Below are 272,393 nucleotides of genomic sequence, written 5' to 3' on the forward strand. Positions count from 1 at the left end.
ATTTACAGTCATTTCTAATACTTGAGCACATGCACTTTTCTTCCTGATTGTGCAATAAAAGGCAGGAAGTGAAAAAGGGAACACTCTTAATGCTCGAGTTAAGTCAGAGGCTCATTTAGGACATACACTAGATGTGAATAAGTGTGGGAAAGCAGAAAGATAACCAAATTTGAGCCTAAACTAATCTGCATTTGATGTCCGACCAAATGCCAAAATACTGTGCTCAGAGAATTAAACCAACAACTTACCTTTTCTATTACACAAGCAATACATGTGTATTGTAGTAACATTCAACCCAAGTATAGCAAATGCTAATATTTAGTATATATTTTTAAAAATATCTTCAGACAAACCCTATACCATTTGCTGAGAACAGATCTGATAGTTTATATGGCAACGCTTGTGTCGTCCACCAGGCTATAAACTCCTGAGGAGAACCCCTTTACCATTACTCTTCCCCCCACCCCACCACCTCCGCCCCACTTTAGTCACTTTCTTTGGGAAAGAATAGGGAAAAGTTGTAAATGTTTCCTTCACTAGTGTGCAAGCATTCATTCGACAAACGTTTAATTGAGCAACTAGTGTGGAGTTGAGCAAGGCTTGGGGGATTAAATAAAAGAAAAACACAGGGCTTTTGGTCTCAAGAAATTCACAGTTCCAATAAGGAGACGATACAAAAATAATTATTTTTCTAAGTTCTTCTTCAATTTTAGAGTCATTCGTGGAAATTCTAAGAAAGCACATAAGAGAGGGCAAGGAGGATCGGGAAGGTCTTTGGGGAAATTTCCCGAGGAGGTGACACTGGCCAGACGTCGGGCAAGGAGGGTCGGGGAATGGGTGACGAAGAGTGAGGCATGCGAATTTCATGGCCCGTCCTGCGTCAGCAGGAATTCTTGTTCCCTCACCAATTGCACCACAAAACTGAAGTCTAATGTTCAACTACGGAGCCCTCCCGCGTCTAGAACCTGGAAACTGAGAACCTAAGGCCAAAAGACCTGGCTGCCGAGGCTGCACTCCCGGCAGCGGGACAACCTCTCTGAGTCCTAGGAGGGGCGGGGCAGGGTTGGGGGCGGGGTCGGCTGTGAGTGCATCTGGGCCGACCGGGCCCGCCCCTGGGGGCTGGCGCAGGAGCCGGGCGCGGAATGGCTGTGTGCATAAGTCGGCCTCTCTTCATAGGCCGCACAGGGCTGCTCGCGGGACTTGGATTGGCTCCCCGGGCGCTGAGCGGTCATTGGCTGCGGTGGGTCGTCAAGGCGATTGAGAGGAAAAAGAGAAGGGGTTTGGGGCCTGGCCGGCGAACCGAGGCTGAGGGCGGTTGGGCGGTTCCGTGGGGCGGTGTCCGGAGAGCTGCGGGGCCCGGGCCCCAGGGGTTCACGCCACAACTCCAGAAGGTGTCTGAGCCAGCGCGCCGGCGAGGAGTAGCGGCTAGTGGGACCCCGCGGGCCGGGACCATGGGCTGCTTCTTCTCCAAGAGGCGGAAGGCTGAGAAGGAGTCGCAGCCGGAGGGCGAGGAGGAGCGGCCGAAGCAGTACAGCTGGGACCAGCGCGAGAAGGTAACCAAAGTGCCGTAGCGGCTGGTCTCAGCCTTCCCGAGCCGCTCGGCAAGGGTCCCCAGCGGCCGGGCAGCGCTGAGGGGGCGGACCCAGCAGCTGCCGCTCTTGCGCGCTCGCTCTCTCCCGTGAGTAGTTGAAGTCGGAGTGAATGACTTTTGGGGGAGCCGTGAAATTCAGCGTCAGAGAGGGCTCCACGGAGGGCGGTGCAGCGCTGGAAGGGGCCCTAGAGCTCATTGTCCAGGCAGATGGACCCTTCGGGCTTGCCCTCCTCTGTGCATCCTGCCCTCCGATCCAAGGATGGACTTCAGGGAAGGAAGGAGAACCCGGAATGCCCCAAATCTCACATCTCGTTTCACTCGCAGCGCCGAGCGGGGTTTTGTCCAGTCCTCGAGTTACACATGGGACTGATCTCACCTCTTTCGCGGCTTGTGTTCTTTCTGTGGTTGTTTTCTCTTTTGTCTGCCCTAGCCAGTAAATCTCTTTGGTGCCTCCTGATATATTCCACTGCTGAATTTTCTCAATGACGAAGTGGACTGTTTGACATACAGCTTTGTATGACCTCCTCTTCCACTTACCCGAAAGGAATAATGAAAATGGAATCAGCCTTGGAATGTGTGTTAAGACCGTAAGGTGAAAATAACCAGCATAAGCCAGGCAATATTTTACTGTTGCTTTCATGAATGAAAATGCCCTTATTTTTGCTTTTCTATGTAGCCAGAAACGAAAAAGCTTTGAACACGTCCACTAGTCTTACACAAAGCGCACTTAGTCATAAATTTCATAATGCTTCCTCTTTCTACATAGTTCTCCATTTGTGTTTAATAAAATACTTTGATAGATCCATCAATTATTTTTCTCATCCAAACGAAAAGAAAGACTTTTAAATGAGTGTTATGAACGGTTAACTCCTTGCTTAATAAACATACCTGTATCCATGACTACTTTATAGTAAATGTCTTACTAATGTTTTGATTTCATAGACCATCCCACATGATTTCCAGTCCCCAGCAGAATGTATTCACATAAACTCGGATCTCCAAGTGTCAGATTTTAAAAATTGGACGCTTTTTACAGACTTCTCAGCTCCATCTTTCTGCCCCTGTTTCACAGGGTTGCATGGTCTGTTTATTAATTCTCTTTTATCCATACTTGATAGCAGCATTTTATCATGTAAGAGTGGAAAATACTATATTTTCTGTCTGAAAACAACCCCTTTAAAAAATCTTCTGGACTACTAGAGAAAGAATTACCAGCTTACATTTTGAGACAGTGGAGATACCACATTTCCCAACATTGCTTTTTCTTTTGGGAATTTTTTCTTTTTCTTCTGGAATTACTAAGAATTCACTCTAGGGTACCTCTAATTTATGATAGCCTGCTAAATTTTATGTGATTTTAAAGATTTTTTTCTAGCTCCTTACCTCTCATGAGGTCAGTATGGGTAGTGTGCAAATGTTCTGTATTAGTCCAGTGATACTTTTACTGAGTTTAGCATGGTCTTGCTTGCTCCTAGAAGATTTTAATTGTACCTTAAAAGGAATGGGATGCAAATGCAGCCCAGAGAACATAAATGAGATACGTTGGATGTATATTAACAGAATGGTTTGTATTAAAAGTTTAGGTCTCTATAATGTGATCATGGACTATAACATAAACAATTTTAAAGTTATATCAGACAATTACCATTCAACTTGTAAGACTTAGCTGTAAAAAGAAAGTGCAAAAAAAAAAAGTGCACTGCCTGAAAAGTTTCCTTGCAACTTGGAAAAGTGGTGTTTAGATTTTTCCTTAGGTTGTGTAATCAGAGTATCTTTATTGAGAGGCACCCTCTGGGTTTTGGGTTTTGACTTGTGTAATTGGGTCAGTCTTAGGGGACCGAAGCTAGAAGAAATTGTCTCAATTAGAAAGAATGTTTGGGGACTCAGTGTTGTCATGACAACTGGTATACTGTAATCAACAGCGTAAGAAGCTCATTTTCTATTGCTGACTTGGAAAAAAAAGTTTATTGTACAATTACTACATTGACATGATGAGAAATATTTTTGGATTGTAAGATCTGTGTTTAAATCATTTGGAAGGAAATGCTTTTATCCTTGTTATCTGTATGCTGCCTCCCATAGCTAGGCAAATTATTCAATATATATGTTCTCAAACACCAAGGGAAACTCAAAATTATAAGAATTATTTTCCCTGCCCTTGAAGAGCTGACTGGCTTTTTTGAGTTAAAACAGGAAATATTTAAGTATCAAGGGAAGATGAGTAGTACAGAAAAGTAGCTTTCATTTTCTAGTTATTCATACCAATACTCTTTCTAGACAATAGAAATGATGGCATAGGTATGAAAATTGTGATTTTGAGTATGGACAACACATCTTGTGTCCATTCAGGTTCCTCAGTTATAAAATCAAACCTGGTAAAAATTTCTCTACTGTTTAATAAGGTAAAGGCCTGTCCTGAGAAAGAGGGTTAGATAGTACTGGTCACCTCTGAGGATAGAACTTGGGCCAGAGATTGGGCAGGACAGAACCAGTCTTAGTATAAGGCAGATCATAATTCCCAGAGTTGTTCTTCAGTGGAAAGGGTGGCTTTGTGAAGAACTGATCTCCATGTTGGTCAAAACATTCAGGCACAGGTTGGATGGAGACCTACTAGAAAGAAGTGTCTGCATTGAGTAGGGGGCTAGATGCTGTTTTTAGCCTTTTAAGTACGTGAGGTATTCTAGTTATCCATTGTTGCATACCAAACCACCCCAAAACTTAATGGCATAGAATAATGGCAAGTACTTATTTTGTTCACAACTCTGCAATTTGTGTAGGGCTTAGCCGGGTTGGCTCTTTGCTTTATCTGGCATCAGCTGCAGCAGCTTGACTGGGGGTTGGAGGATCTGCTTTCAATATGACTTAATCACAGAGCTGGCTGGCAAGTTGATGCTGGCTTTTGGCTGGAAGCTCAGCTGGGGCTAAGGGCCAGAGGCCTCTTCCTGTAGCCTGGGCTTCCCCACGGCGTGATGGCTAGGTTCCCAGGGCAAGTGTCCTAAGAGAGACTGGCAGAAGCTGCATGGCTTTTTCTAACTAGGCTCTTAAGTGATGTAGCATTACTTCTGCTATGTTTTGTTGGTTGAGGCAATCACAGGTGTCCACCTGCGTCCAAGGGGAGGGGACCTCTTGATGGGAGAAGTGTCAAACTTGTCGACATGTTTTAAATCCTTTACATAAAGTTTTTGCTGCTTAAAGGAAGTAACTAGTTCTTTGTTTATTCATTTTAAAATAGCTTTATTGAGATAAATTCATATGCCATACAGTTTACTAATTTAAAGTGTACAATTCAATAGTTTCAGCAAGTCCACAGGGCTATGTTACTATCACTATGATCTAATTTTAGAACATTTTTGTCCCTCACAAAAGAAACCCAGGTCCATAAGTAGTTACTCCTCACTCCTCCTAGCCCCTAGAAACTACAGTTTTACTTTCTATCTCTATAGATTTGCTTATTTAGGACATTTGTCAGTGGAATCATACAATATGTGGTCTTTTGTTACTTTCACTTAGCATGTTTTTGAGATTCATCCATATTATAGCATATATCAGTAGTTTATTCCTTTTTATTGCTGAATGACATTAACAGAGTAGATATTTTATTTCATTTTATTTATAAATCAATTTTATTTATTTTACTGTCCATTTTGTTTATCCATTCATTAGTTGATGGACATTCGGCTTTTCATTGTTTCCACTTTTTGGCCATTACAAATAATGCTGCTATGAATATTTGTGTACAGGCTTTTGTGTAGACATATGTTTTAATTTCTTTTCGATATATACTTAGGAGTGGAATTCCTGGGTCATATAGTAACTCTATGGTTAACTTTGTGAGAATCTGCCAAACTGTTTTTCAAAGTGTCTGCACCATTTACATTTCACCAGCAGTGTATGGGGGTTCCAATTTCTTCACTCATATAAAGTGGGAAAAGGGGAAAAGCACATGGAGTGGAAAGTGTATGGGACTGGGGTTTTAATTTGCATTCTGCCCTGTACTGTATCTCACTGGCAAGTCATTTAGCTTTTCCAGCCCTCAATTTCCTAAGATCCCTTCCAGTTCTTTAATTCTTTGAGCATCTTAAGAGAAGAGGTAAGCATCGTTAGAAGCATTCAGGCAGATCTGAATGAACAGAGAGAATGTGACAGGATGTACAATTAGATTAAAAATCAATTAGATGATATGAAAAATCCTTTGTAATCCTAAAATTTCATAATTCTATTTTGTGGTTATATATTTAGCAACATGGTGTGTTATATAAGTATAATACTTCACCTTCTCTTGTCATCAATGTATATAAGATCAAGGTACTGGTATTTGTTATTTTCACTCATGAAATTACCTTTCAGCTACATAACTATGTTGCCTTGAAAGTGACTTAACAATGTGTAAGTTTTAAATAATTTATTTTAATTGAAGTGTAATTTACATAACGTAAAATTTACCCTTTTAAAGTGTACAGTTCTGTGAGTTTTGACAGACAAATACAGTCATGTAACTATCACCATAATCAAGATATAGAACAGTACCATCATTCCCCCCAAATTTCCTCGTGCTCCTTTGTAGTCAACTCTGCCTCCAGCCTCTGATCTGTTTTTTATCCCTATAGTTTTATCTTTTTGAGAATGTCTTATAAATGGAATCATGTAGTAGGTAACCTTTTGAGTCTGGCTTCTTTCACTTAGCATGACACATTTAAGATTCATCCATGTTGTTGCACGTATCAGGAGTTCCTTTTTATTGCTGAGTAGTAGTCCATTTTATGGATTTACCACATTTGTTTATCCATTCACCAGTTGAAGAACATTTAGGTTGTTTACAAATTCTGATAATTATGAATAAAACTACCATAAACATTTGCATACAGGTTTTTGAATAAACATAAGCTTTCATTTCACTTGAGTGAATACCTAGGAGTAGGATTTCTGAGTCACATGGAAATTGTATATTAAACTTTATAAGAAACTGCCAAACCCTTTTCCAAAGCAGCTGTGCTATTTGCATTCCCGTCAGTAATGTATGAGAAATCCAGTTTCTCTGCATCCTCACCAGCACTTGGTATGGTCAGTTTTTAAAAAATTTTTAGCCATTCTAATAGGAGTGTAGTGGTATTGCATTGTGGCTTAATTTGCATTTCCCTAATGACTAATTATTTGTGGAGCATTTTTCCATGTACTTATTTGCCATCTGTATATTTTCTTTGGTGAAGTGTTTATTAAAACCTTTTGCCCATTTTTTTTACTGGGTTATTTGTTTTCTTATTATTGAGTTTTGAGAGTTTTTTATATATCCTGGATACAAGTCCCTTGTCATGTGTGTCTTGCAAATACTTTTTTCCCAAATAATGACTTGCCTTCTCTTAATAGTGTCTTTTTTTTTTTTAAAGATTCACATTTTATTTATTGTTTTTTTGCTACGCAGCATGCGGGATCTTAGTTCCCCAACCAGGGATCGAACCCACACCCCCTGCAGTGGAAACTCGGAGTCTTAACCACTGGACCGCCAGGGAAGTACCTTAATAGTGTCTTTTGAAGAACAAAAGTTTTCAAAATTTAGATAAAAGCCCAATTTTCAGTTTTTTCTTTTATGGATCATGTTTTTGGTTTCACATCTAGGAAATCTTTGCCTAACCAAGATTACAAACGTTTTCTCTTCTGTTTTCTTCTAGAAGTTTTAGAGTTTTTGGTTTTATATTTAGGTTCTATGATCCATTTTGAGTTAATTGTTAAGTATGATACAAGGTATGGGAGATTCTTTATTTTTTTACATATAGATGTCTAATTGTTCCAGCACCATTTGTTGAAAAGATTATCCTTTCTCTATTGAATTGCCTTTGCACCTTTGTCAATATATACATAAGTCTGTTTTAAATTCTATTCTGTTCCATTGATTTATTCACCTAGTAAACATTGGTTTCTGTTTGAATATGGTTGAATACGAAGAAGCAGCCAAGAGAATGTACTTAGGAGCCAGACTGCCTAGGTCTGAGACTCAGCTCAAGTATTTACTGTGTGACCTTGGGTAAGTTATTTAGCCTCTGGGTGCCTCAATTTTCTCATCTGTAAAATAGAGATAATTATAGTATACAACCCTCATAGGGGTTTTTATGAGGATTGAGTGAATGATTATAAAGCACTTAGAATGGTGCCTGGTGCCTGTATAGTGCTCCTTATACTCCTGAGTCTTATTTTGAACTTCTACCCAGACCAGATTTCCATTAAAACTAACAAATGCCATTATTTCATCTCAGATTATCACTATGGAAGTTTAACTGTGGAGGTGAATTTTAATGAAAAATTTGCATAACTGCTCAGTGAAAGAATAAGATGTTCACTTTTGTTTTCTGTTAGGAAAATAATACTTACCTTAGTTTTTTAGCTATATCAGGTGAATTCCAACTCCTGAAATGTTTCTTTGATTTTTGAGAGTATATCCACTACCTTTCAAGCATTGTAGTTAGAAATATGACCTAAACTAAGCTCACTTCATAAGTGATTCTTGTGAAAAAGTAGTTAAAAAACTTCACCTTTCATGTTTGTGATTTTGGTCACTTTGAGAACTAGTAACTTTTGCAAAATTATTATGGTACTAAGCTTCAAGTTTTTTATTATCACGTTTTGTTTTGAAGAGCTTTCAGGAATTGTTGAGAAAGTAAGTACAGCAACGTAAATCCTAAGTTTCTCCTTTGTAGATCATAATGATAGTCCAAATAATTTTATACTCTAGAACTCTTTAGCTATAGGATTAATTTCACCCAGTAAACTACGAGAACTGAGGTGTCTAGATAAAATATGTAGAGTAGTAAATCACATTTAACTCCTCAGCATTGGCAGCAGTTATGGACTGATTGTTTGTGTTCCCCACCACACCCCCCCAGCCGCCTCCAAATTCATATGTTGAAACCATAACTCCCAGTGTGGTTCTGTTTGGAGATGGGGCCTGTAAGGAAGTAATTAAGGTTAAATGAGGTCATGACGATGGGGCCTTGATCTGATAGGATTAGTGTCCTTATATGAAGAGGCATCAGAAAGCTTGCCATGCACCACCCAGGAAAGACCATGTGAGGATAATTCAAGAAGGCAACCATCTGCAGGATAAGAAGAGAGGTCTCACCAGAAGCCAACCACAATGGCACCTTGATTTTGTACTTCCCAGCCTCTAGAACTGTGAGAAATAAATTTCTGTTGTTTCAGCTACCCAGTCTGTATTATTTTGTTATGGCAGCCTGTCTTGGTCTGCTCAGGCCATTGTAACAAGATACCATAGACTGGGTGGCTTAAACAACAGAAATTTATTTCTCACAGTTCTGGAGGCTCGGAAGTCCAAGATCAAGGTACCAACAGATCCAGTGTCTGGTGTCAGAGATAAATACAGCTGGACATTAGTTAAAGCAGTGAAAACAGATTTTGTTCAGTAACTACTGACGGGGGAAGGAGCTGAGCTCCATTCTGATTTGTGCAGAGGTGACTTAAGCCATTGAAGGAAGAATGAGGGAACGGGGAGAGCAGGGACTCAGTAGAGTCAGAGAAGTGAAAAATTACAAAGTTGGTCCGTGTAAATAAGATTAGGCCAGCCGTGTTAGCTGGCAGTTTTAGAAGTTAGGATCTTATCCTCCCACAGAGACTGGTAAACAGAGGCCCTATCCTTCCTAATAATTACATTTCATAGGAATGGATCTCAGGTCCTTGAGAAGGACACTTCTCATTAGTAAGAGATACAGTCACAATTGTAAGCCCTTTTTAGTAAATGCTTTAAGAAAGGGAGGTCAGTGGCCTATCATCAGATGTTGGCTAGAACAAATAGTAAAATTTCCTGTGGAGTTGAGCTTCCTCAGGCAGGCATTTTAATGGGGACCTGGGGTCATTCTAGGGACAAAGCCTTGTGCTAGTAGAAGCCATGCTAGAGTTTGGTCAAGTCTGTTAGTGCAGGGATTTGGACGGACTTGCAGTGTGCCAAGAGTTCTGCAGTTCTTACTGGGGAAAGCCTGCTTCCTGCTTGTAGTCAGCCGCCTTCTTGCTATGTGCTCACGTGGCCTTTCCTCGGTGCCTGCCTGCATGGAGGGAGAGAGAGATCTCTTCTTATAAGGACACTAATCCCATCGTGAGGGCCCCTCCCTCACGACCTCATCTAAATCTAATTACCTCCAAATACCATCACATTGGGGGGTTAGAGCTTCAACATATGAATTTTGAGAGGACACAAACATTCAGTCCATAACACAGCCCAAGCAGACTAAGACAGCAGCCCAGTAATTTTAAAGTTAAGAATCGATTTTCTTTCTGCATTTGCAACAAGTCTCAACTACAACTACTAATATAGTACTAATTATAATATATTATAATTAATATAGTTGAAATTTCTGTTTAATACTGTTCATTTATAATATATATCATTTCCCATGCCAAAAAAATTAGCTGAATTCCTTTAAGTAAGAAGTATTAACTTTTATTTTTTCTCTTTATCCAAACAGTGGTTTGTTTCCTATTTAATTCTGAGATAAATATGCCTGCAAACTTTTGAACTTGCTGTCTGTGTCTTAGGCAAAGATAATTTGGCCAGAATCTTGAAGCCCAAATCAATTCTCCAGGAAAATACACACAAAATTTTACATAAAAGTTTTAAGGAGTTTCTGGTACAGTGAGAGAAACCATAAACTGAAGCTTGAAGATTCCCCTTGCTCATTGAGTTTGAGGCCTTGGTAGAGACAGGCCAACTCCTGGACTCCTTTTCAAAAAAACCTATTGGTGGCACTCTAGATCATCTCACTCCCACTGTGGGAGGTAGACTGGTGCTGAGAAGACAAGCTGAAGAAGACCAGAGAACGTTTTTTATCCTCCTTAAGGCCTAAAGCAGAACCAACTTAAACCCCTCTTGCATGTTCCTGACTAGATGAAGATCCCATTAGCCTACTCCATGACCACATTCCCATCCCCTTCCACTGGCTCTACCAAGTAGAAGGCAGCCTCAGCCTCCTTTTACTGCAGGTAGGGACAGAAGAGTATGTAAAATGGAGAGACCCAGGACTGACATTAAAAGGAGTGCCTCTGCCTGGCTTTGTGTATAATTGTCTTCCTACTCAGAAGTTGGCCAACTTGAACAGTGACCTAAGTGAATGTCCCTAAAAATACATTTCAGAGTCTGTCTTCTTTGGGGATGAAGTAGAGAGATGGGGTGTGGAGAAGTGTATGATCATCAATCTCAGTTACCCTTCATATTTGTTTATTTAAGAGATACCTGGAGACCACCTACTTCTGGTTATACTCTGAGGTAATGAAGATTAAGTAGTTAAAATGGATTCAATAATTATGTGTGCAGGGCCTCTGTGGTGCCAGGCACTTTTCTAAGTCTGGGGAAAACGGGTGAACAAAACAGATAATCCCTTCACTCATGTAGTTTATGTTCTAATGGAGGGCAGCAGGGAGACTGACAATAAATACAGTTCATATATAGTGTGTTAAAAAGAAGCTAAGTGCTTTGGAGAAAAATAAAGATGGGTAAAGAGGTAATATTATTGGAGGAGGTGTTTCTGTTTTAAATAGATTGGTTACAGGATTCAAGCCCAAAGTTTTAGATACATAAGGGGATGTAGATTGGTATTTAATGTAATGTAGGTACTCAGAAAAAGGAGAGTAGGCTTCTGGTTGAGGGAACTGGAAAGCGTCACAAGAAAAGTGTGACAGGTGGGCAAGTAGAAGAACTAGGAGAGAGCCTTCTGGGCAAAGGAGAATCAGAGGGCATAGACAAGTTACAGCAAGTGCGTCAGATCTACTGAAGAATAAAGTTCCCATAGGAGGGTGATAGGAGTTAGGACTAAAATGTGAGTTGATATCACATAGTAGTTAGTGACTTACGTTGAAAGGTTTTCTAATAATGAACCATTTTTACACAACCTGAGACAAATCCAACTTGGTTGTGGTGCTTTCTCGTCTTATAGGATTGATTTAATTGACAATTTTTTAAAAACATCTATAGGCATGAGTGAAATGGACCTAAAATTTTCTTTTGTTATGTCTTTGTTTTTCTTATTTCTTGCTGGACAGACTAGTAGCATGAATTAGGACTGTTGCTTCTTTTTCTATTGTCTTTAAAGGTTTGCATAAAACTGGGATGAATAAAACTAGAATCTGCTTATAAAACCATCAGGGCCTGGTGTTTTCTTTGTGGGAACACTTTAGCCACTGCTTCTATTTCTTTAGTAGTAATAGCTTTTTATTTAAGCTTTTAACTTCTCAAATTCGCTGTGGTAAGTTATTTTTTAAGAGATGCATTCATTTCATGGACAAAATGTTTTTTAAATTGTTGGTATATAGTTGTTGTTATTCTCTTTTTAACTTCTACTTTATTTATAATTATACGCCCCTTTCATTCATACTGTTTTTGTTCTTATTCTCTTGATCATCCATGCCAGAAGTTTGCCTAATTTTTGGTTTTGTTTTTTTGTTTGTTTGTTTTTTTGTTTTGGCCATGCTGCGCAGCTAGCGGGATCTTAGTTCCCCGACCAGGGATTGAACCCATGCCCCCTGCAATGGAAGCGTGGAGCCCTAACCACTGGACCACCAGGGAATTCCCAATTTTTAGTTTTTTCCCCCCCAAAAAAAACCTATTTGGGGCTTTGCTGATGTTTTCTATTGTATATTTGATTTCTAAATCATTAATCTCTCCATTATTTTTATCTTTTTTCCTTCTACTACAGAAAGTAGGTTTATTCTACTATTTATTGTCTAATTTCTTAAGATGGACATTTAACTCATTAATTTGAGAGTTTTTATTGTAGCTATTTAAGCACCATTTTTGCTGCATTCCATAGCTGGTGTTTTAACATTTAATCCTAAGTATTTTTAGGTTTTGATTATGATTTCTTTAATCCTTGAGTTATTTAGCAGTGTGTTTTTTAAATTTTCAAATAGGCAAAGATTTTTTAAAGTATCTTTTGTTATTAACTTCTAATTTAATTGCATCTTGGTCGCATATAATAGCCTGTAAGTTATCTATTATTTAAAATTTGTTGAGGCTTTCTTTATGATCTAGTACTAGTACATGATTTTTTAAAAAATCCTTCAATGTGTGCTTGAGAAAAAATGTGAGTATACTCTACTAGTTGGGTGCAGAACTCAAACTTATTCATTGTGTGGTTTGGATCTCCTAGATCCTTGTTGATTTTTTTTTTTTTGGTTCATTTGACCAATCAGTACTTGAGAAGCAGCATTAGAAGACACTCCTTAGATTTTAATTTGCCAGTTCTGAGGATCTGGAGAGGTCCTGAACCACTGTCAAAGTTCATCCCCACCCATTTTTCTCAGCTCTTCACCAGCACAGGGTTTCTGCCCTGCCCTGAATTTGCTCCCAGGGAAATCTGGACCAGAGGTCTGAGTCCTAGCAGGTGTAGGGGAAGCATTGTTGTCTCAAGATTTGGGAAGGGGAGAAGCAAGAGAAGAAATCTGAGTTTCCTTTTCTGTTTTCTGTTCCCACACCCACCACAGGGGTGTCTCATAGTTTCCCCTTTTCTTGGTGTTTTTCTTACTTGGTCCATTTGAGATTGATCTTGGATAACTGGGAGCCAGCAACTATGCTAGTTCAGTATCTTGATAGAGACCAAACTGGAACACTGTACCTTTATATATGTGTGTCACCTGTAAAATCCTAGAAATGGAATCGCTTGAACACCTCTTCCCACATTAAACCTGTGCTGCCTCTTATATTTTCTTTTTCTTCTCTTTTTTTTTTGGTGTGTGGCACTACCAACATCCAATCACATAAACCAGAGCAGTGTTTCTTCAAACCTGTGGGTGGGATAATAGAAAATATTTGGGGTTTAACACAAATTAAGGGTAAGTATTATTTTGTGAAACTTTTCTTTCATTGGTATGTGTACATGTACAAATACTCATAAGTACGTGTACTGGGCTGTGCTGGAGAATGTACTAATGTGAATTGTAGTCAAAAAGGTTGAAAAATACTGGACTAGAGAACTAGGAATCATTTTTGACCCATCCTTCTGCCTTACCTCCTACAGCCATTGAATTACTAAATCGGCTGATTCTCCTTCCTCTGTATTTCTCAAATTCATTCCATCTTCCTCTTCCCTGCTAACCACTGCTCTAGTTCCAGCCCTTTCTGGATGACTGCAGCCACCTCTCCGATCCACACGCCACTTGTCCTTATTCTTACCAGAATAATCTTCCTAAAATGTAAATTTTGCTTATTTAAATCATTCTGTGGTACCCCTTTGTCCACGGAGAACTTCCAAGCTTCATAATATGGCCCCTGCCTACCTCTCCAGCTTCATTTGCTCCCATTGCAGTATCACTGGTAACGCCAGACCATGTTCACTTTTCCTCACACTCCCTGAAGAGTTTTCTTTTGTTTCATTCTTTCACTTTTGCCTGATATGGGAAGGGAGGATCCTTTACTCCTACCCCTTTTACCTGGTGAACTTCAGCTTATTCATTCTCACTTTGCACAGGAAGTCTTACACCCCTACCTCCCCTGAGCCTTGTGTCCCTCCTCTGTATTTCCAGAATATTCTGAGCATCTCTCATTACACAGCCAGGTTGTTTTAAAATCATTTGTTTAGGTTAGTGTTCACTTCTTTTATGGAAAGAGTTGGTCATATTCATTTTGGTGCTTAAAACAATGTCTGGCTCCTATTGGCTGTTCAAATGGCCGAATGGTTGAATGAAGATCTAGAAAGTTAAAGTGCCTTTTTCATTCATGTTGCTCATAGGTGACAAAATTGAGACTAGAAAACAGGTGCCTCTTTTATTGCCTCATGCTACAGACCAATACTACTTCTAGTACATTGTGTAAAACTGAAGAGTACAACATTTATTGTGTAATACTGAATAAGTCACTTTAAGCTAATTTGCTAATGATTAAGATGATTAAATTATCCTTTGTAAATAATCAAGTTTTTGTGTACCGTACCTATGGGAGCCTGTTTCTGGTACATGAATAGTTTTGTATGAAATTTAATATTCACGAAGAGGTTAAGACAGTACAAGTAGATTTAAAAGTAATTTAGAAAAATCAAAATGGTCTTTTAATGACTATATTTTGAGAGGTCAGCTAAAATTTTAAAAATAATGAGACAGATTCCAGGCACACTGTTTAAAAGGTTCTGTGAGCTTTAGTTTAAAATGCCTAAAGATGGAAATGGTGAAATTTGGAATATTTACATTGTAGGAGTAGCTCAGTAAATGTTTCAATCAAATTTGTAGATGCAAATTCTGACATATAGTGATTCTTGGGCCTTCAGGTGCTTCCATTTTCTGTAGCATATTGCAGAAATCAGTCAGGGTTTAGAAACTAAGACCCAGGCATCAATTTATGGAAAGATAGAGAAACATATTCCAATCTGGGTGTATTTCCAAGTTCAGAAGTTTTAAAGACGCAGAAGTTTTTTAAAAGTGAAGCATCAGAAAAAGAAAAGGCTCAAAGCTGAAATATTCCTTAATATCATCCAGTATGCTGTGTGTATGTATGAGAATTTCCCCAATTGTTTCCAAAAAGTACTTTTACAGTTGAGATGTTAAAACAGGATCCAACAATGTCCACACATCATTTGGTTGGTATGTCCTGAGTCTTTCTTTATCTATAACAGTTTCCTCTCCCTTTCTTCCCCCCATGCCTTTTATGTATTTATTAAAAAAAAGTTTTTTGTCCTGCTCATTTTCTTATTATGTCGCAAAGTCAGTAAGAGTTGGAACATATTATTTTAGCAATAAAAATCGTTCCTGACTCCCAATAGACAATTAATGTTTGCTGAATAATGTCAGTAATACTCAAGGTCTGTGTCTGTTCCTGCAGGTTGATCCAAAAGACTACATGTTCAGTGGACTGAAGGATGAAACAGTAGGTCGCTTGCCTGGGAAAGTGGCAGGACAACAGTTTCTCATTCAAGACTGTGAGAACTGTAACATCTATATTTTTGATCACTCTGCTACAGTTACTATTGATGACTGTACTAACTGTGTCATTTTTCTGGGACCGGTGAAAGGCAGTGTGTTTTTCCGGAATTGCAGAGATTGCAAGAGCGCACTAGCCTGCCAACAGTTTCGTGTGCGGGATTGTAGAAAGCTGGAAGTCTTTTTGTGCTGTGCCACTCAGCCCATTATTGAGTCTTCCACGAATATCAAGTTTGGCTGTTTTCAGTGGTACTACCCTGAATTAGCTTTCCAGTTCAAAGATGCAGGGCTCAGTATCTTCAATAATACCTGGAGTAACATTCATGACTTTACACCTGTGTCAGGAGAACTCAATTGGAGCCTTCTTCCAGAAGATGCTGTCATTCAGGACCATGTTCCTCTACCTACCACCGAAGAGCTCAAAGCTGTCCGCCTTTCCACAGAAGCCAGTAGAAGTATCGTTCCAGTGTCCCGGGGTCAGAGACAGAAGAACAGTGATGAGTCATGCTTAGTGGTATTATTTGCTGGTGATTATACTATCGCAAATGCCAGGAAACTAATTGATGAGGTAAGGAGAAGAGAGAGAAGAGAAACAGACATACACCTGCATAGAAACACACCACTTTCTGGAGAGCGTCCATTCTTTTCAAATTGGCTATTAGAAATACAGGCAATCCTTAAATTATAGTCCTCTGCCCCCTACGGATTTATCTGTAAGCTAGTTGCTTAGGCCTCAAATACTTTCCCAAAGAAACTTTTTAAAAACAATTCAGGGCTTCCCTGGTGGCGCAGTGGTTGAGAACCTGCCTGCTAATGCAGGGGACACGGGTTCGAGCCCTGGTCTGGGAAGATTCCCACATGCCGCGGAGCAACTGGGCCCGTGAGCCACAATTACTGAGCCTGCGCGTCTGGAGCCTGTGCTCCGCAACAAGAGAGGCCGCGATAGTGAGAGGCCCGCGCACCGCGATGAAGAGTGGCCCCCGCTTGCCGCAACTAGAGAAAGCCCTCGCACAGAAACGAAGACCCAACACAGCCAAAAATAATAAATAAATAAATAAATAAAAAATTTAAAAAACAAAAACAAAAAACAAAAAACAATTCAATTCAGGAAGCATCTGTTAAGCACTCATTATGTGCAGGTTACTCTGTCACCATCTTTCATTGATTATAGGATGCACCTTTGTTTTCCACAGTTTTGCTTCTCTGAAATGCATCTTACAATTGATGGCAGTTTAGAGCTGATGAAATATATGCTGGGAGTGGAGATAAATAGACAAAATTCTCTGCCCTCAAAGAACTTCCATTCTTTATCATAACTGATTTCCATGGGAGCTCACAAAAGTAGTACTGCAAAGTAAAGGATGACCTTTTATAATTATTTAGTGGGGAAATTTATTTGGAGTTTTTAACTGTTTAAGGTATGGGAAAGGCATTTAGGCATACAACTTTTGGAGCCCGTTTTGGCTGAGAGCAACCTCCACATTACTTTCCTTTGCCCTATTGCCATGAAGAGGAAGTTGGTGTGAAACAATGAGGTGGCAGCTGGGACAGCAGAGATTGTGGACTCATGAGCAGGGGCTTTTAGTGCTTTCAGGAGTAGAGAAGGGTTCTTTGGGTAGCAGCTTTCACTTGAAAAATAAAATGGGGATGTGGAGGTTAGGGGCTCCAGAAGCAGCAGTTCCTCCAGTGGGGAGGCAGCAGTAGGATGTATTGATTAGCCATTAATCAGGCTTTCTTCAGAAAGAGTCTGTTTGAATTTAAAAATCAAACTTCCAGAAATGGAGAGGTGAATGGAAAACTCTTTTTGAATGGATTTTTTTTTTAAGTTGGAACACTTCTGTCAAAAGGAATGGTTTTAGAAAAAAAAAAACTAGAAAAATGACCACCTCTCTGTAGCTTATACATTCTACAATGTAGAAAACCCATGTCTGAAATCCACAAAGTATATCTGAGGTCCAGTTTTCAAAACAACAGAAGCCAAGTATAATCTTAAGACTTTGATATTTTCTTTCTTGATTATGCCAATCTGATAAAAATGTGCTATGGATCTGGTGAGATATAGAGAAAGTGCTCTGGCCTTTGAGCTATCTAATCACATGTTAATCCAACATCTGAGAGGTAAACATTTTCATTATACTGTATGGTGATTTTCTTAAAAATCTACATACAGTCTTCAAGAGAGGTAATTATTCAGGTTAAACTCCTTTTTGGTAGATAATGAGGAGAGGTCATAAAGACTGTACAGTATGTTTAAAGAAAAAAACCATCAAAACAAACACTGTCATTCTTCATGAGTCATCAGATGTTCTTAACCTTTTAACTTTTGATATCTGTTGTATGAAATGGCACTGTTGTGTGCACTTTTCGCAGTATGACCAGGAAGAGTGATGTTCTTTAGATGTCCTTCTGGATTACAAAATAACTTAAATAAAAATCCAACAATAACAGTAACAAAAATGATGACAATAATAATAATAGCTAACAGTTAATATAGTGTTTATTATACGTCAGGTGACTGTTGTACAGTATTTAAGTGAATTAACTCACTTAATTCAGGAATAACCTATGAAATAGGTGCCATTGTTCCTCTTTATACAGATAAGAAAAATGAGCCACAGAGAAGGTAAGTAACTTGCAAAAGGTCACTTGCTGGTAAGTAGCAGAGCCATGATTTAAATCCAGGCAGTTTGGCTTTGTAGGCCATAGTCTTAACCCTTAAGCATGATGCTATTATGCTGCCTCAGTGGTAAAGGAAAGTTGATAAATGCCTGGTGGAGCTGGAATGTGACCGAAAGTGTGTGGAGGCAAGGCAGATACTACCCTCCAGCCTAGAAGGAAAAATCCTGGGACTTTTTGGCTAGAGTTATCCTAACTAATTCTGAAATCACAGAATTAAGAGAACAAAAAGAAGAAAACGCGAAGTACATGTGAAGAGGGTATCACAACGTGCTGAAAGACCAGTAACTTACATATCAAGAGAGCGATTACATATTTTTTAAAAAATGAAGCTCGAGTTCCCTGGAAAATATGTGTAGAAGCTAGTTAATGCTGAGACGGAAAAAAATGAAACTTGAGTCTTTTCTCGTATCATAACACAAATGTCTTAGAACAGCTTAGACTGGAACTGTGATTGCTAACTCTGGTTTTGTTAAACCCTAGGAGTAGCACAGAATTTTGTTTCATAGTGTTTTCATAAATTAAACATATCATAATGATTTTTTAAGGTAGGAAGTGTAAAACTTGAGGGAGTAGGAAGTCCAGAAAAACTGGGTAAACCAGAAAGCACATTCCATAGGAGTCAAGAGAAGTTACTGGGCCTCGGTTTTCTTACCTAAAAATCAGATTTCTTGCTGCCTCTTAACTATATCACAGATAAGCACAGGATAAATTAAAGTAAAAGTAGTTTGAATTGTTTGGAAGTATTGTATAATTTAAGTTGGGTAGTTACCTCTATTTTCAAGTCTTTAAAAGTAGAAGAATTTTCATGAAAAAGAGTCTCTTCACATGTCTGCAGTGGAATATCAAAATAAATATACTAGTTTCATAGTTCATTGTTTTTAGGTAACAGTGTTTTGAATTAATCATCTTACTTTTGACAGTTTATGTGTCTGACTATAAAATGAGAGGTATTGAGCAGTCTAGAGAATTAGAAACAGATGTGGGATTGTTTCTGATAATTTAAGTAACTTTGCAGTCATTATCTGGCAGTGATGTTTATGTAATTTTCTGCTACTTTTGTATGGATGTTTCTCTTTTTCTGAGGCAGCATTGAGGGCTCTGGAAAAGGATTTGAGTTTGAATCCAATTTGATGAAATGGTATGGAATAACGTAGCCATAGAATGAAATACTATCAACCATTAAAACTGATTTTATAGTAGAATAGTTGGAAAATGTTCACAACCGAATAAGTGAAAATTTGTAGAATATTACGTATCTGATTTTTTTTAAAGTAGATAAGTCTGGAGAGTTATATATACTAAAATGTTGACAGTTGTGGTTCTTTTTAGGAAGTGAATTAAGAGCAGGGTTTTCTTTTCTTGTTCGTAGCTCTATGGATTTTACATAAAACATGCATTATTTCTGTAATGGGGGAAAATTAAAACCGGAAGGGTAAAAGGAAGTATACCGGGACTTCCCTGGTGGTCCAGTGGTTAGGACTCCATGCTTCCACTGCAGGGGGCACGGGTTCCATCCCTGGTTAGGGGAACTAAGACTAAGATCCCACAAGCCACGCAGCGTGGCCAAAAAAAAAAAAAAGGAAGTATACCTATATAGCAGTGGCATCTTTGAGTGGCAGCACTTTGGTTGATATTTCTTTGTTTCTGTTTTTTATTTTTTAAATGTTTAAAAAAAATGTTCCGTATTGAGCCTATCTGTTACTTTTATAATTAAAAACTCAATAGGCTTTAATTGGTTGAATCGCTTTGCATTTTTAAAAACTTCTTTCATAATTATTAAAAAAATTAATGTGTACTCATTGTAGAGAACTGTAGAAATAAAGAAGAGTAGAAATAAGTTTAAAAATCATCCATAATGTGCTGTACCTTGAATTGTCTTTGTAGGAATAATTTTTAATTTATTTAGTCTGTAATCAGTTTAATTGGGTTCAAGTCACAGCTCTGTCCCTTAAGAGTTGTGTGGCCATGGGCAGATTTCTTAACCACTCTGCTTTAGTTTCTCATCTGTAAAATGAGAGTAATAATAGTACCTGCCTCGTGAGACGGTTAAACGTGTTTTACCTGTAGAACACATAAAAACTGCCTGGCACATAGTAAGTACTCCATAAATGTATTCTAGCGTTATTGTGCTATACTATATAAATTTGAATCATGCTTTTTAAAATTAACAGTATTATATAAGCTTTCCCCCTTTTATTATTTGTTATATTTAACAAACTATGGTATTTTATCTTGTGAATGTACCATACTTTACTTAACCATCCTCCTCTCACTGGACAGTATCACCAAACTAAAGCTTCTGTTAGTTTCAGTCAACAAAATTTTTTTAATAAAGTTTAAAATTTTGAGGGCTAATTTACATTTATTTGACCCTTAATTGTAACAGTAGGCAGTACTAATTCTTTTTTTTTTTTAACATCTTTATTGGAGTGGCAGTACTAATTCTTAATCGGAACCACCCATCTGGAAGAAAGAATCTTGTGTATGTGAAAACTTGATTATAGCAAACACCCTGAATTAATTACAGTTATAACTAAAACAAAAATCAGAGCACTGTGTTGTATTTTATACAGAAAAATTGTAGAATAGGAAAATATTGTTTTAGTCTCAGGTCATTTTAAAATGTAAATGAAATTTTATTTCCCACAGCTGGTTGGTAAAGGCTTTTTCCTGGTTCAGACAAAGGAGGTGTCAATGAAAGCTGAAGATGCTCAAAGGGTTTTTCAGGAAAAAGCACCTGACTTCCTTCCTCTTCTGAACAAAGGTACCTTCTGGATGATTGGTATACTTTTGTGGTTTTTCCCTTGACCTGTTGATTTGATTTACTCTTGCCTTTAGTATTTCTCTTACATTGTCTTCTCTTTGTCATTTGTTTTATGTTTTTCCTATTACTATTCAGAAATGTCAAAATTTCACGTCATTCGAAAAGCCATATGTAATTACCTAGAAATTAGGCATTAGGTTTCTTTTTCCCTGTTCTATCATCTTCGTTCTTGAAAGTCACATTTTATTATTATGTATTTTATTATTTTAAATTATTATTTTATTATTATTATTGTACTATAGTGAGTGACCATTTCCTTCTCCCTGCCCAGAGTTACAAAGCACTTGATAAGGATTCTTTCTGCCTTCAGTGTGCTTTGACCATACTGGAAAAGGAATAAGAAATATAAATAAAACAGTATACTATTCTGTGTATTTAACACGATCTGATTAAGTTGTCAGATACCGGAAATATGTCTACAAACAGAGGAACTAGAGTTCCTGTGCCCTCCTGAAGTGTTGCTATTTGCCTCTATGTATTCTAGAAGACAGAGTACCGTTCATCTATTAGGGCAGGGACATTGTTTGCTCTAGGCTCATCAGGCTTTTCTTGACCGGCCTGAGCAAATATATATGGTAATAGGTAATGCTGATTGGATATACCCTAGAAAGAGGGCACACATCTGCATTTACATGCTCTTTATGTATAAATAAGTTGTAATAAACTGCAAAAACCTGTATGAAAATATTGGAGGATTGTTAGGATAACTTTAATAACTAATGCTGGGTGCGATTTGGCCCTTAAGTATTAATGCAGTATTTCATATACTTTAGTGGTTACTCTAGTAGTACCAAGGACTGGCTCCAACCAGTGCATGAATCTATCCCAGATCATATATAGGAAATTATGACCCGGCTCCTTTGATGCAGCCATTTTGATATGGGAAAATTTGATGGAACCTTGGAAACAAATCTTTAAACTCTCAGCCGCTTTCAGAAATTGAATTAAGTAATAAGTGTGTGTAATAGACATCCTAAAGTGTGAGGATTAGGGATGAAGTGAGCATATGAGTAGGCCTAAATTAATGATTTATATACTTGTGTAATGTTAGTGAAGCGGTTTCACAGAATTGCTCCAACCCAGCCATAATATGTGTTTAAGTCACATAACATTCCACATGGAAGAAATAAAATGTTCTGTTCCTGCAAAAAGTAGAACCAAAACCAATGGACAGATGTTATAGGAATTTCAGCAAATAAATATCATATAAACAGCTTTTAAAACCAGAGATGTCCATAGGAAGTGGTCAAAGACTAATGAAGTCATGTCAAAAGGTCACAGGAGCCAGCTTGAAGGAGTCTCAAGAAGTTTCCACTGGCCAAATTTGGGACAATTTGAGCATCAAAAACAATAATGAAGGGAATTGATTAAACAACAATAGAAATCCATGCATCCATAGTGATAATAAAAAAGAGGGGAGAGGAAATTGGCACTGAACTATGGACCAGCGTGCCCAGTCTGCTTGGAATCAACCTAACTATATGGTCTACACGGATATCATGAATGACTGCTAGACATTCCCATGATCTAGAAGCTTCCTATCCTCTATTAAAAGAGGCACTCTTCCATTAGCTTGAAATGACCCTTTCTCCAGGACCCCAAATTGGCTCACAGTAATAATCAGTTTCTCACCTAAGTAGTCACAGATCTTCTGTTTAAAATTTGTTTTTATAATCTGAGAAATATCTCCATAAAACTCATCAGCCCATGCTTTTTATCTAATTTGAAAAATCAACAGTATTTAATGTATTCAGTTAATAAATGTGTATTAAGCACCAAAAACAGGGGGGTGGGGGGGGAGAGGGAATAACGAAAGCTCTTCTGCTCTTTATAGAATACTCTGAGCTAATAAACATAGAAGGAATGATAGACTTCAGAAATCACCATTTTCTAACCCCCGATGTAATAATTAATTCAGACAAAGGTTATCAGTGGATGCTAAAACTATTGGGGTAAAAGTTGATCAAAAGGATACTTATACATTCTAATTCAAATGGGAAGTGTACCTTTAGAGCAGAGATTTGATGATCATCACACTAACCCAGTGATCAAACTTAGCATCACTGATGGCAGGGCAGCCTGACATTGTATTTCTCCTAATGTGATGCAATGAGAAATACACATCATCAGCTATGAAGTATTCTTGCCAAAAATATTTTACCTGAATCTAATCGAGCCAAGACTTAATTTCTGGTTTATAGGAAAGAAAGGAAATCTGGAGACATGTCAAATGACACCATGAGGAAACTGAAACACATTAAAAATAGAAGACATTTTACAAGATAACTGGCTAGGACTCTTCAGACAATGTCCTGGAAAACAGAAACAATGGGGGACTGTTCTGGATTAAAAGAAACCTAACAATTAAATGCAAGGAATGAACCTTAATTGGATTTTGGATTAGGGTGGGGTGAACGATAAAGCTGTAAAAGTCATTTTGGGGACAACTGGGGAAGTTTGAGGATGATATTTTGGAATTATTGTTGTATCCTTAAGTATGATAGTGGTACTGTGGTTACATAGGAGATGCATGCTGAAGTGTTATGATGTCTGCTATTTTCAAATGGCTCAGCAAAACAAAAAAGTGTGTGTGTTTGTGCATGTCTGTGTGTGCATGTGTGTGTATGTGTATAGTGTGTGGCAAAGCAAACGTGGCCAAATGTTAACATTTGATGGGTGTAAGTGAAGAGCAAATGGATGTTTGTTATTCTTTCAACTTTTCTATAATGTTTGGAATTTTTCAGAAGAAAAGTTGGGGAAAAATTTTAAGTTGCCCAATAGTGCATTGATTGATGTAGAATAATGAGCAGGCTGTCTGTGGAGATATTCCGGCAGGTGTTGGATGGATTGGGTCCTTATGTAAAAGTGGCCATCAGTCATTCTGAGGAGAGTTTCTCAGCCTCAGCACTGTTGACATTTTAGATAATTCTTTGCTGTGGTGGGCTCTCCTGTACATTATAGGATGTTTAGCAGCATCTCTGGCCTCTACTGACTAGGTACCAATAGCACACTGCCCCAATTATGGCAACCAAAAGTGTTTCCAGACATTGCGAAATGCCCCGTGGGGGACGAAATTGCTCCCAGTTGCAAACCACTGTTCTTAGCAGGGGGATGGACTTATTCTTTTGAAAATTCACTTTTATTTCAAATAGTTTATACTTTAGAGTCTGTAAGTTTTCCTCTTCAGTTAAAGTAGTCATAATTATTTCCTTTCAGTTAATGAAGCTATTTGACAGCCTAATGAGAGAATTCATTGTGTTTTTCATCTTGAGAATCTTCCAAATCTGACTGATTCTCAGAACCGTCTGGGATGCTGTTAAAGATTTAAATTTCCACCTCCCACCCCAGAAAGACTGATTCAAATATCTCTGAGATATTCCCTTGGAATCTGCATTTTAAAAAGTTCCCCAGATGGTTCTGATGATTAGTCAGATTTGGGTTCCTTTGTTTTAGAGGGTCATTCATTCATTTATTCAACAAACATAGATGAGATCTGAGAAGTAGTAAAGGAGGAATCAGATTATATAGGGCCTTGTAGGCCACTGTAGAGACTGTAGCTTCTAGTTTGAGTGAGATGAGAATCTACTAGACATTTTTGTTTTAAAATAAACTCTTTATATTGGAATAATTTTAGGTTTTCAGAAAAATTGCAAAGGTAGTACAGAGAGTTTTGAAACTCACCTTCCTCTTATGTTAACATAAGCATGATACATTTGTTGAAACTAAGAAATTTACATGGGTGAAATACTATTTACTCAAACTATAAACTTTATTCAAATTTCACTGGGTTTTTTTCACTTATGTCCTTTTTCTGTTCCAGAATTCAATCCAAGATCCCACATTGCATTTAGTCATTATGTCTCCTTAATCTCTTCTAATCTGTGACAGTTCCTTAGTCTTTCCTTGTTTTTCATAACCTTGAAATATTCGAGCAGTATTGGTAAGTTATTTTGTAGAATGTCCCTCAGTTTGCGTTTGTCTGGTGTTTTCTCTGGGTAGACTGGGGTTATGGGTTTTGGAGAAGAGGTGAAGTGCCCTTCTCATCACATCACATCACATCACATCATAGGGCACATGATAGCAACATGACTTAATGCTGGTGATGTTGACCTTAGTGACTTGGTTCAGGTGGTATCTGCCAGGTTTCTTGTACACTGTAAAGTTCCTTTTTTCCCCTTTCTATACTCTTTGGAAGTTCTTTCTATGATCTTTGGAAGTTGAGTCACTAAGACCAGTCTACACTCAAGGAGAGGGAATTAAGCTCCACCTCCTAGAGAGGGGAGTATCTATATACATTATTTGGAATTCTGTAAGAAAGATTTGTCCCTTCTCTCCCATTTATTTATTCAGTCATTTATGTCTATCAGTAGGGACTCATAGATACGTATTTTATTCTTTGGGTTATAGTCCAATACTATCAAATTGTTCCAGTTTTAGCCTTTGGGAGCTCTTTTAGGTTAGTTCCTCTGTCTCTTTGACATGCCTTTTATTTCTTTTTCTTGCATTATTATGTTGGCTAGGACTTCCACTATTATGCTGTGTAGAATAGTGAGAAGAGGACATCCTTGCCCTGTTTCTGATCTCAGGGTGAAAGTGTTCAGTCTCACCATTAAGAATGATGGTAGTTGTAGATTTTTCATACATATCTTTTATTAGACTGAGGGAGTTTCATTCTATTCATGGTTTGTTGAGGGTTTTTTTGGCTGTGTCAGTTCTTAGTTGCAGCACGTGGGATCTTTTCATTGCAGTGCACGGGCTCTTCATTGCAGCGCACGGGCTTCTCTCTAGTTGTGGCGTGTGGGCTCCAGAGCCTGCAGGCTCAGTAGTTGCGGCATGCAGGCTCTCTAGTTGTGGCACGCAGGCTCAGTAGTTGTGGCACTCGGGCTTAGTTGCCCCGCAGCATGTGGGATCTTAGTTCCCCGACCAGGGGTTGAACCCACATCCCTTGCATTGAAAGGTGGATTCTTAACCACTGGACCACCAGGGAAGTCCCTGTTGAGTTTTTATCACACATGATGTTGAATTTTGTTGAATGCTTTTTCTGTATTTATTGAGATGATCATTTTTTTTCTTATTGAGTCATTTAATCTGGTGAGTGACTTTTGTTAATTTTGAATGTTGAACCAACCTTGTATTCCTGAGATGCACCCCGTTGATCATGATGTTTTATCCCTTTAATATATTGCTGGATTCAATTTGCTAATATTTTATTGTAGATTTTTACATCTTTGTCCATGAAGCGTATTGGTTTGTGGTTTTCTTTTCTTGTAGTATCTTTCTCTGGCTTTGATATTAGTGTAATGCTGGCCTCATAGAATGAGTTGAGGGCTTCCCTGGTGGCGCAGTGGTTGAGAATCTGCCTGCTAATGCAGGGGACACGGGTTCGAGCCCTGGTCTGGGAAGATCCCACATGCCAAGGAGCAACTGGGCCCGTGAGCCACAACTACTGAGCCTGCGCATCTGGAGCTTGTGCTCCGCAACAAGAGAGGCCGCGATAGTGAGAGGCCCGTGCACCGCGATGAAGAGTGGCCCCCGCTTGCCGCAACTAGAGAAAGCCCTTGCACAGAAACGAAGACCCAACACAGCCAAAAATAAATAAATAAATAAATAAATAAATAAATAATAAAAAAAAAAAAGGAATTCCTTTAAAAAAAAAAGAATGAGTTGAGAAGTATCCTTCTTCTTCTGTGATCTTGGAGAGATTATAGAGAATTAGTATCATTTCTTCCTTAAATGTCTGGTAGAATTTGCCAGTGAAACCCATCTGGGCCTGAAGACTTGGGGGGAAGATTTTTAGCCATACATTTTATTTATTTATTACATAGAGAGCTCTTCAAGATATATTTGTCTTCTTGGGTGAATTTTGATAGTTTTTGTCTTTTGGGGAATTGTTTCACTTCATCTGAGTTATCAAATTTATAGGTGTAGAGTTTATAGTGTTTCCTTATTATTAATGTATGTAGGATCAGTAGTGATGTCCTTCTTATACTCCTGTTGGTGATTTGAGGCCTCTCCCTCTCCCATTGGCCTCGATAGAGGTTTATCACTTTATTGATAATTTCAAAGAAGCAGCTTTTTGTTTTATTGATTTTCTCTATTGTTTTTCTCTTTTCAGTTTCATTGGTTTCTGCTCTAATATTTATTTCCTTCCTTTCATTTGCTTTAGGTTTAATTTGCCCTTCTTTCTCCAGTTTCTTAAGGTTTAAGTTTGGGTTACTGATTTCTTCTTTTCTAATAGAATGATTCTTGTTACTCACAGTAGGTCTGTTCTATAAAGTTGCTGTGAACACTGAATCAGTGAGTACTGAATTGCTACTCCGAGGAGAAATGCAGGGCTAGGTTCCTGCAAGTCTCTGGTCACAACATTTCTTTCAACCAATCAGTATAACCTTGTTGTATGTGTGTTTCTGCTTAAAGACACCTCATTTAGTATATGTTTTTGATTCATTAACATTGAACTCACAGCCAGCAGCACTGTAACTTGTGCCTGAATGAAGCTTATCTAACAGACATTTTCTTTGTAAGGCACATCACAGGTTTCCTAAGCTTAGGAACATTAGACTGTACTTGAGCACTACATTTGAAGGCCATTTTAAACACTGATATTACCAACAAAAAGTATAAAAATGTGGCACTAGATGGACTGTGAAAAGGCCACTTGTTTACAGAATGAATGCTGAAACAAGAAGGCAGAGCATCAGTTTGTTCAAATTTACCTGGAAACATGCATGTCAGGCAGCTCATATTTTTTGCCACTTTGTGTGTGTCCATGAATGACCATGAAAAGACAAGTATTGATTTTGAGTAAAATATTTTACCTATTTGGTAAAATAAATTTTACCAAGTAAGCAATTAGCAAATAAGGAATCCACAAATAATGAGGATTGACTGTATATGTATTTTGTGTTAGAAATTTTCCTTTAAGTGCTGCTTTAGCTGCATTCTGCCAATTTTGATATGATGTATTTTCACTTAATTCAGGGTTTGGCAAAGTATGGCCTACTGTACATTTTTTAAATGAAGTTTTATCAGAGCATAGCCACACTCATTCTTTTATTTATTATGTTTTGCTGCTATTGCACTGTAACAGCAGAGATGATTAGTTGTGACACACATTGTATGGCTCACTAAGCCTAAAATATTTCCCATCTGGCCCTTTACAGAAAAAGTGTGCTGACCCCTGATGTAGTAGTTTCCCTTGAGACTTTTCACTTGATCCATGGATAATTTAGAAGTATAATGTTTAATTTCCAAACATTTGGGAGATTGTCCAGATGTGTTTCTATTACTGATTTCTAGATTAATGCTGTTATGGTCTGAAAACACACATTGTATTATTTCTATTTTCTTTAATATGTTAAGACTTGTTTTCTGGAACAGAATATAGTCTATCTTGGTGAATAATCTATGTGCAGGTGAGAAGAATATATAATCTGCTTTTGTTTGCTGAAATGTTCTATAAATGTCCACTAGGTCGGTTTGGTTGATAGCGCTATTCAGGTCATCTATATCCTTACTGATTTTCTGCCTACTTGCTCTATGAATTAAAGAGAGGAGTGTCAAAGTCTTCAACTGTAATTGTAGATTCATCTATTTCTTTTTTCAGACTCTATCAGATTTTGCCTTGTGAATTTTGAAACTCTGTCGTTAGGTGCATACACATCTAGGATTATGTCTTCTTGAAGAATCCTTTATTATTATGTAATGTCCCTCTTTGTCTCTGATGATCTTCCTTGTTCTGAAATCTGCTTTATCTGAAATACAGCTACTCCAGCTTTTGTTTGGTTGTTAGTGTTTCATCATAAAGCTTTATCCCTTTTCTTTTAACTTATCAAAGTCTGTGTATCTAAAGTGAATTTTTTGTAGACAGCATATAGTTGGTTCTTGCTTTTCAATCCAATTTGACAGTCTCTGTCTTTTTTTTTTTTTTTTTGGCTGCCTTGGGTCTTCGTTGCTGCCCCCGAGCTTTCTCTAGTTGCAGTGAGCAGGGGCTACTCTTCGTTGCGGTGCACGGGCTTCTCATTGCAGTGCCTTCTCTTGTTGCCGAGCATGGGCTCTAGGCACGCGGGCTTCAGTAGTTGTGGCTCGCAGGCTCAGTAGTTGTGGCTTGTGGGCTCTAGAGCGCAGGCTCAGTAGTTGTGGCGCACGGGCTTAGTTGCTCCGTGGCACGTGGGATCTTCCCGGACCAGGGCTCGAACCCGTATCCCCTGCATTGGTAGACGGATTCTTAACCACTGCACCACCAGGGAAGTCTGTCTTTAACTGGTGTGTTTGCACCATTCATATTGAAAGGGATTGATATCGTTGGATCAATATCTACGATCTTGCTAGCTGCTTTCTGTTCCATTTGTTCTTTGTTTTTTGTTACCTCTTTTTCTGTTTAATTGGGTATTTTTTAATGATTCCATTTTACCTCCCCTAGTGACTTATTATTTATACCTCTTTTCCTAAATCTTATTTAATGGTCACCTTTGATTTTACAGTATACGTATTTAAATAATTTGAGTCCACCTTATAATAATATTATACCACATCACCTGTAGTATATAAGGACCTAAGAACATCATATTCTCAAATCTTCCTTCCCATCCTTGTGTCACTGTTATATATTTTACTATTACATATGCTGTAAACACCTAATGCATTGTTCACATTATTACTTTAAACTGTCAGTTATTTTTAGAACAATTAAAAATAAGAAAAATATAGACATATTACTGGAGGTTTTAGAGCATATGAATGCCATGGTCCCTTTAAAATGTAGCTTTTATCATTCTGGTTACTCTAAGGGGAGAAACAGAGAGACCAGCTGGGAGGCTGTTGCTGTAACCTAATTGAGATGTGACAGTGACTTGTTCCAAGGTCATGTTAAATAACACAGAAGAGTTCATTAGATAGGATATCCAGAAATCTTTTTGGTTTACTTCGAAGTCTCACAACTTTTTCATGACAATTCAAATATTTAGATTTAAAGCTACTGCAAGCTATTTGATAAGACAGTCACATTAAAACAGTAAAATCATGACCAGTGATCTTGTTGACCTCATAATTCAGTTTGAAATAGTCACTTGAAGTAATCACTTTGAAGTAATTGTAGTCCTCATCATTAGATAGAGAGACAAATAGAACTGCTTAAAAAGCGCATTGTTGGTGGTGTAGTTTTTTTTTAAATTTAGGGTCCACACATGTTAATCAAAACTGCTGCACTTGTCCACCTTTTCTGTTGATGTTTCTTTGTTGGCAAATTAAGTCACTTATTGGAAGTTCTTCATATCCTATTCAAAGGATAGCAACCAAGTTACATACTTGGGTAATTCTACCAAAATTGTATTTCTGAATTCTAGATTATATTGTCTTTGTAGAATACAGGAACTTTCAGTAATAAATGTCTGACTTTAAAAGATATATCTACTGTATTTCTTTTAGTGATCCTGAATAAAAGCATATTCCATTCTACCTTAATTCAAACTTTCTACTCTCTGCAAAACTAGAAACCCTACATTATCAAATTTTTCTTTTTAGTTCAGTATTTTTTCGGTTTGAAATGCTTTTTAAACTCTTTTTTGCAAATTTCCAAATGTACTGTTTCTACTCAGAAGTAGCTTCCAATGACCCCATGTGTACCCATCCCCCAGTTTTATCAACCTTTTGCCATACTTTAAAAAATAATCTATATATTCTCCTTTTTGCTGAAATATTTTAATCAAATTTTGATATGTCTTGTCATTTCATCCCTAAATATTTCAGTATGTGTCTTAAACAAAGTGAAATTAAAAATGAATGTTTTCTAATAACATTTTTATTAAGATATATTTTATATACCGTAAGATTTATACCATAACAATTTGACAGCTACACAAATGTTTTCTTAAGTGGGGTGTATTATCACGTCTAACATGATTAACAATGTCTTAATATCATCAACTAATTAGTCCATGTTCAAATTTCCCTAATTGTCTAAAAACATTCTTTATGTATTTTTACAGTTAATTTGATCCAGATCTAAAACTGGCGCACTCACTCACTGTATGTGGTTGTTTTGTATCTTATATCGCTCTTAACCAGAAACAGGTGTTCCCCCTCCCCTGTTTGTTTCGTGCCTTCGTCTTGTAAAAGAAATGTGGTCAGTTGTCCTGTAGTACGCATGGGTTTGTTTAATTTGTTCCTCTATAGTTCTTGTAGATTAGAAGTTAAATCAAAGCCTTGTTTACACTCAGGTTTAGTTTTTTGGGGGGAATATTTCACAGGTGGTACTATTTCCTATAATGAGAAGGCACATAATATTTGATTGTTGTACTTCTAGTGATGCCAATATTGTTAGGCTCAGGTGGTGACAGTCTTTTTATTGTAGAGTTTCCTGTCAGTCTTCCCTATGGGATGCTAAAGCCATTGATGATTGTTGCCTGATCCAGTTATTTTATTAGGAGTTTCAAAATGATCATTTTCTAATTGTGTCATTACCTCTGCATTTATTAATGGATGTTAACAGAACTTCTCCTCGTACGCTGAGCTGTTTGGCTAACTTGAAATATGCTTCATATCAGAAAAGCAGAGTAAATAAAGGAGAAATAATTAAGCATCGATTTTCAGAGTAAAAAGTCGGTGCCCGAGCAACCTATAGTGGTGTCCAGTGAATTTTGTTTGTTTGTGTCTTTTCTGAATATCATTATGAGCTCATGACTTTATATATTCAGTATGTTTTGATAAATTGCAGGCATTATTCCTTCTGATCTCACCATGTCTCATCTTTGGTCATTAGGAGCCTCTTCAAGCTGGCTCCTGTATGCTTTTGATAAAACCCTATTGGCCTTTGATAGCCTCATTGCTTTTTGGCTCAACATGATATTCGAGGTTGATCTTACCCATTTCTTGCCCCAGACGTAGAATCATCCATTTTTCTGAGAAAATATTCCCCAGTTACCTTCTTTTCTTTACTCAGTACCCATCTTGATCTATATACTGTGATACTGCAAAACTCATACTTAAACTCGTTCTCTGTATCTAATTGTACAGTCGACTGTGATATATCCTGCCTTTTCTATATTTGTTGTCTGTATTAAATCACAAGCCTTTCCTCTCCTTCTTGTGCCTTGTTCTGTGGCACATGACTACATTCATCTTAGTATTTCATTCCTTAATACTTCATTTTTCTCTCTTGCTCCATATTGTTGAATAGATTTATGTCTTTTTTTTGAATTTTTGAATTTTATTTTATTTATTTTTTTATACAGCAGGTTCTTATTAGTCATCAGTTTTATACAGATCAGTGTACACATGTCAATACCAATCGCCCAATTCAGCACACCACCACCACCACCCCCCCGCCACTTTCCCCCCTTGGTGTCCATACATTTCTTCTCCACATCTGTGTCTCAATTTCTGCCCCGCAAACTGGTTCATCTGTACCATTTTTCTAGGTTCCATATATATGCGTTAATATACGATATTTGTTTTTCTCTTTCTGACTTACTTCACTCTGTATGACAGTCTCTAGATCCATCCATGTCTCAACAAATGACTCAATTTCGTTCCTTTTTATGGCTGAGTAATATTCCATTGTATATATGTACCACATCTTCTTTATCCATTCATCTGTCGATGGGCATTTAGGTTGCTTCCATGACCTGGCTATTGTAAATAGTGCTGCAATGAACATTGGGGTGCATGTGTCTTTTTTTTTTTTTTTTTTTTTTTTTATTTGTTTTTTGCATGTGTCTTTTTGAATTTATGGTTTTCTCTGGGTATATGCCCAGGAGTAGGATTTCTGGATCATATGGTAATTCTATTTTTAGTTTTTTAAGGAACCTCCATACTGTTCTCCATAGTGGCTGTATCAATTTACATTCCCACCAACAGTGCAAGAGGGTTCCCTTTTCTCCACACCCTCTCCAGCATTTGTTGTTTGTAGATTTTCTGATGATGCCCATTCTACCTGCTGTGAGGTGGTACCTCATTGTAGTTTTGATTTGCATTTCTCTAATAATTAGTGATGTTGAGCAGCTTTTCATGTGCTTCTTGGCCATCTGTATGTCTTCTTTGGAGAACTGTCTATACAGGTCTTCTGCCCATTTTTGGATTGGGTTGTTTGTTTTTTTGATATTGAGCTGCATGAGCTGTTTATATATTTTGGAGATTAATCCTTTGTCTGTTGATTCGTTTGCAAATATTTTCTCCCATTCTGAGGGTTGTCTTTTTGTCTTGTTTATGGTTTCCTTTGCTGTGCAAAAGCTTTGGAGTTTCATTAGGTCCCATTTGTTTATTTTTGTTTTTATTTCCATTACTCTAGGAGGTGGATCAAAAAAGATCTTGCTGTGATTTATGTCAAAGAGTGTTCTTCCTATGTTTTCCTCTAAGAGTTTTATAGTGTCTGGTCTTACGTTTAGGTCTCTAATCCATTTTGCGTTTATTTTTGTGTATGGTGTTAGGGAGTGTTCTAATTTCATTCTTCTACATGTAGCTGTCCAGTTTTCCCAGCACCACTTACTGAAGAGACTGTCTTTTCTCCATTGTATATCCTTGCCTCGTTTGTCATAGATTAGTTGACCATAGGTGTGTGGGTTTGTCTCTGGGCTTTCTATCTTGTTCCATTGATCTATGTTTCTGTTTCTGTGCCAGTACCATATTGTCTTGATTACTGTAGCTTTGTAGTATAGTCTGAAGTCAGGGAGTCTGATTCCTCCAGCTCCATTTTTTCCCTCAAGACTGCTTTGGCTATTCGGGGTCTTTTGTGTCTCCATACAAATTTTAAGATTTTTTGTTCTAGTTCCGAAAAAAATGCCATTGATAATTTGATAGGGATTGCATTGAATCTGTAGATTGCTTTGGATAGTATAGTCATTTTCACAGTATTGATTCTTCCAATCCAAGAACATGGTATTTCTCTCCATCTGTTGGTATCATATTTAATTTCTTTCAGCAGTGTCTTATAGTTTTCTGCATACAGGTCTTTTGTCTCCCTAGGTAGGTTTATTCCTAGGTATTTTATTCTTTTTGTTGCAGTGGTAAATGGGAGTGTTTCCTTAATTTCTCTTTCAGATTTTTCATCATTAGTGTATAGGAATGTGAGAGATTTCTGTGCATTAATTTTGTATCCTGCTACTTTACCAAATTCATTGATTAGCTCTAGTGATTTTCTGGTGGCATCTTTAGGATTCTCTATGTATAGTATCATGTCATCTGCAAACAGTGAAAGTTTTACTTCTTCTTTTCCAATTTGTATTCCTTTTATTTCTTTTTCTTCTCTGATTGCCGTGGCTAGGACTTCCAAAACTATGTTGAATAATAGTGGTGAGAGTGGGCAACCTTGTCTTGTTCCTGATCTTAGAGGAAATGCTTTCAGTTTTTCACCATTGACAATGATGTTTGCTGTGGGTTTGTCGTATATGGCCTTTATTGTGTTGAGGTAGGTTCCCTCTGTGCCCACTTTCTGGAGAGTTTTTATCATAAATGGGTGTTGAATTTTGTCAAAAGGTTTTTCTGTATCTATTGAGATGATCATATGGTTTTTATTCTTCAGTTTGTTAATATGGTGTATCACATTGATTGATTTGCATATATTGCGTATATTGAAGAATCCTTGCATCCCTGGGATAAATCCCACTTGATCATGGTGTGTGATCCTTTTAATGTGGTGTTGGATTCTGTTTGCTAGTATTTTGTTGAGAATTTTTGCATCTATATTCATCAGTGATATTGGTCTGTAATTTTCTTCTTTTGTAGTATCTTTGTCTGGTTTTGGTATCAGGGTGATGGTGGCCTCATAGAATGAGTTTCGGAGTGTTCCTTCCTCCTCAATTTTTTGGAAGAGTTTGACAAGGATAGGTGTTAGCTCTTCTCTAAATGTTTGATAAAATTCACCTGTGAAGCCATCTGGTCCTGGGCTTTTGTTTGTTGGAAGGTTTTTAATCCCAGTTTCAATTTCATTACTTGTGATTGGTCTGTTCATATTTTCTATTTCTTCCTGGTTCAGTCTTGGAAGGTTATACCTTTCTAAGAATGTGTCCATGTCTTCCAGGTTGTCCATTTTATTGGCATAGAGTTGCTTGTAGTAGTCTCTTAGGATGCTTTGTATTTCTGCGGTGTCTGTTGTAACTTCCTGTTTTTCATTTGCAATTTTATTGATTTGAGTCCTCTCCCTCTTTTTCTTCATGAGTCTGGCTAATGGTTTATCAGTTTTGTTTATCTTCTCAAAGAACCAGCTTTTAGTTTTATTGATCTTTGCTATTGTTTTCTTTGTCTCTATTTCATTTATTTCTGCTCTGATCTTTATGATTTCTTTTCTTCTGCTAACTTTGGGTTTTGTTTGTTCTTCTTTCTCTAGTTCCTTTAGGTGTAAGGTTAGATTGTTTATTTGAGATTTTTCTTGTTTCTTGAGGTAGGCTTGTATTGCTATAAACTTCCCTCTTAGAGCTGCTTTTGCTGCATCCCATAGGTTTTGGATCGTCGTGTTTTCATTGTCATTTGTCTCTCGGTATTTTTTGATTTACTCGTTGATTTCTTCAGTGATCTCTTGGTTATTTAGTAACGTATTGTTTAGCCTCCATGTGTTTGTGTTTTTTACTTTTTTTCCCTGTAATTCATTTCTAATCTCATAGCGTTGTGGTCAGAAAAGATCCTTGATATGATTTCACTTTTCTTAAATTTACTGAGGCTTGATTTGTGACCCAAGATGTGATCTATCCTGGAGAATGTTCCATGCGCACCTGAGAAGAAAGTGTAATCTGCTGTTTTTGGATGGAATGTCCTACAAATATCAATTAAATCTATCTGGTCTATTGTTTCATTTAAAGCTTCTGTTTCCTTATTTATTTTCATTTTGGATGATCTGTCCATTGGTGTAAGTGAGGTGTTAAAGTCCCCCACTATTATTGTGTTACTGTTGATTTCCTCTTTTACAGCTGTTAGCAGTTGCTTTAGGTGTTGAGGTGCTCCCATGTTGGGTGCATATATATTTATAATTGTTATATCTTCTTCTTGGATTGATCCCTTGATCATTATGTAGTGTCCTTCTTTGTCTGTTGTAATAGTCTTTGTTTAAAAGTCTATTTTGTCTGATATGAGTATTGCTACTCCAGCTTTCTTTTGATTTCCATTTGCATGGAATATCTTTTTCCATCCCCTCACTTTCAGTCTGTATGTGTCCCTAGGTCTGAAGTGGGTCCCTTGTAGACAGCATATATAGGGGTCTTGTTTTTGTATCCATTCAGCAAGCCTGTGTCTTTTGGTGGGAGCATTTAATCCATTCATGTTTAAGGTAATTATAGATATGTATGTTCCTATGACCATTTTCTTAATTGTTATGGGTTTGTTTTTGTAGGTCCTTTTCTTCTCTTGTGTTTCCCACTTAGAGAAGTTCCTTTAGCATTTGTTGTAGAGTGGGTTTGGTGGTGCTGAATTCTCTTAGCTTTTGCTTGTCTGTAAAGCTTTTGATTTCTCCATCGAATCTGAATGAGATCCTTGCTGGGTAGAGTAATCTTGGTTGTAGGTTCTTCCGTTTCATCACTTTAAGTATATCATGTCACTCCCTTCTGGCTTGTAGAGTTTCTGCTGAGAAATCAGCTGTTAACCTTATGGGAGTTCCCTTGTATGTTATTTGTCATTTTTCCCTTGCTGCTTTCAGTAATTTTTCTTTGTCTTTAATTTTTGCCAATTTGATTACTATGTGTCTTGGCGTGTTTCTCCTTGGGTTTATCCTGCCTGGGACTCTCTGTGCTTCCTGGACTTGGGTGGCTTTTTCCTTTCCCATGTTAGGGAAGTTTTCGACTATAATGTCTTCAAATATTTTCTCGGGTCCTTTCTCTCTCTCTTCTCCTTCTGGGACCCCTATAATGCGAATGTTGTTGCGTTTCATGTTGTCCCAGAGGTCTCTTAGGCTGTCTTCATTTGTTTTCATTCCTTTTTCTTTATTCTGTTCTGCGGCAGTGAGTTCAACCGTTCTGTCTTCCAGGTCACTTATCCGTTCTTCTGCCTCAGTTTTTCTGCTATTGATTCCTTCTAGTGTAGTTTTCTTTTCAGTTATTGTATTGTTCATCTGTGTTTGTTTGTTCTTTAATTCTTCTAGGTCTTTGTTAATCATTTCTTGCATCTTCTCAATCTTTGCCTCCATTCTTTTTCCGAGGTCCTGTATCATCTTCATTATCGTTATTCTGAATTCTTTTTCTGGAAGGTTGCCTATCTCCACTTCATTTAGTTGTTTTTCTGGGGTTTTATTGTGTTCCTTCGTCTGGTACATAGCTCTCTGCCTTTTCTCCTTGTCTATCTATGAATGTTTTTTTCGTTCCACAGGCTGCAGGATTCTGGATTTATGTCTTTTGTAAGAAATTTGTAATTTCCTGGAGGTCAGGACTTCTCCATTACTTAAGGAGATAAAAAGCAAATCTATTAGGAATATAGTGATAGTGGAAAAAATTTTAATTGAATTGAAAGGCTTGTTTTGTTTGGTTCACTTACAACCATGTTTGCCAACAGTTTGACACCAGTAGTTCCAATGCTACATTTAAATCCAAGCCAAACTGAATCACGAATCTTTGTACCAGAATTTAAAGTACAGGTGGTTTAAAAGTAATCAAATTAAGTATGGGAAAGGAGGCACAAATATTCTATTTGGAGAATTAAAAAATAAAAACTTGGTCGTTGGTTCTGGAATATAATATTATGGCACATTCAAGAAAAATACTTTCAGATGGTCATTACTTTTGGTGCCTGGCCTCAATTCCTACTTGGCTAAGCTTCATTATTGGTGGCCCAGAACTTGGCTGGTAAGTAGGAGAGTTGGAAGCAAGACTAGCTGCCTAGCAAAATGATTTGAATAGCTTCTGATCTTATTTGTCATTTTATCAACTATTTTTTGTAGTTTGTATGGTTTTCGTAGAAGTATGAAAACCAGAAAAGCCAGACTATTTACAACACTTAAAAGTGTGACACTAGTTCTATAATGGCACTGAAGCTACTTGTCATGTGATGAGACTCTATGTTAATTTGTTTTATGATTAGAGTAGGAAGTAGCTGAAGTGACGTGTCCCATCTGTCTGTTCCCTTCTTTCTTTTCTCTTACCCCCAAAGAAGAGGCTGAAGATTCTTCAGGGAAGAATAAAAAGATTAATTTGAGAATAGATTTATATTCATGTTAAGACAACACTTCTTGGGTTTGCTTATAGGTCCTGTTATTGCCTTGGAGTTCAATGGAGATGGCGCTGTAGAAGGATGTCAACTTATTGTCAACGAGATATTCAGTGGGACCCAGGTACAAGATTTTATTGACTATATTTCATTCAGACCTTTCCTTTCCTTTCCTTTTCCTTACAATTAAATAGTATTTTCAGCACATCATGATTTTTAGAATTTATGGTAAATAATTGGGAGCTAAGCTTTGGTTTTTCCTTGCCAAACTAAAATTTTAATAGCTTAAAAATTTACAAAGTAAGTATCTACTTATTAAAAACCTTCAATAATACATGTTTCTAAAGTAAAATATCTCACCAAATGTCTCTTCAAGTTCTTCCTTTTTTAAAAGTAGTGATATGTTGAAAATGTTATATTTCTAAGATTGTATACTTTCGATGGACAGTCCTATTGACCAGTGTTCATTTTCATTTGCTTCAGTAATACTTGATCAAAACTTGAACTTGAGCTATATCTAGAAATCACTACATGTAGGTATTTTCTAGATATGGTTGATGAGGTTGCTGTATCTGAAAATTTCAAACTTAAACAACTTAATATAGCTTAAAAACCAAACATATAAGAGGACTAAATGAGTATATATAACTGGGTTTTTTTGATAAGTATCTGAGAGGAAATTTTTGATTTTGTAGTCTGATTTGGCTTATGGTCCCTTGAATTTGCATAATTTAAAGTACTTTGTTTTTTGTCTCATTTTATCATCACAGCAGTACTAAGGGAGAGGGCAAATCAGATTGAATAGAAAAGGAAGCAGAGAGAAAATGGTTATATGATTTGGAGTTTTTAGATCTGAATGAGTTAAAGATTATCTAATCCAACTTTCTCATTTTACACATGTGGAAACTGAGCCCAGAGAGGTTTATTAAATTGTCAGCATCATACAGCTAGTTTATGATAAAGCTAAATAGAACCCAGGTCTCCTCTAATTTCTGGCTGACATTTATAAAAGCTGTTTTTGAAGGGTTCTATTGAGTACTGCTTTGTTGATGTTTGGAAAATAGTTAATTTAAAATTAGTAATATATCTTTAGCAGCTTTGAAAAAGATAATCTCAAGTTTTGCTTCTCAGCCTATTGAGATTCTTATTTAGAAAATAGAAGAAATTAAGAGTTCTTTAAATAAATCTCTTTATTCGTAGCTTTCATAATATTGACTGTTACATATTTTAAAAACTGAAATTCCAAGTGCAATAAAATACAACTGAAGTATTATGAAAGCAAAGATCTTAATTATATCATAAGTGCTTTTAAAAGAGCTCAATTGCGTCATAGCTTTTGAAACTATATTTCATGAATTCTACAGAAAATCCGCAAATATTATAAATGATGTACTTGAATTTCTTTTAAATAGCAAGCCTGTGACTGTTCTGTGAAGAACATGGGCTTTGGAATTTGGGGATTACTAGCATGTATTTTTTGTCTCTTTTATGTTTAACATAGATGTTTGTATCAGAAAGCAAGGATGCGGCATCTGGAGATGTAGACAGCTTCTACAACTTTGCTGATATACAAATGGGAAAATGAAGTGCAATGTGGAACCAAGGACTTGATTTTAAGCCCTTTTCAATTTGTGTATTAGCAATGGTTTTTTTACTGATGCTAAAATTGTTAGTCATTTTAAAAATAAATTGTTGAATACTGCATCATTTAGTTGAGGTTCAAAAAGAGTTCACTTTAAATTAAGTAGTTTTAATCAGCTTAAAAACCATTTAACCCAGTTCAGTGAGCTTGTAGGTTTTGTTTCTCTGCATATGATACTGTTATTAGAAAATAGAAGTGGCTAACAGCTTATGATTTTAGTCCTAATTAAACGTTCTTTCAAATCTCTAATTTACACTTTCCTCAGTACTCCATGATATTTGAGAATATATTCCATTGCTTATTTTCTTTTTTAATTTAGAAGGATTCATTACTAGCGGATCAGTTAGAATGAACCTATGTGCATTTTTTTCATGTATATACATCCAGTTAAATATTTGCTTCCTAGTTGCATAATATGGCAAATGAAATTTTGCATACAGAGTTGACATAATACTTTGTAAATTAAGTTTTTTAAATTAATAGGTATTTGATAACCAGTTTTGCAAGTAACTCTACTAACTGATGTTGGTATAGCTGTTTAAAGACTACTTTGTGAGTAGTATGATTATTTGAATAAATTCCACATAGTTTAGTTTTTGAATACAACTGCTAGATGACTCTTCTGCTTCCTGGTAGGAAAAGGTATATGCAACACTGAAACTATAGAAGCCCAATCACCAGCAGTTCAAAAAGGTGATCACTGTTTTATCAGCTCTTATGAGCTATTAGAATTAAAACAAAACCTTGCAACATTTAGGTAAGAAATACTTAAGCATAGTGATAAGCTATGCAGATTATTAAAAAGCTAGATAAATTTGATTTTCATTAGATATGCCACTTCTATCAATCAATGTTCAAGTATGATAAAATTATTTTTGTTGCTTTAAAGCATTATTTTCCAGATCAACCTGACCGTAATAATTTACCAGGGGGCAGGGGAGAGCTACTTGTTTAAAAATCCACATTCTTGGACCAATCCTTAGGCAAATCGATTCAGTGCCCAGGGGAAACTCTGTTTTAAGGGGTTTGTTGTAACATAAGGTAATCAGAAGATCTTGATAGGTTGATCTTGTGAGAAGGGACTGAACCTGCCATCTACACCACACAGAGCAGCTAATCAGAAGTTAGCTTTCATAGGTCTATTTTTAAAAGGAACCTTGAATTTAATTATGTTTTGATAAAACTAAGGCTGAAAATAATCACTTGTAAGAATTCCTCTTATGATTGTTACTAACAATGTATTTTTGTGTTTAAACTGAAAATATTTTTGTGGATATTTTCAGATTCATTTACAACTATTGCATTGAATTGTGTGTCGATGTTCAGAAATAATACATTAAAAGACTTTTCACTTTAAATTAATAAGTAATATTGACCACCTACCCTGTGCCTCACCTTGTATTAGCATTGTATCATTTCAGTCTTTCTACAGGAGCATTCTATTCTACATAACCTATCCTTTAAATCAAAATGAATTCATAAGATGCAAATAAAAATCAGTGATGGGTTTAATATAATTTTTATCATAATTTACAAATGAGCTTTGCCAAGTAGTGGTCAGAGGACATTAATTTTTCTCATAGGTAAGCTAAATTAAACATATTCTTTCTGATCATAATTACATTATTAAATCCCATTATTCACAGTTTAAAAAATCACAATACTTTGTTTTTCAAAAATATAATACAATGTTATACAACGCTGTAAATTGAGTTCTTTATTTTACCTATGGTATTTTAGCAAAAACTCAGGAATATTACATATAAGGGAGATGTTAATTTAAAAATTTCCACTAAATTTAGTATCTATTCACCAAAGCCTAAAATTTTATACTCTTCTGTTAGATAAGAGCTTTTACCCAAGTTTAATTTGTCTTTCAGGACAGTTCTTTGCTTCTGAATGTTTGAAAAGATTTTTTAAAAATAAGTAGTGCTATGGTTGTTGTTTCTATCATTCTAAACCTTGATTGTAATTAGAGTATTCTACATGTCATTTCTGAATAGCTTTTGAATTCATGAAAAAGTATTAGCAATGAAAACTTAGTAATTTTATTAAGTTATACATGTTTAGACATTATATTAGCTTATTTCTCTTGTGTTAATAGTACTGCTGTTTTTGCTTCTGTATATTTATATCTAGCTTTTGTATGTAATTTATCTAGTGTTTATAAAATGTGATTTGTAATAAATATTGTTAAAATGAAAAAGAATTAACACTAATTTTTTTTAACACTAATTTTTGAAGAGCACTTCTATAACATATATTTACTCATACATGTACCAAAATATGATCATGACACACATTTTTTAATGATAAAAGTAAAATACAATGGTCTAATCTGTCTTATGTTAATGAGAAATGAACTGTATGCCATGTTGTGTGTACAAAGCACTCTGGAGAAATGCAAAGGAAGTAGAAAACCTGTTTTAATCTAAGGAATTTCCAATATCACGCTCCCTTTGTTAAAAGGTACGTTTTGTTATGATTGAATACTTACTAAGATTAGGCATCTTTTTCTTCCATATTTAAGAAAATAGTGAATTGTTTGTGATATACTCTCAGGTTTATACAAATGGACCTTATTTTTGAATTGCTACCAAATTTATCAGCCTTCGTACCCAATTTCTCCCTCTCCCAGCCCATAAATCAGAGAAACTGCAGATTGGTTAGTTTTAAAAATAACATTTATTATCATTATTTCTATGTATAAAGCTTCTACATGTATATTTAGAGCATTTGGGGGAAGAAAACAGAACTGTGCAAGATAGTAGCAAAAATTACTTCCTACTTATTGGATAATTCTTGCTGTGCTGAGTTTAAATTTTTTCCCATTTTTTTTTTCATTTTATATTTGTGTGAGTTATGATCTTATCTTTTTTTTTAAAACATCTTTATTGGAGTATAATTGTTTTACAATGGTGTGTTAGTTTCTGCTTTATAACAAAGTGAATCAGTTATACATGTACATATGTCCCCATGTCTCTTCCCTCTTGCATCTCCCTCCCTCCCACCCTCCCTATCCCGCCCCTCTACGTGGTCACAAAGCACTGTATTTTTCTCATTTAAAAGGGACATATTTAGGGACTTCCCTGGTGATCCAGTGGTTAAGAGTCCGTGCTCCCAATGCTGGGGCCACGGGTTGGGTCCCTGGTCAGGGAACTAAGATCCTGCATGCCACATGGTGCGGCCAAAAAATAAATAAATAATAAAAGGGACATATTTAACTCTGTTTTCCATAGGAAGAGAAGATACTGTAATTAAGGTATGATTACTCCTTCAAAATCCATTCTAGAAAATATTTTATCCTTTAAAAGTGTAACACTAAAAAAAGCCAAATTTCATTTGAATTTTAGTAATGAAAACTTTTTTTGTGAAAATGGAGTCATTCACCGTTGACTTGGTTTCCTTTTTTGATCGAGTGTTTGAAGAGGGTGGCAATCGGTCCTACTCAGCTGGGGAGGCAGTAAACCTTTATACTACTTCATCTCTCTCCTTTGACATTTGTGACATTTTGGCTTTTAGTGGCAAACTCAAGCAAGATGTTCAGAAGCAGCGTTTTTTTTTTCCTTTTCTAGTGTTTTGGTGCTTTCCTGGTCAGGGCAGGTTCTTACCTATAAATAGATGTTGAGGGAGCAGGTGCACAGGTAGCAGGGAGCCCCCAGCATCCTTCTCTCGGCTCTGATCCTCCCTCTGGGGCCTGCCTTCCCCATTTCAGTTTAATCTGTCCACTAGTAATTGGACTAATGAAAAGTAACTTGCAAGTGGCGTGACAAGTAATTAACTGATGTTTGTAAAGTGCCTTGAAATGGTGCTTTATGGATGTTAAGTATTACTGTGCTGAGCAAAGTAGTATGGTGATCTTTTAAAGTAGTTTAGTTGTGAAGCCATACACCCACCTACAAATAGGCAACTGAATAAGAGAAAACACATATAAGAGGCTGTTAAGACTTAAGTGCTGTTCTCTTATTGATTGATGTACTTTCATTTATCAATTGTAGGTCAGTTTGTTAGGCTCATTAATAGAACCTTTTATACTATTTCACCCTAACTTATAAACTGAGCATATATTAAGTGATTTTAAAATTTATCCCAGGACTTCCCTGGTGGTCCTGTGGTTAAGACTCCGTGCTTCCACTGCAGGGGGCACAGGTTTGATCCCTGGTCGAGGAACTAAGATCCTGCATGCCGTGTGGTGTGGCCAAAAAAAAAAAATTATCTCATTAGAGTCATCTAGTTTTAGGACTGTGAAGCGTATGGACATTTTCAATCCCTCATTTTACAGATGATAAATTTGAGGGTCAGAAAATTTAGATGGCCTGGCCAACTCAAACCATAATCACCGAACTACGGTGTAGACCTCTTGACTTTTTCCCTGCGATCACCCAGAGAATAAGGCTCAGCTCATCAGGCTCCTTCTTTACGAAGCCTTTTCTAACTCTCACAAAGGCGCAGCCCCTCTTTGGTGCTCACACAGTACTCTCTATAGATTTCCTGTAACACTTTATTCTATTTCTTTATCCATTCCTCCCTTGCTACTCAAAGTGTGGCCTGTAGACCATCAGCATCAGCATCACCTAGAGTTTGTTAGAATATCAGGCCCCATTCCAGATCTGTTGAATAAGCCTGTCAACTGGAGAAAAATGTACAGCCTAAAAGTTGCAAGTCATATTTTATTCAGACTCTAATCCAAAAAGATATATGCACCCCTATGTTCATAGCAGCACTATTCGCAATAGCCAAGACATGGAAACAACCTAAATGTCCATCGACGGATGGATAAAGAAAATGTGGTACATATATACGATGGAATACTACTCAGATATAAAAAAGAATGAAATAATGCCATTTGCAGCAACATGGTGGACCTGGAGGGCATTATGCAAAGTGAAATAAGTCAGACAGAGAAAGACAAATACCATATGATATCACTTACATGTGGAATCTAAAATGTGACACAAATGAATTTCTCTGTGAAACAGAACAGACTCACGGACATAGAGAACAGACTTGTGGTTGTCAAGGGGAGGGGTTTGGGGAGGGATGGAGTGGGAGGTTGGGGTTAGCAGATGTGAGCTTTTATATATAGAATGGATCAACAACAAGATCCTACTGTACATCACAGAGAACTATATTCAGTATCCTGTGATAAACCATAACAGAAAAGAATATTTAAAAAAAAGAACATATATATATATATATATATATATATATATATATATATATATATATATATATATATATATATGTTTTATTCAGGGACCTTACTGAGAACTATAGCCTGGGAGACAGCCTCTCAGATAGCTCTGAGGAACTGACCCAAAGAGGTAAGGGAGGAGCCAGGATATATAGGAGTTTTTGCTGAGAAAACAAACATGTAGTCAAACATCAAAAGATTACCACTAATCACAAAAAGCAGACATCCTAAGTTAATGGTTTTAGTCCTTTTCTATGTATGGGAAGATCCAAGAGTCTGGGCTCATAGGAATCATTCCTTAGATATGCATCTCAACTATCTAGGGCCTGTATCCTGTTTTTCTCCATCCTGAATTCCCCCAGGGCGAACCATGGGGCAGGGGACAGCTGCAGTGGTTGCTGGCTTGATGGTGGACAACATCGTTTACTGAAATGGCAGGCAACATTTTCTGTCTGCAAGCTTCTACCTTTTAACAAGGTGTGCAGGGGATTCATATATACATTAAAGTTGGAGAAGCTCTGTCCTAGACTGTTAGTTCCCCAAGCACTAAAATCAAGGCTTAGAAACCTTTGTATTCATAGAGAGTAGCTTAGGGTCCAGTAATGTGATCTATATTTAATAAATATTTTTGACTGAATGACATAATCCAGTGCTTCATTCTACTCTATCAGATTTTATTCTTTTCTGTAATTCCTCTCTTCATGTACTCTCCTTGATTGGCTTTGGAATAAAAACATTCTACAATATTTACTTTTTCCCCCCGTTTTGTGTTGAAATAGTAAACAGGGTCTCTGCCCACTGAGGCTCCTGGGGAGCTTTAAGAACATCAGTGGTATGCATTGGAAACAGAGAAGAGCACAGCAGTTTCTGACTTAAATTTTCTTCTGATGTGTTTTCGTATTCAAGTTTGTTTTATTCAATGAGGAAATGTGTTGCATAAGCCAGAGTGGTGCTTTGTTGATGCTGGGGCTGAGTTAAAGTAAAACAGCAGTCAGCTACTTGCTTTGGGCTTGTGGGGAAAGTTAGTCATTTAGTCCCTCTCAGATGTTATCCTCCCTCTTTATCTCTTGACATCTTCCCACTTGGAGAGTTTAGGGATGAGCTTGGCCATCATCATCAATAGAACATGTGCAGGATTGTCCAGGCAAGTGGGGGAGGAGAGTAGTAACCCTGAGTCTCCTTTCTCCTAAAGACCAGCATTATCATAGCAGGTAAGTGGTAGAGCTGGGGTTTAAATGGCTGTCTGTTAACCACTATTCCAGAGAGAGGGGCATATCAAAATTACTTGTGGGTATTTTTCAAAATACATATGGCCCTTCAGGCAGTTAGAAAGCCTAAACAAGGGGGCTGTACAAAGCATTAAAGGTGGGGGAAGAAGATCAAAGATGGGCAGAGAAACAACATTCGAATAGCAAAAAACAAAGATCTCTATGTACTGTGGACAAAAAATGTTGCCTGCCATTCTAGTAAATAACAATGTTGCCTGCCATTAAGCCATCAGGAACTGCAGGCCCCCCCCCCCAAGTGGTGTACCCTCATGGGAATTCAGATGGAGAAAAACAGGATACTGGCCCTAGATAGTTAAGATGCATATCAAAGGAATAATTTTGATGAGTCCAGACTCTTGCATCTTCCCATACATAGAAGAGCACTAAAATCATTCACTGGAGATGTCTTTTTTGTGTGTGATTAGCAATAATCTTTTGATGTTCGACTACATTTTTTTTTTTTTGCAAAAACTCCTATATATCCTGGCCCTCCCTTACCTCTTCAGGACAGTTTTGTAGAGCTATCTGAGAGGCCGTCTCCTGGGCTATAGTCCTCTCTCAGTAAAGTCCCCAAATAAAACATAAGTCACAACGTTTAGGTTGTGGGCTTTTCTTCAGTGGGCAGTACTGATAAGGAGTAATGTTACTTGTAGGTTACAAAACCAAGGTCTACAACAGTGTACCCCCTGTGCTACCTTATGTGTAAGAAAAGGGGAGATAATAAGTACATGTATATATATGCTTAATTTTGCATAAAGGACCACTGAAAGGACAAATAAACCAATAAAAGTTGCCCATAGGAGGCAAGAGAAACCAAGCGGGATGGGGTCAGAAGTGGGAATGAGACTCCTAAATGTATACCTTTTTACAGCTTTGATTTTTGAACTTTGTAAATATATTATCTGTTTTTAGATCCAAGTTGGGGGTAAAGAAGCAGAAAGAAGGTGCTTAGAGAGTAAAAGAGAAAAAGAATAAGAACAAATAGAAAAAATCATGGGAATACTTTTTCCAAAGAATAGTTGGTGATTTTTTTTACTTGGGATGGAATTCAGGGAAAGCAAAAAAAGTTAATACCCAGAGATGGCTGGAAAGAGACAACCTTTGGCTTGATACCTTAGACCAGACCTGGATCCTGATAGAAAAGATGTTTCCTCAGTGACCAAGAGAGCTGAGGAAGAATCCAACTTGATGAAGGGATAGGAACTGAATAACTATCAAGTCAGTGGCACATCTTCTATTGCTATTCATGTGTATTACAACCGCCTTTATACTGTGAGTGTTAGTGCCACTTATATTTCAGAAGAGTGCCTCTAAATCTTCTCGTCAAGATCCATAGGTTGTTGTTATTTTTGTTTGTTTGTTTTTTGGGGGGTTTTGTTGTTGTTGTTGTTTGTTTTTTTGGCCACACCACGTGGCTTGTGGGATCTTAGTTCCCCGACCTCGGCCCTTGGCAGTGAAAGCGCAGAGTCCTAACCACTGGACCACCAGGGAATTCCCTGTTTTTTTTTTTTTAAGGAATTCCTTTATTTTTTATTTATTTTTATTCATTTATTATTATTATTTTTTAATATTTTATTTATTTATTTATTTATTTATGGCTGTGTTGGGTCTTCGTTTCTGTGTGAGGGCTTTCTCCAGTTGCGGCAAGTGGGGGCCACTCTTCATCGCGGTGCGCGGGCCTCTCACTATCGCGGCCTCTCTTGTTGCGGAGCACAGGCTCCAGACGCGCAGGCTCAGTAATTGTGGCTCACGGGCCCAGTCGCTCCGCGGCATGTGGGATCCTCCCAGACCAGGGCTCGAACCCGTGTCCCCTGCATTGGCAGGCAGATTCTCAACCACTGCGCCACCAGGGAAGCCCCCCTGTTTGTTTTTTAATCACACTTTGTTCCCTATAGCATTTTTCACTGATAATCATTGCCTTGTTCTTTAAAATTTCTCCCACCTTGTTTCCTGTGATAATGAATGCAGTTATCCACCATCCACGAATTCACTGAGCACTGCTTTTTGGGCCAGGCACTGTGCTAGATTCAGTTTTTCCTACTTCTTTGAGACAGTCTCTTTGGTTAGCTCTTCATTTCTTTTTTTTTTCTCTCTGCTCTTCCTTTTCCCTCTTCCACCTCAGCTGTTATCATGGTACAAGGGTCAGTCGTGAATCCTCTGCTTTGATCTCTGTGTCCTTTCCTTTAGGTCCATGAACCTTTCTCACAGCTTCAACCAGCACCGCTAAGGACAGCCATTTATCTGGCTGCTGTTGCTCAATCTTCAACTCTACCAAATATCTTCACTCGAGTAGTTAAATTTTAATTGTTCTCCTGGTCTCACCGTGTAGTACACTGAACTCATCACATTCCTCCTTCCCAAATGGTCTCCCTGTCCTGGCATCCTTGTTTCCATTGATGACACGAAATTATCTCAGTTATACCACTGACATTTTGGGGTCATCTTAGAATGTTCTTCCCCCACCCACCCCACCCCTTGCTAGGCAGCTCTTAACTAGCCCTGTTGTTGAAATGTTTCTCTTCTCCATCCTCTCCTTTGCATGTCCATACTTATCAACCTAATGTAGGCACATGGTTGCTACATCGGCCTCCTCACTAGGACCCCTACTTAAGATCTCTGCTCACTTCCTCCCATGCATCCCATACACTGCAGGGTTTTGCCCTGCATAGTAGTTAACAGCGTAGCCTCTGGGGGTGGTTTTGTTATCATTAATCTCGAATCATCTTGTGCGATGATTGTCAACATCGCACAGTTGACAAGCTAGATTGTCAACTTCTGGAGTAATCCAAATGATGAACACCTTCGTTTTCAAGTCTGGGACCACTTTCTTTTTTTAAATGATATCTGATTTTTTAAATAAATTTATTTTATTTATTTATTTTTGGCTGTGTTGGGTCTTTGTTGCTGCATGCGGGCTTTCTCTAGTTGTGGTGAGCAGGGGCTACTCTTCATTGCGGTGCATGGGCTTCTCATTGCGATGGCTTCTCTTGTTGCGGAGCACGGGCTCTAGGCGCGCAGGCTTCAGTAGTTGCAGCACGCGGGCTCAGTAGTTGTGGCTCGCAGGCTCTAGCGCGCAGGCTCAGTAGTTGTGGCGCATGGTCTTAGTTGCTCCGTGGCATGTGGGATCTTCCCGGACCAGGGATTGAACCCGTGTCCCCTGCATTGGCAGGTGGAATCTTAACCACTGTGCCACCAGGGAAGCCACTTTCTTAAAGAACAAAAACAACATCAAAAACTGAGTGGCAGGGAGTGGGGGAGGGAAGGCTTGGGAGTTTGGGATTAGCAGATGCAAACTATTATATATAGAATGGATAAACAACAAGGTCCTACTGTATAGCACAATGAACTATATTCAATATCCTGTAATAAACCATAATGGAAAGGAGTATGAAAAAGAATATATATATGTATAACAAACACTTTGCTGTATGGCAGAAATGAACACAACATTATAACTCAACTATACTTCAAAAACATAAATTTTTAAAAAACTGAGTGGCAACACATGCCAGGTACTTTCACAAAATTAACTTTGGTATAGCCCACAGCAGCTATCACAGTTACTTGTTTGAAGAACTGTCCTCCACTTTAGCCGTTTGATCTCCTGACTGGCGATAGTCATGATCAATGAAAACTGGTCTTTGCTTATGTTCCTCTCCATGCCTGGAATCCTTTGATCACTCTTCCACTTTTCCCGCCCCCTTACCCCAAAGCTTCAAATTCTGCCCTTCCTTCTGGACTGGCCTGATTTCCATCTCCTCCAATAAGCCACTGACCCTTGATCGTTTGAACTAGTCATGTCAGAGTTGCAAAGAACAACAGGTATGGGTTTGAGAAACGTCAGACCTGGGTTTGACTTACATTCCACTACATACTACCTGTGTAGATCTCTGTAAGTTATGTCTTTAGTTTTGTGCTCTGTAAAATGAGAATTATGACTGCTTTGTAGTTATTTTGAGTATTCAGTGAAATAAAGTAAGTAAAAATTCTAGCCTCAGTGTTAGGTCTTCACCTTAATCACACAAAACTCTGAAGTATTACTTTTCTTGTGTCTTATTTTTCTAAAACGACACAAAACTCACTGTGGACAGCCACCAAGACTTCTGTACCTGCCCCCTGTTGGCCTCAGGCAGCCAAATACTGCCTAAGGCAAATGAATACTGGTTGGATGAATACAAATATAAACATGTGTAGGGGGCTCTAGTAGTCTAATGCCACTCAATTAGTAACTGACTGAACAACTATGAGTATTGAACTTATATGAGCTGAGATGATGGGTCATATGTAACAAAGTCTTGAGGTAGGCAGCTAGGCAGCCCAACAACTCCGAAATGTCTTTAAGGTCCTAGGTTCTTTCTATATTCCTGTTCTGCCCTCCTAAACATGTAACTTTTTCTTTATGCCAGTAACGTGGCTTTCAGACCTCTAGGTATGGTGACTGCATTCTAGGTAGAAAGAATGGAGAAGGTGAATGGCAAAAGGCCGGCTAAGTCTGTACCTTTCCATTGGGAAAACAGTAACTTTCCCAGAAGTCTCATTCAGTAGACTTCAACTTATATCTCATTTGCCAGAGCTGGATCACATGGCCATCCTACCTTCTAGGGAGTCTGAGGAGGTGAGTATTCTTACTGGGCATATTGTCTCCCTGAAAAATTGAGGTTCTGACAGTAACATGAAAAGAATGGATATTGGGTAAACAACTCTCAGTATTTGCCACATGAAGCTTATAATCCGTGTAGTTTAGAATATACCATAAACAGATGGGAGGGGAAAAGTTTAAGAACATTTCTCCAAATAACCCAAAAGTTTCTTCAGAGGGATAAAGAATGAGATGAGATCATTTGGGTAAGGTCTCTCAGAGAAGTAAAAAACCTCCAAGAAATTTCTGAAGAACTTCAGGAACCAAATTATTGCTGTTGTGACTCAGACAAACAAAAACAACAACTGGTTCATGTATCCCATCAGACATGCAGGACTTATGGATGGCCTTAAATAGAGCATAGAAGGCCTGGAACAGTTTTCATGGCTTTCTATCCCAAAGATCCTGGTGCTTATATCTTCAGAAAGCCAGATACAGAGACTTCTGAGAACTCACTTAGATGATGGTTTCCAAGAGGAACCACTCTCGCCTAAGCCACACATGGTGCAGTTTACTTCTAATATGGAGAATGATGGTTAGTCTCTAAAGCTGAGCATTCTCTGGAATCGGACAGTTCACCCCTTTTGAAATTTCCGATTTAGAAAAATCCAATCTAAGGAGAGAAGACAAAGTTCAGGGGAAATTAATTTTTGTCTTAAGTACATATAGATTCTGGATTTAAAAGTAAAGATAGTGATTGTGTCATTCAGGATTCCACCAGAGAAACAGAACCAAGGAATTGGCTTAGGTGATCGTGGGGGCTGGCTAGGTAAGTCCAAAATCTGCAGTCTGTAGAGGGGAGTGTCAGGACGAGCAGGCTGGAGCTCTCAGGCACAAGCTGATGCTGCTGTCCGTAGGTGGGAATCCTTCAGGGAAGCCCCAGTTCTGCTCTTAAGGCCTTCAACTGATTGAATCAGGCCCACCCAGATTATCTTGGATAATCTTCCTTACTTAAAGTCAGGAAGACTTGAATCATATCTACAAAACACCTTCACAGCCCCACCTCAATTAGCGTTTGAATGAATAGCTGGGAACTATAGCCTAGCCCTGTAACACTAATGGTGTTGGTTGGTGTTTCATTTTGTTTTTAAATTCCATCAGAACATTTTGTTCTTTGTGAAAATAAATCACAAGCCTGGACAGACTTCTAAGAAGAGAAAGAGCCAATATTATCAATCTGTGGCATCAGCATGAATACATATTTGGTCTATAAAGGTCATTAACCATCTGGTAAAAGGAAGCTTCACTGATTATAATTCATCCATTGGGTGTATGCTATTACCTGATTCCACTAAACTCTTTTCAGTTTATTGGTAAGAAAATTAGTCTTCCAACTCAATTGCAGTTAACACCTAAAAAGGAAGAAGTATTTCAAGGAATAGGTGTGTATTTCTTCATTTGTAAATCATTTCTTTCTTTTTTTTTTCCTTTTTGGTTTCACTGCTTGGCTTGCGGGATCTTAGTTCCCTGACCAGAGATTGAACCCGGGGCCCGGCAGTGAAAGCGCTGAGGAGTCCTAACCACTGGCCCGCCGGGAATTCCCATCATGCCACAAATGTTTAATGAATACTGGGCTAGGTTAGTTGGCAATTTCTACTCTCCCTTGGAATAAAAATGGTGGATGCTTTAAATAATGAAACCTACACAAGAGTAAAAAGCATTTTGTATGAAGCATGTCTACTGTCTATTAATGATGTGGGGAAAGTTATTTTCTCTCTGAGCCTCAGTTTGTTTACCTGTTAAGTGGGAATAATGATTACTATCTGGAGGGTTTGGGGAAGGATTAGATGAGAAAATATAAGTCAAAACACTTGGAACACAGTAGATTCTCCACACACTGATTTTCTGTCTCCTTCCATGAATATAGCCTTCACAAATGAACTCTTGTGAATTAAAAGTTCTCTCCAACTTTTTTTTTTGCAGATTGTTTCTACTTGATAGCATTATTTTGGATATCAATATATAGCAAAGAATCAAGTGAGGTTACCAGGGCTCGTGAATTTATCACACTGACTATACTCTCACTGTAGTTTCCTTTGTATTTACTTATGTGCATATGAAGACCATTTTTACATGTTTTCATTTCAACCATGAGTGCAGATAAAATTCTCCAGGTGTTTACAATTGCTTTTTTGTTTGAAAAATCAGCAATTTTCCAAATTTTATCTGAAAATATTCCTGTGAGTCATAGTCATGAAGTTCTGAACAAAGGTTAGGTGTTACCAGATTTCACAAGTTTGAAATAATTTTTGGCCGAGGAAAAGGGAGCATAGCTTGTATTCTTTTCCTTATCAGTCTCTCTCATGTGGCTCGGCAGATGCACGGGTTGTTTTATTATTAATTGTTAATTACACAAATAATACCATTTTATTTTCCCTGAAAAAAATGGAGATAAATCTAAAAATGCTCTTTGATCCCTACTCCCCATTGGTAACTACCATTCTCAATTTGGTCTGTATTCTTCCAGACCATTTGTCTATGGATTTACATATATAGTACAGTACACAGACAGATAAAATTATATGGAAAGTAGCTGTTTTACTTGTCTAAGGAAAATAGGGCCTATTATTGATTTTTATCATGTGAAACTGGTGTGATGAGTAAGAGAGAGGTTGGAGAGAAAAGAGAAGGATGGAAGGTCTTGCCAAGAGTGATAATTTACTTCTCTATATTTCTTTGGCCTTTTCACTTTTGGTCCCCTGAGCCCATTGCTGGCAAGTTACACCACCATAGTGTCTGCACAATAGCACAGGTGGTCTAGAGATCTTGCATCCAGTTTCATCAAGGAGTGGCTCAACAGAGACAGATACACAGTCCCCTAGGCCTTCTGAAAGTCTCTCTCCACTGAAGTCCAAGCATTAGCAGTTCTAATTTACAAATTAAAAAAGAAAGAAAGAAAGAAAAGTCGTTTTGGCTTTAAAGTGCAAGCTGAAGTCATCATGATGGCAAATTCTTTGTGTTTTCCAACTGAAACAGAAATCTCTTTCTTAATCATTTCATTAATTTTTTTTTTTTAAATTTTTGTCTGCGTTGGGTCTTTGTTGCTGTGCGCGGGCTTTCTCTAGTTCCAGTGCGCCGGCTTCTCATTGCTGTGGCTTCTCTTGTTGCAGAGCACAGGCTCTAGGCACGTGGGCTTCAGTAGGTGCAGCGCGTGGGCTCAGTAGTTGCAGCGCGTGTGCTCACGGGCTCTAGAGCGCAGGCTCAGTAGTTGTGGCACAAGGGCTTAGTTGCTCCGTGGCATGTGGGATCTTCCTGGATCAGGGCTCGAACCCGTGTCCCCTGCATTGGCAGGCGGATTCTTAACCACTGTGCCACCAGGGAAGCCCTCACTAATTTCTTTTAAGTGATGAGGTAGCTTCAAGTTCCAGACAAGATGGCATAGGCTCATTTCTCCTTGCTCCTCCCTGCTAAGTACAACTAAAATCCCCGGAAATAATACAAAAGTCCATCATAAAGAGACTCTGGTACTGGAAAGAGGAATGTGGGCTGGCCAGAGACCTCAGGACTTGAGAAAACATGGAGGTGAGCTCCCTGGTTTTTCAACGTTCCAGACTGGGTGCTGGGGAAGCCTGTAACCTAGGATCTCCAATCAGAGCAGACCAAAACAAACAAACAAAAAACAGCAAAGCCAAAAAAAACCCCCAAAACCTGTTCTTTCTGGCCAAAGCACCTGGAAAGGAGAGAAACCCAGTCCAGCAGAGAGAAACCTTTTTGACAACACCTGCCCTACAGCAGCCTATGGTGTCAGCAGTGACTGAATAGGGACATTCGACTTAGGTGCCCCATTCAGTAGCTGCAGGCAGCTAGGGGAAACACTTTCCTACGCTTTCCCCTCCCTCTCCCTCGAAGAGCACAAGCCAAGATTGAGTGTGAGTCCCAGTGGCACCAGGCAGCCTGGGAAGCACCGCACACCCCCTCCCCCCATGGAGAGCAAGCTGGAGCCACAATGGCACTGGTCGGGAGTGGGGGTGGGGTTGGTGGCGGTGCTGTGCCCTGCTGGAGCCATCAGCAGATAACCAGCAAGGAATCCACACTGCTGTGGCTCACCCAGCAGCACCAGGTAGCCAGGGTTAGCACTTTCAGCCCCAGCAGGCCTGGCATCTCCCAGCCCCCCTCCCGTCAACCTGGTGACATGGGATGGCCCAGGGAGGCACAGGATCTCCTGACCCCCATCAAGTGGCAGGTGACTGGGGAGGCACTTTCCTCTCCCACCAGTGGTGTTGGCTGAGAATGCATGGGGGAGTTTGGACATCTGCCACTCCTTTCCCACCCGGCATAAGGAAAGGATCCAGAGAGATGCTCCCCCTACCTGGTGTTGCCATGTCAGTAGAGACAGAGTGAGGGGCCCAGACTTTTACCCTTGTCAGCCAGTGGCAGCTAGTGCCCTCATTCTCTCAATCAGAGAGTGAAGAGAGGATCTCAGAGAGGAGGGAGCTGGAGAAAGGGATTCTTTAAATCTGTATAGGAAGCCCTAGAAAGACACCTGACTGACCACAAGGTAAAACTGACTAAATCAACATGCCTGAAGGTCTGAGAACTGAACTACAGTGTGCAATGCCACCTCCGTTTTCAAGGTGGCTTCAAATAGCACACAAAGGAGACCGGAAGGGTTCTAAAAACAAAATTGTCATTGGAACCACAGCCCACAAAAGTAGGCTAGGACTTGTGCACTAAGCCTAAATAGTGTTACTGCCTGCTAAAATAGAAGATTTAAGTAGTATCCAGAGTCTCCTAACATCCAAAATGTCCAGGACATAATGGAAAAACACTCATCATACCCAGATCTAGTAAAATCACAACTTTACTGGGAAAAGACAATTAACAGATATATCACTGAGATGAATCAGATGTTGGATTTATCTTAAACGAACTTTAGAGCAGCTGTCATAAAAAATGCTTCAATGAGCAATTACAAATTCTCTTGAAACAAATAGAGAGGGAATTCCCTGGTAGTCCAGTGGTTAGGACTCTGTGCTTTCACTGCCGAGGGCTCGGGTACAATCCCTGGTCGGGGAACTAATCCCATAAGCCACGTGGCAAGGCCAAAAAAAAGAAAAAAGAAACAAATGGAGAAATACATAAAATTTCAGCAAAGAAACAGAAGTTTCGGGACTTCCCTGGTGGCACAGCGGTTAAGAATCCACCTGCCAGTGCAGGGGACATGGGTTCGATCCCTGGTCTGGGAAGATCCCACATGCCGTGGAGCAACTAAGCCCGTGCGCCACAACTACTGAGCCTGCGAGCCTCAACTACTGAGCCCGCATGCCACAACTACTGAAGCCCACACGCCTAGAGCCCATGCTCCACAGAAAGAGAAGCCACCGCAGTGAGAAGCCCGTGCGCCACAATGAAGAGCAGCCCCTGCTTGCTGCAACTAGAGGAAGCCCATGTGCAGCAACGAAGACCCAACGCAGCCAAAAATAAATAAATAAATTTATTTTAAAAAAAAGAAACAGAACTTTCAAAAAAAGAACCAAACAGAAAGTATAGAAGTGAAAAATATAATAATCAAAATAAAAAACTCATTGGATGGGTTCAATAGTATGGGTTCAATAGTCATGAAGATGACAGGATAGACTCAGTGATTGAGGACAGAACAATAGAATTTCTCCAATCTGAACAAAAGAGAGAAAATAGATGAAGGGGGGAAAAAACCTCAGTCTCAGGGACCTGTTGGACAATAACAACAAAAGTGCTAATATTCATAAAACTGAAGTCACTGAAGGAGAAGTAAAAGTGAATTCAAAGAAATAATAGGTGAAAATGACCCAAATTTGGTGAAAGACAAAACCTGCAAATTCAGAAAGCTCAGTGAAACTCAGACAGGAAAACTAAAAAATATCCACACCAAGACACATCATAAATAACCTCTGAAAACTAAAGATAAAGAAAAAAATCTTGAAAGCAGCTAGGGATAAAAGAAAATGCATTACCTGTATAATAACACTGATTCAGATGATAGTGAATTTCTCATCTGAAATTATAAAGGCTAGAAGGAAGTGATACATTTTTCAAATGATGAAAGAAAAGAATAGTCAAATCTGGGAATTCCCTGGTGTTCCAGTGGTTAAGACTCCGCACTTTCACTGCTGAGGGCATGGGTTCAATCCCTGGTCAGGGAACTAAGATCCTGCAAGCCATGTGGCACAGCCAAAAAAAAAAAAAAAGTCAAATCTGAATTCCACGATCAGCAAAAATATCCTTCAGGAATAAAGGGGAAATAAAGACATTCCTAGACAATAGAAAACTTATAAATTTTTTACTAGCAGAATTACCATTAATGAATGGCTAAAGGAAACTCTCCAAACAGAATGGAAATGATAACAGAAGGAAGCTTGGAACTTCAGAAAGGAAGGGAAACAACTAAATGTGTAAAAATAAGGATAAATATAACAGACTATCCTTTTCCTCATGAGTTTTTTCAATCATGACGGATTCTTGAAACAAAAATTATAACACCATCTGATGTTGGGTTTAATGTATGTAGAGGAAATAGATAAGAAAATTGCATTTAAAAAGTGAGAGGGTAAAGGGACATAAATGAAAATAAGATTTCTACACTTTACTAGAAGTGGTAAAATGTTGATGACAGTACATTGTGATATTACATATGTGTATTTTAATACCTAGAGCAAACATTAAGAAAACTATAAAGGGAATTCCCTGGTGGTCCAGTGGTTAGGCCTCCGTGCTTCCACTGCCGGGGCCCTGGATTTGGTCCCTGATCAGGGAACTAAGATCCCACATGCCACACAGCACCTCCAAAAAAAAAAGAGAGAGAAAGAAAAAGAAAACCATACAAAGTGATATACTCAAAAATACAATGTAGGGACTTCCCTGGTGGCGCAGTGGTTTAGAATCCGCCTGCCAATGCAGGGGACACGGGTTCGAGCCCTGGTCCAGGAAGATCCCACATGCCGTGGAGCAAGCAAGCCCGTGTGCCACAACTACTGAGCCTGCGCTCGAGAGCCTACAAGCCACAACTACTGAGCCCTCATGCCACAACTACTGAAGCCCACGCACCTAGAGCCCGTGCTCCGCAACAAGAGAAGCCACTGCAAGGAGAAGCCCACGCACCGCAAGGAAGAGTAGCCCCTGCTCCCCACAACTAGAGAAAGCCCACGTGCAGCAATGAAGACCCAATGCAGCCAAAAATAAATAAATAAATTTATTAAAAAATACAATGTAAATCAAAATGGAATTCTAAAAAGTATTCAAGTAACCTACAATAAGGCAAGAAAAGGAAAACAGGAATGAGAAAGAGAGGGAATAAACAGAAAGCAAATAATAAAACATTAGACTTTAGTCCTAAGGTATCAATAACTATGTTAAAGGTAAATAGTATAGGTACATGAATTAAAATACAGAGATTCAGGGACTTCCCTGGTGGTGCAGTGGTTAAGAATCCACCTGCCAATGCAGGGGACACAGGTTCGATCCCTGGTCCGGGAAGATGCCACATGCCACAGAGCAACTAAGCCCGTGTGCCACAACTACTGAGCCTGCGCCCTAGAGCCTGCGAGCCACAACTACTGAGTCCATGTGCCACAACTACTGAAGCCTGTGAGCCTAGAGCCTGTGCTCTGAAACAAAAGAAGCCACCGCAGTGAGAAGCCCACACACTGCAAGGAAGAGTAGCCCCCACTCGACACAACTAGAGAAAGCCTGTGCACAGCAATGAAGACCCAGCGCAGCCAAAAATAAATAAATAAATAAATAAATTTTAGAAAAGAAAATAAAATAGGGAGATTCACAGAACGGCTTTTAAAAGTACCCCACCTATATGTTGTCTACAAGAAACTCACTTCAAATATAACATAGGTAGACAGAAAGTAAAATGATGGAAAAAGATATACTATTCAAACATTAATTTGTAAAAGCAGGAGTGGCTATATTAACATCAGATAAAGTAGACTTCATAGCAAACAAAATTACCAGGGACAAAGAGGAATATTACACAGTGATAAAAGAGCCAATCCACCAAGAATACATAGCAATCCTAAATGTGTGTGCACCAAACAACAGAGCTTCAAAACACATGAAGCAAAATCTAATAGAACTGAAAGGAGAAACAGACAAATCCATAATTATAGTTGGAAACTTCAATACCCACTCTCAGCAACAGAACTACTAGACATAAGATCAGCAAGATTATACAGCTCAACAACACCATAAAACAACAGGACCTAATTTATAGGACACTCCACCCAACATCATAACTCACATTCTTTTCAAATACCAATGAATATTCACCAAGATAGCTCATATTCTGAGTCATAAAACAAACTTCAACAAATGTAAAAGAACTGAAATTATACCGAGTATGTTCTCAGACCATAATGGAATCAAACTAGAAATCAATAACAAAGTCAACAGGAAAATCTCCAAATACTTGGAAACTGAATAACACATTTCTCATTAATCCATAGGTCAAAAGGAAATCTCAAGGGAAATTTTTAAAAATACACTGAACTAAATGAAAATGAAAATACAGCATATCAAAATTTGTGGAATGTAGCTAAAGTAGTGCTGGCATGGGAATTTAGAACTAAATGCTTACATTAGAAAAGAAGAAAGACCTCAGATCAATCATGTAAGCTCCCATCTCAGGAGACTAGAAAAAGAAGAACAAAATAAAATGAACTCAAAGAAAGCAAGCAGAAGGAAGGAAATAACAAAGATAAGAGCAGAAATCAATGAAATTGAAAAAAGGAAAACAATAGAGAAAATCAATTAAACAAAAAGCAGTTTCTCTGAAAAGATCAATTAACTTGATAAACCTATAGCACTGATTGACTAAGATAAAGAGAGGAGACATAAATCACTAATATCACAAATGAGCCAGGGGATCTTTCTACAGATCCTGAAGCCAATTGAAAGGAAAATAAAGTTCTCAACCTGGTAACCAAATTCTTTGGAAGGAAGATGCTATGGAAATGTCTGTCTATAGCAAATATATAGTCAATCCCTGACCAAAATGTTCATTAAAAATGTCACTGTTTTTTTCTTTTCTTTCTTTTTTTTTTTTTTTGGCTGCACTGTGCAGCTTGCAAGATCTCAGTTCCCCAACCAGGGATTGAACTCGGGCCACAGCAATGAAAGCCTGGAATCCTAACCATTCGGCCACGAGGGAACTCCCAAAAATGTCACTATTTGGAAAAGAAACTTGCAAATTATTGTATTTCTTTGACATTAGGGTCCCCCCTGCAAAAAAAAAAAAAACTACCATATGATTCAGCAATCCCATTTCTGGGTATATATCCAAAGGAACTGAAATCAGGATCTCAAAGAGCTATCTGCACTCCCATGTTCAATGCAGCATTATTCACAAGAACCAAGGTATGGAAGCAACCTAAGTGTCTGTCAACAGATGAATAATGGATCAAGTAAATGTGATATATATATATATGTATATATAAACCACATATACAAGAATATCATCCAGCCTTAAAAAAAAGAACGAAGGGGGCTTCCCTGGTGGCGCAGTGGTTGAGAATCTGCCTGCTAGTGCAGGGGACACGGGTTCGAGCCCTGGTCTGGGAGGATCCCGCATGCCACGGAGCAACTAGGCCCGTGAGCCACAGCTACTGAGCCTGCGCGTCTGGAGCCTGTGCTCCGCAACAGGAGAGGCCACAATAGTGAGAGGCCCGCGCACCGCGATGAAGAGTGGCCCCCGCTTGCTGCAACTAGAGAAAGCTCTCGCACAGAAACGAAGACCCAACATAGCAATCAATCAATCAGTCAATAAATCTTTAAAAAAAAAAAAAAAGAACGAAATCCTGTTATTTGTGACAACATTGATGAATCTGGAGGGCATTATGCTAAGTAAAATAAGCCAGACAGAGAAAGACAAATACTGCATGGAATCACTTATATGTGAAATCTAAAAAAAAAAAAAGGTCAAACTCATAGAAACAAAGTAGAATAGTGGTTGCCAGGGGCTGAGGGGTAGGGGAAACGGAGAGAGGTTGGTAAAAGGGTACAAACTTCCAGGGAATTCCCTGGCGGTCTGGTGGTTAGGACTCCATGCTTCCACTGCAGGGGGCACGGGTTCAATCCCAGGTTGGGGAACTAAGATCCCGCATGCCAAGTGGCCAAAAACAAACAAAAAAAAGGGTACAAACTTCCATCTGTCAGATGAAGAAGGTCTGAGGATCTAATGTATGACATAGTGAGTATAGTTGATAACACTGTATTGTATAATTGAAATTGCTAAGTAGAACTTAAATGTTCTCACCAAAGAAAAAGAAGGGGAGAGTAAATGTGTGACGTGATGGATGTGTTTTTTTAAAAAAGGAATACTATGGGGAATTCCCTGGTGGTCCAGTGGTTAGGACTCCGTGCTTCCACTGCAGGGGGCACAGGTTCAATCCCTGGTCAGGGAACTAAGATCCTGCATGCCGTGCGGTGTGAAAATAATTAAATAAATTTTTTAAAAAACAGAATACTATGAAAAACCCTATGTGTAAAAATTTGACAACTTAGATAAAATGGAACGTTTCCTTGAGAACCACACACTATCAAAACTCAAACAATATGGAATTTATAATCTGAATAGTCCAATAACTACTAAAGGAATTAGATTTGTAATTTAAAAGGTCTTGGGAAAAAAAGTTCCAGGTCCACATGGTTTCACTGGAAAATTCTACCAACATTTAAAGAGTTAACACCAATTTTACACAATCTTTTCCATAATACCAAAGAGGAGGGAACATTTCTGTGTCGGGGTCCCCAAGACCATCCCCAGGCTCAATGATTCAACTAGGACCTCAGCATATAGTCAGACTCAAGGCTATTATTTATTACAATGACAGAATACAGAGCAAAATCAGCAAAGGAAAAAGGCACATGGGGGAAGTCCAGAGAAAACCAGGCACAAGCTTCCAAGGGTTCTCTCCCAGTGGAGTCACACAGGATGTACTTATGTCCTCCAGCAAAGAGTTGTGACAACACATGTGAAATGTTGTCTATCACGGAAGTTCATTAGAAGCTTAGTTCCCAGGGCATTTATTGAGGGTCAGTCATGTAGGCACTCTCTGCTTAGCACTTACCAAAATTCCAGACTCCCAGAAGAAAAGCAGATGATCAACATAAACCATATTGTTTGTACAGTTTAGGCACAGTGAGATACTCTTATCAGTCCTGGGAATGGGAGGAACTCACCCCAAATCCAAGTTTCCAGATGCCATCCAAGAACCAACCTTGCAAACAGGCCTGTCAAAGGATAACAGTCAGGACTGCTATGTTAACTCTTCTACACAGCTTGGAAATCAGGAGACTTGAATTTTAGTCCCAGTATAAATCACATTTGTACAAACAGTTTAGGCATAGTGAGTCACTCTTATCAGTTCTGGGGATGGTGGAAACCCTCCTAAAATCCCAGTTCCCAGAGGCCTGCCAAGGGCCTGCTATGTTAACTCTTTTCTGCACAACTTCTTAACTCATATTATGAGGCCAGTATTCACCTAATATCAAAACCAGACAAACATGGCATGAAAAAAAACTCTCAAAACTTCTTTCAGGGACTTTGACACAAAAATCTGCAATCAAATATTAGTGATATAGAATCCAGAAAGGTATTAAAACAATTATACCATGGCCAAGTGGGGCTTATTCCAGCTATGCAAGGTTAGTTCAAAAATCAATATTCAATCAATGCAAACTACCATATCCACAGGCTAAAGAAGAAAAATCATATGTTCATATCAATTGATGCAGAAAAAGCATTTGACAAAATTCAGCATTCATTCATGATAAGAACTCTCAGCAAATTAGGAATAGAAGGGAACTTGCTCAACTTGATAAACAGCATCTACAAAAACAAACAAATAAACAAACACACCGCAGCTAACAGTTTTCTTAATGGCAAATTTCTCCCTAAGATAGGGAACAAGGGAAGGATGTCCACTCTTATTCAACATAGTACTGAAAGTTCTAGTCTGCACAATAAGGCAAGAAAAGGAAATAAAAGGCATACTGATTGGAAAGGAAGAAATAGAACTGTCCATACTCATGGACAACATGATTGTCTATGTAGAATATCCCAAAGAATCTACCAAAAAGATTCCTAGAACTAGTAAGTGGGTTCAACAAAGTCAAAGAATACAAGATCAACATCCAAAATTAATTGCATTTCTATATACTAATAATGAGCAATGAATAAAGAAGCTGAAATTTTAAACACAATATTATTTACAATCACGCCAAAGAAAATGAAATACGATATACACTTAACAAAACATGTACACGATCTGCATGCTGAAAATTCCAAAATGCTGATGAAAGAAGTCAAAGAAGATCTAAATAAATCGAGAGACACACATATCGTGTTTATGGATAGAAGACTCAATATAGTATAGATGTCGATTCTCCCCAAATTGATCTATAGGTTCAACACAATTCCTATCAAAATCCCAGCAAGGTTCTTGTAGATATAGACAGGCTCACTCCAAAATTTATATAGAAAAGCAAATGACCTTGAATGGCTAAATCAATTTTGAAGAATAATAAAGAAATATATAGCTACAGTAATCAAGACTGTTTGGTATTCACAGAGGGATAGACACATAGAACAATAAAACAGAATAGAGAGCGGAGAAATAGCCCCACACAAATAGCCTAACACAAATATGCCCACCTGATTTTGCCAAAGGTGCAAAAGCAATTCAGTGGAGGAAAAAATAGTTATTTTAACAAATTGTGTTTGAGCCATCAGACATTCATAGGCAAAAATATGAACCTCGACCTTAACTTCACATTTTATACAAAAATTAATTGAAAATGAAGCACGGCCTTATATGTAAAATATAAAACTATAATACTTTTAGAAGGAAATACAAGAGAAAATTTGTGGGGCCTAGGGCTAGGTGAAATTTTTCTCAGACATGACACCAAATCATGATACATAAATGCAAACATTGATAAGTTGGACTTCATCAAAATTAAAACTTTTGGCCTTCAGAATCTCTTAAGAGGATGAAAAGACCAGCTACAGACTGGGAAAAATGTTTGCAGACCACATATCTGACAGAGAACTTGTATCTAGAATATATAAAGAATTCTCAAAATGTAATGGGCAAAAGACATGAACAGACATTTCACCAAAGAGGATATACAAATGGCAAACAAGCATATGAAAAGATGTTTAACGTCATCAGCTATTGGGGAAGTGCAATTTAAAACAAAGAGGTATCACTACACACCTATTAGAATGACTAAAATAAAAATATAGTGACAACACCAAATGCAGGCAAAGATGTAGAGAAACTGGATCTTTCCTACATTGCTGGTGGGAATGTAAAATGGTACAGACAATCTGGAAGTTTTGGCAGTTTCTTATAACACTAAATTTATACCATTCGACCCAGCAATTGCACTCTTGGGCATTTGTCACAGAGAAGTGAAAACTAATGTTTACACAAAAAACTCTACATGAATATTCATTGCAGTTTTATTCTTAATAGGCAAAAATTGGAAACAACCCAAATGTCCGTCCATGGGTAAATAGTTAAACTGTAGTACATCCATAGCAATACTACTACTCAGTAATAAAAAGGAATGAACTATTGATACATGCAACAACTTGGGTGGATCGCAAGGAAATTATGCTGAGTGAAGAAAAGACAGTTTCAAAAGGTATGATTCCATTTACATGTGATAAAATTGCACAGTACTATATACACAGACACAGAAACAAGTGCATGTAAAACTGGTGGAATCGGAATAAGGCCTGTGGATTGTACCGATGTCAATATCTTGGTTATGTAAGATATTACCATCGGGGGAAATTGGGTGAAGATTACATGAGACTGTCCTGTAATATTTTTTTTTACAGATCCTGTGAATCTATAATTATTTCAAAATAAGTATAATAAAATGAGGTAAGTCTGAAGGACCATGAATATTTTAGAATTCACACATTTGCATATTATGAAATAGAGCTTACCTTTTTGTTTAGTCTAGAAATGTAAATGAAAATGACAATTATGAGTTCATGGTAAAGGGTTTGTTGCTTAAACATTTGTATGAGTCAGTATTCCACCAGAGAAGCAGACCAATAGCCATAGACACACACACACACACACACACACACACACTCTCTCTCTCTTATTCATTCATTAATTAGAAGATATTGGCTTACAGATGTGGGGCAGGCTAAGTAAATCCAAAATCTATAGGGCACGCAGTCAGAAAGGAATGATCAGGCCCACTCAGATTATCCAGGATAATCTCCCTTACTTTATGTCAACTGATCAGGAGCTTTAATTACATGAAAATACCTTCACAGCAACACCTTGGTTAGTGTTTGATTGAATAAATGGGGGCTGTAGCCTAACCAAGTTGACTCATCAAAAAGCCACACATCATAAACCACTTGTGCTTGCAACTGAATAAATTTATTCTGTTAATAGCCACTTTGGCTTGATTATTATAGGTAATTCAAGTGCAAACGACTTAAATCAATAGTGGCCGACAACGAGTTGTATACATGAGGGTCCACTTACACAACTTTAGAGTTGAAAGGGGCCATGAAAAGCTTAGGTAGTATTTCAACACGGCCCAGGAACCTCCCCGTCGTCGGCGTCTCCGGCCCTTAGAGGCGCTGAGGCTCCTCCCGACAGCAGCGCTCCCAGCAGGAGCAGAGAGGAACCCACCTGGAGCCCGGCGCCGCGGTGCGGGAGCACTAAGTGGGCGGAGCCTCGAGGCGCGCGGCGGTAGCGACGGCGCCCAGCCCGCCAGAAGAGCGCGCGGCGGGCGGACGGCGGGGAGCCAGTCGGGTAGGGCGAGCGCGGACAGCGGTTGGCTGCGGGGGGTGTGTGTGTGTGTGTGTGTGTGTGTGAGTGGAGCGCGGGGTGTGGGGGGACGGGGGGAGGAAGGAAGGGGAAGAGGCGGAGCGTGGGAGCGCACAGTGTCAGGAATACAATAGTGCTCCGCGCCGCTTCAGCCGCCGCCGCCGCCGCCTCAGCCGCTGCCGCCGCCGCCGCCCAACCGCCTGCCCAGCGCTGAGGCCTGACGGGCCGGGCGGGCGAGGGCCGAGGGCGGGAGCTGAGGCACTGGGGGCGGCCCCGGCGGATCCCGTGGCGGGGCGGGGGGCGGGGGGCGGGGGTGGGGAGGAGATTAGGGGGCAGGTGCGAGGGAGGGGAGAGAAGAAAGCGAGCGGTTCGGGGGGTGGTAACCACCCGTACCCGACTCGCCAGGCACGTTGCCGGGCCCGAGTGTGGAGCCGGGAAGGAGCGGCGACCGAGCTGCGCGAAGGTAGGCGCCGCTGAGGCTGGACGCGGGGCGAGCGGGCTAGGGGGCGTCGCGTTGGGTGGGCAGCGGGAGTGGCGGCCTCGGGGAGTGGAAACGGGCGCCGCGGAGCGCAACGTCCCGGCCCAGCCTCGCCGCGCTCCGGGTCGCTCCGGCTCCTCACCGCGGTGGCCTCCGGCGTCCCCAGCGCCTTGGGGCCGAGAGCGTGTGTGGGCTGCGGTGAAGTGCCCGGTGGTCCCTCGGCTGGCCGGCGCAGCGCCGGGTGGCCGGCGCGGGGGCGGGGGTGGTGGGGGCGGCCGGCCGGGCTCGGCTGCGGCTGCACTCTGGCAGGAATTGAGCGCCATAACTGTTGAGGCCGTTCCCTCCGGTGCCCCATCCTGGCGCCCCCTCCCTCCCGGTCCGCTGCCTGCTCTCGGGGCTCCCGGGGTCAGACCCGCGGCGGGAGGACCTGCTCTGCCGGCCGCCTGGGGCCGGATGCTCCGGGGAGCGGGGGCGCGCCCTGAGTGTTTCGATGTTGGGGGGCGGGAAGAACCGAGTCCCGGAGACTGGGGGCCGGGCGGTGCGGGCGGCGGCGAGGTCCCTGGTGAGCCCGGGCGCCCCGCGGGCTGGCGAACTTTCCCTCCCCCTCGCGTCATTGTTCCGGCGCTCCGGGTCCGGATCCGCGGTGAGCGCCGGGCGGTCCGGGGGCGGGGGTGGCGAAAACGGGAGGGCTTTGCCAGTCTTACGGGAAATATTTCCCATCGCTGGGCACGGCAAAGTTAACTTTTCTCCAGCGATCGAGTTGGTTTTATTCCCTCCGCCGTGGGGCAATCGATTAAAAAAAAAAGAAAAGAAAAGATAGCCTTCCTCCAATCTTTTTCTCTTGCTTTTCAGAGCCACTGCTTCGGTGAAGTCTGGCTTTAAATTGCACCGGGCAACCTGCGTTTATTATTTGTGAGGAGGAAAGGGGGGCGGGATTTCGAGTGTGTGACCGTAATGGTGGTATGTGAAGGCATGTTTAAAAGTTGGTATCATTGTGTAGCCCTGGGACATATGCAGCTCCTAAGCATTTGGCAAGAAACTTGTTTGGCCGCTTCTCTGGATTTCTGAGTTGCAAGGAAATCCATGGTCTCAGATGTTCGAGAGATTGTTTTTGATGTGAGATCCGTTGACCTGTGAAGCTGAGGATGAGATCCCCGTGTCCCCCCCCCCGCGTCCCCCCACCCCCCTGCCGTCTGATTGTGTAAGAAATCAAAACCGTGTTGATGGTGATTCCAGTGGCCTGGAGGGAAAGGCGACCTCATTCCCTGATAAAGATAACTGTCTGCTTCTCTCAAAACTGGCAAAGTAATGGAAAATAATTTAGGTAAAGACTGGTTGCACAACATCTTGGCTTAGTTTAAGCAACCCAGAATCCACTTTCCCAGAGTAGTTCTCTTAAATACCTTCCCTGCAGCCATTTCTTGTCAGCCTGGGGGTGAAGGCGGGGTGTGAGAAAGGAGTCGGCCTGAACAAAGCATCGCGTTTTTATTTAATTTAATACTTTCATAACATCTGTAAACAATGGGAATGTGGATCCCAGGCCTCTGTACCTTTTGAATAGTGTAGTTCTCATGCTTTTATAGTATCATGTGATTACTCTCTGGATAAGTGAAAATGTGTTGTTGTTGGGTTTTTTTCTCTTTTGTTTAGCCTAGGAGTATTCTACCTCTATAACATATCATTTTCTTTTTCGTTTAAAGTGAGCTCTGAATTTAAATACTTGAACTGTAAAAGGATAATGACTCTCTCCAAGGGTGAGAGAATTACATGAGATCTCAGTGTTGGCTACCATCATTGAAACCTTTTCTTCAGCTATGCTCTTCTCTACAGTTTTGTTTGCTAGAGAAGTGCTCTTAACCCAGTATTGGTGCCTTGACAGAGTTTCTTGCATTATTCATCCAGTCAGTTCTGGAATACTCAGGGGTCCTGGTCGGGTTCTAGAACCCACACTTTCGTTCTCCCACTTTTCTGAGTCGTGTTGCTGTGCCTTGGCAGTGTGGTAAATGCCTTCTCACCTGTAGGAGTTGGTGAATCTTGTTCACAGGTAGGGGAAAGTGAAGAAGGGCCTCCCACTTCTTCCTGAAGTGTTTGTGATCGTCTGGCCTCCGGGAGTGACTTAGAAGCAGCCTTAGGGGTGACCGGGACCCACCTTCTGGCCTGTAGAGAGTTCCCAGGAGCAAGACAGGTGATGGTGCAGGGCTCTCATCATAGTTGAAATGTATGAGTTAGCGAAGGTTAAAATATTTAAGAACAAAGGATGTTGAAGCCTGTAGGTTGAGTATGATCTTCTCCTTTGGTAATGCTTGTCTTTTCCCTCCTTTGTGTTCCACTGACCCTAACAACCCATTTCTGCCCTAAGCTACACAAAAGCATTTCTTCTTTTTGCACGCTACTTTGAGGTCTGGCTGGAACTAAGCAAGTATTTTGGGGGAGGCAGAAGGCATTGGGTGTTTTTGAAGACATGGCATTACAAAGGGCTCTAGTAAGCCTTGATCAGGGATACAGAGGTTGAATATTATCATAGGACATAATGTACCTACCTCCTCATAGAGCTTACACAAAACAGGAGCTGAGGAAGGTAGAGATCATATGCTGGTTTACATTAAGAAAATCTCTCATCAGGGGATAACTTACTATGACCTTTACTTATCTCACCTTATAAGTGAGGGGTGAGTATTGGGTGACACCCATGTGGCACTTTCCTGAAATGGCTAATATGGGGACACTTGAATGGTTTACAAGTTTCTACCTGTTGTTCCACTTACAGTGACTAGGAAAGCTGAAGCATTCTGGTTTGTGGGGTGGGGAAGGTCTAGGATGAGTAGGTAGAAGTGATGAACGAATAAAAGGGTGCTAGCAAGTGGTCATTACAGACCAAGTAACTACTAGCTTTGAGTTTTCTGTTTTCTGGAATCTTTGTGACTCCCCCATGGTTATTTTTGCCTCCTTCCTGTAGATCTCTCCATAGACAACAGCAGCAAAGCTCTTACCATCAGAACTGCCTCTGTGCTTCTCTTGCAGGGGACAGTGAGCAAGAAGTGTCCTGGGGAGAATTTGCCTGACCCTATAGCTGAGCTTGGGAAAAGGAAAGTAAGAACTCAAAGGGTAGCTGACTGCAGAAAGTAGGGGACCTGGTGTGGGGAAATAGTACTGGGGCATTGTCCAATGGGAGATACCTATATGTTCATTAGTGCTCTTCAGGCAGTAAATAATTTAATCTCTGTCCCAACCCAGAAGCCTTGGCTTAGCCCTGTTACCTAAGGGGCTTTTTGTTGGCTGATAGGCAAGGAAACCCGAGTCTGGAGTGTGTTTTTTGGAACAGCTGACAAGAGAATATGGTACCAGCATGGCCAGTACACTAGACCTTGTGTGTTGGAGTCTACTGGGAAATTTGTTTTTTAGAGTTTCAAAACTTCTTATTTTGATACAATTACACAAAAAAGTTGCAAGAATAGTACAAAGAACTCCTTTATTCCTTTCACTCAAGATTGCCATTTACTAACAATTTGTTCCCATTTGCTTTATCATTTGCTCTTTTTGTTTCTTTTTGTGAACAGTTTGAGAGCAACCATTGAGAGATTGGTATTTGTCAAAGGCATCTGCAAGAGGGTGGCTCAGGTGCAGCTGTGGGGTGCAGCAGAACATTGGTGAGTGAAATCTACCTAAAGCTGCAAAGCACACATTTGTAAATCACATGGAATCTCTGGTGCTAGATATAGAAATCATTATCAATTGTAAAAGTGGTTAAGGTAAACTCCCCTTTTGTCATCATTTTTGTCAAGTTTGTTCTTAGCTCTGCCAAACTTTAATAGTTATGAAAATCCATTCCACCACTCCCCCAACTTTGCACCTATAATATATTCTCCAACATTTTCATTTAATTTATTTAGCAAACATATATTTGCTAGGGGTATAAGAGGTGAAAGATATTCATCCCCTTGAGAGCTCAGCATCCAGTGGAAAGGTAGTAAGGAAATCTGTCACCTCAATCAAGGGGAAGAGTATTCTGCTAAAGGGGTTTACAGGGGTAATTGGAACAGCAAGCTAGTTAAGGATTTGAAGAGTTAGATACCTGGGAGTCATTTGGGAAGTATGTGAATGTGAAGATCCATCTCCTCTGAGGCTTGCTGCTCTTAGATGACAAGGTTCATGAGTTAGGGAAGCCTTTGGTGTCATATCCAACACAGGCTGTGGGGTCATGCCAACTTGCATTTTAATCCACCACTTGATTTTGGCCAGTTACTTAGCTTCACCGTGCCTCAGTTTCTTCATCTGCCAAACCACACCTCCGAGATAATAATTAATTGAGGTAATAATTGCTCTGCAAACATTCATTTCGTCTTCCCTTCGAAAAATACAGTATGGGGGGAATAGCATGAAAGGTACTAGGTATTAAGGTGAAATCCAAGGAGGTGTTTCTATTTTTCTGCAAATAAATATCTAATTACTGATTGTACTGAGTTGTGATGGAGATTACTATGAGATAATAGCAATAACAGCAGCGATGATTTGTTAACCATTTCTTGTGTGCTAAGCACTGTGTTAAGTGCTTATCACAGGGTATCCTTCTGAGGCTCAAAAAGGTGAAGCAAAGGTAACGTGCCTAAGGTCACACAGCAAGTAAGAGGTAGAATGCTTCTGAGAGGGAGATCAGCAAGGTGCCCTGGAGCCTGAAGGATGAGCAGGAAAAAACAAGGTAAAAGTCAGAAAGAAGGGATTGCTAGGCAGAGGGAACAACAGGTGTTGTAAGGGCACTGAGGTGGGAGAGAGATGTAGAAAGGATCCACAGAGGTTTGGCTAGGACCTGGGGAAAGAGATGAGATAGGCAGGGGAAAATTGACAGGGCCTTATGGGACCTCATTAAGGAGCTTGTGTTTTATTCCAAGGGCTGGGGGAGGCTGCTGGAAGGTGTTTTTCAGTGTGTGTGTGTATTTAATCCAGAAGGGCATCTAGTGAGGCCTAAACAAAAGTGGCTTAAGAGAGTCATTTCCCTTTCAGTGTCCCACTTTGTGATCCAGTAGAGGCAGTGTTTCTGGCCCAAATGTGTAGATCTTTTTTTTTTCTTTTTTGGCTGTGTCGGGTCTTAGTTGCGGCACACAGGCTCCGTTGAGGCAGGCGGGATCCTTTGTTGCGGCACGCGGGCTCCTTTCTAGTTGCAGCGTGCGGGTTTTCTCTCTCTAGTAGTGGTTTGCGGGCTCCAGAGCGCGTGGGCTCTGTAGTTTGAGGCACACGGACTCTCTAGTTGTGGCTCACGGTCCTAGTTGTCCCATGGCATGTGGGATCTTAGTTCCCTGACCAGGGATCGAACCCATGTCCCCTGCATTGGAAGGCGGATTCTTTACCACTGGACCACCAGGGAAGTCCCACGTGTAGATCTTAAACAATTTTTACTGCCCACCATTAACATGGCTAAAAAGAGTTGCTGTGATGCTGGAAGAAGCTGGTCCTGTAGAATGCTTCTAGAAGGAGGTTTAATTGGGCTCTTATATCTGATGCTTTTTAGGCTGCATTAAGGGAGCTCTTTCAGCTTTCACCAAGCCCTGTCAAATGGGGAAAAAAGTAGAATTGAAGGAAAAAGTAATTCCTGGAAACCTGAGTTGTTGTTCATGTTAGAAATGGAACTGTTGAATATATAAGACTTTGGTTTAAATATATCATGATAAAGATGCTTCAGTGACTAAATGGAAATTTTTTGTGGAGTGTGTGTGTGTGTGTGTGTGTTTGGTGTGTGCCATCCGTGACGGCAGACAGTGCATTTGTGAGAATCTGGGAAGACTGATGATTTTTTTCAATACTTACATATTTATTTATTCTCATCCAGGTACTGCAGGTTTTTCTGTTTGAAACTATTTCTTATGTGCAGAGTAAACTTCATAGGGAAAATCAGTGTTCTTTTCCCCTTTCCATATGTAGTGGACCACAAACATATTTACTTTGAAGTAGCCTATGTCAATTAGCTTTTCTTTTTTTTTTTTTTTGGCAGGGAGGGTAGTTAGCTGGCAGCTGGATGATCTAGGATGGCCTCACTCACACATTTGGTAGTTGGCAGGCTGGTTGGTTGGTCTAGGAGGGCCTAAGCTGGGATGGCTCATCCCCACTCCAAGTGGTCTCTCATCCAGCTGGCTAGTCTGGACTTGTTAACATCGTGGTCCCAAAGGCACAAAGAGTAGCAAGCGAGAGCAAGCACCAGTGCACAAGCACTTCTCAAGTGTCTGCTTGTGTCACATTTGATATTGTCCCATCAGCCAAACCACAGAAGTTCTTCCGTGGCCAAGCCCAGAGTCGTTGTGGGAGGGGACCCTCCAGGGTGTGGACATAAGGAGATGTGAGAAAATTGGGGACCGTTACCACAGTAATGCATAATAATTATTAATGAATATAACCGCTTTTCCTTTGATAAATCATTTTAAATGCTCATTTATAAATGTAGTGTATTCTTGAGACTAAGTAATATGATCATGCCACGTCTCTTCTATCGAGTGTGGAGCTGAGTGATGGTTTTTCTAGGAGGAAGCCAAAGGGAGACAGTGTGGCTCTAGATGTAGATACTCTCATGAATGGCTTGTCTGCTCACTGATCTTGTGTGGCTATTATCAAAGGAGCCCCTGGGTTTCCTCAACCTCCCGTTCAAGCTTTATCACAAAAACTGTAGTGTACTAGACTGCACTAGGTTTTGTAGTCGAGCAAAAAGACGGTTAATTGGGAATCCATCACCACCTGAAAGATGAGAGAAACATTTGCATCCTTTCTTCATAACCTTTACGTGATTTATAGTTTTACCTAAGAGAAGAAATCCTTATTTGGGCATTATAATAAGGACAAAGGATTCTCTGTAGATATGTTTTATTTGGTCAAGATTTTAAAATCTCCCTGTGGTTGCAGTGAAGAATCCACCATTGTGCTGTAGAGTGGCCAGTGACTAGTAATTTGGGGAGTCAGCCTTTGGCCTTTGCTTGTGAAGATTTTAGAAGTAACACCTTTTACACACCTGAAATAGGCTTTACAACCAGCTTGTGGCCTAAAATACATTACATGAAAATGCAACTGGACCCTAGGAAGCATGTGTGGGAAAATGAGTAGAAGGCTCACTTTGTACATCTTAGAGCTGTACATTTCTCTAGAAAATTGCCTGGTGATAGAATATCAGCTTCCTTTTTTTCCTCTTAGGATAAAAATGAAAAATCCCTGACATTTTAAAAGTCAGTGACTTGCACCGGTCAGAATGGCTATCATCAAAAAATCTATAAACAATAAGTGCTGGAGAGGGTGTGGAGAAAAGGGAACCCTCTTGCACTGTTGGTGGGAATGTAAATGTTTACAGCCACTATGGAGAACAGTATGCAGGTTCCTTAAAAAACTAAAAATAGAACTACCATATGATCCAGCAATCCCACTACTGGGCATATACCCAGAGAAAACCATAATTCAAAAAGACACATGCACCCCAATGTTCATTGCAGCACTATTTACAATAGCCAGGACATGGAAGCAACCTAAGTGTCCATCGACAGATGAAAGGATAAAGAAGATGTGGCACATATATACAATGGAATATTACTCAGCCATAAAAAGAAACGAAATGGAGTTATTTATAGTGAGGTGGATGGACCTAGAGTCTGTCATACAGAGTGAAGTAAGTCCGAAAGAGAAAAACAAATACCGTATGCTAACACATATATATGGACTCTAAAAAGAAAAAAAAAAGGTTCTGAAGAACCTAGGGGCAGGACAGGAATAAAGATGCAGATGTAGAGAATGGACTTGAGGATATGGGGAGGGGATAGGGTAAGCTGGGACGAAGTGAGAGAGTGGCATGGACATATATACACTACCAAATGTAAAATAACTAGTGGGAAACAGCCACACAGCACAGGGAGATCAGCTCGGTGCTTTGTGACCACCTAGAGGGGTGGGATAGGGAGGGTAGGAGGGAGACGCGAGAGGGAGGAGATATGGGGATATATGTATATGTATAGCTGATTCACTTTGTTATAAAGCAGACCACTGTAAAGCACACCACTGTAAAGCAATTATACTCCAATAAAGATGTTAAAAAAAGAAAAAGTGACTTGGAAATAGCCATCAAAATTATAAGTGCACATATCATTTGAACCAGCAAACACTTCCAGGAATGAATTCAACAAATGTTTGCATATTACTCGGAGTACTGCTTATAATAGCAAAAGAGTGGTTATAGCCTAAGGATCAATCAAGGCTTGATTATACAGTAGAATATTACATTGATATTGCATGATCTTCAAGATGTACAAAATGAAAAAAAAGCAAGAAACAGAACAATGTGTATTGTATACTACCATTTGTATAAAATAGTGCGGCAATAATATGTAAATTTTTGCTTACATAAACATAAAATATTTCTGGAAGGATATTCAAGACACTGATAGCTTTGGGGCAGACATGGCCAGGGTAGAGGGTAGGAGGGAGACTTTTCACTGCATAAACTTTTATATATACTTTTGGAATTTTAAGCCACATGAATATATTACCCTATTTTAAAAATTAAGTACATTTATCTAAAAAGAGATGGTATATGGTTATGGTGATGTGAACTTCCATGAAATCCTACTCAAGTTGACCTGGTCAGAACTATCCATGTTAAAAAAATATATCCAGCCAGTTTTGTTTCCTAGAAATGCCTCAGAATAGTGTACTTCTGAATTTTTAACTATAGCCCTACCTTTTTCAGAATGTCATATGAATGGAATCATACAGTATGTAGCCTTTTTTGGTCTTGCTTCTTTTACTTGATTCATCTATGTTATGTGAAATAATAGCCTTTTCCTTTTTATCACTGAATTGTATTCCACTGTATGGAATACAACGGTTCATTCACCTGTTTGAGGACAACTTGGTTGCTTCCAGCTTCTTGGCTATTATGAATAAAGCTGAATAAATATTTTGTGTGGACATAAGTTTTCAGTTGATTTGGGTAGATATGTAGGAGTGGGATTGCTGAGGTTTTATAAGAAACTGCCAAACTGTCTTCCAAAGTGGTTCTACCATTTTGCATTCCTACCAGCCATGAAAATGAGGAGTGTATGTCAAGGTTCATCTTCCTGCGTATGGATGTCCAGTAGTTCCAGAACCATTTGTTGAAAAGACTGTCCCTTCTCCATTGAATTGCTTTTGTACCTCTGTCAAAATGTGGTTATGCTTGGGTGGGTCTATTTCTGAGATCTCTGTTCTGTTGAATTGATTTTTGTGTGTATCATTTTGCCATTACCACACTGTCTTGACTATTATAGCTTCATAGGATTCTTGAAGTCAGGTAATATGAGTACTGTTATTTTTTCTTCTTTATCAGAGTTGTAGTGGTGAGAGAGGACATCCTTCATTTGTTCCAGTCTTAGAAAGCATTCCATCTCTCACCATTAAGTATGATGCTAGCTGCTGTAGGGTTTTTTTTTTTTTAAATATATACCCTCTTGTGCTGAAAAGAGTTAACATAGCAGGCCTGAGGCTGCTATCTTTAGAAGGCCTGCTAGCAAGACTGGCCCTTGGCTGGTGTCTGGGAAATTGGCTTTTCAAACATTTTGAAAATAAAACATTATATTCTACCTTCACTTATTCCTTTTCCAATGCTCTTCATTTCTTTATGCTAATCCAGCTTCCCATCTTATTCATAATCTTTCTGCCTGAAGAATTTTCCTTTAACATTAACGTTTATGCCAGATCTGCTGTCAGTAAATTCTGTTTTTGTTTGTATGAGAAAGTCTTTTTTTCCCTCACTTTTAAAGGATATTTTCATGGAATATGGAATTCTGAGTTGACAGTTTTTTCCCTCTCTCAGCATACTCCTCCACTGTTGCCTTGCTTGCATGGTTTCTGTTAAGTCTGCTGTAATTCTTATCTTTGTTCCTCCATAGCTAATTTGTCTTTTTTCCTCTGGCTTCCTTCAGTCTCTTTGTCTTTGCCTAGGTGTGGCTTTTTAGTTTTTTTCATATTTATGCTGCTTGGTATTCTCTGAGCTTCTAGTGTCTGTGGTTTGTTGCCTGTCACTAATTTGGAAAGTTCTCAGCCATTATTTCTTCAAATAATTCTTGTGCCCCATTCTCTCTTTTTTTCTTCCTTCTGGGGTTCCAATTACAAACATATTATACTGTTTGTTATTGTCCCACAGTTCTTGAATGCTGTGTTCTATTTTTTCTCCCTTTTGTCTCTTTTTGTTTTGTTTTTATTGACCTGATCAACAAACTTGATCTTTATGTTCACTGATTCTTTCCTTGTTTGTGTCAGTTCTACTGTTGAGCATGGTGGTTTTTTACTCTTTTTTTATTGAGCATTTCCATTTGATTCTTTATCACAGTTAACATCTCTTTTCTGAAATTATCCATCTGCTCTTGCATATTGTCTACCTTTTCCATTAGAGTCTTTAACACAGTAATCATAATTCTTTTAGATTTCATTTCTGATAGTCCCAACCTCTGTGTCATACTGAATCTGGATCTGATGATTGTTTTGGCATTTGGAATATTTCCTGCCTTTTATTATACCTCATAAATATGTTAAAAGCTGAACATGGGTAGGAGAAGAACACAGGTTTCCTTCTGCTAGGCCTTTAGTGTGGGGATTTTAATTAATCTAGTCAGGAGTCGGCCTGTGTTCCATGTTTGTTTTTGCTATGGGCACCAGAGATTTCTGATTCCTCTAGTGATACCTTCTTTTTGACTCCTGCTTGGCTTTGGGTTTTTCCTTTGTGCTGTTTCCCAAGAACTGTCTCTTACAGCTCTCCCAGTTGTATTTCACTGTTACTAACCACATAGCTGGTTTGCCAGGTGGTGGTTGCTGGGGGAGGGGGAGTTCTCTGATGATTTGATTAAGCCTCAAACTTAGGCAGGTACTGGAACTTGGGTCTTGAGTGTGTCCTTCACAAGATTTCCTGCCCCTTCTCCAGGGGTGGAGCTTCTTTTTCTTTTTCCTCTGTTCCTTCGCCCAGCTGCAGTGAGTATCCACCAGTGTCCTCAAGCCATAGATTTTAAGTCCCCCCGCAAATTAAGCCTTTTGTTCTGTACTAGAGATAAAGGAAAGGGGTCTGGGTGGATTTCACAGTGAGTGCTATTTTCCTCAGCCAAACAGCACCTTCATGGAAGCTTTCTCTGACATATTTCCTTATCTTCCCTGTAGGAGCCTTGTGGGATTCCTTTTGGTAAAACTTGGAAGAGGATGGGAAACCCCTCCCTCACCATGTGGAGCCCAAGAGCTTCATACTCTCATGACATTCCATACTCTGGCCTCCAGTAATTTGTCAGAATCTCTAGTTTAATCTTCCTACCAGCTTACATGTTCAGATCCTGTGTCTACCTGCAGACCACCGGTCTCTTCAGATAGTGGGTTGGTGGTTTGCCCTATGACTTCACTTCTCTGATAGGTCCAAGAAGAGTCATTGATTTTCAGTCAATATAGCTTCTTTCTTGTTGTAAAGGTGGAAATGATGGCCTCCCAGTACTTTACATGACCAAGCTGAAACCTAAGTCCTCAAATAACTCTTAATCTACACAAATGTCTAATGTGCAGCCCATAGAAACTTAGTACAGGTTAGTTTTTTCCCCTTATTTTTCTTTTTTTCAAACCCTTGAATTTTATAGTTTTATGGCTAGGGAGCCAGAAATAATTGATTCTATCTTGGGTTCTGCCTATTTTAGGCTTTAAAAACCTCTGTACCACTGGTAGTATGTTATATGTTTGTCTTCCTGTCTTCTAAAATTCTATGTATGCCTGTGGTAATTATTGAGCATGTTGTTAGCACTCAATAATAATTTGCCTCATTCAAAATTAGAGCATGATTTATCCTTTCTAGATCATAGGGTTTGTTAGTGACCATGTGTTTGTTGTTTTTATTCTCCACATTTCCAGGTGCAATTCAGTTCAGCTGATAGTTGTTGAGTGCCCACTGTGCTATGAGTGAGGCACTAAGTGTTAAGTAGAATACAAGCCTGACCCGGTAAATGGAGTAACCAAGGGGTTCCTGAAGGCAATGGAAGCCCCATGGATGGAAGTATATTGCAACTTGGGAAACATCTCCATTTCAATCTAGAAGGATTTCTTAAATTCTTTTTAAATTTTTATTTTTAATTATACTAGTGATACATGAATGCATTCTAGTAAAAACTGAAAAGTTGTAGAAAGAGCCATGGTTGTCCATGACATCCTTATGACACTCTCATTCCATCACGTTCTCCTTCCCAAAGTTAATTTTGATTACTTACTTTTGTTTTACTGTGCAAATTGCTATATCAAATGTATCATCTAATAAGTTTACTGAAATACTTAAAATTTTTTTTTAATTTTTTGGCCATGCCACACAGCATGTGGGATCTTAGTTCCCCGACCAGGGATTGAATCCGTGCCCCCTGCTGTGGAAGCGCAGGGTCTTAACGACTGAACCGCCAGGGAAGTCCCGTGAAATATTTTTATATTTAAGGGAATAAGCACCCAAATTCATTTAACTTTTAAGGAATGTTTATTAGGGGTAACTGTCATCATCCAGGTTGGATGTGTGGCCTAATAATGATTCTTTGCTTCACATTATAATGTAACTCTTCTAGTTTTTAAACCTGAAAACTAGTGTTGGTGATAGAACTGTAAAAGTCTATTTTGGGTAAATGAGAAGTACAGAAATTCGTACTGACTGAAAAGATGATGAGCTGTTGCCTTTTTCTTTAATTATCATAGAATAATTGACTTTTTTTGGGGTGTGTATATAGTTCAGTGGATTTTGACACACGTGTAGATCAGTGTAACCACTACCACAGTCAAGGTACAAAACAGTTCCACCACCCCAGGAAACTGCTTTGTGCTACCTCTTTCAGTCATACTATGTTCCCACCCCAACTGCTGGCAGCCACTGATCTGTGCTCTATCACACTATAGTTTTGTCACTTTGATGTCACATAAATGGAATCAGACTATATGTAATCTTTTGAGTCTTTTTTTCACTCAGCATAATGCTTTTGAGATTCATCCAAGTTGTGTGTATCAAATAGTTTGTCCCTTTTTATTACAAAGTAGTAGTCTATTATATGAAACCACATTTTGGTTGTTTCCAGTTTTGGGTGATTAAAAGTAGAGCTGCTATAAAAATTCATGTGCAAGTGTTTGTGTGCACATAAATTTGCATTTCTCTAGGGTAAATACCTGAGAGTGAGATTGCTAGAATTACACTGCCATTCATGGTAAAACTAGTTAGCTAGAGTTTGAATGCTAGAAATGGATAGAGTAACAAAGACCCAAGTTGTTTAAATCTTGCTTTTGCTTCTTACTAGCTGTGCAACCTTGAGTGAGTTTAACCTCTTTGTGCCACAGTTTCCATATTTGTAAAATGAAGTTAACAATAACAACCACTGGGATTATTGTGTGGGATTAATGGCATATTTTAAAAATTTATTTATGTTTGTCTGCATTGGGTCTTCGTTGCTGCATGCGGGCTTTCTCTAGTTCTGTCAAGCGAGGGCTACTCTTCATTGGGGTGTGCAGACTTCTTACTGTGGTGGCTTCTCTTGTTGCGGAGCATGGGCTCTAGGCGTGTGAGCTTCAGTAGTCGCAGCACGTGGGCTCAGTAGTTGGGGCACGCGGGCTCTAGAGCGCAGGCTCAGTAGTTGTGGCGCATGGGCTTAGTTGCTCTGCGGCATGTGGGATCTTCCCGGACCAGGGATCGAACCCGTGTCCCCTGAATTGGCAGGTGGATTCTTAACCACTGCACCACCAAGGAAGTCCCAAATTGATGGCATATTAAGAATAAAATGCTGATAGGGACTTCCCTGGTGGTCCAGTGGTTAAGACTCCACGCTCCCAATGCAGGGGGCCTGGGTTTGATCCCTGGTCAGGGAACTAGATTCCGCGTGCCACAACTAAGAGCCTGCATGCCGCAACTGAAAACAGACCCCGCATGCTGCAACTAAAAAAAGACCCCGCATGCCGCAACTAAAGATCCTGCATGCTGCAACGAAGATCCTGCATGCCGCAACAAAGATCCTGCGTGCCGCAACTAAGACCTGGCACAGCCAAATAAATAAATATTAAAAAAAAAAGAATAAAATGCTGATCAATGTCTGGCATACTAAATATATTATTATTATTATCTCATGTTTAATAAAACCTTTTCTTGTCAGAGACATTTGCCTTTAGTCAATTAAAATGGAGAAATTAAGTAATCCATAGGAGGGAGCTTCAAGATGGCAGAAGAGTAAGATGTGGAGATCACCTTCCTCCCCACAAATACATCAGAAATACATCTACGTGGGGAACAACTCCTACAGAACACCTACTGAACGCTGGCAGAAGACCTCACACCTCCCCAAAGGCAAGAAACTCCCCACGTACCTGGGTAGGGCAAAAGAAAAAAGAAAAACAGAGACAGAAGAATAGGGACGGGACCTGCACCAGTGGGAGGTCTGGTCAATGAAGGAGGGGAAGCCTCGGAGCCACGGAGGAGAGCGCAGCAACAGGGTTGCTGTTGCTGCGGAGGGCAAAGCAGAGAGAGATTCCGGAGGAGCGGTGCCGACCAGCACTCACCAGCCCGAGAGGCTTGTCTGCTCACCCGCCGGAGCGGGTGGGGCTGGGAGCCAAGGCTCGGGCTTCGGTCGGATCACAGGGAGAGGACTGGGGTTGGCTGCGTGAACACAGCCTGAAGGGGACTAGTGTGCCACAGCTAGCCGGGAGGGAGTCGGGAAAAAGTCTCGACCTGCCTAAGAGGCAAGAGACCATTGTTCCAGAGTGTGCGAGGAGAGGGGATTCAGAGCACCGCCTAAACGAGCTCCAGAGAAGGGCGCGAGCTGCGGCTATCAGCGTGGACCCCAGAGACGGGCATGAGATGCTAAGGCTGCTGCTGCCGCCACCAAGAAGCCTGTGTGCGAGCACAGGTCACTATCCACACCGCCCCTCCCGGGAGCCTGTGCAGCCCGCCACTGCCAGGGTCCCGTGATCCCGGGACAACTTCCCTAGGAGAACGCACGGCACGCCTCAGGCTGCTGCAACGTCATGTCAGCCTCTGCCGCCGCAGGCTCGCCCCGCATCCGTACCCCTCCCTCCGCCCGGCCTGAGTGAGCCAGAGCCCCCGAAGCAGCTGCTCCATTAACCCCGTCCTGTCTGAGCGAAGAACACACGCCCCCAGGCGACGTACACGCAGAGGTGGGTCCAAATCCAAAGCTGAACCCCAGGAGCTGTGCGAACAAAGAGGAGAAAGGGAAATCTCTCCCAGCAGCCTCAGGAGCAGCGAATTAAATCTCCATAAACAATGTGATGTATCCCGCATCTGTGGAATACCTGAATAGACAACAAATCATCCCAAATTGAGGACATGGACTTTGGGAGCAACGATATATATATATTTTTCCCTTTTTTCTCTTTTTATGAGTGTGGATGTGTATGCTTCTGTGTGTGATTTTGTCTGTATAGTTTTGCTTTTACCATTTGTCCTGGGGTTCTGTGTGTCCGTTTTTATTTTTTGTTTGTTTTTTTAAGTATAGTTTTTAGCATTTGTTATCGTTGGTTGATTTGTTTTTTGGTTTGGTTGCTCTCTTCTTTCTTTATTTATTACTTAAATTTTTTTAATAATTATTTTTATTTTAATAACTTATTTTATTTTATTTTACTTTATTTTATTTTATTTTATCTTCTTCTTTCTTTCTCTCTTTTTTTCCTCCCTTTTATTCTGAGCCGTATGGATAACAAGCTCTTGGTGCTCCAGCCAGGCGTCAGGGCTGTGCCTCTGAGGTGGGAGAGCCAAGTTCAGGACACTGGTCCACAAGAGACCTCCCAGCTCCATGTAATATCAAACGGCGAAAATCTCCCAGAGATCTCCATCTCAACGCCAAGACCCAGCTCCACTCAACGACCAGCAAGCTACAGTGCTGGACACCCTATGCCAAACAACTAGCAAGACAGGAACACAGCCCCACCCATTAGCAGACAGGCTGCCTAAAATCATAATAAGGCCACAGACACCCCAAAACACACCACCAGACGTGGACCTGCCCACCAGAAAGACAAGGTCCAGCCTCATTCACCAGAACACAGGCACTAGTCCCCTTCACCAGGAAGCCTACACAACCCACTGAACCAACCTTAGCCACTGGGGCCAGACACCAAAAACAAAGGGAAATACGAACTGTAGCCTGTGAAAACGAGACTCCAAACACAGTAAGCTAATCAAAATGAGAAGACAGAGAAACACACAGCAGATGAAGGAGCAAGGTAAAAACCCACCAGACCAAACAAATGAAGAGGAAATAGGCATTCTACCTGAAAAAGAATTCAGAGTAATGATAGTAAAGTTGATCCAAAATCTTGGAAATAGAATGGAGAAAATACAAGAGACGTTTAACAAGGACCTAGAAGAACTAAAGAGCAAACAAACAGTGATGAACAACACAATAAATGAAATTAAAAATTCTCTAGAAGGGATCAATAGCAGAATAACTGAGGCAGAAGAACGGATGAGTGACCTGGAAGATAAAATAGTGGAAATAACTACTGCAGAGCAGAATAAAGAAAAAAGAATGAAAACAATTGAGGACAGTCTCAGAAACCTCTGAGACAACATTAAATGCACCAACATTCGAATTATAGGGGTCCCAGAAGAAGAAGAGAAAAAGAAAGGGACTGAGAAAATATTTGAAGAGATTATAGTTGAAAACTTCCCTAATATGGGAAAGGAAACAGTCAAGTCCAGGAAGCACAGAGGGTCCCATACGGGATAAATCCAAGGAAAACACGCCAAGACACATATTACTCAAACTATCAAAAATTAAATATAAAGAAAACATATTAAAAGCAGCAAGGGAAAAAGAACAAATAACACACAAGGGAATCCCCATAAGGTTAACAGCTGATCTTTCAGCAGAAACTCTGCAAGCCAGAAGGGAGTGGCAGGACATATTTAAAGTGATGAAGGAGAAAAACCTACAACCAAGTTTACTCTACCCAGCAAGGATCTCATTCAGAGTTGACGGAGAAATTAAAACCTTTACAGACAAGCAAAAGCTAAGAGAATTCAGCACTACCAAACCAGCTTTACAACAAATGCTAAAGGAACTTCTCTAGGCAGGAAACACAAGAGAAGGAAAAGGCCTACAATAACAAACCCAAAACAATTAAGAAAATGGTAGTAGGAACATACATATCAATAATTATCTTAAATGTAAATGGATTAAATGCTCCAACCAAGAGACATAGACTGGCTGAATGGATACAAAAACAAGACCCGTATATATGCTGTCTACAAGAGACCCACCTCAGACCTAGGGACACATACAGACTGAAAGTGAGGGGATGGAAAAAGATATTCCATGCAAATGGAAATCAAAACAAAGCTGGAGTAGCAATTCTCATATCAGACAAAATAGACTTTTAAACAAAGACTATTACAAGAGACAAAGAAGGACACTACATAATGATCAAGGGATCAATCCAAGAAGAAGATATAACAATTGTAAATATTTATGCACCCAACATAGGAGCACCTCACTACATAAGGCAAATACTAACAGCCATAGAAGGGGAAGTGGACAGTAACACAATCATAGTCGGGGACTTTAACACCCCACTTTCACCAATGGACAGATCATCCAAAATGAAAATAAATAAGGAAACACAAGCTTTAAATGATACATTAAACAGGATGGACTTAATTGATATTTGTAGGACATTCCATCCAAAAACAACAGAATACACATTCTTCTCAAGTGCTCATGGAACATTCTCCAGGATAGATCATATCTTGGGTCACAAATCAAGCCTTGGTAAATTTAAGAAAATTGAAATCATACCAAGTGTCCTTTCCGACCACAACGCTATGAGACTAGATATCAATTACAGGAAAAAATCTGTTAAAAATACAAACACATGGAGGCTAAACAATACACTACTTAATAACCAAGAGATCACTGAAGAAATCAAAGAGGAAATCAAAAAATTCCAGAAACAAATGATAATGAAAACACGACGACCCAAAACCTATGGAATGCAGCAAAAGCAGTTCTAAGAGGGAAGTTTATAGCAATACAATCCTACCTTAAGAAACAAGAAACATCTCAAATACACAACCTAAGCTTACACCTAAAGCAATTAGAGGAAGACGAACAAAAAAGCCCCAAAGTTAGCAGAAGGAAAGAAATCATAAAGATCAGATCAGAAATAAATGAAAAAGAAATTAAGGAAACGATAGCAAAGATCAATAAAACTAAAAGCTGGTTCTTTGAGAAGATAAAGAAAATGAATAAACCATTAGCCAGACTCATCAAGAAAAAAAAGGGAGAAGACTCAAATCAGTAGAATTAGAAATGAAAAAGGAGAAGTAACAACTGACCCTTCAGAAATACATGGGATCCTGAGAGATTACTACAAGCAACTATATGGCAATAAAATGGACAACCTGCAAGAAATGGACAAATTCTTAGAAATGCACAACCTTCCGAGACTGAGCCAGGAAGAAATAGAAAATATGAACAGACCAATCACAAGCACTGAAATTGAAACTGTGATTAAAAATCTTCCAACAAACAAAAGCCCAGGACCAGATGGCTTCACAGGCGAATTCTGTCAAACATTTAGAGAAGAGCTAACACTTATCCTTCTCAAACTCTTCCAAAATATAGCAGAGGGAGGAACACTCCCAAACTCATTCTACGAGGCCACCATCACCCTGATACCAAAACCAGACAAAGATGTCACAAAGAAAGAAAACTAAAGGCCAATATCACTGATGACCATAGATGCAAAAATCCTGAACAAAATACTAGCAAACAGAATCCAACAGCACATTAAAAGGATCATACATCATCATCAAGTGGGGTTTATCCCAGGAATGCAAGGATTCTTCAATATACGCAAATCAATCAATGTGATACACCATATTAACAAATTGAAGGAGAAAAATCATATGATCATCTCAATAGATGCAGAGAAAGCTTTTGACAAAATTCAACACCCATTTATGATAAAAACCCTCCAGAAAGTAGACATAGAGGGAACTTGCCTCAACATAATAAAGGCCATTTATGACAAACCCACAGCCAACATCGTCTTCAGTGGTGAAAAACTGAGACCATTTCCACTAAGATCAGGAACAAGACAAGTTTGCCCACTCTCACCACTATTATTCAACATAGTTTTGGAAGTTTTAGCCACAGCAATCAGAGAAGACAAAGAAATAAAAGGAATCCAAATCGGAAAAGAAGAAGTAAAGCTGTCACTGTTTGTAGATGACATGATACTATACATAGAGAATCCTAAAGATGCTACCAGAAAACTACTGGAGCTAATCAATGAATTTGGTAAAGCAGCAGGATACAAAATTAATGCACAGATCTCTTGCATTCCTATACACTAATGTTGAAAAATCTGAAAGTGAAATTAAGAAAACACTCCCATTTACCATTGCAACAAAAAGAATAAATTATCTAGGAATAAACCTACCTAAGGAGCCACAAGACCTGTATGCAGAAAATTATAAGACACTGATGAAAGAAATTAAAGATGATACAAATAGATGGAGAGATATACCATGTTCTTGGATTGGAAGAATCAACATTGTGAAAATGACTCTACTACCCAAAGCAATCTACAGATTCAGTGCAATCCCTATCAAACTACCACTGGCATTTTTCACAGAACTAGAACAAAAAATTTCAGAATTTGTGTGGAAACACAAAAGACCCCGAATAGCCAAAGCAATCTTGAGAAAGAAAAACGGAGCTGGAGGAATCAGGCTCCCTGACTTCAGACTATACTACAAAGCCACAGTAATCAAGACAGTATGGTACTGGCACAAAAACAGAAATATAGATCAATGGAACAGGATAGAAAGTCCAGAGGTAAACCCATGCACATATGGTCACCTTATCTTCGATAAAGGAGGCAAGAATATACAGTGGAGAAAAGCCCACCTCTTCAATAAGTGGTGCTGGGAAAACTGGACAGCTACATGTAAAAGAATGAAATTAGAACACTCCCTAACACCATACACAAAAATAAACTCAAAATGGATTAAAGACCTAAATGTAGGGCCAAACACTGTCAAACTCTTAGAGGAAAACATAGGCAGAACACTCTATGACACAAATCACAGCAAGATCCTTTCTGACCCACCTCCTAGAGAAATGGAAATAAAAACAAAAATAAACAAATGGGACCTAATGAAACTTCAAAGCTTTTGCACAGCAAAGGAAACCATAACAAGATGAGAAGACAACCCTCAGAATGGGAGAAAATATTTGCAAATGAAGCAACTGACAAAGGATTAATCTCCAAAATTTACAAGCAGCTCATGCAGCTCAATATCAAAAAAACAAACAACCCAATCCAAAAATGGGCAGAACACCTAAGTAGACATTTCTCCAAAGAAGATATACAGATTGCCAACAAACACATGAAAGAATGCTTAACATCATTAATCATTAAAGAAATGCAAATCAAAACTGCAATGAGATATCATCTCACACCAGTCAGAATGGCCATCATCAAAAAATCTAGAAACAATAAATGCTGGAGAGGGTGTGGAGAAAAGGGAACCCTCTTGCACTGTTGGTGGGAATGTAAATTGATACAGCCACTATCTGTATCAACTGGAGAACAGTATGAAGGTTCCTTAAAAAACTAAAAATAGAACTACCATATGACCCAGCAGTCCCACTACTGGGCATATACCCTGAGAAAACCATAATTCAAAAAGAGTCATGTGGGGCTTCCCTGGTGGCGCAGTGGTTGAGAATCTGCCTGCCAATGCAGGGGACACGGGTTCGAGCCCTGGTCTGGGAAGATCCCACATGCCACGGAGCAACTAGGCCCATGAGCCACAACTACTGAGCCTGCGCGTCTGGAGCCTGTGCTCCGCAACAAGAGAGGCCGCGATAGTGAGAGGCCCGCGCACCGCGATGAAGAGTGGCCCCCGCTTGCCGCAACTAGAGAAAGCCCTCGCACGAACCGAAGACCCAACACAGCTAAAAATAAATAAATAAATAAATAGAGTAGCTATTAATTTAAAAAAAAACAAAAAAACCCACCAAGATTATTGGGCTTCACCCTCAGAGTCTCTGACTCTGTAGATCTGGGGTGGGGACAATACTTTAAAAAAAAAAAAAAAGAAATAATAATAAATGGCTTATTCAAGGTCACATGATGGCAGTATCAATACCAGAACCCACATGTCATGCAGATTATTACCTAGTAGATTGCTTATTTGTGCTTGGTTTGTGTGTGTGCAACTGTGCCCTTCAGTTTAGACTGTGGAAGTTCTTTGGAGAGAGGCATCATATCTTTTACTTCTCCTGCCTTTTCACACTCTCCTGCTATCTGCAAAGACTGACCAGTAACTACTGGACACGTCAGTAGTCAATAAATGCTTGTTGATTAATTGACATTTAAAAGGAAATTATGCTTGGAACTGTTCTGTATCTTGTTTTTGGTGGTAATTACAACCATAGGTATTTGTCAGAACTTGAACTGTACATTAAAAAGGGTAAATTATACTGTGTATAAATTTTTAAATTAAGGTATAATTCAAAGCAATTATGCCAAAGAGATCTATTTATTTGATAAATGCGGCTAAATGTATAGGTAACGTATTACTGTGAGAAAAGAAATTTGGCCCGTTGAAAATAAATTTGTACATAATAGGCACTCAGTAATGTTAGTTTCCTTCCTTCTTGCGCACAAATGCTTCATGATTACCTGTCAAGACTGCTAAAGAAAGCATTCCTGCCCTAGGAGATGACTGGATCTCAGATGACTTCTAAGATCCTATGATTGCTTTGAAAGGTAAATAAATGACTATTTTGAAACACATGTGTAAAGTAAAATATAGAAGCGCTACTACACTATTCCAAAGGTGGGCCCCCTAGAACCTTAATTTTACTTCCAAAGACTTAAACTCAGGTATAAAACTATTAACCCTCTGCTAATAGAAATTATTTTAAAACTTAAAAAATAATACAAAAGGACGACCAAATGTCCTTTCGTTGTCATTCTGGAGCATTGACTGAGGGGCCCACCCAAGGATTATTTAGTTCTCTAGGGGATTACATCTTTGTTTGGCTTATTATTCACTAATGATTAGGGTCCAGACTTTTTGAAGTGACATGTTAACTTAAAGATTTTTGTCTGGTAGAGATGAAAAAAATTTCTGTTTGGCAGAAGAAATAATCCCAAAGACTATGGATTAACTGTCCTATAGTGCATTAACCACTTTTCTATCTAATTTAGCTATCTTATTCTAGCATTTTTACTTTCAGTATCTGTATATACTGAATCTCTCAAATATTCTTTGAATCAGCCTTACATAATGCTGGGTCCCTCACTAATAAATTAGTCTTTGACATGTGTTCATTCTGTATTTGTATGTGAGTCATGTTCTTAATTTTGAAAATTATATTGTAATTATGTATATTATATTATACCCTGAACATCCTACAACATTGTCTGTGGACCATGCCCCATCCTTTACAAAGTCCCTGATATCTACTACTGACTGCTGGTTTTAATGCTGTAAGAGCACCTTGAAATACCTTTGTGATCATGCTGGTACCTGAAGAGGTCTTCTCAGGAAAAAAACTGGATACCTCTGCAGGTGCTCAAGAAAACTGCAGAAAGACTTTCTGGAACTACTCTCACAAAATGAGAAACTGATGTCTTTCCTATCATGTTACTGTTCTATCTATAAACCGAGAGGATGACATTAAGAACCTTTGTTTTAGAGATCCAGAACAAATAGACTCACACTGGGCCCTTCTTTCCTGTCAAACACTATTCCTATAATCCGCTTTTGCTAGTAATAGCCATAAAATAACTATATTGGAGCAATAAAAATTGATAAACTACCAGCTGCCTCAAAAATCTAATAGCTTTGGCAAAATATACTGCAGCTTGTTGTGATAGAGCCTCCTTTTCCCTAACAGGTTTTATTTTAACACTTGCCTTTTCACACTACTGAATAGTATAATCAAATTAACAAATTCAGCAAATGCTCAGTGAGTTCCAGGCACTAGACACTGCTCAGCCCTGACTACCCTCACCCCCTTCCCCAAGCAGGCTCAACTAGTACTCAGTATCAATCATTGGTTTGCAGTTGTCCAGGATGAAAATGGAGAATAGAGCCCAAATGGAGGGTTGCAATCTGCCCTGTCAGCACCCAAAAGATTTAAAATGGAGTCAAGCAAAAGAATGGATCTCTTTCACATTAATAAAATTTAATGATCTACAACACCACTGAGTATTAAATGCATACAGATTTGAAACATCCTGAGAAACAGGAAGGGTGGGTTAAAACGTGGTTCACAAACAAACTGGTATTTATAAATATTCTGAATCAGCTTGACAACTTTATTGAAAGAGGTATGAAACAAATATCTTCCAATAAACACCCAAACTCAGAAATAATCGAAATATGGTGCCCATTCATACAAAGACCAAAGTGCCAAGTTTCCATGCAGCGTAGGGAATCCTCTGCATAGGAAGTCTGAACCAAAATTCTAAAACACCAAGGAGGAGGGGGTGAAGTGGGTTGAGGATATAGAACAGGAGTAGGAGTAATTTTTTCAACCTACTTTTCCCCTGGTGATTATTAAAACAAAATTCTGTAATATTTCACAATAAAATGTTTTTGAAAAAATAATCCGTTTGGGCCAGCTTCTGCCTTGGGATGTAGGGAGCTGGAAGTAGTGTTGCTCTTACCCTTACAATTAGCCAAACTAAGTTAAAATTCATGACTTTTACTGAGCCCATCAGAGGAGTATTTTACTCAAGTATTTGTTGAGAGGAGTATTTGTTCAAGTATTTTGCTTTAATTTAAATTTGGTAGTTTTCTTGCTGTGGTGTTTTGAGAGTTTTGTTTTTTGTTTTGCTTTGTTTTGTTTTGTTTGGCTGCACTGTGCAGCATGTGGGATCTTAGTTCCCCGACCAGGGATTGAACCCACAACCCCTGCATTGGAAGCACGGAGGCTTAACCACTGGACTGCCGGGGAAGTCCGAGAGTTTTTCCGTTTTTTTTTAAATATTCTGAATAAAAATCCTTTGTTGGTTATGTGATTTATCAGTAGATATTTTCTCTACATCTGTGGCTTGGTTTTTTATTCTCTTAATGGTGTCATTCACCAAGCAAGATTTTAATTTTGATGAAGTTCAGTTTATCATTTTTTAAAAGGACTCATGTCTAAGAACTCTTATATTAACCCTAGATCATGAAGATTTTCTCCTATGTTTTCTTCTAAAAGTTTTCTAGTTATATATTTTACATTTAGATATGTGCCTCTATCAAGTTAATCTTTGTACATGATGTGAAGTTTAGGTGGAGATCTGTTTTTTACATATGGATGTCTAATTGTTCCCACACCGTTCGTTCAAAAGACTATCCTTCCTCCTTTAAATTGCTTTTGCACCTGTTTCAAAAATCAGTTGCCTATATTTATGTAGGTCAGTATCTTAACTCTCTCTTTTGTTCCATTGTTCTGTTTTTATCACTTCATCAATACCACTGTCTTGATTACTGTAGCTTTATATTATGCCTTAAAATCAGTGTGTTTCTCCAACTTTATTCTTCTTTTTAAAATTTGTTTTAGCTATTCTAGATCTTTTGCTGTTCTTTATAAATTTTAGACTCATCTTGTCTATATTTACAAAAAATCCTACTGGCATTTTTGTTTGAATTAGGTTAAATCTAATGATGAATCTGATGACTTTGGGGAGAAATGACATCTTTAATATGCTGAATCTTCCACCACATGAATATAGTATATTTCTCCATTTCTTTAGATTTTCTTTGATTTTTTCATGGAAGCATCTATGTTTTGTAGTGTTCAGCATAGAGATCCTGTACATGTTTTGTTAGATATATACCTGAATGTTTCATTTCTTTGGAGCTGTTGTAAATGATATATTTTTTTAAAGATTCAGTTTCTAGTTGTTTATTGCCACCATATAGAAATATGATTGATTTTTGTATTGACCTTATATTCTGCTTCCTTGCTAAGCTGTTAGTTATAGGACTTAAAAAAATAGATTTCTCTGATATATTCTAAGCAAACAATCATGCTGTTTAGGAGTAGGGATACTTTCATTTCTTTCTTTCAATCTGTATACCTTTTATATATATTTTGTCCCTTTTTGCACAGGCTAAGACTTCTAGTATGATGTTTAATAGAAGTGATGAGAGAACACAGCTTTTTCTTATTTCACCTTTAAGTTCTTTATCAAGTTGAGGAAGTTCCCTTCTATTCCTAGTATGCTGAGAGTTTCTATTATGAATGCATTTTGAATTTTGACAAATGGTTTTGTCCTCATCAACTGATATTATCATTTGGTTTTTCTTTTTTAGACTTAATATGTTGATTACACTGATTGATTTTCAAATATTGAACCTGCTTTTCATTCCTGGGGGAAACCCCACTTGGTTGTAGGGTCTTATATATTGCTGTAAGATTTGCTAATATTTTGTTGAGGGTATTTGCTTTTATATTCATGAGGGATATTGGTCTATAGTTTTCTTTTTCGTATTATGTTTGTCTGGGTTTGGTGTCAGGGCTTCATAAAATGAGTTGGAAAAGATTCTATCCTCTCCTCTTTTCTGGACGAGATCTTGCAGAATTGGTATTATCTTTTCTTTTTTTTATTTTTATTTTTTTACTTTATATTTAATAATTTATTCAATACTCATATCAATCCTATAAGTACAGTACTATTATTTTCCCCTTTTGAACCAATAATGAAACATTCTGAAGCATGGAAATGTTAACAGTTTCCCAAGAGCACAGAATTGGTAAGTGGCTGAGCAGAGATTAAAATTCAGGAAGTCTGACTGTAGTCCCTGTGCCATAACCCCTTGCCTATAAAATGGTGTTATCTTTTCTTTAAATGTTTGTTGGAATTTGCCAGTGAAACCATCTGGGCCTGGGCATTTCTTTTAAAAAAGATTTTTAGCTGTGAATTTAATTTCCTTAATAGATGGGTCATTACTCAGGTTACCTGTTTCATCTTCAATGAGTTTTAGTAGTTTGTGGTTTTCGAGCAGTCTGTCCATTTCATTTAAGTTGTCTAACTTATGTGTGTAGAGTTATTCATGGTAGTATCCCCTTATTATCTTTTTATGTCTGCGGGGTCTATAGTGATAATCTCCTCTTTCATTCCTCATATTGGTAATTTGCTCGTTTTTTTCCTTCTCAGTTTTGCTAGAGGTTTATCAATTTTATTGATCTTTTCAAAGGACCAGCTTTTGTTTTCATTTATTTTTCTCTGTTGTTTTTCTGTTTTCAGCTTCATTGATTTCTGCTTTATCTTATTTCCTTTTTCTGCTTGCTTTGGGTTTATTTTGCTCTTTTTCTAGGTTCCTAAGGGGGAAGCATAGATTACAGTTGACCCTTGAACAACAGGGGTATGAACTGTGCAGGACCACTTATATGTGGATTATTTTCAATAGTAAATACTACAGTACTACACTATCCACATGGTTGGTTGAATCCACAGATGTTAAACTGCCAATACAGAGGAACTGAGGTTATGGAGGAACCACGGATAGGGAGGGCTGACAATAAGTTAGATATGGATTTTTGACTGTGCAGAGGTTTGGCACCCCTGACCCCTGATTGTTCAAGGGTCACCTGTATTTATATGAGAGATTTTTTTCCCTAAAATATCATTTACTGCTATGAGTTTCCCTCTAAGCCCACAAATTGAGTTATGTTGTATTTTCATTTTTCTTTAATTAAAAATATTTTCTAATTTCCCTTAAAAGTTTATCTTTGATTAATGGGTTATTTAGATATATGATATCCAATAGCCAAGTGTTTGGAGCTTTTCCTCTTATCTCTCTGTTGTCGATTTCTATTTTATTTCCTTTACGGTCAAGGAACATATTCTATATGATTTCAGCTCTTTTATATTTGAGGTTTGTTTTGTGACCCAGGAGGTGATCTATCTTGTTGAAAGAATATATATTCTGCAATTGTTGGATAGAGTGTTCTGTACATATAAGCTAATTCCACTTGGTTGATAATAGTGTTCAGTTCTTACATATTCTTGCTGATTTTCTGTCTGCTAGTTCTATATATTAATTAGAGAGGAATGTTGAAGTCTCCAACTGTAATTGTGGATTTTTCTACTTTAATTTTAGATCTGACAGTTTTTGCTTCACATATTTTGAAGCACTGTTGTTAGGTGTTTACACATTTAGGATTGTTAAGTCTTTGGGGTGAATTAAATAACCCTTTTAGCATTATGACATGTCTCTTTATATCCCACTTTATCCTTTCTTTTTAGTTTAATAGACATTTATTCTATTATTATGTATAGTTGAACAAGCTCTACACAAGAAATTATATGGTTTAAGATTTTTTTTTTTTGAGTGGGAAGAAATTTGGGTCTCAAAACGTTTGGCGAGCCTTCTACATGTTTTCTGGAAATCATTAAGTGGACCTTTCAAGACCCTTGAAGAAAATACGAGAAAAATTGGTTCAAGAAAACCAGCAATTAGATTTCAGAATTAACCTACCTGTTAAGATAGCAAACCAAGAATTGGAAAGGATTGGGGCAATTCCTCTTCCATATTTCCTATACACTCAAATCCACCCTGGGAAACAGAAGACATGATGCAAGCAGAATGTGGTGGTATGCCCAGCCACAACTGGTGGCCTGGCAAGTTTGTGGAATGGTGAGGCTCTTGAGGGTCGTTTGAGCAGGGATGAGAAAAATAACTGTAGAGAACACATAAAATTGAAAACCAATTGAACTTGTATTGACACCAACTACATGACTTTTCTCAGTATCCTTATGGGAATGGATAAAGTGGCTTGACCCAAAATAACACTGATTAGACTTAGCAGTGTTACTTTTAAATAAAACCAACCCTGCTTTCCCCTCTGTGGTGGCTTAGAGAGTTCATAATGGTCACAAACTAATATTACAGATAAAACATTTAAAATTTTGATCCAAGCTTTTTCTATCCTCCCACACTTGAAAGGTATCTGATGGACACCAATTTCCCAATCCTAGCATTACTAGCTTACAAACCTTAGGGCTAATTAACTCCCTTCTCATTTACCTAATGTTCAATTTCCATCAGTTTCAGTATACACCAGTGTAAATACCATGACTATTTTGCATGAAGTTCAGTGTTCTACAGATCCCAGTCCTGGGATTAAACCAGTAGCTCCCATCTTTTATGTGAACATCAGTGGTACCATGGAGGCCAAGGCAGTTTAATTTAGGTTAACCAGGATGTTTTCATTTGTAAGAAAACCCTCTTGCAACAGGTTTATTCAATTCTCTTAAAAATGGTGACACTTCTTTACTTTTTGCCTTTCGGAAGCAGCTGTTACATAAATGGAATATTAGATTAAGTCTAAAAATGTGGGCCCTAGTCAACTTTCATTGTTCTTCTGCATATGATCATGATAAAGGATCAGGACTTCCTTCACATTTCCAAGGAAAATCCAATTTAAAAAGTTTGTCCTTGCCAAACTCCATAAAACAGCCACTTTAGAGTAAACCAGCAGAGCATTGCATCACCCCAGTAAAGCTGTAGGTTTCATCACATGCATCAACAAATCTACATGGCTAGTTTCTGCACTCCTCTTTTCCAGAATTTATTTTACACCTATTGTACCAAACAGCATTTTAAACACGGACATATCAACTCCCTAATAAAGCAAAAACAAAGGCATTTCCCTTATTAGAAACAAGATACACCATCACTTAAAGTCTTCAAACATTATTGCACTTTAATTTTCATAATTTGACAATGCATTCAATGAAATAATCTGGAGACAACTAGTTTTAACAGACAAATTAAAAAACACCTTTAAGCGGACATGAATGTTCTAAATTGTTTATTAGGTAAGAATTTTACAAGCATTGCTTATATTAGCGGTAATGGTGGAGCTGGAGAGTATTGCGCCTTCTCCAAGCTGCACGGCGAGAACCACCAATAGTGTGGTGGGACTTGTGGCCCTTTCCAAGGCCGCGGCTCTTTCTGCCTGCAGATGTCAGCCCCCACATCTCCCTGTGCTTGTGGACTGGTTTGGTGATCCACTGGGTGACAGGGTTTCTTCTGATAGCATTATGAAATGGATCAATGATGATAACCTCAAAAAATTTGTAAGTAGAATCTTCACCAACCCAGTAAGAATTCAGGACCCTTAGGGCCCCACAGTGACGTCCAGTTCACTTCTTGGCAACAGAATGAAGGCTTCGAGCAAACTTGAGCTGGTTGACACCATGATGGAGAGGCTTGCTGTAGGTGGCACCCTTAGGAACTGGGCATTTGCGGGCACCACAGCACACACGAATCCGATATATGACATAACCTTGCTTGGCCTTGTAGCCCAGCCTGTGTACCTTGTCAGGCTGGGTGGGGCAAGGGGCCCTCTGCAGTGCAGAGAGCTGGCGGTACTGCCAGCAGTGCACCCTGAGCAGAAAGCAAATTATGTGGGACTGCTTCTTCCTCCATAGCTCCTGGATGTACTAGCAAGTGCCCATCTCGGCTCACCTGATGGCTGCCGCCAGATTGAAAGCCCCACTTTATCCTTGTAATTTTCTTTGCTCTGAATTCTTTCTTTTGATCAGCATTTGCATCATATCTTTTTTCATCTTTTACTTTTCATCTACCTATATCATTACATTTTAAATGATTTTCTTATAGTCTTTGTGGTGGGATCATGTTTTTTAAATCTGTTCTGACAGTCTCTGTCTTTTAATTGTATGTTTAGACCATTCCACTTAATGTAGTTATTGATATGCTTGGTTTAAACCTACCATTTTATTATTTCTTTTCTTTGTGTTATACCTCTGTTATTATTTCCTCTCTTTTCCACTTTCCTGCCTTTTGGGTTATTTGAACATTTTTTGGTGCTCCATTTTAATTAATCTACTGTGATTTTTGAGTTTATCTCTTTGCATATCTTTTTTGGTTACTCTAGGGATTGTAATATACATATTTAGCCTTGCACAGTCTACTTAGAATCAATACTTTACCACTTCAAGAGTAATGCAGAAACCTTACACCCTGTAGGTCCCTTTACCCTCTCCCCTTTATGTTATAGTTGTCTTATATATTACATCTACACATACTGAAAATCCCTTCACACATTCTTATTGTTTTTGCTATCAGCTGCCAAACATATTTTAAGTAATTCAAGAGAAGAACAGTCTGTTATATCTACCCAAAATTTACAATTTATATTGCTGTTCCTTCATTCCTAATGTGCTAAATTTCTTTCTGCTATAATTTCCCAACTGGCTGAAGAACTTCCTCTAGCAGTTCTTTTAGAGCAGATTGCTGGCTATAAATTGTCATTCCTGAAAGATATTTTTGCTGGATATAGAATTATGTGTTGACAGTTCTTTTTTCCCCACACTTCAAACATGTTGTGCCATTTCCTTATGACCTCCATGGTTTCTGATAAAAGAAATCCACTGTAATTCGAATTGCTATACCCCTATAAGGTAATGTATTTTTCCTCTGGCTGCTTTCAAGATTTTTTTCTTTGTATTATGCTCAGCAGTTTGATTTGGATATGTCTGGAAACGGGTTTCTTTGGGTTTATTCTGTTTGGGGTTTTTCACTGCTCAGGCTATTCAAAGTCTCATAAGTAGGCTCTGGATCCAGAAGAGATTGGAATAATAATGACAAAAAACTTCTTTTGAAAGTATCTTTGCTTTGTAGGGACCTGCACACAGTAGAAATAGAAATATTTTCTGTATATCCCAGACAGAATTTTTTTTTTATAAACATCTTTATTGGAGTATAATTGCTTTACAATGGTGTGTTAGTTTCTGCTTTATAACAAAGTGAATCAGTTATACATATACATATGTTCCCATATCTCTTCCCTCTTGCATATCCCTCCCTCCCACCCTCCCTATCCCACCCCTCTAGGTGGTCACAAAGCACCGAGCTGATCTCCCTGTGCTATGCAGCTGCTTCCCACTAGCTATCTATTTTACATTTGGTAGTGTATATATGTCTATGCACTCTCTCACCCTGTCACATCTTACCCCTCCCCCTCCGCATATCCTCAAGTCCATTCTCTAGTAGGTCTGTGTCTTTTCCCGTCTTGCCACTAGGTACTTCATGACCTTTATTTTCCCTTAGATTCCATATATATGTGTTAGCATATGGTATTTGTTTTTCTCTTTCTGACTTACTTCACTCTGTATGACAGACTCTAACTCCATCCACCTCACTACAAATACCTCCATTTCATTTCTTTTTATGGCTGATAATATTCCATTGTATATATGTGCCACATCTTCTTTATCCATTCATCCGATGATGGACACTTAGGTTGCTTCCATGTCCTGGCTATTGTAAATAGAGCTGCAATGAACATTTTGGTACATGACTCTTTTTGAATTATGGTTTTCTCAGGGTATATGCCTAGTAGTGGGATTGCTGGGTCGTATGGTAGTTCTATTTTTAGTTTTTTAAGGAACCTCCATACTGTTCTCCATAGTGGCTGTATCCATTTACATTCCCACCAACAGTGCAAGAGGGTTCCCTTTTCTCCACACCCTCTCCAGCATTTATTGCTTGTAGATTTTTTGATGATGGCCATTCTGACCGGTGTGAGATGATATCTCATTGTAGTTTTGATTTGCATTTCTCTAATGATTAATGATGTTGTGGTGAAAAACTGAAACCATTTCCACTAAGATCCACTAGATTTCCACTAAGAATGGTTCAGCATTCTTTAATGTGTCTGTTGGCAGTCTGTATATCTTCTTTGGAGAAATGTCTATTTAGGTCTTCTGCCCATTTTTGGATTGGGTTGTTTGTTTTTTTGTTATTGAGCTACATGAGCTGCTTGTAAATCTTGGAGATTAATCCTTTGTCAGTTGCGTCATTTGCAAATATTTTCTCCCATTCTGAGGGTTGTCTTCTCATCTTGTTATGGTTTCCTTTGCTGTGCAAAAGCTTTTAAGTTTCATTAGGTCCCATTTGTTTATTTGTGTTTTTATTTCCGTTTCTCTAGGAGGTGGGTCAGAAAGGATCTTGCTGTGATTTGTGTCATAGAGTGTTCTGCCTATGTTTTCCTCTAAGAGTTTGATAGTGTCTGGCCTTACACTTAGGTCTTCAATCCATTTTGAGTTTATTTTTGTGTGTGGTGTCAGGGAGTGTTCTAATTTCATACTTTTACATGTACCTGTCCAATTTTCCCAGCACCACTTATTGAAGAGGCTGTCTTTTCTCCACTGTATATGCTTGCCTCCTTTATCAAAGATAAGGTGACCATATGTGCATGGGTTTATCTCTGGGCTTTCTATCCTGTTCCATTGATCTATATTTCTGTTTTTGTGCCAGTACCAAACTGTCTTGATTACTGTAGCTTTGTAATATAGTCTGAAGTCAGGGAGCCTGATTCCTCCAGCTCCATTTTTCATTCCCAAGATTGCTTTGGCTATTCGGGGTCTTTTGTGTTTCCATACGAATTGTGAAATTTCTTGTTCTAGTTCTGTGAAAAATACCAGTGGTAATTTGATAGAGATTGCATTGAATCTGTAGATTGCTTTGGGTAGTACAGAATTTTCACAATGTTGATTCTTCCAATCCAAGAACATGGTATATCTCTCCATCTTTTTGTATCATCTTTAATTTCTTTCATCAGTGTCTTATAATTTTCTGCATACAGGTCTTTTGTCTCCTTAGGTAGGTTTATTCCTAGATATTTTATTCTTTTTGTTGCAATGGTAAACGGGAGTGTTTTCTTAATTTCACTTTCAGATTTTTCATCATTAGTGTATAGAAATGCAAGAGATTTCTGTGCATTAATTTTGTATCCTGCTACTTTACCAAATTCATTGATTAGCTCTAGTAGTTTTCTGGTAGCATCTTTAGGATTCTCTATGTATAGTATCATGTCATCTGCAAACAGTGACAGCTTTACTTCTTCTTTTCCGATTTGGATTCCTTTTATTTCTTTGTCTTCTCTGATTGCTGTGGCTAACACTTCCAAAATTATGTTGAATAATAGTGGTGAGAGTGGGCATCCTTGTCTTGTTCCTGATCTTAGTGGAAATGGTTTCAGTTTTTCACCACTGAGGACAATGTTGGCTGTGGGTTTGTCATATATGGCCTTTATTATGTTGAGGAAAGTTCCCTCTGTGCCTACTTTCTGCAGGGTTTTTATCATAAATGGGTGTTGAGTTTTGTCGAAAGCTTTCTCTGCATCTATTGAGATGATCATATGGTTTTTCTCCTTCAATTTGTTAATATGATGTATCACGTTGATTGATTTGCGTATATTGAAGAATCCTTGCGTTCCTGGAATAAACCCCACTTGATCATGGTGTATGATCCTTTTAATGTGCTGTTGGATTCTGTTTGCTAGTATTTTGTTGAGGATTTTTGCATCTCTGTTCATCAGTGATATTGGCCTTTAGTTTTCTTTCTTTGTGACATCTTTGTCTGGTTTTGGTATCAGGGTGATGGTGGCCTCATAGAATGAGTTTGGGAGTGTTCCTCCCTCTGCAATATTTTGGAAGAGTTTGAGAAGGATAGGTGTTAGCTCTTCTCTAAATGTTTGATAGAATTCGCCTGTGAAGCCATCTGGTCCTGGGCTTTTGTTTGTTGGAAGATTTTTAAGCAGAGTTTCAATTTCAGTGCTTGTGATTGGTCTGTTCATATTTTCTGTTTCTTCCTGGTTCAGTCTCGGCACGTTGTGCATTTCTAAGAATCTGTCCATTTCTTCCAGGTTGTCCATTTTATTGGCATAGAGTTGCTTGTAGTAATCTCTCATGATCGTTTGTATTTCTGCAGTGTCAGTGGTTACTTCTCCTTTTTCATTTCTAATTCTATTGATTTGAGTTTTCTCCCTTTTTCTCTTGATGAGTCTGGCTAATGGTTTATCAATTTTGTTTCTCTTCTCAAAGAACCAGCTTTTAGTTTTATTGATCTTAGCTATTGTCTCCTTCATTTCTTTTTCATTTATTTCTGATCTGATCTTTATGATTCCTTTCCTTCTGCTAGCTTTGGGGTTTTTTTGTTCTTCTTTCTCTAATTGCTTCAGGTGCAAGGTTAGGTTGTTTATTCGAGATGTTTCCTGTTTCTTGAGGTAGGCTTGTATTGCTATAAACTTCCCTCTTAGAACTGCTTTTGCTGCATCCCATAGGTTTTGGGTCGTCGTGTCTCCATTGTCATTTGTTTCTAGGTATTTTTTGATTTCCCCTTTGATTTCTTCAGTGATCACTTCGTTATTAAGTAGTGTATTGTGTAGCCTCCATGTGTTTGTATTTTTTACAGATCTTTTCCTGTAATTGATATCTAGTCTCATAGCGTTGTGGTCGGAAAAGGTACTTGATACGATTTCAATTTTCTTAAATTTACCAAGGCTTGATTTGTGACCCAAGATATGATCTATCCTGGAGAATGTTCCATGAGCACTTGAGAAAAATGTGTATTCTGTTGTTTTGGGGTGAATGTCCTATAAATATCAATTAAGTCCATCTTGTTTAATGTATCATTTAAAGCTTGTGTTTCCTTATTTATTTTCATTTTGGATGATCTGTCCATTGGTGAAAGTGGGGTGTTAAAGTCCCCTACTATGATTGTGTTACTGTCGATTTCCCCTTTTATGGCTGTTAGTATTTGCCTTATGTATTGAGGTGCTCCTGTGTTGGGTGCATAAATATTTACAATTGTTATACCTTCCTCTTGGATCGATCCCTTGATCATTATATAGTGTCCTTCTTTGTCTCTTGTAATAGTCTTTATTTTAAAGTCTATTTTGTCTGATATGAGAATTGCTACTCCAGCTTTCTTTTGATTTCCATTTGCATGGAATATCTTTTTCCATCCCCTCACTTTCAGTCTGTATGTGTCTGTAGGTCTGAGGTGGGTCTCTTGTAGACAGCATATATATGGGTCTTGTTTTTGTATCCATTCAGCCAGTCTGTGTCTTTTGGTGGGAGCATTTCATCCATTTACATTTAAGGTAATTATCGATATGTATGTTCCTATTCCCATTTTCTTAAATGTTTTGGGTTTGTTATTGTAGTTGTTTTCCTTCTCTTGTGTTTCTTGCCTAGAGAAGTTCCTTTAGCATTTGTTGTAAAGCTGGTTTGGTGGTGCTGAACTCTCTCAGCTTTTGCTTGTCTGTAAAGGTTTTAATTTCTCCATCAAATCTGAATGAGATCCTTGCTGGGTAGAGTAACCATGGTTGTAGGTTTTTCTCCTTCATCACTTTAAGTATATCCTGCCACTCCCTTCTGGCTTGCAGAGTTTCTGCTGAAAGATCAGCTGTTAACCTTATGGGGATTCCCTTGTGTGTTATTTGTTGTTTTTCCCTTGCTGCTTTTAATATGTTTTCTTTGTATTTAATTTTTGATAGTTTGATTAATATGTGTCTTGGCGTGTTTCTCCTTGGATTTATCCTGTATGGGACTCTATGTGCTTCCAGGACTTGATTAACTATTTCCTTTCCCATAGTAGGGAAGTTTTCAACTATAATCTCTTCAAATATTTTCTCAGTCCCTTTCTTTTTCTCTTCTTCTTCTGGGACCCCTATAATTCGAATGTTGGTGCGTTTAATGTTGTCCCAGAGGTCTCTGAGACTGTCCTCAGTTCTTTTCATTCTTTTTTCTTTATTCTGCTCTGCAGTAGTTATTTCCAGTATTTTATCTTCCAGGTCACTTATCCGTTCTTCTGCCTCAGTTATTCTGCTATTGATCCCGTCTAGAGTATTTTTAATTTCATTTATTGTGTTTTTCATTGTTGCTTGGTTCCTCTTTAGTTCTATGTCCTTGTTAAATGTTTCTTGCATTTTGTCTATTCTATTTCCAAGATTTTGGATCATCTTTACTATCATTATTCTGAATTCTTTTTCAGGTAGACTGCCTATTTCCTCTTCATTTGTTAGGTCTGGTGTGTTTTGACCCTGCTCCTTCACCTGCTGTTTGTTTTTCTGTCTTCTCATTTTGCTTATCTTACTGTGTTTGGGGTCTCCTTTTCACAGGCTGCAGGTTCGTAGTTCCTGTTGTTTTTGGTATCTGTCCCCAGTGGCTAAGGTTGGTTCAGTGGGTTGTGTAGGCTTCCTGGTGGAGGGGACTAGTGCCTGTGTTCTGGTGGATGAGGTTGGATCTTGTCTTTCTGGTGGGCACGTCCACGTCTGGTGGTGTATTTTGGGGTGTCTGTGACCTTATTATGATTTTAGGCAGCCTGTCTGCTAATGGATGGGGCTGTGTTCCTGTCTTGCTAGTTGTTTGGCATAGGGTGTCCAGCACTGTAGCTTGCTGGTCGTTGAGTGAAGCTGGGTCTTGATGTTGAGATGGAGATCTCTGAGAGATTTTCACCGTTTGGTATTACGTGGAGCTGGGAGGTCTCTTGTGGACCAGTGTCCTGAAGTTGGCTCTCCCACCTCAGAGGCACAGCCCTGATGCCTGGCTGGAGCACCAAGAGCCTTTCATCCACACGATGTCTTGCCAGGTGTTCAAGTTGACCTGGGCCTGCGGAGCCAAGTGAAGAGCCGCGGTTCAAGCTTTGAAAAGGCAGCGTTGTCAGGGCATTGGGTATCAGGTCCTGGTTAGAGGCAACTCCCACGACATCTCAGACAGCTCACTGGCACAAGGTGGCCATCCCTGGTTTCACATCAACATGATCTCAGGCACAAACCTCATTGTTTTTCCATTTTGTCTTTAAGTTACTTGCTGGAACAACCGGCCGGTGTTCCCCAGGACTGTCGCGGCTTTGGCCGCCGGGGCTCCTCCAGAGCCGGCAGCCTTAGTGAGGCCGCCCTCCCCTCGGGCTCCAGGGCACTTCAGTGACGGCGGAGGGAAGAGACCCCGAGCCGGGAGTTCCAGCTCTGCGGAAACGCGGGCTCCGTTCTGGGCGAGGAGGTGGGGCCGCCTCCCAGACAGAATTTAACATCAGTAAATTATAGTTGTAACTCCTGCTCCCTTTCAGTGATGTGGAAGATTGTTGCAAATGGACTAGAATGGAGAGAATTGAGCTCCGGAGAGAATGAGTGAGTTTTGTAGTTTTACACACCTAGTAAGTTGCAGGTCTATAAGTTAGTGTTCAAGTTCTGTTTACACTGCTATAATATGTTCCTATGCACTTATAGAATTTGTCCCTCCTCCTAAACTGAAACTTCAGCATAAGTTTATGATGAGATGCTCGTTTGAAATGTCTACTTTTTTTAAAAATCAGGGAAAGTCTGAAATTTTAAATTCCTTCAGGGAGGCATCAAGTCTTGGTTCGAGCAGGGATTGGTACACTATAGCCTGCCCACTAAATCTGTCCCACTACCTGTTTTCGTGCAGCCTATAAACTAGAAATGGATTTTTCTGTTTTTAAATGGTTGGAAAAATCAAAAGAAGAATAATATTTGATGACATGTGAAAATTGTATGAAATTAAAATTTCAGTGTCTGTAAGTGAAGTTTTTTAAATATTTATTTACTTATTTATTTATTTGGCTGCGTCGGGTCTTAGTTGAGGCACGTGGGATCTTTCATTGCGGCACACGGGCTCTTCATTGAGGCACGCGGGCTCTTCGTTGCAGCGCACGGGCTCTAGACCACACGGGCTCAGCTGCTGTGGCACGGGGGCTTAGTTGCCCCACAGCATGTGGGATCTTAGTTCTGTGGCCAGGAATCAAACCCTAGTCCCTTGCATTGGAAGGCAGATTCTTAACCACTGGACCATCAGGGAAGTCCCTATAAGTGAAGTTTTATTGGAACACAGCCATGTCCATTTATTTACATAAATAAATGTCAGTGGTTTCTCTTATGCTGTAATGGCAGAGTTGAGTAGTTAAGACAGAGGCTGAATGGCCTGCAAAGCAAAAAATATATACTGTCTAGCCCTTTACAGAAAACATTTGCTAACTCCTTGTTTAGAATAATGTCCAGTGAATTGAGTTAGGATGTCACTGATCTGAACTGTGTGAAAAGGGTAGCTAGAATTCAAACTTTGCTCTTTGAATAAGTGTCTTAGGTGTAAGAAAAGTAGAAGATAAGAATTATTAACTGATTACAGTACTAGTCTATTGACATGTATTAAATGTTTTCAGTTCTGCAGCAATATTCTGTTCTTTTAAAATTAGCCCTTCAGGAAATCCTGCTATTTGCAACAACATGGACAAACTGGGAGGGCATTATGCTCAGTGAAATAAGCCAGACAGAGAAAGACAAATACTGCATGGTATCACTTATATGTGGAATCAAAAAAAAAAAAAAAAGGTCAAACTCATAGAAACAGAGAGTAGAATGGTGGTTGCTAGGGGCGAAGAGGCGGGAGAAATGGGGAGAGGTTGGTAAAAGGGTACAAACTTTAAGTTATAAGATGAATAAGTTCTGGGAATGTAATGTACAGCATGGTCACTATAATTATCAATACTGTATTTTATACTTGAAAGTTGCTAAGAGAGTAGATCTTAAATGTTCTCACCACAAAAAGGAAAAAAGGTAACTCTGTGAAGTGATGGATGTGTAAACTTGGTGGGAATCCTTTCACAATATATAGGTATATCAAATCAAATCATCACATTGTACACTTTAAATATATTATAATTTTATTTGTTCATTATACCTCAATAAAGCTGAGGGGAAAATTAAATAAATAAAGGGCAAAACATAAAATAAAATTAGTCTTTCAGATCAGGAGAAATTGATTAGAAGAAAAGCCAGAACTGTTTCTACCTGGTTGAAGAAGATTGTCAGTTGGAGGCACTTGAGGCCCAAGTGTGAGGGGCTTAGGGAGGTTTTCTTGGCTGGACGAGATAAAGGTCATTATTTAAACTTTGTTTTCCTGCTTCTCTGTTGGGCTTTTTACAGGTCTAATTACCTAGTTGACTTTCTGTAGGCTTCTTTTGTGAGTCTTTTTCTCTATGACTAGTGAGAGGAAATGGCTGATCACTTTTAAATGAAGAGGAAAGCCCAACTCATACCAGGAACCATTGCCCCTCACCCCTACCGCTATAGGTGGACCTTTCCTCTGGGCTTATTGACCTACCTTTCCAGCTGGCATCAGAAGTCCATTGACATGTCCGCGGCCTGTTTCTCCTAACCTCTTCCTCCATCTCAAGGACCAAATGAGCCACATCTGTACTATGCATGAATTTAAGGATTTTTTTTAGGCCCAAGTTAACTTCTGTTACACATTGAAATTTAAGCTTCTCAAGTGGGTTGCCTATCATAGAGTTCCTGGCAACAACAAATTTTAAATGCACAATACACATTAATTTTTAGGGTAAAAATATTATTATCTTGATTTGTAAACTTACCTTTTAGGTGACAGGAAAACAAATCTCTCTTTGTGCTATGCCTGCATATGTATTTTCTATACATATGTGTTCTATAATTATATATTCTCTCTTGGATCTATTACTACCATGAAATATAGCTGTTCTGAATGTACTGGGCCACACCATTCTGGCGGTGAAAGCAGGGTCTGGGTAACAGTCCCTCAGACTTTTGCCAGCTCTATTATAGTTCTCCAGCTTCCAGGGAAGTCTTCAAACGTACCCAGTTTACCCTGGAGGTACCTGCTGTGTTTTCCTGAATAGGTATTCTAGAGCTCCAAGTGTCGTCTCCCTCCTCTCCTCTTTGCTCTTAGCACCTTCGGTGACCTCTGGGGCAGGGTCCTTGCTGGGCTGCTAGTGCTTTCAGCCCCTGGAGGCTGCTCTCCTGTGTTTGCACAGCCCCCAGTGCTGCAGATACCACTGACATGCCTGACTCTGTCCATGTGGGTGACTCACTCGTACACTTCCCAGTTAAGGGTACTGGTGTCTGTGCTATGGCCCTTGACTCTCTCATCTTCCTGCTGCAGCTGGATCTTCTGGGGCTGTGGGGGCTGCATGTCAGCTTGTTTAGGTTTCTGTGGAAAGCCCATCTCTTACTGGATTCTGAACCAAGTCCTTGAAAGCTGAGCTTTTAGATTAACCTGAGTAACACACTTCACACCATTTTCTGAATCATTCCTCTCTCATACCTTGGGGTATTGCCACTAGATCAGTTGATGAGCTACCATCTTCTCTTGGGACTCCCTTCTTTACTAGGGAATTCCTTGATCCCTCAAGAACCTAGATTCCTGGTAAGATAGGCTGCTCCTAGGTACACCTGACAGGTGAGAATCCAACTGGTGTGTTAATCACCTTCTGCTCAAGTTAGGCCCCTCTGTGAGTTTATGTGTATGTATTGATAATATATGCCCTATGGTGCATATCCTTGAGGAGATTTTAAAGCTGTGCAGCTGATATAGGAAGCCCAGAGCTTAATTTCTGCCTTCACCTAAACTCTTGCATTCATCTGAGATGTTAGCATTAGTTTGGTCTTCTCACTGCCCAAACATTCTGCCGTGTACCACCTTGTGCCCACTTCAGGCCTAAGTGGTTGACCTAACTATCCAATGTTGCTATTTCATAGAAGTTGACTCTCATTCTTCCCAAACCTTCATCTACTTTTGTATCCTATTCCAAGGATTGTTATCCTCCTTCTTCTAGTTTCTTGAGGCAGGAGCTTTGATTACTGGCTTGAGACTCTTCTTTCCTAATGTAAGTATTTAGTACTGTAAATTTCCCTCCCAGCACTGCTTTAAGCTGTGCCCCACACATTTTGATATGTTGTATGTATTTTCATTTTCATTCAGTTCAGTGTACTTTAAAATTTTCCCTTGAGATTTCCTCTTTGGCCCATGGCTTATTTAGAAGTATGTTATTTAGTTTCCAAGTGTTTATAGAGATTTTCCTGTTGTCTTTCTGCTACTGATTTCTGCTTTGATTCCATTGTGGTCAGAGAATGCACTCCATATGACTTCAGTCCTACTAAATTTGTTTAAGCTTGTTTCATGGCCCAAGATATGGTCTGTCTTGGTATATTTTCTGTGGGTGCTTGAAAAAAATGTAATCTGCTGTTGTTGGATGCAGTGTTCTACAGGTGTCAGTTAAATCGTATTGGTTGATTGTGTTTGTTGAGTTCTTCTATCAATATGTCCTTGCTGATTTTCTGTCTACTGGTTCTATCAATTGTTGAGAGAAGAATGTTGAAATCTCCAACTATGACTGTGGATTTATCTATTTCTCCTTTCAGATCAGTTAGTTTTTGTTTCACATATTTTGCAGCTCCGTTTTTTTAGTGCATACACATTTAGGATTGCTATGTCTTGGTAGATTGACCCTTCTATCATTATTTAATGTTCTTCTCCATCTGGTGATTATCTTTTTATTGATATTAATATAGCCACCCTGCTTTCTTTTGAGTAATATTTATATTTTATATCCTTCTCCATTTTTTTCCACTTTCAACCTACTTATATCGTTATATTTGAAGTGGGTTGTGGCAGACAACATATAGATGGATCATGTTTTTTAACCCACTCTGCCAGTCTCTCTGTGTCTTTTATTTTTTTTATTTTTTTAATTTTTCATTAATTAATTTATTTATTATTTTTGGCTGTGTTGGGTCTTCGTTTCTGTGCGAGGGCTTTCTCTAGTTGTGGCAAGCGGGGGCCACTCTTCATCGCGGTGCGTGGGCCTCTCACTGTCGCGGCCTCTCTCGTTGCGGAGCACAGGCTCCAGACGCGCAGGCTCAGTAGCTGTGGCTCACGGGCTTAGTTGCTCCGCGGCATGTGGGATCTTCCCAGACCAGGGCCCGAACCCGTGTCCCCTGCATTGGTAGGCAGACTCTAACCCACTGCGCCACCAGGGAAGCCCTCTCTGTGTCTTTTAATTGGTTTATTTAGACCATTTATATTTGCTGGTCATTCAGAGATCAATAAAATGTCTATCCATAGAATATGTTTTCTAGATTCATGTCTGGCTTCTTCATGAGTGACTCTTTAAATACATGATATAATGAAAAGCTCACTAGGTGAAGAGCCAGATGTCTTGGGGCATAGGCCTTCCTTTGCCATACAGCAGTTCTGTGACCTTGGACAAATGATACTACACAGTTCCATCTAAAAATGCTCACTGAGTTTCTGTTGAGCACCAAGTACTGGGTTACGTACTAGAAACACAAAGATAAGACATGACACACTCTTTGCCTTCCCAGAATTTAGAGTCTACTGGGAGACATGTACAAATGATCAGATAATTACAGGGGATGAATATTATGGTAGAGGTTAGTATGGGCATTTTACCCAGCTTGGTAGTGCGAGGGGAGATTAGGTAAGGCTTCCAAGAGAGGTGATGACTGTGCTGAATTTTAAATGACCAGTAGAGATTGACAAGGTAAAAGGGAGCAGAGGAAGAAAATTTAGAACATTTCTGAGTTTTTGTTTCCTTGTGTTCAAGGAGAGATTGGCAGTCCAATCAAGAAAAAATTCAGCCTCTCACCCCCAGAACACATATTTAATACTGTGTAATCTAGATGTCCTCAGGCCTTGGTATCCTATGGCTCTATTTATACCCAGATTGTATGGTTCTTGGTTCTCTTGGCTCCTGCTGGACTTTCAGGCTCCAGCAAAGTGTTCGTGCTTAGGTCTATAAGTCATCATGGGGTATCTCACATGTCTTCATAAATCAATATCAATTAAAGTCACTCTTCTCCTGTGCAAAGTATTTATACAGTAGATGCTTAGGGTAGGTGGTAGGGAAAGGGGCAAATCATAGGCTTCAAAGGACTATTAAATTTATACTTTATTTGTCACATTTCTAATTCCTGTATTCACCCTAATGGTGTCTTCGTATATAAGTAAATTTTGTAGTATTTGTCTTCCTCTTCCTAAACCAGGTTCATATTTATTAATAAGGATTAAATAGAATTTTCTAAAATAAATTTGTTTATTTATTTATTTTTGGCTGTGTTGGGTCTTCGTGGCTGTGCGCGGGCTTTCTCTAGTTACAATGAGTGGGAGCTACTCTTTGTTGCAGTGCGCAGGCTTCTCATTGCAGTGGCTTCTCTTGTTGCGGAGCACGGGCTCTAGGCACGCGGGCTTCAGTAGTTGCGGCACGCGGGCTTCAGTAGTTGTGGCACACGGGCTCAGTAGTTGTAGCTCGTGGGCTCTAGAGTGCAGGCTCTGTAGTTGTGGCGCGTGGGCTTAGTTGCTCCGTGGCATGTGGGATTTTCCCGGACCCGGAATCAAACCCGTGTCCCCTGCATTGGCAGGCGGATTCTTAACCACTGCACCACCAGGGAAGTCCCTAAATAAAATTTTTTTGAAGTTCTTTAACCAGCTTAATCATTCTTACTCCCTTTTTGAGAATCCCTTTTCCATTGTCTATAGTTTTTCTGATAATTGGATGAATACATAGTGGTACAGAATACAGGAGCTACTGGGTAACCTCCTCATGGTGTTCACCAGTGGCCATGCCTTTTACAAGAGTATCTGGCTTGGGAAAACATGGAGAATAATAAAGAGTTGGAAAGCAAGACTTTAGAGTAGCAGGTAAAGGATTATGATTATTGACTCTGCAAAAGAAAAGATTGAGGGTACTCCTTCAGTACTTGGGACATTTTAAACAAAATTTGGTAGCATCCAGTTATGAGTACTAAAAATAATATAAGGACTTTATTGCTATGATGGGTTTAGGAAAGGAAGGAAGTATTTCTAACAACTGTTGAGATGGTTTCCAGGGGGATATAGTAGAATTTCCTAGTTGGGCCTGAGAGAAAAATTTCATAGTCTCCCTTTTAGGGGTTCGGGTAAATGTCGAGGACTTGAGAGGCAGTGGGCAGGATTGGGAAGGGGGCATTCTTACATCATCACCCAGCCTTCCCTTGGAAGTAGCATGAACTAATGGGAAGGTACGGTTTGGGGAATCAGTCTATGGGTTAAAATCTCAGCTCCCTAATCCCTCACTGAGGCTCTTTTGTATAAATGGATAATATCATGTGATAGGTATGATTACATGAATTAAAGTATGTGAAGCATCTACCACAGCAAAGGGTATACCCTCATGAGTATAGTCCCCCATGCCTTTCTTTATAGTCTGTCCCTAGCTGGGCTCCCCAAACTCACCATTCATCAGTCTCTTATACCACTCTGTAGTCTACAGAGTGAATAGTCTAGTCTATTCAGAATTACTTAATTTTTGTCTGTTAGCTTATTCATTTTATTTTGTTTTAAGCATGTTGTGCCTTTCCATGCTATCATGTGTATTATGCCCTTCACCTTGGAGAATTCACCTTTGTCCAGGGCTGGCCTTCCACTTGGTGGACTCTGAACCCCAATAAGGATGGACCCCTACTTAGGGATTGACTTAAGGTCACCTAGCTCTTGAGATCTGACCTGTATAAACCAAGATGGCAATTTATTGATATATAGTGGAAATTCAACTGATTACATTTTCATATGTAGTCACCTCACACCAGATTGCAAGAGCCAATTGTGCACATCACTGTCAAATTCCATGGCAAGTGACATCATCTTAATAGCTTGAAATTGACCATGGTGAGAGTATCTACATTTCAGAAAACAGTAAACTACAAATCAGAACTTTCCCCCCCCACGAAGAGCCTGTTGTTAAACATTTATCAGCATACCACTGATACTATCTCTCTGTCTCTTTGGGTGAGTTGTGTGGGAAGCCAAACCATCTTCATAAGATTATTACATCATAAATGTGGACTTGGACCTGGGACTTTAGTGATGTGATTCTCATATTTGATGTTATCAGCATGAGACCTCTTCTCAGTCCTTTTCTAGAACTGTGGTGTTTCTGTTCTTCAGCCCAGAGGGGTGGGTACTTGGACATGAGCTCCAACTTCTCTGGGCCATGCTTATTAGGTGGTAACTTCTGACTGTGTGACGTTCCTTTTTTCCATCCTTTGGACTGATCCAACTTTTATTCTCACAGTCTTTTTCCATCCTAAGTAGAATATAAAATATAATTGTTTGTTTTTACTAAATTTTAGTCATATTTCAATCCTGCTTCCCGGAAATGAAGTCAAACGCACTTTTTTTTGCATCCAGTTCACTCCCAAATTAATTTGTTGGGAATTTTAGGTGTTGATGAGCTTTTGGTCCCCTGTATAGGCAGTATGAGGGTTTGCCCCCATAAGTGTTCAATCACATCCAAATGTGGGTTTTACTAGTCATTTCTCAGAGTAAGCACCTGCATTTTGCAGTTCTGAGTTCTTGAGAGGTCCCATACTGAGAGATCCCATGCTGTTTGGTTGGTCCACATCCTGATAATGTGTCACTTCCAACATGGAGTCTCCACACCCTCTCTGGATAGATTTAGTCACTATCCTTCCATGCTCCTAGGAAATTTGGAGCCTTCCCTTTTTCTGTTACAAAACCTATCACCCTGGGTTCTGGTAATTTGTTTTTCCTCTCCTAATCACTCCACCAGAGCCCTGAGCTCCTCGAAATTACAGGCCTTGCAGTTTTCTGTCCCTGTATCTGCAGTATTGAGCATGGTGTCAGGCCTGTAGTAACTTGCACATAAATTTGGAGTGTGGGTAAATTAATGAATAACATTCTGTGGAATTAAAGGGAATGTGAAAGTTAAGTTAGCCTGTGGGAGTTTTTAATATTAAGCTCCCTAAGTCCAAATTTTACACTGTGAGTTAAGAATCAATTCCTGGACAGCCTTTTTGCCCCCTTTATAATATTTTTCAACTCCAGTAATTGCTAAAGTATGTGAAAGTGCCTTTGGGAAGATTCCCTATACAGGAAGGAGCACGTAAAGGAATGTCACTCTTGGGTCTACAGCTTTGTCCTGGAATTATGTGGGCAAATGAACTAATCCTACTATTTAAAGGATGGTTTCTCCTCTGTGGATAGACAGGGGCTGGCTTCTTTGATGCTGATTCATGAAATTCTGCTTGTTTAAAGTATGCCTGTGTTCTCCCTGCAGTTATTTTGTGGGCTCACTTTACTCACCGCAATTTTGACTTTATGTGTTCCTAGTCACTGCCAATGAAGATTCAGGTTAAGTACCAAGTGTTATAGTTAGGCAGACAAGAATTCAGAGAAAGAGAAGTGTATATGCTAAAGAAGGATAAAGGGGGCACAGGGAGGGGGTGGTGTTGGTAGTGAGCAAAGAGAGAAAACCTTAATTATATGTACATATAGCATAAGGGACAGTCTAAAATATAAGTGGAAATAGTATGTACCTGAAGAAAAAGTGAACAGGTCATAAGTGCACAACTCTATTAATAATCTCAAAGTGAACGCATCCATTTAACCAGTGCCCAGGTCAAGAAAAAGAACATCACCAGCACCTCGGAGGCCCCCTTCCTGTTTCCTGGCAATGACTTACTTACCCCTTCCCTCTACCCTAGAGGTTACCAAGTTACTGCTATCCTGAATTCCATCACTATAGATTAATGCTGTTTTTTCACTTTGCATAGATGGAAAAACTGCATATATCATACAGTTTTTAAAAATCTGTTATACTGTGATGAGCATGTCTCATCTGAACATTCTCACACGTCTTTTGAGGAACAAATGTGTGCATTTCTGTTGGATATATAACTAAGAGTGAGGTAATAGGGTACGCATATGTTAAGCTTTAGTAGAGGTTGTCAAACAGCTTTCCAAAGCGTTTATACTAATTTACGTTCTTGCCAGCAGTATACAGAAGGTACCATTTGTTCACAACTTTGACAACACTTGTATTGTTAATATTTTGAATTGTAGCCATTCTAATGGATAGTAGTGGTATCTCATTGTGCTTTCTTTCTTTTTTAACTGAGATATAATTTACATACAATAAAATTCAAAGATTTAAAAAAAAATTTTTTTAAACATCTTTATTGAAGTATAATTGCTTTACAATGGTGTGTTAGTTTCTGCTTTATAACAAAGTGAATCAGTTATACATACACATATGTTCCCATATCTCTTCCCTCTTGCATCTCCCTCCCTCCCACCCTCCCTATCCCACCCCTCTAGGTGGTCACAAAGCACCGAGCTGATCTCCCTGTGCTATGCAGCTGCTTCCCACTAGCTATCTATTTTACATTTGGTAGTGTATATATGTCCATGACACTCTCTCACCCTGTCACATCTTACCCCTCCCCCTCCCCATATCCTCAAGTCCATTCTCTAGTAGGTCTGTGTCTTTATTCCCATCTTGCCACTAGGTTCTTCATGACCTTTTTTTTTTCCCTTAGATTCCATATATATGTGTTAGCATACTGTATTTGTTTTTCTCTTTCTGACTTACTTCACTCTGTATGACAGACTCTAACTCCATCCACCTCATTACAAATACCTCCATTTCATTTCTTTTTATGGCTGAGTAATATTCCATTGTATATATGTGCCACATCTTCTTTATCCATTCATCCAATGATGGACACTTAGGTTGCTTCCATGTCCTGGCTATTGTAAATAGAGCTGCAATGAACATTTTGGTACATGACTCTTTTTGAATTATGGTTTTCTCAGGGTATATGCCCAGTAGTGGGATTGCTGGGTCGTATGGTAGTTCTATTTTTAGTTTTTTAAGGAAACTCCATACTGTTCTTCATAGTGGCTGTATCAATTTACATTCCCACCAACAGTGCAAGAGGGTTCCCTTTTCTCCACACCCTCTCCAGCATTTATTGTTTCTAGATTTTTTGATGATGGCCATTCTGACCGGTGTGAGATGATACCTCACTGTAGTTTTGATTTGCATTTCTCTAATGATTAATGATGTTGAGCATTCTTTCATGTGTCTGTTGGCAATCTGTATATCTTCTTTGGAGAAATGTCTATTTAGGTCTACTGCCCATTTTTGGATTGGGTTGTTTGTTTTTTTGTTATTGAGCTGCATGAGCTGCTTATAAATCTTGGAGATAAATCCTTTGTCAGGTGCTTCATTTGCAAATATTTTCTCCCATTCTGAGGGTTGTCTTTTCGTCTTGTTTATGGTTTCCTATGCTGTGCAAAAGCTTTTAAGTTTCATTAGGTCCCATTTGTTTATTTGTGTTTTTATTTCCATTTCTCTAGGAGGTGGGTCAAAAAGGATCTTGCTGTGATTTATGTCATAGAGTGTTCTGCCTATGTTTTCCTCTAAGAGTTTGATACTGTCTGGCCTTACACTTAGGTCTTTAATATATTTTGAGTTTATTTTTGTGTATGGTGTCAGGGAGTGTTCTAATTTCATACTTTTACATGTACCTGTCCAATTTTCCCAGCACCACTTATTGAAGAGGCTGTCTTTTCTCCACTGTATATGCTCGCCTCCTTTATCAAAGATAAGGTGACCATGTGTGTGTGGGTTTATCTCTGGGCTTTCTATCCTGTTCCATTGATCTGTATTTCTGTTTTTGTGCCAGTACCAAACTGTCTTGATTACTGTAGCTTTGTAATATAGTCTGAAGTCAGGGAGCCTGATTCCTCCAGCTCCATTTTTCTTTCTCAAGATTGCTTTGGCTATTCGGGGTCTTTTGTGTCTCCATAAAAATTGTGAAATTTTTTGTTCTAGTTCTGTGAAAAATGCCAGTGGTAGTTTGATAGGGATTGCATTGAATCTGTAGATTGCTTTGGGTAGTAGAGTCATTTTCACAACGTTGATTCTTCCAATCCAAGAACATGGTATATCTCTCCATCTATTTGTATCATCTTTAATTTCTTTCATCAGTGTCTTATAATTTTCTGCACACAGGTCTTTTGTCTCCTTAGGTAGGTTTATTCCTAGATATTTTATTCTTTTTGTTGCAATGGTACACGGGAGTGTTTTCTTAATTTCACTTTCAGATTTTTCATCATTAGTGTATAGGAATGCAAGAGATTTCTGTGCATTAATTTTGTATCCTGCTACTTTACCAAATTCATTGATTAGCTCTAGTAGTTTTCTGGTAGCATCTTTAGGATTCTCTATGTATAGTATCGTGTCATCTGCAAACAGTGACAGCTTTACTTCTTCTTTTCTGATTTGGATTCCTTTTATTTCTTTTTCTTCTCTGATTGCTGTGGCTAACACTTCCAAAACTATGTTGAATAATAGTGGTGAGAGTGGGCAACCTTGTCTTGTTCCTGATCTTAGTGGAAATGGTTTCAGTTTTTCACCATTGAGGAAAATGTTGGCTGTGGGTTTGTCATATATGGCCTTTATTATGTTGAGGAAAGTTCCCTCTATGCCTACTTTCTGCAGGGCTTTTATCATAAATGGGTGTTGAATTTTGTCGAAAGCTTTCTCTGCATCTATTGAGATGATCATATGGTTTTTCTCCTTCAATATGTTAATATGATGTATCATGTTGATTGATTTGCGTATATTGAAGAATCCTTGCATTCCTGGGATAAACCCCACTTGATCATGGTGTATGATCCTTTTAATGTGCTGTTGGATTCTGTTTGCTAGTATTTTGTTGAGGATTTTTGCATCTCTGTTCATCAGTGATATTGGCCTTTAGTTTTCTTTCTTTGTGACATCTTTGTCTGGTTTTGGTATCAGGGTGATGGTGGCCTCGTAGAATGAGTTTGGGAGTGTTCCTCCCTCTGCAATATTTTGGAAGAGTTTGAGAAGGATAGGTGTTAGCTCTTCTCTAAATGTTTGATAGAATTCACCTGTGAAGCCATCTGGTCCTGGGCTTTTGTTTGTTGGAAGATTTTTAATCACAGTTTCAAATTCAGTGCTTGTGATTGGTCTGTTCATATTTTCTATTTCTTCCTGGTTCAGTCTTGGCACGTTGTGCATTTCTAAGAATCTGTCCATTTCTTCCAGGTTGTCCATTTTAATGGCATAGAGTTGCTTGTAGTAATCTCTCATGATCGTTTGTATTTCTGCAGTGTCAGTGGTTACTTCTCCTTTTTCATTTCTAATTCTATTGATTTGAGTCTTCTCCCTTTTTCTCTTGATGAGTCTGGCTAATGGTTTATCAATTTTGTTTATCTTCTCAAAGAACCAGCTTTTAGTTTCATTGATTTTTGCTATTGTTTCCTTCATTTCTTTATCATTTATTTCTGATCTGATCTTTATGATTTCTTTCCTTCTGCTAGCTTTGGGGTTTTTTTGTTCTTCTTTCTCTAATTGCTTTAGGTGCAAGGTTAGGTTGTTTATTCGAGATGTTTCCTGTTTCTTGAGGTAGGCTTGTATTGCTATAAACTTCCCTCTTAGAACTGCTTTTGCTGCATCCCATAGGTTTTGGGTCGTCGTGTCTCCATTGTCATTTGTTTCTAGGTATTTTTTGATTTCCCCTTTGATTTCTTCAGTGATCACTTCGTTATTAAGTAGTGTATTGTGTAGCCTCCATGTGTTTGTATTTTTTACAGATCTTTTCCTGTAATTGATATCTAGTCTCATAGCGTCGTGGTCGGAAAAGATACTTGATACGATTTCAATTTTCTTAAATTTACCAAGGCTTGATTTGTGACCCAAGATATGATCTATCCTGGAGAATGTTCCATGAGCACTTGAGAAAAATGTGTATTCTGTTGTTTTTGGGTGGAATGTCCTATAAATATCAATTAAGTCCATCTTGTTTAATGTATCATTTAAAGCTTGTGTTTCCTTATTTATTTTCATTTTGGATGATCTGTCCATTGGTGAAAGCGGGGTGTTAAAGTCCCGTACTATGAATGTGTTGCTGTCGATTTCCCCTTTTATGGCTGTTAGTATTTGCCTCATGTATTGAGGTGCTCCTATGTTGGGTACATAAATATTTACAATTGTTATACCTTCCTCTTGGATCGATCCCTTGATCATTATATAGTGTCCTTCTTTGTCTCTTGTAATAGTCTTTATTTTAAAGTCTATTTTGTCTGATATGAGAATTGCTACTCCAGCTTTCTTTTGATTTCCATTTGCATGGAATATCTTTTTCCATCCCCTCACTTTCAGTCTGTATGTGTCTGTAGGTCTGAGGTGGGTCTCTTGTAGACAGCATATATATGGGTCTTGTTTTTGTATCCATTCAGCCAGTCTGTGTCTTTTGGTGGGAGCATTTAATCCATTTACATTTAAGGTAATTATCGATATGTATATTCCTATTCCCATTTTCTTAAATATTTTGAGTTTGTTATTGTAGGTGTTTTCCTTCTCTTGTGTTTCTTGCCTAGAGAAGTTCCTTTAGCATTTGTTGTAAAGCTGGTTTGGTGGTGCTGAACTCTCTCAGCTTTTGCTTGTCTGTAAAGCTTTTAATTTCTCCATCAAATCTGAATGAGATCCTCGCTGGGTAGAGTAACCATGGTTGTAGGTTTTTCTCCTTCATCACTTTAAGTATATCCTGCCACTCCCTTCTGGCTTGCAGAGTTTCTGCTGAAAGATCAGCTGTTAACCTTATGGGGATTCCCTTGTGTGTTATTTGTTGTTTTTCCCTTGCTGCTTTTAATATGTTTTCTTTGTATTTAATTTTTGATAGTTTGATTAATATGTGTCTTGGCGTGTTTCTCCTTGGATTTATCCTGTATGGGACTCTCTGTGCTTCCAGGACTTGATTAACTATTTCCTTTCCCATAGTAGGGAAGTTTTCAACTATAATCTCTTCAAATATTTTCTCAGTCCCTTTCTTTTTCTCTTCTTCTTCTGGGACCCCTATAATTCGAATGTTGGTGTGTTTAATGTTGTCCCAGAGGTCTCTGAGACTGTCCTCAGTTCTTTTCATTCTTTTTTTCTTTATTCTGCTCTGCAGTAGTTATTTCCAGTATTTTATCTTCCAGGTCACTTATCCGTTCTTCTGCCTCAGTTATTCTGCTATTGATCCCGTCTAGAGTATTTTTAATTTCATTTATTGTGTTTTTCATTGTTGCTTGGTTCCTCTTTAGTTCTATGTCCTTGTTAAATGTTTCTTGCATTTTGTCTATTCTATTTCCAAGATTTTGGATCATCTTTACTATCATTATTCTGAATTCTTTTTCAGGTAGACTGCCTATTTCCTCTTCATTTGTTAGGTCTGGTGTGTTTTGACCCTGCTCCTTCACCTGCTGTTTGTTTTTCTGTCTTCTCATTTTGCTTATCTTACTGTGTTTGGGGTCTCCTTTTCACAGGCTGCAGGTTCGTAGTTCCTGTTGTTTTTGGTATCTGTCCCCAGTGGCTAAGGTTGGTTCAGTGGGTTGTGTAGGCTTCCTGGTGGAGGGGACTAGTGCCTGTGTTCTGGTGGATGAGGTTGGATCTTGTCTTTCTGGTGGGCACGTCCATGTCTGGTGGTGTGTTTTGGGGTGTCTGTGGCCTTATGATTTTAGGCAGCCTGTCTGTTAATGGATGGGGCTGTGTTCCTGTCTTGCTAGTTGTTTGGCATAGGGTGTCCAGCACTGTAGCTTGCTGGTCGTTGAGTGAAGCTGGGTCTTGATGTTGAGATGGAGATCTCTGAGAGATTTTCACCGTTTGGTATTACGTGGAGCTGGGAGGTCTCTTGTGGACCAGTGTCCTGAAGTTGGCTCTCCCACCTCAGAGGCACAGCCCTGATGCCTGGCTGGAGCACCAAGAGCCTTTCATCCACACGGCTCTGAATAAAAGGGAGAAAAAATAGAAAGAAAGAAAGAAAGAGGATAATATAAAATAAAATAAAACTATTATAATAAAAAATAAGAAAAAAAATTAAGAATAAATTTATTAAGAAAAAAATTTTTTTAATTTTTAAAAATAGATTTATTAATTTTTTATAATAAAAAATAAGAGAAAAATTATTAAGAAAAAATTTATTAAGAAAAAAAATTTTTAATTTTTTAAAATAAAAAATATGAAAAAAACTTATTAAAAATTTTTTTTAATTTTTAAAAATAGAAAATAAGGAAAAAATTATTAAGAAAACATTTATTAGGAAAAAAAATTTTTTTAAGTAAACAAAACAAAACAAAACAAAACAAAAAAAAAAAACAGACGGACCTAACCCTAGGACTAATGGTGAAAGCAAAGCTATACAGACAAAATCTCACCCAGAAGCATACACATATACACTCACAAAAAAAGGAAAAGGGGAAAAATTAATATATCCTGCTCCCAAAGTCCACCTCCTGAATTTGGGATGATTCGTTGTCTATTCAGGTATTCAACAGATGCAGGCACATCAAGTTGTTTGTGGAGCTTTAATCCGCTGCTTCTGAGGCTGCTGGGAGAGATTTCCCTTTCTCTTCTTTTTTCTCACAGCTCCCAGGGTTCAGCTTTGGCTTTGGACCCGCCTCTGCATGTCGGTCGCCTGAGGGCGTCTGTTCCCCGCCCAGACAGAACGGGGTTTCAAGGAGCAACTGACTAGGGGGCTCTGGCTCACTCAGGCCGGGGTGGGGGAGGGAGAGGTACAGAGGAGGCGGGGCGAGCCTGCAGCGGCAGAGGCGGCATGACGTTGCAGCAGCCTGAGGCGCACCGTGCGTTCTCCCGGGGAAGTTGTCCCCGGATCACGGGAGCCTGGCCGTGGCGGGCTGCACCGGCTCCTGGGAGAGGCGGTGTGGAGAGTGACCTGTGCTCGCACACAGGCTTCTTGGTGGCGGTAGCAGCAGCCTTAGCGTCTCATGCCCGTCTCTGGGGTCCGTGCTGATAACCGCGGCTCGCGCCCGTCTCTGGGGTCTGCGCTGATAGCCGCGGCTTCGCGCCCATCTCTGGAGTTCGTTTAAGCGGCGCTCTCTGAATCCCCTCTCCTTGCGCGCCGCGAAACAAAGAGGCAAGAAAAAGTCTCTTGCCTCTTTGGCAGCTGCAGACTTTTTCCCGGGCTCCCTCCCGGCTAGCTGTGGTGCGCTAACCCCTTCAAGCTGTGTTCACTCCGCCAACTCCAGTCCTCTCCCTGCGATCTGACCGAAGCCCGAGCCTCAGCTCCCAGCCCCCGCCCACCCCGGCAGGTGAGCAGACAAGCCTCTCGGGCTGGTGAGTGCTGCTCGGCACCGAGCCTCTGTGCGGGAATCTCTCCGCTTTTCCCTCTGCGCCCCTGTTGCTGTGGGATCCGTGCTGATAGCCGCGGCTCGTGCCCGTCTCTGGAGCTCGTTTAGGTGGCGCTCTGAATCCCCTCTCCTTGCGCACCGCGAAACAAAGAGGCAAGAAAAAGTCTCTTGCCTCTTCGGCAGCTGCAGACTTTTTCCCGGACTCCCTCCCGACTAGCACCGAAGCCCGAGCCTCAGCTCCCAGCCCCCGCCCGCCCCAGCGGGTGAGCAGACAAGCCTCTCGGGCTGGTGAGTGCTGCTCGGCGCCGAGCCTCCGTGCGGGAATCTCTCCGCTTTGCCCTCCGCACCCCTGTGGCTGCGCTCTCCTCCGTGGCTCCGAAGCTTCCCCCCTCTGCTACCCGCAGTCTCCGCCCACGAAGGGGCTTCCTAGTGTGTGGAAACGTTTCCTCCTTCACAGCTCCCTCCCACTGGTGCAGGTCCCGTCCCTATTCTTTTGTCTCTGTTATTTCTTTTTTCTTTTGCCCTACCCAAGTACGTGGGGATTTTCTTGCCTTTTGGGAGGTCTGACATCTTCTGCCAGCGTTCAGTGGGTGTTCTGTAGGAGCAGTTCCACGTGTAGATGTATCTCTACTGTATCTGTGGGAAGGAAGGTGATCTCCGCGTCTTACTCTTCCGCCATCTTGCCCAGACCCCCCCCAAAATGCAAAGATTTTAAGAGTACAGTTTGAGTCTTTTAAAAATAAATTTATTTATTTATTTATTTATGGCTATGTTGGGTCTTCGTTGCTGCAAGCGTAGTTGCAGTGAGCGGGGGCCACTCTTCGTTGCGGTGCATGGGCTTCTCATTGTGGTGGCTTCTCTTGTTGCGGAGCATGGATTCTAGGTGCATGGGCTCAGTAGTTGTGGCTCGCAGGCTCTAGAGCGCAGGCTCAGTAGTTGTGGTGCACGGGCTTAGTTGCTCCGCGGCATGTGGGATCTTCGTGGACCAGGGATCAAACCTGTGTCCCCTGCATTGGCAGGGGGATTCTTAACCACTGCGCCACCAGGGAAGTCCTACAGTTTGAGTCTTGACAAATGTATATACCCACGTAACTCACACCCCAGTCAAGATATAGATGATTTTCTGTCACCCCATAAAGTACCTTTTCATTTGATCCTCTCCAACCAGAGGTAACCATGATTCCAATTTCTGTCACCATAGATTAGTTTTGCCTGCTATTGAACTTTATGTAAATAAAATCATACAGTGTGTAAGCTCGTGTTTGGCTTGTTTTTGGCTTATTTTGTTCAACATAATGTTTTTGAGATTTCATCCATGATGTTGTATGTATCAGTAGTATATCCTGTTTTATTGCTAAGTATTTCATTGTATGAATGTACCAAAATTTGTTTATCTGTTCTCCTGTTGATGGACATTTTGGGTTTTTTTTTTGAAGTCTTACTGTGGTTTTTAATTTTTATTTCCCTGATGCCTAATACTATGGAACATCTTTTCATAATTTATTGCCATTTGATATTCTCTTGTGAAGAGCCTCTTCCAGACTGTTGCCATTTTTCTTTTGAGTTGTTTGTCTTATTAATTTATTGGAGTTCATTATGTAGCCTGGATATGAGTCCATTCTAGTCTGAGAGAGTCTTTTCACCCTCTTAAGAGTACCCTTGTTACACATTTATACAGGAATGTTCATAGCAGCTTTATTTTCAATAACCAAAAACTGGAAACAACCCAAATGTCCTTCGGTAGGTGAATGGTTAAACAAACTGTGGTACATCCATATAATGGAATAAAAGAAATGAACATGGAACAACTTGGATGGATCTCAGGAGCATTATGCTGAATGTAAAAAAGTAAGTTTATATACTGAATAATTTCTTTGATATAGCATTCTTAAAATGACAACTTTATTGAGGTATAATTTCCATACCACAGAGTTCACGTTTCAAACATACAATTTAATGCTTTTTAGTAAATTTACCAAGTTATGTAACCATCTCCATAATCCAGTTTTAGAATATTTCCATCACTCCAATAAAATTTTTTGTGCCCATTTGCCATCAGTCAGTTCCCCTCCCCTGAGCCCTAGGCAACCACTAATCTACTTTCTGTCTCTATAGGTTTGCCTTTTGTGGACATTTTGTATAAAAAGGATCATACACTGTATGCTCTTTTGTGTCTGTCTTCTTTCATGTAGCATAATGCTTTTGAGGTTCATCCATGGATGTGCCATATATCAGTAATTCATTCCTTTTTATTGTTGAATAGTATTACATTATATGGATATACCACATTATGATTATCTATTCTCTGTGGATGGACATTTGGGGTGTTTCCAGGTTCTCACTAATAATGCTGCTGTGGACATTTACGTACTTGTCCTTGTGTAGGCATATGTTTTTATTTCTCTTGGGTAGATTCCTAGGAGTAGAATTGCTGAGTTGTGTGGTAAATTTATGCTTAACTTCTTAAAGAAACTGCCAAACTCTTTTCCAAGGTGGCTGAACCAAGTTATAGTCCCGCCAATTCCTGGAGAATGTTCCATATTCTCTTGAAAAGCATGTTTATTTTGCTCATCTTGGGAGTGTTTTGTAAATGCCAACTAGGTCAATTTTTTGGTAGTGTTGTGTGAGTTTTCTATATTCTTGCTTGATTTTCTTTCTAGTTGTTCTGTTTTCAAGAATGGGATGTTGAACTCTCTGTTAGTGTTGAATTGTCTGTTTCTTCAGTTCTTTGCCTTTAGTTTTCAGCAGTTTGACTATGATGTGTCTGGGTGTGGATTTCTTTGTATTATGTTTGGTATTCTCTCAGCTTCTTGGCAATTTTCATCTGTTTTTTCTTCAAATGTTTTTCGGCATCACACTCTTTTTCGTCTCTGTATTGGATTCCAGTTACACAAATGTTAGATTGTTTATTGTTATCATACAGGTCCTTGACACTTTGGTTCTCCCCCTGAATCTTTTTTCTTTCTGTTATTTAAATTGGCTAGTTTGTTTGTCTATTTTCAGTTTCACTGCCTCCTCCATTCTGCTATTGTGTTCTTTCAGTGAATTTTTTATTTCAGTTATTTTATTTTCCAGTTCTAAAGTTTTAATTTGGTTATCCTTTATATCTTCTCTTTACTTTGCCAATAACTTTCTACTTAAATTTATTTCAAGAGTGTTCAAGTTTGGTGATTGCTCATTTGAGCATTTTTGTAATAGCTGCTTTAACCTACTTGTTAGAGAATTTCAACATTTGTGTCATCTCACTGTTGGCATCTGTTGATTGTCTTTTCCCATGTGAGTTGGCATTTTTGTTTTTTATGTACCGAGCGACTTTGGATTTTTTCCTGGACATTTTGAATATTATGTTATTATGTTATTAGACTCTGGATCTTGTTTCAATCTAATGGAGAATGTTGATAATTTGTGTAGCAGTCAGTTGACCTGGTTAGGTTCATACTGCAAGTTCCAGCTCACCTTCTGTAGTGGGCTGTAGTTCCAATATGAGTTCAGTATTCAGTGCCTTTGCAGTGCTATTCAGATCTGTCCCATGTGTGACGCCCACTGGTCAGGTCTGAGACCTGAGTTTCTCTTAGCTCAGTTCTCAAAGTCTTTGACATGCTAATTAGGATCAAATCCACACATGCCCAGATGGGGGGTGATCACAGTTGTTCATAAGCAGCTTTATGGGTTTGCTTTCCTGACGTCTTCCCTCTTCATTATTACCATGGTATTTTATGGTTTTCTAGAGCTTTCCTTTTCGGTCCTCCAGTCAGAAACCACCCACTTTCATGATGCACTGCCTCTGGGGCATAAGGGACAGGCAGACAGAGAGAGAAAGAAAGTAAGAAAAAACAGTGGGATTTGGCTTTGCCCTTTTGGAGCTTGCTATAGTTCCACCGAATGGAATGGAATGTTCCTTTCCCTCGAGAGTTTTAACTCCTACAGTCTAGTCTCCCTCTGCCAGTCAGTTTCGTTGCTGTTGCCACAACCTCCACCATGGGATTTTCTGGACATGAGAGAAGGGAGAAACAGGAGAGAAAACCCCAGGGGATTTCCCCCCAGTCCCTCTTGAGTTTTAGTAGTTCCCTTTTCCAAAAGAAGCACCTTGAGCCAGAACATGTGCTCTAAACACAGTGCTCACTTTCACGTTTTGTTGTGTTTTCAGGCCAGAGAATACGGGAGGAAGAAAAGTAGTAAAGTCACCACCAGTTCAGTTGTACTAGGCACCCTGATACTCTTCCCTGATTCATCTGCTGATAATATACTTTAAAGAATTCTCTAATAGCTACCCAAGCATTCTGTACAGATTTTTTTTTTTTATAATATTTATTTAGTTATTTATTTTTGGCTGTGTTGGGTCTTCGTTTCTGTGCGAGGGCTTTCTCTAGTTGCGGCGAGCGGGGGCCACTCTTCATCGCGGTGCGCGGGCCTCTCACTGTCGCGGCCTCTCCCGTTGCGGAGCACAGGCTCCAGACGCGCAGGCTCAGTAATTGTGGCTCACGGGCCCAGCCGCTCCGCGGCATGTGGGATCCTCCCAGGCCAGGGCTTGAACCCGTGTGCCCTGCATTGGCAGGCAGATTCTCAACCACTGCGCCACCAGGGAAGCCCCTGTACAGATTTTATAGTTGCTTCCGGTGGACACAAAGGTGGATGTGTTGATTCCATCTTACCTGCAACCAGAAGTCTTAACTGATATTTTAAATGATGTTTTGGATTGGCTTCCTCAACTCCCCAACATATTTATATCTCTGAAATAGTTTCAGAGATGCAGCGTTTGGTGTAGTTAAGTGGACAAAAGTTTCTAAGTGTAAGCAGAGGAGCTGCAGTATTGGCAGAATAATGACCTCCTGAAAAACAAAGCCACTTTTCTGAAGGCATACATGGTAATCTCATCCGGAAGCACAGTTCTTTGTCCTCATGCAGCATATCATTGACCTCCTTGTTTTCCTTGGCCCTGCCTCTTTGTCACATTCTCTTACTTCTGTCCTGCTGTTTTTCAGTAACCTTTGCCCCTCAGGACTTCATTCATCAACTCCTTTCTCCTCCTCCTCCCTCCCCTGTTTGTCTCTGGTTTACCCTACACTCTCTCCTTCTGAACATTACATTCTTGCATTTTATCACCAGACTCTGTCTTCCAAGGATAAATACACTGCTCTGTGACGTCTTAGGATGTAAGTGCTTGCACTTGAAGGGTGGAGAAGCTAGGCTGGGGAGGTGGGGGGTGAGTAATCAGCTTTTGCTTATAGATTAGGGCCAGACCGGAGTCCCTGCAAGGCATTGTGGTGGTCTAGCCAGCTGCTCTTCCAGCATATTAAGGCCTTCTCTCTCATCAGTATTTCTGGTGATAGTGGGGCCCGGCCATGTGAAGCTCCAGCACAGCCAGGAATATCGGTCTAGAAAGAAGGTAGTATTCAAGCCACACTAACCTCATTAACTTGAGAATATATCAGAGCCTTCTGAGCTGTTTTGTTTTGTTGTTAATTGTGAAATTTAATAGGAAGAAACTATTAAATAACAGTTACTTTTATGCAAGTATTTCCTATTCTTAGTTACGGTGGCACAGAATCACTGCAGGAAGGAAATCCTAAAAGGGCAAAAACACATGGGCAAAGCACAAGTTTTTATGCTGCAGCATGCTTTCAGTATTTTTATGGTGGAAACATAACGTTCCTTAAAAACCACAGTGGGCTTCCCAGGTGTCTCTTCAGATCCATCAGGTTCCAGGCATGCAAAAGCTGCTCAACTCATAACCTTCTGGGCATATATTAACTATGTATAGATAAAATTTGTAGGTATTCAAAAGATATGGTACCTTTTGGAAAGAAAATCCTCAGGTACAGCATGTTGTCTCATTTACTCCCACTGAAATTCATTATCTTCTTGTCTGGGAGCAGGGCAGCAGCAGGGAGCTCCCTGAGTTCTGACCCACTGTTTTTATGACAGACTGGCCCTCCTCACACAAGGACAGGTCAATGATAGTCTTTTCCACTGCTAAGATTTTTATTTTTTCAGGTCAGTGATACTCTTTTCCACTGATAAGATTTTTATTTTTTCTTTTGGCAGTAGCCAAAGCAACTAGTTATAAAGAAAACACACTCATTATTCTTACTCTTTCATTTTGCACAGTAATACTCATTTCAGTGGTATGTTTTTGTGGAGATCTCTTTAGCTATCAGAGCAATTTGACTTTGGTACTGGAAAATCTTAAGTCACAGAAACAGTGATTAAACAGGCAACAATTCTACAAATAATACTGATTTAATTATGTACATAAGGTCAACCAAGGCATGAGAATTAAAGTGAGATTTATTTAAGGCCAGTATACTGTAAACAGGCCCCCCATCCCGTGACTATAATAACTTTCAGGCCCAATTAAGTGAATTATTCCTCATTGATTGTGAAATATTCCCAGGTAAAACCATTAAAGGCTGTATTGATTTCGGATTGTTGCATTATTTCTTAAAGCTTGTCTTGGAATAACTGCTGCATTTTCCAGAGTCTGTGAGCTCTAAACTGTGAGGTGCTGGCCTAACTTTGATAGAACCTGAGAATTGGAAGGACCTTGGGGATCACCAAATCCAGGTACCTTCCCAGTGCAAGAATCCTCTCCACAGTATTCTGTCAGACAGGCAGTTGTCTGACTCTTTACCACTTTTACCCCCATAGAATGTATATTTTTCCTCCATACATTTTTGATGCTACTCACTCATCTTTCCATGATAGGTCATTCTCTATTCCCAAGCCAAGATCTGCCTTCTAGGGTCTCTCACCATTGTTCCCAGCTCCTCCATTACCACACAGAGGAAATCTCCTTTGTCCAAAATAGTTAAAGCCATCTATTTTCGTACTTCCCCTTTTTCGCATCTGTGATCTTCTCAGACTAAAAAAATTCCTGGTTCTTTCAACAGCTTAATTCAAGGCTTTTTAATGCAGTGGAAAATTCAAAGAATAATATAATGAACACTAATATTCTCCACCAGCCAGAATTATCAACAATTAAGATTTTGTCGGGGCTTCCCTGGTGGCGCAGTGGTAGAGAATCTGCCTGCCAATGCAGGGGACACGGGTTCGAGCCCTGGTCTGGGAAGATCCCACATGCCGCGGAGCAACTGGGCCCGTGAGCCACAACTACTGAGCCTGCGCGTCTGGAGCCTGTGCTCCGCAACAAGAGAGGCCGCGATAGTGAGAGGCCCGCGCACCGCGATGAAGAGTGGCCCCCGCTCGCCGCAACTGGAGAAAGCCCTCGCACAGAAACGAAGACCCAACACAGCCATAAAAATAAATAAATAACAAAAAAAAAGATTTTGTCATATTTTTCTTTTTCCTAAACAGAGGAATTAAAACATTACAGAAATGGTTATTTCCCCTTTGATCACCCCTTCTAGTGTCCTCCTCCTCCCTCACAGTGTCATGCATATATAGGTGTGTATAAACAACATATAGATTTGTTTTAATTTACACAAATGGTGTTATTATGGGTGTGTCTATATGTTTTGTCCATACAGCAAATGTCTTAGATCTTTTCGTATGTTTTGTATTAATCTTTCCATACTATGTATTGTATTAGTCATTATATGTATGACATAAGATATTTTGCCTGTCTGCCATCTGGGCGTATGGTCGGATTGTAGTCCTGCCTCTTCTGAAGTTAGGTGTGGCCATGTGATTTGCTTTGGTCAATGAAATGTCAGCAAAAGTAACGGGTGCACTTCCAAATGGAAGTTTTAATAGCCAGTATGAGATTTACCACATTTAATTCCCCTGGCAGATAGAGATGGGGTCTCTCTGTCAGCCTGGGTCTGAGAATAACTACTTGAACTTTCCTGCCAACTCACTTTTTAAGCATGTAGCATAAGGAATAAATAGACTTTGCTTGTATTAAGCCACTCGGATTTTAGGTTCCTTTTGTTAATTTGCAAACTTAGCCCATCCTGATTTATAAGTAGACCTACATCATTGTTTTTAGTGGCTGCAAAGTATCCCCGAGTGTGAGTAGACCTTATTCTGTGTAGCCATTCTCCTACTGACAGAAGAAGCTTAAGGACTTCCTGAATTTTGCTGTTATAAACAATTCTGTGTTGGTAATTGTATAAATTTGTGAGAGTTTCTCCAGGATGTGTATCTAGAAGTAGGATTGTTTGAGTCACAGCGTATGGATATTTTCAGTTTTATAGGATTCTGTCTTTGCCATCTAAAGTGGCTATATCAATTTACATTCTCACCCTTTCAACTGTCATTTGTGTGACATGATTCCCAAACTTTTTACTAATCTTGGTTCCCCTCTCTGGATTCACTTTTGTCAGTCATTGTTTCTCTGTGATACCCAGACTGGAACTTGGTGTCCTGTTGTTGTCCAACTGAGGTAGATGATATATTTCCAAATTTAGCCCAAGCTGAGTAGCTGCATCACCCTGGGGTATTTGCTGGCATAGAAGACTGAACGTCTATCATCCTGTATTTAGGAAACATCCTGTATTTAGGGGTTTTTTAAATTGCAGTGGCTTTACATATGTTCCAGTTAAATTTCATCCTATTTTTGCTTATCATATTAGCTTTTGAGTTCTCCCCTTTACTCTTATGTCACCCCTCCTAGGTCAATAATCCTAGGTTCGCCGACATTACTGATCAAAATTTTGATCAGCACAGGGCCAAGGGCATAGCTCTGTGTCTCACCATGAGACACCTTTCAGGTTTACCTGTCTTCAGGATTCTTCATCTTATCAAGCGGAAAATCCTGGTGGCCTTTGTCAGCTGCGCCACCTATACTCTACCTATAAAGAATTATCCCAATAAATGAATTGAGTGACTGGAACAGAAAGGAGTCTGGGGTAAGTTGGGTGTGTCATAATTTTAGAGAGCCTATGCTGGCAGTTAGTGACTATCAAGTGCTTACCCAACCAGTGCTTTATTAATCTGATCTAGAATTTAGTTTGGAGTGAGATTTCAAGCTTTTTATTAGTAATGATTATACTCCACCCCTTTGAAAATAAGGGAGATTTTTTTGCCTCTCTCCAGTCTGTTGGGAGGTCTGGTTTCTGTGAGTTTTCATAGATGAAAGGAAGTGATTCTGCTGTCATAGCTGCAAATAGTCTTTTATTCCTGGGGAGAGGAACAAGGTGGTTTTTAGGATTATGAGCAGCCAGGATGCTTGTGCTCTACTCCCCGGTCAGTGTCTTTTCTTCCTGCACCAGAACCAAACCTGTTCATAGTTCTAGAAGTTATAAGGATTCCCTAGACCAGTAGCTCAGGTCATTACAAGTTAGACTTGTTGATGGTCTTTCTCTTGTTCTTTGGGACCAACTACGTGTCTAATTCCTGTTACCATTTTTGTATTAGGATTCTTAGTTACATGTGTCAGGAGCCCAACTCAGATTAGCCTAAGAAACAAAAAGAAAGTTTACTGGTAAATGAATAGCCCCATGGACTGCTGCCTTTAGGAATGGCTGCATCCTCTCACTCATCACATCCCTGATTCTCCTTCCCTCACCTTTGCTTTCCTCTGAGTTAGTTTCGCTCACTCTCAGGCAGGCTATCTGCAGCAGATGCAGTGCTTCTTTTCCAATACTTCTGTCAGAACCTTTGGATGACTTGTTGATCTAGCCTGGTTCATATGCCTTAGCCCCAGGAGGTGTGTATGTGTTAGGAAGTGGGGCAGAGATTGCCCTCAACCTGACTACATGGACTGAGAGTGAGCCCTCATTCACTCCTCTTTCATACATTTGCTGAGTGCCCACTATATGATAGACACCATATTAGGCTCAGGGGTTATTACACTGAACAACATAGTCATATTGACATAACATAATCAATATATATATTGATCAAGATATAACATAATCTGCCTTCTTGAAGTGTATAAGCGTTTAAAAAATGGACTTTAATGTGCTCACAATAATAAAGGAGAAGTTACTGGTGCTGGAAAGCAAATGACAGGGGTTCTGACCTATTCTGGGGCAGGTGAGGGAAGGCTGCCCTAAGGAAGTGTTTTTTGGATTGAAATCTGACATGAGTAGGAGTTAGCTATGTGAAGTAGGTAGGAAGGTTGATGACAAGCAATTGGGGGAGGGAGGTGGAATGTACAGAGCCTTGGAGGTAGAAGGGGGCATATTCCAGGCACTGAAAGAAGGCCAGTATGGTTAGATCACAGAGACTGAAGGGGCAGAGAGGCACATGTGGGGCTGGAGAAGTAGGTTGGTACCACTTGAGCAATGCCTCATGGCTTGGCAAGAGGTTTGGAAGCCATACAAATAGCCCTAGTCTATGTGGGTAACTCACTTCCTAAAAACTTCCTTAGTCTAGTTAATTAACTAGCCAAGATCACCCACCTGGTTGGGATTTAAATCTAGGAACACCACAATATCTGTCACATGTCCAGACCTGGCTCAGGCATTGCCTCTCCCAGGAAGCAGTCCTTCCTGCCAATGGGAGAGGGTAGGTGTTCCTCCATTCCTACTCCCTTAGTACCCTGCTCAGAGAACTCTCATGGTTTTATTTACCCCATCCAAGCCTGGGCAAGACATGTTGGTGCCCAGCCAGACTAATGATTGGCATCTGTGCAAAAAAGTGTTGTCATAGCAAGCCTGTCTTTGAAAGGTCCCTTGGCTGGCATCTGGAACTTGATTTTCAGGGGGATTCCCACCATCCCCAGAACTGATAAGGGTGGCTCAATGTGCCTGAACTGTTTATATAAACAGTGCAGTTTCTGCTGAACACTTGCTTTCCTTCTTGAGGTCTAGAATTTTGATATTGCCAATCAGAGGGTGCCTATGTGACCAACCTCCAATCAAAACCCTGGGCACTGAGTCCCTAATGAGCTTCCCTAGTGGACTACATTTCATGTATGTTGTCACAACTTGCTGCTAGGGAAATTAAGTGTATCCTGTGTAACTCCACTGGGAGAGGACTCTTGGAAGCTTGTGTCTGGTCTCCCCTGTATTTCACCCCAGGTGCCTTTTCCCTCCACTGATTTTGCTTTGTATTTCTTCACCGTAATAAATCATAGGCGATGAGTGTGGTTATATGCTCAGTTATGTGAATCTTCCTAGTGAATCACAGAACTTGGGGTGGTCTTGGGGACTCCTGACACAGCACCCTTGCAAAACTATTCTTAAGTACTTTTCAACACTTATTTTCAAAGGAGAGAGTGAGCCTGGTGAGGAACTAGGGCAGAGAAAGGGGCTCTCCGGTGGTGGCACTTGACTCTCCTCTCCTTTTGTGCAGTCAGCTTTGGTCCCAAACTTGTACTCTCCACTCTACTAAACCTCAGTCTTGCAGAGGCCTGCAAGGGAACCTTTGAGCACTGGGGAGCAGTGGAAAGGCTTTACACTAAGGAGTCATTCATGATCAGATTTGCATTTGGGGAAGAATAAATGCCCAAGAATCATCACGAGAATTTGTGAGGAGAGTTTGCTTCACCAGAATACAACTATCTATACAAAGCCACTATCATAAAAGTAGTGTGGCAATGGACTAGAAATTTGATGTAACAGCCAGGTTTCCCAAATTCCAGCCCAAGTTCCTTCATCAAACCTTTATCGAGTTCTTTGATGAGTTCTGTAAGAGTGAACACGTGAAACTCAGTTCCTTCTCTGCTTTACTTCTGAGACAGGTCATGCAAAAGCAAGCATCATTTATACTGTCTGCAGTGGAACCCTCTGAACTTGTTTTTGGGTGGTTGGGATGCTTTCAACTGTCAAAGTAGGAATGTGGGGTTCTGAATTCAGAACGTGGAAAAAAACAGTAAGTAAATAATGAACTCTTTACCAGTCTCCCTCCTGTGAATTGCTGATATTTCAAATCATTGCATATTAATAGCTTAGGGGTGATTTTGGCACTTTTGAGTTTTACAGTTTTTCAGTTGGTAAAAATATTCCTATTTCCACAATCTGCCACCATTGTTTTGTCTTCCTTTGCATATCAGGGATGATATTTCCTAAGGGAAAACTTAATTAGACCATGCAATAATCTTCTTGGGGAAATAGAGAAAATTGGTTATTTAAAACACTAGATGAAAGATCTTAGTTTTTTAAAAAAAAAAAAAAAAACCTTTGAAAGAGGAAAACATCCTGTACTGAAGGAACAGAGGTGGGATGATGGAGTTCTGCTGTCCCTGTTTGGCATTTCTAACAGTAAACTTGAAAGCACAGGATCTTCTGACCATTGAAGCTGAAATTATGTATTCACTGTTTCCCATGAAATAACATTTACCATTAAAAAGAGATTGCATTTATATTTGTCTTGGGTAAATTTCTATGCAGAAAATTCTAAAATTTTTAATGCAGAAATTCGTAAGTTCAAGACCCACACAAGCACACAAAAGCATTACATTGATTACGTGTCCGTGTGTTGGCTGATTCCTGAAATGGTGTCTCAGAAGGATTAAAATTGAGCCTCTGTTCTGAGCACATGGGGTTGACTGTGGCTTGGGAGTGTGCCAGTTAGTCGTAGCACCTGCGCCTCCTCACAGGGTCTTGTTGCCGCTGCCCAGGAAGATGGAGGGAAACTGCCTCACCACTCCAGCCACAGATGCAAGGCTAGAAATCCTGCCTATGAGGCTTCTTCTCCTGCTGACTGACAAGAGACCCAGAGACGATAGTCTAGCCAGCTGGCTGCAATGCTGGGGCAGGAAAAGCAGCAAAAGTGAGAATAAAATCAAGTCCCCCCCACTCCCAAGCCCACGCTGATAATAATGATCAGACGCCTTTTTGTCAACAACCTCATCTTGCATTAAACAACATTCAGGAATCCTGGGTGTGATGGCCTATTTGCAGTGTGTAAACGGAACATGGGAAGAGGGTGGTGCTCAGATCTGACCTAGAAATTTGAGACGTAGGTGGAGAGACCTAACACCCCGCTGGGGACTCACAGGCCAATTACCTTGAGTCTGGTAACTGGAATACAACTCCTAAAGGAAACTAGGTGTTTTGAACTAAGAAATAATGTATGTATAGGCGAGGCTTCATGTATTCTTTCTTTGTTTATTATAAGTCCTCAAAAGTTCATAGGAATTAAGGTTTTCCAGAGTGTGTGAGGGCTTTGGAGACAAAAGAAGAGAAGCAAAGGAAGGAGCCTTTTCTTTATTTTTGTTGGTGAGCAAAATCCTGCAGTATTAGACTGAACCATATGAAATTGCTGATACTCAAACATTTTTACCTACAACAATGGCAATTTCATATGGTTTAACCTAATACATCTAATTTTACCACACAAATGCTTTGAAAATATTCTCAGCTTATTATTTTTTTGGACTTAACTTCATCAGAGGGGGAAGGATCTCATAAATTCTTAGAAAGTCTTTTCTTTATAATAATTTATGACATTAATCCTCACTTATCAAACGTGTTTTTTAGCAGCTCTATGGAAGTATAATTGATATATAAAAACTGCACATTTTCAATGTATGCAGTTTGATGAGTTTGGACTTAATGCATATACCCGTGAAACCATCACTACAATCAAGGTAATAGCCACCTCCAAAAGATTCCTTGTGCCTCTTTTTTTTGTGATAAGAACACTTAACATGAGATCTACCCTCTTAAATTTTTTTTTTTTAATTTATTATTTATTTATTATTTTTATTTTTGGCTGTGTTGGGTCTTTGTTTCTGTGCGAGGGCTTTCTCCAGTTGCGGCAAGTGGGGGCCACTCTTCATCGCGGTGCGCGGGCCTCTCACTATCGCGGCCTCTCTTGTTGCAGAGCAGAGGCTCCAGACGCTCAGGATCAGTAGTTGTGGCTCACGGGCCCAGTTGCTCCGCGGCATGTGGGATCCTCCCAGACCAGGGCTCGAACCCGTGTCCCCTGCACTGGCAGGCAGATTCTCAACCACTGCGCCACCAGGGAAGCCCCCCTCTTAAATTTTTAAGTGCACAATATGGTATTATTAATAGACACTGTGTTGTATAGCAGATCTCTAGAACTTAATTCATCTTGCATAATTGAAACTTTACACTCATTGAACAATAATTCCCCCATTTTCCTCTCTTCACAGTCCCTGGCAACTACCATTCTATTGTCTGCTTCTGTGAGTTTGACTATTTTAGATATGTCATATAAGTGGAATCAGGCAGTATTTGTCCTTGCTTATTTCACTTAGCATAATGTCCTCCAGGTTCATCCATGTTGTTGCAAATGAAAGGATTCCCTTCTTTTTTAAGGTTAGTATTCCATTGTGTGTATATGACACATTTTCTTTATCCATTCATCTGTCAAATGGACACTTGGGTCGTTTCTATATCTTGACTATTGTGAATAATGCTACAGTGAACATGGGAGTGCCAATATCTCTTTGAGATCCTGACTTCAATTATTTTGGATATATATGGCCAACAGGTGTATACATAAAGGTGCTCAACATCACTAATCATCAGGAAAATGCAAATCAAAACCACAATATCACCTCACACCTGTTAGGATGGCTATTATATGTAAAAGAAGATAAGTGTTGGTGAAGATATGGAGAAATTAGAACTCTTTACTCCCACACTGTTGGTGGGAATGTAAAATGGTGCAGCCACTATGGAAAACAGTATGCAGATTCTTAAAAAATTAAAAATACAGCTACCCTATGATCCAGCAATCTCACTTCTAGATATATATCCAAAAGTAGTGTTTGTTTTTAACTTGGATATTCTTGAGAGAGAATCCCAAAGAAAACCAAAACCCCAAGGCCTGCTGTCTTAAATACAGTGGCATTGTGATCAGTGGTCTAGATAGACTGGAGTAGCCTGGAATTTTTAGTCCATTTCTGGCTCAGTACCTGATTCAATGGGCTTTCTTAGGCAGTCATTAGGCCTGACTACAAATCAGTTGCTATTCCAACATTTCATAATTTCATTCTCAAAATGCATGTGGGAGGCTAGCTACTTATTCCCTTGCTCAGAATGTTTTTGGGGCTTTCCTTTTTGGAATTACCTTTAGAGCCATATACTAAGCCACACGAGGAATTGGTTGTTCACTTCATTCATTCAATAAGTATTTATTCGAGTTATTTACAATGTTGGGCATTGTATCAGGTACAGAGACAGATGACATGGACATAGAAGGTGGTCCAGGGAAGGAGTGTGAACAGAAGCATGTGTGCAGGAAAGCACCAGGACATGTGAGTGGGGAGTAGTGAGTGACTCAGCTTCCCTAGAGAAGAGACCATGCAAGGAAAATAACACTGGAAACGTGAGCTGTGGCCACATTGCGGAGTGCCTTGGATACTAAGCTTAGGAGTCTGAAATTTGTGCTGTGAGCAGTAGGGAGCCATTGAAGGTTTTGTGCTTTTAGAGTTTTAACCTGCCAGCTGATGACAGTAGAATTGGAATTGTAAATCAGTCTTGCAATTTATTTTCCCAGCTTGTTACTGACTAAAACTGGTTTTACACACCTCAACTGCATGCCCATTTCAGTGGACTTTGAATAACATTTGATTGTTTCCAAAAGTGAAATGCACTTTCAAAGGAAGAAAAATTGCTTCCATTGACCTTACTCAGAGAAATATGATACACCAAAGGGACAGAAAGCAAATCAAAGTAGAAAATGTCCTAAGTGTTTTGAGGAATTGCATTTGCCTCAGAGGGTCTCTTGGAAGTCAACCTGTAATTGGATGTGTGAATTCTGGTATATTTGTTTTTTTTTTAAATTACTTCATAGTTACATACATCTGTGTAATTAATCTTTTGAGTTGGTAACTGCCCTGTCTTTACTGGAATGCACTGAAGGGTAACAGTGTGCAAATAGAGAATGGGGATTATAACTAAAAAGAATAGGGATTCTAATGGCAATGCTAAGTTCTCTTCAGGTGAGATATTAGCAGTGTGGGACATGTTAACTAGTTAACTGGTTAACTGCTGATTGCAGGTGCCACTACCTCTGGTCTGAGGAGGTACCTTATGGCTACTTTGGCATCAGGTAGGATGAGAGACTTGCATATGGAGTGACATTTGTTATTTGCATGGCCGTTATTACAAATTTCTTCTTTGGGGTCAGGTGTTTGACCCCCTCTGTGATCTTGGCATTAGCTAGAGTGCCCTTCTCAGTGGAGCCCAGCAGTAGTGCCTGCTTTGGAGAATTATTCAATGTCTAAAGTGATTCAGTGTAGTAGGACTGTGGTGTGCGATGAAATTTCCATTCTATATTTAATCATTAAAAACTGACTTCTAAATTCTGTCAATTAACTCTTGCTGTACATCTAGCCACTTCAAAAGTTAGTGGCTCAAAATGGTAATTATCTGTTTAGCTCATTATTCTGTGAGTTGGCCATTTGGGCGGTTCAGCTGAGCAGTTCTGTTCTTAGCTGGTCTCCCTTATGTCTGTGGTCAGCTACAGGTCAGCAGGGAGCTCTGCTTCTGAGGTTGGCTGGCTGTCAACTGGGACAATGGTAGAGGGTAGGAGTACTGGGCTATACATCTGTTATCCTGCAGCAGACTAGCCCAGGCTTGTTTTCATGATAGCTGGGCAGGTTTCTAAGACTGAATAGAAGCAGCAAGGCCTCTTGAGGCCTAGGCTTAGAACTGGCACAGCATCACCTCTGCTGCATTCGGTTGGCCTACGCAAGTCATAAAGCCAGTCCAGATTCAGGGAATGGGAAGGAGCTTCAAAATCACCTTGAAAGGACATAGATAAAGAAGAAAGTGGAGAATTGAGACCATTTTTGCTCTCTATCAGACAAATACAGATTACTCTTCTTAAAGCCTTCAGTTACTCCTGTAACATTTAAAACTCATGTGCTCTGTATATTCACATAATTCGTATTCACAGGGTTAAAGACTGATCAAAAACAAATAAGAAAGTATTAAAATCGTTCACAAGTCAGGGCCATGATGATAGTCCTTTTGTGAAGTTGAGTTTTGGGGGGGGACTTGGATGCTCTGATACCTGAATGTGCCTCACATTTTATTTTTTTAAACATCTTTATTGGAGTATAATTGCTTTACAATGGTGTGTTAGTTTCTGCTTTATAACAAAGTCAATCAGCTATACGTATACATATATCCCCATATCTCCTCCCTCTTGCGTCTCCCTCCCACCCTCCATATCCCACCCCTCTAGGTGGTCACAAAGCACCAAGCTGATCTCCCTGTGCTATGCGGCTGCTTCCCACTAGCTATCTATTTTACATTTGGTAGTATATATTAATCCATGCCACTCTCTCACTTTGTCCCAGCTTACCCTTCCCCCTCCCCATGTCCTCAAGTCCATTCTCTACGTCTGCGTCTTTATTCCTGTCCTGCCCCTAGGTTCTTCAGAACCTTTTTTTTTTTTAGAGTCCATATATATGTGTTAGCATACGGTATTTGTTTTTCTCTTTCTGACTTACTTCACTCTGTATGACAGACTCTAGGTCCATCCACCTCACTACAGATAACTCAATTTCATTTCTTTCTATGGCTGAGCAATATTCCATTGTATATATGTGCCACATCTTCTTTATCCATTCATCTGTCGATGGACACTTAGGTTGCTTCCATGTCCTGGCTATTGCAAATAGAGCTGCAATGAACATTGTGGTACATGACTCTTTTTGAATTATGGTTTTCTCAGGGTATATGCCCAGTAGTGGGATTGCTGGGTCATAGGGTAGTTCTATTTTTAGTTTTTTAAGGAACCTCCATACTGTTCTCCATAGTGGCTGTATCTATTTACATTCCCACCAACAGTGCAAGAGGGTTCCCTTTTCTCCACACCCTCTCCAGCATTTATTGTTTGTAGATTTTTTGATGATGGCCATTCTGACTGGTGTGAGGTGATACCTCATTGTAGTTTTGATTTGCACTTCTGTAATGATTAGTGATGTTGAGCATTCTTTCATGTGTTTGTTGGCAATCTGTATATCTTCTTTGGAGAAATGTCTATTTAAGTCTTCTGCCCATTTTTGAATTGGGTTGTTTGTTTTTTGGATATTGAGCTACATGAGCTGCTTGTAAATTTTGGAGATTAATCCTTTGTCAGTTGCTTCATTTGCAAATATTTTCTCCCATTCTGAGGGTTGTCTTTTCGTCTTGTTTATGGTTTCCTTTGCTGTGCAAAAGCTTTGAAGTTTCATTAGGTCCCATTTGTTTATTTTTGTTTTTATTTCCATTTCTCTAGGAGGTGGGTCAAAAAGGATCTTGCTGTGATTTATGTCATAGAGTGTTCTGCCTATGTTTTCCTCTAAGAGTTTGATAGTGTCTGGCCTTACATTTAGGTCTTTAATCCATTTTGAGTTTATTTTTGTGTATGGTGTTAGGGAGTGTTCTAATTTCATTCTTTTACATGTAGCTGTCCAGTTTTCCCAGCACCACTTATTGAAGAGTGCCTCACATTTTAAATCAAAGTCACTAACTGGATCCTTGCTACTAAATGACATGAAGAACATAAATGGAGATTTAAAACGAAGCCGCAGATTCTTTGACACTAGTCTCATCAGGAGGTAGGGCCTATGTCTCCTTCGAGTTAAATCTGGGTGGGCTTGTGACTGCTTCAACCAATAAAGCAGAGTATGTGACTTCTGAGGCTAAGTTATAACATACAGTGCAGCTTCTGCCTTGTTCATTAGAACATTTATGCTGGGAACCCTGTAGCTGCCATGTAAGAAGCCTGACTACCCTGAGACTACTGTGCTGAGAGGCCTTGTGTGGGCACTTCAGAGGTGCTGTCTGCCAAGCCCAGTCATCCCTGTCAAAGGGTCCAGCTGAGTGAAGTGAAGAATCCTCCAGATGATTCCAGCTGTTTTGAGTCTTTGCAGCTGAGATCCCAGACATCATGGAGTAGAAAAACACCATCCTTGCTGTTTGTCACCTGAATTCCCGATTCACAGAATTTGTGAGATGATAAAATGATGGTTGCTTTATGCCACTATATTTTACAGTGGTTACATAGCAATTGATAAACTGGAACAGAATAAATAAATGGGCATGGCTGTATTCCAATAAAACTTTTTTCATGGACACTGAAATAAGAATTTTACATGATTTTTACATGTCATAAAATATCCTTTTGATTTTTTTCAACAATTAAAAAATGTAAAGGCCATTCTTAGCTCATGGGCCATACCAAAAACAAGCAGTGAGCTAGATTTGGCCTACAGGCCATAGTTTGCTGACCCCTGCTCTAAAAGATTTTGTAGTACTTGTAAAATTTAAACCTAAGGGCTTTTGGCCAAGATAGCTCTGATTTCATGCTTCAAACTCATATCTCCTCTCTAAATAAAGTGACAATAGATAAAATAAAAAATTAGAAAGACATATCTGTGATCAAGAAAAGGTAAATCTCTGGACGAGAAACAGATCAAACAGTAAGTGGAGATTGTTAGTCATGGGCCGCTAGTTACTGATGTACTGGACTCTAGATCCAGAGAAAGGTAGAGATGGCTGGGAATTGTATTTCTATAGACAGTGGAAATCAAAGCACTCAGTGATCGGAGGAAATGATCCCTGGCTGTGCAAAGTCAAGGATTGCTCATGAACAGAGACGGAAAAAGATGTTACTTATATTTGTAGTGGCAGTCAGGAGAGCAGAGAGAGACTCGGGGCCAGATGCAAATGTGTTATTGGCTTACTGTCTAAATCTGTACTTTTATCCCTATTGGTAGGATGGGATTGAGAATGCTGGGAGGAAGCAGCTCTCAATGGAGAGGGTGAATGAAGAAGGAGGGAAATGAACTTCCTCCAAGGTTAGCTTACTAACTAAAATTTCAAAGTGAGAACAGTTGTCCAAATTAGCACCCAGCAAATAAATTTACTCCCAATGAGAATCATCTTAGAGTGACTTTAAAGTTTATTTTCAAAGAGCTAAAGCAAGAATAACTTGCATTATAAGTTTTTAAAAAATCTAGCCATACCTGGTAGGAACTCATATTCTAGTTGGAGATTTTTAAATATATATCAATGATTACAAAATAGTTTATGTTAGTGATGGTGCTGTACACAGCCCACTCAGAGCATACTGCTGTTGAGATTGTCAAGGGGGTGAGTCAGACAAGGGAGGCTTTTTAGAAGAGGTGACATGTTTGCTAAGCCTTATAAGGATGAGTTTATGTGTTTGCAAAGTGAGGAAGTTAGAAGAGAGCCTTCCAGGCAGAAGGGATAGTATGATTATATAAAGCATAGGGGTGAGATGCAACATGGGTGTGGGAACTACAGAGGTTCAGCATTGTTAGAGCATAAAACTGGAGCATAGTGTGTTTAGGAATAAAGCTGCAGAAGTAGGTATAGCTTGACTGTGGAGGACCTTGTTGGCCTTGATGAGGACCTTGATAAAGATCTAGGAGCAAAGGGAAGCCATTGAAGTCTCAACAATGAAGGGGCATGGTCGAATTTGTGTTTCAGGTAAGTTTCTGGCATTTGGGTGGAGGGTGAATTTGAGGGCAACAAGATCAGGAGCCCCAAGACCAGTTAGGAAGCTGCTGTTGCAGTCTCAGTTTCAGGAGATGGTTAAGTCCCAACCTAGGAAAATGAAGGCTAAAATGGGATGGGACTATTGATTTAGAAGACTATTTCAGACGTTAACTTGGCAGGGTTTGATGAGGATGTTCCAGGATGAGAGAAAGGAAAGAGTTAAGAGATTTTTTTCTAGATTTTGTAACTACATAGAGGGTGCCAACTGAGACCCCTAGAAGGGAGGAAGAACCAGTGGAGAAAAGAAGGTAGTGGCCTTAGTGTTGATCTCCTTTCAGGTTGATGTGTTTGGTTGGCGGGGGGGGGGGGGGGGGGGGGGGGGGGGGGGGGGGGGGGGGGGTGGTGTTAGATTTTTTTTTCTTTTTTATCTTTTCCTTTCTTTCCTCCCTCCCCCATCCCTCTTTCTTTCTATTCTGGGAGCCATAGCATGGGTTTAGTGTAGTAGGGCACTTTGGGGAAACACCATCAAAAGATGGTTAGAGGAAGAAAAGGATATTAGGGAGCAATACAGGGAACTCGGAAAAAAAAGCCTTTGGAAACCAAGGCAGCTGTTTCAAGAGGGATAGTGGGAGGGAGGGACTAAGTGATCAGTATGTCAAATGCAGCATACAGGTACTTAGAGATGAGGGTTGGGAAATGTGCACAGACTGGTGACTGTTTCAAGAACTCTGTAGAAGGCAATTGAGGAGTGACTGAGAGCAAGGAAGGGAAAACAGACCATAGACTACATTTTGAGGAGTTTGCAAGAGAAGAGAAAGGAGATTAGGTATTAAATAGAGAAAAATGATGTAAGGTCAAGAGATAATTTGGGAATAAAGGTAGGGAGAGATTGAAATCTGTTAACAGGTAAAAATTTAGTATAAAGGCAGATTTTTTTCTATTCATAGAAAGTTATTCTTTGTTTAGAGCTGTCTAAAAATTAGAATGGATTGCCTTGTTAAATAGTTGCTCCCTGTCACTGGAGTGGTCGAATAGAGATTAGATGTTTTTTCTAGTCAGCTGTGTAGAAAGATATGTTGGTGAGCGTCTTTGGGTGTTTTAGTCTCTGTTCAGTTCTCAACACTTTGCCCAAAGTTGATTTAAGCATTATAAACTAATGAGTTATTCTGTGGACTTGTGTTGCCTGGCAGCTCTCCATAGATTGATCAAATCAATGGGCCAAGTTAACTTATGTGCCTTTGATCTTGAAGGATGAAATTAAACTGCAGATTCTTAGATAAGAAAATATTGAGGCTCGGTGTCCAGGAACGTTTCATCACTATGACAGTCAACCATGGTCTGGGTTCACAGGTATTTTTGACAAGGTAGTCACTTTCCACACACAACAACAGAGCCTTTATTTCAAATTTTTGAGAGGTTTTTTTAAATCTGTCCATCATTTTTGTAAAACACTGTTACTTGGAATAATTAAAATAGCACTGAGATTATAGGAGAAATGGATAGAGAAGAAAAATCTGTTTCCTTTTCTCTCTCTGTGATTCATATTCCTATATGGATGCTTTTAGTTTACATAGAAGTTTGGTTTTTTAGGGCCAAGAGGAGATAATTAGTTTCCGTCTATGCTCTCTAGTCCTCATCTTAGATCTTTTAGTGGCCCTTTTGGGTAGCATTTAAAACAATTCAGGGGTAAACTTTGCTGTTTGTCTCAAATGACTACTTATCTGTATCCAAATCTGGCTTCCTGGGGTACTGAAGCATGAACAGCATAAATTACTGAACTCAACTAATTCTCAGAAAGCCACATTTTAGTCAGTACTTTCCAACTTTCTCATTTCTGTTACAGAACTAACAAGTGGTATAACTAATTAATTAGACTTGTATTCCTTTTCAAGTTATACATTTTAAATTCTCTCTGTTAACCTTTTGAAAATGCTAATAAGTAGTAAAACAACAAATCCATACAGGGAAACTAAAAAATGCAAGTACTGGAAAAAACAGCTCCCCCGCCCCCAAGAATAAGCACCAGGTGTGGTGAATATTTATCTTTTAAGGAAAAATAGTTGCATCCTTGTTACCAACTGACTTTCCTTCTTATGGCCCACAGATAGGGGAGCAGCCTCCCGGTTACCCCCAGGCCTGTAAGTTTTACCCGTTTCTTAGCCTGTTTGTTTCCTTGCTCTGGGAGAGTGCAGTAAGTGAAAATCTCACAAGTCCACAGGTTGATTCTTTTCCTTTCGCAATTTAATACTTTCCGAACATGTTAAGTACATGAATAAAAATGCCCTTTTAATCATATACTTACTTTTTAACAGTTAAATTTTTTATTTTGAAATAAAAGATTTTGAGATAATATGTCTAAATTTAGAGAGGAGTTGCAAAAATAATATAGAGAGCAAATTTCCTGTTCCAAACAAGATGGAGTAGACACATTTCACCGTATTCCAGTTAAATGCAACGATATAGGTAGTTTAAATGTAAATAGATGGAAAAAGACATACCATGCAAATGCCAATCAAAAGAAAGCTGGGGTGGCTATACTAATATCAGATAAATTAGACATCAGAGCAAAGAAAATTACAAAGGACAAAGAGGAGCACTACATAATGATTCAAAGGGTCAATCCACCCAGAAGACAGGGCAATCTTAAATGTGTACGCACCAAACAACAGAGCTTCAAAGAACATGAAGCAAAACTGAACATAATTGAGAAATAGACATAAATCCACAGTTATTGGTGGGAACTTCAATAGCATTATATACTTACTTTTCAAGTGCACATGTAACATTCACCAAGATAGACTATATCCCAGGTCATAAAACAAACCCCAACAAATATAAAAGAATTAAAATCATACAGAGTATATTCTCTGACCATAATGGAATCAAACTAGAAATGAAAAACAGACTACAGGAAAGTCTTCAAACACTTGGAAATTAAACAACACACTTCTTATTAATCCATGGGTCAAGGAGGAAGTCTCAGGGAAATAAAAAAATACACTGACCTTAATGAAAATGAAAATACAGCATATCAAAACTTGTAGGTTGTAGCTAAATCAGTACTGAGTGGAAATTTATAGCACTAAATGCTTATATGAGGAATAGATGAAAGGTCGCAAATGAATAATCTAAGCTTCCACCTTGAGAGAATAGAAAAAAGAAGAGCAAAATAAACCCAGAGCAAGCTGGAGGAAGGAAATAATAAAGAAGAGAGAAGTTAATGTAATTGAAAACAAAAACAGTAGAGAAAAACAATGAATCCAAAAGCTGGTTCTTTGAAAAGAGATTCTGACTTAATTGATGATGGGTGCAGTTTGGGCATTGGGATTGTACAATCTCCCCAGGTGATACCAATGTTTAATGGGACTTGAGAACCTCTGCTGTGGAGGCCAGATAATTTTCTCAGGGTTTAACCGGTGTTGGCGTCTATGGCCCACCCCTTTCATTTCTCCTGAGGAAAATTTGTAGCCGTTTCATTTTCTCTCACTTTTTGTTGCCCTCAAAGTCAGTGCTGATCCTTTCCCTTGTATGTTAACTTCCCTGCCTGACTGCCCTTTTGCCATCAGTATAGCCCTGACCTGAGGTGAACTGTTCCCAACTGCAACCCCCCTCCACTTCACACCCACACCACCTTGATTGATTTGGGATTAACCCCCAAAACCCCCTCTGATTGGTTTGTCACACATCATTGGTCACCAGCTTTAGGCTGTGATCACCCAAGCCATAGTAACAGTGTGTCTAGTGCACCTGGTCTTGTGACCCTGGCTCTGAGGGAGCCGAAGGACTTGGTTTTTCCGTTCTGGTAGCCAGTGCAGTGCCTGCCCTTTATTAACACAGTATTAACAGTTGATGTACGGTGGATTTGCACTTGCTCAGTAAGTTTGGGGTTGTTTGTTTGTTTGACCTTACATGTGAGACCTGTTATTGTTTCTAAAACCTGGGATAAAGGTATTTTTCTCCTAATAAATTCTGATGATCACTTTAAATCAGGTAGATGTTATTGTAAATGTATTAGGGGTACATGTGCCTAAATTTCAATGTGGAAGCAACTCACAGCAAGAGATAAGACATAATGGAAATCATTATTTTTAAAAAATTGTTTGAGTTTCTATCTGGAGAAAGAATTAAGTATTTCATAGTAAGAGTTATTCTTGTTGATTTACTTTATTCTTAAGAGGTCTTATTTGCAAATGGTATTTTATCTTAAGAGGATTTATGCTTTGTACATATATCTCTTTATTCTTAAGATGCCAAGCCTACTTATTTATCTGGGTAGTTGAAATTATTGAATATATGTGTATAAATCAAAAAGAAAATGTAGGGAATTCCCTGGTGGTCCACTGGTTAGGACTTGATGATTTCACTGCTGTGGCCCGGGTTCAGTCCCTGGTCAGGGAACTAAGATCCCACAAGCCATGCGGCGCAGTCAAAAAAGAAACAAAGAAAGAAAGAAAGGGAACGTACTGCTAATTTTTAAAAAGTTATTAGAACTGGGGCCTTTTTGCTTAAAAGGCATAAAACAGATTTTAATTTAGAAAGGGTCTAGGACCATTAAAATTTGTCAAGATAACGTCACAGAATAGGCCACCCAAGCTGAAACCTTCCAGTGAGGTCTGTATTAGCCAAACAGTGGGCTGAGAGATTGGGAAGGAGGGGGCGGTGTTAGGAAAGTGATAATTCAGTTGTATGCTTCCAATTTTCAGTATTCTTTCTTTCATTAAAAGAAAGGTTTCTTGTAGTTTACACCAGAGGTTGGCAAGCTATGGCCTGTGAGCCAAATCTAGCCTACCACCTGTTTTTGTATGGCCTGCGAGCTAAGAATGGTTTTTAACATTTTTAAGTGGTTGAAAAATGAAGAATAATATTTCATGACATGTGAAAATATGAAATTTGAATTTTAGTATAATAAAGTTTTATTGGGACAGAGCCGTGATCATTTGTTTATGTACTGTCTGTGGCTGCTTTCATGCTACAATAGCAGATTTGAGTAATTGCCACAGAGACCATATGGCCCACAAAGCCAAACATGTTTGCTATCTGGTCCTTTACAGAAAAAGTTTGCTGAACCCTGATTTAAACTCCCTTCCCAATGTGGCCTTCCCATGCAAGATGATTTCTACTCAGGAGGTTTGAAATTCCCAAATAATTTGTTAACATTAAAGAGGGTAAGCCTGTTTCCTGGCAACAGGGATAACTGTGGTTGACATAGAAATACTTGACTGAGTGGCAGGAACCTGCCTAGGTAAACTGGTATTTTCTTCTTTTTTCTTTAATGCTTTTTGAGGGCTTTGGGAAAGAGTTGACCTCCAGACTCCTCATCTGGTCACAGGGGACTCATGAGTCACACGATGTGTCTTAATTTTTAAAAACAAGCTTTAAAATGACTGAGATGAAAGCAGTCTTCTTTTAAAAAGTACAGAAAAGTTCACCGACTCCAATTTCTGGTATCTCTTCTTTTTTAAAGACAAAGATTTGTGGGGGGTAAGGAGAAGCAGTAAAATATGTAGGATATGTTCTTTTTCTTCTGATTATTTTTTGTTTACTCAATTAAATATTTATGGTTTTAGTTACTGGAGTACTGAAATGTGGTAAAGATAAAAGATATTTGAGGTGAACAGGCTTGAAGGGAAGTTTTGTTTCCACAACACTGAAACAGTGATAGATTGAATTGTTTTGTAGAGAGAGGTGAATTCTGAATTAAAGCATAGGCAGTGGACTCAAATGGTCTCAGTGTGGAGGGGGTTAGTATTGTTTACCCCAGAGCAGAGGTAATCAGCTCAAGAAACACATCTATAGTATTTATGATTTCTGTTTAAGGAATAGTTTGGGAGTTTCTTTGCCCACATGAGCAGGAATTGATCCTTAAGAATAAAAGAAGTGTGCTGCTCTGGTCTGACCAGTGGCCTAACTCAAACGTCTGTCTCTGTTAATGGTAACTCAAACGTCTGTCTCTGTTAATGGCCCTGAAGGGTATTTTCCTGAAAGTCTAAGGGAGCTGGACTTTTAGATGCTTCTTTACTTAAGGATTACTTCCAAATACCATCATGGATTTATCCTCCCTGATTTTATCTCAGTCCTTCTTGAACCTGTTTACATTTTCATTCTGTTCCACTTCTTGAGCTGATGAGTTCTCTAAGTTCCCTAAACATTGCTCAAAGTCCTGCTTTCTTTTTGATAAAATTGCCTTTAGGTTACAGGGATTGCCCCTTTGTTACTTTAACTCTGTGATTGGGTGAATAAAGTCAACAATTTCCACACTTGATTCTTATCGATTTCTGCTTCATTCTTTTAGAGCAAGATTTCTCAACCTTGGCAGTATTGACATTTTGGGCCAGATAAATCTGTGCATTGCAGGATGTTTAGCAGCCTCCCTGGTCTCTACCCCCAAGATGCCAGTAACGCTGCCCCTTCCCAGTTGCGATAACCAAAAATGTCTCCAGATATTGCCACATTGTCCCTGGGGAACAAAATTGCCTTCAGTTGGGAACCACTGCTTTAGATATTTGTCTTTTCCAAACTGTAAGGTTTTGTGCTTTGGGGACTAACTTTATAAATATGGAGGCTCCTCTATCCAGTTGATTGTATTGTGCTTTTCTGGGTTTTTTCCAGCTCTGGTTGATGTCCATCTTGAACGACAGTGACAACTACTTTTCATAGTTTCAGTTTTTTCAGGTCAGCTGCATCGTTTGTGAGTGGTGTGGGGAACAAATACCTTGAAAACTTAGAAGTTTTTTCTAATTATAAATGTCCTATATGTGTACTGTAAAAATGTGGAGAATGGAAAAAATTAGAAAGAATGTTTTTGTCACTCAGAAAACTTCAGTGTTATTGATGCAACTAATGTTAGTAAATTGGTTTATGGCCTTCATTATTTTCTATATATTTTATTTCATAGGTGCAATCTTGCTGTAAGACCAATTTTTATACTGTTTTTCCACTTAACATTTTAACATAAATGTTTCCCTGTGTACCATGTTTAAATAATTGAATGAAATACCATAATATTAATATACTTTAAGTATTCCTCTTTTGTTTGATAGCTAGGTTTCATCTACTGTTTTTATTAGGGAGTTTTAATGAACATTTTGTTCATAAATCATTTTCTGTGTTTTGGATTATTTTTCAAATATGAATGTTGGAAGTAGAATTCCTGGATCAAAGGGTATGAATATGTATAAAGTAGAGCCTTAGATTATTTTTAAGTTGCTGCATGGCCCCACAGATGGCAGTGAATAGTGGCTCCTTGAACTGACCATGCATTTCAGAAGTATGTCTGGTGGGTGTATAGAAGGAAAGAAAGGGCTGTGTTTGAGTTAATCGCTTTTCCTGCCGCCTGCTCTTCTGTGGGAACATTAATGGGGAGTCAAGTAGCCACCAAACCACAGACTTAGATTCCAGTCCCAAGTAATCCTAGTTGGGTTGACTTCCAGACAGTGCTCCTTTAAGAGGGAGTTTCACCCAAGGAAGGCATTTACTTTATACAGTTGTATTTTGCCTGGCTTACAGTCACTGTTAAGATAAATCAGAATGCTGTTAATCATTTTGGTTGAGAATATAGTAGGAATAAGATCTGAAAACCGCCTTCAAATTACTGTTCTCAAGGGTGCAAGGTAAGGGCTGGTGCACATTTCATTTCTGCCAAAACAAAGGAATACTCATTGTGGGAGGTAAGGAAGAAAATAATGTCATTGTAAAGTCTGCACGCTGAATAGAGGACTAGAAAATAAACAGCTGAATAATATATCCAAATGTAAGGCAATGAGGTACATTGCACTGTACTTATTTTTGGTTTTGCTTAACAAAAAATTTTATTCTAAAGTACTTTTTAAAGTGTACCACCAAATGAAGTTTCACATGTTGTCTTTAGGGGTGCCTGGAAGCAGAACCTGAGACCATATTTGAACATACATGATTTGTTGAGGGAGTGCTCTCAGGAGAAACTTATAAGGGAGCAAGGACAAGAAGGCCGGGAAGAGGAAGAAGCTAAAGTAAGGATATAGTCTTAGGAAAGTCTAGCCTTAGCCTGTTTTGGTTAGGGGCATGGTTGGGGTGGTGTAGAGCTGCTGGCTGCCCCTGGGAGGGAGACAGGGAGAGTATAATCTCCCTGGCAGGACTCCAGCCCTTGGGGAAAGGGACAGCTGTGAGCCATTAGCAACCAACAAGCAGTACCTGGGAGATGGGTATGCTAGCTAGTAAAGGGGATGTGGGTGGGGCATGTTTACCTTGTGCAAGACACTGTGCTGAGACCTGGGGGTAAGAGATGAATGTGACATAGTTCCTGCTTTGAAGATGGTTGTGGTCTTGTGGCAGGGCTGACCATGTAAAGAATATTTACAGTGCAAATGAAGAGCATTTTACATGGACGGAAGCATGTATAGAGACTTGGATAGAAAGCAAAGGAGCGAATAATTGTGAGAGAGGCGTATCTGGGGAACTTCACTGAGGAGATCTAACAAATGGGTCGGACCAGGTTGGGGGAAAATGGGATGGTCCGGGTAAACAGGCAGGGGACTGTAGGCAGAGGGAAGAGCCCTGTCCAAAGGCTGGCAAGTATGAAACAAGATGGTATGTTCATGGAATCACATGAGGCATAGCATGTGCAGGAGGCAGGGAGGCAGCAGCTGATGAGGCCTGACAAATTGGAGCCGGAATGCTGTGGGCCTCCAAGGCTATGCTCAGGAGTCTTGGGCTTAGAAAGGGCAGCATTCCTGCTGTTAACCCCCCAGCCTGCCTCAGGTCTCAGGGTCAACTTGGAGTGCCCTGAGCTCTGCCCTCTGGTGGCCATGTAGCTCCAAGCACGTCATTTAAACATTCCTGAGCCCCAATTTCATCTGTAAAATGGTGATAATGATGTTTATAGGACTGTTGTTGTGATTAGAAGTAATAAAGACAGATCTAAAGATTTGCCATCATGGAATTATTCTGCTGATATTTACTGTTCTTTGTCATTTTCCTGTAGTAATTCAAACAGCAGTGCTGTCACAGAAATAAATCAGTGGACTTTAACAGCCCAGACCCAAAAATTTGCTTGCTTTGTTTTCTTTTCTAAAAATTATAAGCAACCCAGTTTCCAGGACTGGTGTTATTGGTGTTAATCTGTTTCCTAGGCTCTTTATTGGTAATAAAAGATTTTTTGTTTCCATCTATAGTAAAAAGTGATTGTTACTGTAATAGTTTAAAAAGCACCAGATTTGGGAATTCCCTGGCAGTCTGGTGGTTAGGACTTGGCGCTTTCACTGCTGGGGCCCGTGTTCAATCCCCAGTCGGGGAACTAAGATCCCACAAGCCGTGTGGCGTGGGGGAAAAAAAAGCGCCAGGTTTTACAGATTCTTAAAAATCGGCATCTCCCTCAGTCATGAACAGTTTGGTAGCTCATCTAAAGAAGAGAATATTATAGAAAATGGAGACACTCTTTTAGCCAGAGTTCATAAGACCAGAACTTCAGATGAGAGGAGTATCTAGCTTACAAGAAGTCTTAGGTCTCCTGAAACTTTCAAGAAAGTGAAGAGAGAGGGGCCATACTCAGTTGGCTTTCTTCACTGAGAGTTTTTAGAGAATAAAAGTATTTCTTCTATGGCATATGCTGCCTTCAATCCCAGTACAAGCTATCCATATGGAGGTTATGTTCAGTAGACATAGAATTTTTCTATTGATGTTATTCTTGACTCTACCTAAAAATTTCTCATTGTAAAATGTCACAATATTTTTTAAAGGTTTTTTTTAGCTTTATTGAGATATAATTTACATACTATAAAATTCATCCATTTTAAGTAGACAATTCAGTGGGTTTTAATATATTTACAGAGTTTTGCAACCATCACTACTACCCAATTTTAGAACATTTCTGTCACCCCAAAAAGAAGCTTTGTGCCCATTTGCAGTCAGTATGTGTTCTTACTCCCAACCCTAGGCAACCACTAATCTACTTCCTGTCTCTATAGATAGGCCTGCTCCTACTCTGGACATTTCATATAAATGGAATCATATGATAAGTGATATGGTGTTTATGACTTCTTTCACTGAGCATAATGTTTTTGTTAAGTGGGTTTTTTTTACATGTTTTACATTTGTTTTACACGTTGTAGCATGTATCAGTACTTTGTTCCTGTTTATTGCCGAGTAGTATTCCATGGTCCAGATGTACCACAGATTGTTTAACCATTCACCTGTTGAAAGAAATCTGGGTTGTCTCCAGTTTTTAACTATTATGAACAAAGCTGCTATAAACATTTGTGTATAGGTTTTTGTGTGAACATGTATTTCCATTTCTCTGGGGTAAATGCCCAAGAGTGCAATTGCTGGGTCCTGTGATAGTTACATGTTTAATTTTTAAAGGAATAGCCAAATTGTTTTCTAGAATACCTGTACCATTTACATTCCCACCAGCAGTGTATGAATGATATAGTTTCTTCACATCATCACCATTTGAATTTTCACTGTTTTTTATTTCAGCCATTGTGGTTTTAATTTTCATTTCCCTGATGGCTAATGATATTGAACCTCTTTTCATGTGCTTATTTGCCATTTGTAATGCTTTTTGGTGAAATGTCTGTTCAAATCTTTTGCCCATTTTAAATTGAATCATTTGTTCCTTACTGTTGAGTTTTGAACGTTCTTTACGTATTCTGGATACAAGTCCATTGTTGTAAATGTGGTTTGTAAATATTTTGTCCCGTTCTGTAGCTTGTTTCTGTATCTTCTTAACAGACTTCTGCAGAGCAAGTTTTTCATTTTGATGAAAGTGAATTTTTCTTTGATAGATCTTGCTTTTGGTGTCAAATCGAAGAACTCTTTGCTTAACCCTAGGTCCTGAAGATTTCCTCCTTTGTGTTTCTAAAGTTTTTTTACTTTTACATTTAAGTCCATGATCCATTTTAAGTTAACTTCTGTATAAGGCCTGAGACTTAGGTTGAAGTTCTTTTTTTTTCCTATTGTTCCAGTACCATTTGTTAAAAAGGCCATCTTCCTCCATTTGATTACTTTTCTACCTCTGTCAGAAATCTGTTGGGCGTATTCGTGTGGGAGTATATTCATTTTAATACTGCAAAATATATTAGGTTGTGGTAGGCAGAATAATGGGCCCCCTAAGATGGCTATGACCTAATCCCTGGAACTTGTGAACATGGTAGGTTACCTGGCAAAGGAGAATTAGGGTTGCTAATCAGCTGACTTTAAAGTAGGGACATTATCCTGGATTATCTGGGTGAGCCTGATGTAATAACAAGGGTTATTAAAAGTGGAAGAGGGAGGCAGAAGAGAAAGGTCAGAGAATGAGGTGTAATGATAGAAGCAGGGTTAGAGAGATGCAGTGTTGTTGGCTTTGAAGATTGAGGAAGCTGGCCAGGATCCAAGGAATGTGAATGGCCTCTAGAAGATGGAAAAGGTAAGGAAATGGATTCTCTCCTAGAGCCTCCAGAAAGGACCACAGCCCTGCCAACATCTTGATTTTAGCTTAGGAATACCTGTATTAGACTTCTAACCCACTGAACTTACTATTAGAGATAATAAATTTGTGTAGTTTTAAGCTACTGAGTTTGTGGTAACTTATTGCTGCAACAATAGAATACTAATAAATGGATATTTCAGAAAAGTTCCCATTGATAATAGGATTCTAAATGTTTGGGCACACCATTTATCTGGAAAGTTTACATATATGGAACATCCCAATGGTATCAGACAAATGAAGTGCTACTCTAGGTAGATTTGTGCATTCAATGGGGAATAATTGGAAAATATATTACTTTTATCTTTAAATTTCTACGTTCATTGTGACTTTAAATTATATTCTTTTTTGATGGGAAGTGTTTTGTGACTTGTTTTTGTTTGCATTTCAGAAGAGTGTTTGAATGTCTTGAGTTTTACACTGGGAACCAAACACAGCCCCCAAAATTTATGTGACGGGAGGTTAACATCCTATTTAAAGAAACATTCTTCATTTTGCAATATATACAGATACTGAATTATTATGTTATAAACCTGAAACTAACATGGTGTTATATGTCAATTATATCGCAATTTAAGAAAAGAAATATTCAGTTGACTTTGATAGTAGGACAAATAGAATTTGATTAATAATTTTGATACTTATGCTAATCCTACTCGTTTTTTTAAATAACAGCTTTATTGAGTTATAATTTACATACCATACAGTTCACCCATTTAAAGTGTACAGTTTCATGATTCTTAATATATTCACTGATATGTGCCAACATCACTACAGAGCACTTTGAATATCTTATCTCATTGCCTTCTGATTTCCATTGTTTTTCATGAGAAGTCAGCTGTTAATCTTATTGGGGTTCCCTTATAAGTGAGAAGTCATTTTTCCCTTGCCGCTTTCAAGATTTTCTCCTTGTCTGGCTTTGAGCAATTTGACCATGATATGCCATCTATTTGTGCAGCTGTTTGCAGACAGTAGTATAGTAGTAGTAGTAGTAGTGGTGTTGGTAGTAGTAGTAGTAGTAGTAGTAGTAGTAGTATAAACTACTTGGAGTTTTTTGAGCTTCCTGGATGTGCAAATTAATGTTTTTCAGTTAAATTGGGAAGTTTGCAGCCACTAAAAAAAATTTTTTTTGCTTTTTTCTCTCTCTCCTTGTGGCACTCCCATTACATATATGTTGGTGCGTTTAATGGTACCCCACATTTCTCTCAGACTTTGTACATTTTTCTTCATCTTTTTGCCTGGTTCATGGTTTTCTTTAGTTCTAGGAACATATTTACATGGCTAATTTGAAGTCTTTGCCTGTTAAATCTGACATCTGGTTGCACTTACAGGCAGTTTCTGTTGCCTGCTTTTTTGCTGGTGTATAGGTCATACTTTCCTGTTTCTTTACATGTCTCATAACTTTTTGTTAGAAACTGGGCATTTTAGATAATATAACATAGCAACTCATTACTGGTGCCCCACCGCCCCTCAGGGCTCTTTATTGTTATTTGCTTGTGAATTTTTTTAGTAACTGGCTGCATTATTTTATTGAAGCCTATTTACTCTCACTCACCCTTTGCCCTGAAGTGTGAAGTCTTGATGTTGCTTCTTAGCCATGCAGCCTTTGGTATGCCCACAGTCACCCTGGGATTGACTGTGGCTTTGGCAGGGTTCTTTCTGACTCTTTTCCCTGACCATGTCCAGCTGTTAAACTCCACTGATTGCTGTTGTTTTTAATAGTGCCCTGGGGCATATGTTGCTCCCCAGACTGATCCAATCAAATTAGGGCTCCTTTGAAGGGATAGTTCCTGAGATCAGTATTAGAGATTTCTTCTGACCCCAGGATGGTTCCTCCCAGCTATTTCTTTCCTTGGTTCTCTCCAGCATGCTAGCGTAGGCTTGGACTTCTCCACACACTGTTGCAAATGAAGTCAGTTCCATTGGGGGAAGATTTAGAGCCCTCTATTCTATGGCCTACTTCTCCCCCTAGGCAAAATCTCTGAGCCACAGCTCTAGTGCAGGGGGTGGGGACAATGATGTGTTTCCCTCTGACTGGTGACCCCAGGTCTCCTAGGTTTGCCTCTCCTAATGTAGAACCCACGAGCTGGGCCCAGGGCAATTAGGGCCTCAGTATTCTTGGTGGTATCACACCCCTGGACTTAGCCTCCATACCGGGAATTGGGGCCACCTGGAAGAAGGGAACCCCCATCTCTCAGCCATAGTTGTCTGGAACTTAGCCTCATCAACCAGTAGTAGCTGTGGACCAGATGAGAAACACACATCCTGCTCTTCCCAGGAGAAAGCTTTACAACTGGGAGCTGGAGGAGAGGGAGCTCTGTGTTCTTGGCTGCACTAGTCTGGTGTGATATCTGTGCTGGGAGCGGGGATGGAGGGAGTGGGTCTAGGTCCAAATACCATAGACTCTGACTTTATGTACTGAGTTGTAGTAGATTTTCTTTAATAAGTGCTTCTTCATTTTCTGTATGCCCTTAGGACCATTTCCAGAGATTTTATTTTATTTTTTTAAAGGGAACTTTATTTTTATTTATTTATTTATTTATTTTTGGCTGCATTGGGTCTTCGTTGCTGCACGGGCTTTCTTTAGTTGAGGCAAGTGGGGGCTACTCTGTTGCAGTGCATGGGCTTCTCATTGAGGTGGCTTCTCTTGCTGTGGAGCACGGGCTCTAGGCACATGGGCTTCAGTAGTTGTGGCTTGCAGGCTCTAGAGCACAGGCTCAGTAGTTGTGGTGCACGGGCTTAGTTGCTCCGCGGCATGTGGGATCTTCCTGGACCAGGGCTCGAACCCATGTCCCCTGCATTGGCAGGCGGATTCTTAACCACTGCGCCACCAGGGAAGCCCTCCAGAGATTTTAAATGAGTGTTTTTTGTTTATTTTTAAAGTAATTTTCACCAGTTTCACTGGGGAATGGATCCACAAATCTCTTCACATTGTCATGCCAGAAATGGAGCTCTACTAGCTTTTTAGCATACAGTTTTGTTTCTGTTACTCCTAATTGCTCATAGTGGCCTTGTACTTGGATTTCTATCTCCTTGGTAGATTGTGAGTCTCTTGCAGGCAGTAGCCCTGACCTTTATTCCTTGTTGGATCATGTTTGTCCCTAGTAGCATTTTATATACTGTGGCACATAAAAGAATGTTAGTTATTGACTGTATCACTGTCTTTTCTAGTTTATATTTTCAGCACTTCTTTTGTGACTTAAAGTGTCTTACCGTGTTTTCCTTTTTTTCTGCTCTCTAGTGCTGATGTGTTCCCAGAAAGATGGTGCCTCTTTTTTATCTGTCACTGGTCTCTCTTTCTCTCTTTCCCTTTCCCTCTCTTTCTCCCTCTCTCTCTCTCTCTCTCTCTCTCTCTCTCTATCTCTCTCACACACACACACACAAGGATGCTTAAACCATTGGAAGTTTTAATTAAAAACATTATTTTTCACGATATAGGAGCTTTCTATAGCATTTCTTGGGATAGATAGATATAATTTTAAATTAGGCTAGTTGTTTGTGGGATGGGAACAGGTAGAAAGTGAGAAAGGGGGAGAAAGGGCAGGCAGAAAAGCAATGGGTTGTGCTTTTAAAGATGGGACATGCCTCACTTGTTCTTTCTTCAGCCAGCCATGTCTCATGCCTTTTAACCTTGGCCCTTGACAGCTCTGCCTTTGCAACTGCTTTTTCCTTTCCTGCTCCTCTCTTATTGGGGATCCCTGGCTGATGATGGCCCTGTGGCTGCCCCTCTTTGTTTGGGTGGACAGTGGTCATGTGGCCACATCTGAGGCTCCAGCCAATCCTATACCATTCATTCTCTGCTGCTTGGATTTCCTCCTAAAGCTAATATGTGGCCTCACCCAGTCTTTGACGCACTGTGTATTGGAGACTTTGGTAGTACTCTTCTCCCATCACTCTAGGTCATTTGAGAATATTCTTAACAGAAATCATTTGATTTGTGTGATTTGCCTGCTGCTGCTTCTTGAGCAGTATTGACTGCCCTCTGGGATGGGTATGTATGTGTTGACTATTTTATTCAGTGTTGTTCTCTTTCCCAGGATGCTCCAGGATGAAACGTCATAGAACTCTCAGCAGCAGTGACAGTTCAGACGAGAGTGAGTAGAACCAGCCAACAGCTGGTAACCTCTGTATCTGTAATCCTTGAGGATTTCTTTGACTTGAGGACAAGCTGTTTCATGCTTCTTTCAATGGGTAAAAAATAATGTTTCTAGGAAGGAAAGCTTGGAGTACCATTTTTCTTATTCATTTAAATTTCATTAGACATAGATAAGTTAGGTGAGAGAATTGGTTTTATGTGGCATATAGCATTTTGTTTTTCACTTTTTATTTACCCAGGCAACAAAAGCCACATCTACCAATGATTTAACAGTTCTTTTCTAGAAAGTAAGAAAAGTATGAGAGCATAAATTGTAGGCCCTACAGTTCTATTCGTAGCTCAGGTACTAAGTGTTTGACTGGATGAGTCATCATTTTTAAAAGACAACAACTTTATTAACAGTAGCATTTGGGGAAGTGCTGAAGGATACACAGATTACCTGCTCCACATTCTTAGTTTTCTCAGTTGCTTTTGCAGATACTTTTTCTCCAGATGGAACATGAATTGTGTTATTCCAAGTTATTATGAAATATGATTACACCAAATTGAATCTCCTCAGCGTTAGCATTGTTGAAGCTTTTGCACCCTGGGATGTCACCCATAAATGTCATTAAACTCCATTATGAAACTTTTTTGGTTGCAATTTAACTCTTTTCTTCAGTGGTATGAGGTCACTGTGCTCTTCTCCATCATATATTTCATATTCTTTTGGATGACATTTAGTTATAATAGCAGGTAATAAGTCTCAGTATGTTTTCCTAATTATCTTTTGCAGGTCCTTCCACTTCCTTTACTTCTGGCTCAATGTATAGGAGCAAGTCAAAAATTCCAAATGAACACAAGAAACCTGCTGAGGTGAGATCAGATATTAAATTCTTAAGACTTAAAAAATAGACAGATAGCTACCTTCTGCCTACATATCTACAATACCCAGATCTTGGAGACGTGAGGAGTAAACTACATGCCAATGGATAGGCTTGTTTTCTGATGAACTTTTTTGTTTTTCAAGAAAGATTCTGTTTCCTTTTTCCTTTGGGGAAAACAGTAATCTTCACTGTGCTTTCATTTTGGTGATGACACCTAAGTGCCTGGCTTTAGAATATAAATCCTCTCCTAGCCAAGGAGTCAAAGGGAGCCAGATTTGGAGAATTGGGAAGGACCAAAAGAGCCAAAGGTCTGGCCTATGATAGGAAAGAGCTAAGTTGGCAGGTGGGAGGCAGTGCAGGAAAGGATAGATGAGGAAGTCGTGGATAGAGAAGGAAAGGACTGGGTTGGAGATCTGGGCTCTGGTAAGTCCTCACAGCCTTCAGAGCACTACCACCAGGCCAGGAAAAATGGGCCAGTCCTTGTGAGGCTAGTCATCTTCTGCCTCAAGGGCAGCAAAGTGCCAGGGTTGCACTTGGATTTGGTAATTGTTTAATGAATCCTACAGACTTTCCTCTTTGATAATTAAATGATGAGAAACTGACCTTGTCTATCTTCACTTCTACTATGAGTAGTCTTCCTTGGCTGCAAAGGAAAAGGGAATGTATTAGTTAACTATTGCTGCATTATATGTTATCACAAAATTATTGGCTTAAAGCAGCACACATTTATTATCTCAGTTTCTGTGGGTCAGGAGTCTGGGCACAGCGTGACTGGGTTCTCTCTGTTCAAGGTCTTTCAAGGCTGCAGTCAGTGTGCTGGCTGGGCTGTGTTCTCATCTGGACGTTTGACTAGGGAAGAATTTGCTTCCGAGCTCATTCAGATTGTTGGCAGAATTCATCTCCTTCCAGCTGGAGGACTGAGGTCCCTGTGTTTTTAATTGACTTTTGGTAGAGTACCACCCTCCACTCCTAGAGGCTGCTTGTAGTTCTTTGCCATGTGGCCTTCCCCATAGAACTTCTCAAAACACAGCAGCTTACTTTTTCAAAGCCAGCAAGGGGAGAGTCTTTTACTCCAGTCTGCTAAGACTGAGTCTTATATAACATAATCATGAGAATGACATCCCATCACATTTGCCACATAACATAACCTAATCGAGGGAGTGACATCCCATCATGTCTGCCATATTCTGTTGATTAGAAACAAGTCCAGGTTCCACCTGCCCTCATGCAAGTTGGGGGGGGGGGCATTGCTTTAGGGTGTCAGCCAGAGAGAGCATTTCTCCCTTTCTCAGAGGTCACTTTTCATTTTCACCTTTTGCCAGGGATCTTTCTGGGCACAGTAGAATATCAGTGTGTATTTATATGTGTCTGTGTCATGCAGAAAAACTTAGGGAATAAAACGCAAATAAACAGGAGCAGAACAAATTTCCCACCTATCCAGAGGAGGCTTTGACTACAGAATGGTGAGAAAGAAACCTTGCTACTTTCCCATTTAGGACAGCCAGTCCTCTAACATAAAGTGACTCAAGAGCTTTGGGTCTTAAGGCCTGCTGCCTCCGAGTCAGTGAGAATATCAGTCTTTTGTTGCAAGAGACAGGGGACCTGGGCTACTGGAAGCAAATTTTTTCATTTATATGTCCCATTCTATTATAAAAGAGAGAACCTGATATTGTAGGACAAAACCAGCCTTGGCATTAGAAAAGATTGATTCCATGTGTTGCTTGGCTGGTTTATTTCATCTCTCTGCAATCATTTGTTTTGTCATTATAACATGGACATTATCACGCCTACCTCTCATAGGTACCATTTATTGTAATTTTCTGTGCCAAGAGCTTTTTATTAGATAATCTGATTGTTTCCCAAAATTAAGCAATTGTAAGAACCTCCTTGGATGCTTCCTTCATTTAAAAATTTTATTTAATAACTTATTTATATCAGTATGGACTGACATATATTTATTTTATACTTTGGGTTATAATCCAGTACTACATAATATATTGTATTGCTCAAATTATTCTATATATCAGTGAAATCATCTCTCATTTTTCTCTTTACAATTTCCATTGATTTCTGCTCTTATTTTTATTATTTTCTTCCTTCTTGCTTCAGTTTTATTTTGTACTTTTTCTAGATTCTTGAGGTAGATGCTTAGGCTATTTGAAATTTTTCCTTTTTTCTAGTATAAGAATTTTAGTGCTATAAATTTCCCTTTAAATACTGCTTTAGCTGCACTGCATTAATTTTGGTATGTTTATTTTCATTTTCATCCATTTCAATATTTTTATTTTCCTTGAGACTTCCTCGTTGATCCATGGATTATTTAGAAGTGTGTTGTTCAGTTTCCAAGCATTTGGAGACTTTTATTGCTATCTTTCTGTTATTGATTTCTAGTTTGAGTTCATTTTTGTCAGAGAACATAGTCTGTATGTTTCAGTTCTTTTACATGTGTCAAGGTTTGTTTTCTGGCCCAAGATATGGTTTATCTTGGTGAATGTTTCATGGGCACTTGAAAAGAATGTGTATTCCACTGTTGTTGGTTCCTATTGGTTGATGGTGTTCTTCTGTATCCTGGCTGATTTTCTGCCTAGTAGTTTTATCAGTTGTTCAGTTAGGGCTGTAGCAGTCTCCAACTGTAATTGTGGATTTGTCTATTTCTCCTCTCAGTTCTATCAAATTTGCGTTGTATATTTTGAAGCTCTGTTGTTAGGTGCATACATATTTAGGATTGCTATATCTTCTTGGTGAATTTATCATCATGTAATGTCCCTCTTTGTCTTTGGTAATTTTGTTTGCTCTGAAGTCTATACTATCTAATATTAATATCATTTCTGGCTTTCTTTTGATTCCTGTTTACATGGTATATGGTATATTTTGTCCATCCTTTCACTTTTCGTTTATACATATGATTTTTATTTGAAATGAGTTTCTTGCAGATGATATATAGTTGGGTCATTTTTTAATCCACTCTTTCAATCTCTGTCTTTTAATTGGCATATTTAAAACATTTATATTTAATGTAACTTTTACTACTGTTTGGTTTAAGTCTACCATTTTACTATTCTTCTGTTTGTTTTCTCTGGGTTTTTTGTTCCTCTTTTATTTTCTGTCTTCTTGTGGATTACTTGGAACATTTTTAAAAATTCCATGTTGATTTTTCTTCTTCTTTTTCTTTTTTTTTTTTTTGGCTGTGCCACACAACTTACAGGATCTTAGTTCCCCAACCAGGGATTGAACCTGGGCCCTCAGCAGTGAAAGTGCAGAGTCCTAACCACTGGACTGCCAGGGAATTCCCCCATGTTGATTTTTCTATGGTGGTTTTAAGGGTATATCTTTGTGTAGATTTTTAGTGGTTGCTCTTGGGAAGCAACCTTTAAAAGGAAGGGCCTTTAACAAACATGACATCAGTCTCCTGGTCTCTACATTTTACCACTTTGAAGTAAAGGAAGCTTACCACCATTTGGGTTTGTTTATCCACCCCACCCCCACCTTTATCATATAGTTGTCTTAAATATTTTCTCTACATACATTGAGAACTACAGCAGACAATGTTAGAATATTTGCTTCAACAGTAAAATATTATTATAAAACTCAAGAGGAAAAGGGTAGTCTATTATATTTAACCCATATTTTTTTTTAATAATTCTACAACATTTCTATTTATTGATTGATTGATTGATTGGCTGCGTTGGGTCTTCGTTTCTGTGCGAGGGCTTTCTCTAGTTGTGTCAAGCGGGGGCCACTCTTCATCGTGGTGCGCGGGCCTCTCACTATCGCGGCCTCTCTTGTTGCGGCACAGGCTCCAGACGCGCAGGCTCAGTAGTTGTGGCTCACGGGCCCAGTTGCTCCGCGGCATGTGGGATCTTCCCAGACCAGGGCTCGAACCCGTGTCCCCTGCACCGGCAGGCAGACTCTCAACCACTGCGCCACCAGGGAAGCCCTTTACCCGTATTTTTATTCTCTTGTTCTTCCTTTATTCCTGATGTTCCAACTTTCCTTTTGTTTATTTCCTTTCTATATGAAGAACTCCCTTTAGCTGTCCTTTTAGGGGAAGTCTGCTGGTGATAAGTTCTCTTAGTTTTCCTTCATTTGAGAATGTCTTGGTTTTACCTGAAGGATATTTTCACTTGATACAGAATTCTGGTTTGACAGAACTTTTCTTTCGGCACTTGAAAAATGTTCTACTTCCTTCTTGCCTCCATGGTTTCTAATTAGAAATCTGCTCCCATTCAAATGGTTGCTCTCCCGTAGGTAATCAGTCATTTCTTTTCCAGTTGCCTTCAAGATTTTTCTTTGTCTTTAGTTTTCCAAAGAAAACTTTAGAAATCCATGCCTGGGCATGGATTTCTTTGGGTTTATCCTGTTTGGGCTTTGATCAGCTTCCTGAATCTAAGTTTATATCTTTTGCCAAATTTGGGACATTTTCAACCATTATTTCTTCAGCTATTTTTCAGCTCCACCTTTTTTTCTCTTCTTCTTTTGAGACTTCAATTGCATGAATGCTAGATCTTTTGTTATTTCCCACAGGTCCTTCAGACTCTTCTTTTTTTTTTAATGTATATTCTTTCTGTTCGTTAGATTAATTTCTCTTTTTCCCTGTTCCTTTATTCTGTTAATTCCATTATTCTATTGAGCCTATCCTATGTTTTTATTTCAGTTATTATATTATTCCATTTCAAATTTTCCATTTGGTTATTCCTTGTATATTCTTATTTCTTTGCTGAAACTTTCATTTTTTTTTTTTTTTTTTTAATTTTATTTATTTATTTATTTTTGGCTGCATTGGGTCTTCATTGCTGCGCGAGGGCTTTTCTCTAGTTGCGGCAAGCGGGGGCTACACTTCGTTGCAGTGCATGGGTTTCTCATTGCGGTGGCTTCTCTTGTTGCAGAGCACAGGCCCTAGGCGCATGGGCTTCTGTAGTTGTGGCACACGGGCTCAGTAGTTGTGTCTCACGGGCTCTAGAGCACAGGCTCAGTAGTTGTGGCACACGGGCTTAGTTGCTCCGTGGCATGTGGGATCTTCCTGGACCAGGGCTCGAACCCGTGTCCCCTGCATTGGCAGGCGGATTCTTAACCACTGCGCCACCAGGGAAGCCCTCATTTTTTTTTTGTTTCAAAAGTGTTTGTAATTTCTCGTTGAAGCATTTTTATGATGGCTGCTTTAAAATCCTTGTCAGATAATTCCAACATCTGTGTCATCTCAGTGCTGGTATCTATTGATGGTCTCTTATTCCTGGTTCTTAGTATTATGAACGATTTCCTATTGCATCCTGGGCTGGGTTTTTGTTTTGTTTTGGTTTGGTTTGGTTTTTGGTATTATGTTATCAGACACTAAATCTTATTTAAATCTGTTTTAGCAGGCTTCCATAATAACCAGACCAGTGGGGAAGAGGGACACTGACTTTTTACCACCAGTTACACAATTCCTAGGCTCCCCATCCTAGTTCTGTTATCTCTCTAGGAAGGTAGTTCTGTTATCTCTTTGGGAAGGGGGAAGGGTGTCTCATTACTGCTTGGCAGGGGTGGAAATCCCCACTTTGTTACCTCCACTGATAGCAGGGGGAGTGGTGTGGTAAGGGGTACTGCATTACTGATGGGCAGTGGTGATAGTCCAGGCTCCCTACCCAGTCTCTGCTGATATCACACTGGGGAGGAGGAATGCCTTGTTATTGCTGGGTGGGAGTGGATGTCAAAGCCTCTCAGGTGATGTCCATTGATGCCACAACAATTGTTCTTTTTTAAAAGACATTTTTAACATCTTTTTTGAAATATAATTCTTACAGCATACAGTTCATCTACTTAAAGTGTATAATTCAGTGGGTTTTAGTATATTCACAGAGTTGCGTGGGTAACCATTACCACAGTCTAAATTTAGAACATTTTCATCACCCCAGAAAGAAACTCCCTATCCATTAGCAGTTAACTCCCCTGGCCCTTACTCCCAGCCACTGGCAACCACTAATCTAATTTCTGTTTCTACAATTTTGCCTATTCTGGACATTCCATATAAATGGAATAATACAATATATGGCTATTTGTGTCTGGCTTCTTTCATTTAACATAACATTTTCAAAGTTCATCCATGCTGTAGCATGTATCAGTACTTCATTTCTTTTTTATGACTAAATGATACTCCATTGTATGCATATATCACATTTTTAAAATCCATTCATTAGTTGATAGACATTTGGGTTGTCTCCATTTCTGGAGTATAATGAGTAATGCTGCTGTGAGCATTCATATACACGTTTTTAGGTGGACATATGTTTTCAAAAACACCTAGGTGTAGAATTGCTGAGTCATATAGTAACTCTGTTTAACCATTTGAGGGAATGCCAGACTATCTTCCAAAGGGGTTTCATCAGTTTACACTCCCACCAGCAGTGTACAAGAGTGTTTGAAATTTGTTAGTGCTATGGGTACCACAGACTTGGAATTCCTCAGGTAACCTTGTTTTTTGTCTCGTCTCTTGACTTTTCCCCTTGTGCTTGTCCTCAGAGAGATTCTGTCTTCTGCAGCTCTCCTAGCTGTAAGCCACTGTTATCACTGGAGGCTTTAGTGTGGTGGTAGGGTATGAGGGGGAGGTGGTGTTCTCTACTCTTCTGATTATGTATCAGTCTTTGGAGTGTGTAGTGGTCCTGTGTCTGGGGGTGAGGTTGGGGAGGTGGCCTTCAGGGGTAGAGCATTTTTGCCCCTGCCCACTATTTTCCTGAATGCCTGCAGCAGGTATCCTCTGGTATTCTCAGTCTATGTCCTTGAGGTTTTCTCCCCTGCAGATTAAGGCTTTTTTCTCCGTTGAGTAACACAGGGAAGCTGAGGCTGGGTGCTCTTCCCTTCCCACAGCACTAGTCCAGTGCCCTCACTTGAAATCCTTCCTCTGTAGATGAAGCCTTTTGTTTAATAAGGGAGCCAGGACACTGAGCACCAGGGACCCAGACAGCACCACTGGGGGAGCTTTTTCTCCAGGTTCTCCCCCATCTTCCCTGTGAGTGCCCTCCTGGGTTTCTAGAGAAAAAGCTTACAAGAAGGTGGGAACCCCCTATGACCACAGCCCCCAGAAACTTCATATTCTCATAGTAGTCCCCACTTAGCCCCCAGAGATTCATCAGAATTTCTAGTTTAATGTTCCTGCTGTGGCTTCTGCCCCAAGTAAAAGGAAATGCTCCTGTCCTGTGTCTCCCTGCAGGCGTGCTTGTCTCTCTTTGAGTTTGACCATTTGTCCTGTGACTCATTTCTCTAATGGCTTCACAAAAAATCGTTAATTTGCTGCCTCTCCTGCCTTTTTCTTCTTGTAAAGATGAGAATTTCTTTTTTCTGACTCTCTACAAGTCCAAGATGAAACCTTATTTTTTAGTCATTGAAATGCAATATAAATGATCTTTTTCACTGGGGCTTAATTGGCTGCATTGATAGACAAATATTTTCTTTGATGTTTAGTGCTTTGGTGAGATTCCTGTGTGTGCCTCCCTGAGTTATCCTCTAGAGAAGTATTTCCTAGGGGTGTGTGAATTCCACATATGGTTCAGGGGCTTTGGTACCTTCTGAAAATTGTATACAGACTTTTAAGGGTATGTTTTTATGTGTATTTTTTTTCTGAGCTGGTAGCCTTCATCTGATTCTCAAAAGGGCTCCTATTCTAAAAGATGTTTTTAAAAAGCTAATTGCCCTAGAAAAAGCTCATAGTACTAGATGACCAATTTGAATATATTAAAAAGTCTTTTATTCTTTCTCAAAAGCCTGCATATTTTCACCTAATATTAGTCTGACTGGTCTATAATATATATCAACCTATCTTAAAAGATTGACTGCATATCTTCTCTAGGCCCAGAGTCTCATTTATTATATCTAAGACTTTCATAGCAACAGAGTGAAAGCTCAGATATTTTAACTCAGCGGAGAACACTGCATACTCTCAAATAGAGCCTATTTATATCACTTTACCTGTATTTCTAACAAGCTTGATTATTTGGTTTTCTGACCCACAGCAGATAAAAAGTACTAAGCTTGCAAATGCACACTTAATGCACAAAAAGAGACATTGAGGAATGGGAGAAAAACTTTCAAAGCAAACCTCAGTTGTCATCTCTTGTATGAAAATTGCTCACATCTCCAAGTCAGACTCAATTGTTCCTCCTCCTCCATTACCAGGATGTATATGCCTCTGTTTGTTACAGGGTAAGGAGAATAATCAAACCTACCTAAGCAGCCCAAAAGTACATTGCTTTACGGGAATCGATGTTCCAGTTGATGTCAGCCCATTAGCCATCAGAAGTGTCCTATTTATTCTTTATGAGAAACCTAAGAATTATTTTAAGCTATCTGAAAAGTATTTCCATGATTTTTAAAGTTTTAAACTTAGAAATTGAATAAGTTTTGCTTCCTTGGAAAAACCAGCGTGGGACACAGTATCTTGACAACAGTGGCTACTTTTGTTGATACAAGAACAAGCTTGTATTCTTTGCTAGGTTTTCTCTGCTTTAAGTGGTTGATTCTTTTAGATAACCTGAAAAATCTTTTCTTGCCTTAAGATTGTATAATTCTAAGAAAATCACTTACGGTTAATTCCTTTTGATTAAATAGAGTTACCGTGTTTGCAGCTGTTTTTTAATGCTTTGGGGGTGACATCTGTTTGTCGTCAGTTATGTATAGTTTCAGATTTAGTGACTATGAATCAAAACTGATCAATCTCTCTGCTTCATTATACATGGACCAGACAGTGTTCCCCTTTGTGTCATACAGGAAGCAAATGTTTTGGCTTTTCCTCTAAAAAATGTCACAGAAATGTTCAGACTAGCTGTGCTTATAAGAAACTGCCCACTGAGAGATGTTAATGAGAACAGTAAAAGCCAGAGCTGTCCATGAAGGGCATTTTCATTTTGTGGCTCTGGCAGGTTAAGCATTGATATTCTAATTGAATTCATAGTGAGGCCTCCTTTGTTTCTGCAAGCATCTGAGAGGCCAAGATGTGCATGCACTGTTGGACTTGGCATAGCTTCTGGGCTGTATGTTAGCCTGTGAATCCCCTCTTTGACCATAAATGAGCAGATATCTGGTAAGTACAAAGCATTTTTGTTTCAGGAACTTTTGGGGAAACTACCAGTGCATACAAAATAGGCACACAGTTAAGAACTTGTAAAACTTGTCAACTTCATTACCTAGGTCAGTGTCAACATCCAGATCCCTCATTCACAATCTTTAATTTAGCAACAAATAGCCATGTTTCATTTTGTGAAGTTTCTGCATTACCTCATGACCTATAGAATGTTGGTTAAAGTTTTCGATGGAGCTCTTGCTTGGGAACACTGTCTTTGGGAGTCAAACCATGCACGTTTTAGTTGAGCCCTGAACTCACATCTCCTTTTACCCATCAACAATTACTTTATGGACTAAAGAGGAGAATTCAGCTATATACTTCCTTCTGCTTTTAGAACTAAAGCTGAGACTATGATGATGATAATAAAATAACTGCAACTAGAGTTTATTTAGCAGTTACAGTGAGCCCAATACCATGCTAAGACCTTCACATAAATTCACCTATTTAATCCCTACAACTACCCCTATGAGGTAAGTGTTCTTATCCTTGTTTTACAAATAAGTAAACAAACATGGAGAATTTAGACAGCTTCCCAAACTGGTAAGTGGTGAAACCAGTAGACCAATCCAGGCAGTCTGTCCCTGGACCCATATTCCTCTCTTTAAAGATTTTTTTTTAACGCTTTTCCTTTTTCTTTTCTTTTCTTTTTTAAATTTATTTATTTTTGGCTGCATTGGGTCTCCGTTGCTTCATGGGCTTTCTCTAGTTGCTGAGAGCGGGGACTACTCTTCATTGTGGTGTGCGGGCTTCTCATTGTGGTGGCTTCTCCTGTTGCAGAGCATGGGCTCTAGGCACGCGGGCTTCAGTAGTTGTGGCACATGGGCTCAGTAGTTGTGGCTCGCGGGCTCTAGAGCACAGGCTCAGTAGTTGTGGTGCACGGGCTTAGTTGCTCCTCGGCATGTGGGATCTTCCAGGACCAGGGCTTGAATCCGTGTCCCCTGCATTGGCACGTGAATTCTTAACTACTGCACCACCAGGGAAGTCCTAAAGAATTTTTTTTTAAATAAATTTATTTATTTATTTATTATTTTTGGCTGAGTTGGGTCTTTGTTGCTGTGCGCAGGCTTTCTCTAGTTGTGGCGAGCAGGGTAGTTGTGGTGAGCGGGGGCTACTCTTCGTTGTGGTGTGCAGGCTTCTCATTGCAGTGGCTTCTCTTGTTGTGGAGCACGGGCTCTAGGTGTGTGGGCTCAGTAGTTGTGGCTTGCAGGCTCTAGAGCGCAGGCTCAGTAGTTGTGGCGCACGGTCTTAGTTGCTCCGCGGCATGTGGGATCTTCCCGGACCAGGGCTTGAACCCATGTCCCCTGCATTGGTAGGTGGATTCTTAACCACTGCACCACCAGGGAAGTCCCCTAAAGATTTTTAATTTCATTTTTTACCATATAAAACATTTGCCTGGTTCAGATATCAAACTATGAAACAAAATACATTCAGAAAGATTCAGCTTTTGTCTCTCTTCTCCCTATTTTCTCCCCTTTCCTCCGCGCTGTTTTTTTTTTTTTTAGTTCTTGGTTTATCCTTTTATTGTTTATGAAAATATATACAAATATGCATGTATGTGTGTGCCACTATATGTATATAAAACTCATACCTCTACCCAGGATACACTGTAACTATTTTGCTTGCCTGTGTTTATTTTAAAAACCTTTAAAAATGACTTTTCTTACCAGAAGCAGATTCATGAGACCAGTCTGGTAAATATATTTCATATCACTTTGCAGATATCTTCCTGAGTACTGAACTTAAATTCCTATCCCCTCTTCAGCATTTTATGTTCTGCCTCATACTTGAAATGTTTGACTTCTACAGCAAGATAAGGCAGACTCTTGCACTCTGCCTTGAGTAAAAATGCTTCTCTAGAAACCTTGGATCTGACGCTGTTTAATCTGGCTAGCTTGTAAAATTGAAATCAGGCTTACCATGTAAGTCTATTTTTTTCTAAAGGTGGAAGGGAAGATTACAATAGTCATTGGATTTAGCCTTCATTTGCTTAAGAAAAATAGGTATGAGTTGATTGGTATTTCTGCAGTCCGAGGTTCCCCAGGCTTCACAGAGTGCCTGTTCCCTGGAAGTTTGCTATTTCTGAAGCAATGGACAAGGGCCACATTTCATTGGCTTCTTTGTCTAGAGTCTTCAAGTTACTCTTCTGTTTGGTAAATGTGTGTATTAGTTTCCTAGGGCTGCTATAACAAACTACCACAAACTGGGTGGCTTAAAACAACAGAAATTTATTTTCTCACAGTTCTAGAGGCCGGAAGTCCAAAATCAGCCAGACTGCATTCCATTCCTTGCCTCTTCCAGGTTCTGATAGCTATCAGCATTTATTGACTTGTGGATTAATGAATCACTCCAGGCTCTGCCTCCATGGTCATAATCCCTTCTCCTCTTCTGTCTCAAATCTCCCTCTGCCTTTCTCTTATAAAGACACTTGTTATTGGATTTAAGCCCCACCTGGATATTCCACGATGATCCCTTCATCTCAGAATCCTTAAATTATTTATATCTGCAAAGATCCCATTTCATATAAGGTAACATTCACAGGTTCCAGAAATTTGGATGTGGACATATCTTCTGCGGGACCACGATTCAGCCCACTGCAATATGTTTCCAGACTACTTAGGAAGCTCTACAAAACAGACTTTCATAAGCAGTTATATCAAGTATGAAGACATGGCTTATGCTGTGTGATTATTGTTAATCCCAAAGCATGATTTTGTAATCAGTTGATTTATTTTGAGAAGTGTATTGTATGGAAAATAATGAAATATTTTAGGAGGTTGAAAAATACTTGGCTCTAGTATTCTTTGCAGAGCTAAGGTAGGATTTCCCACAGGCAGTAGTTGAGCACAATTGTAAATTGCCACCGCGTGTTAACCACTGTCTCATTAAAGGCACTCTGGTAATTTATAGAAATGGGTCAGAGTGTTCAGCAAAATGGTGATTCAGTTTCTCCAACTAGCCACCCAGAACACTGAGCTCTGTGCAAAACATGTTAATGGGTATGTCTGTGATCCTCTCTTACCTCCTTATACAAAGCATTATGTAGTAAACCACCAGTTTTTTGTTTCCTATAGACTTAGCTTTCTCCCTGCACAGTACCCAATTAACTTTAATTGGCTAGGATTCTTGGTAGGAAGGTCATTTTGTTGCCACCTCGACACCAGCATGTTTAACGTTGGTTTCCTGCTCAGGTCATATTATTAATTCTAAATCTTCCCTAAATGAAACCAACAGGCATTTGCAGAGTTGTCCCGGCAAAATAGCAAATGGAATGAGTCCTTATGCATTTAAATGACATCATTCGATTATGTGATAGTTCAGTCCTGTACTCTGTGAAATGTCAGTTTAAACAGAACTACACCAACTGAGAATTAATTGCTTTCTTGTACCATGCGCTGTGCTTCAACTTTCATGTTACACATAACTTGGACAGTGTTTCTCTTCAGAGAACCTTGATTAGCATTAAAGGCTAAAATGTTTGCTTGATGGCATCTCTTCCTTTGATAATCCAGAGATGTAGACACATTTACCTTAAACCTGCAAGTGGTTGTTTGATTTTTTTTTTTTCAGAATCAGCAATTAGTAGGTGAGGTATATATCAGTGTATGTATGCTTTTATATGAAAGTTTATTCCCTCATTGTTTAGACATTAACTGGGCCTTCATCAGTGAAATCAGTGCCAAGTTAGCTGAAGAACTCATGACATTCTTCTTTCCTGTTCTTGAAAAGGCAGAATCACAAAGCCTAAGTTGCCACAGCAATTTAAGTCATGTTCCCGGGCTTGTGAGTACATTTCTGTGTCTCTCAATCACGCAGGAGCCCGTCCAGTCAGAGGATAACAGTTCATCAAACTTTAGATGGGTATTCATTCCCATATTGTCAGTACCTAACTGTGCTTAAGGTGCAGAAAATGGACTATAGGGAATCTCTTTGTCTCTGTAAGTCCAAGTTTTAGCTGTACCCATATCATCATCCCCTACCTCTGGCCTTTGAACTTTCCACATAGCTAGGGATCCTTTGCCAGGGGTAAGGTTAAGGCTCGCACTGGGAGCCTCTTGGCTGCTGCAGTAAACATATCATTCGTGTCCTCCTCACCCCTGTGCACACTGCTGTGCAAAGTGGAACTGTCTATACTTTGTTTCTGTTTTTGTTTTTCTTCCTGGAAAAGCATTTTTTTTAAATTTTATTGAGATATAGTTGATTTACAATGTTAATTTCTGCTGTACAGCAAAGTGACTTTAGTTATACATATATATATTCTTTTTCATATTCTTTTCCATTATGCTTTTTTTTAACATCTTTATTGGTGTATAATTGCTTTACAATGGTGTGTTAGTTTCTGCTTTATAACAAAGTAAATCAGCTATACATATACATATATCCCCATATCTCCTCCCTCTTGCGCCTCCCTCCCACCCTCCCTATCCCACCCCTCTAGGTGGTCACAAAGCACCGAGCTGATCTCCCTGTGCTATGTGGCTGCTTCCCACTAGCTATCTATTTCACATTTGATAGTATATATTAGTCCATGCCACTCTCTCACTTCGTCCCAGCTTACCCTTCCCCCTCCCCATGTCCTCAAGCCCATTCTCTACATCTGCGTCTTTATTCCTGTATTCCTGTCCTGCCCCTAGGTTCTTTAGAACCATTTTTTTTAGAGTCCATATATATGTGTTAGCATACGATATTTGTTTTTCTCTTTCTGACTTACTTCAGTCTGTATGACAGACTCTAGGTCCATCCAGCTCACTACAAATAACTCAATTTTGTTTCTTTTTATGGCTGAGTAATATTCCATTGTATATATGTGCCACATCTTTATCCATTCATCTCTCGATGGACACTTAGGTTGCTGTAACTGCGTATACTTTGCAAGCCTCTGTACAAATAAAGTTGAAAACCTGGATAAGATAGATAACTTACCATGGAAATACAGATTACCAAAATTGACCCCATTGGAGGTAGAAAGCTTAAAGAGATCAATTTCCAAAAAGGTAGAGAAAATTAATAAGGAACTACCCCACAAAAAAGCACCAAGTCCAGATGGTTTCATAGGGACCAGATAGTCCCAATAATTCTCAGATTATTCTAGAGCGTTGTAACGCAAGGAAAATGTCCTAATTCCCTCTATGAATCATGCATAACGCTGATACCTAAATCTAAAAGACAAAGACAATACCAAAAAAAAAGGAAAGAAAGAAAACTGCAGATAAATATCACTCATGAGAATGATACAAAAATATTAAATAAAATATTAGAAAACGAATATAATACCATATTAAGAAAATAATATATCATGACCAAATAGATATTCATTCCAGAAATTCAAGTTTCAGTATTAAGAAATCTAATATTATCATATAGCATATTAATATATCTAAGGAGAGAACTATATAATTATTTCCATACATGCTAAAGAAGTCTTTAATAAAATTCAATACTTAGGCATTATAAAACATTCAAGAAAATAGGAACTGTAAGATACTTTCTTAGCATTATAACATAAATATGGCATAGTCTTCAACCTAGTATCTTATTTCATGGGGAAACACTAGAGGCATTTCCACTAATTTCAGTAAGAAGACAGATATGCCCACTATCCCCATTACTATTCCAAATATCAGTAGAGGTATTAGTCAATGCAATTAAACAAGAGAAACCAATTGGAGACATAAGACTAGGTAAAGATGATGCAAAATTCTGTTTGCAGATGATGCGATAGTATATTTAGAAAACCTTAGGAAAGTCAATGATAAAACTAACTCAAGCCATTGGGGGCTTCCCAAGACCCAACACAGCCAAAAATAAATATAAAAATAAATAAATAAATAAGACCTGGTGCAACCAAATAAATATTTAAAAAAAAAAACTAACTCAAGCCATAAGAGAATTCAGGGGGCTTCCCTGGTGGCACAGCGGTTGAGAATCTGCCTGCCAATGCAGGGGACGCGGGTTCGAGCCCTGGTCTGGGAGGATCCCACATGCCGCGGAGCGGCTGGGCCCGTGAGCCACAACTGCTGAGCCTGCGCGTCTGGAGCCTGTGCTCCGCAACAAGAGAGGCCGTGATAGTGAGAGGCCCACGCACAGCGATGAAGAGTGGCCCCCGCTTGCCGTAACTGGAGAAAGCCCTCGCACAGAAACGAAGACCCAACACAGCCAAAAATAAATATAAATAAATAAAGAAATTGACACTTAAAAAAAAAAGATACATGCTGGAACCATTCTTATATAAATAAAAAAAAAGAATTCAGTAAGGTGGCAGGATGTGAAGTCAACATATAAAATCAAAAGCTTTCATAATCAGGTGGAGGATATTAACACTCCTGGGGCATGTTGTAATGCAGGAAGTTAAGGAAATACTCAAAAAAGGGTGGGATGTGTCAAAAGAGCACAGGTGCAAACCAACCTGAAAGAGCTCCCAGTGACCAAAGGTGGAACAATTTGAGCATCAAGATAAATAACAATAATACTGAATTATAACCCAAAGAATAAAATAGATCCATGAGTCTATAATGATATAAATAAATAATTGAATGAATGAACGAACGAACAAACAAATAATAAATAAATAAGGGAGAAGGGGCAGGTCTTTTTTACAGAGGAATTCCAATTAGTAAATGTAGAACTGAGGGAAATAGAAAATCACCATTAGAATACCACAGTAATAACTGTTACAGGCAAGGTATCTATTCGTGGATGCTAAAATTAGTCCATGACAGTTTGAGGAGAAACAGGATGTTTTTATGATCTCAGAGTATCTCCTCTAAGATATTTATTAATTTCAAAGGAAAATATAGTAACCTAACAGCTGAGAAAACCAGCGAGACACACTGCCTTAACCAACTGATAAAGTTTAACATCAGCACTAATAAGACATTGACATCATACATTCCTGATATAATGGGATAAGAGGGTCACAGCAACCTTTCTATGGCATTTTTGCTCAAAAATGAATAAGCTCAGTGAGAAAACATCAGACAAACCCAGATTGTAGGGACATTCTATAAAATATATGACCAGTACTCTTCAGAAGTGTCGAGGTCTGGAAAGACTGAGAAACTATCACAAATTGGAGGATACTAAGGAGACATGACAGCTGCTGCAATGTGGGATCCTGGATTGAATTCTGGAACAGAAGGACATTAGGGGAAAATTAGTAAAATTTGAATAAGTTTTGTAGATTAATTATAGTATTATAGTAATGTTAATTTCCTGGTTTAGGTAATTGTACTCTGGTTATGTGAGATGTTAACATTAGAGGGAACTATGTGAAGGGTATATGGGAGCTCTGTACTATTTTTGTAACTTCCCTGTAAGGCTAAAATTATGTCTAAGTAAATAATTTTAAAATAAGGTGATAGCTAAATAAACGATTATAAGTTATTTATTTATTTTAAAATTAATTTTTATTGGAGTATGGTTGCTTTACAATGTTGTATTAGCCTCCACTGCACAACAAAATGAATCAGCCATACAGATACAGTTATCCCTTCCCTTTTGGACTTACCTGCCATTTAGGTTACCACAGGGCACTAGGTGAGTTCCCTGTGTTATACAGCATTTTCCCATCAGTTGTCCATTTTATACATAGTACCAATAATGTATACGTGTCAATCCCAGTCTCGCAATAAGATCATCTATACCATTTTTCTAGATTCCACATATGTATGTTATTATACGATATTTGCTTTTCTCTTTCTGACTTACTTCACTCTGTATGACACTCTCTAGGTCCATCCACATCTCTACAAATGACCCACTTTCATTCCTTTTTATGGCTGAGTAGTATTCCATTGTATATACGTACCACATCTTCTTTATCCATTCCTCTGGATTATAAGTTATCATAGGATACTTGTTGCTTAATTTGAGAGAGTTAAGGATTGTTTGTTTTACGCAGACTCTTTAAGAGTAACCTGTATTGTTGATTTAAATTCAAGGAGCCCAGGAAAATAATTCAGGAAGTACCCCTTTACTCTTTATTAAATCCAGAACAAGCTGGCTTCCCTGTCAATACTTCAGACTCTTTACAAATAGAAGTTGATCTGGCCATTTACAAAGTTAAGAGACGTCTCTCTTGTTGAAGTGCAGAGTGGGTGGGGATGGTCTTTTTAAAAGGAGAACATTAAATGGTGTTAGTTCCATAGTGATGATCTTCTCAAGGTGTATGCAATGTCTTCCCAGGTATTCCGGAAGGACCTTATCAGTGCGATGAAACTTCCAGACTCTCACCATATTAATCCTGACAGCTATTACCTCTTTGCGGATACATGGAAGGAAGAATGGGAAAAGGGAGTCCAGGTACCAGCCAGTCCAGACACTGTTCCACAGCCTTCCCTCAGGTATTTTCATGCTTGTATCTTTGATTTAGGGGATGAATGCTTTTATGGTTATCTGTGTGCTGCTTCAGGAGAGACTTTGAGTGGCTAATTAAACATTTATAATGCAAAGTCACATACCATGTTCAGCAATTCACTCAGACCAATGGCAGATTATACCAGGCTAGGATAGGTCAGTAGTTGAAGTCAAGCTCATTTATTTAGGGATCATATATGTACCTATTCACAGGATAAAACTGTTTGAAGTCCAGTCTGAAATTATGATAAGGTTTTGGAGACCAAGATTTCCCAGTCTGACACAATAATCAGTAACATTTATTAATTAGCCTTTGAAGAGAAGCAGAGCATTAATTACATAACCCCATAATAACCCTATTAATATATAACGCCATGACAAGTTGCTTCATTTTAATAGGGGCTTCATAGTGATAGCATCTGTAAACAGAGGGCCAAAACATACAGAGTTTGTAAAATGCATAAACCCAAATGAAAGGGGATAACTGGAATAATTGGGTTGACCATAAGCACACAGCCTTCATTTGCAAAGACTTGAGAAGAAAGTTTAAGTAGGAGAGGACTTTTCTGACAGAGGAAGTAGTAAGTTTAGCTCCTCAAGAGTAATGACTGGTTTTGGAAGCCATTTTTTCTTACTAGTCTTTGTGTTCCCAGTGCTTTGCACAAAGGCCAGCATGAAATAAAATGCTTGGTATAAGTTTGAGTGAGTGAGGGAAGGAAGGAAAGGGAAGGAATAGAATCAGATAAAGGGGCTGGTGGGACCTGCTGGTTACTATGAGAAATGGTACATCTCATTGTATAGCTATCTATTTCTAGTACATATTAGGTTCTTAAAGGTTAGAGACCACATTCTTGAATTCTCGGCCCCTAGCATCAGGTTCTTAGGTCTTAGTCATATTCCAGAAATGCTTGTCAAATCACTTCTAAAAACCCAAGCCCAGGCTGTCCCACCCACAGAGAGACTGTCTGTGTTCTGTTAAGGAAAACTTCACAGTCTTGCCCAATACACTTACTGACCCTCACTAGTTCATCATCATTGCCAGCATCCTCCTAGAAATCACAACAGCATCATGAATGAACATAGGAGTCAGGCATTTTCATGTCCTTACTGTCAGTATTTTTATATACTGTTGCAGTAACTGGGGAGCCTAGACTTCCACCTTAAACCAGCAGTAATGATGCATCCCTCTCCCTCCCATCTATCGTACTATCAGAGGAGACTTTCACCACTCCTTAGAGGTAATGAGGACACCTGCTTCCCCCACCCCGTGGTATCAGTGGAGGCCACATAGGGAGCAGTAGTAAGGTGCTCTTATCAATCCCAGCAAAGGAGGTATCAGTGGAGGCCTAATGGGAAGCCAGAACTCTCAGCCTCACCCAGTAGTAACAAAGAGTCCCTGCCCCAGATGTCAACACAGGCCAAATGGTGAACCAAGACATATACAATCACCTGGCAGTGATGAGGTGATATCCCCCGCAACCTGATCTCCATCCAGAGCAGTGTCAGAGGAAGCCAGTCAAAACAAAAGGTTTAAAGAAGATCCAGAGTCTCATAGCATAATCCCCAAAATGTCCAGTCTCCAGTGAAAAAAATCACTCATATCAAAAACTAGGAAGATCTCAACTTGAACAAAGATAATCAGTAGATGCCAGTACCAAGTTGACAGAGATATTAGAATTGTCTAACAAAGATTTAAAAGCAGCCATCATAAAAATGCTTCAGTGAGCAATTATGAGTACACTTAAAGCAAATGAAACAATAGTATCCCCTCTTTCATACCTGATATTGGCAATTTTTATCTCCTTTTTTACTTGCTATAGGTTGGTCATTTTTACTGACCTTTTCACAAAGCCATCTTTTTGTTTCATTATCTTTTCTGTTTTTAATTTATTTCTGCTCTTATCTATTACTTCAATTATTTTAGTTGCTTTGGATTTATTTTGCTCTTCTTCTTCTAGTTTCTTGAATTGGGAGCTTAGCTTATTGATTTGAGATGTTTCTTCTTTACAATATGAGCATTTAGTGTTAAAAATTTCCCTCTCATCACTGCTTTAGCTATGTCCCACAAATTTTGGTGTGTTGTATTTTTATTTCATTGACTTTAGTGTATTTTTTCCTTTGAGACTTCTTTCACCTTCTTCTTTTTTTCCCTTGGGACTTCTTTTATTTAAAAGTGTGGTTTTTACTTTATTTGGATATTTTCTTATCTCTCTATTACTGATTTCTAGTTTTGATTCCATTGTATTAGAGAACACTCTGTATAATTCCAATTTGTTTCAATTTGTTGAGGTTTATTTTATGACCCAGGATACAGTCTATCATGGTACATGTTCCGTGGGTGCTTGAAAACAATGCCTGTGCTGCTGCTGCTGAGTGGAATACTCTGTAAATGTCAGTTCAATCTTGTTAGTTGATGGTGTTGAGTTCTTCTATATCTGGGTGATTTTCTGTCCTGTCACTTACTGACAGAGGTTGAAGTCTCCAGCTATAATCGGGGAATTGTGTTTTTCTCCTTTCAGTTCAATCAGTTTTTGTTTCAAATATTTTGCAGCCCTGTTGTTTGGTGCACATACATTTACTATTGCTATGTTTTGTTGGTGGATTGATCCTTTCTTCATTATGTAATATTCCTCCCTGTCTCTGGTAATTTTCTTTGCTATGAAGGCTACTTAATCTGATATTAATGTTGTCACTCTTGCTTTCTTTTGAGAAATGTTTGCATTGTATATCTTTCTCCATTATTTTAGTTTTGACCTACTTATATGCTTATATTTTAAGTGTGTTTTTGGTAGATAGCGTATATTTGGATCATGTTTTTTAATCCATTCTGCCAACCTCTGACTTTTAATGGGTTTAGACCATTTACACTTAATGTAATTATTGATATGTTAGGGCTTAAGTCTGCCATTTTATTTTATTATGTGTGTATGTGTGTGTTCTCTGTTTTTTATTTCTCTCTTTTCTTTTTCCTGCCTTCCTGATGGTTACCTGAACACATTACCACAACTTACCCAGTGTGAAATAATCAGTTGAAGAGCCCCATAACTATTAATGAAATTGAATTTGTAATTAAAAACTCTCCCTAAAAATACCTCCAGGCCCAGATGCTTTCACTGGAAAATTCTTCCAAACATTTAAAGAAATAAAAAGTGATGATACTGGAAGAGAAATCTGAATCAAACTAAATGTAGTTATAGAATAAATAGTTGACCATGGGAACGTGGATACACTGTTGCAGTTTGAGAGGAACTAGATATGCAGCTAGAGGAACTTAATGAAGGCAAACTTATGGACATAAAGAAAGTGATTGTGATGAAAAGAATGAAGATGCCCCAGAGAAAATGATGCCAGAAAAAAACTGCACATTAATGGAACTCTCAGAAAATTTTTCAACAGTCAAAGCACAAAAGACAAATGTTGGAAACTGATCCAAGTTCATAAAGGAGTATGACAACTTGCCAAGACATAGAAAAGGTGCTTGCTCTGTGTCATAAATTTTGTAATTAAAAGAAGGAGTCAAGCACTGTACTCTTGATAAGTTTTTACAAGAGATAAAAGAGTTTAAATTCTCAGTGTTTCAAATTATAGTGTATTAAATACATATTGGTTTTACTATTTTTTATTTCCCTATATAGTTATAGCCAACAGTAAGAGAGTAAAATGCTTTGACAAAAATTTTAAAGGTCACTGAACAATCACAGTTTTCCCCATTGATTATTAAGGTTGCTTTTCACAGTTTCAGTTTGCACAGTCATTTTTACCGTACAGTACCACTGTGCAAAGCGAGGACTACCTGCTTTAGTGATAGCAGATCAGTGGTTTTTTTGGAAGTGGCCAGTGGAGCAGGAGGGTACAAGGAAACTTTTAGAGGTGATGGATATATTTCTTATCTTGGTTGTAGTTCTGGTTGCACAAATTTATATGTGTGTTGGAACTTGTTAATTTGTACATTTTAAATATATGCAGCTTAATATGTCATTTTTACCTCAATAATGTTAATAAAAGTATCATCCATATATGTAATTATAAATATATATTTAAATATATAAACAATCATCACAAATAAAGGAGTGTATAGATGGTAATAAAATGTGGTAGTGGGCACATGAAGGCACAACAGTATGTGATTAGAAGAGAAAAGGAAGAAAGACAACAAATGTGACTATAAGCTACCCAAGAGCAGAACCCTTACTGTCAAATAGTAGGTTTTCAATATACATTTACTATTGTAAGGAGAATAGGACGAAGGAAGGAAAGAGGAAAGCGGGTGGGTGTTAGGAAAGAAAATTAGCAAACAACCAAAAGATATTATAGTTGACCCTTGAACCACATGAGTTTGAACTGTGCAGGTCCACTTATATGTGGATTTTTTTCAATAGTAAATACTACAGTACTACACAGTCTGTGGGTGGTTGAATCCACAGATCCAGAACCACAGATATGGAGGGCCAACTGTAAATTATATGTGAATTTTTGACTGCATGAAGTGTCAGTGCCCATTACCCCTGTCTTGTTCAAAGATCAACTGTACATTCCTACCAGCATTGTATGAGGATTCCATTTTCTCCACATCCTAACCAACACTTGTTATTGTCTGTATTTTTTATTGTAGCCATCCTAGTAGGTATGAAGTATATCTCATTGTGGTTTTGATTTGCATTTGCTTGATGGCTAATGATGTTGAGCATCTTTTCTTCATGTGCTTATTAGCCAGTTGTATATTCTTTTTGGAAGAGAGCTTTTCTACTTTATTACAAAGAGAAGAAGCCTTTATGTGGTCAGAAAAATACAAGGTTGATCTTTTTTCCCTTCCTGTGAAACACTACTGTTCAAACTGCAAAGTGAATCATCTCAGTTCACCTCTATGTTCTATCACATTCACTTTGGAATGGCTGCCTTTGGCTGCTGAAAATCTAACCCTTAGTGAAAAGGGTAACAAAGTCCCCTGACCAGCAGTTCTAGAATATCCCATTTTTACTTGGTGCTTCGATGCATACCTCCTATATATATCTCTTCTTTGGAGAAATTATTCACATCTTTTGCCCATTAGAAAAATTGGGCTATTTGTCTTTTTATTGTTGAATTGTAAACGTTCTTTACATAGTCTAGATACAGGGGTTTTTAAAAAATATTTATCTATTTATTTATTTATTTGGCTGCACCGGATCTTAGTTGTGGCACGCGGGATTTTTGTTGCCCCGTTCAGGATCTTTAGTTGCGGCATGTGGGATCTTTTAGTTGCGGCGTGCAGGCTCTTAGCGGCAGCATACGGGATCTAGTTCCCTGACCAGGGATCGAACCCAGGCCCCCTGCCTTGGGAGTGCAGAGTCTTAACCACTGGACCACCAGGGAGGTCCCTAGATACAGGTTTTTTTTTATCAGATATATGATTTGCAAATCATTTCTCCCTTTCTGTGGGTTGTCTTTTCACTTCATTGATGGTGTCCTTTGAGGCACAAAAGTTTTTAATTTTGATGAAGTTCAGTTTATCTATTTTTTTTCTTTTGGTTGCTTGTCCTTTTGGTGTCATATCTAAGAAATCATTGCCTAAACCAAGATCGTGAAGTTTTATACCTATGTTTTCTCCTAAGAATTCTGTAGTTTTATAAAACTCTTACATTTGGGTCTTTGATCCATTGAAGTTAATTTTTGTGTATGGCAGGAGGTGTTAGGGGTCTAACTTCATTCTTTTGCTTGTGGATATCCATGTGTCCCAGCTCCATCTGTTGAGCAGCTCCCGTTTTGAAAGCAATGGACACTATATTATCCCAACCTTACCCACCTTGGTTCCACCAGGCTGCTATGAAAGAAAACATAGTTCTTGAATCACCAAGAAATCTCAGTTCCATCTTTTTAAATCTCCTTTCACAAATCTACTAAGGTGACTTTTCAAAAGTTTTTCCTACTTTGAACTGAGATGCTAATTTCTCTACTTCATGCTTCACTCTGTCCAAATATGTTACTTTTTCCCACTATATGGGAAAATACCATATATGTTCCTTTTTTATTGGTTAATTTTACAACTTTTTATGTTAGTGTTTCTTTTTTATATCTTTGTTGGGTTTTTTTCATAGATTACAAACTTTGTAGAAGTTAAGGAGGTGCCTGGTAAAAGTTTGGTTATTTACACTATTGAGAGAATACTTAGTTTTTGAAATTAAAAGATGTAGCTTTATTCTTAAAAGCCACAAATAAAAGTATTTTCTTCTGACATAACTGCCAAATCTAAACAAATGTAAATGTTTCATAGCAAACCCTTGCAACGATTGCTTTCAGATTTAAAATAACGATAGTGTATTACCTTCGTATAAAAATAAATGTTCACTAATAATTATTCAATTGTAAAAATTCTTCCTGCCTTCCAAATTTGAAAAATTGTCAGTGTGCATTAAAAGCATGATGACATTCCTTGATTTTGTGATAATTTTTTTTTAATTTATTTTATTCTTGGCTGCATTGGGTCTTTGTTACTGCACACGGGTTTTCTCTAGTTGAGGCAATCAGGGGCTACTCTTCGTTGCGGTGTGCAGGCTTCTCATTGTGGTGGCTTCTCTTGTTGCGGAGCATGGGCTCTAGGCACGTGGGCTTCAGTAGTTGTGGCGCATGAGCTTAGTAGTTGCTCGCGGGCTCTAGAGCGCAGACCCAGTAGTTGTGGCACACGGGCTTAGTTGCTCCATGGCATGTGGGATATTCCTGGACCAGGGCTCGAACCCATGTCCCTTGCATTGGCAGGCGGCTTCTTAACCACTGTGCCACCAGGGAAACCTGTGCTAAATATTTTTAATAAAGAATGTTATAGCAGTTCACAATAGCATATGAAAAGTATCAGAATGTAAAAACAAAAATCTTTTAATATATTATTTTGGGTTGACTCCTCTGTGTTAGTTTTAGTAAAATTAAAACCTCATTGGTTAGTTATTTTCTACTGATGGATATCTCTGGAGAAAATATTCTAAAATATAAATCTGTTAGAGAAATTTAAGAATGAATCTAATGTAACAAAATAGTTACTTAAGTGGAAACATACATGAAAATATTGGGAAATAATTTTTTACCATTATGTATGTATTAGTCAGGATAGGCCAACTGCTATAACAAACATCTCCGGAAGTCTCAGCAACTTAACACAGTGAAGGTTTTATTTTTTGCACATGTCTCCATCCAGTGTGGGTTTGGGATGTGGGTCATCTCTGCCCGACATAGGCATTCAGGGACTCAGGCTCTTTTTATGAGTGACTCCTCTGTCTGCCAGATCTTTTCCCACTCCCTTTTCCACCCCCAAACTTCTAAATCCAGTCTGCAGGAAAAGAAAAGGCAGCATGGAGGGTTATACAGGTAGATTTGGAGGGGGGCTAGGTTTTGAAGTGGATTATCCACACATATGCCATTAGCCAGAACTCATTCACATGGCCCACCTAACTGCAAAGGATACTGGGGAATGCAGTCTTGCTATGTGCCTAGATGGAAAAAGAAACATGGTTTGGTGAACACATTAGCATTTCTCTGTTACTCCTTGGTAGTGGTATTACGAACTCAAAGCTGCATGAGCACAAGAACCTTACTGATTTCTTTTTTAACATTTTTATTGGAGTATAATTGCTTTACACTGGTGTGTTAGTCTCTGCTGTATAAAAAAGTGAATCAGCTATACATATACATATATCCCCATATCCCCCTCCTTCTTGTGTCTCCCTTCCACCCTCCCTATCCCACCCCTCTAGGTGGTCACAAAGCCCCGAGCTGATCTCCCTGTGTGATGCAGCTGCTTCCCACTAGCTATCTGTTTTACATTTAGTAGTGTATATATGTCAATGCCACTCTCTCACTTCATCCCAGCTTACCCTTCTCCCTTTCCATGTCCTCAAGCCCATTCTCTACATCTGCGTCTTTATTCCTGTCCTGCCCCTACGTTCTTCAGAACCATTTTTCTTTTCTTAGATTCCATATATATGTGTTAGCATACGGTATTTGTTTTTCTCTTTCTGACTTACTTCACTCTGCATGACAGACACTAGGTCCATCCACCTCACTACAAATAACTCAATTTCATTTCCTTTTATGGCTGAATAATATTCCATTGTATATATGTGCCACATCTTCTTTATCCATTCATCTGTTGATGGACACTTAGGTTGCTTCCATGTCCTGGCTATTGTAAATAGTGCTGCAATGAACATTTTGGTACATGACTCTTTTTGAATTATGGTTTTCTCAGGGTATAGGCCCAGTAGTGGGATTGCTGGGTCGTATGGTAGGTCTATTTTTAGTTTTTTAAGGAACCTCCATACTGTTGTCCATAGTGGCTGTATCAATTTACATTCCCACCAACAGTGCAAGAGGGTTCCCTTTTCTCCACACCCTCTCCAGCATTTATTGTTTCTAGATTTTTTGATGATGGCCATTCTGACTGGTGTGAGGTGATACCTCACTGGAGTTTTTATTTCATTTCTCTAATGATTAGTGATGTTGAGCATCCTTTCATGTGTTTGTTGGCAATCTATCTTCTTTAGAGAAATGGCTATTTAGGTCTTCTGCCCATTATTGGATTGGCTTGTTTGTTTTTTTTGATATTGAGCTGCATGAGCTGCTTGTATATTTTGGAGATTAATACTTTGTCAGTTACTTCATTTGCCTATTTTCTCCCATTCTGAGGGTTGTCTTCTCATCTTGTTTATGGTTTCCTTTGCTGTGCAAAAGCTTTGAAGTTTCATTAGGTCCCATTTGTTTATTTTTGTTTTTATTTCCATTTCTCTAGGAGGTGGGTCAAAAAGGATCTTGCTGTGATTTGTGTCATAGAGTGTTCTGCCTATGTTTTCCTCTAAGAATTTGATAGTGTCTGGCCTTACATTTAGGTCTTTAATCCATTTTGAGTTTATTTTTGTGTATGGTGTTAGGGAGTGTTCTAATTTCATTCTTTTACATGTAGCTGTCCAGATTTCCCAGCACCACTTACTGAAGAGGCTGTCTTTTCTCCATTGTATATTCTTGCCTCCTTTATCAAAGATAAGGTGACTATATGTGCATGGGTTTATCTCTGGGCTTTCTGTCCTGTTCCATTGATCTGTATTTCTGTTTTTGTGCCAGTACCATACTGTCTTGATTACTGTAGCTTTGTAGTATAGTCTGAAGTCTGGGAGCCTCATTCCTCTAGCTCCGTTTTTCTTTCTCAGGATTGGTTTGGCTGTTCGGGGTCTTTTGTGTTTCCATAAAAAATTGTGAAATTTTTTGTTCTAGTTCAGTGAAAAATGCCATTGGTAGTTTGATAGGGATTGCATTGAATCTGTAGATTGCTTTGGGTGGTATAGTCATTTTCACAATGTTGATTCTTCCAATCCAAGAACATGGTATATCTCTCCATCTGTTGGTATCATCTTTAATTTCTTTCATCCACATCTTATAGTTTTCTGCATACAGGTCTTTTGTCTCCTTAGGTAGGTTTATTCCTAGGTATTTTATTCTTTTTGTTGCAGTGGTAAATGGGAGTGTTTCCTTAATTTCTTTCTCAGATTTTTCATCATTAGTGTATAGGAATGCAAGAGATTTCTGTGCATTAATTTTGTATCCTGCAACTTTATCACATTCATTGATTAGCTCTAGTAGTTTTCTGGTAGAGTCTTTAGGGTTCTCTATGTATAGTATCATGTCATCTGCAAACAGTGACAGCTTTACTTCTTTTCTGATTTGGATTCCTTTTATTTCTTTTTCTTCCCTGATTGCTGTGGCTGAAACTTCCAAAACTATGTTGAAAAATAGTGGTGAGAGTGGGCACCTTGTCTTGTTCCTGATCTTAGTGGAAATGGTTTCAGTTTTACACCATTGAGAACGATGTTGGCTGTGGGTTTGTCATATATGGCCTTTATTGTGTTGAGGTAAGTTCCCTCTATGCCTACTTTCTGCAGGGTTTTTATCATAAATGGGTGTTGAATTTTGTCGAAAGCTTTTTCTGCATCTGTTGAGATGATCATATGGTTTTTATCCTTCGATTTGTTAATATGGTGTATTGCATTGATTGATTTGCATATATTGAAGAATCCTTGCATTCCTGGGATAAACCCCACTTGATCATGGTATATGATCCTTTTAATGTGCTGTTGGATTCTGTTTGCTAGTATTTTGTTGAGGATTTTTGCATCTCTGTTCATTAGTGATATTGGCCTTTAGTTTTCTTTCTTTGTGACATCTTTGTCTGGTTTTGGTATCAGGGTGATGGTGGCCTCGTGTAATGAGTTTGGGAGTGTTCCTGCCTCTGCTATATTTTGGAAGAGTTTGAGAAGGATAGGTGTTAGCTCTTCTCTAAATGTTTGATAGAATTCGCCTGTGAATCCATCTGGTCCTGGGCTTTTGTTTGTTGGAAGATTTTAAATCACAATTTCAATTTCAGTGCTTGTGATCGGTCTGTTTATATTTTCTCTCTCTTCCTGGTTCAGTCTCAGAGTAACCTTACTGATTATTGATTTATTTATTTATTTTGGTTGCGCCTGGTCTTAGTTGTGGCAGGTGGACTCCTTGGTTGCGGCATGTGGGCTCCTTAGTTGTGACAGGTGGGCTCCTTAGTTGCGGCTTGCAGGCTCCTTTAGTTGCGGGTCACTGGCTCCTTAGTTGTGGCATGTGAACTCTTAGTTGCGGCATGCATGTGGGATCTAGTTTCCTGACCATGAATCGAACCCAGGCCCCTTGCATTGGGAGCTTGGAGTCTTAACTGCTGTGCCACCAGGGAAGTCCCAGAACTTTACTGCTTTTATTCACCACTGTAACCCTGTAGTTGATGCTATGATCTGTACTGCCCAGATTCCCATTTAGTCTTAGGACCTGTCCACATGGTCAGGATAGTCTGACTTCTTACCTGGCAGCTCTGGGCTCCAAGAGTGAGTTTTCTAAGCGATAAGAAGTGGAAGGTGGCTCTCCAGCAGCAGCAATTTCATCATCTCTCCCTCCTATGACTCTTCCTCAGACACTGCTTGACCAGGTGGCTTGAGCAAGACCCCAGTCTGGTTACTGAGTCCAGAGAAACTGTGATTAAACACTGCTTCTCGTTCCCTTTCCTCAGTCCTCAGCGTTAACTTTGTAAGAATATAAATATATTTCTTTTTACAAATAAGCCAATGGAGATAGTTTAGGGTTACTAACATAGTATTTATAGGCTTAAAACAAATGTACTCGTGGTGATTAAATGTAATTACTGTTATAGACTTTACAAAACCATAGTGGTTCTCAGGCAACACAAAGTAGAGAAGGAATTCCGTGTTTTTTAAAAATTATCAAAAAGGAAACTGAGAGTCAGCCTAACACTTGTGTCCTCAGCTCCTGCTTTTCCTTCCCACCCTACCTCTCATTTTTAGTCCACTTAATAAATGACATTTTAAAAAAATTTTTATCTATATTAATCAGGAGGAGACAACACTAACTTTACTGCTTACACAAAACTGTCAGATCCAGAATATGAAAATGTTGATATAAGCCAGATAAATTATTTACATATTCTTTTTTTTAAGCATAATTAGCTTCTGTGCCTCATTTTTTGCAATTTATGAAAATCTAGATGTTTAGCTAACTTCTTTTTGGGGGCAAAGGAGGGAATAAGGGTGCCATTCTTTTTGGAAGCTATATAATTTTAAAATAATATGCAAAGTCCAATATTATGGCAAAAAAGACTGTTACTAGCTCATTTTTACTGTTGTGCTTGAACCTGGATAGAATTTTTTTTTCTAAGAAATCAATGTAAATGAAGTTTGATTATCAGATTTACAAGAAATTTAAAACTACCAAAGCTTTGAAAATACTCACAAGCATTAGATTGTATATCAAACATAAAGAGAAAGTAGAGAATGGAAAAGTCTTACTAAAAATCTAGAAGCACTAGTCAAGACAACAAAAACCTCATACTCTTCAAAGCCCAAATCCCCTGAATTTTTTATGTGTAAGCATTGAACTTCAGTCTGTTTTCCCTAGGGGATTACTTGACCCTGTAGTTGAGATCAAAGGAATATTGACACTCATTTTATGTAACAACATTTTGTTACCAAATTTAGCTGAATTCAAAGCATTGTTGAAAATGTGCAGTTTCTTCTACAGTAAATATAAATGCATTTATGTGTGATAATCCCGCAATTATAATAATTATAATTTTGGTTAAAAAAAAAAAAAGAAGTGGAAGGTGCCAGTCTCAAGGCCTGCACTCAGAAAATGTCACAGTATTACTTCCACCATATTTTATTAGAGCAGTTGCAGAGAGCTCCCAGACTGAAGCGGAGGGAAATAGACCCTACCTCTCAACAGAAGGACTATCAAAGGATTTGTGACTGTCTTCAATCCATCACAATAGTAATATTTGTAATGTTTGTATTTGAGTTACTTGTCTTATTGCCTACAGACAGATTAATCAACCAGCTAGAGAAACTTAAATACTAGTAAAACTAAGCACTTGCTTTTTATTTATTACCTAATCCACAAGATTGTCAAAATGCTTCAGAATTTTATTTCCTAATGAACTTACAGAAGTAATTTTGGATGTATATAAATTAATTGACCTGATTCTTGGGTGCTAAAACTGAAAAGGGGTGAAATAAGATACAACAGAGTAGGTGGAGCAAATCCTTTTAGAGTTTTTGTTCCAGCTTTCAGGTTAGGCTTTCCTCTCTGTTCCATTATCCTTTCTGCTATTCTCTTGTCCCTTAGTTTAGGGTAGTGTAGTGCATATACGTACATGGTGATTGAGGGGAGGGGTACAGAGAATTCTGAAATGGAGCCAGCTTGCGCTGTAAGTTACAGTTGTTTAAATAAGCCTTTTCATTACCACAAGGAATTTTTTGAAGTAAGTTCAACAAATAAAGATGATGTTAACCCCATTACATGTTTTTTAGTTAGACCGTGGATGATTTTGATGCTCATCAATGATAAACAAGTTTCAGATAGTTTTTGTTTTGTTTCGTTTTGTGTTCATTTGTATATATATTTTTTTAATTTTATTTATTTATTTATTTATTTATGGCTGTGTTGGGTCTTCGTTTCTGTGCGAGGGCTTTCTCTAGCTGTGGCAAGCGGGGGCCACTCCTCATCGCGGTGCGCGGGCCTCTCACTATCGCGGCCTCTCTTGTTGCGGAGCACAGGCTCCAGACGCGCAGGCTCAGCAATTGTGGCTCACGGGGCCAGTTGCTCCGCGGCATGTGGGATCCTCCCAGACCAGGGCTCGAACCCGTGTCACCTGAATTGGCAGGCAGATTCTCAACCACTGCGCCACCAGGGAAGCCCCATTTGTATATTTAAATTAGTTTCTTTCACAGTAAGGTTCCAATGGAAGGAAAGCAATGCTTCATGTTTGGTTAAAAGGAAGCATGCATTATAAGTTATATTACACATAAGTGGTTAATGTTATATTTATCATGTATGTGTATATGATTTTTAAATTGTAGATGAATTATTGATTTACTGTAAAAACAAAAATAATCAGAATACAAATATTAACTGTATAATATATATGCTTATACAACATGTACATATGTATGTACAAATAAATGGGAACATTCTGTAACTTGCTTTTCTCACTTAACAATATATTATCATATACTTCTGAGTCATTAGTGATACTGGAAGAGAGGATGGTTAGATATCCAGAGAGGCCTAGTTCTCCTTGGAATGTAAATGTTGGACTAACTGGGTTTTGGAGAGCAGTACTTTCTTCACTAAACTCCAGACTCAAATATGTAACTACCAATGCAATGTTTCTGCTTGGGTGTCCAATAGACATCTCAGACTTAAAGTGTCCCAAACTGAACTAGTGATGTTCTTCCCAAACTAGTTCCACCTGTAATTTTCTACATTTAACTAATAGCAGATTCATTCTTCCTGTTCAGTCTTTCAGGCCAAAATTCCTTGAGTCATCTGTGATTCTTTATTGCCTCATACCCCATATTCAGTATCAAAGGAGATCCCCTTGGTTCTACTTTTCAAAATATATCAGATTTCATATAGTAAGTCAAAGGAAGAATGGCCCCTAATGATAAATGGGAGCACAAGCCTGCCTCCCACTCCACTGCTATATTTCATCATCATGCTTCTCTCACCTCCCCCACTCTCCTTGCCCCACTCTTCACACACCTCCTTTCCCATTCCATTTTAGGCAGCAGCAGTCTACCATTTTGCTTTCAATTATGAGAATCAATAAAGAGCACTTTTATACACACATTTATCTTATTTAAAGTTTAAAGCAGTCTTTTGGTAGCTTTTCCAGTTACTATTGCTGTATAAATTGTTTTTCCAGTTACTGTTGCCCCCAAACTTAGCATCAAGCAACCATGTTTTTATACTTATAGGTTCTGTGGGTCAGGAATTCAGACAGGGCACAGTGGGGGTGGCTAGTCTCTGTTCTACTATGTCTAGGGCCTCGTCTAGGAAGACTTGAAGTTTGGGGGTGACTCAGCGGCTGGGGGCTGGAATCATCTAAAGGCTTTCACTAACATGTCTGCCACCTGGGCTGGGATGACATAAAGATTGCACATGGCCTCTCCATTTGGTTTGGCTTCCTCATAGCATGACAACCTCAGCATAGGCAGACTCTCTACAGGCCTCAGACACAGGGGTCCACATGCACGTGTTCCAGCAAAAAGATGAAGCTGTTTTCCCTTTTATGACCCAGCCTTGCAATTCTCATAGCGTCACTTCTGCTGTATTCTGTTGGTGGAAACAGTCACATGCCCTTCCTGGTTCAAAAGGAGGGGAAATAGACTTCACCACTTGATGGGGCAGTGGGAGAGTCACATTGTAGAAGAGCGTGTGGAATTTTTAAAATACCATCTGTCACAGAGGTTGTAATTGTCTTTTGTTTCATAAATGAGGCATGGAGTCTTGTGGAGAAGCAGAGTGGCAAGATTAACAAGGGGCATCTTGGGAAACTACTCCTAGAGATATTATTATAAGGTCCTCCTGTTTAGTTAGCTTCTAAGGCACTTATTTCAAGCCTTTAAAAATCCATGATGTTGTGGTATTTGTGCAATTCCTATGCTATTCACAGATGATTCTGATCCACTCATTAGGAAATGAAGCATAGTCTCTACCTGTTAAATATTTAGATCAACTGAAGACACACTGAAGACTCACTGTGCATAAGACACTGGAAGAGGCTGTAGGACGGCTTAGAGTGGTTGCAGCTTCTTTTTTTTTGCCTCCTCAGTGTCACAGGAGTGTTCACATGGGCTAGAAGTAGCTGACCTACCCTGAGGAACAGGTGGATAGGCTTTCTTTCTATGAGGCTAAGCAGGTGTGGTTGTGGGTCCTTTCACCAAAATCAGTCATCCAGAAAGTTACTACAACATTCGTTTACACTCAAGTATCCAAATTGAAAACTGCACTTACTACATTACTCTAACAAAATTGCTCATATCTCTAGGCTTGTGAGCTTTTGCTGACTTATTCAGTGGTCTGGTGACCATTCAAAGAGTGTCCCTCTACCAAGTGTATAGTGGCCAGAGAAGAAAATCACTGAGGGATGATCCTGGGATTTCCTCCAGCTATAGCAATGTTATGTGTACTTGAAGATGTTAAAGCTGCATCTTACAAAACCCCAAAGTAATATTTTTTCATTTATTCTCATAGACCTTCCCTCTATCGTTATAAGAATTTCTCCTTGTGAGTGCGTATTAACCACCTTTTACCCATGTATTTCCTTGCCTTTGGTATTACTGTTTCGGCCTATAATTTTTTTTATTGTCATAGGCTCAGTCCTTAGATTCAGACCTTTAGTTCAAGATACATATGAAAGATGAGTGAGATAACATCATCATCATTGTTATAAATTTTGCATTGAAATATACACACAGAAAGATAACTAATGCATAACTGTATAACTCAGTTTTCATGAATTAAATACACTTGCTTAACTGACACCCAGATCAAGAAATAGAACATTACCAGCACCCCAGAAGCCCTCCTTCTGCTCCTCCCCACTGACTTCCTTCACCATAGGTGACAGTTTTGCCAGTTTTTAACCTTCATACTGAGACTGGATTGTTTTGTTCATCATTATGGTTGTGAGATTCATCCATGCTATTGCCTGGAGCATTTCATTAAGTTTCACTTCTGTGTCATATTCCATTGTGTGATATACCACATTTCATTTATCCATTCTGCTTTTGATAGATATTTGGGTTGCTTTCAGTTTTCAGCTATTATGAAAAATGCTAATATGGACATTTTTATACATCTTTTAGGATACATATGTGTACTTTTTTGTTAAGTATATTCCTAGGAGTGGCTTTGCTAGGTCATAAGGTATGCACATGTTCAGCCATAATATCTGCTGCCAAATAGTTTGCCAAAATGATTGTACCAATTCACACTCCCAGCAGCAGTGGTCGATTTGCTCCATTTCCTTACAAGCACTTAGTATCTTCAATTTTTGGTCAGTCTTTTCAAGTTTAGCCATTCTGGCAGGTAATGGTGATTATGATTTCAATTTGCATTTCCGTGTTAACTCATGAGGTCGAGAACCACCATCTGGATAGCCTTATTTGTGAAGTGTCTATTCAGGTTTCTTGCCCAGTTTTTAATTGACTTCTCTGTTGTTTTCTAATTGATTTGTAAAAGTGTATTATACATTGTTGATAAACACGTTTTTCAGTCTCAGAGGTTAATGGCTTTTGTGTCTTATTTAAAATATCTTTGTCTATCCCGAGGTCATAAAGATATTCCCCTTTGTTTTCTTCCAGAAGCTTAATAAATGTATTAGTTTAAATCAAGAACATTTATAGTCTACCTTGTTCCACATAGAATTTGAGGCAATTAAGATGAATAATTAAGCAAAATATTCTTCCTTTTAGAAAAAGATAAATCTTGAAAAAAAATAGATATTCTATAATTACCTCATAAGCCATGCACCAAAAAGTGCAGCATATTTAATCTCATAGTCTCTGGAGAATTCATATGCATGTCTTGTCCTTTTCGGTTGGGTTCATTTCAGTTGGAAGCAGGCCTCTGATAGCAGTTCCCAAATTTTTAGCTTCAATTAATATTTAGAGTTCCACTTTTTTCCTCAAATACTTTGTTGTTGTTGGCTTTTTAAAACTCCATATGGTAGAAAAATTAAAATATGCAAATGTGTGTAGTTATTAACTTTATTCCACATGCATTATTTGGAATCATAAGCATTTGGAAGAATGCTTAGGAGGAAATATTCAATCTAAAATTATAGGGTGGACTATGCCTCTATATATATTTATATGTATTCTTATGAATACATTTATGTTTATGAATCCTTGTACATACATAGTAACCCTAGAAGCTCCAGAAGACTTCCAGAGAAACAATTTTCATTATTTTATGATGACACATATATCTATTTCTTTCTCTCTTTTTTATTTTTAATTAATTAATTTCTTTCTTTATTTTTGGCTGCGTTGGGTCTTCATTGCTGCACGTGGGCTTTCTCTAGTTGCAGAGAGCCGGAGCGACTCTTCATTGCGGTGCACAGGCTTCTCATTGTGGTGGCTTCACTTTGTTGCGGACCACAGGCTCTAGGCACACGGGCTTCAGTAGTTGTGGCACACGGGCTCAGTAGTTGTGGCTCACAGGCTCTAGAGGCAGGCTCAGTAGATGCGGCGCACGGGCTTAGTTGCTTCACGGCATGTGGGATCTTCCCGGACCAGGGCTTGAACCCGTGTCCCCTGCATTGGCAGGTGGATTCTTAACCACTGCACCACCAGGGAAGTCCCTTTCTCTCTTTTTTATTATAATTTTTTAACATCTTCATTGGAGTATAATTGCTTTACAGTGGTCTGTTAGTTTCTGCTTTATAACAGAGTGAATCAGCTATACAAATACATATATCCCCATATCCTCTCTCTCTTGCGTCTCCCTCCCACCCTCCCTATCCCATCCCTCCAGATGGTCACAAAGCACCGAGCTGATCTCCCTGTGCTATGCAGCTGCTTCCCACTAGCTATCTGTTTTACATTTGGTAGTATACATAAGTCCATGCCACTCTCTCACTTCGTCCCAGCATAACCTTCCACCTCCCCATGTCCTCAAGTCCATTCTCTACGTCTGCATCTTTATTCCGGTCCTGCCCCTAGGTTCTTCAGAACTTTTTTTTTTTTTTTTTTTTTTAGATTCCATATATATGTGTTAGCATACAGTATTTGTTTTTCTCTTTCTGACTTACTTCACTCTGTATGACAGACTCTAGGTCCATCCACCTCACTACGAGTAACTCAATTTTGTTTCTTTTTATGGCTGAGTAATAGTCCATTGTATATATGTGCCACATCTTTTTCCATTCATCTCTCGATGGACACTTAGGTTGCTTCCATGTCCTGGCTATTGTAAATAGTGCTGCAATGAACATTTTGGTACATGACTCTTTTTGAATTATGGTTTTCTCAGGGTATATGCCCAGTAGTGGGATTGCTGGGTCGTATGGTAGTTCTATTTTTAGTTTCTTAAGGAACCTCCATACTGTTCTCCATAATGGCTGTATCCATTTACATTCCCACCAACAGTGCAAGAGGGTTCCCTTTTCTCCACACCCTCTCCAGCATTTATTGTTTGTAGATTTTTTGATGATGGCCATTCTGACTGGTGTGAGGTGATACCTCACTGGAGTTTTGATTTGCATTTCTCTAATGATTAGTGATGTTGAGCATTCTTTCATGTGTTTGTTGGCAATCTGTATATCTTCTTTGGAGAAATGACTGTTTAGGTCTTCTGCCCATTTTTGGATTGACTTGTTTGTTTTTTTTGATATTGAGCTGCATGAGCTGCTTGTATATTTTGGAGATTAATCCTTTGTCAGTTGCTTCATTTGCAAATATTTTCTCCCATTCTGAGGGTTGTCTTTTCGTCTTGTTTATGGTTTCCTTTGCTGTGCAAAAGCTTTGAAGTTTCATTAGGTCCCATTTGTTTATTTTTGCTTTTATTTCCATTTCTCTAGGAGGTGGGTCAAAAAGGATCTTGCTGTGATTTGTGTCATAGAGTGTTCTGCCTATGTTTTGCTCTAAGAGTTTGATAGTGTCTGGCCTTACATTTAGGTCTTTAATCCATTTTGAGTTTATTTTTGTGTATGGTGTTAGGGAGTGTTCTAATTTCATTCTTTTACATGTAGCTGTCCAGTTTTCCCAGCACCACTTATTGAAGAGGTTGTCTTTTCTCCACTGTATATTCTTGCCTCCTTTATCAAAGATAAGGTGACCATATGTGCATGGGTTTATCTCTGGGCTTTCTGTCCTGTTCCATTGATCTATATTTCTGTTTTTGTGCCAGTGCCATACTGTCTTGATTACTGTAGCTTTGTAGTATAGTCTGAAGTCAGGGAGCCTGATTCCTCCAGCTCCGTTTTTCTTTCTCAAGATTGCTTTGGCTGTTCAGGGTCTTTTGTGTTTCCATACAAATTGTGAAATTTTTTGTTCTAGTTCTGTGAAAAATGCCATTGGTAGTTTGATAGGGATTGCATTGAATCTGTAGATTGCTTTGGGTGGTATAGTCATTTTCACAATGTTGATTCTTCCAATCCAAGAACATGGTATATCTCTCCATCTGTTGGTATCATCTTTAATTTCTTTCATCCACGTCTTATAGTTTTCTGCATACAGGTCTTTTGTCTCCCTGGGTAGGTTTATTCCTAGGTATTTTATTCTTTTTGTTGCAGTGGTAAATGGGAGTGTTTCCTTAATTTCTTTCTCAGATTTTTCATCATTAGTGTATAGGAATGCGAGAGATTTCTGTGCATTAATTTTGTATCCTGCAACTTTATCACATTCATTGATTAGCTCTAGTAGTTTTCTGGTAGAGTCTTTAGGATTCTCTGTGTATAGTATCATGTCATCTGCAAACAGTGACAGCTTTCCTTCTTCTTTTCTGATTTGGATTCCTTTTATTTCTTTTTCTTCCCTGATTGCTGTGGCTGAAACTTCCAAAACTATGTTGAAAAATAGTGGTGAGAGTGGGCACCTTGTCTTGTTCCTGATCTTAGTGGAAATGGTTTCAGGTTTTCACCATTGAGAACTATGTTGGCTGTGGGTTTGTCATATTTATTGTGTTGAGGTAAGTTCCCTCTATGCCTACTTTCTGCAGGGTTTTTATCATAAATGGGTGTTGAATTTTGTCGAAAGCTTTTTCTGCATCTGTTGAGATGATCATATGGTTTTTATCCTTCGATTTGTTAATATGGTATATCACATTGATTGATTTGCGTATATTGAAGAATCCTTGCATTCCTGGGATAAACCCCACTTGATCATGGTATATGATCCTTTTAATGTGCTGTTGGATTCTATTTGCTAGTATTTTGTTGAGGATTTTTGCATCTCTGTTCATTAGTGATATTGACCTTTAGTTTTCTTTCTTTGTGACATCTTTGTCTGGTTTTGGTATCAGGGTGATGGTGGCCTCGTGTAATGAGTTTGGGAGTGTTCCTCCCTCTGCTATATTTTGGAAGAGTTTGAGAAGGATAGGTGTTAGCTCTTCTCTAAATGTTTGACAGAATTCGCCTGTGATGCCATCTGGTCCTGGGCTTTTGTTTGTTGGAAGATTGTTAATCACAGTTTCAATTTCAGTGCTTGTGATTGGTCTGTTCATATTTTCTCTTTCTTCCTGGTTCAGTCTCAGAAGGTTGTGCTTTTCTAAGAATGTGTCCATTTCTTCCAGGTTGTCCATTTTATTGGCGTATACTTGCTTGTAGTAATCTCTCATGATCCTTTGTATTTCTGCAGTGTCAGTTGCTACTTCTCCTTTTTCATTTCTAATTCTACTGATTTGAGTCCTCTCCCTTTTTTCTTGATGAGTCTGGCTAATGGTTTATCAGTTTTGTTTATCTTCTCAAAGAACCAGCTTTTAGTTTTATTGATCTTAGCTATTGTTTCCTTCATTTCTTTTTCATTTATTTCTGATCTGATCTTTATGATTCCTTTCCTTCTGCTAGCTTTGGGGGTTTTTTGTTCTTCTTTCTCTAATTGCTTTAGGTGTAAGGTTAGGTTGTTTATTTGAGATGTTTCTTGTTTCTTGAGGTAGGATTGTATTGCTGTAAACTTCCATCTTAGAACTGCTTTTGCTGCATTCCATAGGTTTTGGGTTGTTGTGTTTTCATTGTCATTTGTTTCTAGGTATTCTTTGATTACCCTCTTTCTCTCTTTTTTAGATGGCCTACCCTGTTCTTTAAAATTTCCAGGGACTAATAATTCAGATTTCCTCTTGGTTACATTTTCTGATGCTTCATGTAGTATCTAGAACATTCATTGTAGAACGAGTCATTGGTATGAGAAATTTCTGTTTCTTCCCTTGCTTGGTTTCCTTGCCTTGGGCTCTTAAGTGTCAGGAGGGGTTTGGGGAAATAATGGGTTTGCTCAGGCCTGGTAGATAATTTGGTGGAAGAATGGGAATCTTTCATCCCATCGTGTTATCCTGACTCAGACTTATAGTCACTATCATTTATGGTTGGGAAATGCCTTAAGTTTGTATAAATCCATGGCCTCTTGGCTTTAACTCATCTACATAAATAGTAAAAATAATAAGAGATATATAAATAACACTGGCATTATTGATCATCTGTTTTTTACTATACACTTTACTAAGCACTTTATGTATTTTATTTCATATAATCGTCATAACCCTATAAGTTTGATACTATTATATCATAATTTATGATTATCGTCCTTACTTTTTAGCTAAGAAAACTGAACTTTGTAGAAATTAAGTAATTGCCCAAGATCACCATGCGAGTGAGTGGCAGTAAAAAACAGGTTTGTGTGAGTCTATAGCCTATGCTCTTTACCACCATCCAGTATGGCCTCCATGGCAGAAAATCATGAGTTTAGCTAAAATATATCTTTGGTATGTAATCTGGCTGTGCCTTTGTACAGGTATAACCCCTCCTGCTGGTTCCCCTTCTAAATAAATGTGGTGGCCATGGCACCAAGAACGCACAATGCAACATTTTATTAGAAGGAATGGTAGTAGGGGCCTAGGAGCCAAAAGGGTAAATGAAACATTTTATTAGCAGTCAGAGTATTCACAGCAAATAACAAAGCTGGATTTGTAGAACCATTTGCTTTCTCGAAAGGGATCTGTCATGCCTCTCAGTTGGCAGAGCAGGGGATTTCCCCAGGGTGGGAAGGGAGAACATTCAGCTCCACTGTATGGCCTGAGTGCTGTTGGGCCCATCCAGTCAGTGCCTGGAATCTGTCATTTGTTGATTGTTATCAGTGCCTTTCTTTTGCTTTTCTAGGATTGTAGCTGACAAGGTAAAGGAGGTCCTATTTATCCGACCCCGGAAGTACATCCACTGCTCCAGCCCAGAGACCGCAGAGCCTGGCTACATCAACATCATGGAGCTGGCGGCATCCGTGTGCCGCTATGACCTAGATGACATGGACATCTTCTGGCTCCAGGAACTCAATGAAAACCTCGCAGAAATGGGTAAGTTGTTTCCTCACAAGTAACTTGTTCCTTGACTTGATTTGTGATTTTTTTAAAAAGTTGTCAGGACCATTTTAACTTGCTTTCATTTTGTGGCTTCCTTTCTTTTCTGGGCTCTTCATTTATTTTTCTCTTTAATCTTAATCTTAATGAGGCATTTCCTGAAATGCATAAATATATTGAAGTAGAGCAGTAATATTTAAATCTGACCTTGTCTTTCCTTGTTCATGGTGAATGTCACAGATCAGGGACGGCATGTAGGTTTCACTTGGCCATTTCCCAGTTGTGAGTGTGAGATTGGTCATGGCTGATTGGACTTCTGGTTGAGAAGGATTCTGAGACTGGTTCCTCGTTCGGCCCTGAAAAGTACCATGATCAGTGAGCAGGGCCAAGGGTAGTGGCACCTTGACATCTCCACCTGATGGAGAGAAACTGCAACTTCAGCATTAGGCAGCAGCACTGCAACTGACAGGTTGATGTGACCAGGATGCCTTAATGCAGGACTTGTATTTTGCTGCCTGGAAGAAGAATGGCAGGCCTAGGGCAAAACAACCCCAAAGCAGTTCTTAGCTACCTCCAGTGAGTTCTAGAGTTGTCATGCTACTCTCAAAAAATAGAATAAAATGAAGCAAAAACAAGCAAATAAAAAACCTCGTAGTAAACACAGTAGTAATTTTAAAGTAAACGTGTGCCGTACGGTACCATACCGGCAATGCTCGGAAATCCTAGGCTGAAAGGAAACTCACCTTATACTTACACACAGTTCCTTTTGACCTGTCTTCAGCCTAAACAGTGTTTAGGTCCAAGTGGTCCTGTGAAACTGGGTGGTTTTTAACTCTCTGTATGAGATATGGTAAAGGATACATTTGATTTTGTTTTTGTTTGAATCACATTTGTTCATTGTTAGTACAACAAGGATCAGTGGTTTTCCTCTTCTTCCCTTTTTTTTCTTTCTTTCTTTCTTTTGAGGTTGGTATCTGAATGCATGTGAATACAAAATTAAAATTATACTAAATCCAGTTTGGCATGATGGTGATAGTTATTCTGCCAGTAACCAATACTAACTCCTTGCTTTTTAAAACATTCTGTTTTATGTCTTCTCTTGTTCTGCCTTCTAAGAGGAAAGAGAGGGGTCAAAAAAATTTAGGGCGGGAACCACAAAGAGAAGGGAATAAAAGACTGACAGAAAGGGAAAATGAGAGTATGAGGGCATAATCAAGTGGATCGATGGCTCAATGTACAGTTGCGTTTATGAACCATACAGCATCCATATACACTATAGTGACTACAGTGCTGCCTTCAACATGACACTGCCTTATAACCAAGTCCCTTTGGTATTTTGCAGTTAATTCCCTTTGGATAAGTTTTTTTAAAATAAGCTTTCAAAAAATTTTTTGAAATAGTTTTAGCTTTCAAGAAAAGTTGCATTTTTAATACTGTTACCATATACGCCTCACGCAGTTTGTTTCGCCTCATGTTAACATCTCACTTTACCATGATACATTTGTCAAAGCTAAGAAACCAGCACAGGTACAGTACTATTAGCTAAGTTCCAGACTTTATTGGAATTTCACCAGTTTTTCCACTAATGACCTTTTTCTGTTCCAGGATCCCATCCAGGATACCACATTGCATTTAGGCTTGGATGAGTTTTAAAAAAAGGATTGCCTTATCTCCAGCATTCCTTTTGAGTGAATGATATTGTAGTAAGGTTCTAAGAGCTTAAAATAAACTTTCAAAAACAATATTAACTTAAGCATGTTTTTTATTCAGATTAAGGAATTCTAAAAGTTGAGTGCTTACTGCATACCAGTCACTATACTAAGCAATGTATGAACATGATCTCATCTCTGCCTCACAAGAAATCAATGAGTTTGGTATTATTATCCTTATTTTTATAGATAAGGAAGCTAAGCCCTAAAGAGGGTAAATAACTTGTCAAAGCTTATATAACCAATGTGAGGTCAAATTGGAATTTGAATCCAAGTGCTCTTATAACCAGACACTATACTCCTTCACTCCAGGAAAAAAAAAAGTGTAATTTGTCTTGGCTGGAAAAATTAAACATACTACCTGAGTAGTTTTTGGTTTCATAAGTAGCTACAACATTGAAAAGGTAGTTTATGCGGAATTCCAAAGTTCCTTAGGATCTTATATTGCAGATGAAGTGGTGTATTTGGATAAATTTGTTTTGGATCACTTTGAGAAGTACTCCTGAGTTTATAAGCTGTTAGAATAAATATATGTGTGCTCTCACAAAATCATCAGTCCCCCTAAGAAGAAAAATGTTTAGTTATTACCAATAGCCATCATATGAATCTTTTAGTTGAGTTATTATGTATAGAAGCCTAAGAAAAATTAAAAGTATAGAAGGAAAAGGAATCAAGAGGCAAAAAAGGTAATTTCAGAATTTGCAGTTAGACCTTTATGAATGCTAATGTTTATTTTATATTATAGTTTGTCATTAGAAAATATTATTGGATTTTCTAAAAGTCAGGTTTGAAAAACAAATAACAAATATTTCATATGTATAATCACATATACAGTACCTAGAATTTTCCTTTATGGCTTAATACCTTTTTGTATGAAAATTTCCGTGTTGTAACCATTAGATGTGCTCATTGGAACTAATTTGCTAAGAATGAATTGTTATTTATATCCAAATAGTTATATGATTCTAATTATTTTATTATACTATAAAGTGTTCAATATTACAAAGTCCAATGAAAGTCCTCCCTCAGTGGGAATAAGAGAAAACAGATTCAGGGGAGTTCCCTGGTTGCCTAGTGGTTAGGATTCCGGGCTTTCCAGGTTCAATCCCTGGTCAGGGAACTGAGATCCTACAAGCCGCATGGCACAACCACAAAAAAAGAGAGAGAGAGAGAGAGAGAGAGAGAGAGAGAAAACAGATCTAGGAGGAGACTGGCTAGGATTTGGACAGAAAATTGAAAGGGTCAGTATATATAACTTACAAAGAATATGGTGAAATGTATTTCTCCTTTCATGTGTCAAACACTAATATGTGATGATAGGTAAATTTTAGAATAGCTCTAGTAAAAGATTCTTTAAAATCTGGTAGTTTTAGATCAGGGAAGAGATGGTTTTATCCTTTAGAATCTCCCCACCCCTGCACCGGGCTCACAGTAGGTGATTTGGGAATGACAGCTGACTGATGGGTTGATTGATTGTTTGTATTTCTGTGCAGGTTGTGGGCCAGTTGATGAGAATCTTATGGAAAAGACAGTAGAAGTCCTGGAACGCCATTGCCATGAAAATATGAACCATGCTATTGAGACAGAGGAAGGGCTAGGCATAGAGTATGATGAAGATGTGATCTGTGATGTGTGCCGGTCTCCAGACAGTGAAGAAGGGAATGATATGGTGTTCTGTGATAAGTGTAACATCTGTGTGCATCAGGTTAGTGAGAGTGGAGACCGCCACCTCCCCACGGTCAGCCTTTCTGAAGTTCAGTGATCATCTCCAGCACCCGTATCTGGGTAGCAGCTTGCATTTAAGGGTGAAAATAAAGATTTGGCCTGGCTGTTCTCCAGTAATTCCTTTAGAAATAATACTCCTTATGATCCCCAAGGTGACTTATTAACTTTACTCCAGGGGGCTAAACCCAGGTCTTTATTGTGTATCTTCATGCCCATGCCATTGAGATTGCCTTGTTCGATACTTTTACAGTCCCCTGGGGAGTCTCCTTGCTGCCTGCCTGGGAGTCTCTCCTCTGCCTTGGAGTCCCTGTTATATATCATCAGGTTACACCCATGGTCAGTAACGTTGGGGAGTTTACACTTCCTACAGCTGGAAGTCAGGACTCCTCATCCTGGCACCCAGAGCTCTCCTCTGTCTCCCAAATATACCACTCCCAGGAAACTAGGTCTACTCCACTTTTAAACATCATAGAATTTTAGGATTGTAAAAAACCGTCCCACTCCTTAATTTTACAGATAATACCAGGAGAGGTGAAGTGACTTTACCCAACCTCTTACAGCTAGTTGTCATTCTTTCTCTACCACACTACTTTTTTTAATTAATAGTAATGATGATGGTGATATCCACATTCTTTTCAGCTCTTTCCCTTTTTTCCCCCACAAGCCCTATGCTCTAGCAAAATAAGGTGACTCAGTGGGGCAGTGATGAATATTCCTGATGCTGTCCTGTCTCCATGTTTCAGCCACACCAATTTAAAATGCCTTCTCCCACCTCCGGCTAACAAAACTTTACATACCTTTCAAGACCTAGTTTGAATCCTTTCTTGAACTCCCTTACCCTAAGTGATTTTTCACTCTTCTGAACCTGTTGTGTGTTTCATTCATTTCATTGATTTATCTAGCAAATAGGTATGCAACACCATCCATGTGCCAGGACTGTGCATGTTTTTGTAGATTGAAGTCCATGCTGCTGTGGAAGTGCATGGGAGGGATGGGGGTCGGGGATAACATCCAGAAGGTGGCATCCAAGCTGAATCTTAATGGCCAAAGGGAAATGCCAGAAAAAAACAGCAGCGTGTGTTCAGGCAGAGAGGAGAACATGTTCAGGTGGGGTAGTGAGAGTAGGCAAAGTATGTTAGAGGCAACTCTGAGCTGTTCAGAACTGTGGAGAGTGGTGGGGTCGAGTAGGGAATGCATGGAGAGTGAGGGTAGAGAGGGATACAAGAGACACATGTGAAGGGCCTTCTCTGACAAACTAAGGAACTTCGGTTTTGTCCTGTCAACCCTGAAGGATATGATTTGTAATTTAGAAGGATCATCCTGACTACAAAATTATTAAAATGATTAGATAACACAGGAGATAGAGAGAAACCAGGACTTAAGACTTTATTTTAGTTCCATGGGCCACCTAACCTAACCCTCTGTATTAAAAGGTACTCAGAATATTCTGTGATCAATTGGGTCTCTTTCTTCCTTTTACTTGTATCCTTTTAGAGTGAATTTTGAAAATTTATCTTCACTCTACCAGTTATTGGCATTTATGTCTCACCTTTAGTGAGAGAGAAAATCTTTACTACTTAAGTACGAACTTAAATATCTGACAGTACAGGTCCACAGTCCCTTCTATGCATTTCCAAAATTTTAAAGCTCTGAAAACTACAAGTTTTTACTTAAGTTTGGCACCAAAACTGATTTGAGGGCAGTAGCAGAACTCACCCCATATGAGGCTATTTGTAGTCTTTATTTCATTTTGTGAAAATACTCATATATTTTGTTAGAGAAATATTAATGTATTTGATTATATGGCACTGCCCTGGTCCCATTAGGGGGTTAGGTAATATGCCATGTCTATACTGTACCACTTTTCTAAGATATGCACAATTCTGAATTTCCTGATGTTTCTTACCCTAGTTTTCAGATAAATGATTGTGGATCTTTAGTAGAATTGAAGGTAATAGTACTGAGGTCATCTGTATATGTTTTCTGTATTTGTCCTTCACAGTTGGGACAACATATTAATGAATTACTTCCAGGTTCTTTAACTAACAAAATGAAATGTAGCATAATAATTCTCCTTAAAGGTATTTTGCTTTGAAAACATATCCAGTAATGACTATAAATGGTGCCCTTTCCTCACGTAGAAAGAAATGACAATAACACCTGACCAGGCCTTGCAGAATATAAGCTGGTATGTATTAAAGCTGGATGTTGATGCCACATAAAGTTTCATATAAAAGAGAATTCTTCCGAAGTGAGTAGGTTCACTTGAATTCTAAAGAGATACTTAGGTTAGAGCTCCCTCTGTTGACTGAAAAGTGACTTAAATGATTTGGAAGATTTGGTTTACTCAACAGAATTGGGGACATGTTGACAATTAAATTCATTAAATATAATTTTTCTTCTTTACTGCCACCATATTATATCAACTGTTTGTTCCTCTGTGACTATAATACACTTATGGTCAGTACTTTAGAAGAGAGGTTTATTTTACATCAGTAGATGTTGGATTTTAACAATTAATTTAAATTTTTTTCATTAAAAAGTGTGAAAATTGGGACCATTCCAAGGCCCTTAATGTATTCCATTTTCTGCCTCTTAGCCCAGGTATTGAACACTCAAACTGAGGCCTAAATTCATTTGCCTGAAGGTACATGCTCATAGTTTTTATACCTGTCATATATATAATGTTTAGCACTAAATTTATTAACCCCTTGAAATTATATGTAAAACATATGTTCGTGCATGTGTGCAGTTTTTTAAAAAAATACAGTCCAACCTTCGTCATTTTGTGGTCTAGAAAAAGTTGAGAGCCACTACAATGAAATACAAGCTTCTATGATCTTATGACCAGGAATAAGTCTACACAAGAGCTCAGTAAATGATTTTCTACCCAATAAAATGGCCAGGTGATAAAGGGTATTCCTAGAACCAGCTTCTGGTTTTTCTTCTGCTGGTCTGAAAGAGGCTCTGTTTTAGGGAGAAAGCTTGCTTTCATTTCCTTGCAGACTTTCTGGATCTCAGAGAAAGAAAAAGCTTTGAAGGTTAGGGACCTTATAAAATGATGCCCTGCTTTTGTGACAGCAGCCTAGTTGGAATCCAGCTTCAGTTGTTGAGTGAAATTTATTTGTTCTACCAAACCACCTGCTCAAGCTCAGCGTAGAGAACCTTCCAGATAAATTGATGGTAAAGGACCTACCCCCAGTGACCTTACAGTATCACTGAGGAGATGAAACATAACAGTTAAAGTAGAGAAGAATACATGATGTCGACTAAGTACCTGGAGAGGGAAACGACGTTGAGTGGAGGGTGGGAGTCAGGAAGTGGAGCAGACACAGGGGCTACGGTGATCTGAGAATTGAGGTGAAGAACAGCAGGCTTTTTCTTTGAAGGGCCAGATAGTAAATATTTTAGACTTTGAGGACCACATATAGTCCCTGTTACATATTCTTCTTTCTTTTAACATCCCTTTAAAAATATGGAAACCATTCTTAGCTTGTTGGCCTTACAAAACAGGCCTCAAGAAGTAGGCCCCTGGTTTTAGATGGGGTTGGGGGTGGGAGCAGAGGGGGTTTTTAGAGGGTTTATTGCTGTGCAATGGTATGAAGTCTTTGTTTTAGTAAGAAGAATATGACAGCCAAATAGAAGAAGGATTGAAGGTATGAAGGGAGAGGAAGAGAATTTAGAAATAAATCAATCCAGGCATGACGTGAATGAGGACTTGGATGGAGCAGTTGTGGTGGGGATGGAGAGGAAGGTCAGAGTCTAGTGACCACTCCGTGGGGATTAGTAGCAAGCCCAAGGGACAGTAGATGAAGGAAAGTGGATAATAAGAGTCAAGGAATTTGGATCTGGAAGCTGCGAAGCATGGTGGTGATATGGATAGAGAGAGTTTGCAAAGGGGGCCAGTTGCGGGGGTAACATGATGGTGACTGTTGGAACTGGAATCTGAGCTGTGGGTGAACTTTCTGGGGCAGGCACAGACTTTGAAGCTGCGGTGGTGAATCAGTCAGTAGTGAAGGTATGCTAGGCCACATGGGGAGCCAGGTGGCCCCCAGCTATAGTCTCTAATGGTGAGAGTAGAGCAGTAAGGGGGGAAGGATGGGCGAAATTAGAGATGGTGAAACGGAAATCTAAACTATTTTCCAAACTAATCTCCCTCCTCCCACCTCCAGTAGTAATTCATTTATTTATTTGTCCAACTTCATTCTGTAAGGAATTTGAAGTAGCTTCAAGGACTCATTATGGACTATTGTGATTTAGTCTAATATTCTGTTCAATTCAGGATCCATTCATAAGTCCCTTTTTCTTCAACTCAAGCAAGTAACTGCTACAATTTCCTGAGAGTGCTTTTCATGCAGCAGGCACTGTTAGGCTCTTTAACATTAGCTCATTTGCTCCTCAGAAGTTTCATTCTGCTTATTTCTTAACACTTTTTTCTTGATCACAGCAGTGCATGACATGTAGAAGTTGTTCAGTGAGTACATGACTGACTAATTATAATACATAATCATTGAGAAAGCTTTAGAAAACGGAGGCAAAAAAGAAAAAAATATGTAATCACAAAACTCAGGTAACAGTTGGGCTAACCTTTACGTGTATTTCCTTCTAGTCTTATTCTATCGTCCTTAAAGTTGATTCTCATAGACAGACATGCTGACCTTAAAACAGATGCTAGAAGTTGCTTTTTTTTTTTTTTGAGTGTTTTAAAATTACTAAATCCTGGATATGAGCTCGTTTGGCCTTATTTGCCTCTTTCTCCTAAAAGTGGAGGGTACTCTGTGACTGTGTACCGGAGCAGACATTGACCCCGTGAGAAGACGCTAACCATCACCCCCTCTCCTCCTCGTGCCTCCAGGCCTGCTACGGCATCCTCAAGGTCCCAGAAGGCAGCTGGCTGTGTCGCTCCTGTGTCCTGGGCATTCATCCACAATGTCTGTTATGTCCAAAGAAAGGTGGAGCCATGAAGACCACCAGGACAGGGACTAAATGGGCTCACGTCAGCTGTGCCCTGTGGATTCCAGAGGTAAGAATTCATCCAGGTCTGTGAGGCCATTTGCTCTCCCACAACGTTCAGACTGACTCAGGCTTCATGGAGATGCCTCATGCCTGTCCAGGCTTCTGAGGTGACAATGGTTCCACTTGACCTCCCTCACATCCTTCTTTTGCAAGTGGGCATGTGAGCCCATGCTAATTAATTTATAGGTGGTACTACCAGTGGTATTGGATAAATTTGGATGAGAGGAGAGGGTAGGAGCAGCAGATATTTTAAAGGTAAAACCTACCTTAAAAATACCAAATCTTAAGTGTAGAGTTTCATAAGTTTTTACACGTGTATGTATCTGTCACCACAACCCAGACCAAGACATCGGACATCCCAGAAGTAGACATAGAGCATCCCAGAAGGATCCCTCACACCCACTTTCCAGTCCTTATCTGGTTCCCTATTACCCAAGAGTAACTACCATTTTGATTTCTATCAGTATAGTTTCGTTTTGTCTAAAAATGGAATCATACAGTATGCACTCTTTTCTGTCTGGCTAGCAGTCTATATTATAGTGTGTGTCAACATTCATGCCTTTCTATTGCTGAGTAGTATTCCATTTTTTAAGAGTTTCTTTATTCAGAATGCCACCCCTCACTATTTAATCTGGTCCTTCAGTTGCTGTTATTTCCTGAGGGCTTCCAGACATTACTTCTAACTTTTTATGGCTGCCCTTTTTATTTTTATTTATTTATTTATTTATTTATTTATTTTTAATTTATTTTATTTATTTTTGGCTGTGTTGGGTCTTTATTGTTGCGCGTGGGCTTTCTCTAGCTGCAGAGAGCAGGGGGCTACTCTTCGTTGCAATGCGTAGGCTTCTCGTTGTGGTGGCTTCTCTTGTTGTGGAGCACAGGCTCTAGGCGCGTGGGCTTCAGTAGTTGTGGCTCGCGGGCTCTAGAGCACAGGCTCAATAGTCGGGGCCCACGGGCTTAGTTGCTCCACGGCATGTGGGATCTTCCCGGACCAGGGCTCGAACCTGAGTCTCCTGCATTGGCAGGCGGATTCTTAACCACTGCGCCACCAGGGAAGCCCTATGCCTGCCCTTTTTTAAAAAAAACAAAATCTGTTTGGACATCTCATTCACATTCTCTCTCCGCAACCCCTATCCAAGCCAGCAAATTTGTTAGCACTTTAACTGCAGAACAAGAGAGACTGCAGAATTCAGTTTATGAGGAGCTGATGATACTGTATCAGAAATTCATTCTCCTTTAAAACTTGCCTGGCTTTATTCTTGTTAACGTCCAATCTGTCTAGCAGTCGAGCTCACAAAGTTAAACTGAAAGTTCTAGGTACATACTATGGTATTCTTATGGATATAGAAGTCAGTTTGTTTTTTTAATTTGAGTAGTGGTTTCTTTTTCTTACTAAGAACATCCAGCTAATAGACATGTGAAATGAACTCTGAGGTTTCTGGCCTGAGAGTCACTAGTTTCTAGCAGCAAATTCCCCAGCTAATAAAGCAGGCTCTTTCAAAATATTAAAAGTCTGGAACATGACTCAGGAAGAGTTCTTTAAAAGTAAAAGAAGCTTTCTCACCTATTGACATTTTCTTATGGTTTCTAGTACCTGGTTTCTAGTACTTTTGGGGCTGTTCTAGATGCCTCTGATCTTTCTCCTGTTGGTTTCTCGATGTGGGTGGAACTTGTACTAGTTTAACTGTCCTTACTCAACAGTCCTTCACTTTTCAAAGTCGTTTCTCTCTTGGAAACTCATGTATGTATTTTTAAAGAAAAGAAAAAGAAAACACTTTTTACCAGAAGTTGCTTGACCCCTTATTTTCACACGGAAAAACGTTCTGTGTTTTTAAAAAGCGTCTCTTTCAGCACTCTCTCAAAGACTAATTTCACTTTAAAGCTACTTTGACTGAGAGAATAGAGTAAGCTGGTGATAGTTAACGTGATTTTAAAGACTGGTTTTAAAATGTTATCCTCATCTTTTCTACTTATGTGCTGCAATCTCTTCATTACACAGATTGCTGCTACTTTCCAACGATACTATGTCACTGCCGCTGTTTTTCGTCATTCATTATTAAATGAAAAAAACACAAGGCATGTGGCACCATCTCAAACACGCGAGAGGTGCTAGATTTTGTGAATCTTAATTCCTTTCCTTAGTAGCTTTCTTTGGTTCCTAAGTAAAGTGTAGATATCTTTGATTCATTAAGGTGACCATGCCTAGTCTCTACTCCTGCCCTCTCATCCTATATAGGAATCATTTATATTACTGGAAATGATTGAAGCCCTGAGCAGTGACTAGAGATGGGTTTTATTTATTCTAAGTTCCATAGTAACCTTAGGAGACATGGCTCACCTCATTGTTTTGATGTTCTGAGCTTCTTGTAACATCATTTATGGTTTGTGAAAGGTACTTCTGGAATGCCTTGGTGCCTTCTGCCTTATGGTGGTGTTTTATTTGTAGGTCAGCATTGCTTGTCCTGAGAGGATGGAACCAATCACAAAGGTCTCCCATATTCCGCCCAGTCGGTGGGCCTTAGTCTGCAACCTGTGCAAGTTGAAGACAGGGGCTTGTATTCAGGTAAGTCCCAATGAGAAGTGGTGGAGTGGGCTAACACCAAATTGGCCAGACTCACCCTCCCAGTGAGAGCATCCTGCTAATTGAAAGGTTACTCAACAGGCTTCCCACTCACTCCTAGAGCTCTGCTACTGTACAGACCATTTCTGGAACCCCTTTTTTGGATGTTGCCTCTGGACCCTTCAGCTTATTCTTTTCAATAGCCATAGTGGTGGTTAATTTCCATCCTCCTCTCTCAGATCTGATGAATTAGGTGAGTTCTGAAGCTAGATGATCCTGGGTGGAAACAAGCCATAACTAAACAACCAGGCCCATGTTCTTGTGTGGCTCACCCGTTGTAGATGGATGACTTGGGTTCCAGGATGATTTGACAGATGACCCTGTTGCTGGACTAAGTGCAACTCATTTGACAGGGAAAGATGCATCTGAATGGATAAATTCTGGTTGATAGGTTTGAAAGTCATTCTCATAGGCATATTTGTTGCATATGGTAGTGCAAGTAGAGTTTTCTGAGACATCTGAGGCATAGAAATTCAGCTGCTTGAAGTAGAAGTCGTAGCTGGTGCACCCAAAAGCAACATTGGAGGTGGGGAGGATGGGGCTGGGAGAGGCCAGTCACCGCCAGAAAAGGCAGAAAGGTTGACCCTTCATAATCTAGTTTTCCAGAATGTCATCTCACCTTTTATTCCAAATGTAATAAGGTGGATTTCCTGGTGAGAGGGGAGGAAGGGCTGGCCTTCCACTTCCCAGACCTCTTGCATAGTATACAGTCTGGTTGGAGTTAGGTTTGCATGTTCACCTTCACAGAAAGGGGGCCATATGATGTCATAGCTTAGGGACAGTGGCTCTAGGTGTTTCGTGAGGTTCCTTGCTATCTGGCTCATCTTGCAGATTTCTTGCTCTAGACCTGGGATCAGCCACTCCTCCAAGTAACCCTGGTTCTTTTACTGGGAAATGGTATTTAAAGAATACAATCTGGGGCTTCCCTGGTGGTGCAGTGGTTGAGAATCTGCCTGCCAATGCAGGGGACACGGGTTCGAACCCTGGTCTGGGAAGATCCCACATGCCGCGGAGCAACTAGGCCCGTGAGCCACAATTACTGAGCCTGCGCGTCTGGAGCCTGTGCTCCGCAACAAGAGAGGCCGCGATAATGAGAGGCCCGCGCACCGCGATGAAGAGTGGCCCCCACTTGCCACAACTAGAGAAAGCCCTCGCACAGAAACGAAGACCCAACACAGCCATAAATAAATAAAATAAATAAAATAGTGTTTAAAAAAAAAAAAAGAATACAATCTGGACCCCAAAAACACTTTTAGTTTTTAAACTCGTTTTTACATTTGACAGAATCGGATACTTTGTCTTGCTTTTTAAAAAAATTTTTTTCCTGCTGATTTTATTTATTTGAACTGTAGCACTTTAGCAATTATAAGGGGGAACATTTTTAAGGAAAACTATTCCCATGGGGTCTACTGCCTTAACAAATTGCCTGTTTATGCTTTTCTAAGTTCTCTCCTGATTGCGCCCCACATGTGAGCCCCTTGAGGGCCAAGGTTATGTATCATTCTTCCCCTAGCACAAAAGAGTGCCTGCCCCTTGTCAGTGCTCAATTAGTGTTTATTGAATAAATATATCTGTATTTAATTGTATCATAGATTAGTTTGTAATATGCATTCTCCCCACTAAAAAATAAAATATTTCCCATCTTTTCATAATTATCATTTAGTCATTTTCTAATAGCACAATGAATTTCTGTCTGTTAATTTACTTATTTTCCTTATTGTGGTACCTGCATTTTCCCCCATTTTTGCTGTTTTAAAGGATGATTTTTTTTACAACAGTTAGTAATTGGCAGCATGACTGTGGTGAGAGAAAAAACGCCCCATATTGCCACATTCTGCCCTCTATTGTAGTTATTTATCTATGAGTCTTAGCTTCCCTAGTAGGCTGCAAGCTCAAACTGTTTCATCCTTAGATCCTCCAAACCCCCGACATGGCCGATGGACAACAAATATTAGATTGATAGATGGATAGTGGATGAACAGATGAATGGAAGAAACATTCTGGAGTGGGTTTTTTTATTGCAGGGCAGTGGTTTTGTTTTTATTACTTAGAGTTTAGATTCTGCATTTTGTAAAGGTCTTTCCAAATTAAGACTCTTAAAAAAATTTTTTTTTACTGAGTAAATTAGAGATTTAAGGAAGCTCCAGTGAAGTCTTAGTTTCTCTCAATCTTAACAGATCCAACACCTTTTTATAACAAATATTTTGTAATGCATCTATACTACCTTTACTTTAGTAATACCTCTACTTAGTAAACTATGAGTTTACTAAATGAAAGTCGTGGCTTAAAATATGGTTGTTAAAATACAGGTATATAATTGCTAATTCTTAGTTTTCTTGCTGAGGTAATAAAAGGAAATACATTAATGATTTTACTTGTTTCAGCATTCCCTATCCAGTTCCTCTGTTGCATGTAAGTTCATGAACCAGCAATAAGTTCTAAGCAAAGGATAATCAGGCTTCAAAATTCTGACTGTGGTGTTTCCAGCAAGTAGTGTTAAGCAATGAGAAAATTCAGTAACACTTTTCATCACTCTGATGGCTTTGTTCGGGTGGGCTTCTCTGAATGGCCCAACCTAGAAATGGTTCTTTTTCTGGCCATCTCCGTTTTCTGCATAATGACCCTCCTTGGGAATTTAGCCATCATTATCTTGTCATGCCTTGATGCCAGACTCCACACCCCCATGTATTTCTTTCTGTCTAATCTCTCTTTTTTGGACCTTTGCTATACTACTTCCCCTGTCCCCCAAATGCTAGTCAACATCCAAAGCCACTGGAGAAATATCAGCTACCTAGGATGCATAGCTTAACTTTTCATATTCCTTAGTTTAGGATCCACTGAATGTGTACTTCTTTCAGTAATGGCCTTTGATTGTTATGTAGCTATCTGCCAGCCTCTCCATTACACAGTTATCATGCACTCTTGGCTATGCCAACAACTGGCAGCAGTGGCTTGGGTGACAGGTTTCAGCAACTCTTTGGTGCAAATAGTGTTGACTTTCTGGTTACCTCACTGTGGTCCATATCAGGTGGAGAATTTCTTCTGTGAGGTACCTGCCATGGTTCAATTATCATGTGTTGATACATGGATCAATGAAGTGGAGATGTATGCTGCTGTGGTGGTCATAAAAGTCTCTTAAAATTTTGATTATAAGGAATTTCACTTATTCAACAAATATTTGAGTGCCTAATTGCGTGCCAGGCACTGTTCTAGGCACTTCGGATTTATCAGTGGACCAACAAAGAACTTTGCACCATGGAACTTACATTTTGGTTTGGGAGAAATCGGTGATAAGCAATAGATACTAAATATCGCGTTAGAAGGTGGTAAGTGCTATGGAAAGGAAAAACGTGGAGTATGGTAAGAAGATGGGGATTGTGGGGCAGGAGGCATACATTGCAAGTTTAAATAGAGTGGTAAGAGTAGGACTCACCGTAGCTGTGGCATCTGAGCAAAGACTCGAAGGTGAGAGAAGACAATGCAGATATTTGGGGTAAAAATATTCCAGACAGAGGGATCAGCCAGTGCAAAGGCCCAGAGATAGGAGTGTGTTTGGCTTGTCCGAGAGATAGGAAAGAGGCCAATGAGAATGGAATGGAGTGTGTGGGAAGAGAAGATCGGAGAGATTACACAGGGACCTGATTGGTTAGGGCAGGGGTTGGCAATTTTTTCTATACAGGGCCAGATAGTAAATATTTTAGGCTTTGGAGGCCATATGGTCTCTGTCACGACTACTCAGTTCTGCCTTTGTAGCACAAAGGCGGCCATAGACGATACTTAAAGCTTTACTGGAATATAGCCATGCTCATATGCTTATTTATGGACTCTAAATTTATTTTATATGTCATAAAATATTGTTTTTCTTTTGATTGTTTTCCACCATTTAAAAAACGTAAAAACCATTTTCAGCTCCCATTCTTAACTCATGGGCCACATAAAAACAGGTATCTGGCTGCATTTTGGTCTGTGGGCCATAGTTTGCAAGCCCATGGTGAAGGGTTTCCAGGGCCCTTATAAGATCTTTTGTTTTGGCACTTCCCTGGTGGTCCAGTGGTTAAGACTCCACGCTTCCAATGCAGAGGGCACTGGTTCGATCCCTGGTCAGAGAACTAAGATCCCAGATGCCACGTGGCGTGGCCAAAAGATTTTTTAAAAAAAAAAAGATCTTTTGTTTTTACTTAGAGTTTAAAGGGGGAGCCATTAGCAGGTTTTGAGCAGATAAGTAAAATGATTTGATTTATATTTTTAAGGGATCACTCTATGGAATCATGTCTAAGATTTGCTTCAAAATAGTCTGGAGGGCAGGGTACTATGGGGGTTAAAGATGAATCAAGATGGGTCATACATTAATAATTATTGAGTCTGTATAATGGGTATATAGGGTTTAATATAGTATTCTCTATGCTATTATGTAGGTTTTTCCATAGTAGAAGGTTAAAAACAAAAATAGGCACTCTGGCTGCTTATTTGGAGCAGACTGTGAGGAGGGAAGGTTAGGAACGAGAAAAGCAATTAGGAGGCTATTACGGTAATCCTTGAGAGATGGCAGTGGTGGCTTTGTCTGGAGTGGTAGCCCTGGAGGTGGTGAAAAGTGATTGGGTTCTGGATGAATATTGAAAGTAGAGCCAAGAGGATTAACTGTGGATCAGGTATGAGGTGTGAGAGAAAGACAGGAGTTGGGGATGCTTCCAGGTTTTGGCCTGAACAGGGAGAAGGGTAAAGTTGCCATAAACTGAATGGAAAAATCTACAAGTAGAAGAGATGTGGGCGGAAAGATCATCATGAGTTCAGTTTTAGACATGTAAGTTTGAGATGTCTACCAGATATCCTAGTGGAAATATTAAACCGACAGTTGTCTATGCGAGTTTGGAGTTTGGGAGGAAGTTTTGGACTGAAGACATAAATTTGGGAGTCACTGTCATGTAGGTATCTTTAGCCTGCACTGGGTAAGATCACTGAGTGAGGGAGTGTAGATAGAGAGGAAAACAGTACCAAGCACTGGGCCTTGCAGCATTCCAGTGTTAAGTAGTCAGGAGAGTAGGGAGAGATAGCAGAGGAGACTGAGAAGTCACCAGGGAGACAGGAGGAAAACCAAGAGAGCATAGTAGCCTAGAAATCAAGGAAAGAAAGCGTTTCAAGGAGAGGGGAAAGATCAGTGATGTAAACATACTGCTGGAGTAAGATGAGGACTACAAATTGACCCCTGAATTTAGCAATGTGATTACTGGTAATCTGGATGAGCAGTTTAGGTGGAGTGATGCTGGCAAAAGCTACATTGCCAAGGGTCAGGGCAAAGAAATGGAGTAGGAACAGTCCGGAAAAGTGAGGGAAAGAAGTCCGCTCTTTAAGATGGAAGAAATAACAAGTATGTACAGTCAGCCCTCTGTATCCGCAGGTTCTGCATCTGAAGATTCAACCAATTGCAGATTGAAAATATTTGGAAAAAAATTCCAGAAAGTTCCAAAAAGCAAAACTTGAATTTGCCTTGCACAGGCAACTATTACATAGCATTTGCATTGTATTAGGTTTTATAAATAATCTAGAGATGATTTAAAGTACGGGAGGATGTGCACGTAGGTTACATGCAAATACTGTGCCATTTTATTTAAGGGATTTGAGCATCTGTGGATTTTGGTATCCACAGGAAGTCTGGAGCCAGTCCCCCGAGGATACTGAGAGTCTATTGTATGTATACTTGTTAACATATAGAACATAACAGTATGCATGCAAAGAGAGTGACCCATGGAGAGGAAAAACTGCTGGAGCGAGGTTTTTCAGTAGGTGAGAGAGGGTGGGGTAAAGAGGGTGAGAGAAGGGCAGCTTCAGGTAAGAGCACAGCTTGTTCTTCCCCGGTAACAGGCTTGAAGGCAGTGTGTAGGTGCAGTATTAGATAGGTGTGCTGCTGGGAATCTGCAGAGCACTCTTTTTTTTTTTTTTTTTTAACAGATTCCTGGTGCCTCCTACTCTGCCATCTTCCCAGAATCCTCGCTCTTATTGTTTTGTTTTATTTTTTTTTATTTTTAAAAATTTATTTATTTTATTTTATTTTTTTTATTTTTGGCTGCGTTGGGTCTTTGTTGCTGCACGTGGGCTTTTCTCTAGTTGTGGCGAGCAAGGGCTACTCTTTGTTGCAGTGCGCGGGCTTCTCATTGCGGTGGCTTCTCTTGTTGCGGAGCACAGGCTCTAGGCCCGTGGGCTCCAGTAATTGTGGCCCATGGGCTCAGTAGTCGTGGCTCGCGGGCTCTAGAGCGCAGGCTCAGTAGTTGTGGCGCACGGGCTTAGTTGCTCCGCGGCATGTGAGATCTTCCTGGACCAGGGCTCGAACCCACGTCCCCTGCATTGGCAGGTGGATTCTTAACCACTGTGCCACCAGGGAAGCCCTATTTATTTATTTATTTAGGCCGCTCCATGTCTTAGTTGCAGCACATGGGATCTTCATTGCGGCATGCGGACTTCTTAATTGTGGCATGTGAACTCTTAGTTGTGGCATGCATGCGAGATCTAGTTCTCCAACCAGGGATCGAACCCGGGCCCCCTGCATTGGGAGCGTGGAGTCTTACCCACTAGACCACCAGGAAGTACCCAGAGTGCTCTTTTTGATTGTTGTAATTTCCTCAGTGAGATAGGAAACAGGATCATCAGCTGACAGTGAGGATGTGGGTGAAGTCTCAAGGTTTGGGGAGAGAAGAGGTGTGAAATAGTTTTTTGGTTTGGGGAAGTGCACTGTGAATGCCAGGCTGCATTAAAGATCTTCCCCCCAAGTGAGGGGGGGTGAACTTCAGGTGACCTTGTGAAGTGTGGCTGTATTTTTCTCCACCTATGTTCTGTCTATACTAATATACTGTATTTGTTTACTGTTTTTGATCCCCATATAGGGAACAAGATTCTAAATTACTAATTGGTTTGAAATTAACTTAGTGGTGGTTTAAAAGGGAAAAAGGGTTTTGGTCTCTTTTTCCACAGGAAAACTAGGTGTCAACCATGGAAAACAAAGCCCACTCTATTAGTATAAGCAGAACATAGGTGGGGGTCAAGTTTTATTAGCATCTTTGTTTTTCAGAGGTTTATTTAAGGGTATTTGTGATTAGTAACACACCTCAGGTATTTTGCTTTATAAACTCTTTATGGAAATTTCTTAACTGTGAATTGTGTTCATTCTTCCTATCTCCCAGCAGTGGGGAATACCCACATCTCTCCTCTTCCTTTGATTTGGGAACATTCATTCGGCAAGGATAGAATCTAACACTGGTGGTTTTGGGGTCTAGACTAGCCAATATCTACAGCCTCCATATCTGGGAGCTAGAACCTTTCTCCTGAGGATGAAGGTTTCTGATAATCGTGGAACAGGTCCTAAAGACTGGGTTCAAAACAGATGCCCCAGGGCTTCCCTGGTGGCGCAGTGGTTGAGAGTCTGCCTGTCAATGCAGGGGACACGGGTTCGAGCCCTGGTCTGGGAAGATCCCACATGCCGCGGAGCAACTAGGCCCGTGAGCCACAATTACTGAGCCTGCGCGTCTGGAGCCTGTGCTCCGCAACAAGAGAGGCCCCGATAGTGAGAGGCCCGCGCACCGCGATGAAGAGTGGCCCCCGCTTGCCGCAACTGGAGAAAGCCCTCGCACAGAAACGAAGACCCAACAGAGCCATAAATAGATAAATAAATAAATAAATAATTTAAAAAAAAAAAAAAACAGATGCCCCAGACAGCTCTGAATTTTGCTTAAACCCTGGACACAGTCCCTCTGCCGCCTTTCCAGAATTCCTGTAGGGTCCTTATATATCTTATGTTCAAGCCCCATTCAACCTAGATCCAGATGTTTTAGACCTTCCCTGAGAAAAAAGAAAGAACAGTGGTTAAAAATACAGCCTTTGGAGCCAGATTCCAGGGGTCCAAATCCTGGTTCCATCTCTTGTTTGTTATGTAATCTTGAGGAAGTTACCTGCCAAATCTGTTCCTCAGTTTCCACATCTATAAATGGAGATGATAAAATAGTACCTACTTAATAATGTGGTGAAGAGCTTAACACAGTGCCTAAGAGATACTAAATACTCAGTAAATATTAGTGGTACTAGTATTTGTACTTGTTGTTATTGTTCATATTATTCCCTGGAGTCAGTCTGACTGTGTTGATGGAAAGCCCTAGCATTCATCCAGTCAAACTGAATAGAATCATTAAACATTTGGTGCTGGAGTAGGTGCCCCTTTCGACAGTAGAGGAATGTGGTCATGTCTGGAGTTACATGCAGGTTTAGTGAAGTCAGAATAAATTGGTGGGCCACCATGAGTTTACTGTTAGGCTAATATGAGCTTGACTATGAAGGAAGTGAACTTTTTTAAAACAAATGAAAATCTTTGACAAGTGGGGAAATGCAAGTACGTCTACTCAGTGACTATTAAAGGTGGTACTAGTAGAGATGGAAATTAAATGTTAAGATTAAAGGGCATCAAAAAAAATTAAGAGGGAAAGCACCTTAATATTTTTCTCATATATTCCAAATTTTATTTGTGAGTACAAATTGTTCCTATTCTAAGATATTTCTGGTCCTTGCTTTCAGGTGTTTATAGTCTATTAAGGGAGACCAGATATAAACATGAGAAAAGTTAAATAACACTCAAGTGACATCTCCCCTCAGACCTTGCAGACCCTTAGGGATGAGAGATCAGAAGGGCTGGTGGCCACCGTTGGTGCTAGAGTTTAAGTACATAATGGCTAAATAGGTTTTGTGGGCTAACTTTGAATCATTTATGACATGGTTTCAGTGACCAAGTTTTGAGAAAATTGCTCTGATATCACCCATTTGTCTGTTCACAGATTATTGGGGATTAAGGGCAACCAAATGGGCACTGTCCTGCAGCAGGATTAGAACTGCTGAGGACATATGCACCAGGCCCTTGGTGTTCAGCGCAGGTGTCATCTGCTTTTGAGGAGGACACTCTATTTTGTTTTGGGGGGGGGTGACAAAATATTTCCTTAAAGAGGCAAGAAACAATTTAATTCCTAAATCAGTCTCTGGTGTTCTTTTTTCAAAGATTTTTATTCCAACCATCCTATCTGATCCAGTTCTCATCCCACAGAAACTCCAACTCCCCTTACAAGTGTGAATATATAAGGGTAGCATTTTCCCTCTAATGAAAGTATTTCAAAAACTCATTTCTCTTCTATAATTTCTGAAGAATAGGTAGAAAATTCTTTCTTTTTCCCCCTTTAAAAGTAAATAAACCATAGTGAGATACTACTTCATACCCACTAGGGTGGTAATAATCAAAAAGGCAGACAATAACAATTATTGGCAAGAAGGTGTAGAAATTAGAACTCTTATGCATTGCTGGTGGGAATGCAAAATGCACAGCCACTGTGGAAAACAGTTTGGCAATTCTTCCAAAAGTTAGACATAGAGTTACTGTATGTCTTAGTAATTCCACTTCTAAGTATATACCTACAAGTTAGAGGTCCCCAAGACCACTCTCAGTTTCAATAATTCACTAGAAGGACTCACAGAACTCAAAACACCGTTATACTCATGGTCATAGTTTATTACAGTGAAAGAACACAGATTAAAATCAGCAAAGGGAAGAGGCACATAGGGCAGGGTCCAGGAGAGACCAGGCATGGAGCTTCCAGTTTCCTCTCTAAGTGGAATCTTGTGGACAGTGCTTATTTCTTTCAGCATTGGTGTATGATAATATACACAGAGTACTGCCAACCAGCAAAGCCACCCAAGTCTTGGTGTAGAGATTTTATTAGGAGTTGGTCACATAGACGGGGCTGACCACCTGCATGGCTGGCCTTAGTCTCCAGTCCCTCCAGAGGTCAGGCTGATACCACGTGGCTCAGAGCTTCCACCATAAATCACATTGTTAGCATAGACTATCTGACATGGCCCAAGGCCCCCAGGTAAATAAAGACACTCTTATCAGGCAGGACATTCCATGGGTTTAGAGGTTACCTCTTAGGAGCTAGAGGCAAAGGGCCAAGCCTTTCTTCGGCAAGGTTAATCTTTTATTGCACATTACCAAAGAGAAATGAAAACATATGTCCGCACAAAAACTTGTACACAAATATTCATAGCAGCATTATTTCATAATAGCTAAAAAGTAAAAATAGCCCAAATGTCCATCAGCTGAAGAATGGATAAACAAATATGGTATATCCAATATAATGGAATATTGTTTGGCCATATTTTAAGAAGAATGAAATTCTGATACATGCTACAACATGGATGAACCTTGAAAACGTGCTACGTGAACGAAGCCAGATATAAACTGTCACATATGATTCCACTTATATGAAATGTCCAGAATAGGCATTTCTATAGAGACACAAAGTAGATTAGTGGTTGCTTGGGGCTGGGATTGGGAACAGGGAGTGGCAAATAGGCATGAGATTTCTTTTTGGGGGTGATAAAAATGAACTGGAATTATGTAGTAGTGATGGTTGCACAACTCTGTTAATATGCTAAAAACATTGAAATGTATACTTAAAATTGGTGAGTTTTGTGGTATGTAAATTATATCTCAATAAAGCTGTTCTTTTAAAATGGGCAAAATAAAACCTCCCCTATCACCTTAAGTGATTACAGTAGAAATGAGATATATACAAAAGCATTTTGTTTAATAGAATGTGCCAAATATATGTTTTTGGGAAAAAAAATTAAAAGTTATTTGGTTAGCATTTCTCCTTTACCACCAAGGTATATGGACTTCTAGCTATAAATATCATAGAATGACCTTTTCTTGAAACTAGATGTATTTTATGGCAGAGTTTCCTAAGGACATTCCATTTTTCATCTAAGTACCCAATTCTTATTCGTGTATTGTCTTTTTATTTTGAGTAATTTATATTTATGTCTCTACATTCTATAAATTTGACCTGAGAGAGATGATCTGTTTTTAGCTTCCCATTAGTAGTAGTTTTATGTCACACACTGATGTCCTTGAATAGAAAACAATCCTTTTGCTTTCTCTTCCCATATTGTTGTCAGTTATTAAACAGCAGAAGAGCACTATGCCCAACACTTTTAATCTTTTGCTAAAGAGTGCCTTTTGCTACTTGTGTTTTAAATGACCAGCTAGTTTCTTATTCAAGGGATAACCAAAGGTACCCAGATAAAAGTATAGTTTGGGGCTTTCATCATCCTCATTTTCATGAGGCTTTTCAAATACATAGAATTTTTAAGAATACAAACTTCGATGTAATGTAACAGACTCTTCCAGTTGATCTAAGTTGGGGTGGGCTGTTTTAGGAATACAGTAAGTGGCTAGAGTACCACTTAACTGAAAAGTGGAAGGAGTTGAGGGCAGGGAGCAGTGTAGGTAGAATATCAGGTACTTTACAGGAAGTACAAGCAATAATACATGTGAGGTTGGATAAGATGATCTTTGAATTGTTTTCCATCCCTGGAATTCTTTATCCTGTGAAATTAGATTAAATGGAATCTGCCCCCATTAAAGCTTTGATGGTTGCCAGCATTCTCTTAAGTGTTGAATTTCTCAGTCTATAAGGAGACCTATCAGGTTTTGCATTTTTTTAGTCTTTATTCATATCCAAGGTCATCCTCTGTGTTTAGTTCTCAAAAACCCAACATATAGGTAATTGAGCAGTCTGCCCTCCAGATGCAAGCTTCCAAAAGATTTGAGACTTGGCTTTAACCATGGGAATTCCCACTATATCTTTTGAAACAAATCCTCCATTGCTTTCCCTCCTTCCTTTGCATAAAAATATAAACACCCACATGCATTTTAAATCTTTGGAAGGAAAACTGTAACATAACCATAACAAATGGTAATTGAGACTAACTGAAGCACAAGAGTCCAGCAATCATGGGCCAGGTTCTCTCTGCCTCCCTGTGAGTCCTCAGCGCATGCCCCATAGTGATACTTAACAAATGTGTTGCATCTATGAATGGCAGAATATTATAAACTTAATTCCAGATTGTCTGTAACCATACTGTCCAACAGAACTTTCTATGATGTGATGGAAATCTGTGCTGTCCAGTATGGTTGAAATGTGGCTAGTGTGACTGAGGAATTGAATTTTTAATTGTATGTAATTTTAATTTTAATAGCTGCTTGTGGTCAGTTGGCTACCCTGGCTACCATGTTGGACAGCACAGCTCTATAAGACCAATTTCAAGAAGTTAGGTTACTTAGATATTGGAGTTCCTGTGGCCTTTTTTAGAACCAATAGCTGCTCTGGCAATAATACTGATTTTGTTTTCCTTTCAATTGTTCAAAAGCATTTCTTGAGTACTTCCTTGTTCAATAGTTGATGGCAATGCAAAGATGAATGACACAGCTTCTGTCATTAAGAGCCATGGCCAGGGATTTTACATTTATTATGCTATAGGTACAGTGTGAAAAGGACCACTGTAGAAGCATATAATAAAGTGATATCGGGGTCACAGAAAAAGTACAGCATGACTCTTTACAGGGGCCAAAGAAGAATTCTCGGAAAAAACTTAATGCTTGAGCTAAAATTTAAAGGAGAGTTTGAAAAAACATTTTTTTGCCTCTGTTTTTACTGTTCTCTATAAGAGCAGATTTCCTGGGTTACTTGTAAAGTGTCCATCATGGTCAGTTTAAGACCAACTTTCTCCCTGTCTTTCCTTTGCTTCCTATGAGCTCTCAGTTTAGGCCCAGGCGTATAGGGCTTCCCCTTTCCCCCCACAGCCCTGCTGCCTTAACACATCTTTTCTTCCCACAGTGCTCAGTGAAAAGCTGCATCACTGCCTTCCACGTCACCTGCGCCTTCGAGCACAACCTAGAAATGAAGACCATCCTAGATGAGGGGGATGAAGTAAAGTTCAAGTCATACTGCCTCAAGCACAGCCAAAACAGGCAGAAGCTCGGGGAGGCCGAGTACCCCCTACACAGGGCTTCAGAGCAGGGCCAGACCAAAAGCGAGAAGACCAGCGTGCGGGCACAGAAGCTTCGGGAGCTGGAGGAGGAGTTCTATTCCCTGGTCCGTGTGGAAGATGTGGCCGCAGAGCTGGGGCTGCCCACACTAGCTGTGGACTTTATCTATAACTACTGGAAACTAAAGCGGAAAAGTAACTTCAATAAGCCATTATTTCCTCCGAAAGAGGATGAAGAAAATGGCCTGGTGCAGCCAAAAGAGGAGAGTATTCACACTCGCATGAGAATGTTTATGCACCTACGGCAAGACCTAGAGAGGGTAAGGTGACCAACTTTGACTAGTGTGTAGGTCTTGGTCTGCACAGAAATGGAGGCCCCACTCCAGTTTTTAAAAGAACACAGCTCATTTACATTTAGAGTGTAAGCTTCTGTGTCCTTGCTTATCTTCTGATTTCATCGTGGCCCCAAACATTGGGCTTAGTTGAAATTCTGGTAGACACATCAGAGAATGGAAGCGTCCTCACTTAGATGCTCTGTGAACCTTAAATTTGAAATAAATTTTCATTTGGTTTACTTTTTATTCACTGTTGAACCTAAATTGGCTCAGCTATATTTTACTGACACACTTATGAGACTACAGGCTGAAGAAAGAATGAATTTTATTTAGGAAAGCACCAGATCAGAGTTTCTTAAACTCGGCACTATTGACATTTGGGGCTGGATAGTTCTTTGTTGTAGGGGACTGTCCTTTGTCGTGGGGAACACTGTAAGATGTTTAGCAGCAGCCCTGGCTCTACTCACTGGATGCTAGTAGCAAACCCCCACATGCCCAGTTGTGAGAACCAAAAATGTACCCAAGTTACCAAATGCCCTCTGGGGGGTCAAAATATATATATATATATATAATCAGGTATCTACTAAATTAGGTACTGTAGGGGTTCAAAGATAAGTTAGGCCCTGTGTTTACCCTAGAGAATCTTATAATCAAGTATAATTATAGAGGTGGCTTGTTTTTTTCTCTGCTACCAGAATTTGGAGGGGAACTAATAGATTTGGCTCACTTTTTAAAATTTAACTCTCACACACATATAGCACTTACTATGTGGCACCACTGTTCTAAGCATTTTATAACTATTAACTCATATAATCCTAACATGCCTATGAAGAAGGTACAATTATTATCCCTATTTACAGATGAATAAACTGGGGCACAGAAAGGTTGAGTAATTTGTCCAGATGAAGGAGCATGAGAGGGTGAGGATTTCACCCTTGTGGCTATGGAGACTTGGCTGAGCTGAAAGTGTGAGCAAAAAAGCCACTTCCAGTCTTCCCAGCAGACCTTTATCCTGCTGATCCAGCGCTCATTAGAAAACTGTACTGGATCCAGCATTGCCACCATTTACTCAGGGATCTAAAGGGAAAGCTAAAATGTTAAGTCATCATTCAGTTTTCCCAGCCTGGCTGTGCAGATAAATATCAACCCCATGATACCACAGGGAGAGTAGACTTCAGGAGGTGGCTTTGGAGCATTTTGCTTGTGCTACTGACTGATATGGGAACCATGATCCCACGACTGACCATGCTATGTGACTTCCTGTGGAGTGGCTCTCGTTATACAGCTTTTAGGTTCTGTCTTCTCTCCTCACCTGCCCACCACCCCCCAACCCCACCTGACTTTAGTTGTCTTAATTTTAGCTAAACAATTTCAATTGTCAGGTTTGTGTAACATGACAAAAATCTCTTATTTGCTGGGGGTTGGGCTTTCAGGTCCGAAACCTGTGCTACATGATAACCAGGCGAGAGAAGCTGAAACTGTCACAAATCAAAATACAGGAACAGATCTTCAGTTTGCAAGTCCAGCTTGCTAACCAGGAAGTTGCTGCAGGTAACCTGTGTAAATTTTATATCAATTGTTTAACTTAAAAATCTTTTAAATTCATTTCTTCTAGTCCAGCCCTGATATAACATGGCCCGTTTCACTGTTGACTCATGAGGCAAGAAATCCCAGGGTGGGGTTGATGGAGTGGCAGGCCTAGGACAGATAACCTAGGTCCCAGACAGATATTTGAGGCTATTAGTTGGAGCCGTGAAATTATTCTAAAATCATTGGATTCATTTAGAAATCAGTACGATAGGATCTAATCCTAGTTTCCAGAAAACATTTAATTCCAGGGTTACTTAACAATAGTCTGTTATAACAGATCCTTAGCCAGAAGTTAGGAGGTCTGGGCTCTTGTCTCTTCATTTATTCACTGATATTTTTTGAGCACCTCCTATGGACTAAGAGCTGAGCTAGAAGACAGAGCAGTCAGCAAGACAGAATTCCTTCAGAGAATTCTGCCCACTTGGTGAGAGAAACAAGTGAGCATAATTACAGTGCCCTAAGCATGGGAGCTTGGCTGGAATAATGACAGTCATATTCAGAGACATTTGTAACCTCCCTGTGCCTCATTTAACACAGAGGTCAGTGGCAGAGCCTGGGCAACCAGGGGTCACTGGGCAGGGTGTGCAGAAGCCAGCTTCTGCCAAGGGCCAGCTATAGAGCAAGAGAGGCACCCAGAAATAAGGTGTCAGGTAGGTATCAAAGGCTCGTGGTCAGTTGTGAGTATCACGGGTCACAGCAGAATGGTGTAGCAGGAGACAGCAGGGCTGCTCAGCCACAAGAGCACCACGATGGACAAGACAAGAAGAACCAAAGGACAGCAGGAAGAGCCTCCATGATGCCAAGGAAATTGGCCCCTAGACCATGTGGCTTCTGATTAGTGGGACCCAGCCCCATAACCGCTTGTGGCAGCAACAGGTGGCAGGCCCTGGTAGAGATGGGGGCTGTGAGTGTTCAGTATGGACCCTTAGGGAACAAATGCTGCCCGTTGGGATTTTTTTTTACTTTCTGAGAAATAATAGTTCATTATTAGTGTATAGAAATGCAACAGATTTCTGTATATTAATCTTGTATCCTGCAGCTTTGCTGGATTTTTTAATTCTAATAGTTTTTGGGTGAAGACTTCAGGGTTTTCTATATAAAGAATTAGGTCATCTGCAAATAGTGACAGTTTTATCTCTTCCATTCTAATTTGGATGGTTTTTATTTCTTTTTCTTGTCTTATTGCTGTGGCTAGGACTTCCAGTACTATGTTAAATAGAAGTGGCGAGATTGGGCATCCTTGTCTTGTTCCTGAAATTAGAGCAAAGGCTTTCAGCTTTTCACCATTGAGTATGATGTTGGCTGTGGGTTTGTCATAAATGGTCTTCATTATGTTGAGCTATGTTCCCTCTGTACCAACTTTGATGAGAGTTTTTATCATGAATGGATGTTGAATTTTGTCAAATGCTTTTTCTGCATCTATTGAGATGATCATGTGCTTTCTATCATTCCTTTTGTTAATATGATGTATCACATTGATTGATTTGCAAACGTTGAGCCATCCTTATGTCCCTGGAATAAATCCAACTTTATCATGGTGTATGATCCTTTTTATACATGGTTGGATTCAGTTTGCTAATATTTTGTTGAGGATTTTTGCATCTGTATTCATCAAAGGTATTGGCATGTAATTTTCTTTTTTTGTAGTGTCTTTGGTTTTGGTATCAGGGTAGTGGTGGCCTCGCAGAATGAATTTGGGAGTGTTCCATCCTCTTCGATTATTTGGACTAGTTTGAGAAAGATAGGTCTCAGTTCTTCTTTATATGTTTGGTAGAATTCCCCTGTGAAGCCATCTGGTCCAGGACTTTTGTTTGCTGGGAGTTTTTTTAAATTATAAATTCAATTTCACTACTAGTGATCAGTCTGTTCAAATTGTCTGTTTCTTCTCAATTCAGTCTTGGCAGGTTGTGTGTTTCTTGAAATTTGTCCATTTCTTCTAGGTTGTCCAATTTGTTGGCATGTAACCATTCATAGTATTCTCTTATGATTTTTTTGTATCTCTGTAGTATCTGTTGTTATTTCCTCCCTTTCCTTTCCTATTTTGTTTATTTGGGTCCTTTCTCTTTTCTTCTTGGTGAGTCTGGCTAAAGGTTTATCAATTTTATCTTTTCAAAAAAACAGCTCTTGGTTTCATTGATCTTTTCTATGGGGTTTTTTTTAAATCTCTATTTTATTTATTTCTTCTCTGATCTTTATTCCCTTCCTTCTGCTGACTTTGGGCTTTGTTTGTTCTTTTTCTGATACCTTCAGGTGGTAGGTTAGGTTGTTTACTTGAGATTTTTTCTTGTTTCTTGAGGAAGGCCTGTATCACTCTAAACTTCCCTCTTAGAGCTGCTTTTGTTGCATCCCATAGATTTTGGAAAGTTGTGTTTGCATTTTCATTTGTCTCAAGGTATTTTCTGATCTCCTCTTTGATTTCATCATGGACCCATTGGTTTTTTAGTAGCATGTTGTTTAGTCTCTACGTGTTTATTTTCACATTTTTCTTTCTGTAATTGATTTCTCATTTCATACCATTGTGGTTGGAAAAAATGCTTGATATAATTTCTCTCCTCTTAAATTTTTTTTTAAATTTATTTATTTATTTATTTATTTATTTTTGGCTGTGTTGGGTTCTTCGTTTTTGTGCGAGGGCTTTCTCTAGTTGCAGCGAGCGGGGGCCACTCTTCATCGCGGAGCGCGGGCCTCTCACTGTCGCAGCCTCTCTTGTTGCGGAGCACAGGCTCCAGACGCGCAGGCTCAGTAGCTGTGGCTCATGGGCCTAGTTGCTCCGCGGCACGTGGGATCTTCCCAGACCAGGGCTTGAACCCGTGTCCCCTGCATTTGCAGGCAGATTCTCAACCACTGCGCCACCAGGGAAGCCCTCTCCTCTTAAATTTGTTAAGACTTGTTTTGTGGCTTAGCATGTGATCTATCCTGGAGAACGTCCCATGTGCACTTGAAAAGAATGTGTATTCTGCTGGTTTTGGATGTAATATCCTATAGATATCTATTAAGTCCAACTGGTCTATTGTGTCATTTAAGACCACTGTTGCCTATTGACTTTCTACCTGGGTGATCTGTCCATTAATATAAGTGGGGTTAAAGTCTCCTACTATTATTGTATTATTGTCAATTTCTCTCTTTATATCTTTTAGTATTTGCTTTATATAGTTAGTTGCTCCTGTATTGGGTACATATGTGTTAATGAATGTAATACCCTCCCTTTGTATTGCTCCCTTTATCATTATATAACGCCCTTCTTTGTCTTTGTTATAGCCTTTGTTTTAAAGTATGCTTTGTCTGATTATGAGTATTGCTTCCCCCACTTTCTTGTCATCTCCATTTGCATGAAAACGTACTCTGTCGTTTAAAATGAATCTTTCTTTTTGATCTTAGGACTTCCTTTGACAAATGCAGTAGAAAATTCATTGTTTTACCCACCACCAAGAATTACCTTAAAGTTAAAAATGCCCAAATCAGCCCTGGAAGACTGCAGAAACAGCTCCACAGAGCCTGAACATGGACCTCTCTCTCCTGACGGCAGCTCCCCTGTTTGCAATATGAGGAGCATGCAGGCGGCTCAGGAATCACTAGAAATGAGAATGAAGTCATACCCAAGGTATCCACTAGAGAGCAAGAATAACTGTTTGCCGGCCAGTCTCAGCCATGCTAGGAGTGAAGCAAAGGATCCCAGTCCTGCTTGGAGAACTCCATCTCCAGAGTTCTATCATGGGCAGTCTCTGGGAAAGCCTCTGGTCCTTCAGGCTGCCCTGCATGGACAGTCTTCCATTGGGAATGGGAAAAGTCAGCCTAACTCCAAGTTTGCCAAATCCAATGGCCTGGAGGGCAGCTGGTCTGGGGATGTCACCCAAAAAAACAGCTCAAGTGAGATGTTCTGTGACCAGGAGCCCATGCTCAGCTCCCACTTGGGCAGTCAGGGCAGCTTTAGAAAATCTACCATGGAACACTTCAGCAGGTCCTTTAAGGAGGCCACCAACAGGTGGGTGAGGACCACAGAGGACCTCCCGTGCTATGTGAAGCCAACCAAGAATATTAACCCCAAGGAGCAGCTCTGGGGCAGGCAGTTTGTCAGGCGGTCTGCAGGGAGAGCTCCATATCAGGAAAATGATGGGTATTGCCCAGATTTGGAGCTGAGTGATTCAGAAGCAGAAAGTGATGGGAATAAAGAGAAAGTTAGGGTAAAGAGAGATAGCTCAGACAGGGAAAATCCTCCCCATGACTCCAGACGGGATTGCCGTGGTAAAAGCAAGACATATCCCCTTTCCCACAGTTCAATGCATAGGTGATTAGAAATTCCAAGAAAAACTCCACCTTTGCCTTTGCCTCATATATTGGGGAAAACCCATACACCAAAAGGATTCTAGTATATGTTAGGACGAATTGTAGTGAAAAGGATAAAATTTTTCCGCAGTAAATTGGCTTGCAGTTTTTGAACCAGTTTCAAGTCCAATTTTCACGAGCACATCATAGAAATTACATATTGTCCAAAAGTTTAGGGGGTTTTTTTGTTTTGTTTTTTTGCCAGAGGCTAGTGAGAAAAGCTGGGACCAGAGTATTTGCTCAGTAAATACTTTGGGGCAGCTTTCCAATTATATTAACACATTGATACACATATGTATTAAGAGTCCTTGCATTGTCCTTGATTTGCAGGAGACCGTGATTATCAGACACTAAAACTACTTATCTTTTGAAGCTACAGCATGTGACTTCCAGAGCTCCTGTCTGTAAGAAGTTTCTAACTCCACTGGTACCTGGAAACCCTCTTCAGGGAGAGACCAGGGACCAATATCTCAGATACTGTCAAACTCACTACTCTCTTCCTTTGCTCTGAACAAGGTTGAGTTCCTTTCACAGTATCTTAACTTACCAAGTCAATACACCTAATGCTTATAAGTGTCCAGTGCCTGTTCCTAGACTTGCTTGTTGGGGACGCACTTGTAACTATTTCCACCCAGCTAACAAGCATAAAAGGCTAACTTGTGGATAGTGTTTACAAAAGTACTACTTCCAAGGAAAATGCTCTGATTCTCTCAGTTTAGGCATTTGTGTAGGATCGCAGAGCCTTTCCCAAAGTGAGAACATTTCTGGAGGGTTTGTATCAGGTCAGGGTTTTTGTGTTATTGTTTTCAAATAAGTTTGACTTAAATAAGTTTGGCTGACAGTTTTTGTATACCTGCTTTAATGTTTATAAAATTTTTATTGACGTATAATTAAGATATAGTAAAATGCAGAGAGGTTAAGTATTCTTACCTGCTTTAATTTTGAAACAGATTTTTATTGTCAAACAGAATTTGAAAGCATGTGTTTAACACATGGATATAATTTAGCTTTGTACCAACTTTGAATCCAAGGCAATTTCCCAAACAAAAGGGCTGGAGCTGTTTTTCAGAAGTTACTCATACTCTGTTCCCAAACTATCAGCCTTTATTAATTTCTGGGAGGAAGAGAATAATTACATTAGTGGGAGATAAAACATACCTGCTTCCTGTTTAAAGAAGAGGAAAATGTTACAGTTTTTAAAGTGTGAAGCCAACTATAATTATCTGCTCTCTTTTCTTCTTAGCCTTAAATTAATATTCTCTTTCTTCTAGTTTGGGAACATGTAGTGAGACTTTTCAGACAAAAGAGGCCATTTTAGATTTTTTAAGTTGCTTCCTGGTGAAACAGCCCAGCTGCAGTAAAGGCAGGGGCCCCTCTTCTCTCCGTCAATATGGGAAACTCAGCAGTTTTCCTCTCCCCCGCTTTTGTTCCTGTAGCCTGTAGCTTTGTTAATGAGTTCCTTTGCTTTTATTTCTTCCTCCTTTTCTGAAAACTTCTGTATTTTGCCTCTCCTTTGGCTACACCTTCAAAATGTTTCTTTTGTGCCTGTGTACATGTGTGAACATGCCATAGCATGTGTAATAGGTGTCCTATGCTTTGTTTGAATGGAAAAAGCTATGGATTATCCAAATGAGGAACAGTAGTTTTCCTATTTATGCACTAGGTTTCTGTGCTTTTTCTTTGCATTCTCCTGGTTTGGATATTAATTTGACGCCTTCATGGTAAAGAAATTGTAGTGGAGCTATGTCATAAACTCCTTCTGTTAGAGGCCAGTGCAGTAGCCTATGTCCTTTCATGCCTTTCAATTCTGAGTGAGTGGGAAGAAAAGCAAACATTGAAAAAGTGCTTCAGCCAAATTCCATATGTAATGCCATTGGGAGAGTATTGACTAAAATAATTTCAGTCAGGGAAATATAGTTGTAATATTTTTACAGGATTTTCCTAGGTAAATGAAGGAGCCTTCAGTTGTATACATTTCAATTGCCCCAAAATGTATTTGCTACATTTTGCTGTTGTTTGAAGTATTACCTCTTAATCTTCTTTGTTAAATTTTTTTTCGTTTTGTCTTATATAGTCCAGTTTTCAAAGATGAACTTGGCCTTTTTTCAAATGTCACCTTTTTACCGATACTTTTTCATTAAATTATGAAAACTGTTAACTACTGTCGGTGTGGTAATTTTTTATTTTGGCATATGGGTTTTAGAAAAGCTTACATATGTTTCTTTTATATTTAAAAAAAAATCTTATTCATTAAGCAAAACAGATGGTAAGGGGAAAGGAAGTAGGAATTGAATGTTTAGAAGCACAAATTTGTGATTCATGTCAATACCAGGGACCAAAGAGAACTCGGAAATTGGACTCTACCTGCAAATCATGATTTCATCAGGCCGATAAGACGGAACCTTAGGACCAACATAAATCACTAGGGGAATGGAGCCTGTCTAAAGTCACAAAGTTCAGAAGGCTTAGATCAGGCCTCACTTAAATATACATTCTTTGCAAAATTCATTCTATTTTGGAGTCATGTGAGAATATTAAGATTATAGGGGTTATGTAGTGTCATGGGGGGATTTTTGAGGGCATTTATAAACATTTTCATTATGTTTGAGAAATGTATTTGCTGAAGGTCATTGGGTAAATCATTAGTGAAGATAGTTAAAAGATAAGGTTGTTTCTCACCCCCATCTTCTCTTCCCCCTCCTCCCCCTCTTCCCCTGCATTCTCCCTCCACCACCACCACCTCTCTCTCCTTCATAGATAACTGTTCTGATTCAGTAAATTTCTAGGTAAAATGTTGGAGTACTAAAACTACAAATACCACTCTGTTATAGCCAACAAAAGCTTTGGGTGTATTCTAATGTCTATATCTCTAATAAGAGGTGAACCTTTGTTTTCATGTTGAAGAAACTTTTAAATTCATAGAATAAACTAGAGGGTGCACAGTCCCGGGGCTTTTTCCCTCCAGGACTTTACAATCCTCAGCATGCTTGCTGACCCTTAAGAATGGAGGAAAAATACATGATAGGATTAAAACCTTATTCACCACTGAATAACCTTCATGGGATATTTTCAAAAAATGTATCTTATTTATAACAAATGTTTATTAGATTTTCACAACCTTAATTCACCTATTTTCAAGTTTTATGGAAAGCAGCAATTACATATTGATTTTAAAAAATAACTTTAAATTAATAAATAAAGGCCTACCCTGAGGCTGTCTCTCCTACACATGGAGCTCTGTAATACTCAGTTCATCATTGTTGAAGGAGGCTTCTGTGAATTCAGTTAATTTTACTTCATGGATTGGAACGGATTGCATGACCTGAAACCATGAGGATAGTTGTGTTTGAAATGAGCCGAGATGACGGGGGTGGTCACGCCCCAGATTGGTGCTTCCTGCCCTGTCTAGTCACTGATGAGTTCTTTGACCTGATGCTCCCTAAATACATTAATCATCTTGACAAACTCTCAGAGCATCCATCATTTCTCATCTTGTTAAAGTGGGTTTTGGTGTGAGCATTCCAACCTCACAGCCTGGACACCCCAAGCATTAATTTCTCTTTCCCTGACTACTCCTCCCACCCCACCTTCTTAGTTTCCTTTATTTTTACCGATTGTCAGGTTATAAACAAACTAGAAAGATGGAATTGGGCTGATTAAGCTGTACTTAACTACAGCAAGTATCTGCTCAGCTTCTCCCTGAAGAAAACAACCTGAGAGGGGGTTTACTCATGAGTTCTGTACTGCTCCATTCTTGCCATCCTGGACAGAAGATTGGACTAGTCATCTGACACAAAGGCAAACAGTTTAGAAGCTCACATCCAAAGAGCAAGATAATTCACACAAATCTAGACTGGACAGGCCTCGCGATGGAGCTAGGACCTGGTGAACTTGCCTTCTCCATAGCTAGTCTAACCTGTAACTGAGTGTAGTTGGCTAAATAATGGCCCCCCAAAGATGTCCACATTCTAATCCCTGGAACCTGTGAATATGTTACATTGCATGATAAAAAGGACTTTGCAGATGTGATTAAGGTTAAGGACCTGAGGTATGGAAATGATCCTTGGTTATCCAGGTGACCCAACCAGTATAATCACAAGGGTACTTTTAAGAGGGAGGCAGGGGGATCAGCGTCAGTAGCAGTAGGAGTTGTGATAATGGAAGCAAAGAGGTTGGAGTGATGCTAAAAAGGGCCGTGAGCCAAGGAAATGAATTCTCCCCTTAAGTCTCCAGAAGGAACCCAGCCCTGACTACACCATGACTTCTGACTTCCAGAACTATAAGAGAATAAATTTGTGTTGTTTTAAGCCACTAAATTTGTGGTAATTTGTTACAGCAGAAATAGGAAGCCAATACACTAGGCATAGAGCAAGTGTTCCTTATCCTTTCAGGGGCACATTCCTCCTTCCCAAAGGGCCCACCTGGGCTGCAGCTGACCACTCTAGGTTGGTCCTGTGCTTTCTATCTTAGTTGAAACACTTTCTGGAAATGGAAAAATATGTATTTTTTTCAATCAATAAAATCCTTCCCTATACAAATTAGTTTTCTATTTCCTCCCTCCCACCCACTTTTTCCAAGGTAGCCTTTGGTACGTCTCAGGTAGCCTTGGGTAATCTTCCATGGCCTGCTTGATCCAGTGTGCCTGGATCTGGCACTGCCTAAGGACTTGCCATAGGTTTGGATGTCCCTGTTGTCTGAAAAACTGTCCTCGGGAAGTGGAAATAATTCACTGAGTGTAACTCTGGGGAGTGGGGGAGAGGTGATAGAAGGCAGGTGGGGCTCATTATGAGGAATGATGCTCTAATTATCAGAGCCTCCTACAAGGAAATGGGTAGCTTGGAGAGTTAGAGAGTTCTTGAAGATCCCAGGGACCTGAGCAGGGCTTGGGGATTAAAGAATGCAACTCTATGCTGCCTATAAGAAACACACTTTTAAGTATAAAGATACAACTAAGTTAAAAGTAAGAGGACGGAAAAAGATACCGTGTTCACACTAACCAAAAGAAAGCTGGAGTGGCTATATTAGTATCACACGAGGGCAAATTCATCAAGAGGACATAAAAACCCTAAATGTTTATGCACCTAATAACATAACTTCAAAATACACTAAGGAAAAACTAGTAGAACTTCAAGGAGAAACAGACAAACCTGCAATTACAGTTTATGTCTAATTAATAGCACAAGTACATAGAAAATCAGGATATAGAAGATTTGAACAAAACTATCAACCACCTAGATTTAATTGACATTTACCACTCACTCCACCCCACAGCAGCAAAATATACATCTTTTTCAAATGCAAATGGAACATTCACCAAGTTAGACCATATTCTGGGCCATTAAACAAGTCTTAATAAATTTAAAAGGATTCAAAAACAAAGAACATTCTCTAAGCACAATGGAATAAAATTAGAAATCAGTAACAGAAACACCTCTGGAAAATGTGATTACTGGAAACTAAACACACCTCTAAATAACACATGAGTCCAAGAAGAACTGAAAAAGGAAATAGACAGTATTTTGAACTGAATGAAAAAGAAAAAATACAATTTGTGGGATGGTGCTAAAGCAGTGCCTTGGGGAAATTCTATAGCACCAAATGCTTATATTAGAAAAGAAGGGTGTCAAATCAGTGGCCTCACCTTCCACCTTAAGAAATTCTAAAAAGAAAAGGAAATGAAATCCAAAGTAGAAGAAAGGAAATAATAAAGATCAGAGCTGAAGTCAGTGAACTAGGAAAGAAAATCAATAGAGAAAATCATTGAAACCAAAAGCTGGATCTTTGAGAAGTGATAAACCTCCAGTGAAACTGATCAGAAAAAAAAAGGCAAATTATCAACATTAGAAATGAGAGAAATGACGTTGCTACAGATTCTACAGATGTTAAAAAACGAATAAAGGAATATTATGAACAACCTTATGCCAGTAAACTCAACAGCAAAACAAAATGGATACATTCCCTCAAAGACACAAACTACTAAAGCACATTCAAAAATAAATAGATAACCTGAAAAGCCCTTTATTATTAAGTAAATTGAATTTGCAGTTAAAAACTTTCTTATGAGGAAAACTCCAGGCCCAAATGACTTTGCTGGTAAATTCTAACAAACATTTAAGGAACAAATAATATCAATTCTACACAACTCTTCCCAAAAGATTGAACAGGAGAGAATAGTTCTCAACTCATTCTATGAGGCCAGCATTAACCTAATATAAAAACCAGACACAGACATAAGAAAACTACAGATCGGGAGTTCCCTGGTGGTCCAGTAGTTAGGACTCGGCACTCTCACTGCCATGGCCCCGGGTTCAATCCCTGGTCAGGGAACTAAGATTCTGCAAGCAGTGTTGGCAGCACGGCCCCCCCCAAAAAAATGCAGGTCAATATCCTTTATTTAAAGCAAATGTGGGCTTCCCTGGTGGCACAGTGGTTAAGAATCCGCCTGCCAATGCAGGAGACACGGGTTTGAGCCCTGGTCCTGGAAGATCCCACATGCTGCGGAGCAACTAAGCCCGTGTGCCACAACTACTGAGCCTGCACTCTAGAGCCCGCAAGCCACAACTACTGAAGTCCGCGCACCTAGAGCCCGTGCTCCGCAACAAGAGAAGCCACCACAATGAGAAGCCTGCGCACCACAACAAAGAGTAGCTCCTGCTCGCTGCAACTAGAGAAAGCCTGCACACAGCAACGAAGACCCAATGCAGCCAAAATAAAATAAATAAATAAATTTATAAAAATAAAGTAAATGCAAAAAAGTTCTTAAAACTTTAGCAAATTGAATTCCAACAATATATGAAAAGGATAGTACATCATGACTGTCTTGGTCCACTTGGGCTGCTATAACAAAAAACTATAGACTGGGTGGCTTAAACAACAGGAATTTATTTCTCACAGTCCGGAAGCTGGAAAGTTTATGATCAAGTTGCTATCAGATCCATGTCTGGTGAGGGCCCACTTCCTGGCTTGTAGACAGCTGCCTTCTCACTGTGTGCTCACATGGCCTTTCCTTGGTGCCTACTCTCATGGAGAGAGAGAGAAATCTTCCTCTTATAAGGGCACTAATCCCATCATGAGGTTCCCACCCTCCTGGCCTAATCTAAACCTAATTATCTCCCAAAGACCCCACCTCCCATTGTGGGCTAGGGCTTCAACATATGAATTTGGGGGCACACAAACATTTCAATCTATAACAATGACCAAGTGAGATTTATTCCAGAAATGCAAGTTTGAGTGAACATTCAAAAAATAATCAGTGTAATTTGCTATATCTCCAACATACATAAAAAGTATTTGACAAACTCCAGTGTTCACTCCTGATAATAATGCTTAGCAAACGAAGAATAGAAGGGAACTTTCTGAACCTGATAAAGGACATCTATGAAAAACCTACAGCTAACATCATACTTAATAGTGAAAGACAATGTTTTCCCCCTAAGATCAGGAATAAGACAAGAGTATCTGAACTCACTACTTCTCTTCAACACTATACTGGAATTTCTAGTCAGTGCAGTAAAGCAAGAAAAAGAAATGAAAGGCATCCTTACTAGAAAAGAAGAAATATTTAGTTATTTTCAGATGACATGATTATGTAGAAAATCAGATGGAATCAACAAAAAAAGCTACCAGGGCTTCCCTGGTGGCGCAGTGGTTAAGAATCCGCCTGCCAGGCTTCCCGGTGGCGCAGTGGTTGAGAATCTGCCTGCCAATGCAGGGGACATGGGTTCGAGCCCTGGTCTGGGAAGATCCCACATGCCGCGGAGCAACTAGGCCCGTGAGCCACAACTACTGAGCCTGCGTGTCTGGAGCCTGTGCTCCGCAACAAGAGAGGCCCGCACATCGCGATGAAGAGTGGCCCCCGCTTGCCGCAACTAGAGAAAGCGCTTGCACAGAAACAAAGACCCAACACAGCCAAAAATAAAATAATAAATAAATAATAAATTAATTTAAAAAAAAAAAAAAAAGAATCCGCCTGCCAATGCAGGGAACACGGGTTCGAGCCCTGGGCCAGGAAGATCCCACATGCCGCGGAGCAACTAAGCCTGTGCACCACAACTACTGAGCCTGCGCTCTAGAGCCCGCGAGCCACAACTACTGAGCCCACGTGCCACAACTACTGAAGCCCACGTACCTAGAGCCTGTGCTCCGCAACAAGAGAAGCCACCGCAATGAGAAGCCCGCACACCGCAACAAAGAGTAGCCCCTGCTCGCCACAACTAGAGAAAGCCCGCGCACAGCAACAAAGACCCAACGCAGCCAAAAATAAATAAATAAAATAAATAAATTTATTAAAAAAAAAAGCTACCAGAATTAGTAAGGAAGTCTAGCAAGGCTGCAGGATAAAAGGTCAATTTACAAAAACCTATTATATTTATATACTAGTAAGGAACAATCAGAAGTTGAAATTTTAAAAATATACCATTTATGATAGCACCAAAAATGTGAAATTCTTATGTATAAATCTGACAAAAGATGTGAAAGACCTTTACAACGACATCCATAAAACATTACCGAGAAAAATAGGAGACCTAAATAAATGGAGAAAGACACCATGTTCATGGATCAGGAGGCTCAATGTTATTAAGATTTCAATTATCCCCAAGTTGGTCTATAGATTCAATGCAATTCCAATCAAAATCACACCAGGGTTTTTTGGGGGGGTGAATTAGTAAACTGATTTTAAAATTCATATGAAAGTGCAAGGGACCTAGGATAGGCAAAAATGCTTAGAACAAAAAGAATGAAGTTAGAGGACTGACACTACCTGATTTCACGACTTATTATAAAGCTACAATAATCAAAACAATGTGGTATTGGGGTAAAGATAGACATATAGCTCAGTGGAACAGAATGAATTCAGAAGTATACTCATATATGTGGGCAACTGATTTTCAACAAAGGTGCAGAGCAATTTAGTGAAAAGAGGAGTGTCTTCAACAATCCTCTTCCCAAAAAGCATGCTGGAAAAATTGGATACCCATATGTAAAAAGTAAAACAGCTCCTATCAATACCTCACACCATATATAAAATTAATTTCAGAATGGGTCAAAGAGCTAAATCTAAAACTATAAAACTTCTAGACATGAACAAAGAAGAAAACCTTTAGGATCTTGTTTAGGTAAAAACTTCTTAGATATGACACCAAAAGCACTTTCCTTAAAAGAACATACTGGTATATCGGACTTCATCAAAATTAAAACTTCTTTTTGAAAGACACTGTTGCTAGGATGAAAAAAGAAGTCAGACTGGGAGAAAAGGTTTGCAAATCATTTATCTGATAAAGGAGTGGTATCAAGAATGTGTCAAGAATCCTCACAACTTAATAACAAGAAAATAACCTAATTAAAAAATGAGCAAACCATCTCAACAGGCACTTTGGTGAAGACAATGAATGGCAAACGCTCACATGAAAAGATGCTCAACCCCATTAGTCATTAGGGAAATGCAAATTAAAACCACAGTGAGATACTGTTACACCGCTATTAGAATGGCTAAAATTTAAAAGACTCACCATACCACGTGAACTGGAACTCTCATAAGTGGGTGGTGGGAATGTAAAATGGCACAGCCGCTTTGAAAAACAGTTTGGAAGCTTCTTACAAAGTTAAACATACACCTACCATAAGATTCCGCCATTCTGCTCTTAAATATTTACTGGAGAGAAATGAAAGCAAATGTTCATATAAAGATTAGTACACAAATGTTCATAGTAGCTTTGTTTGTGATTGCCGAAACTAGAAACAACTCAAATGTCCAACAACACTTAAATGGATAAACAAGTTGTGGTACTTACATACAGTGAAATACCTCTTAGTAATAAGCAGCCGCATAGCACAGGGAGATCAGCTCTGTGCTTTGTGTCCACCTAGAGGGGTGGGATAGGGAGGGTGGGAGGGAGAAGCAAGAGGGAGGAGATATGGGGATATACGTATACGTATAGCTGATTCACTTTGTTATACAGCACAAACTAACACATCATTGTAAAGCAATTATACTCCAATAAAGATGTTAAAAAAAATGGAATGAACTACACACAGCAGGATAGATATTTTGATTCTCAAAATAATTATGCTGAGTGAAAGGAGCCAGACAAAACAGAAAACGTACTGTATAATTCCATGTATATAAAACTCTAGAAAATGAAAACTAATCTGGAGTAACAGTGGATCAGTAGTTGCCTGGGAGTTAGGAGCACGGAGGGGCAGGACTGAGAGATAATAAAGGGGCAAGAAGAAACTTTTGAGTGATGGATATATTCATTATCTTGATGATGGTGATGGCTTCAGGCATATGTGTATGTGTCAAAACTAACCAAATTTTACTCTTTGTATATGTCAGTTTATTGTATGTCTCTTATACATCAATAAAGCTATTAAAATAAAACCTTAAAAAGACTTCTTCAATTGTGTCTGTGTGTCCCTAGGAACTCTGTTTCATTGGCCTGCAATCAGGAGGTTTTATTCAGCTTCTGATGGGTAATGGTTGGGCTTCAGCCGTGCTCTAGAGACACAAGATTGCACAAGCACCATCCTTACGGCCCATGGAAGTTCTCATGGGGTCTTCTGAATCTAAATCTGCAACCCTTCTATGCTAAACACCTGCCTCCTTCATATTTTCCTACTATCATGTTCTCTACCTGGCATAATTTCTCTAGGGTCAATTTGAAATTACCGTGGCCACACTGGGGAATTTCTGACATGAACAAGATTGTTCACTTAAGAAGTACCTCAGGGGATTTCCCTGGTGGTCCAGTGGTTAGGACTCGGAGTTTTCACTGCCATGGCCCGGGTTCAATCCCTGGTCCGGAAACTAAGCTGTGCTGCGCAGCCAGAAAAAAAAAAGGGGGTACCTTAGAACAAAAAGGGAAGAAACCCTCATGAGTCATGAGGAGATTGTTTTTATCTAAAAGAGAATTTTTTTTAACATAGGAAACTATATTAGCTTTGTTTCTATACTTCAAGGATTAATGAATGGTAGCTTTAAAATTATTTAGATTGGTAAAATTGTCAGTGGCCTGAGTTATTGTCTAAACCAGCTGTAATCTCAATATCTATATATCTATTTATCTTTCTATTTCTTGTGTCTGTCAAAATGGGGTTTCTGTATCAATACATTCTTCCTTCTTCAAAAAGCAACAAAATTACCCTTTAAAAATTGTAATTTCATATTTGTCTGAAGTTGGGTCCCTCTTAATTTTTGTCCCTCTCCCTCTGTTTTAACCCCCTTAGGAAACTTTTAAAGATTAACTGATCAAAAAACATTCAGTTGCATTGTAAAGCAATTATACTCCAATAAAGATGTTAAAAAAAAAAAAAGATATACATCACTTCATCCTGACTACTGGATGGCCATTCCATTGGAATACTTTAAACAGGATTCTTAGGATCCCTCCAGAAACTGCTGACCGTGGAAGTTGACAGCTTCTGCCCAAGGTTAATTTTCTGATTCTTCAGTGGCCTTTTTCCTTCCTTTTTCCACTCATCTTGCCTGTTATTGTACTTTACACTCCCTAGGAACTGACTCTAAGGCTCAATATGTTCTTCCTTATCTTCATCCTATGACTTTTGACCCTTTATGATCTTCTCCCACTTCAGAAAAAGTAAAATGTTCTGATGGGTTTTTCTCAGACCATAGCTACTGCTCTGAATTTAACTGTTTGCTGACAAAAATTTAATCTTTTTTTCTTTTAAACACTTGAGAAGGTACGTTTCCTTTTATAGGCCCCTTCTGGTTCTTAAGTTTCCCCCACGTCATTAATCCCAAGCTTCAGTCACATAAAAATTGACCTCACATCAACAAAATGCTTCTACTGAGGTTACTACAACCCTATCAGCAAAACGTAGCCCGTAAGGAATGAGAACTAATATTAGCTACAAACATTTTTTTTTTAAATTTGACCGCACCACACAGCTTGCGGGATCTTAGTTCCCCGACCAGGGATCGAACCCGGGCCCCCAGCAGTGGAAGATTGGAGTCCTCACCACTGGACCGCAGGGAATTCCCTACAAACATTTGTTCTCTTCAGAGACACTCTTTTTGGGAACTGTTTACCTCCACTCACGTTATCTGCCCATTTCAAGGGACATATAATTAGCTCATGTAAAATGATACTTATACTCCCAATAAAGTCTGTGCTCCATTGGGATACCATTTCTGAGGTGGACATCAGACTTACACCAACCTGCCACACACTAACTTATCCAATATATTTGGGGTAATTTTTTTTTAAATTTTATTTGTTTATTTATTTATTTATGGCTGTGTTGGGTCTTCGTTTCTGTGTGAGGGCTTTCTCTAGTTGCGGCAAGCGGGGGCCACTCTTCATCGCGGTGCGCGGGCCTCTCACTATTTGGGGTAATTGTTAGAGACTTTCAGATATTTAAAGCTACCTCTCTTCCAGAGGATCAAATTTTCCTGAAAAGAAGAGGGAAGCACAGCAGAATCTGGACAACTCCCAGAAAGATAACTGGCTCCTCCTGCATTCCCTGTGAGCTGCGGTTCCCACCGTGGTGAAAAGGTGGCCCCAAACCTGTCTCGGACCCTAACAGATGCCATAAATGACACAACTTCTACTCTAGAAGGCTCCCCCACCCCCAAAAAAGTCTACATTCTTTAGCCAGGCTGTCACGAGCAATCCGAGGAGCGAGTTAGCTTTAGCAATACCTCTTGCTGCCCTTATATAAATACTACAGGTCAAGTAGAACAATTTCTGATGAGGCTAAAAGAAGAAGGCACCTGGCTCTCTACAAGAGACCAGCTGGACCATGGGACATGTTTCCATGGCCTGGGTTGGGTCATCTAGGCCCCTGTGTCCAGAGTCTATTACGAGGACGAATCATCACCTTGTTTCTGGTAACTGCCTGTGGTGCTTTTGGCCGATGGATCCTGTCCAGAGTCGTAAATGCCGCTGTGCAGCCCTTGTCACATCAGAAGATTCAGTACCTCATCCTGCAACAAAAGGAGCAGGAGAGACTTGCCCAAGTCCTCCTGCAGACAATTTTCTCGGTGCCACCTCCAGATCAGCAATATCTCAGCAATGGTGATGATTAGAATATATAAATTCATGTCCTGTGGCCTGACCTCATCTGACCTTGGATGAAAGGGGGGGAATGAGAAAGAAATGCAGCCCCTGACATCCAGGAGCTGGCCTGGCACTCACAGCAAGGCCTTGGTGCTCTCCCGATGGACATGACCAATTTCACAGATTCCCAACATCAGACAAGGCCACTCTATGACTGTAATGGATCAAGACAAAAGCTAGACTAATAAGCATTGTCCAAATTCCCCAAATGACTAAACATCACCCTCTCCTAGCTCATATGAATGGGTGCTGCTTCTTTATCAATCACTCCCTTCGCCTCACCTTTCTAGATAAGGATTAAGATACCCAATCATAGACTCACCCCCACTTTCTGACAGCCTCCAATCCGTGGACCCTCCCCCCAAATCTCCTAACACAAGGCCACATCCCATAATAGAATCTAACACCTTCTTACCGAGACATCGCATGGTGTATATGTTCTCCTTTGTGGCAAGGAATCAATGAACCCAGATTTGTGTGACTGGACAAACAAATTAATGAATGAAGGGGCTTATAATAAAAGATCCAGGACTTACCCTCTAAGAGCTCATAATGTAGCAGGAGAGACAGACAAACCAACGGTTCTCAGTCAGTGTGATGAGTATTGTGATAAAACGTAAAGACAGGATGCTGTACAAGTGACATGTCAGAGCCAGGGGTTTCAGTGAAGGCTTCCTGGTGGAGGGGACACTAGGGTGAATCTTAGGTAGGAGTTAGTCCAGTACAGAGGTAGGGGTTGGATTTAGTGGGAGGAAAAACGTGTCTAGTCAGAGAATAGCAAGTTCAAAGGCAAGAAGCAGAGAGAGTATATAGCTAGACCATGACTGAGGTCAAGAAGGGACTACCAGCAAATCTTCAGGGCCTTATATGCTTTTGGGTCCATTGAAGGGTGGTAGGATTAGATTGTATTTTATAAAGATTCAATAACCACATACTGTGATCAAAGTTAACAAATCATTTACCTCCAGATGTTAAGATGGATACAGCATCACTTTTATTGTATTGCCAAAAAGGCATAAATTGAATTAACCATGAGGAAAAAGCAAATTAAGGAACATTCTGCACTTTGAACTCCAAAAATATCAATGTCATAAAAGAAAAAAAGGCTGGGGAGCTGTCCCAAGTTAAAGGAGACTAAACACAGCTAAACACAATGCTTTACCCTGGATTGGAATTAGGAACGAAATACTTTTTTTTCTTTTGCTAGAAAGAACATTAGTGGGACAACTGATGAAACTCAGCTAGATAATACTGTATGGATGTTAATTGCCTGATCTTGGGAATTCCCTGGCGGTCCAGTGGTTAGGACTCCACGCTTTCACTGCTGCTGTGAGCCTGGGTTCAATCCCTGGTCGGGGAACTAAGATTGCCACAAGCCACGTGGTGTGACCAAAAAAAAAAAAATCCCTGATTTTTTTTAAAATTTTATTTATTTATTTATTTATTTATGGCTGTGTTGGGTCTTCGTTTCTGTGCGAGGGCTTTCTCTAGTTGCGGCAAGCGGGGGCCACTCTTCATTGCGGTGCGCGGGCCTCTCACTATCACGGCCTCTCTTGTTGCAGAGCACAGGCTCCAGACGCGCAGGCTCAGTAATTGTGGCTCACGGGCCCAGTTGCTCTGTGGCATGTGAGATCTTCCCAGACCAGGGCTCGAACCCGTGTCCCCTGCATTGGCAGGTGGATTCTCAACCACTGCGCCACCAGGGAAGCCCCCAAATTCCCTGATCTTGATAACTGTACTGTGGTTATATAAGAGAATGTCCTTGTCTTCAGGAAATGCACACCACAGTATTTAAAGGTAAAGGAGCACCATGTCTGTAACTAACTCTCAAACTGTTCAGAAAAAAAAATATATATATATATATATATATGTAAATGAGAGAAGGATAAAGCGAATGTGGTAAACTGTTAACATTTGGGGAACCTAGATGAAGGGTAGTCATGAATTCTTTATGTTATTCCGGCAACTTTTCTGTAAGACTGAAATTTTTTCAAAATATAGTTACCCCTTCCCTACCAAAAAAAAAATGCATGTAGTTGAACAAGCTCTATGCGTCAGCACTGTGGTGGAACCTGGGAAGGAGAGGGTAAATAAGACGCATCCCCTGCTCTACAGGACTCATGGTCTAGCGGGCCATCTTGGCAGCGGATCCAAAGGTGTGAGACAAGACCTCCAAGAAGATGACAACAATTTGGGCAAGAAATGGGGAAGGCCTGAATGAACTAGGGCAGTGCCAACGTAGCTGGAAGGACATTAAAGGGACAATATTTATGATCTGGTGACTAACTGGACTTGAGGTAGGGAACAAGAGAAGTCTAGTGAGGTGTCCGGGCTTCTTACACAGTCCATTGGCCGGACCATGGTCCCAGTAACCAAGACAGAGCGCTCGGGCAGTTTGTGGAGAGTAATGGGATTGGGTTTGGACAGCTCAGTGGTGCTGTTAAGTAGAGGGTTTGAGCTACAGGACTGTAGTTTAGGGGAAAGATCTGAGCTGAGATATATTTGGGGGAGTCATCAGCATCGAGGAGTTAGAGGAAGCCGCGAGATAAGAAGAAGGCACAAGAGAACTCCAACATCTGGAGATCTCAGTCCCAGTCTTTGCCTCACCCAAGAAAATGTCCTTCAAGTTCTTACTTTTCTACCGATGGTTTGGGCTCTTTGCCAGATTTTTCCCAGCTGGATGTGTGGCTTTCGGAGGCTCTTCACTTTGTAGACTTCCTTCCCACGAGTAAATGTGGACATGGGAGAGTAGTTGTCTTAAGTACCTCCCGGTGTGAAGGCGAAATAACTGAGGCCATAAACACCAGTTATTCTAAGTACTGACGGTAAACTGAACTGAGATTGCTCCAACCATCTCCTGCCTGCCTAGAGCCTTGTGCCTTTAGGTATTGATTTCTGGTTCTTCCTCCTTAGTGAATTAAAGGAAATTAGAATGCCACAGTGATTGTGATTTGAGTGCGATTTGATAGTGCAGATGGCAAAGAATGGGACACTTGATTGAGAGATATAAATAATGAGGTAACACTGACCTTGGATTCAACACATACAATAAAATGCGTAAATCTCAAATGTGGCCCTGGATGGTTTTTGACAGTACATACACCTGTGCAACTCACGCCTCCATCGGGATACCGAACAGCTCCATCACCCCAGAAAATTCCCTCAACTCCCCTTCACAGTTAATACCTGACTCGAATCCCCCAGGAGCAGCCACTGTTCTGTTTACCTCCCTCCCTTAATTTTATTTTTTAATGTTTTAAACTTGTGGGTTATTTAGAGAGAGTATGGATGGTCAGGTGGCAGAGCCAGGAATGCATTTAGGCTCTCAATGGAGAATGTGAAACTGAGTACAGTTTAGGAATATTTATTCCACAGGATTTTTTTTTATTGAGGTATAGTTGATAGTATACAATATTACATAAGTTTCAGATGTACAGCATAGTGATTCACAATTTTTAAAGGTTATATTCCACTTATAGTTATTATAAAATATTGGCTATATTCCCTGTGCTGTACAATATTTCCTTGTATCTTATTTATTTTATACATAGTAGTTTGTGCCTCTTACTCCACTACCTCTACCTTGCCCTTCCCCCCTTCCCTCTCCCCACTGGTAACCACTAGTTTGTTCTCTATGTCTGTGAGTCTGCTTCGTTGTGTTATATTCATTAGTGTGTTGTATTTTTAAGATTCCATCTATAAGTGATATCACACAGGATTTGTCTTTCTCTGTCTGACTTATTTCACTAAGCATCAAATAAAGTCTCTCCTCTTGCCCCACCAAAAACATTTTGCAAGAGTTGGCCTCCAGTTGACTCTTCTCCACTAGGAAAATAGGATTTGTTTAACCGCTTGAACTTTCCTTTTGAACCTGTTTGTGTTTAACCGGACCCTCGACCCAGTCTCTCAGTGAGGCATTTGGATAACTTTTTTTGGTTAAGTCAGAGATTACCTTTAGCTATCCGTCCAAACTCCAAAGCTTAGGTTCACTGGGCTCCAAGCCTCTGTCCCACCTCCCTGCCCCGGCGGGCTCTGCTGGATTCTTCCTGCCGAGGAGGAGGGAAGGCGTGGAGGGAATCGGTTTCCACCCACAGCCCCGGCCGGGTGACTCTCCACCGCGGGCCCTGCTCTGCCACCTGACCTCCGAGCCCCCTGCAAGTCATCAGGCTGGTGAGTGCCCTGCTCAGGCCGGCCTCCCCGCCCCCTCTCTGGAGAGGGGACATCTGGCGACAGCCAGCCCCATCCCCAAACCCGTGCGGCTGAAAGGAGACCGACCCCCTCTACCACCCGGGGACCCGCGCCCCGCGCGCGCCCCACTCGGCCAGCCGGGGCTGGGGAGGAGGCGGGCGCAACCTTCAGCTTCCCGGGGGCACCCGAGGCCGCGGCCGCGCCGCCAGCCAGTACCGGGCCCCGCGCCCGCACAGGTGGCCCGAGCAGAAAAGGGACATTTGCCAGACATCCCCTCCCCCCGGCTTGCACCACGGAGCGTGGGGTTAAAAGCTGCGATTGCAAAAGTCCCGCGTCTGATCTTGGGCCTTATCTCAGATTGACAGCCGGAAGGCCTTTAGAACCTCTGCCAATTTTTAACAGCCAGTGAGGACTGCAAATGCTACAGTGCTGGCAGGCAGCATTTGAGGACGATTTGAGCTGTGTTTCTTTAAAAAAAAAAAAAAGCGGTTTATCGAAGGTAATATTAAACCAAAGATTATTTTCCCCTATCATTAATTTGCCCATCCATGTGTGGGACCAGTGACTCCAAATCACATAATTGTCAAGGAGAAGGGTGAAGACGCAGGCGGTTTTGATCATCATCAGGACGCAGTCTGGGAAAGAGAGAAGGCTCTTGAAAGTTGTCTGTCTTTCCTCTCCCACGTGGGTTTCTTAAGTAAGGATTTTTTCTTTTCTGATAATTTTTCTTTTTCTTCTACCTGTTCGCTGGTCACAGCCTCTGGCCTAAAGTCCCAGAATAGAATGTTCCTGCCTGTGGAGTTCAAGACTCCTTGCCAAATTGGCATGGTGCCTTCCTAGGCAGCAAGAAATAGCTGAGGGGCTGTCATTTCCTACAGTGGTGCCCCAACGATGTCCTTTTCTCCCCCCTTTCCATTGTCTGAATTTGAAAATGGATGTTATAGAGAACAGACTGGTGGTTGCCAAGGGGGAGGGGGCTGGGGGAGGGATGCAGTGGGAGGTTGGGATTAGCAGATGTAAGCTTTTATATATAGAATGGATAAACAACAAGGTCCTACTGTACATCACAGAGAACTATATTCAACATCTTATGAAAAACCATAATGGAAAAGAATATATTAAAAAAAGAATGTATATACATATATATATATATATGTATAACTGAATCATTTTGCTGTACAGCAGTAATTAACACAACATTGTAAATCAACTATACTTCAATAAAAAAAAAGAATATGGATGTTATTTCTACTTTAGTGTATTATCACTGATGAACTGCATTTCTAAAAATGCAGTTCAGAAAAGTGCAGAGCAGGAAGATTGGCCTTTGGGCCGTCAGAGAAGGCAATCAACACCATGCACGGATGGGAAGGGCAGCAGGAGAAGGACGCCCAGAGGGCCACCAATGAGGGAGTTTCCCACCCCCTGACCCGCCTTGGGGACTTGGGTGCTGGCATAAAGGCAGCCTTGCCTTATAGAAGCAGCCAGCTCTCTCTGGGGGTCACTAGCGCCAAGGTGTGGATGTTGGAGTGTTGCTTTTTTTCTCTCTCTTTTTAAGAGAAACCTTGAAAAAAAAAAAAAAAAGCACCGGTAAGTTGATTGAAGATCTCTTGTGTTATGGCCTATCAGCTCTTTCTTCTTTTTTATCTGTCTCGTCCTGCCACATTGCATATTTTGTTCTGATCTGGGGAAAGTGTGTCCAGCCTTTCCAGTTCTGATTTTAAAAACTCAATCTGTATTGGGATCTTACCAGCGTCTTAGGTGTTTTGCTGAATTTGCTCCATGCGATGACATTTCACTTTATCTCTGTTGTCTTCAGTAAATCTCCCCCATGACAATGTCTTCCGCTAAGATTGAGTGTGTTTTGCGGGAGAACTGGCGCTGCGGTGAGTCTCCAGTGTGGGAGGAGGCATCCAACTCTCTGCTCTTCGTAGATATTCCTGCAAAAACGGTTTGCCGGTGGGATTCGCTCAGCAAGCAAGTGCAGCAAGTGACCGTGGGTAAGGATGAAGGATGGGCTTGGATCTGCCCAGACAGCCATCTCTTCCCTGGGGAGGGGCGGTCACCTAATGTGTCATTCCTCCGGAACCTTCTTGTTAAAGCGTACTGAATATGCTTGAAAACTGTTGGATTGTCATCCTTTCTGTGTCCCCCACTTTGACCCAGGAGTAAAATCTGAACGGTCAATACTTTCCTCTTCCCCTGCGGGTGCCGGGCAACATTCCCCATTGTGTTTTGGATGGTGAGTCACGGTAGGATCTTTCCTTAATACCTTCAGTTAACAGCCGTGAAAGTTGGAGACCTGGTTTGTGGCACAGCAAAGGTTATCTACCTTGAGTCAGGCCAAGGCCTTAATTTGCAAAAAATAATAATAATAATAACAACAGATATATGCCCTCTTTGTGCAAAGAGGAGCTTTTGGACTTAGAAAGCATTAACCGGGACTTTCTGTTCACTGTTCAAAATAGGATTCACAAAGGAATTTCGAGTGCATTGGAGTATGATTCTGTTAATGGCCCTGTGATTTCCCATGGAGGGGTTTATCACATTCTATGGCCCAAGGGTATGGGCTTGACTAGAGATAAAGAAGTTTCTTCTTTTCATTCTTGTGTTCGTGGGAAAGAGATACCAGGAATTCCTGTGACCTCAGGATGCTCTCTCTCAACCCAGAACTGGGGACCTTTTTTTTTTTCAGATGAGAGGGAACAGCTTTTAATTCACTCACGGACATGACTGTGGCTAGAGGCAAAATGACTGTGACCCGCTGTGATCAGACTTGGGGGAGAGACCCATCACCTTCCCTAGTCTCTCTTTCCCCGTATGCACACATTAGGGATATATTCCTACCCCTAATCTTCAAAACAAAAACAAAACAAACAAAAAAAACCCCCAAACCCTGGGAAGGGCTTGTGGTGTCCACAGTAGCTTAAAAGCTAACAGAAGCCTCAGGCCACAGGTTCGGATCCCTGATGAGGATATGACGCTCCTACTAGTGTCTTGCACATTCCCTGGGACCCTCCACGGCTCGAATCAACTTCTGCACAGGGCACCAAGCGTCTTGCACTGAATAGATGCTTAGGAAATGTTTTCACAATAAAGTCTGTCAATTTGTTTCCTGTGAGTACTCACCATGGTAATCAATCTCTCCACTTAAAAAAAAAAGTTTCCTTATACGTGGAAAAATGTTAAACCCAGAAAACCTAAAATTTAAATATACAAAATATAGTAGTATAAGGAAGACGTGATTTTTTAAATCACTGCATCTACATTTCTATTATTTTTTAATCATGCTTACTTCCAAAAAGGATTTAAGAAACAATTTTCAATTCAATACATACAAAATAGGGTCCCTTTAAAAAGACAAGTCCTAATTTAAAAAAAAAAGAAGACAAGCCCTGTACTTGAGGGAGAGAGAGATGTCATAAAACCCAGTTCCTGGAACTAAACACAGTTTGTGTCCCTGCATTTCCTGAAGATCGGGCAAACTGAGCATCGCTTGCTCTGTGACAACTGCCCTGGTTTACACACCACCCCCTTAGGAACCTCTCCTCTGGACTTGCTGTGGCACCTGCCCCAGTGTATGGCGGCCGCTGTGGTTTGACTTCTCTGCTTCTCCCGCTAGACTGGGAGCTTCCAGAGGAGTTGGGTTTCGTTCATCTTTCCATCCATGCTGCCCGGAACAGCACACGGAGTTCATGCTCAACGAATATACTCGGTTATGTAACCGTCACTATTCAACAGAGAGGAGGGAGCACTCCCCTTGCCAAAAGAGCTGCAACCTCTTAGAGATGCCGGGTGGCGTGATGGACACAGTGTGACTACTGGCTGCCCTCTGACTGCTGCTTTTACCTCTGCAGATGCCCCAGTCAGCTCTGTGGCCCTTCGCCAGTCAGGAGGCTACGTCGCCACAGTTGGAACAAAGTTCTGTGCTTTGAACTGGGAAGATCAGTCAGCAGTTGTCTTGGCCACAGTAGATAAAGACAAGAAAAACAATCGATTCAATGACGGGAAGGTGGATCCCGCTGGGAGATACTTTGCCGGTATGGTTTATCTTTAGCACCTACTTACTGAGCTTTGGGGAAGACCAGAATATGACTTACAAAAGCCTCACAGCTGCAGTAGTAAAAGAAGTATTCGTAACAGGTCTTGGGTTCTTCTTTTATTATTACTTAAGTCACTTGTATCCAAAAAAAAAAAAAATCCCATGAGAAAAACTTCATAGATATCCCTTTCAACTGCTGTCTCTAGCAGACTAAAATTTGTATTGTATTTTTGTAGTTTAAATGAGTTTTAAGATAGAGGTTGTGTTGTGGTTACTGTTTAAATTGGAAATAATTTCAAACTTTCAGAAGAAAAAAGTAACAATAGTACAAACAACACCTGTATAGCCTTTACCTAGACTCACCTATTGTCAACATTTTGTTCCAACTGCTCTCTCAATACATAAACATTTTTCTCCAGGATCATTTGGAAGTAAGTTGCATATATCATGTGCCTTTACCTCTAAAATACTTCAGTGTGAATCTCCCAAGAAAAAAATGACATATTCTTTTTTTTTTTTTATAAATTTATTTATTTATTTTTAGCTGTGTTGGGTCTTTGTTTCTGTGCGAGGGCCTTCTCCAGCCGCGGCGAGCGGGGGCCACTCCCCACCACAGTGCGCGGGCCTCTCACTATCGCGGCCTCTCCCGCTGCGGAGCACAGGCTCCAGAAGCGCAGGCTCAGTAGCTGTGGCTCACGGGCCCAGCCGCTCCACGGCATGTGGGATCTTCCCAGACCAGGGCTCGAACCCATGTCCCCTGCACTGGCAGGCAGATTCTCAACCACTGTGCCACCAGGGAAGCCCTCAAAATGACATATTCTTACATGACCATAGTACAGTAATCAACTCAAGGAAGTTTAACATTATGACAATTTTATATGATGTACTATCTATATTTCAGTTTTGTCAATTTGCCAAATAATGTCCTTTATAGCATTCTTTCCCTCCAGTACAGAATCCAGTCTAGGATTATGTACTGCATTTAGTTGTCATTTCTCTTTAATCTTCTTTCATCTGGAATGGAACATAGCCTTTCTTTGCTTTTTATGACATTGCCATTTTTGAAGACTACAATCTCACCCAACTCCCCTCTTTTTTAACAGAACATTCCTCATGTTTTTGCGTTTGTCTAATGTTTCCTTGTGATTAGGTTGATGCTACATATTCATGGCTGGAATCACTGCATAGGTGCTGTTCTGTCCTTCTCGGGGTATCCCATCTGGATACCATCTGTCCCTCATTGGTGATGTCAGTTTTGATCACCCAGTTGATGTCTTAGATTTCTCTGCTGCATAGTTAACTATTTTTAAATTGCAATTTATAAGCAGTTTGTGGGGTCTGTTAGTGATCTATTGCTGTGTAACAAATTACCCTGAAATTTAGTGGCTTAAAATAACAAACAGGGCTTCCCTGGTGGCGCAGTGGTTGAGAATCTGCCTGCCAATGCAGGGGACACGGGTTCGAGCCCTGGGCTGGGAAGATCCCACATGCCGTGGAGCAAATGGGCCCGTGAGCCACAGTTACTGAGCCTGCGCGTCTGGAGCCTGTGCTCTGCAACAAGAGAGGCCGCGACAGTGAGAGGCCCGCGCACCGCGATGAGGAGTGGCCCCCGCTTGCCACAACTAGAGAAAGCCCTCGCACAGAAACGAAGACCCAACACAGCCATAAATAAAAATAAAAAATTAAAAAAAAATAACAACATATATTATCTCACATAGTTTCTGAAGGTCAAGAACCTGGGTCTGGCTTGGCTGGATGGTTCAAGGCTATGTCCTGAAGTTGCAGTCAAGCTGTTGGCTGGGGCTACAGCCTTGGAGGGAGCTGGAGTCTCTGAAGCGGCCTGGAGGATCTGCTTCAAATCTCACTCACATGGCAGGCAGTTGGCAGGAGGCTTCATTTCCTTACTGCGTGGGCCTCTCCATAGGACTTCCCGGGACATGGCTTCCCCCAGAGCCAGTGATGAGAGGCAGAGAGAGAGAGAGAAAGAGAGAAAGCCCAAGATGGAAGCTACAGTCCTATTATAACCAATCTCAGAAGTGACATAGCATCACTTCTGCCATGTGCTATTGGTCACAAAATTATGGAGGGGACTAGACAAGGGTGTGAATACTGGGAGGCAGGGATCATTGTGGGTCATCTTAGAGGCTGGCTACAACATGCGGAGATACTTTAAGTCCAAGCAAATATCCTGGTCCTCATCAAAATATCTTCCTTAGGTTTTACATTCCTTGATGATTCTCACTTGAAGCCATCTTTATTATGATGGCTGCAGAATGACTTATATACAGATTTAAATGAATTTTAACTCTAGTTTGAAATTAAATAATGCATTTCACATTTAGTTCTCATTTAGCTCCCATCCTAACAACCCTATAGTTAGCCAAAGTTGTTTCTAAATCCCTGCTGTTTCCACCTCCCCACTCTGCCCCTCACGTCATCAGCCATGCTGTCCTGGCTCCATTCTTTCTTTCTTTCTTTCTTTCTTTCTTTCTTTCTTTCTTTCTTTCTTTCTTTCTTTCTTTCTTTCTTCCTTTCTCTTTCTCTCTCCTTCTTTCTTTCACTGCGCTGGGTCTTTGTTGCGGCACGCAGGATCTTTAGTTGTGGCATGCAGGATCTTTTAGTTGCAGCATGTGAACTCTTAGTTGCGGCATGCATGTGGGATCTAGTTCCCTGAGCAGGGATCAAACCCGGGGCCCCTGCATTGGGAGCACGGAGTCTTAGCCACTGGACCACCAGGGAAGTCCCTCCATTCACTTTCAACATGGAAGGTAAGTAAGATCTGAGCAGGTGGTGTGGATTGTTTCCCATCTTCCTGGACTTTACACAACCACAGATCTAGTCCAGGACAGGTTGAAAGATTAAAGATGAGAATCCATTGGAAGCCCTTCTGCCAGTAATTTCTGCAGGATGAAGAAATATGACTGGATACTCTACCTCCTGTTGAAGTTGATTTTCTCTCTCCCTTATGGCTAGAAGTTTACAGCTCTGTGGCACTTGGTGAGACAAAATTAAAATGCCCTCAGAGGCCTGAGTTCTTAGCCTGGAGTCCCCAATTCTTAACCTTTGCCCTCTGGAGACCCCTTAAAACTGTAGGCATCAGTGTGCATACATACTGGTCATGTGCATCTGTCAGAAGCACCTGAGAAACTTTTTCTAGAGAGAGTTTATAGCTTTCAGCAGGTGTTGAGAGCTGTCCCTGGCCCAGAAAAGGGTGGGGTCATCTGATAGTCTGGATGGGGGTCTCTTAGTGGTGGGTAGCACCCTGAAGGTGTCCCAACACCCAAGGTCTCACCTGTCTGGGCTCACTACTAGATGATGATAAACCAGGGCTCCAGTTTCTTTCCCACTAAGGAAGAGCCCTTTCTAAGCAGTGGGGGATCCACATTCATGTTCCAGGCATCTCTTTCTGTGAGGCAGATAGTGGGGGAAGGGGGTGGGTGGGGGTGGAATAGAAATAATAGAAACAAGCCCAACTGCCCTATAGCAAAAAAAACAGGGAGGGAGGTCTGGCTTGCTGTTCAGGCTTCCCAGTTTCAGTCCATTTTCCTCTAACTCACCCTTCTTTCAGATGGCGCATGTTATAGTAAATGAGCTTTCCAATTTCTTCCTTATGTTAAATTCTGCTCTGTCCTCTGAGATCACACTCAAGTCTAAGTGCATATTGCATGGGCACATGAGAAGAATGTGTATTCTGCTGTTGTTGAATGGAGTGTTCTCTATAAGTGTCACTTAGGTCCAGTTTGGTTGATGGGATTCAGTTCTTCTATTTCTTTGCTGATTTTCTATCTACTTGGATCTATTACGGAGAAAGGGATGCTGACATCTCCAACCAGAATTATGGATTAGTGTGTTTCTCCTTTCAGTTCTGACTTTTGCCTTGTGTATTTTGAAGCTCTGTTGTTAAGCACATGCACATTTAGGATTATTATGTCTCCTTAGTCAAGTGACTATTTTCACAGTATGTAGTTACTCCTATTTATCCCTGGTAGTTTTCTTTGCTCTAAGTATATCTTGTCTGATACTAACATAGCCTCTACAGTTTTTTAAAATTAATATTTGCATAGGATAGGTCTTTTCCCATCCTTTTACTTTTAAGCTACATATATCCTTATATTTGAAGTGAGTTTCTTATAGACAGCATATAGTTCTATTTTCAAACAATTTATTCTGACATTATCTTAATTGATGTGTTTAGATTATTTACATTTAATGTAATTATTGATATGCTTTGACTTAGATCCACCATTTTATTATTTGTTTTCTCTTCTTTCCCTCTGTATTTTTTTGTTACTCTGTTTCCCCTTTCCTGCCTTCTTTTAGGTTATTTGAATATTTTTTAGAATTCAATTTTAATTTACTTATTGTGATTTTTCACTATATCTCTCTGTATAGTTTTTTAAGGGTTCCTGAATGGATTACAAATGTATAGTTAACTTTTCACAGTCTATCTAGAACCAATATTTTACCACTTCAATTGACAATCACCCATTTATGTCATAGTTGTCTTTATATACATAGATTTAAAATCCCATCAGAAAATGTAATTTTTGCTTTTGATCATCAGAAATATTTTAAGGAACTAAAGGGAAGAATAGTCTATTATATTTATTCATATACATGCTATTTCTATTGCTCTTTCTTCATTCCTGTTGTTCCTTTTGGTATTTTTCCTTTTGCTGTTTCCCTTCTGTCTGAAGAACTTCCTTTAGCAATTCTTTTAGAGCAAGTCTGCTGGCTATAAATTCTCTTAGTTTTACTTCACAGGAGAAGGTCTTTATTTCACCTTCATTCTTTAAGGATATTTTCACTTGATATAAAATTCTAGGTTGACACGTTTTTTTTCTTTCAACAAATTAAAAATGTATCACTTTCTTCTGACCTCCACAGTTTCTCATGAATAATCAACGGTCATTGAAATCATTATTCTCCTATATGTTGTATGTATGTCATTTTTCTTTCATTAATCTTAAGGATTTCTATTTAACTTAAGTTTGGTTGTTTGTTTTTTGGGTTTTTGTTTGTTTGTTCTTTTTTTTTTTTTTTTGGCCACGCCACGTGGCATGTGGCACCTTAGTTCCCCGACCAGGGATCAAACCCGTGCCCCCTGCATTGGAAGCATGGAGTCCCATCCACTGGACTGCCAGGGAAGTCCCTATTTAACTTAAGTTTTTAGAAATTTGATTATGATGTGTCTGGGTATAGGTTTCTTTGGGCTTATCCTGTTTGGGGTTTGCTCAGCTTCTCAAATATATAGTTTTATGCTTTTCACCAAACTTGGAGAGTTTTGAGCCATTACTTCTTCAAATATTTTTTGGCCCTGTATTCTTTGTCCTCTTCTCTAGGAATCTAGTGACACATGTGTTAGCTCTTTTGTTGTTGCCCCACAGGTCCTTAACACTATATTTTTTTCAGTCTTTTTTTCTCTCTGTTGATCAGATCGGATAATTTCTTGATCTAGCATCAGATACACTGACTCTTTCCTCTATCATCTCTATTCTGCTATTGAGTCCATCCAGTGGGTTTTTTATTTCATTAATTTTATTTTTCAGTTCTAAAATTTTCACTTGGGGATTCTTTATATCTTCTCCTCCTTTGCTGCTATATTGAGTTTTGTTTTAAGACTCTGCAGATCATTCATTTGAGCATTTTTATAAGAGTTGCTTTAGTCTTTGTCAAGTAATTCCAACATCTGTGCCATCTCACTGTCTGCCTCTTGATTCTTTTTCCTATACGACTTGAGATTTTCATGCTTCTTTGTGTTGCCAAGTAACTTTGGATTGTATCCTGGACATTTTGACTATTACCTTATGAGATGCTGGGTCTTGTTTAAATCCTATGGAGAATGTTGATGTATTCGTTTCAGTAAGCAATCTGTATATTTAGGTTCAGATCACAAGTTCCAACTTACTTTCTATTAGGTGCCATTAGGTGCGCCACTCAGTGGTCAGTCTGAGCCCTAGAAGGAGTTCTATCCATTAGCTCCGTTCTCCAAATCTTTAGCATGCTAATTAGAATCAGATCCATGCGTGTACAAACAGATGAGCCCAGCAGATCACAAACAACTTTATGGGGTTGCATTTCTGAACATCATCCCTCTTTACTATCTTCTAGTACTTTCCAGCTTCCTGTAGCTCCTTTTCATTCCTCCAGTCAGAAACCACCCACTTCTATGGCTGTTCTGCCTCCAGGGCCAAGTGGCAGGAGGGGAGAGAGAGAGAGAGAACATGAAAGCAACGGTGTTTGATCTGCCCTTTTGTCCCTGCAGCTTCACTAAATGGAGAGGAATGTCGCCTTCCCTCAGAGTTTTGATTCCTGTAGTTTCCTGTTGCTGACCACTCTCTGCCTTTGCTACCCTCACTGCAGAATTGCCTGGGGGCTGGTGCATGAGAAAATGGAGAAAAAGGAGTAGAAGATAAGCAGGGGGTTTCTTCCACTCTCTCTCGGAGCCGTAGGAGTGTTTTCTGCTCCTTGTGCCAGATCTAGAGGTTTCTCTCGGACCTCTTTCTGCCTGCACCATGGTGCTCACTTCCAAGTTTCAGGCTGGGTTGAGTTCAGGCCAGGACATACTAGAGGATAAAATGGAGAACTCAAGAACTCGCCACCAATTAGGTGATACTTCAAATTCTGTGTTCTTCTCTGAGCCGCCTGATAATTTACATTGCAGGCTTGTCAAATAGCTATGCCATGCATTTTGTCCAGGTCTTAGAGTTTTGCTCAGTGTGAGAAAATGAGGTTGGTGCAGATGTCTGGAACCAGAACCTCTCAAGGTAGTTTTAATTTGCATTATAAGCAAGGTAGTTGTCATTAAAAAAAAGAAAACCCATAGGACCCAGATTGGGATTGTATAATAATTTCCTTGATTTCATCACGGGGAAGGAGTCTTGGTGAGAGAAGATGGTGCAGTGCACGGGCGGGATGCTGTGCAGCTGAGCTCCGTGCTCTTTGGGTTTTGTAGGTACCATGGCTGAGGAAACAGCTCCAGCAGTTCTGGAGCGGCGCCAAGGGTCCCTGTACTCCCTCTTTCCCGACCACCATGTGGAAAAGTACTTTGACCAGGTGGACATCTCCAATGGTTTGGATTGGTCTCTGGACCACAAAATCTTCTATTACATCGATAGCCTGTCCTACTCCGTGGATGCTTTTGACTATGACCTGCAGACAGGAAAGATCTGTATGTACTTTTTCATTATTTTTCTTAATATTGCTGGTATTTTTTTCATATGCATATGACTAGCAGGCTGCCTCGCCCTTAACCCACTTGAAAAGGTCCTTACTTTTCAAACAAAGAACTGCCTAATGTTATGATTCCAATATTGTAATGATTACACAGACGACTCTACTGCCGGTCAAGCCATGGCTCTCAGCACAACTAAATATGGTCACAGTTGGCATAATATGGCTAGGTCCTTAATCCTTTTTCTTGCAACCATCACTAGAAAGAGGCTCACTGTAAAACGGATCCTGTCTTACCAGCTGGTGCTTAAAGGCAAATAGTATACAGCAGAATGGGACAAAAGAACAGAAAATTAGAGTTTGGGGTTGATATTTCTTATTTGTACTTTAGTTAACTATAGGCAAGTACTTAAAGACAAATTAACAACCTTTCAAAATGGAAAAGTAAAAAAAGTAGTTGCAGATTGTTCAACTCCACCAACGGGATGTAAATGAGCCATAGTTGGAAACTGGGAGGGAAGGAATTATTGGAAAGAATTTAAAAAGGAGTGCTTGAAACTTTCATGAAAGGTGCCAGACCACAAGAGCAAAACCAATCATAAAAATGACTTGAAAAAAATCATGAGTCTCATGTAGATTTAATCAGAGGCAAAATATTCCAGCACAGATGTTTTGCTTTGAAATATGTAGTGCTCTTTTTCATGACTGTTTTTACCCACTTTACTTACACATGGTTTTAACATTTTTTCCCTTATACCTCAATCTGATTACTGTAATGACCTGGATTTTGTAGTGTAATGTTCCTCTGGATTTTGATGCTTGTTTTTTGTACATTATGATTCCCTTTAAGGCCGTCCAGTTGGTTTCAGAATACCCCTCTTTTCAGAAACAAGCTCTTCTAATATTTAGATAAGGTGATTTTGGAGCATTTAGTTGGGCAGAAACAGAACTCATACACCTTGTTAGTTTTTGTGCATGAATTGTTGGCAGCTCGAACCTGGGCCCTCGGCTGTGAGAGCATGGAGTCCTAACCACTGGAGAGCCAGGGAATTCCCCAAAGTAGGCATTTTTGAAAGTAAAACAGCAAAGGTCTAACCACAGACTGAAGTGTATATGAGGTGGGCATGCAGGGCTTCAGTTCAGGTCCCTCAAAAAGATCTTTTGTTATTTTATTAAGAATTCTGCTTTCTTTTTTCTCTCCTCCTCTGAAAGCTTAGGTAGCTGTGTCTGTACCCAAACTAAAAGGAGTGAGTCCACCCCAAATCCTACAGTACAAATCCTTTGTTGAGGGGTGCCCACTCATGTTTTTGGACATTTTTAGAGTTAGGAATCCTCCTGAATCATCCCACCTGTGGTACCCATTTGCCAGACACTGGATAAGCAGAAGTGATCAGTATTTATAATCAACTTGATTGCTCATTGTTTGACGCTCAGTATTGAGGGGCCTGTGGTTTTGGGGTGGGTGTGTGTGGTTGGTTTGTCTGTTTGTTTGTTTGTTTTTAACCATAGCCAACCGCAGAAGTGTTTACAAGCTGGAGAAAGAAGAACAAATCCCTGATGGAATGTGTATTGATGTTGAGGGGAAGCTCTGGGTGGCCTGTTACAATGGAGGAAGAGTGATCCGTTTGGATCCTGAGACAGGTAGGCCCACAGCAAAATGAAAAACCCCCTCCATGTCTAGGAAACACCAGACACTAGGGGCCAGAGAAACTTCATCACTAATAAAGTTATATAGAGATATATTCAAAGGTCTCAATTGGATGATTTTGGAAATAAAGGCCAAAGATATAGCCCAAAATGTTATAGTAAGAACTCCTTTTCCTGTAGAGGTAAATCTTTTTTGCCCAGAAGAAATTGTCAGGGAAGGTAGGTGAAATACCTGGGCGAAGTCTGACCTCCAAATCTTCTTTGAACTTTCCTATTGCTCCACAAGGGGTCCCGAAAAGTTGTGTGGGTGGAAATTTGCTAGAGCTAGACTTTAAATGAAATATTTGGTGACCTAGGGAAAAGACTCCGAACTGTGAAGTTGCCTGTTGTTAAAACAACCTCATGCTGCTTCGGAGGGAAGGATTACTCTGAAATGTATGTGACCAGTGCCCGGGATGGGATGGACCCCGAGGGTCTACTGCAGCAACCTGAAGCTGGTGGAATTTTCAAGGTGATCTGGCTATTTCTTTTATTTTGAGGGTGAGGTGGGAGATCTTCGGTTAAGTAACTGAGTGATTGGTGCTTTTTCATACTTCCCAAACACAATTGTATTTGGCATTTAAGCTCATCATGCTAGACTTAAAAACATTTTATTGAGATTTTCTAGACCTGAAGTCCAGGACAATGTGTTCAGCCCACTTTGTACAGTGCTTTAAAATATTTTTTTGCTTCAGTGGTATTTGAAATTCTATAAATCAGTAGAATAGGCTTGGAAAAACAGTGTTTGAAACACATTTATAAGATTAGTTGATTGTTTTGATGTTGCAAGAATATTTTCAGGTTCTTAACTTTTTTTGGCAGTGAAATAAACACTGATAAGAGTTATAGATCTCTTGAGCTGAAAAGAAATGTAGAAGTCATCTGGCGCAAACCCCTTTCTTAACAGATGGGAAGAAGATAGGAATAAATTCAGTTTTCAATCCTAGTTGTAAATGGTTGCTAGTTGAATTATTATCTATGTGAATAATTGGGTTGGACCATAAATACCTAATCAAATAGTTCCTTTTTATTATAGGAAACAAAACAAGGATAATAGGTGGCTAAATATATTATTGTGAATCATAAAAATGTTTTTGGAGAATATTTGTGAATTACCTTGTATCAGAGTTTCTCTCTTTTCTTTTTTTAACAGATAACTGGCCTGGGGGTCAAAGGAATTCCTCCCTATCCCTATGCAGGATGAGTGACAGGCCTTCCTTCATAGTGGAGGAGACTTCTTAGAAGACAACTAGAAAATTCTGGTGCTGAAATTTCAGTCTAGTTACAAAAAAAAAATGAAGCAATGATATTAATAGGATTAAATTTTTAATTACAATTTTTAAAACATAGAGCATTTTTAACAAGGGGTGACAGGTGGTTTTGATAACATACTATAAGGCCTTCTGCAAAAGTGCTATAGAAATATAGAGGTGTTCAACCGTCAACCAGCCTCTTGATTCTTTGCAAATTGCTGGTGGAATTGGGGGAGGGGGAAGGGACCATATTTGTTCTTTACTCTGCATTCCATACTTACTATACCTAAAGCTTTAAAACACTAATAAATAGTAGTCTGGTAATGACTTGCTATGATTACGTTCCTTTTTATTTTCATCATAATCTTATAAAATATGCTGCAGTGCCGACCTACCTTCGTATTACTCTTCCTGTATGTTATTTTACAAACTAAAATATTACTGGAGGATAAGAATCAAACATTTTGGCAAAATCTATGGTTCCGACTGCCACCTAGTAGATGTAATGTATCACTTTGGAAAGAATACTTTAAAAATAGCCTTATTGAGTTTTAATTGACCTACACATATTTAAAGTGTACAATTTGATAAGTTTGACATATATATACACATTAATGAAACCAACGCCTCAAGTAAGATAATGAATCTATCCTCTACCCCAAGACTTTCCCTGTGTCCCTTTGTAATCCTTTCCCTTGGTCCTTCTGTATGCCTGCCCCCATCCCCAGGAAACCACTGATCTGATTTCTGTCACTATAAATTAGCCTTAAAATTGGGTACTGTGATTTCTCCAACTTTGTTTTTTCAAAATTGTTTTAGCTCTTTTAGTTCCTTTGGCCTTCCATATAAATTTTAGAATCAGCTTGACTATATCTACAAAAAAATCCTGGAGCAATTTTAATTGGAATCGCTTTAAATCTGTAGAACAATTTGGAGAGAATTGGCATCTTTACTATTTTGAATCTTCCAACCCATGAACATGGCATGTCTTTCCAATTATTTAAGTCTTCTTTGATTTCTTTCATCAGCATTTTGTAGTTTTCAGCATACAGATTTTTGTTTTGTTTTGTTTTTGTTTTTGGCCACACCATGCAGCATGTGGGATCTTAGTTCCCCAACCAGGGATCAAACCCCTGCTCCCTGCAGTGGAAAAGTGGAGTCTTATCCACTGGACCACCAGGGAAGTCCCAAGCATACAGATCTTGTACATGTTTTGTTAGGTTTATATCCAAGTATTTCATTTTCTGGAGCTATTGTGTTATTATTATTTAAATTTTTTGTTTCCAGTTGTTCATTTATGGAAGTATGATTAGTGTTTGTATCTGATGACTTTGCTAAACTCACTTGTTAGTTCTAAGGGTATCTCTATAACTTCTCTGGGATTCTTTGGATATATAATCATGTCTTCTGTGAGTAGACAATTTTATTTTGTCCTTTCCAATATGTATATTTTAATTTCTTTTCCTTACCTTATTGCACTGACTAAGACTGCCGGCATTATGTTGAATAGGAATAGTAAGAGTGGATATCATTGCCTTGTTCCCAATCTTAGGAGAAAAGCATGCAGTCTTTCTTCAGTAAATATGATGTTAGCTGCAGAATTTTTTGTAGATGCCCTTTCTCAGGTTGAGTAAGTTCTCCTCTAGTCTAGTTTGCTGAGAGTTTTTATTAGTAGTAGTAGTAGTATTTTGTTTTTTTATTTTATTTACTTTTTTAATTTATTTTTTATTTACTTTTGGCTGAGTTGGGTCTTCCTTGCTGCACACGGGCTTTCTCTAGTTGCGGCGAGCAGGGGCTACTCTTCGTTGAGGTGCACGGACTTCTCACTGCGGTGGCTCCTCTTGTTGTGGAGCACAGGCTCTAGGCGTGCGGGCTTCAGTTGTTGTGGTGCGTGGGCTCAGTAGTTGTGGCTCGTGGGATCTAGAGCGCAAGCTCAGTAGTTGTGGCACGTGGGCTTAGTTGCTCTGTGGCATGTGGGATCTTCCCGGACCAGGGCTCAAACCCGTGTCCCCTGCATTGGCAGGCGGATTCTTAACCACTGCGCCACCAGGGAAGCCCCATAGTAGTATTTTGGATGTATTTTATCAATTTTTTTTCTGCATTTGTTGATACGATCATATGGTTTTTCTTCTTTAGACATTAATATGATAGATTTTTGCATCCCTGGGATAAACCCCGCCCTGGGTGGTGGCATATTATTCTTTTTATATATTACTGGATTCAACCTTCTAAAATTTTGTTGAGGATTTTCGCATCTATGTTCATCACGGATATTGGCCTCTAGTTTTCTTTATTTCTACTGTCTTTGCCTGGTGTTGATATCAGGGTAATACTGGCCTCAGAAAATGAGTTAGAAAGTAGTCCCTCCTCTTCTATTCTCTGGAAAAGATAGTGTCTATTTATGGTTATTTATTCTTTAAACATTTAGCAAAATTCACCAGTGAAGTCATTTGGACCTGGAGATTTCTTTTTCAGAAGGTTTTTTAAACTTTCCCTAGTAATTATAGGGCTATTCACATTATCTATTTAATCTTGGTGAGGTTTGGTAGTTTCTGGCTTTCAAGGAACTATTCATTTTCGTATAAATTGTCAAATTTATGCACTTAGAGTTGTTCATAGTATTTCCTTATTTTTTTTTTAATAATGTCTATGAGGTTTGTAGTAACATCCCCCTTTCTCCCTGGTACTGGTTATTTGTGTCTTCTCTATTCTTTGTCAGTCTTGCCAGAGGTTTATCAGTGTACTGATCTTTTAAAAGAACTTATTTTTTATTTCATTGATTTATCCTCTTATCTTCATTATTTTCTTCCTTCTGCTTTATTTTGATTTATGTTGTTCTTTCTCTAGCTTCTTAAATTGGAATCTTAGATTATGAATTCGGGACATTTCTTCTTTTCTAAAATAAGCATTTAATGCTATAATTTTTCCTCTCAGCACTTCTTTTTCTGCAGCTCACAAAGACTGATATGTTGTATTTCCATCTTTGTTAAGTTCAAAATATATTCTAATTTCCTTGGAGTCTTTTTGAGTGTGTTGTTTAATTTCCAAATGACTGGAGAGTTTACTGTTATCTTTTTGGCATTGACTTCAGGTTTAATTCCATTATGGTCAGAGAGCATATTTTCTATAATTTCAAGTCTTTGAAATTTATTAAAGTTTGATTTATGACCCAGGTTATGGTCTATCTTGCTAAGTGTTCTATATGCACTTGAGAAAAATGTGTATTCTGCTGTTACGAGTGGAGTGTTCTACAAATGTCACATTCAGTTGAAGGTGTTGTTCGATTTTTAAAAAATTTTTTACTTTATTTTTATTTTTTTTTTGTCAGTGCAACTTTTTTTTTAATCAGTCATCAATTTTATACACATCACTTTATACATGTCAATCACAATCGCCCAATTCAGCACACCACCATCCCCACCCCACTGCAGTTTTCCCCCCTTGGTGTCCATACGTTTGTTCTCTACATCTGTATCTCAACTTCTGTCCTGCAACCCTGTTCATCTGTACTGTTTTTCTAGGTTCCACATAACATGCGTTCATATACGATATTTGTTTTTCTCTTTCTGACTTACTTCACTCTGTATGACAGTCTCTAGATCCATCCACGTCTCAACAAATGACTCAATTTCGTTCCTTTTTATGGCTGAGTAATATTCCATTGTATATATGTACCACAACTTCTTTATCCATTCGTCTGTTGATGGGCATTTAGGTTGCTTCCATGACCTGGCTATTGTACATAGTGCTGCAATGAACATTCGGGTGCATGTGTCTTTTTGAATTACGGTTTTCTCTGGGTATATGCCCAGTAGTGGGATTGCTGGGTCATATGGTAATTCTATTTTTAGTTTTTTAAGGAACTGCCATATTGTTCTCCATAGTGGCTGTATCAATTTACATTCCCACCAACAGTGCAAGAGGGTTCCCTTTTCTCCACACCCTCTCCAGCATTTGTTGTCTGTAGATTTTCTGATGATGCCCATTCTAACTGGTGTGAGGTGATACCTCATTGTAGTTTTGATTTGCATTTCTCTAATAATTAGTGATGTTGAGCATCTTTTCATGTGCTTCGTGGCCATCTGTATGTCTTCTTTGGAGAAATGTCTATTTAGGTCTTCTGCCCATTTTTGGATTGGGGTGTTTGTTTCTTTAATATTGAGCTGAATGAGCTGTTTATATATTTTGGAGATTAATCCTTTGTCCATTGATTCGTCTGCAAATATTTTCTCCCATTCTGAGGGTTGTCTTTTTGTCTTGTTTATGGTTTCCTTTGCTGTGCAAAAGCTTTGAAGTTTCATTAGGTCCCATTTGTTTATTTTTGTTTTTATTTCCATTACTCTAGGAGGTGGATCAAAAAAGATCTTGCTGTGATTTATATCAAAGAGTGTTCTTCCTATGTTTTCCTCTAAGAGTTTTATAGTGTCCAGTCTTACATTTAGGTCTCTAATCCATTTTGAGTTTATTTTTGTGTATGGTGTTAGGGAGTGTTCTCATTTCATTCTTTTACATGTAGCTGTCCAGTTTTCCTAGCACCACTTATTGAAGAGACTGTCTTTTCTCCATTGTATATCTTTGCCTCCTTTGTCATAGATTAGTTGACCATAGGTGCATGGGTTTATCTCTGGGCTTTCTATCTTGTTCCATTGATCTATGTTACTGTTTTTGTGCCAGTACCATATTGTCTTGATTACTGTAGCTTTGTAGTAGAGTCTGAAGTCAGGGAGTCTGATTCCTCCAGCTCCGTTTTTTTTCCCTCAAGACTGCTTTGGCTATTCGGGGTCTTTTGTGTCTCCATACAAATTTTAAGATGATTTGTTCTAGCTCCGTAAAAAATGCCATTGGTAATTTGATAGGGATTGCATTGAATCTGTAGATTGCTTTGGGTAGTATAGTCATTTTCACAATATTGATTCTTCCAATTCAAGAACATGGTATATCTCTCCATTTGTTGGTATCATCTTTAATTTCTTTCATCAGTGTCTTATAGTTTTCTGCATACAGGTCTTTTGTCCCCCTAGGTAGGTTTATTCCTAGGTATTTTATTCTTTTTGTTGCAATGGGAAATGGGAGTGTTTCCTTAATTTCTCTTTCAGGTTTTTCATCATTAGTGTATAGGAATGGAAGAGATTTCTGTGCATTAATTTTGTATCCTGCAACTTTACCATATTCATTAATTAGCTCTAGCAGTTTTCTGGTGGCAGTTTTAGGATTCTCTATGTATAGTATCATGTCATCTGCAAACAGTGACAGTTTTACTTCTTCTTTTCCAATTTGTATTCCTTTTATTTCTTTTTCTTCTCTGATTGCTGTGGCTAGGACTTCCAGGACTATGTTGAATAATAGTGGTGAGAGTGGACATCCTTGTCTCATTCCTGATCTTAGAGGAAATGCTTTCAGGTTTTCACCATTGAGAATGATGTTTGCTGTGGGTTTCTCATATATGGCCTTTATTATCTTGAGGTAGGTTCCCTCTATGCCCACTTTCTGGAGAGTTTTTATCATAAATGGATGTTGAATTTTGTCAAAAGCTTTTTCTGCATCTATTGAGATGATCATATGGTTTTTATTCTTCAATTTGTTAATATGGTGTATCACATTGATTGATTTGCGTATACTGAAGAATCCTTGCATCCCTGGGATAAATCCCACTTGATCGTGGTGTATGATCCTTTTAATGTGTTGTTGGATTCTGTTTGCCAGTATTTTGTTGAGGATTTTTGCATCTATATTCATCAGTGATATTGGTCTGTAATTTTCTTTTTTTGTAGTGTCTTTGTCTGGTTTTGGTATCAGGGTGATGGTGGCCTCATAGAATGAGTTTGGGAGTGTTCCTTCCTCTGCAATTTTTTGGAAGAGTTTGAGAAGGATGGGTGTTAGCTCTTCTCTAAATGCTTGATAGAATTCACCTGTGATGCCATCTGGTCCTGGACTTTTGTTTGTTGGAAGATTTTTAATCCCAGTTTCAATTTCATTACTTGTGATTGGTCTGTTCATATTTTCTATTTCTTCCTGGTTCAGTCTTGGAAGGTTATATCTTCCTAAGAATTTGTCCATTTCTTCCAGGTTGTCCATTTTATTGGCATAAAGTTGCTTGTAGTAGTCTCTTAGGATGCTTTGTATTTCTGTGGTGTCTGTTGTAACTTCTCCTTTTTCATTTCTGATTTTATTGATTTGAGTCCTCTCCCTCTTTTTCTTGATGAGTCTGGCTAATGGCTTATCAATTTTGTTTATCTTCTCAAAGAACCAGCTTTTAGTTTTATTGATCTTTGCTATTGTTTTCTTTGTTTCTATTTCATTTATTTCTTCTCTGATCTTTATGATTTCTTTCCTTCTGCTAACTTTGGGTTTTGTTTGTTCTTCTTTCTCTAGTTTCTTTAGGTGTAAGGTTAGATTGTTTACTTGAGATTTTTCTTGTTTCTTTAGGTAGGCTTGTATAGCTATAAACTTCCCTCTTAGAACTGCTTTTGCTGCATCCCATAGGTTTTGGGTCGTCGTGTTTTCATTGTCATTTGTCTCTCGGTATTTGTTGATTTCCTCTTTGATTTCTCCAGTGATCTCTTGGTTATTTAGTAACGTATTGTTTAGCCTCCATGTGTTTGTGTTTTTTACGTTTTTTTCCCTGTAATTCATTTCTAATCTCATAGCGTTGTGGCCAGAAAAGATGCTTGATATGATTTCAATTTTCTTAAATTTACTGAGGCTTGATTTGTGACCCAAGATGTGATCTATCCTGGAGAATGCTCTGTGCGCACTTGAGAAGAACGTGTAATCTGCTGTTTTTGGATGGAATGTCCTATAAATATCAATTAAATCTATCTGGTCTATTGTGTCATTTAAAGCTTCTGTTTCCTTATTTATTTTCATTTTGGATGATCTGTCCATTGGTGTAAGTGAGGTGTTAAAGTCCCCCACTATTATTGTGTTACTGTCAATTTCCTCTTTTATAGCTGTTAGCAGTTGCCTTATGTATTGAGGTGCTCCTATGTTGGGTGCATATATATTTATAATTGTTATATCTTCTTCTTGGATTGATCCCTTGATCATTATGTAGTGTCCTGCCTTGTCTCTTGTAACATTCTTTATTTTAAAGTCTATTTTATCTGATATGAGTATAGCTACTCCAGCTTTCTTTTGATTTCCATTTGCATGGAATATCTTTTTCCATCCCCTCACTTTCAGTCTGTATGTGTCCCTAGGTCTAAAGTGGGTCTCTTGTAGACAGCATATATAGGGGTCTTGTTTTTGTATCCATTCAGCAAGCCTGTGTCTTTTGGTGGGAGCATTTAATCCATTTACATTTAAGGTAATTATCAATACGTATGTTCCTATGACCATTTTCTTAATTGTTTTGGGTTTGTTTTTGTAGGTCCTTTTCTTCTCTTGTGTTTCCCACTTAGAGAAGTTCCTTTAGCATTTGTTGTAGAGCTGGTTTGGTGGTGCTGAATTCTCTTAGCTTTTGCTTGTCTGTAAAGCTTTTGATTTCTCCATCAAATCTAAATGAGATCCTTGCCGGGTAGAGTAATCTTGGTTGTAGGTTCTTCCCTTTCATCACTTTAAGTATATCATGCCACTCCCTTCTGGCTTGTAGAGTTTCTGCTGAGAAATCAGCTGTTAACCTTATGGGAGTTCCCTTGTATGTTATTTGTCGTTTTTCCCTTGCTGCTTTCAATAATTTTTCTTTGTCTTTAATTTTTGCCACTTTGATTACTATGTGTCTCGGCGTGTTTCTCCTTGGGTTTATTCTGTATGGGACTCTCTGCGCTTCCTGGACTTGGGTGGCTATTTCCTTTCCCATGTTAGGGAAGTTTTCGACTATAATCTCTTCAAATATTTTCCCTGGTCCTTTCTCTCTCTCTTCTCCTTCTGGGACCCCTATAATGCAAATGTTGTTGCGTTTAATGTTGTCCCAGAGGTCTCTTAGGCTGTCTTCATTTCTTTTCATTCTTTTTTCTTTAGTCTGTTCCGCAGCAGTGAATTCCACCATTCTGTCTTCCAGGTCACTTATCCATTCTTCTGCCTCAGTTATTCTGCTATTGATTCCTTCTAGTGTAGTTTTCATTTCAGTTATTGTATTGGTCATCTCTGTTTGTTTGTTCTTTAATTCTTCTAGGTCTTTGTTAATCATTTCTTGCATCTTCTCAATCTTTGCCTCCATTCTTATTCCGAGGTCCTGGATCATCTTCACTATCATTATTCTGAATTCTTTTTCTGGAAGGTTGCCTATCTCCACTTCATTTAGTTGTTTTTCTGGGGTTTTTTCTTGTTCCTTCATCTGGTATGTAGCCCTCTGCCTTTTCATCTTGTCTATCTTTCTGTAAATGTGGTTTTTGTTCCCCAGGCTGCAGGATTGTCGTTTTTCTTGCTTCTGCTGTCTGCCCCCTGGTGGTTGAGGCTATCTAAGAGGCTTGATGGGAGGCTCTGGTGGTCTATTTTATTTTATTTTGTTTTTATTTTTATTATTTTTTTGGCTGCGCTGGGTCTTTGTTGCAGCTTGCAGGCTCTTCATTGTGGACTTCTCTCTAGTTGTGGCACACGGGCTTCTCTAGTTGTGGTGCGCGGGCTGTAGAGCACATGGGCTCAGTAGCTGTGGTGCACAGGCTTCTCTCTAGTTGTGGCGTGTGGGTTTTAATTGCCCCTCAGCATGTGGGATCTTAGTTCCCCGACCAGGGATTGAAGCCACGTCCGAAGGCGGATTCCCAGCCACTGGACCACCAGGGAAGCCCCCAGGTGTTATTCAGTTTTATATCCTTCTTAAGCGTCTGTCTTCTAGTTCTGTTAATGAGAAAGGAGTGTTGAAATCTCCAACTATAATTTTGGATTTGTTTATTTCTCTGTTCAGTTCTGACAGTTTTTGGTTTGTGTATTTTGGAACTCTGTTATTAGGTACATATAACTTTAGAATTGTTTGTCTTCTTGGTAAACTGACTCTTCTTCAATACGTAAGGTCTCTCTTTGGTAATTTTCTTTGCTCTAAAGTCTACTTTGTCAGGGACTTCCCTGGTGGTCCAGTGGTTAAGACTCCGTGCTCCCAATGCAGGGAGCATGGGTTCGATCCCTGGTCAGGGAATTAAGATCCTGCATGCCCAATGGCACTGCCAAAAATGAATAAATAAATAAAGTCTACTTTGTCTGTTTCTTTTAGTTCACGTTTGCATGGTATATCTTTTTCCACCCTTTTACTTTTCAAGTACTACCTATATCATTACATTTGAAGTGAGTTTCTTCTAGATAGCATATAGCTGGGTCATTTTTTAAATTGAGGTATAGTTGATTTACAATATTGTGTTAGTTTCAGGTGTAAGCTGGGTCATTTTTTTAATCTTCTGACAATCTCATATTTTAATTGATGTGTTTAAACCATTTAAACTTGGTATAATTTCTGGTATGTTTGCATTTAGTCTGCCATTTTATTATTTGCTCTCTCGCTCTCTCTTTTTCCTGTTTATTGTTCTTCTGCTTGCCCTTCCCTGCCTTCTTTTGGGTTATTTGAACTTATTCTTGTACCTATCGTGATTTTGACTATATCTATTTGCATTAATTTTTATTATTACTTTGGGGATTATAAAATACATAGTTAATTCTTCATAGTCTATTTAGAATCAGTATCTTATCACTTTAATTGGAATGTATAAACCTTACCACCATATAGGTCCCTTTACACTTCCTCCTTCATGTATAAGTGTATTGTATACTATATCTATATACACTGAAAATTCATCAATGTTAAATTTTTTGCTTTCAACCATCAAGCATGTTTTATTCTCTTTTTCTTTTTTTTTTGACCATGCTGCATGGCTTGAGGTGTCACAGTTCCCCAACCAGGGATTGCACCCAGGCCACGGCAGTGAAAGCCTGGAATCCTAATCACTAGGCCACCAGGGAACTCCCAAACATGTTTTAAAGAACTCAAGAGGAGAATAGTCTATTATATTTACCAAGATACTTACCATTTCTGTTGTTCTTCCTTCGTTTCTGATGTTCCAAGTTTCCTTCCTATATCCTTTTTATTGTGTGAAGAACTTCCTTTAGCAATTCATTTAGAGCAGGTATGCTGGCTATGAATTCTCTTAATTTTCCTTCAAAGGAGAATGTCTTTATTTCACCTTCACTCCTGAAGGCTATTTTCACTGGGTATGGACTTCATGGTTGGTAGTTCTTTTCTTTCAGCCTTTTAGCAGTTTAAAAATGTTGTGCCATTTCCTTCTGGTTTCCATGGTTTCTGATGAGAAATCTGCAGTTGTTGAAATCATTGTTCCCCTACAGATAATGAGTCATTTTTCTCTCACTGATTTCAAGATTATTCATTTTGTCTTTAGTTTTCAGCAATTTGATTATAATGTGTCTCGATATGGATTTCTTTGGGTTTATCCTGTTTGGGTTTTGCTCAGCCTCTTGAATCTGTAGGCTTATGTCTTTTACCTAACTTGAGAAGTTTGGGGGTCCATTATTTCTTAAAATACTTTTTTCTGCCTCACATTCTTCTTTCTCGGACTCCAATTACTTGAATATTAGACTTTTTGTTGTTGTCCCACAGGTTCCTGAAGTACGGTTCCTGAAATTAACAGTTCCTGTTAATTTTTTTCAATATTTTTTCTCTCTTGTTCAGGTTGGATAATTGTTATTGATCTATCTTCAAGTTCACTGGCTTTTTTCTCTGTTATCTCTATTCTGCTGTTGAGTCCATCTGGTGATTTTGTTGTTGTTGTTGTTATTTTATTTTTCAGCTCTAAAATTTCCATTTGGTTAATCTTTATGTCTTTTTTCTATTCCAATACTTTCCATTTTCATATTTGTTTTGAGAATTTTCATGATTGCTCAGTCAATCATTTTTATAATAGCTCTTTAAAGTGCTTGGCAGATAATTCCAATATCTGCATTATCTCATTCTTGGCACCTGTTGATTGTCATTCCCCACTTGAATTGAATATTTCATTGTTCTTTGTATGCTGAGTAATTTTGGATTGTATCCTGGACACTTTGAATATTACATTATGAGACTCTAGGTCTTATTTAAATCCTATGAAGATAATTCAAAAAAAGTCATGTACCACAATGTTCATTGCATCTCCATTTACAATAGCCAGGACATGGAAGCAACCTAAGTTTCCATCGACAGATGAATGGATAAAGAAGATGTGGCACATATATACAATGGAATATTACTCAGCCATAAAAAGAAACGAAACTGAGTTATTTGTAGTGAGGTGGATGGACCTAGAGTCTGTCACACAGAGTGAAGTAAGTCAGAAAGAGAAAAACAAATACTGTATGCTAACACATATATATGGAATCTAAAAAAAGAGAAAAAAAAGGTTATGAAGAACCTAGGGGCAGGATGGGAATAAAGACGCAGACCTACTAGAGAATGGACTTGAGGACACAGGGAGGGGGAAGGGTAAACTGGGACGAAGTGAGAGAGTGGCATGGACATATATACACTACCAAATGTAAAATCGATAGCTAGTGGGAAGCAGCCACATAGCACAGGGAGATCAGCTCTGTGCTTTGCGACCACCTAGAGGGATGGGATAGGGAGGGTGGGAGGGAGGGAGACACAAGAGGGAAGAGATATGGGGATATATGTATTTGTATAGCTGATTCACTTTGTTATAAAGCAGAAACTAACACACCATTGTAAAGCAATTATACTCCAATAAAGATGTTAAAAATAAATAAATAAATAAATAAATAAATAAATCCTATGAAGAATGTTGATACATTTGTTTTAGCAGACAATCTGCGTGGTTAGGTTCAGTCCACAAGTTCCATCCTGTCTTCTGTGAGTGTGGTTCCAGTGTCAGTTCCGTTTTCACAGGCTTTTCAGTGTTATTCACGTCTGTCTCATGTGTGTACCCCTCAGTGGTCAATCTGGGACCAGTGAAGAGATCTAGCACTAGCTCAGTTCTCAAAGTCTTTGGTATGTTAATCAGGATCCAGTCCATGCACATGCAGGTCAGGAGCTGGGAAAAGCAACTCCATAAAGTTGTTTATGAATACCTCGGCTCAAACCCGATCTGCAAAGGCCTTTTCATCGGGGATCTCCAGGGAGCATGTGGGTCTGAAGCTTCAGCCAGCCTCTCCCCCCGTCTTCACTGCAGTCCACTAGTTGTGTGATCTCTGCTTGGTCCTTTCCCAACCCCATTTCTCAAGGGAGTTCAGAGAGCAACAGGGCTGGCATGAGGAGACTCCCAGCACTCCAAGAAGGATGTAGAAAGCTTTATTGTAGACCATCAGGAGACCAGGGATGATCTGAGGCACAAAATAGAGCACCTTCCCCTTCCCCCCAATACAGCTGGCTAGCCTCTTAACCCATTCACTTCCAAACAGTGAGAGAGGTGGAATGGCTGAGGAGGTAGGTCATTCAAGGTAGGTCAGAGAAGTAGATAGGTGAGATGTCTGAGGAGCTCCAGGGACCAAGGTGGGGTATTCTGAGGACTGTGAGGAAGAAATCTCCTGGAATTTCAGGTGATCCCAAGCCCCCAGAGTGGCTCTCCTGCTCTCTCCAGGACCCCTAGCCCCAGGAACTCAACCTAGTGGGACCCAGGCTCTAGCCCCCTCCCCTGGTGGTGGAAGCCTCCCCCATGACAAACATTAACCCCCTTGCACTGAGTCTTTTCTGGCTAATTGTCCAGATGGCCATCTAGTCAACCAAACGTCTAAAACAACGTCTACTTGGCAGTGAATCAAGACATCTGGTTAACTTACGAACACAGAAGTAAGATCAACTCCCAAATCAGAACACCTTGTCAAACCCCAAAGCAGGTCATCTGGTCAGCTTGACTTTACAAAAGGAAATCTTTCGTCATCCCTGAGGGTACCTGCACATTTCTTGCTGGGCATGCCAAGAATGCAACGCCCTAGTCACTCTTTACGCAGTTTCAGAGTTGTATTTGTAGCAAGCTCCCTTGAGAAATGAGGTAGTATTTCCTTCCAGACAAAAAGCAGGTTTGTTGCTGCTCATTATAGGAGCAATCAGTCCCCCACATTCAGTGTTCCTCTTCTATAACACCACCCACTATGTGCACAGACATGCACCTAGACCCACCTGTATTACCCCTTTGGAGAACCAGTTCAAACAACACACTGGCTACTGCTTTTGCTGTGAATAGTAAAGTCCTTTATCTCTGACCCAGGAGTCTCATGTCTTCTGCTTGCATCCATGAAACAGGATAGATTGTTAGCTTGCAAGTAGGGTAAAATCTCAGACCCTTTACATTTCTGGACATTGACCTGCATCCATTAGACACTGAGTCCAACGTCCTCAGGCCAGGCGGTAACAACAGGCTCCTCACACCAGGCACTAGGTCCTGTCTCTCCCCTGCCAGATACCAACTCCCAACCTCTGCTGCCAACTACTACTGCCCTAATTCCCCCTCCAGAGGCTAACAAATAGCTCCAGAACCTACCTCCTACCTTTTGCTTCAGAGACTAGGTTCCAACTTCTCCCTCCAGAGACCAAGTCCTGACCTCTCCTGCCAGAGATTGTCAGGACCTCTGCCTCCCAACCTGTGCCATGATCAACTAGGTTCCCCAATTTCCCCTCTAGAGGCCAAACCTCCAGTACCCCTCGAGATGCTAAGTCCCAATTTCAGCTCCAGAATCTAAGTCCTCATTCTTAGTCATGAAATGAGTCTCCAATTTTCACTGCAGAGGATGTCCCAACTTTCACAAGTGGTCACCAAAGCTGTCTAGCCACCTGACCTCAACCGAGTATTTCATGATACCATTTCTCATGCAGAGGAGAAAGGAATGGGGAGAGACTGGCAAAGGTAGACCCTGGAGTCTTACAGAGAAGGTATACAGGGTCCATTCAGGACTGATCCTAGGAAAACCAGGAACAGTAACAGACCCTGAGCAGGCCCTTTCTACCCTCTGTGGCTGGTTGGTCTGTCGATAATGACCCAGGCGCCTAGAAGCCCCATTTCTTGGGTAGAGGAGGTTGGGGAGCAGTGGAACAACCTCAGGGGCCAACACCAAGGGTACAGAGGCCTTTTAGGAAGGACCCACTGGGAAAAAGAGGTAAAACCAAATACCAGCACATGCTCCCGCAACAGAGTTGGCTAGACACACAGCGTGCACCTGGGCACTTAGTGACCTCATCTCTTATGCAGGGGAGAAAAGAATTCATGAAAATGGCACAAGTCAACCCTGGGGTTCGCCGTGGTGGGTGCAGTGAGTGGCCTTTCAGGAGGGGCAATGCAGGAACTGGATGGATCTGAGGCCCCAAGCAGTGCCCCTCTCTGCATCCAGCTGGTCTTCCAATAACTACCAGGGATCTGTGGCCCAGTTTATCATGTGAGGGAGCAATGGAATCCCATGGAATGACCCCAGGGACCAATGTGAAGCATAAAAAAATCTTTCAGGGGAACCTCCTATGGAACAGGGACTATCTGAAACCTCAACTAAGCTCCACCCTCTTCAGCCAGCTTGTGATCTGACATTGTCACTCTCTGATGCCATGGTCTGGAAGGTTGACTGACTTGCTCAGCTTGACTCTGGAACCTAGATTGACTTGC

At 39.6% G+C, this 272,393-nt stretch overlaps 4 protein-coding genes and 1 pseudogene across 11 annotated transcripts; 3 read left to right on the forward strand and 2 right to left on the reverse strand.

The window, feature by feature from the left end:
• The first annotated feature begins 1,246 nt into the window (after positions 1-1,246).
• RP2 (RP2 activator of ARL3 GTPase) lies at positions 1,247-41,926 on the forward strand. Of its 2 annotated transcripts, XM_036839650.1 has the most exons (6): positions 7,508-7,610; positions 13,352-13,417; positions 15,396-16,061; positions 20,822-20,936; positions 38,153-38,238; positions 39,616-41,926. In XM_036839650.1, the coding sequence occupies exons 3-6, from the start codon at positions 15,414-15,416 to the stop codon at positions 39,697-39,699; spliced, it is 933 nt and encodes a 310-aa protein (XP_036695545.1). In that variant the 5' UTR covers positions 7,508-7,610; positions 13,352-13,417; positions 15,396-15,413; the 3' UTR covers positions 39,700-41,926. The 2 variants fall into 2 exon arrangements, with proteins under 2 accessions (XP_036695544.1, XP_036695545.1); XM_036839649.1 differs by lacking the exons at positions 7,508-7,610; positions 13,352-13,417 and adding an exon at positions 1,247-1,553 and having other exon boundaries at positions 39,616-39,821.
• Positions 41,927-65,406: 23,480 nt separating this feature from the next.
• On the reverse strand, positions 65,407-66,741 carry LOC118888274 (basic proline-rich protein-like). The gene has a single exon (XM_036839266.1). The coding sequence runs from the start codon at positions 66,739-66,741 to the stop codon at positions 65,407-65,409; it is 1,335 nt and encodes a 444-aa protein (XP_036695161.1).
• On the forward strand, positions 65,989-228,611 carry JADE3 (jade family PHD finger 3). 6 transcript variants are annotated; one of them, XM_036839628.1, is made up of 13 exons: positions 65,989-66,112; positions 69,685-69,774; positions 87,823-87,901; positions 155,515-155,571; positions 156,349-156,428; positions 173,712-173,869; positions 196,090-196,280; positions 199,486-199,697; positions 204,573-204,740; positions 207,180-207,296; positions 220,055-220,525; positions 221,974-222,091; positions 225,509-228,611. In XM_036839628.1, exons 3-13 carry the CDS (start codon positions 87,886-87,888, stop codon positions 226,417-226,419), a joined length of 2,499 nt encoding a protein of 832 aa, XP_036695523.1. In that variant the 5' UTR covers positions 65,989-66,112; positions 69,685-69,774; positions 87,823-87,885; the 3' UTR covers positions 226,420-228,611. The 6 variants fall into 6 exon arrangements, with proteins under 6 accessions (XP_036695523.1, XP_036695524.1, XP_036695526.1 ...); XM_036839629.1 differs by lacking the exon at positions 87,823-87,901 and adding an exon at positions 103,026-103,086; XM_036839631.1 differs by lacking the exon at positions 87,823-87,901.
• Positions 94,737-95,605, reverse strand: LOC118888520 (annotated as a pseudogene).
• A 14,906-nt stretch (positions 228,612-243,517) lies between the features above and the next one.
• Positions 243,518-258,201, forward strand: RGN (regucalcin). 2 transcript variants are annotated; one of them, XM_036839652.1, is made up of 7 exons: positions 243,518-243,702; positions 245,540-245,720; positions 247,578-247,760; positions 254,718-254,933; positions 256,445-256,576; positions 256,939-257,093; positions 257,775-258,201. In XM_036839652.1, the coding sequence occupies exons 2-7, from the start codon at positions 245,552-245,554 to the stop codon at positions 257,823-257,825; spliced, it is 906 nt and encodes a 301-aa protein (XP_036695547.1). In that variant the 5' UTR covers positions 243,518-243,702; positions 245,540-245,551; the 3' UTR covers positions 257,826-258,201. The 2 variants fall into 2 exon arrangements, with proteins under 2 accessions (XP_036695547.1, XP_036695546.1); XM_036839651.1 differs by lacking the exon at positions 243,518-243,702 and adding an exon at positions 245,197-245,310.
• Positions 258,202-272,393: the final 14,192 nt, after the last annotated feature.

This window comes from Balaenoptera musculus, chromosome X (genome assembly GCF_009873245.2).
Source record: "Balaenoptera musculus isolate JJ_BM4_2016_0621 chromosome X, mBalMus1.pri.v3, whole genome shotgun sequence".
Classification (NCBI taxonomy): domain Eukaryota; kingdom Metazoa; phylum Chordata; class Mammalia; order Artiodactyla; family Balaenopteridae; genus Balaenoptera; species Balaenoptera musculus.

Bases quoted from the DNA above. Each gene is read 5' to 3' on its own strand.
- LOC118888274 (XM_036839266.1), bottom strand. From the start codon at position 66,741: ATGACGCGAGGGGGAGGGAAAGTTCGCCAGCCCGCGGGGCGCCCGGGC.
- RP2 (XM_036839649.1), top strand. From the start codon at position 1,452: ATGGGCTGCTTCTTCTCCAAGAGGCGGAAGGCTGAGAAGGAGTCGCAG. The intron at 20,937-38,152 runs GTACCTTCTGGA...GTTTGCTTATAG, and splicing joins CCTTCCTCTTCTGAACAAAG to GTCCTGTTATTGCCTTGGAG. The intron at 38,239-39,615 runs GTACAAGATTTT...TGTTTAACATAG, and splicing joins AGATATTCAGTGGGACCCAG to ATGTTTGTATCAGAAAGCAA.
- RGN (XM_036839652.1), top strand. From the start codon at position 245,552: ATGACAATGTCTTCCGCTAAGATTGAGTGTGTTTTGCGGGAGAACTGG. The intron at 245,721-247,577 runs GTAAGGATGAAG...TTACCTCTGCAG, and splicing joins AGTGCAGCAAGTGACCGTGG to ATGCCCCAGTCAGCTCTGTG. The intron at 247,761-254,717 runs GTATGGTTTATC...TGGGTTTTGTAG, and splicing joins CGCTGGGAGATACTTTGCCG to GTACCATGGCTGAGGAAACA.
- JADE3 (XM_036839628.1), top strand. The intron at 173,870-196,089 runs GTATTTTCATGC...TTGCTTTTCTAG, and splicing joins GTTCCACAGCCTTCCCTCAG to GATTGTAGCTGACAAGGTAA. The intron at 199,698-204,572 runs GTTAGTGAGAGT...TCGTGCCTCCAG, and splicing joins GTAACATCTGTGTGCATCAG to GCCTGCTACGGCATCCTCAA.